Source organism: Neoarius graeffei, chromosome 9 (assembly GCF_027579695.1).
Source record: "Neoarius graeffei isolate fNeoGra1 chromosome 9, fNeoGra1.pri, whole genome shotgun sequence".
NCBI classification, from domain to species: Eukaryota; Metazoa; Chordata; class Actinopteri; order Siluriformes; family Ariidae; genus Neoarius; species Neoarius graeffei.
Window position 1 is genome coordinate 23,851,816 of NC_083577.1, and position 288,358 is coordinate 24,140,173.

Genomic DNA, 288,358 nt, shown 5'->3' on the forward strand with positions numbered 1-288,358 from the left:
TGTCAGCCCTGTGATGACCTGGTGACTTGTCCAGGGTGTACCCCGCCTTTCACCCGTAGTCAGCTGGGATAGGCTCCAGCTTGCCTGCGACCCTGTAGAACAGGATAAAGCGGCTAGAGATAATGAGATGAGAAAATAAAATAAGATACTAGATAGATAGATAGATAGATAGATAGATAGATAGATAGATAGATAGATAGATAGATAGATAGATAGATAGATAGAATATACACTGTATAAAGAGAAAAACTGAAATAATCTCAGTTGAAATAATTAGGGGGAGGCACAGTGATGTCGTGGTTAGCACTGTCGCCTCACAGCAAGAAGGTCCTGGGTTCAAGCCCAGCAGCCAGCGAGGGCCTTACTATGTGGAGTTAATGTTCTCCCCGTGTCCGCGTGGGTTTCCTCCGGGTGCTCCAGTTTCCTCCACAGTCCAAAGACATGCAGGTTAGGCTAATTGGTGGCTCTAAGTTGACCATACTGTAGGTGTGAATGGTTGTCTGTGTCTATGTGTCAGCCCTGTGATGACCTGGTGACTTGTCCAGGGCGTACCCCGCCTCTCACCCATAGTCAGCTGGGATAGGATCCAGCTGTAGAACAGGATCAGATGGATGGATGGATGAAATAATTAGGGTAGTAAAAGAGCCATTCAAAAAATGATCAGACTAGACTGGGAAAGGGAAAAAAAACAATAATAGTGAAGGGGAGCGCTATAAAGATATTTAAGGAATGGGGTAAAGTTGAGAAAATAAGAGGAGGTAATGGGGGAGTCAGGAGACACTTAAACTTTAACACAGAAGCCAAATGGATGTCCTGTGGATGTTCTATCAGTCTGTGGTCGCCAGTGTCCTGTTTTACACCGTGGTGTGCTGGGGGGGCAGCACATCCAAGAAGGACACATCCAGGCTGGACAAACTGATCAGGTGGGCCGGCTCTGTGGTCGGCATGAAGCTGGACTCTCTGGTGATGGTGGCAGAGAAGACGACTATGGACAAACTACTGAACATCATGGATGATGCCAGTCATCCTCTGCACACCGTCATCGGCAACCAGAGGAGCCTGTTCAGTGACAGAATGCTCCTTCCCAAGTGCAGGACAAACAGACTTAAAAACTCCTTTGTCCCTCACGCCATCAGACTGTACAACTCCTCTCTGGGGGGGGAGGAAGGGTAACAGGAGGACAGAGGACGGGAAGGAGCAGTAGCCTAGCCTGACAATAAACAATACTGGACAATGTGCAATATAATGTGCAATCTCATGTCATTATCTCTAGCCGCTTTATCCTGTTCTACAGGGTCGCAGGCAAGCTGGAGCCTATCCCAGCTGACTACGGGCTGAAAGGCGGGGTACACCCTGGACAAGTCACCAGGTCATCACAGGGCTGACACATAGACACAGACAACCATTCACACTCACAGTCAATTTAGAGTTGCCAGTTAACCTAACCTGCATGTCTTTGGACTGTGGGGGAAACTGGAGCACCCGGAGGAAACCCACACAGACACGGGGAGAACATGCAAACTCCACACAGGAAGGCCCTCGCCGGCCACGGGGCTTGAACCCGGACCTTCTTGCTGTGAGGCGACAACGCTAACCACTACACCACCGTGCCGCCCATAATGTCCAATATAAAGTGCAATATCTCTCCTGCTGCCCCACCTTTTCCTTTTTTTCTTTCTCCCCTCCTCTCTCTCCCCCCTTTCCTCTCTTCCCCATATCTTCTCATCTCATTATCTCTAGCCGCTTTATCCTTCTACAGGGTCGCAGGCAAGCTAGAGCCTATCCCAGCTGACTACGGGAGAAAGGCGGGGTACACCCTGGACAAGTCGCCAGGTCATCACAGGGCTGACACATAGACACAGACAACCATTCACACTCACATTCACACCTACGGTCAATTTAGAGTCACCAGTTAACCTAACCTGCATGTCTTTGGACTGTGGGGGAAACCGGAGCACCCGGAGGAAACCCACACAGACACGGGGAGAACATGCAAACTCCACACAGAAAGGCCCTCGCCGGCCCCGGGGCTTGAACCCGGACCTTCTTGCTGTGAGGCGACAGCGCTAACCACTACACCACCGTGCCACCCATAATGTCCAATATAAAGTGCAATATCTCTCCTGCTGCCCCACCTTTTCCTTTTTTTCTTTCTCCCCTCCTCTCTCTCCCCCCTTTCCTCTCTTCCCCATATCTTCTCATCTCATTATCTCTAGCCGCTTTATCCTTCTACAGGGTCGCAGGCAAGCTGGAGCCTATCCCAGCTGACTACGGGTGAAAGGCGGGGTACACCCTGGACAAGTCGCCAGGTCATCACAGGGCTGACACATACTGTAGACACAGACAACCATTCACACTCACGGTCAATTTAGAGTCGCCAGTTAACCTATGCAAACTCTGCACAGAAAGGCCCTCGCCGGCTGCTGGGCTCGAACCCGGACCTTCTTGCTCTGAGACGACAGCGCTAACCACTACACCACCGTGCCGCCCAGATACTTAATTTATTTTAATTTATCTAGAAGTTTTTCTCTATTTCTTTTCTCTGTTTATCTGTAATGATGCTGCTGAAATCTTAATTTCCCTGAGGGAACCCTCCCAAAGGCATCAATAAAGTTTTATCTAATCTAAACTAATCTAATCTAATCTAAATACCCGCTATGTGCGTGGTAAGATGGCAGCCAGCGGCCTTCACTCGTGATTTTATCTCGAGCTCAGTGCGTGCAACGAGTGCACGCAGGATGACGTATCAGCGTGCGTAAAGCGTGCGTGCTGACGTAGTACGTTGTGAACGACTGTTGTTGTTAGAGAGCAATGGCGGCGCACCGGGGATCATCGAGTAAATGGTTTTTCTCCCGGGAGCAGCTGGAGGCGACGCCGTCGCGCCGGTCCGGAGTGGAGCCTGACAGAGAGCTCTCCTACCGGCAACAAGCTGCAAACCTCATCCAGGATATGGGACAGAGGCTCAATGTGTATCCTGACCTATACCGGCTGGGTTTAGCTTGCTAGCTGTAGCTCAGTCAGGTGGCCCAGGCTGGGTTTAGCGCTAATGGCGATTTTTCCTTTTGCTAGGCCTCGGTTTCTTCAGCTTTTGCTCGCGTCTGGTTTCATTTGTGCAAAACAATATTACACAAAGTTAATTCGCGACAAAGCTGAAGAAGACGGTTTGTTTCCACTATGTTCCTCTCCGTATGATATTCCAAATACATGTTTTGTTCAAACTATGAAAGGTGAAGAAAACAAGTCAGAGGAGCATGATGATTTCAGGCAGCTGTACTGTTTCTCTCCTTTTTATTTTTTACTTTTCTTGTTGTCATGGTTACATGCGAACCAGTGGTACTCGAACCGGCCCATGGAGTTGGGTAGCTGTGCTTCAGGTGGTGCACATTCCTGTTCCATCCCATCCCATCCCTGTGTGGTGTCCAGGCAGAAGCCATGGCCTAATAGTTAGAGAAGCAGCTTTGGGACCAAAAGGTCGCTGGTTCGATTCCCTAGACTAGCAGGAATGGCTGAAGTGCCCTTGAGCAAGGCATGAACCCCCAGCTGCTCCTCAGGGTCTGCTGTACATCACTCTGGATAAGAGCGTCTGCTTAAAGTGCATATCACGGGTAAATTCAGGAGCGAGATCGATGTAATTCTCCCATTTTATATTCAACTTTGGTCAAATATCTGTCACATTTTGCATTTTGTGCAAATTTTTTTTTACCTTGCGCAGAAAAATTCAGTTGAAATCTATGGAATCAATTTTGTGCCAGAAGGTTCATATAATACTTTTGAAATGTCAAACAAAAACGATAAATTCCAGAAAGTCAATTTTTTTAGACGGGCAAACAAATTATTCGTGTAATCGTGCAAAATATCAGTCTGTTACTCTTCAGAAACCTTTTATTTTTGTTCCGCGGCTTTCTCAGTTTCGCTTGACGTAATTTATTTTGGTTGTGATTCCAGCTTTCTCGTTTGCGCTCCCTGACTTTTTGCTTGCAGTTTTGGCACAAACTTGACGTGTGGGTGGGCTGTCCAGGAATGCATTCCCATTGGCTAACTTGTGTTTGACTGACAGCTACGCTCAGCCATTCCCTACTCGGATTCTGGCGGACTGTTTGACGAGTGGCCGATCCATTGACGGTAAACAAGGATGGAGTGGACTTCAGTGGCGACTATGATATTGAATTAATTCAACAAAGTGTAAGTACGGGACAGATGTGTTGTATGTGTTGCAGTAGTACTCATTATGCAGGCGTGTTTAACGTTAGCAAGACAGCTATTATATTGGGTAGTGGAGCTAAGGCTAACATTTGACTTGCCATGAAACACCTGCATAATGTGCACTACTGCAACACATACAACACATTTGTCCCGCACTTACACTTTGTTGAATTAATTCAATATCATAGTCGCCACTGAAGTCCGTCACTCGATCCTTGTTTACCGTCAATGGATCGGTCACTCGTCAAACAGTCCGCCAGAATCCGAGTAGGGAATGGCTGAGCGCAGCTGTCAGTCAAACACAAGTTAGCCAATGGGAATGCATTCCTGGACAGCCCACCCACACGTGAAGTTTGTGCCAAAACTGCAAGCAAAAAGTCAGGGAGCGCAAACGAGAAAGCTGGAATCGCAACCAAAATAAATTACGCCAAACAAAACTGAGAAAGCCGCGGAACAAAAATAAAAGGTTTCTGAAGAGTAATAGGCTGATATTTTGCACGATGACACAAATAATTTGTTTGCCAGTCTAAAAAAAATTTACTTTTTTTTAATTTTGATTTATCGTTTTTGTTTGATATTTCAAAAGTATTGTATGAACATTTTTGGCACAAAATTGATTCCATAGAAATCAAGCCATTTGAGGCGAATTGGTCCGCCTCTGAAAAAATTTGGCATTTGGATTTCCCGGCAAACATTGATTTTCGTGACGTCGCGTGCGGGACGCCTCCTTCTTAATCCTACATCAGCGCTGGTTTGTTTCTGAGAAAACGACCTGGTGGTTTTCTGCAAATTTCTTCAACATTATCACGTAATTATTAAAATGGTTAACAGATGTATTGTAGGAGGGTGTAGCAACACCAAGCATGATGGGATTAGTACTCATCGTTTCCCAAAAGACCGGACAATGAGAGAGAAATGGGAGCGCTTGGTCTACACAGGCTGTGCACTGAAACCGTGCAAAGCTCTCGCAGCCTGCTGGCGCTTCTGCAGGTAACGTCACAAATCTGGCTCCAGACGCGTTTTATTTTATTTTTTTCTGCTGTAGACAGATGGCCGTGTGCAAAATGACCCTTCTGGATGAGTGTGTAAAGGGACATGCTTTCATATTTAAAAAAAAAAATTGGTCCAGAATATGCACTTTAATGCCTGTAATGTGTCCAGGGATGTGTCGTGTCTGTCCGAGGTGCCTGAGGACATGTTTGAGAACCAGCAGTTTAGCTCATTTTGTCACAAACTCTGTGGAGTGAGATTTTTTTTTTCCTCCCTTGTATTGCTAGAGAGATACCAACTGTTGGAACCAGATTCCTTCTGTGTGTCAGACTAAACCGGATTCTGAATCTAATTCTGGTTTGCATAATGTTCTGTGTCCTCAAGCCAGTTTATCAGTCATCATCTCTTCCTTAATTCTCATCCCAGCTCCCAACTGACGATAAATACCGCGATTGTTTACATGCACAGGTTTTATATGTACCACTCATTCACCAAGTTCCACAGAAATGTAAGTGTCCTGCTTCTAATGAAGCCTCAGCTCCTGATATTGATCCTGTGTTCACACGAGCAAGCGATTTTTGTTCTTTTTTTTTTCTTTATACGTTTCCGACATTTGAATTGCAAATTTCTCACTTCTGTCCAAATTCGACACAATGCTGTCAACAAGTAACAAATCTAAGTGATTGGCTTACATTGTTTTGTTTCCTGTTTAATGAAATTTAAAAAAAAAAAAAAGTACAAACATGGTTTCATCTTATCCTGGTGTGTGTGTGTCCTCGTTAAGCATTTTTTTTTTTAAACAAAGTTACTTGGAAACTCGTACTCAAAATTCTAACTCTTTTATATAAGAGTAGTTGTTAATTACTACATTTCTTATAGACTTATGATAAACATAGTATTAAAATAGTCATTGTTGACATAATGTTGGATGAGTGTTATTATAGTACCTATATATATATATGAGGACCAGTAAGTTATAACCAACTGGAACATCCTTGGCCCCACCATACTTTTTTTTTTTTTTCCCCCCCCTAGGCATGGAATTGACCTGTGCGCTACTGTTTTCTTGGGCATGTTTTTCTTGAATCTGTGGTTGGTAGAAGAGAGCAACTGGACTTGCTTGAAAAGTCTTGAAAACGTTTCGCCTCTCGCCCGAAAGGCTTCCTCAGTTCTGTCTGTCTAATAGGGAGCATCAAGTATTTATCCTCTCATGGATCATCATAGAATCAGAATGGTGATGGCTGCATTGTAGGTGGCTGATAAAAGATGTCATAGGCTACATCCACACGACAACGGCAACGAGATTTAAAAAAAAAAAATATATCGCGTCCACATGGGCAACGGATCAGTAAAATATCAGGTACATATGGCAACGCAACGCTTGCTGAAAACGATGCAATACACATGCCACACCTCTAGGGGCGCTGTAAGATGGTCCCTTCGGAGACACCAGAACAATAGAAGTAAGGACGCATGCGCATAAACGTGCGTCCTTACTTCTACTATTGTATAAATGTGTGAGACTTCATATTAGCCCCAAAGTCAGAAAAATCTGTTCTTAAAATTACATTATAATGACCAAATACAATGAAAAGTATTTTTCCAGTCTCACCTGTGAAAGGTAATCCCATGTGATCTCGTTTGGACGGCAAACCTGTTGGTACAGTTAAATGCAGCACATGAATGAGGCATCTTTATTCTCCGCTTTGACCCATCCAGTATGGCGGCGAGGATGACGTATGATTCTACGCGGAAGGCGGCGTCTTTAATGGTCCGGAATAAATTGAATGCTACACATTGATGGATTAATTTGTTCTTCTACACCCTTTTTGAGGAATGTATTGTAGGACTTAAACCAACATCTGAAGAGGTGAGATCGCTCCTTTTTTTTTTTTTTCCCTATTTTTGCTGGCGGAATTGACTCTGCCCTAAGGGCTATTCATTCTCTCTCTCTCTCTCTCTCTCTCTCTCTCTCTCTCTCTCTCTCTCTCACTTTGCACCATTACACAATAAATATTCACAGTGAAAATATTTTGTAAGCGCGTTTCATGAACCAAGTTATAGGATTTGTTGACAACTCGCATCGAGCTCATTACACTTCTACCCGGCGTGAAGCACATGTGGTTGTGACGTCATCGTAAACAAATCCGTTCTACTCATCCAGACGACTTCGCAACGGTGCCATTGCCAGATCTTTCCACTCTGGAACCCGTTCTCAAAAGATTTCGTTTTGGGGCACCCAAAACGCCGGTGCCGTGTGGACACCAGGCCGAAACGATAAACAATTTTATCAGATTCACCTGAATCCGTTGCCGTGTGGACAGGGCCATAGACACCCACCTCTGTTCAGTGATGGTCGTTCCAGGTTGACAAAAATGAACGATCCTCTCTGGCTAAGATGTCTGCCAGTTTTCTGGAAGTCCTCTCATACTCCCATCTTAAGCCATCTTAAGCCCTTCAGTTTCCAGGGCCCTAATGTCTCGGTCACAACCGGCCGTACGTTCTCCTACGGCCAGTCTACGCGCAAGAAACGCACGGAGGGCGCGCGTGTGATGTGCTGATTTTCGAGCCGTAGACCGGCCACAGAGGTTCTTTGTCATGTCAAACAAACTCTACGAGTGCTTACGTTTTTTTCAGGTTGAAAGACAAACTTACAGCCAACGTGCATCTTTCTCCATGAACAAAAAAAACGCAGCAATTTGGGAAACGCCAAAAAATCGTATGTCTGGTTGTGACCTAGGCTTAAGGCAGGCCCTGGACCCCCGTCCACATTGTTCCAGTTCTTTGGCCCGTCATTCAGACAGGCTGAAATTTGCACGGGCAGACAGACAACATTTCAGACTTGTCTGTCCTGTGACTAGGGCTGTGCTCACAGCTCGCGATACTCGATCATGCACGATTTTCAGGGGTACGATACGATATCGTTTACTCCACTTGAAAATCGAAAATCCCATATATGACACATTTCATGCATATCTCCTGGTTCTGTAGCAGGTAGTCATCAATTTTCACTTGATTTAAAGCATGTTTCATGCCAGAAATCGACGGAAATTCATGCTTGCAACCCGTTCCAACCAAAAACCAGGGATGAGAATTTTCCGCCGATTGGCGGATTTCCGACTTTTTCAGACCAAAATGATCGTTTTTGAGATCGATGTAAATCCGTTGGGAATTTTTTTTTGGGGGGGGATATGATTAAAGATCTGTGGTCACCTTATAATGCAGACATCCCAAGTGTCCCGGAAGTTCCGGGAGTCTCCTGCATATTGATCGAAGCGAGCAAGAGCATGCGCGCGCAACATTAAGGTCTGCATCACGCATCTTACAATGTGCGCGCGCGAGGGGGTGTGCGAGGGAGACTGTGTGCAGTGTTGCCAGATACTGCTGACGTTTTCCAGCCCAAAATATGTTCAAAACCCGCCAAAATGCACTTAAAAGCACCCAATCTGGCAACACTGCCTGTGTGTCTGTTCATGTAGCGCATGCCAGACAAAGAGCATCTTGATTGGGTTACTCAGCAAAATAAGCCAATCAGCTTTCAGTGTGGGTGGGCTTTTATCTCTTTTCTCGAGGACCGGAGTTTGAGTCAGTGCAGCCTACAGGATCGGCATGGCAGAGAGAGAGCGCGCGCCCCAAAAATATATCAATTACACGTCATATATAAGTGTGTATCTTTTTTTATAAATGGGGTTAGCTTATCTAATGTAGCATGTTGGGGAGAATCATAGTATCATATCTATATTTCTGATAAAATTTTAGGTATGATAGCATGTATAACTCTCCTACTTATTGCTCATTTCATAGGGGGACGGAATTGCTGCCATGTGCCGCGCGGGAGCGTCTGCCCAAATTTTTTAGGCCGAGATGAACTTATAGTTTTTGATTTAAAAAAAATTTCCAATATGTAAACAGGCATTGTACATGCCTGTTCTTTAATTCAAAATCACCATCTCGATCTTCAGATTGACCATATGGTATCTGTATTACATTATACGACATCCTGTCCAGATAAAACCTAGTTAGTTCACACAACAGTTGAAAGGGAAGTGATGAGTGATGTTGAATGTTGCCTGCTTAATATGCAAGACCTCCTGCGACCATGATAACATCAGAAGAAAGCTTAAGAGAATTATATGATAGAACTTTTTTCTGGTTTGCACTTCATTTTAAAGGATTGGAGTATTTAAAGATGAATCACAAAAATGCAGAAATATAATACTGTAGAGCTCGTTTATATTAAAAGGTGCATTGATTTTTTTTGAAATCATCAAATATGAATTGATTAAAAACAAATCTCTTGTACCATATTAATCATTTTCACCTGGTAGTCCACCAAGAAGGGGAATTTATTTCCAAATAAATTGCAAATTTTTGCTGATAAAATTAATGGTTTTGGGGTTAAAAAAAATAAAATAGCCAAAAATAATTAGACCCGTGCCCTGCCCCGTTTTTTTTCAGACTTTTAAAATATTTTTCATTCTCATCCCTGAAAAACCTTTTTATTTACAAATGGCGCTTCCAGTTACTCAGGGCATGCGCACGTGTCCCTACTGATATTTCTGACTGAAGAAAAAAAATCACGCTCCGTGCGCTGTACACAAATGGTTACTGTAGGTTTCCACTGGGCGAAACACCATGCAAAATTTACTCTCGGGGCGTGGTCGCGAAAACAGCAAGCAAGTTCGGCTACCATGTCAATTAGCAAATGCGGTTGCAGGGTTCCCGCGGGGTCTTAAAAAGCCTTAAAAGCATTGAATTTAAGAATTTGGAAATAATACCTTAAAAAGCCTTGAATTTTAATGTGTAAGTCTTAAAATCTGTGCACAGTATGTAACTTCTCCGTATAGAATTTCTCATCATTTTTTAATATCTTAACTGCCATTATTTTGGTAAATAATGTACCGGCGGCCTAAGTAAGTAAATAAGTGGCGGAACTGGAGCTGTGGGCGGAACCATGCTATCGCACGCACACCCCGAGCGCAAAATTCTTCGAACACGCATCCCTGAACTTGTTTGGCGCGTGGTAAAAGGAAAGTCTGGAGAATTAAGTCTAAAAGTATAAACGAAAAGTCTATAGCCTACATATAGGCCTATCTATGGAAAAATGGGCAAATGTAAGTTTAACGAGGCATGGAGGCATCATATTTCATTTCGTGAGTGGGTAAAACCTGTCGATGGCAATGTATTCGAGGCGTTTTGGTGTGTGTGTAAAAGGGCGTTTAAACTCGGCACAATGGGCATGAAGGCGCTAGAATCACACGCGAAATCATCAAAATGCATAGCATGTATGAAAGAGAAACAGCAAACGCCTTCCATCGCCAGTGTTTTTCGGCCAGCCGAAGCGGCAGTCAACGTTAGCCAACTATACCTAGCATGGCTAATGCCAGCCAGCCTGTTGCTAGTGTAGTCCCTCATGTAACGACTGCAAGAGTAGATCTGCGCACAACATTTGGGTCTACACAAACAATGAAAGTGGAGGTGTTGTGGACTCTACACACAATTGCGCAACATCAGTCCTATAATTCGAACGAGGGTATCTCGGAGTTGTTAAGGTGTATGTTCCCGGACTCCAATATTGAGAAACAAGTAAACACAACTTTGAGATGTTTCTTTGCCGGTGAAATCAGCTGCGAAATTGGGTCTTGAATTTGTGCATAAATGGTCTTAAAAAGCCTTGAATTTCACTTGAAGAAACCTGTAGGAACTCTGGGTTGCAGTGCAGTGACCTAGCCTGGGCCCGCCCATCCTAAGCGTGACGCAATATGAGGGCCTGTTGCGAGCTTAGTCTGGCCAGGCAAGCTATCTCCAGCTCTTCCAAGCTCCTGAAAAATTGGGAGCCAATCAACTTTGAGCATCTCCAACGGCCCTGGGTAGAGGCGTGTTCAAGGCAGTGACGTAGTAGAACTGCGACCGGAAGCCATAGATTGTTTACAGAATCTATGCCGGAAGCGCTTCATTCACTAGAAACATTACGAACATGGAGCAAGTTTTCAGTGAAAACGGAGCAAAGAGCAGCCCTGGAGGTATTTATTGAAAGGAAGGACGTTTTCGCCTTGCTCCCGACCGGCTTCGGTAAGAGTTTAATCTACCAGTTAGCCCCATCGCGTCACATACGTCAGAGGAAAGAGTGATGTGATTGGTTTAAGCTTCGTCACAGCCTTTTCTGGCTTCGACCAGTAGCAAACTGAGGCATTTCAGGGAGGCGGGTCAACCACGGGCTCTGGGAAACGGTTGGGCTTAATATCTTGGCCAGACCAATAGCTTGTAGAGCTTTGCAGTCACGTTAGCCAGACTAGCAGTGACCGGCTGCTAGCTAGTAAGCTAGCAAACTGTCCTTGAGGAATGTAACGTTAGATTAGCTCGTAAACCGAATCAGTTAACAACAGTTCGTATTCAGCGTGTAAAAACGACAACATACGAATGACTGTTTTCTAAGTTTGTGTGGCATGTAAATAACAATCCGACTTGATAACAACTGGAGTTCATTAAGGTCACAAAGACATTATTAAATCATATCAAATTGTGCTAGTGTTGGGTAATATTGCACCAAGTCTTCTTGTGAAGTGCCGGCAAACTTTAGCAGCCCACTAACCCTTAATCTGAAGTGCTTCAGTTAAAGTGCATATCACGGGTAAATTCAGGAGCGAGATCAATGTAATTCTCCTATTTTATATTAAACTTTGGTCAAATATCTGTCACATTTTGCATTTTGTGCAATTTTTTTTACCTTGCGCAATACCAGAAAAATTCAGTTGAAAGCAAGCCATTTGAGGCGAATTGGTCCGCCTCTGAAAAAACTTGGCATTTGAATTTCCCGGGAAACGTTGATTTTCGTGACGTCGCGTGCGGGATGCCTCCCTCTGAATCCTACGTCAGCGCTGGTTTGTTTATGAGAAAACGAACTGGTGGTTTTCTACAAATTTCTTCAACGTGATTGCGTAATTATTAAAATGGTTAACAGATGTAGAGTAGGAGGGTGTAGCAACACCAATCATGATGGGATTAGTACTCATCGTTTTCCAAAAGACCGGACAATGAGAGAGAAACGGGAGCGCTTGGTCTACACAGGCTGTGCACTGAAACCGTGCAAAGCTCTCGCAGCCTGCTGGCGCTTCCGCAGGTAACGCCACGAATCTGGCTCCAGACTTTTTTTTTTTCTCTGCTGTAGACAGATGGCCTTATGCAAAATTACCCTTCTGAATGAGTGTGTAAAGGGACATACTTTCATATAAAAAAAAAAAAAAAATTAGTCCAGAATATGCACTTTAAGACCTGCAGAGCCCTGACCAAGTTCGTGTAACATGCCACATGTAAACAACAACCCGATGGTGATGTGGACATTGGCCACGAACAGACACCTTTTAATCAAATAAAACATTTTCACATGATGAGCATAACAGCGTCTGCCTTCTTGATCAGAAATGTTTGGTTACTCCCGCCTCTCTTGAAAACGTCACATACCGAGTACATGCATCCGCTGAACTGACTGGTTTTCGAGGGGGTTCATTTGAAAGCCGTAGGCTAAAAACTTTTCTCTGTAGAACCCTGTCCCTCCCTCCTCTCCCTGCTCTGGGCTCAAGAAGACAACAGAAGGGCAGCAATACAACAACCAATCAGAATTCAGATACATTCTGTTGCCAAGTAAAATTGTAACCTTTCAGCGTGTCAAAGTTCTCGAGCCCTCGTCCTGTTTTACCGTTAGATCAATCACATATCAGCTTAAACTAACATTCTAAACTAGTGAAAGATCCCACAGAAGAGAGCCGACTCCCTCTGCCAGCCTCATGGAACGCAGTGTTTAAGGCTCCGGATGGGTTTTACTTCCATTTTTATGAGGGAAAAGAACATCCACCCTCCCGACAGTCAGTGCGTTATTCGCTTGTAAAACACATTTGCAAATTGGTAGAATGAGTTAATCACCACATGCAAGATTTGCAGTTCATCAAATGAATTACATATTCATGAATTACTACAGTTCTGAACTTCAAATTTTAAAAGTCTGGACTTTGGCGAGATGACGGATACTCTTTTGGTGGAACACAACAGAGCAAAATATTGTGACTCTCTAATGCTGACCTGAAGTTGGCGCCACTGGGGGTTGGCATTGGGTTTTTGTCCCCACCAATGTTAATACCAAACCTACGCCCTTGCCGACATGTTATCTCGTTCTAATTGTCACTTTTATCCAAATGACAGTTGACAATACGTTGTTACTTTGCACTTTTTGTTTATTTGGGTACTCATCTTTGAGAAATTGGATTGGCAGAAGAAAAGTGTCTTTTTATTACCCTGTGCCAAGTTAATATTTATTTAAGTGCAATTTTTAAGCGCCATAGATTGTATTTTATTTGTTGTTTTTGTTGAGTGGTTGTTTTATTTCTTTAGATTATTTATTTATTTATTTATTTATTTGACGTTTCACTGTTGAATTGAATAAGTTGACTTAATTAAAAAGTTTACTGTTCTTTAAAGGGTGTATTTGTATGATCATTACACTGGGGAACAATTTGAAAAAAATGTTCTGTTGAGTTAGATTTTTATGCTGATTAAAATTGGCATGCTGATTCCAAAATTGCAGTCAGGTTTTTTTTTTTTTTTTTTTCCCTAGCACGTCAAGTTTTTTTTTTTTTTTTTTTTCTCCACAGCTTACCGTCCAGATAAGCAAAATTCCACTGTGGTAAGCCCAAGTTTACATTAGACCGTATCAGCGGATCATCAGATTAACGTTTTTAAAACGATTAGTGTGCACACAGCAACACCAATACACGATTCGCGTGCACACAGCAACACCAATACACGGATACGCTCGGCTCCGCAGGCATCCTGCGCTCCAAATCACTCCGCCCTGAACAGCGAGTGCCCTCTGGAGGGTGCGCACTCCGGCCCTGCGCAGCTCACAGAGCACGCGAGTGAAGTGAACAAGCTGTGATTCGGGACTGAGCCGCTGTGTGTGTGATCCCAGCGCATATCACTTACCACTTGCAAGTGGAAGGATGGCAAGCCTAAAGACAATCATAACTACACAATGGGCAGTATTTGCATCAGTATTTGCAGTATTTTCATACTTTTATACTCTTTAATGAAAGGTGATACAAGGCAGAAGTCCGCGCCGTTTTTCAGCAGTCGCATCACATGACCAACGCCAGCGAATCAGGAAGGTGGATGTCACAGTGACGTTGTCCAATGAGACGCCAGCTAGAGCTCAGCACAGCGTATCCGCGTATTCTGAATGTTTACACAGCACCGGAGCTGACACGATCTGGATTGAATACGTGGACGCTGGCGGATTCCCGTTTCCCGGCGTTTCCAGGCGGTTTAATGTAAACGGACAGTGCATCTGCGAAGAAAACGAGACAGATACGGTCTAATGTAAACGTAGCCTAAAGGCCTCTGCATGCTCTTACAACAAGGCTTTCGCAGATAGCTTTTCGCAGACAGTTGTAATTTATTGTTGAGCGGGGAGTAATAGGCGTGCGCGATGTTATTCACCGGCACAACGCAAGGGGGCGTGAAGTCGCTAGGAGTAGTTGGTGGGTGTGGTTAGTGGAGTGTTTATCCTCCGGTTACTTATAATGACTAGAACTTTTTTTTATAATGACTAGAACTGGAGTCGTATAGATGTACGTACTTCCTCAATCAACCGCTCTTCGTGCTGCTCCATCTTCGCTCGTGTTTTTAAAAATGCCGGTCGTGAAAACAAACCAAGCCGGGAAAGTAGGGAAGCGGAAGTGCGTGTACAGCGGATGTAGAGTGGACCAATCAGAGCCCTCTTGTCTGCGGTGCTGTCTGCGAGGCTTCTGCGGTGGTCACAATTTTTGGGAGGTGCGCGCAGAGCGTCTGCGAAGGTGGGGGGGCTACGCAGACACTGTCTGCGACACCGTCTGCGAGGACTGGGTTGTCAGCATAAATTGGCCTTAAGACTATTTGAAGGTTATGGAAGAACGTTATCAGGGTAGATGGGATGTACATATGATGGCTGACTATTGTTGGAGCATCAAACGCGATAGTCCTCAAGTTAAACACTCCAGAAAGAGCTATAAACATAAATTTTTACCTTAACTACTTGCACGGGCGGCACGGTGGTGTAGTGGTTAGCGCGGTCGCCTCACAGCAAGAAGGTTCCGGGTTCGAACCCAGCGGCCGGCGAGGGCCTTTCTGTGTGGAGTTTGCATGTTCTCCCCGTGTCTGTGTGGGTTTCCTCCGGGTGCTCCAGTTTCCTTCACAATCCAAAGACATGCAGTTAGGTAAACATGGGGTGACCTTGGGCTGAGGTGCCCTTGAGCGAGATACCGAACCCCTGACTGCTCCCCGGGCGCTCTGGTGTGGCTGCCCACTGCTCTGAGTGTGCGCGTGTGTTCACTGCTTCAGATGGGTTAAATGCAGAGGATGAATTTCACTGTGCTTGAAGTGTGCATGTGACAAAGGTTTCTTCTTCTTGCACACAATTATAATCACAGTAGCCATATCCTTTATAAAAACGTAAGTGTTAAATAAACATTGCAGTCATGCCTGTTTCTTTCATATTTCATTGTATGTCAATATTTGTAAATTTTTATAAAACAAGCACATATCTGTTAAGTACAGTATTTTTCATATTTTTTAATAAAAAGGTTCAAAAACTTGACGTGATAGAGAAAAACTGAGATCAGGTTTGGATTCCGCACCCAAAAATTAGTTAAAAACAGCTGTCAGACCTAACTCAACAAAAATTGTGTTCCCCAGTGTTATTTTACTAGTGGCATAAAATTGTCTTGAAAAGATGTCAACAATAACATCGTTTATCGCAATAATTTGAGAACATATCGTCCAACAAAATTTATCGTGACAGGCCTAGTCCAGGACGCTCGAGTTCCCGCACTCCAACCTTGGCAAACCAACTTTGTTGTGACAGTCAATTGTCCGAATACTTTTGGTCATGCAGTGTCGCCGCCTTTGCGACTCTACCGATGAAGCTAATAAGTCGTCGAGCACGTAACGCGTGAATAAGATGCACGCACGCGTAAGTGACAGCATTATCAGTCACTACATGCTTACAAGAGAGACACTATAAGCCACTTGTCACTTCCTGGTGTGAACACAGCTTAATTGATTGTAGCATCCACTCTAGAAAGGAAGAATTGCATGGCGTCAGTCTTCCAAACCAAAATGCACACAGAAAGCAAGATTAAAAGTCGTCCAGCTAATGTTATCTTTGGTCGATTTTTGGAATGTCTTGCCTTGTCTGCTCATCTTTGTTTTCCTTCCCTCTTACAAGATCATCTCTCCCACAACGTTATTCTTGGCGGCAAAAGTCGAGGAGCAGCCACGAAAACTTGAACACGTCATTAAAGTGGCGCACGCCTGTTTAAACCCTCAAGAGCCTCCATTAGATACAAAGAGTAATGTAAGTCTGGGTAATTCTCTGGTTTTTTTTTTTTTTTTTTTAATTTCTTGCCATTTTTGTATCTCGTCACATGTTAAGACATTGTCATTTCCTACCTCCACTCTCAACTAAATGCTCAGTTTGTGTGATGCCAGTTTTTACGTCACCCAAAACACACATGACCTCTCAGATGATTGGGGTCGAACTAAACCGGCATCCATAATTAGTTTCCAGAAAGCATAATTCAGCTGCCACGACTGTCAGCCCCATGAACAGAGTGGTGGATGATACTGTGGGTTAAAGGTTATGAGGAAAGACACATTACAGGCATTATGTAATGATTGTCTATTGAACTTCAGGCGTACCTCCAGCAAGCTCAAGAGCTGGTGATACTTGAAACCATAGTGCTGCAGACTTTAGGTAAGTGGAAGACTGTGTAAGGATGAATGAAGTATGTTGAAAATAACCGTTGCCATCAAACCAGCGACAGCTACATTGTGCTAAACACCACCCTCACATAGTGTCCCGTTTACTGAGCATTTCAACAAACCTGCCATGTTAGGATAATCATGGGTCATTTACTGTAATGGATTTAAACAGGATGTGTAACAGGATAAATGCTTAAGGAATAAGACGTGAAGTTGATATTATTTGTGAATGTTTTTCTGTAATGCTATAAGTAGGCATGTGCTGATAGAACGAGACTTTGAACTGTTTATCTGAGGCTCTGGTCATTGGGTAGCATTTAAAATGAAAGATCTCGTATCTTAACAAGAGAGCTCTCGATCAGTGAACTATAAGCTCCAATGTCCGATACAATTAGCGGTTTCCTTAACTGGTATTGTACGGAAGCCGAGAGAGGCCCTTCATATAATCCTTTTTTTTTAATTCACCTTGTTATCCCGAGATAACGACATAATTAATTCAGGATCTCGAGAAAACAACACAACTAATTCGTGATCTTGAGAAAACAAAACCGTTATTCCGTGATCTCGAGAAAACAAAACAATTATTTCATGATCTCGAGTAAACAGCTGAGAAATGGTTCATTCAGGAACGCCAAGAGACTTGTGATATGCTGACTTTGGGGCTATTTGTCATTCTGTATAGACCCCTTCGCATGTTTGTAAACAAACCGACCGTTGCCAGGATGCGCGCGCAGCCTGGACCCAGAAACAATGGCGCTGCCCATAGACCGGCATTATGAGCTGTCGGATTATGCCAAACAATTGTTGTTACAAGATCGAGAATGCTACATAAATAAGTTAACTCTAACAAGTGGACATCGCCTACCGGATCCGTATTTAATTAAAGAGTGGACGGATGATGTTAGTAAGTTCCCTGGTATACAATGGCCAGATATATACTCGTACCTTATTGACCAGACTTCAGTGTACACCCACGGAAAACTTCGTGCCTACAAGTCTTTAGACGCATATTATTATGTGCGGGCATGTACAACTTGATTAACAATGGGACATTCATATTCATTTTGTTTTAATCAAATTATGCCAGTGATGTGATGGCAATGTGGCTTTAGCTACAACAGCAAATACCAACGCTAAACAGCAATTTGCAGGAGGTGATGGCATGAAAGGAATGACAGTGTAAAGAGTGCAGCTAAGAGAAATCAGAGCTGCGTAAAAAGCGAGAGGCAGAGAGCAGAAATGAAACTGAACGGGGCGGGAGGTAGGTTAGAGCAGTCAACGCAAGTTGGCATTTAGAGCGAGGGCACACAATTTTACCTTTCCATCCTTGCTTTAAAATTGTGATTTTCGGCATACACAAATAATGATGGCACAAAATCTGGACTGCTTGAGTCAAGCGAGACCTCTCCTACAAACAAAACTGCATGCAAAGCTAAGTTAACATGCTAACAATATTCATTACATTGTGTAACTATGACCCAGCTAATCAGACAAACGTTACCAAAGTATTTTGCTACATCAATAAACGAAGACTAGAAAGAATAAAAAAGAAAGATTTAATAATAAATAGCCTGATCTTACCTGTGATGAAGTGGGCGCTGCAAACCCGCGCATTTTTGATGGTGCTTTCATCCCAGTCTACACGTTTGATGGCTTGTAGCCATAGACGTCGGCGATTTTTTTTTTTTTTTTGAACGGGTGAGATCCTGCTGGAATTCTGAACATTTTAACCCCATCACTGCTACGATTCTGACACCCGACAACACAACAACTCGGCATCGCTGAGTCTTTTTTGGGTCCAGGCTGCGCGCGCAATTTCCACTTGCATATGAATGACGTTTACTGCGAAGGGGTCTATAGACGCAACTTTGGTCATTAGAATGTCTGGAATAATCGATCACCTAATAAGGCAATATTTTGATCAGGGGCTGACACAGGGAGAGATTGCATTAAGTCTTTTAATAAGGGATAATTTCAAAATTAGTCCGCGGCACCTCCGCAGAAGACTGGCCTGGCTTCGTCTCTACCGACAGAGATACAGTGATCCAGCTGAGATCATGAAATAATTTTGTTTTCTCGAGATCCTGAATGAATTATGTCGTTATCTCGGGATAACAAGGTGAATAAAAAAAGATTATATGAAGGGCCTCTCGCGGCTTCCGTGGTATTGTGCCCAGGCCTCTGTTTAGTTTGGATGTGACATGATGTCCATTTGCCGTGACACATGTTGACAGGCAGTTGGTCGCTTATCTTAGTTTAGACAACTTCCGAGACTATTTTAATGGTATTGGCTCTTATATGGAAGCGCAAGGTCGTCAACCAATACATGGAAATGTAACAAGTCACGTATGCTTTCGAAATAAGAAACCACATGAATAGCAATCTATCATCATGCATGATAGTTCATCCAAACATAACCAACTGAACCATTAAAACTTAGATTATTGCATTTGTTTCTGACCCATTTCTCACATGACAAAAATAAATCAACTATTTCCCCATGATATTTTTGAAAAATATTCAAGAATTTTATTACCAAAAAAATGCAACATTTATTTTGTTGAATTAAAGGAAAAACTTTTTGCTTCGTTTTCTTAATCACCAACAATAATGTACTCGTATTTGTAAAGGGTTGATTAAAATAACCTGTTAACTGAAATATTCCTTTTATTAGAAATGTGGGGTTTAACATAGGTCTTTTTAAAATTAACTTTTTTTGAACATTTGTACTTCCTCCATTTGCTTTTCTTTATCTTTCAGCAGTCTGTAAAAAGAGGGCTCTGATTTCTTGTGAAATTTATTTGTGCAGTCAATCACCGGGGTTTCCCATACATAGACCATTGTGTGGCGCAGCGCCACACAATGGATTCCTATCGCCACACAATCAGACTCGCGATTTTGAAAAGAAAAAAAAAATTCCGTTGCGTATCGTTCCGTTCATTCATAGTGCTCTTTCTTCTCGTTCGCACACGCATGCACAGAGAGAGACGGAGAGGCGTGTACACAGGCCTGCCGTTGCGCATATACCCGGACTGCAAGTAGGCCTGTTGGGGGCAATTCCATGTAAATGTCAACCTCACCATGCAAAAATAAAGCAACATGTAATACATCAAAACCACTCCCAGAGATATCACCTAGGCCTGTATTTTACAGATGTGAATAAGTTGAACCAATTTGTAACCAACCTAATATGTCACTGTCAGTCTTTCTTTCTTATAATGTAAACCCCAAGCTAAAATCAACTTTGATCATGTACAATTCTATATTATTGCCACAAGCCACAGAAATGTATGCTAAAATCCAAAAAACAGCAAAACAATAGCCATCCTAAATATTATTTAAGAACTTTGATAGTTTTAGCTGATATTTAGAGAGTTTTTCAAAGGGTTATGGTGGTTAAATTGCTGATTTTCTAAACATATGCCATGTCTATTTCAGATGCGTCACATCCATAACGGAATTATGTCATCCATAACGCTGATTTTTTTCTTCCTAGATTCTGCTTGAAATAGAAAATATTTTAAACAAAGGCTTTTTTTTATTTTCAGCTAAGACTCCTTTATTAAATGCATGCCTATATTTGGATATTATGTTTGCAATTTCACAGAGTTTGATGAATATGTGTAGTCACCCTGGAAATGGGGTATTTTTTCCGTCACATCCATAACGCATGTCTTTTTTGGCATTTTCTAGAGTTCTAAATGTACTATGGGAATTCTTTTTTTCCCCATGACTTCTCCAATATGAGAGGTCTTAAAAATATACAACAAATTTTAAAATGCTGGAAAGGAATAAAAATTAACTAGGTAATTTGTTGCCATTTTGAGTCCAAATGTCACATCCATAACGCTGGAATTGCTCTTGGGCTAATTAAAAATAACACAGCCTTCCCGATTCGCCTTCCGACCCCTTATTTTAAAAGGTAGCCTACGTCGTGCTCGGGATGAGCTTTATCATAGCCTTCTTGGCTTACAGGAAACGGAGATCCCTGAGTCAGGCTATAAACCAATGTTGATGCAGACAGTAGCAGCTTGACGCGAGGAACCGGCCTTATTGCATTATCCCGTTTATCCCGCTTCAGCAATGACTTCCCTTACGATAGGGCACTTGAGTTTTTTTTCAGGAAGCCACACAGAATTAAATGTTCTGATGGGGCATGCAGACTTTGCACCAATTAGGGTAATGCTTTTTCATTATTGTTAGTTGCCTTGGTGTTACCTTAAGTGGTTTCTTACATCTAATTCTGATATTTTATTATTATTTTGTTACATTATACTATTTATTTCATTTTAGTATTGGTTGAGGTAAGTGTTGTTCAATATTTAAAATAAAAACCTCCAGCTTGTTTTTTGCAATTTATTCCTTGAATGTCAACTAAAGAATGATTGAAAGATTGTGGTTGGTTGAAGAGAGCAACTGGACTTGCTGGACGATTCTTGAAAACATTTCGCCTCTCATCCTAAAGGCTTCCTCAGTTCTGTCTGACTAATAGGGAGTATCAGGTATTTATCCTCTCATGGATCATCATAGAATCCGAATCAGAATGCTGATGGCTGCATTGTAGATGGCTGATAAGATGTCATAGACACCCACCTCTGTTCAATGATGGTCGTTCCAGGTTGACAAAAATGAATGATCCTCTCTGGCTAAGATGTCTGCCAGTTTTCTGGAAGTCCTCTCATACTCCCGCACCAGTCGAAGGGATCTCATCCTAAAGTGCGTAGAAACGTATCTGTGAAACGTTTTCAAGAATCGTCAAGCAAGTCCAGTTGCTCTCTTCAACCAACCACAGATTACTATGTACCTGGACGACTGAGTTTCTTCACAGATATGATTGAAAGATTGCCACCAAAAAGGCAAAAAACTAAGGTAAAAATCAGAGATGCACCGATTGACCGGCTGCCGATTGGAATCGGACGATTTTCACGTCATCACCCATGACCGGCGACCGGCCGGTCAAAATTAAAATATGCCGATTTTCTGCCGATCAAAACTTGTGTGTCACATAGAGATGAAAGTGGAGATACTCGTAATTCGCAACTAAAAAGACTGCAGCTACACTGGCAGCTTGAACATGCTTTCTAGTGCGATTGTGTTGCGCTTGCGCAGAACAGTGTCAGTCCTGCGCGCCTAACGAGCTCCGACGCACGTGCCGTTAACAAAAAAAAATTCACTATATTTGGACATGTTATATATCCAAATACAGTGAATTTTTTTTGTTTGTGCCAGATATTGGATGTGAAAAGAAGAAAATGTTTGTGGTTGTGTGAATTTCCCATTACAGGAATTAATACGTTAGCCTATTACCAAACATCTAGTTAGATTTGTACAAAGAGAGAGAGAAAAAAAAATGTCTTTTTGTTTGTTTTACAACCTTGGTTGCACTTGATTCCATTGGAAATTACTCTACAAATACACATTTGCCAAAGATGATAGAATGGCTATGGTATAAGTATGACTGGAAATTATTTTTCTATTTTGATACTGAATGAAGAAATGGGTTGTTCTATAAGGCATAAGTTTTCAGATCTAAATAGGCTTATGAAAGTGTGTTCCATAGCAGTAGGCAAATAATATATGAGGGGGAAGTTGTTTTTGTGCCAGATATTGGATGGGAAAAGAAAAAAAAAGTTTGTGTGAATTTCCTATTTCAGGAATTAATATGTTAATACCAAACATGAAGAAAGATTTTACAAAGAACAATGTCTTTTTGTTTGTTTTCAACCTTTTGAGGTGTTAAATTTATTACTGAAAATCTGGCAGAATGTTCTATTAAAGAAAAGATAAAAAGAAAATAGTCTTTGTGTGTGCTGTGAAGTGGTTCGAAAAAATGAAATCGGAATTGGCCAAAATCGGTCTCGGCAGGTCACACTCCATGGAAAATCGGAATTGGCCCAAAAAATTGCAATCGGTGCATCTCTAGTAAAAACTAAACTAACTTCAATTTTGGTGAGTAATTTTCATAAATTTTAAAAGACAGGTTTTCCACCAACATCAAGCCCAGCAAACTAATGGCCTGCCCTGTAATGTAAAGTTGGGTCGAGGAATGAAACCAGGCAGGGTTCTGGTAAAAATTGTTTTAGCTGTCTTCTCGTAAAGAACTTAAAAGAATTTAGATTGAACTGAATAATCTCAAATGCTTCTTGTAGCTTTAAAATAGTCCCAGCAGGTGACTCTGAAGAAAAATACTGTGTGTTTGAACACTGCCCGCTGTAAACACTTTGCATACACCCCAATGACCGACTCCACCGACCGCCACGACACCACCGCACACGATTCCCCTCATCAGCACAGTGGGGCACCACAAATTGCTACCTGGTCTGTGGGAAACGCTGCAATCACACAACAGTTCTTTCCCATTTTTAGATCTTTCAGTGGTCTCCCCAGAGCGCTTTTACGTGCTTGGCCCGACACAGTTTAAATTTGCAGAGACACCTTTCTTTTATATACGTGTGTGTGTGTGTCAGATTTCTACCTTGTGATGTGTGGGGCATGTTTTGAAGGAAAATCGGTGTTTTGGGCCGGTTTGCTGCCATGATACACTCGGGCAGACCGGAAATACCCCTGGGGAAATACCCCAGTCACAACAAATGCCCTTGATTACTTTGCTGCTGCACTGGTACCATGACGCTTCAGTGCGCGGGTGAGCACCCTTGCACTGATGTCACATTTACCTTGGCAACTATCGCTACCCTGTGCCTGGGGTAATGCTTATTATTGTTAAAACAATATCTAAAGTGTTATTTTGTACAACCCCGATTCCAAATAAGTTGGGACAAAGTACAAATTGTAAATAACAACGGAATGCAATGATGTGGAAGTTTCAAAATTCCATATTTTATTCAGAATAGAACATGGATGACACATCAAATGTTTAAACTGAGAAAATGTGTCATTTAAAGAGAAAAATTAGGTGATTTTTTTTAATTTCATGACAGCAATACATCTCAAAGTTGGGACAAGGCCATGTTTCCCACTGTGAGACATCCCCTTTTCTCTTTACAACAGTCTGTAAACGTCTGGGGACTGAGGAGACAAGTTGCTCAAGTTTAGGGATAGGAATGTTAACCCATTCTTGTCTAATGTAGGATTCTAGTTGCTCAACTACCTTAGGTCTTTTTTGTCGTATCTTCCGTTTTATGATGCGCCAAATGTTTTCTATGGGTGAAAGATCTGGACTGCAGGCTGGCCAGTTCAGTACCCGGACCCTTCTTCTACGCAGCCATGATGCTGTAATTGATGCAGTATGTGGTTTGGCATTGTCGTGTTGGAAAATGCAAGGTCTTCCCTGAAAGAGACGTCGTCTGGATGGGAGCATATGTTGCTCTAGAACCTGGATATACCTTTCAGCATTGATGGTGTCTTTCCAGATGTGTAAGCTGCCCATGCCACACGCACTAATGCAACCCCATACCATCAGAGATGTAGGCTTCTGAACTGAGCGCTGATAACAACTCGGGTCGTCCTTCTCCTCTTTAGTCCGAATGACACGGCGTCCCTGATTTCCATAAAGAACTTCAAATTTTGATTCGTCTGACCACAGAACAGTTTTCCACTTTGCCACAGTCCATTTTAAATGAGCCTTGGCCCAGAGAAGACGTCTGCGCTTCTGGATCATGTTTAGAGACGGCTTCTTCTTTGAACTATAGAGTTTTAGCTGGCAACGGTGGATGGCACGGTGAATTGTGTTCACAGATAATGTTCTCTGGAAATATTCCTGAGCCCATTTTGTGATTTCCAATACAGAAGCATGCCTGTATGTGATGCAGTGCCGTCTAAGGGCTCGAAGATCACGGGCACCCAGTATGGTTTTCCGGCCTTGACCCTTACGCACAGAGATTCTTCCAGATTCTCTGAATCTTTTGATGATATTATGCACTGTAGATGATGATATGTTCAAACTTTTTGCAATTTTACACTGTCGAACTCCTTTCTGATATTGCTCCACTATTTGTCGGCGCAGAATTAGGGGGATTGGTGATCCTCTTCCCATCTTTACTTCTGAGAGCGGCTGCCACTCCGAGATGCTCTTTTTATACCCAGTCATGTTAATGACCTATTGCCAATTGACCTAATGAGTTGCAATTTGGTCCTCCAGCTGTTCCTTTTTTGTACCTTTAACTTTTCCAGCCTCTTATTGCCCCTGCCCCAACTTTTTTGAGATGTGTTGCTGTCATGAAATTTCAAATGAGCCAGTGTTTGGCATGAAATTTCAAAATGTCTCACTTTCGACGTTTCTGTTGTATTGTGAATACAATATCAGTTTTTGAGATTTGTAAATTATTGCATTCCGTTTTTATTTACAATTTGTACTTTGTCCCAACTTTTTTGGAACCGTGGTTGTAAAATCTACCTACTGCAGTATGGTACACAATCTCTCAAAATCCACAGAACAGCCACAAACATGGCAGTGGCACCGATGAAACATGATGGTTAGTGATGTGCGACCCGCGGCTCCATACACGACGCTGTTCACACTGCCGCGTTGCTAGGATTTTATTTCTGAAAAGGAGAAACAGAAACTTCCCAGAGTAATCTTGTGCAGTTGGCTGTAGAATTGACTTCATCTTGTCGAACATTTTACTCCCCACAAGGGCAACAAGTGAATGTATGTTCGTCGACTATTCTGTGTGACCCCTGTGGTGAAAACCAGGGCATGTTGATTTGATTTGAATGGGATTATCAGCACATGCCTAGTTATGAGCTAGCCCACTCCTGTTCAGTCTCGAGGCTTTATGTACATGTACGCATTAGTGTTTTGTTGTGTGACAGATTGGAGAATGTTCTTGCATTGACTTGGAGCCGTATTTGATGCTAATGCACTTTCTGTTGCAGGGTTTGAAATAACTATTGAGCATCCTCATACTGATGTTGTGAAATGTTCCCAACTAGTGCGAGGTAGAGACTTTGTTCCTTAACCCCTTTTTTAACGGTCTCTACACTTTCCCTGTAAACGGTAGCTCTAAACATGCTGACAGTGTGTGACAAACCATTTGATCTTTTGAACTGTGTGTAAGCATGAAGTGTGTACAGTACAAGGAGAGGTAACCCCTGTGTATTAATGAGAACATTGAGCTGTTAAGCTCTCAGCTCAGTTTTGGTGTCTAATATGATGTCTCTCTCTTCTTTCCTCTTTACAGCAAGCAAGGATCTGGCACAGACTTCCTATTTCATGGCTACCAACAGGTTGTTATCCTGAACCTCATTTGTTGCACTGTGACTGCACACTATAGCTTCCTTTACTGCAGGGTCCCCTCAAAGTGTCCGACACCCTCAATGCACCGGTGGCTTGTGGGACGCCTCTTCCCTCTGGTTAACAGGAGGGAAGGCTCCGGGCGGTACCGGCCCCGGTCGCAGTGCGGTGTATTGTACGAGGGATCACTGTTGGCACAGAGGGGTCAAATGCACAATGCGAAGTGTAGTGGTGCTCTTGAACCTCACGTTTGCTTGGTTACAGAAGTGCATTTGTCTAAAAAAAGACACTTTGGTAGCCTGAATAGCAGCTAAAGATTACACAGATGTAAACATTACATAGAAGGCTTCAAGGTAAGTCCCCAGACCCCTTAATTAATTTTTTTTTTTTTTTTGAAACTTTTTTTTGGTCATCAGCTTGATATAATGCCTGATATTTCTTCTGTATGCAGTGCTTTTATTAATTGTTTACTTTTTTTTTGCCCTTTTAATTGTTGGTTAATTTAGAAAACCCATTAAGGACCTGTTTTAAGAGTCAAATTGGAACGTAATTAGGAATACTCCAAATTAAATCTAAATGATTGCTGCGTCCTTCCCTCAAAAAATGATCTGATTCACATCAGACCCTGTTTTTATTTTATTTTTTTTTAAAGTGTTAGGCTGAAGTGAGAAGGTCCTCAACGGGTTAGTCATAAAGCTTCCTGTGTTGATAGCGGGTTTTTTTTTTGTGTGTGTGTGTAAGGCTTTTAATAATTATCCAGGATTTTAATCAGTTTGTTTGTTATTTAGGGTTATTTCTGTCTGTTTAAAATCATGCAATGTTTGGATGCGGGACAAAGTCTGAATACTTAATTATTTAGTTTCTAGTTTCCACTTTTTTTTTTCTCTCCTTCCCTTATTTATTTGTTTATTTATTTATTTAAACTACTGGTTAGCCAAAAAATTATATTTAAAAAAAAATTTGAGCTTTCAAGGATTTCATAAATGGATGTGCCAGTATTGTGTGTGTGTGTGTGTGTGTGTGTGTGTGGTGGTTGTGGGTAGGTGTGGTTTGTTTGTTTGTTTGTTTGTTTGTTTTGTTTTTTTAAACTTCTGTTAAAATATAATACATATTACTAAGATATTACCTCTTAAAAGATATTAAAAAGATAAACAGACTTTTGTTTAAATGTAGAGCTACCATATTGGACTTCTGTGCATGTGACACTCATTTGTTCAAAAAAAAATTTAATAATAGAATTAGATTATTTTTAATTAAAGTGGTCCGAACAATGATTTATAAAGCCTCTGTATGAACACTTTTTCTTTCCAGGACAATTTAACAAGTTCAGACATTTAACTTTAATGAGTATAAGTATCATAAATGTGTTTGAGTTCTGTAGGTAGAAGATTGAGGATTACTAAAGCTCCTGGTAGATAAATCCGATTTGTTGAATGTGCTGAATATTTGAGTAACTTGATTTATGTGCCTGAAGCAGACGTGTGCTGCAGTTAAGGGGTTTTCCCCACACAAGTCCTGGAGACCAGCTTCACCTCATTTCCAAAGAATTTAGGTGAAACTATAGCCTAATACAACCCCAATTCCAAAACAGTTGGGACACTGTGTAAAACACAAATGCAATATGACAATTTGTACAGTGCCTTGCAAAAGTATTCATACCCCTTGAACTTTTTCACATTTTTCCACCTTACAAGCACGAACTTAAGTTTTTTATTGAGATTTTATGTGATAGACCAACACAGAGTAGCACATAATTGTGAAGTGAAACGAAAATGATAAATGGTCTTCAAAATTTTAAACAAATAAAAATCTGAAAAATGTGGTGCGCATTAGTATTCAGCCCCCCTGCGTCAATACTTTGTAGAGCCACCTTTTGCTGCCATTACCATGGATTAAAGTTTTCCGTCGCTACGACGGATTTCCATCAACTGGGAGCGCTAAAGGTCAATAATGAGAGTGATGCAGATCTGAGGAAAAAAAAAAGGGGGGGGGGCCCATAGGTCTGACACCGATGTGATTTAGAACTTCACCAAGTGATTGCCTGTTGTTGAGCCCTTTCTTGTGCTATGTTTGTGTATATGTAAAGGAATAAGTTGTTGCGCTAGATAGGCCTAAATAAATAAATACAGCCTCCGCTACTGTCTAGTCCCGGGGAGGCTAGGTGTAGGCAGCGAGCCACGGTGCTCGGCTTGAGTTTCGTTTCCATCGGCGGCTCCAGCCCGACTTTGCACGCTCGTAACTCAGCCAGGGGAGGTCCCAACCTCTCCAAACTTGGCAGCCAGTGACCTCTGCCCTCTCCCCAACGAACCAGCACTGCCAGGGCGGGCCAGCCCCACGCCTCGGGATGCGATTCACCCCGAGGCGAGGTGCGGCGCTCCGCATCAGTTTCCTTTTAACGGCGGCTCCACTGATGAAACAATCTGGCTGTCCTACTACTAGGCAACTACTTGCCTACTACTAATACTAGGCCTATTGTAGTAATAATAATAATAATAATAATAATATTTGCCTATTGAAAGGCGATCGGGTGAAAAATCTAAACAGCCCTGTTGAAGCCGCAGCAAGATCTATGCTATTAAGCCTTTTGTAGGTTAAACAGGCTTCGGCACACAATGTTCTGGAAAGGCTATGTTTTTGTTTGGTTTGATTAGCCTACGATTTAATCTTTAAACATTATGGTTTCAGCAGTTCGCTTAAACATTGGAGGCTGCAGAGTCGGGCTGCAAGATTTCCCGACACTTGTTTAAGATGCCAAACTTCATAGTAAGGAGAAAATAATTCCACAGTATTTAGTGCCTCATCAGTCTCAAAACTTAATAGTGAAGGACCAACGTGAATTAAGTCCCAAAAAAACATCTCGTAGGCCTATATTTTACATTTTCAAAAAAGTCCGGAATTGGAAGTCGGTCAGTGGAGTGTAATGAAGTGTCTCATTCACTAAGCACAAAAGGTCGGAAAACAGTGGAGAAAACAGCGGTTGCTTAAATAGGCTACTAATGTTTTACATTAGTAATTTAATGTATGTGACAAATTAATTGATTAAATAGATAAAGAAGCGAATACTCCGAAGCTCAAAATTCAGGAAAGTGGCTCCGGTGTCGCAAGTGCACAAGAACAGTTATTTGAAAGTTAACCTAATGAATTTGTGCGTGCGTGTGCGATTTCATGAAGAACCAGGACAATTGGTATTCGGTGAAAGATTCACACCTATGACTCATTATATTCGCGCGCGCCCTCTCGCCCACTGTTGCTTCGTTTTCCCGATTTACACAAGTGTCTGAAGATGGAGTTTTCAGAAATCTCCACTCTGCCCAGAGTTTGCAAAAGTAGCTGTTTTCAGTGACTGAAACCTCCGTATAGGTGTGAATGAGAGGTGCAACCGAATAAATAAATGTGCGTCTTTTTTATCCGGCTACATGTAGGCTATCACTGCTCAAAGCCTCTAATGTTGAAATGGTAGTAATATTTGTTCAAATAATAGTAGGCTAATTTCCACATTAATTGGTAAAATGGTCCAAGGGATGTGATGGGGGGATGGCAGTTTTATAAGGGGCATGATTTGAGATTTTTATTTCAGAAGGGGGATGCCTCCCCCCACATCCCCCCCCTCAACTCGAGTACTGCGTATAAGGCCATATTTCACCGGACATAGGCCCTTTGATTTCCATCACTAGAGCGCGTCAAATTACTTTCGGTTTTGCAAGCATGGACGCGCTTCTTTTAAATGAAGGCACAGATGTGTCAGACATCGACAAAACGGTAAAGAATAAGTGGAGATGGGCTTGGTGAAATGAAATGGGCGATAATGGCAAGCTCCTGCTGCTGTGCCAAGGAAAAAGAAACAAAAACAGGCATCAGGTGTTGCCAAACTAGATGCCTTTTGGCTTCACTGCGAAGAAGCAGAAAAAGTGAACTTTCACTTTACTTTTCTTGTTTCCTGGCTTTAGTTCAACAGATTTTCTTTTTTTTTTTTCTGTTCCACCCTTTTGAAAGCATGGTTCAAGTTCGACTGCACTTGCACTTTTCTCTTAACCACTGCTGTGCATTACTAAAGTATTGTTGAAATAAATTTGCACTTTGCGCTGAAATTCATGATGAAACATCAAGTTAGCCAGTAATGACAATGGTCGTCTTGCCTTAGCTTTAGTCATTGTTAAAATTATATAAATATACTATAAGTAGGGGCCTAGGGGATAATGGACAACACGGCTTTTACAATTTGACGCATCGCTGACGTGGTAGGGGCCAATGACATGGAGCTTTTTTTTTCAGTCAGATGATTTTTTTTTTTTTTTTTTTTTTTGCTTTAATCCATGAATTACAGCTGCAAGTCTTTAGTGGTATGTCTCTACCAGCTTTGCACATCTAGACACTGAAATTTTTGCCCATTCTTCTTTGCAAAATAGCTCAAGCTCAGCCAGATTGGATGGAGAGCGTCTGTGAACAGCAATTTTCAAGTCTTGCCACAGATGCTCAATGGGATTTAGGTCTGGACTTTGACTGGGCCATTCTAACACATGAATATTCTTTGATCTAAACCATTCCATTGTAGCTCTGGCTGTATGTTTAGGGTCATTGTCTTGCTGGAAGGTGAATCTCCTTCCCAGTCTCAAGTCTTTTGCAGCCTCCAAAAGGATCGCCCTGTATTTAGCTCTGTCCATCTTCCCATCAACTCTGACCAGCTTCCCTGTCCCTGCTGAAGAAAAGCATCCCCATAGCATGATGCTGCCACCACCATGTTTCACAGTGGGGATGGTGTGTGCAGGGTGATGAGCAGTGTTAGTTTTCCGCCACACATAGCGCTTTGCATTTAGGCCAAAAAGTTCAACTTTGGTCTCTTCTGACCAAAGCACCTTCTTCCACATGTTTGCTGTTTCCCCTACATTTCTTATGCCTGTCTTTCAACGATGGCTTTCTTCTTGCCACTCTTCCAAAAAGGCCAAATTTGTGGAGTGTACGACTTAGTTATCCTGTGCACAGATTCTCCCACCTGAGCTGTGGATTTCTGCAGCTCCTCCAGAGTGATCATGGGCCTCTTGGCTGCTTCTCTGACCAGTGCTCTCCTTGTTTGCTCTGTCAGTTTAGGTAGACGGCCATGTCTTGGTAGGTTTGCAGTTGTGCCATACTTTTTCCATTTTTGAATGATGGATTGAACAGTGCTGCTTGAGATGTTCAGAGCTTGGGATATTTTTTTATAACCTAACCCTGCTTTAAACTTCTCCAGAACTTTATTCCTGACCTGTCTGGTGAGTTCTTTGGTCTTCATGATGCTGTTTGTTCTTCAGTGTTCTCTAACAAACCACTGAGGCCTTCACAGAACAAGTGTATTTATGCTGAGAGTAAATTACACACAGTAGGACTCTAACTAATTAGATGATTTCTGAAGGCAATTGATTGCACTGGATTGTATTTAGAGGTATCCGAGTACAGGGGGCTGAATACTAATGCACACCACATTTTTCAGATTTTTATTTGTTTAAAATTTTGAAGACCATTTAGCATTTTCGTTTCACTTCACAATTATGTGCTACTCTGTGTTGGTCTATCACATAAAATCTCAATAAAAAAACTTTTAAGTTCGTGGTTGTAAGGTGGAAAAATGTGAAAAAGTTCAAGGGGTATAAATACTTTTGCAAGGCACTGTATATCATGGAAACCCTATATTTCAATGAAAATGGTACGAAACAGAAATTTTGTTTTTTGAAAAATATATGCTCATTTTGACTGATGTTCACAGCACCTTTCAGAAAAGTTGGGATGGGGACAACAAAACACTGAAAAAGTTGTCATGCTTAAAAAAAAAAAAAACCTCATTAGTTTAATTGGCAACAGGTTAGTAACGTGATTGGGTAAAAAAGAGCATCCCAGAGAGGCGGAATCTCTCAGAAGTGAAGACGGGGAGGGGTTCACCCCTCTGTGAAAGACTGTGTGGGCAAACAGTGCAACAATTTTTAAGAATAACGTTCCTCAATGTAAAATTGCAAAGAATTTGGTGATCATGTTATCTATGGTCCATAATATCATTAAAAGATTCAGAGAATCTGGAGAAATCTCTGTATGCAAGAGACAAGGCTGAAAACTGATCTTGGATGCCTGTGATCTTCAGGCCCTCAGGAGACACTGCATTAAAAGCAGATACGTGTCTGTCGTGGAAATCACTGTATGGGCTCAGGAACACTTCAGAAAACCATCGTCTGTGAAAACAGTTCATTACTGCATCCACAAATGCAAGTTAAAACCAGATATAAACAATATCCAGAAACAACACCACCTTCTCTGGGCCCGAGCTCTTTTACGATGGACTGAGGCAAAGTGGAAAATTATCCCGAGGTCTGACGAATCAAAAGTAGAAATTCTTTTTTAGAAATCGTGGACACCACGTCCTCCAGGCTAAAGAGGAGTGGAACCATCCTGCTTGTTATCAGTGCACAGTTCAAAAGCCAGCATCTGTGATGGTATGAGGGTGCCATAGTGCACATGACATGGGTAGCTTGTACATCTGGGAAGGCATCATTAATGCTGAATGGTATATATAAAAAAGACGACATATATGTACGTATGTGTTTCAGAACACTATGCTGCCATCCAGACAAAATCTTTTTCAGGGAAGGCCTTCCTTCTTTCAGCAAGACAATGCCAAACCACTTTCTGTATGTATTAAAACTGCATGGTGCAGTAGTAAGAGTCCAGGTGCTAAACTGGCCTGCCTGCAGTCCAGACCTGTCTCCCATTTAAAACATTTGACGCATTATGAAGTGCAAAATATGCCCAAGGAGACCCTGAACTGTTGAGCAACTGAAATTTTAGGTCCGGCAAGAACAGGACAACATTTCATTTTCAAAACTACACCAATTGGTCTCCTCAGTTCCCAAACATTTAGTGGTGTTAAAAGTAGAGGTGATGCAACACAGTGGTAAATATGCCTCTGTCCCAACTTTTCCGAAATGTGTTGCTGATATCAAATTCAAAATGAGCATATATTTTTCCAAAAAAAACCTGTAAAATTTCAGTTTCAACATTTGATCTGTTTTCTTTGTACTGTTTTCAGTGAAAATACAGGCTTTCCGTGATTTGCAAATTATCGCGTTCTGTTTTTATTTACAGTTTACACAGCGTCCCAACTTTTTTGCAATTGGGATTATTTATTTAATCTCTCATCTTGTAGCTTTTTCTGGCCACAAGCTTCACGATCTTAAAGGTTGCAGTCCAGTACACTGAATAATTGAACTTCTCAGCGCAAGATCTAGTCACTCAATTGAAAAAAATTGTGTTAACAAATTTTAACAAAACATTTGGTTGCCTTATGGCACTGACATCTTGTAAAGATATTCCTTGTGAGATTATTAAGCACATGCATGCTGGGATAATTCATCATTCCACTATTCTTTGTTTGCGGTAGACGTCACTTCCAGTAGTGCTCCGCCTCATTATGTATTCAGACTTCAGCAGGCATCGTGTTTGTTTAGTCGCTTTGCAGTAGTTTCTTGTGTTTCACCTCCAAATACGCCAGATTGTTGCTCTTTATTTGGATGTTCAAACCAATCAAATTGAGAAAAAGACAAAAGGTATTATAGAATACCAAAAGAAATGGTGTACAAGGGTGAAAGAGATGTTAAATGAGTTTTCCTGCATTTTGGATGTTGTAAAACAAACCGTTGATAACTCGTTTGTAGGTCAGCCTCGATTGAAACTTGATTGTTTGCGTATTTTTTTTCAGGTTGTCCAATGATGTTGATTCGTAAGTTTTAGCTACGTTTGAAATGTCATGAAATAAAATGTGAGTTATTGTTGCAAAAATGCCTCCAGCAGCTCCGACTTGAATCACATACTGCACTTTGGCTTCCATTACTTACTCTCACAAAAATAAGACGATTATTGTCCTTTAGAAGTCTTATACCAACGTCATGAACCTAGCCACAAACGAAAAGTTATCGGCTTCAACACTTTTGAAAGCTTTCATTTGATTCTTCATGTAAAACAATGTTTGGCCTACCAAATAATTGGAAATGTCCCGAAACTGTGTGTTTGGGAAGTTGTTGCAATCGCTTGACAAGTCCGTGTTTTTTTTTTTTTTTTTCCCCTCCCTTATCTCGATTTTGCTTTTGGTTCTAGTCCGGTAACATGGTTGTAGAATGTTTTTCCACAAGATGACAACGGACGCATGCTTGGCTTAGACACCATCTTTGATTGATGCCCATTGCTTGGAAACCGGAAGTGACCCAGGAGGCAAAAAGTCACGTAAATAACCCTAACCCATTACTCTGTCACCGATTATTTACCGCACTGCGTGATGGGCGATACCCGGGGTCAGCTCTACTATATTGTTTACTTTTGCCTCTGTTAAACACTGGGTTGTTCTGTCTAACTGGTTTTAACCGTGCCTAAAGTGAATTGCTGTGTCCCTTACTGTGTCTCTACAACAAAGAGAGCACCTAACTTGAGCTTTTATCAGCTGCCAGTCGAGGAGAAGAAAGAAATGGATAAGTTTAATCTGCAACGACAACCTTCAAACTGAATCGAAATCGACAAGTGTTTGTAGCTTACATTTCTCTGGTGGGAAAAAGACGTACTTAAACTGTGACCCAGAAATATGTCCGTGGTCTGCAGAACAGCCTTCAGTTATAGATTTTCATCATCTGAAACTAGCGATATTCCAAAGCCTGTAAAACACGGAAGCGTTCTTCGGCCTTTGCTTCTCAACATGTCGAAGCACTCAGCAGCCAAATGAGCCTGTCGGACCGATAAAACTCCCAAACCACGAAGGGTTCTCTTTCGGGTATGGATAATGTTCAGTGTACCTCACTAGCGGCATTTATTGAAGAAAATGCATTTATACTGAACATGACATGGCAGATCAGCGGGTTTCCAAATAATTTTTTTTGTTAATGTTTTATTTAACTAATCACTCATTTTATAAATGTTTTGATGCTGTTCATCTGGGCCCGGGATCACAAAGCAGTCTTAGACTTACACTACCGTTCAAAAGTTTGGGGTCACTTTGAAATGTCCTTATTTCTGAAAGAAAAGCACTGTTCTTTTCAATGAAGATCACTTTAAACTAATCAGAAATCCACTCTATACATTGCTAATGTGGTAAATGACTATTCTAGCTGCAAATGTCTGGTTTTGGTGCAATATCTCCATAGGTGTATAGAGGCCCATTTCCAGCAACTCTCACTCCAGTGTTCTAATGGTACAATGTGTTTGCTCATTGCCTCAGAAGGCTAATGGATGATTAGAAAACCCTTGTACAATCATGTTAGCACAGCTGAAAACAGTTGAGCTCTTTAGAGAAGCTATAAAACTGACCTTCCTTTGAGCAGATTGACTTTCTGGAGCATCACATTTGTGGGGTCGATTAAATGCTCAAAATGGCCAGAAAAATGTCTTGACTATATTTTCTATTCATTTTACAACTTATGGTGGTAAATAAAAGTGTGACTTTTCATGGAAAACACAAAATTGTCTGGGTGACCCCAAACTTTTGAACGGTAGTGTAAGTCAACAGTTGATTTTTCATAATGGTTTCCTGAACTGCATCTGTAATTTTCATTGTGCTGGATCAAGATTAAGTACAAGGCTAAGACTTCATTAGAACAAAACTACTTCTTAGAAAATGGTAAGGAATAACTGAAGATTAAAAGAGAGATTTTTTTTTTTTAAAAACTTCTTACCTTCTCACCAAGCTTGATTTGAATTCCCATTTTGCTGCTGTAAACCCTCGACATGTTATCCACCTCTTTAAGTCGCCAGTTTCATTGTCTTCCACAACAGAGCACGGCAAAATCACTCCTCTCACGCCGCTCTCACGTAAAATCAATCTGACATCCGCTATGTCGCTCAAGTGCTGACCCTGGCGACCCCCTATGATGCATTGCGGTAAACAAGTGATGTAGTTATGCTCGGGGGCTATTGCAAACAAAGAATAGAGCTGGAGTGTGAGAAGGTTCATGCAGTGTACAACATTGGGAAGAGCAACATATCTTTGTGAGTTCCTCACGCCACATAGACATCATATTAAATAGATTATTTGTAATTGGAGTTGAATATCACAGCTGAATAAAATATCGAAAAAGAGTCCTTCAAACTTTTATCCAAGTGCGTAAGTGTTTGAGAGAGCCACTAGTCCCATTTCCAAACATTGATCGTGTTTATTGGCACAGGGTTACCATCCAACTTTTACCATGACTTAGTTTTTGTTTTTTTGTGTTTTTTTTTTTTTTTTAATTTGATTTGCATTTTGAGCAGTGTGGACCTCAATCCAGTAAAATCAAGTCCTCTCTGGAGTAGAAATTCAGCGTCTGTATTTCTGGCGTGTTTTCAGACATATCCGGTGTGTGGGGTTTTTTTTTTTTCTTTCTCTCCAGTGGTAGTGGTACATGCACCAAAATTAATTGAAAAATACTTTGTCTCTTTGGATTTTATGGTAAATACATGGATGGTAACTAGAATGTGGTAATAAAGCACATTATCTTCTAACATGTAAACATTTTTGCCCCTTCCAGGATAATTGCATGGCTTTTGGAAAGACATGAGTGTTCAGTATATTTGATGCTGTCATGTGTGCACTTGGTTTTATGTTGCAGAGCCATTGTTCATTGTATTGAAACGGATTTAAACCCCAGGGGTTTCGTGTACCGTATAGGGCTGGGTGATCTGACGAAGCAATCGGCTGATGTTATTCTACTTGTTTTACTTAAAGGATTTAACCAAATTGCTTTGGATTATGATTTGTAGTGATTTGGTGTAGGCTGCCAGAAGATCTTTTTAAGTTGTGGTTTATTTTAGGATCTCGCCCAGCCCTTCCATCAGATAATCTCGGTTTTTAATAATCTGTGCTGTAACTCGGTCTACTGTTCTTTTCTTTCAGCACTTTGAGCACCCTAATTATCCAGTGTGCCATGTAGAATTGATGTTTTTTTGGACTATTAATGGAGCGTGATGTGTTTTGAGTATTTTCCTTTTCACGTGTCAGTGTATTAAAGAGCCTTTGTGTGACCTGTGGCTGACGAAGGTCTGCTCTCTCTGTTTTCCTCCTCTTCTCCACACAGCCTCCATCTCACCACGTTCTGCCTGCAGTACAGGCCCACGGTCATTGCTTGTGTGTGTATTCATCTAGCCTGCAAGTGGTCTAACTGGGAGATCCCTGTGTCTACTGATGGTAAACACTGGTGGGAGTATGTGGACAGTTCAGTCACGCTTGTGCTACTAGATGGTGAGTGGATCAGTGTCTAGTGATTTACATCATGTCAAATGGTCTGCATACAGTGAAGCTGAGGTGTAGTTAGCTGATCTGACCATAAGGCCGATGAGCTGTTGCCATGGCGTGGCATCCTAGTCTGGCTAACGCAACTTCAAAGCTCTGCGAGCATTGGTCTGGCAAAGATATTAAGCCCAACCGTTTCCCAAAGCGCGTGGTTGACCCGCCTCCCTGAAATGCCTCGGTTTGCTACTGGTCGAAGCCAGAAAAGGCTGTGACGAAGCTTAAACCAATCACATCACTCTTTCCTCTGACGTATGTGACGCGACGGAAACTGCTTGAGTAACAGGAAGAAGATAAATACCTCCAGGGCTGCTCTTTGCTCTGTTTTCAATGAGAACTTCCCGTTGAATGCTTTCAATACAGCATCTACCGCTGTGTCAAAGGCTTGCCGCTGCTCCATGTTCGTAATGTTTCTAGTGAATGAAGCGCTTCCAGCATAGATTCTGTAAACAATCTATGGCTTCCGGTCGCAGTTCTACTACGTCACTGCCTTGAACACGCCTCTACCCAGGGCCGTTGGAGATGCTCAAAGTTGATTGGCTCCCAATTTTTCGGGAGCTTGGAAGAGCTGGAGATAGCTCCCCGTGTTGCGTCACACTTAGGGTGGGCGGGCCCAGGCTAGTGGCATCCATCCTTCGTCCACAATTCAGTTAAATCGTACACTACCGTTCAAAAGTTTGGGGTCACCCAGACAATTTTGTGTTTTCCATGAAAAGTCACACTTTTATTTACCACCATAAGTTGTAAAATGAATAAAAAATATAGTCGAGACATTTTTCTGGCCATTTTGAGCATTTAATCGACCCCACAAATGTGATGCTCCAGAAACTCAATCTGCTCAAAGGAAGGTCAGTTTTATAGCTTCTCTAAAGAGCTCAACTGTTTTCAGCTGTGCTAACATGATTGTACAAGGGTTTTCTAATCATCCATTAGCCTTCTGAGGCAATGAGCAAACACATTGTACCATTAGAACACTGGAGTGATAGTTGCTGGAAATGGGCCTCTATACACCTATGGAGATATTGCACCAAAAACCAGACATTTGCAGCTAGAATAGTCATTTAGCACATTAGCAATGTATAGAGTGGATTTCTGATTAGTTTAAAGTGATCTTCATTGAAAAGAACAGTGCTTTTCTTTCAAAAATAAGGACATTTCAAAGTGACCCCAAACTTTTGAATGGCAGTGTATCTTCTCCGCCAGTTCTCCACGGATTTCTGTTCTGATTTTGTTTGAAAGAACTCATCACTCCACACAAAGCTTGGTTGTTTTGTTTGTTTGGCTAACGAGCTAGTAATTAAGCCAAATGAACTAATTTTCCAAGCCTCTCACTAGAATTTTATCTCCTCTCATATTTCTCATCCGTTTCCAGTTTTGGGTAAGTCTTCGCTTGAGGAAGAAAACATGGTGGTTTGTTCATTTTCCTGTTGTAAACAATTTGTTTACAACTTTTTTCAGTTAAATCGTGTCTCCTCCCTCAGTTCTCAATGGATTTCAGTTCTGATTGTCTTATTTGAAAGAACTAGACCTTCTGCACAAAACTTGGTCATTGTATCGTTGTTTTTTTGTTAACAAACTTCTAATTATACCCCCGTTCCGAAGGGGGCTGGTATACTGGTTTACCTCTATCCGTCCGAAACCCTTTTTTTTTTTTCCTCAGCAACCGCAAATCATAGTTACTTGGTAGCAAACTTCAGCTCAGGGTTCTATACCGCGTATACCGTTTTCAGGTTTGTCGCACGAGAGCTCGGGCACAGAGAAGGTGGCGGACTTCCTGTTTACCGGCTGAATGCATTTATGAAACCGGGTGGATTTTGATGCTATTTCAGAATGATAGTTTACCAGGATGCTGTTTGAAATATCTGGGGAGAACACTGCTCTTTACTTAATTGTTTCAGGGTTAATTAGCTCACCTGTGATGGAGTAAGCGGGCTAAGGTATTGTAATCAGTGCAGTTTGTGTGTGTTTCTGTTAACAATCTAGCATCTGAACGATTTGCACCGTTTCACTTCATATTTTCGGGGTAGGTGGGCAGTGGTCTGTAGATTACCTGATTTACTAGGGTGCCGCTCAAAAATGAAGTTTCTAATTTTCACTGTCCCACCCCCTAAATGTGTTCATAATGTGAAAAGAAAAAATGTGACAAAGTGTGGATGTATTATAATATTTACTGGTAGCTCAACATTTCCAAAGTTCTACAAATATGTGTAATTTTCCGAAAAATTCTGATATAATCATATAATGTTAAATTTAACATTAAAAACCAGAATACTGCAGAAATCATGAAAATCAAACAGTTACTTAGCCTAGTAAACTAGACCCACCCGCCTAGCGGCCAAAAATATTTTTTGCCTAGCGAGTGGGTCTAGCCTCGCACCATATAAACAGAAACACCCCTGGCATCAAATCATGCCCACCAATCACAACGCAAGGTTTTTGTTTGGAATCTTTGAGCGGGCTTTTGCAGGAGTGACGACAAAGCTGCGCGACGCTGGAGAAAGCACAACAGGAAAGATGGCTACGGCTAGTGAACAGCGCGCATTTGACTCCGCTTTGGAATCAGTTTTAGAAGAATTAGACTTGGAGTTTTCGTTGAAACATGAGCAGGAAGAGGCTCTCCGCTCATTCCTTTTCAAGAAGGACGTTTTCGCTGTTTTGCCGACCGGCTATGGCAAAAGTCTGATCTACCAGCTGGCTCCGCTCGTAGCCAAAAGGATGGGGCTAGTTTGTGCAGTACGAAGAATTAATAAACAGCTTTGAAACATTACTTTTTGATTGTTTCTTATTTTCCCGTTATTTTAAATTTAAGGGAAATTATTTCACCAAACACCACTAAATAAAAACTCTCAAAAACAGTTTAAGCAAACCCTTGAAAAACACTTGGGGAAAAAAATGTGTATGTGATACAGACTCCAAACTTGTGGTCATTATCTCCAAACTTCTTAATATCTAGAACCTGTTTATTAATTAATACGCATTTTGAAAAATTATTTATTTCAAGGCCTCTCCCACTGCTTTCTGTCGCTCTGACTACGTAACAGTCACTGTTGTGCTGATTGGTCAGAGCGTTGGCCTATACGCACAGAGACAGTTTGAAAGACAGCGGTTTGTTCCTCCTACCCGCTTCGGAAATGTCTACGGATCAAGGCCAGACTAAATATTCACATTTAGTCTGGCTTGCCAGGCTAACAGTTACTAGCAGTTACTTCAAAAGTCAACAAATGATTTTTGAACACAAACAGATTAACACAAACAGTGACCAAAATGTCACAATGTAAAATAGTTGTCCGCAATTTAGTTGTCAACAGCAGCTGCAGTGAGTGCAGTCAAGGTGGATTTGTTACTGTTTGGAAAGTCATGGCGGTGTTTCTCTACGACTTGCAACAAGAACTGTTTTTGTTCTTCTTGATTGGTCAGGACTCCATTGAACGCCTGAATCAAGGCCACCCCTCGCTCAGCTGCATCGTTGATGACTTTCAGACTTCTCACTTTCTGTTGGCCAACAATGTACTCATTGTCACTGCTCCATGTATCTGGACTGTTCATGAGGAATTTCTGTGCTATGTTAAAGGCTGTGAAAAGCTGCTTGGTGTGTTGTGATACAAAGTCAAACAACTGCTTCTGAGGTACTGTGGGGTTGAAGGCAATGCGTCGATAGCCTGGGCCCGCCCATCCTAAGCGTGACGCAACATGAGGGCCTGTTGCGAGCTTAGTCTGGCCAGGCAAGCTATCTACAGCTCTTCCAAGCTCCCGAAAAATCGGGAACCAATCAACTTTGAGCATCTCCAACGGCCCTGGGTAGAGGCGTGTTCAAGGCAGTGACGTAGTAGAACTGCGACCGGAAGCCATAGATTGTTTACAGAATCTATGCCGGAAGTGCTTCATTCACTAGAAACATTATGAACATGGAGCAAGTTCTCATTGAAAACGGAGCAAAGAGCAGCCCTGGAGGTATTTATTGAAAGGAAGGACGTTTTCGCCTTGCTCCCGACCGGCTTCGGTAAGAGTTTAATCTACCAGTTAGCCCCGTCGTGTCACATACGTCAGAGGAAAGAGTGATGTGATTGGTTTAAGCTTTGTCACAGCCTTTTCTGGCTTCGACCAGTAGCAAACTGAGGCATTTCAGGGAGGCGGGTCAACCACGGGCTCTGGGAAATGGTTGGGCTTAATATCTTGGCCAGACCAATAGCTTGTAGAGCTTTGCAGTCGTGTTAGCCAGACTAATGCGTCGAGGATATGTTGTTTTCTTGTCAAGGGCTTTCACCATGGCTGACTTCACCTCAGCTGACACTGCAGAGTCAAAGAATGCTAAACCAACCAGGATTTCACTTAAGTACCACAAGTGTCCAGAGAATGATTTTATTGCAGCTTTAGCAACAGCTTCATGTTGTTTCTTGGAGCTCTCCAGCTCACGCAGATGATGCGCATGCGAACCAGGCTTTTAGGTAGACCTTTATCACAAACGTGTTGAATAAGAGTGTTAATACACGCATGCAACAGCTACTGAATAGTTACTCTATGAAAACATTTCAGCCCATTGAGCTACCAAAAAATATGCATCTATTTGTATGAAACTTGGAGTAATTACTATGCTTCATAAAAGGAACAGAATGAGAGGGTGGGACCTGGAAAACATTGAAGAAAATTTTTGGCCATTAGACTCAGTGGCACCCTACTGATTACATTTTGGGGGTGATCTGGTCAAGGTCACTAGAAAGGTCAACCTTTAGGTCAAAATAACATTTTCTGTTATAACTCAAAAATGGGGCGGCACGGTGGTGTAGTGGTTAGCGCTGTCGCCTCACAGCAAGAAGGTCCTGGGTTCGAGCCCCGGGGCCGGCGAGGGCCTTTCTGTGTGGAGTTTGCATGTTCTCCCCGTGTCCGCGTGGGTTTCCTCCGGGTGCTCCGGTTTCCCCCACAGTCCAAAGACATGCAGGTTAGGTTAACTGGTGACTCTAAATTGACCGTAGGTGTGAATGTGAGTGTGAATGGTTGTCTGTCTATGTGTCAGCCCTGTGATGACCTGGCGACTTGTCCAGGGTGTACCCCGCCTCTCGCCCATAGTCAGCTGGGATAGGCTCCAGCTTGCCTGCGACCCTGTAGAACAGGATAAAGCGGCTAGAGATAATGAATGAATGAACTCAAAAATGGTTGCTGAGAGACATGTTTACTATTATGAGCGTATAGGAACTCCCATATGGCTTTTCATTTGGCACCATGATCTTTGACCTTGAAAGGTCAAACTCAAGGTCACGGATTTTCAGAGGGCTTTAACTTGAAAATGGTTGATGGTAGACAGATACTTACCCTTATCAACATATAGGAACTCCCATATGGGCTTTCATTTGGCACCGTGATCTGTGACCTTGAAAGGTCAAACTGAAGGTCATGGGTTTTCAAAGGGCTATAACTTTAAAATGGTTCATGATGGCCAGATGTTTACCATCAACATATAAGAAGTCCCATGTGGCCTTTTATTTGGCTCCATGATCTCTGATCTTGAGTGACCTTGAAAGGTCAAACTCAAGGTCATGAGTTTTCAAACAGCTATAAGTTTACACCAATTGACTTCAAATTTTCAGGGTAGGTGGGCAATGGTCCAAAGATTACCTAATTTAAATTTTGGGGGTGATCAGGTCAAGGTCACCAGAAAGGTCAAAATCTTTCTTTTTTTTTTTGCGATAACTAACTTTTTATTCAGATTCATCAGTTTGACTTCAAACCAAAACGTGCATTTTTCAGTTCTGCTTCCAACCATATGCTGCATGATGGGGTAGCTTGGACAGTCTCCGTAGCGGTTGGGGGTTAAAGGTTGGGGGGGGGGGGTCAAGGTCATATTTTCCATTATAACTCAAACGGTTGCCAATAGACAAATGTTTACTATGAGCATGTAAGAGATCCCATATGGGATTTCATTTAGCACCATGATCTTTGACCTCGAGTGACCTTGAAAGGTCAAACTCATGGGTTTTCATAGGACTATAACCTGACAGCTGATGATTGAGAAATATTACCATTATCAACATGGAGGGATAAAATAAGTGCTGCCGGACGAGGTTTGTTTTGCCTGGCAACACTTACTTGTTGAAGTAAACATTCATAATAAGTGTCCTGTTCCTTCGATTGCTTGCATTCTGATATAAGCGAGAGTGGGGGGTATATGTAAGTGAGCAGTAGCTCACAGTTAATCTTGTTAGGGCGACTTCACAAATTTTGGGACTTCTCATTAGAATTGTATCTCCTCTCGCAGTTCTCACCCGATTTCAGGTCTGATTTGATGTTTTGGGTAGATCTTCCCTTCAGGAGCAAAATTTAGTCCATTGTTGATTTTCCTGTTGTAAACAATTTGTCGTAGAGGTTGGTCCTCTCTCACACGGTCACATTTCAGGTCTGTTTTGGTAGTCATGGTTGTTTTCATGGCAGGCCAGATGAGCTGCTAGGTCCTTGACATTCTGGTATCTACTCTTGCAGAATTAACACACGAGTTTCTTCAGATTTTGGAGAAGACTCCCAGTAAGTTAAAGAGGATCCGAAACTGGAGGGTAATTAATTCTGTGTGTATTGTATGTTTTCATTTTCTAATAATTTGTGTATACTTGTAACCACTATCTTTTAAAACCATCGCTTTCTCCTCAGGCAACACAAGCTGCTAAGAAACCTAAAACGGATGGACCATCCTCGGACGGCAGCGCTTTTCCCGGCCCCTCATTAGCCCAGGACCAATCGATGGTAGATGTCATTTCCGGAGTTTCTGCAAACGCAACCTTTTCCAAACCTTCTACGTCGTTTTCCCTTTCCCTGCCTGGCAGCAGCCTTCCATTGGACCACATTGGCAGCGCTGTGCAAGGCACCTCGTATGCCTTCACAGCTCCCACTGACTGGCCTCAAGACCAAGTCCGGTCAGACTCGTACGTTCTCAAACAGCTTCCTCTGCACACGCACCAGCCTGACAAAAGCGCAGAGTTTTCCACCATCAAGCATGAACACAAGGCCAACAAACACCAATCTTCTGTGTTCCCGCCTCCGCCCGCGTCTCAGCCGCAGAAAATGTCGCTGGAGAAGTACAAGGAGAAGCACGCGGCTGAACTCGCGGCACAGAAACGCAGGCAAGAGCAGCCGAGCGCAGAATCCGAGGCCAGAGATTCTTTTGGGAGCTCCAGCCAGGTTGAGCACCGAAAGCCACAACAGCTTTATGCTCACGGGCAGCAGGGCTCGAGTGGCGGCAGCAGCATGTCTACCAGCTCGCCGCTAAAGATGAAACTGCCCTTAACAGGCCAGGAAAAAGGCCAAGGGGACAGACGGGAGAAGGGGAGCTCACTAAAGCTCCGCCTTCCAGTCCAAGTTGAGAAAAGTGGAGTAAGTAAGGAGGAGCTGAAGATGAAGATCAAGGTTTCCTCAGAGCGCCACAGCTCTTCAGATGAAGGAGCAAGCAAAAGCAAGCATTCCAGTCCACTGGTGAGCAAGGAAAAGCACCGACACCACCATAAACACAGTCATTCAAACCCCCACGCACACTCGCACAGCAGCAGTGGCTCCACCCTCAGGAGCCCCATGACCCTCGGCGGTGAGGCAACTGGCACTGCCCAGGGCTCAAGCTCTTCACGGAAGAGGACACACGCCGATGGCAGCCATAATCACCACTCAAAAAAGAGCAAAAGCGCCAAGCCAGCCACAGGTACTTCCTCTCCTCTTTGCTCTGTTCAGCAGTGTGTCTCATCTCAAAGCTGTGCTCTTAACCCCCTTCCCTTCCCCCTGTCACACAGCAGGTGGGCTTCGACCATCTCAACACGCTGGTGAAAGTGGGCAAGGAGTCGGCGGAGGGCCATGGTCCTGAGGGCACAAACGGCTCACGGACACACTACAAGGACTCGTTCAGCATGCTCGAATCGCTGTTAAGTGCCCACGGAATGAACTTGTGGGCCTGTAGAGAAGGAAATCAAGGTTCCTCCTTGAGCAAAAATATATAAATAAGAGCAAGGTTAAGAGTAAAAAAAAATATATATATACTTCCTAATCTTGTGACTTTCTTCGCAGTTCGGTTGCGTCCTGCCTTTTTCCGTATGTGTAATTGCTGCTTTGTGTTCCATATTTCCAAATGGGTGGGTGTGTGATGTTATGGGGCCATCTTGGTGCAAATAAGTTTCTCCACAGGATAAAATTAAGAATGCTGTAAAGCAAGAAGGGTGCAATTTTTCTCCCCACTTTATAATTTAAATATTAACTGTAAGACACTGAAGAAATCCTGCCCCCCTCATGACCTGACATACATCCCTGAGTTTGTTTGGATGTGATCATTAGTGAGGCGTTTAAGTTTTTTTTTTTAAAGAAGCGTAAACACGCTACCTTTTTGGGTTTTGTTTTGGGGTCTTTTTTTTTTTTTTTTTCCTTTTTAATACGTTGGAAATATGATGCGCATGTTTTAGCCATCAGTGATTAAGTAGAGCGCTGTTTACAGAGAGTGGAGATAAATGTACATACGTTTTTGTATGTTTAAAAAAAAAGCTATACTATAAATACTCAGGTTTGGCGCTGCTCGTGTTACTATATCTCGGACACGTTTGTGAATTGCTATAGGAATCGGACCTCACTGATTCTAACTGCAGCAGTTCGGTGACATGAGAGCCTGTATTGTGCACGGGCTACCAGAAGAGGGCACAGTCCAACACCATGTTAGGAAATCCACCAATCACCTGACATGTTGTCTGAGGCCGTGCAGGTTGTAATTAATACTAATTATTTTTTTGTGACCTCCAACATGAACTTAAGCTGGATGCCAAAGGCTGTGCCTCAGAAGAGAGAGAGAGACAGAGAGAAATAAATATCAAATAAGGACGAATACTATGAAGTTTACATAACCTTTGCTGTGAAGTGCATTTAAATTTTTCTTGGCTTGATTCTGTAGCCGACTTGTATAAAGCTGTAAATCAATAACATGTTTGAATAATTAATATTGCATAAGAGGTTACGAGGCCTGTTCTATCAGTGTTCAGTCTGTTTCTTTCTTAGATTATTATTATTATTATTATTTGTACATGCATTCAGATTTTTCTGTGTGCAGCAAGCAATTCGTGAGGCATTTTACTTTAAATACAGAAGTTTGAGCAAGGCAAGTGCAAATCTTCACATCTAGACTATTTTTTTTTGTTTTGTTCCCCTCTTCATTTCATCTAGATTCTAACAATAAATCACATGGTTTCCACGACTTCAACCTCAGCCTCTGTCTTTGTTTCAGTGAATTTCTTACATGGCTTGACTGTCATGTGTGATTACTGCAGTGATTCCCAACTACTGTGCCGTGGCACATTTAGTGTGCTGTGAGAGATCATCAGGTGTACTGTGGGAAATTATCTAATTTCACTTAATTGTTCCAAAAATTATTTATTTACTGCAAATAATTTCTTTGTTCGTCTATGCTAGCGACATATAGTGACAGGCAGAACAATTAAATACTCTTGCACTACATGGTAGCAGGTAGCTAATTAACCTGTGTATCTGCCTGTTGCCATTCAAACAATAGATTTAGTAATGTTTCAGGTGTGATAGCAAGGGATAAATATTTGAAAAGAAAAAGTACACAATCCAAACTGGGTCCTGGAGAAAATTCTGACCCAGATGAAGGCCCTAGTATGAGTAGAGGTCAGAAGAAAGCAAAAAAGGCGATTTTCCACAACCTATCTATGCGAGCTGTGCTTTTCAAGCATGACTGCTATAAAAACTAAAAAAGGAGAGTGGCTCAGAGCTGTTGAGGAAGATCTTTGTGTGTGTCTTTCTTCAATTCCTGCGAGTACATCAGCCTTGTGTTCAATTAAACAGGCCCAGGTTTCACACTGAGTAAGTAAATTGTGAGTAAGTTGAGACTAGATGATCATTGTACTTCATGATACATACTTTTTGTGACATTTTTGTTTGGTGATGTGCCGTGGGATTTTTTTTGAATGTGAAATATGTGCCATGGCTCAAGAAAGGTTGGGAAACACTGGATTACTGTATTTGAAAGAAGTCGTGTTTGATGCTTGGTTATGAATTCTCAGTAGTCTGCATGTTAGTAATCATAACTTTTTATTTAGGTCATTTTTGTGAAAAAGCAATATACAGTCTAGACAATGAGAAGATTTTAGTATCAAAACACTAAAAGATCATGTGTTTAATCGTCATGTTTACGTTGGTGGCTTCTTATCCACTAAAATCAGCCCAATATAAACAATCCTTTCACGTTTTGTAAATTTGAATCTAGCTAAACACATTGGTGCATGTTCATTTGAAGAGTTTCACTTTTTGGAAGAAGGGTTTTGTGTTTTGTTTTTCCTCTCCTCTCTAATGAGCTTACTGATGAATATTTGAAGTCTTGGTACTTGAGTGCTGGAGGTGAAAGACAAACGGATGCCTTAATAAATCTGCTGCTGATGGTCTCTGTTTCTGGTCGCTGCAAAGAAAAGGAAAAATGAGGAATAATTTGTATAAATAAAATTAATTCATGCAGTTGTCCTGATTTAGAGCATCATTTTTAACGGTTATATGTTAATGTGATGTCTCACTAGTCGTTTGTTCGTTTCTTGCATGCTTCTTTTTATTTCTACTGTAATTACATCGTTTCAGATCCTGAATAGCATTACAGCACTGATCAGATGTGTTTTGAAAGAGTGTTGCTTCTTATCCAGTGTATTTATATTTAAAGTGTGTTTTTAGTACATGAAAAAATTGATGCATACAAATCACTTACTTGATCAAGCATGTTTGTACAAATCCTTTAGCTTCTTCTGAGAAGTCATCAGGTAGTGAAGGCATTAAACCTTTTTTGGCCCCAATATAGAAAAGAGCTGCCATCTTGCCCATGTGTGCCAGTGGTGGTTTTCCTGTGGCCATCTCAAAGACTGTGCACCCAATGCTCCATATATCTGATTTCTTACCATGGCCACTCTCATTAATCACTTCAGGAGCCATCCAGTACGGTGTACCATGCACAGATTTTAAGAAATCGCTCCGGCTTCCGCTGTGTGTCAAGCGGTTAAGACGACAAGCACAGCCAAAATCAATCAGCTTGATAATGCCACTGGGCATAAGCATAATGTTGTTTCCTTTCAAGTCCCTGTGGATGATGCTGTTTTCATGAAGGTAAACTACACCTTCTAAAATCTGTCGTGTGTAGAGGGTCAACACCACCTCCGGTAAGGGTCCGAAGCGATTGAGGATATTAGAGATGGAGCCTCCTGGGATATATTCCATCAAAATGCTGATTATGTTGCTGGAAAGGGTTGTTCCCAGGAACCCCACTATATTTTGGTGATGGAGGTTTTTCAGAAGGTCTACCTCTCTCTCCAGCCGATCATACTCCTCCTCTGTTGTCTTTGAGTTAGACTCGTCCAGCATCACCTGTTTGACAGCAATCAACTGGCCTTGACTCGTGAGTCCGCAGTACACCTGCAATAGTCAGGGAAGGGTCATGGTTAAACTGCATTTCACCTATTTTCTATAAACAACATGACGATCAATGTTAATTTTTTTTTTTACTAGTTTGACTGTAAAGTTACTTACAGTTCCATAGGCCCCTCTGCCCAGAATTTCTCCTTTGGTCCATGTAATTGTGTCGTCTACACTGGATCTCTCAGTAGAAAGCAGATTATCCAAAGGACTAACCTGTTAGACCATATGGAATGGAAAATCCTGTTGTGAGAATTTCATTAAAGGGACTTACTCACCCTTTCCAGAATCCAGTTTGTTGTTTTTGTTTTGAAATCACATGACTGCTACTCAGCCAGCTTTCTCCACAGCAAAACCTCTGCAAGTTCACTGTTAGTGATCCTGTCGAAGTCCATCTCAAACTTTTTCATCTGTCATACACTCACTGGCCACTTTATTAGGAAAACCCATCCATCTGCTGTTTGATGCAGTTATCTAAAATCAGCCGATCCTTTGACAGCAGCACGATGCATCAAATAATGCAGATACAAATCAAGAGCTTCAGTTAATGTTCACTTCAAACACCAGAATGGGAAAAAATGTGATCTCAAAGTGTGACTTTCACTGTGGCATGGGTGTTGGTGCCAGATGGACTGGTTTGAGTATTTCAGAAACTGCTGATCTCCTGGGGTTTTCTGTCGAGTTTACACAGAATGGTGCAAAGACAAAAAAGAAAAGGAAAAAAAAAATACTGAGCGAGTGACAGTTCTGTAGGTGGAAACCCGTCCGTCCATTATCTGTAACTGTTTATCCTGTGCAGGGTCGCGGGCAAGCTGGAGCCTATCCCAGCTGACTATGGGTGAGAGGCGGGGTACACCCTGGACAAGGGCTGACACATACAAACAACCATTCACATCTACGGTCAATTTAGAGCCACCAATTAGTCTAACCTGTGGGGGAAACTGGGAGAAACCGGCGCACCTGGAGGAAACCCACGCAGACATGGGGAGAACATGTAAACTCCACACAGCAAGGCCACTGGGCTCAAATCCAGAACTTTCTTGCTGTGGGGTGACAGTGCTCACCACTACACCACTGTGCAGCCCTGGGTGGAAACCCCTTGTTGAGAAGAGAGGTCAGAGGAAAATGGCCAGGTTGGTTCGAGCTGCCAGGAAGAATATAGTAACTCGTATAATCACTCTTTACAACCATGGTCAGCAGAAAAGCATCTCAGCATGCAACAGTAGAAGAACACACTGGGTTCCACTCCTGCAGCCAAGAACAGGAATCTTAGAAATATGAACGAGTTCCTATTAAAGTAGCTGGTGAGTGTGTGTGGAAGTTTTGAATACAATACGCTCAAGATTTTCTTTCATTCATGGCTGCCCGCTAGATGGCCAAGGCTGGTTCTGGTCTATTACAAACAGAACAACGATGCAGAAAACGGAATGGATTGGTCGAAATAATTTAACATATAAATTATCTTCAGTTTCACTTTACAATTTATGATCTATGGCTTATGATGTCACCGGATTGTTTTTCAAACAGTGGGATATCCATGGATACAAAAATGGTGACTCACTACTTCGTGCAAGGGTGACTCAACGCCTTTAATTATATGAATTTAATTTGCCTTGTTAGTTGTTTTTATATTGGTTTACCTCAGTAAAAACTTCCTCGACTTTTGATGGAGCATCATTTTTCATTTCGGGATTCTCAGGCTTTAGAGTCTCCACATCTCTTTCTTCCAACGAAATTAATTCTTCTGCCAAATGTTTCAGCAAATCATCTGTAATGGGCCCCTCACCCACTTCATCTAAAATCCTCTGGTATACAGGTGACTTTGTCCTGTCAGTTGTCCATGTGTTCAATAAGGGTTGTGATGGGAGCTGAACTGCAACAGAGTCCTCAATTACATTTGAGATTACGTCCCCTTTATTATTGTTGGGATCGTCTGTTTTTAGCTGTAAGAACTGCATGCAGGGTGTTCTGTGTGACTGAAACGAGCTGGATAAATCTCCCTGCTGATTATGGAAGGCTGTTCTTATATGTGTGTCTGAAGGAACTTCTCTGATCATTGACAGCATAGGACGACATTCAGTCTGTAATCGTACATCTGAACCATGCCTCTCATCTTCCTCAGTGGTGAGAAGTTTATCCTTCTTTATCTGGTTGTTCTCCTCAGTGCTAGGAATTACATTGGCATTATTCTGTTTCGAATCAATAGCTTGATCATGGCGTTGCATCTCAGGTGGTTGGATTTCCTTCCTCTTGCGTTGTTTACCTTTAGAAGTCATGCATTTCTGTTTCCTCCTGTTACCTTCCACAGGTTTCTGAGCTCTATGTTGTCCACTTGGTTGTTTCTTACCTTGAAGGGCAGACTGCACCTGCTTGGGCCTGTCTCCAGAACTGCCTATTCTAAGGTTTTCAAATATAGGGGTGGCAAACATTTCAAAAATAGCTGGTCCTTCATCTTCCTGATGGATTTCCAAAAACATGTCTCTATAACTGACGTAGTCCAGAGATGATTTTGTTCTTTGTGTCCCTAAAATTCCTGTCCTTTTACCTTGCCTTGTTGTTGTCTTTGTGTCCTGGATGAGAAGCTGCTTTTGGCTTTGGGATTTGTTCAACATCTTTTTTGTTCCACTCATTCTTCCTTGATGCAGAGACTCTGGAGTCCTTCTCCGGGTCAAGGCCGCATCCTTGAGTTTGGGACTATGTTTTATTATAGGTGCCATCTTTGGCCAATCCAGTTTGTTGCTGATCTCTTCACTAATAACGTTATCTGTGAGGGCTGTCTCTTTAATTACAACTCGTGATGACGGATTCCTTCTATTCCTTTTGGGTTTACCATAGTCCCGTGTCATATTTATTTGGTCTAAGATGTTAATTGTTTGGTTAGTGTGAGAAGACCTGCATTTTATGACCTCAGCTCTGGTAGTCTTACTGGCTTTGCTGGTTTCTGCTGAAGCAGGACGTAATGCAATATTTACAGGAGAGACATAGTGTTTCTCGATGTCAACAAAAGAGCCGGACTGTCCATCTCCCTCTGTAACTATCTCCTTAGGTCCATCAAGTTTATCTGAGGGAGATTCAATTAATTCCACACTTCTGTTAATTTTCAGAATGTCTGCTGAATATATTGTCCTGTTCTCCTCACAGAAATCTAGAGCTTCACTTTCTGGCCTCTCAAAAGCTTTCACTATTTTGGAAAATTCTGTTACAGAGTTCTGTGTTGTCTCTGCCTCAGGTTTTTGACACCTCATGAATTTTGATTTTATAGGCATGGGTTTGTTTGAATTAACATCATCTGTAATCTCAGAGTTCATCAGTTGTTGAGCATAAGAAGGGGGCATCAAGGCAATATGTGGTTCTTTCTGTAAGGTCCCAAACATCTGCCCTGACTCCTGAGGGCTTTTCTCTTCCTCTTCATCCAGAGAGCTTTGACTGCTATAGCTGCTCTCTTCGCTGCCCCTTCCTGTGCATCTTGATCCTCTGGAGAACCTCTCTTTTATTTCCTTAGAGCCAGAAGATAAGAGCTTGGTCGGCTTGGGGACCAGTGGACACTGGAAGTTTGAAATCGTGTGTCCATCCCGGTACTCTTGGTCAAGTGGAGCCAAATGTTTTGGAGTGCGTAGGCACGGACCAGGGAGTGGATCCTGAATGTTAAAATATAAAAGTTAAGTTTCCGAGAAACAGGAATTAATTGCAATACCAATAGGAAGCATCTTACCCTTTGCGCATCAACATCAGTGGTACTGAGCCCTGTAATTCATTGAAAAATTGCATCATTAACATACGCATGAACTTCTTTAGTTACAAGGATCATTTCTGATACTTCCCCAGCACTTACTGTTGTGTATATTGGTCTGTACTTGTAGTAGAAAACTTGCATCAAGGAGGTCCAGGCTTGGAGCAGACTGGCTAAGCTGAGAGAAATGTGCTCCTGGAGGAGACTCAAGGGTGACTTTGGTCTTCTCTGTAAGCCTTGGAGGTATGGGAACGAAATATGTTTTCATTGGCGCATCAGAGGTGGGACACAGGATACCAAATTTGGTCCAACATTTATTTCTCTCCCTCAGGCTTGGTAATGTTGTCCACCTGGGTAAAATGGGACATTTTGTATTGTATTCTAAATCAAAGACACTTTGAAAATGCAGAGTTGCACTCTGTTGTCCCTCCTCATTCTGGGATAATGGGATGACCTGGAAACATGGTCTTGTGCTGACAGGTGGTTGAACCTGTAACAGTATTCCTCTGTGCAGTCTTTGTGTAAAAGTGAGAGCAAGATATTCAAACGTGCATGGGCCAAGAAAGCCTTTTTCTAGCATATAGTGGGTCTGTGCACACAAGTGCAGCTCTTCGAGTGCTATTTTTCCTACTGTGTCATTGTTTGTTCATCACCAGATGGCTAATTTTGATTATCCATAACCGTTTATCCTGTGCAGGGTCGCAGGCAAGCTGGAGCCTATCCCAGCTGACTATGGGCGAGAGGCGGGGTACACCCTGGACAAGTCACCAAATCATTGCAGGGCTGACACATAGAGACAAACAACCATTCACACTCACATTCACACCTATGGTCAATTTAGAGCCATCAATTAGCCTAACCTGCATGTCTTTGGATTGTGGGAGAAACCGGAGCACCCGGAGGAAACCCACGCAGACACGGGGAGAACATGCAAACTCCACAGAGAAAGGCCCCCATCGGCCACTGGGCTCAAACCCAGAACTATGCTATGAGGCGACAGTGTTAACCACTACACCACCGTGCCGCCCCTAATTTTGATTATTTGAATACTAATTAAGTACAATTATGTTGGTGTACTCAGTTGACTCACTTAGTTGCCTTGCTGTTCGTCTTGGGCTCCATGGCACTTTGGAAGCACAAGGCAATGATCTTATCTGTGGACATATTGAAAGTCAAGTCACACGGTCTCAAGTAGTAAATATTCTCTGTGCCAGTGATGCTAGTAATTTGATAAGACTTTGCCAAAACACAACTAACTCTTTGCTGAGGATAAACATGTACATGTCCACCACTGATGCAGGTTAGATAAGCATCTTTGCAAGACATGCAATACTTCTTAAGTCATAGTAATCATATTTATTAATAGGATGAGCGTAAAACCTTACCCCTGCCACCTTCCTTGACAGCTGTGAATATCTTGAGAATTTTTAAATTATTATTATTTATAAGAATTATTTCCCTTACAGAAGCTTGATGTCTTCAAATGTTGAGCTTTGTGTTGTATGGGTCCATACTCTGAGATCACTTGGCTGTTTTCTGCTAAGTGACTCTGCTTAGTCAGACCCACCCCTTGCATTGTCACTGGTGCTTTGTGGGATGGGCTTGGCTTGTGAGTATCAATGTGTTGACAGAGGCAGGCTAGTGAGTTTAATGCAGCGGAGAGATCTGCCTCAGGGGGTGGTTGGGAAAAACAGAGGACAGAGAGCTACTGTATTTCTGTAAATGCTGCGCAGGGGGAGCTTTGGCATGTTGTCTTTTTTGGCTCTCAAAAGGATAAAATAATTGTTTTCAAACAAAATTAACTCACCTTGGTGGAAATTTTTATGGTCTTCTTGGACAGCAATATATGCATGTGGTTCCTTTACATCCTGCAAACAAGAGAGATTAAACATTTTTTCTCTTCTTAGCATCTTTACAGCACTTCCCCTCTGTCTTAGGGCAAGTGCTGGAATACACACAAGTAAACACTGACCCATCCTTGACTGAATGCAGGTGAGGCTCATTTTCAGTGCTGAGTATATCAAAGTCATCTATTAAAATATTACCCAGGATATTCAGTAGGAACTCTAACTGTGGAACATGATAAACTGTATTCCAAATGTACTATATATAAATTAACTTTGAATGGGAATACAAATACCCCATGTGAAAATCCCAAGCATGCCTCAATACACTATATGACCAAAAGTTCATCAACACCTGACCATCACATTCATATGTGGTTCTTCCCCAAACCATAGTCACACATTTGGAAGCATGCAATAGTATAGAATGCCTTTGTATGCGGTAACATTAAAATTTCCATTCACTGGGAACCTGTTACAGCATGACAGTGTCCCTATGCAAGCTCCATAAAGACATGGTTTGCCAATGATGGTGTGGAAGAAATTGAGTGACCTACACAGAACCTTGACCTTCTTCAGTTCTTTTCCAAGAATCATGGTTGCCAACTCTCAAAAATTGGCCAGGAGACTCATGGTTGAGTTGACTGGGTTGTTGAAGAGAAATTTTAATGCTACAGCATACAAAGGCATTCTATACTTTTGTGTGCTTCCAAATGTGTGACTACAGTTTGGGGAAGAACCACATAAGAACCAGTCAACTCAACCAGGAGTCTCCTGGCCAATCTTTGTTGGTTGGCAACCATGACTCTTGGAAAAGAACTGAAGAAGGCTGTCTACCTGACTGCATAATAAGAGCTAAACGTTAATTGTAGATGTTGTGTTAGAGCAACATTCTGCCTTTGAAAGGTTACCCAACATGTACTAAGGGCTGATGGAATCAGTTGCTATCTTTCTAAAAGGTGCAGACGTCTTACCCTTACATTGGCCAAAGTAGAGAACGCGTGTGGAGAAGAGAGGCTGTGGGAATTATCACAGCATTCTGCAGGGAAATGTAACTCTGGCACCACATGTGCAGGCACTGTTCATAAAGGCACAATGCAATGGATAGCATGAGTCACCAAGCAAACCTCTAAGGAAGTGTTTACAGGAATCAGAACAGTAGACCTGAGAATAAGTTATTCTCATATATTATTAGCATTCTTTTGAATGAAGCTAATCTCACCTGACTGAACTTGATTTTCCAAAATGATCTGGAGCAGCTCATCTTTGATTGAGCCCTTTATCTGAGAGACATAGGTAAGAACAGTGCAGCTCTTTCGGTCTCGGATATCAATGCTTCTGAAGAACAGATGATTTGAGGATTTATTGTTAGTAAATATGTCTTTGGATCTTAATCCCATCCATGGTTGAGACCAAGAACCATCTGAAATGAGCCTTTCCCAGCATCCCGCTCACGATCTAGACTTATTTACGATGCTGCAACAGTCTGTATTTATTGAGCTGAGGCTTGTTTTACTACCTCTTTAGGGAAAATAATGAAAGTGCAAATTGTATTATAAACAAAATTAAATGAGCTTGATTTCCTTACGCAGACTGAGACAGTAGAGTCTTCACTACTTTGGTAGGATCATATTCCCATCCCATGGTGCCTTTAAATCCCTCAAACAGATCCACATCCCTCACTGCCAGCATCAGTGGGGTCAGTCCATTCTGGTTCTGGATGTTCACGTCCACAGAGTCTGTCTCAAACTACAAGACAAAGGTAAATCTTTTTTCCCAGGATAGATAGGTCACTTATAATTTATACTTAATTTGGGCAGAAGCAACAGCTTGGTTTCTTTTGCCTTCCATTGTCACACATGTAACACCCCTGGCTGTGGGGTGGGGTGGGGTGGGAGTGGGGGTGTTTCCTTTTGTCAGTAATTACAAATGGCCATTGCTGACAGTCTACTTTCCAATCTGTCAGAGTATCTGAACTGTGCTTCATTGTGTGGCAGTACTTAAAAGCATCTGAACATGGTGTCATGTTGCCCACCTGCCAAATGGTAAGTGGGAGTCAGAGACTGGTTTGCTTACCAGCAGGTGCTGTAGGCCGTGAATATCCCCTCTCCAAGCGACCTCTAAGAGCTGAGCACGGTGGCCTAACGGTCTCAATATGGCAGCCAACAGCTCCTTCTGTAGGTCTGGCTGACTGACATGCAGCACTGTCTGATTGCTGTGGTTGCACAGTGTTGCATCTGCTCCCCTTTCCAAAAGGAAATGCATGACCTGCATCCAAACATGAATATTAGAACAGCTTCTTTTGCATTAGGGTCATAATAAAGGCTTTGGTTGGTTTTGGCATCACATAATGAAATAATTGGTTACGTGAGCATTAAGCGCAGCATGGGACTTGAAAGCCTTCCTCCCAGTGTATCCTGCACTCTTGTAGGAAGTCATGCTTGTTTTGAATCTCCTTTTGAATTGGTCTTAGCGATCATTATATCAAAAAACAAGTGATGAAATCAGATTTGTTAGCTATGCATTATCAGTTGAATTAGATTTTTGCTTGCACACTTGTTTTTCGGAGTACAATACATGACTATTTAAGTGACTCCTAGACTGTATTAATTGATGTCATTAGGTACATTATGGACCAATTTAATGGTTGTAAAGAAAGCAGTCCCACTTGACTTCCTTTGACTGAAAGCCTAGTAAACTCCCCTTTTGGAAGAATGCCACAGGCAGATAAAGCCTTGAGACCATATGATTTCACACTATATGGCCAAAAGTATGTGGACACCTGACCATCACACCCATATGTGTTCCTTCCCCAAACTTTTCCCACAAAGTTGGAAGCACATAACTGTGTAGAATGTCTTTGTATGCTGTAGCATTATCTCATCTCATCTCGTTATCTCTAGCTGCTTTATCCTGTTCTACAGGGTCGCAGGCAAGCTGGAGCCTATCCCAGCTGACTACGGGCAAAAGGCGGGGTACACCCTGGACAAGTCGTAAAGTCATCACAGGGCTGACACATAGACACAGACAACCATTCACATTCACACCTACAGTCAATTTAGAGTCACTAGTTAACCTAACCTGCATGTCTTTGGACTGTGGGGGAAACCGGAGCACCTGGAGGAAACCCACGCGGACACAGGGAGCACATGCAAACTCCACACAGAAAGGCCCTCATGGGCCACGGGGCTCGAACCCAGACCTTCTTGCTGTGAGGCGACAGCGCTAACCACTACGTCACCGTGCCGCCCTGTAGCATTATCATTTCCTTTTATTGGAATTAAGAGGCCCAAACCTGCTGCAGCATGATAATGCCCCTGTGCACTAAGTGAGCTCCAGAAAGACATGGTTGGAGTGGAAGAAGTTGAGTGTCCTGCTCTGACCGCAACACCTTCAGGATGAACTGGAATGCCGACTGCTCCCCAGGCCTCCTCACCCAGCACCAGTGCCTCACCTCACTAATGCTCCCCATAGCCACACTCCAAAATCTAGTGGAAAGTCTTCCCAGAAGAGTGGAGGTTATTATAAATGTAAAAGGGGACTAAATTTGTAATGGGATGTTCAACATGCACATATGGGTCCTTCTCCCCCCTTTACTAAGGTGGGAGCCTCATCCCAAATGAAACAATGGGTAAGGTATTTTTCAAGTGCTGGCAACAAACTCATCCCAACTTCCCTTTACAGTGAGGTGATAATATCATCTTCAACTTTATAGATTAGTAACATTCTGATTTACTACAATGTATTTCTATGTTTTAGTACAATAGAATTACCCAGTCTCTTACCATGTCAAGGCCCATCTGACAGGCACTGATAAGAGGAGTAGAACCCTGGGCATTGTGAGGCTGGTCCAGCTCTTCCCAGGAGTAAAGTCCATCTTCCAGTCCTCGAGTCACTGCTTCCAGTTCACCCTTTAACAGCAGATCCACAAAACCTCTTTCCTCAGTCTTCATGCTGTAGTCCTTGGAGTTACATGAATCCAGATACTGATGGAGGAGGAGTGGCTTTGGTCTTTTTACAGTATTCTCTCCATAAATTCAAAGATGTGCTGTTCTGTCACACATTTTTGAAGTTTTAATTAGATGAACAGTAGATCTCCTTTAGATCAAGGCTGGTGGAAGGATATGAGATTTTCCAGATTGGGCAACAGTGTGTGTATTTGTCAAATCACGGTTTAAACTATCTTAATGCTTGGCACCGCAGCAGTAAGCATTCCAGAGAATTAATGAGTAACCTGTTTTTTGCTATTTGTTCTAGCATACTACTTTCTTGACACACTAGTTCCAAATGTTTGTAGAAAGAAATAACATTGCTCACCTTTTAACCCAACCTCTCACCAGCTGTCCATGCAGAAGAACAGAATATGAAGCACATAAATGGTGCACTCATATGTGAGTGTGAATATATTTTTAAGCATTATTAGTGTTCATTCTTCCCCTGTGCTTGTTTTGTTCAGCATTGAACAGCGTTGAGTTTACAACTTGTCCCTATGGAGACGGTGGGGTTGGAGATCAACAATGAGCTCAAGGTTGAACTCGGATTCAGTCTGACAGTCGCCTTTGTATTGAGTTAAACTGGTTTTATTTTCCCCAGTGAAAAGGTTTTCCTCATTCTGATAAAGATTTGGTTGATCAAGTAGAGAAGTACCTGACAATGTTAAAAGTGCAAAAGGTTTATAAACATTCTTAACAAGTAATTCATGTTTTAGTAGTTTTCTAGATGTCTCAGGATAAATCTCAAATGTTCTTGTTTTTCGTGCCATAGATTTTATGATTAAAAACACATTGATTGATGCCTGGAAATACTTTGCAAACAAGGTCAAACAAACCATTAAAACTTTTTCTGCTTCTTCCTCCTTGTCCAGCACTGTTGCCAGGTCGGGGTCCATGTGGACCCTGTTGATCCACATATACTAATTGGAGCATTGTTTTATGCCAGATGCCCTTTCTGCCACAACCTTCCCACTTCTGGGCTTGGGAAACAACCATTCATACCTGTGGGCAATTTAGAGTAGCCAGTTAGCTTAACTACATGTTTTTGGACTGTGGGAAGAAACCAGAGCACCCAGAGGAAAACCATGCAGACACGGGGAGAACATGCAAATGCCACACAGAAAGGTCCCTGTCGGCCACTGGGCTCAAACCTAGAGCCTTCTTGCTGTGAGGCAACAGTGCTAACCACCACACCACCGTGCCACCTGGACCATTAAAACTTGTAGAGAAATATTTTGAAATTATACATTATGAACCATTGATTTGGCATGTATCCATCCATCCATTATCTGTAGCTACTTATCCTGTACAGGGTTGCAGGCAAGTTGGAGCCTATCCCAGCTGACTATGGGCAAGAGGCGGGGTACACCCTGGACAAGTCACCAGGTCATCGCAGGGCTGACGCATAGAGACAAACAACCATTCACACTCACAGTTAGCCTAACCTGCGTGTATTTGGAGGAAACCAGAGCACCCAGAGGAAACCCACGCAGACACAGGGAGAACATGCAAACTCCACACAGAAAGGCCCTTGTCAGCCGCTGGGCTCAAACCCAGGACCTTCTTGCGATGAGGCAACAGTGCTAACGACTACACCACCATGCCGCCCCTGGCACGTATCCCAGCATACTAAATGTACTCTTTATCATTGTCATTTGCTATGCTTAACATGCTTACAAACTGTCAAGGCTGAGCAAAAATTTGGACATACCGTACAAGGGATGGGGCAAAATAAGAGAACAGTACATTTAAGAAAGGGCCATGATTCGTAATTGACTGATCCAAGTTTACCTGCACAGGTCATTCATTCATTCATTCATTTATTCATTCATTCACCTTCATTACACACTTTTATCCTGGTCAGGGTCATGGTAGATCCAGAAACACATGAGAAACCAGTCCAGTAGAGTCAGGTCAATTATGTAAGGAATAAATAGCTCCTGGATGTGTTCTAATAGGAAGATAATTATGCAATATGACCTGGCATGAAGCAGAGTTGCTCTTACCATGACAAAGTTGACTATTTTCTTGTAAAAGCTCATCCTGAAGATATTCCTGAAGACTTTCCCATGTAACCTTACAGTTACTGCTTTGCTTCACTGTTACAAAGACACTGGAGGCTCCTTCAAAAAATGCAAAGTCATTGTCTCCTGACATTGTTTTAAAAAATATATATTTGTAAGGAACATCTGCTGTATAAATCCCTGTGTATGTTGTCTATGTACATATCAATAATAACATTAAGAACAAGTAAATTAATATTAACCTGTGATTGTCCTTGGAGTGAACAACTGTCTGAGTCATTGTTATTGAGAATTATTCAACACCTCCTGACCAGTCAGAACCATGAATTCAATCTTGCTATAGTATAAACAGGACTGATTTAGAAGAGCAGATATGCAAGAGATAATTAGTGTTTTTATATGTGAGATTTCAAAGCAACATGAGGTAATCAGGAAATAAGTGATCCATTCATGCTATGTTGCCAACTGGAGGTGCATCACTCTCGAAACAGGGAAACTATTCAATGATTATGTCATTGCAATGACTGTCAAACATGGACAAATGACATCAACAAATTGGAACATTGGTCACTAGTCAAAGGATCGAAAAAGACACTTTACAAGCCATGGCCTAAAGGTTAGCAAAGCAGCTTTTGGACCAAAAGGTTGGTAGTTCGATTCATTGGACTAGCAGGAATGGCTGAAGTGTCCTTGAGCAAGGCACCTAACCCCTAACTGTTCCCCAGACTGCCCATTGCTGTGGGTTTGTCAGGGTCCTGTTGTCGTCGGCTGTCCATCACTACTAGCGATGATGACTGTTTCATTAGGATGCACAGAAACGCATATGGGCCATGAGGCCCACACCAGAGCGACAGAGTCATCTGCAGTGGTGGCATGAACTGCCCGGCCGAGCCGCCACGGAATGTCTGGCCTCATGAGCTCTTGCATACTATTCTCCTCTCCTAACAAAGCGCCTTGCACAGTAAGGTAAGACAAATGATGTTGTGACCTCATTGTGTTGTCTCTCTGGACCTCCAGACCTGATGACAAGTGGTGCACAAAAGTGCCACAGATCTGACGGGTATGGAAGTTGCCCTGCAGTGCCAACTAACTTGCCAAGTGATGCCATCCATTGGCCATTTGAGTGGCTCTTCTGCAAGCCATCTGGTGGTGTGCCATTGACCCTGTTGGGTTCATCTGCCACAATGCACTGAAAAGCGCCCTGCTGCCAGTGCCTTATTGGTGATGTACTATTTAACCCATAGCTGGAACCCAGGCAGGTGCTACCACTCTGGGTCAGAGTGGACCTGGGAGCAATGGTGATTAAGGGGTAACTCCATTTTCCCCAATACTCATGTCCTCCTGGACCTGAGACTCACCACCAGTTGCAATTTAAAGTCATACCCTGGTCCTGTTGTGCATAGCTCTGGATAAGACTGTCTGCTAAATGCCTATAATGTAATGTAATACAGTGACAATTACTAAATGTTCTAAAAGACAAAGTCCCTCCTGTGCCAGGACCTGGTCTTCCCAGGCAGTCTCCTGTCCCAGTACTAACCACACCTTTAAGGTTCATTGGGCAGCGTCGATCTCTGTTTCTATAGCCCTTGGCCTCTTACCTATTACATACCTAGGGTTACAGTGGGAGGCCAGTCCTCTGGTAAATATAAGAGTTTGAGTCCCTACTCACATCTATATTACGACGTGCCTCGTCAGATGGCAGTAGGTACCATTTTTATGAATGTCTTTTGTATGACCCAACCACAAATCGAACACGCAATCTCCTGGTGAAGAGGTGGACACACTAACCACTAGGACAATTTGCAGTGCACTGAATGTCCAGCCATATAATTAACCACAGCCACCAGATTTTGAATGCACACCTCAGTGACACGGTCTCAACAAGAACTGGACATTGGGAGCTTCACAAACCTGGAATTTATGGCAGAGCTGCCATTCAGAAACCTATTGTATCAAAGGCAATGAGTGAATACACAACTTTGTGTATGAAGCATAAAACCAAGAATTATAAGCAATCAAAAAGTCAACTTTCACAATATTTCCTACCAAGCCAGTGGATGCCAACTGTTAAGCACATTAGAGATCCATAATGGTCTGAGCAGGCATCGTGTCAGAGATTTATTAGGTCCAGTGATTGTGAATAAATATGAGACATTTTTACAGAACCAGATGCTCCTTATGGTGCAAACATTTTTCCTGTAGATGTTCCCATAATCCAGGGTGGTATGCATACTGCTAAAATTGCTCAACAGTGTTTTGCTGAAACAAGTTGTAGCCTTACATAGCCTCCATAATCATTGGTTTTAAACATCATGGAACCTTTATGGGAAGTTCTCGAGTGCAGACTGTGAAGTATATGTACAGTATCTACCTCCTTCTTCTCGAGGAACACCAACCATTCAGGACTTGATTGCATTCCAAGAAGGGTTAAAGCTCTTCTGGAGGCAAAAGGGTGGTCATATATTGTTATGGCTTTCCATGATTTTTCCACCTCCTGTATTTTACAGTTTTTTACAATTGTTTACACACAATTTTGAAAACAGGGCTCCTTTTTTCTAAACACCTCACACAATTAACCAAACAACACACCCAATTAGCAGAACATAACAGGTTGGTAGCAAAATGGACTATTTCAGTCAAAACTGTAAACAAATTGATAAAAACCTTATAATGTTCTCATGTCACTAACACATTCTTTCAGTGATTCTACACTGTCTACATGTTATACACACTAGCACAATAAATTCAAAATACATCTGTAAAAACCCTTTTACATTATATGGATCTTTTTCAGAAATATTTTTTGAGAGCATCAGGATAATTTAGATCACAAAATATTTTGACGAACCCAAGACTTTCTTCATGATTACTATGAGATATACAGAGAAAATGTACAATAAACTTATCAAACAATGCACAAAACTGCTGCAGGCCGACAATATTTATTTCTTTTACGTACTTTATCATATGTTCAGTACAATTCATATGTACAGTTTCATGTCAGTCAACAGAGGAAAAGACTAAACTGTAGTTCTTACTACTGTAAAGTGTAGATAGTGTAAATAAAAATAAAAATCTGTAGACAAATAAAAAGTACATCCTGTACACTTACAGTGATGAAGAAAAAATAAAGCAACAATACAGTAACAACAATACAGCAATACTCTAATCGTCTCTTCGTCTAGCTGGATCAGGCCATAATATTTCATCCACATCACAGGCTATGTCTTCATTGGCAAGGCACCGTTGGAAGAAATGCCTTGTGTGACGGATCCATCCCTGCACAGATGCTGCTTCAATAAGGTCACAGGCCTGCTCCATGGCCTCAATAAGGGGTACACGGTCATAGGGCCAAAGGTCGTATACCTTCCACCGCCAAGCAGAAAAAAACTCCTCAATTGGGTTGAGGAAGGGGGAGTACGGTGGAAGGTACAGGACAGCAAAATGAGGGTGGTCATTGAACCAATTTTGCACCAGAGCAGATCTATGGAATGAAACATTGTCCCAAACGACAATGTACTGCATCTGGTTCTCTTGGTTTAATTCTGTGATCTCATGGACTCTGTCAAGAAATGCCAATATTAGATTGGTGTTATAGGGGCCCAGATTAGCATGGCGGTGGAGGACTCCATTTTGGGTAATAGCAGCACAGAGGGTGATGTTACCCCCTCTCTGCCCAGGGACATTGGTGACTGCCCTGTATCCAATTACATTTCTCCCTCTTCTTCTCGTCTTTGAGAGGTTAAATCCTGCCTCATTCATGTATATAAATTCATGTGGGATAGCCTCTGCATCCATTTGCAAGACTCTCTGAAACAGTAAAAAACACAGTAATTTTACATGTGGGTGCTCCGGTTTCCCCCACAGTCCAAAGACATGCAGGTTAGGTTAACTGGTGACTCTAAATTGACCGTAGGTGTGAATGTGAGTGTGAATGGTTGTCTGTGTCTATGTGTCAGCCCTGTGATGACCTGGCGACTTGTCCAGGGTGTACCCCGCCTTTCGCCCGTAGTCAGCTGGGATAGGCTCCAGCTTGCCTGCGACCCTGTAGAAGGATAAAGCGGCTAGAGATAATGAGATGAGATGAATTTTACATGTAAAAAGGTTGTGTGCAATGTGCAATGCATAAACACACACAGTGTACAATGCCACACCATAGTAAGCTGAAAAATACGTACCTCCACATACACATTACGCAGGTGTTTCACCCTCTCAGAATTTCTGTCGAATGGCACTTTATACAACTGCTTCATGTGTACTTGATTTTTTTTAGGATTCGAGCTAATGTTGACAGAGACACTTCATGAATGTTATTGAAAATGGTGTCATTGTTTATGACATTGGCTTGTATCTCTCTGAGCCTGATGCAGTTGTTGGCCAAAACCATGTTGACAATGGCCATCTCTTGAGCCTCAGTGAATAAATGGCCCCTTCCACCTCGGTGTCCTAGACCCGCAATCCTACATTAGACAAAATCATTAGACTGTACGTAGACAAAAAACACATGTAGTTTACTGCAAAATGTTCCAGGAAAGGATACCAAAAGTGATGATAATACAACAAGCAGTTTCAATGTACAGTGCGGTTAGTTTACCTGTTTTGTTGACGAAATGTTCTAATTACTGATGCCACTGTATATCTGCTTAAATTTGGTTGGACTCTAAGTCCTGCTTCCCTCATTGTGAGTCCACGGTTTATAACGTGGTCAATGAGTGTTGCCCGGACATCTGCGTTTACATTTGGTCCTCTTCTTCTTTGTTCTGGTGCTCTTACTCTCACTCGACCTCTGCCTCTTCCTCTTTCTTCTCCTCTTTGACCTCCTCTCATTCTCACTCTTCTTCCTCTAGCTCTTTCCATTTTCGTAGATAAAGTGGGTGAACTCATCTGCTGCCTTAGCATTTATACCTGAGTGCTGTATTTTCAAATAAGCACTTGTTTGTTTCCACACCTGGTGGATGTAATTGGTCAGTTTGTTCATTAGTGTGGTCATTGGCAAGCCAGGACTTTGTAATGAGAAGGAAGTAACCTCACAATCCTTATCTGTGTCTGAAGTGTGAAAATGTGTTTTAAGTTTTGAAAATCACTGTGTGTAATGTTTTGCAAAAAGTGTGAAGCTGAATTTGTGCTGACTGTTTTGCTTCTCTGCACAGGTGTTTTGCTTCTTAAGTATTAAGATTTGTTAACTGTCTGAAAATTTTCATTTTAGTGTGTAAACAATTGTAAAAAAAAAACTGCATTATGACTATTTGTTGATGACTAAAGTGAATGTTGATGGTCTTTTGGCTCCCCCTGCTGGCAGAGGAGGTTAGGAGGCTATTTAGAATGTACTTAATGTTAACATGTTCACAGGACCATGCTTTAATAGTGATAGTACTAGCAACAAACTAGTTATTGAACACTTTTTTTATTTCACATTCTCACAGTACTTCATATAAATATAAGATTCTTAACTTGAGGTTTATTATAGCTAAGTCCAGATAGCGCATGACAATACTGCTATTAAAAATGCACTGATTCTGCAGCAGGGCATCGGCCTCTATGTATTTTTCCTTGTGTTCTGCAGAGTTCTATTGTGTATAGTATATCAGCAGTATAGCGTCAGTGCTAAAAGGACTTTTTCCAGCATTTTATTGATTAAACTTACAGTCTGGGGAAAGAAACGGCCTCTCTACACCTTCTCTTGATCGTCCAATATGTCACTCCTAAAGGGTGTTTCTTTTAGTTATCAGAAACTCTTTTGAATATGTTATTACGGTAGATACATAGAATTAAATTTCGCTTGGGAAGGCATGTGAACCAGTCAACACATGGCCTGTAGTATGAGCCATCTTGGAGTTGTTAACAGTATACAGGATATACAGCCTGGAAATAAACATTTGGACATTTTATTTTTGTTTCAGCTGTCTATCACAGTATATTGGAGTTAAAATTAAATAATGGTGGCGGTATTTACATCCAAATCACGTGAACGGTGTAGGAATTATAGCACTTCTTTTTTTTTTTACCAACTAAGTATTAAAAATAGCAATTTTTAATTTGAGATACGCTCACTGGTCACTTTAATCGGAACTTGTTCTTGATTCTAAGATTCCTGTTCTTGGCTGCAGGAGTGGAACCCAATGTGTTCTTCTGATGTTGCATGCTGAGATGCTTTTCTGCTCACCACGGTTGTAAAGAGTAATTATATGAGTTGCTATATCCTTCCTGGCAGTTTGAATCAATCTGGCCATTTTCTTTTTACCTCTGTTATCAACAAGGCATTTCCACCCACAGAACTGTCACTCACGCTATGTTTTTTTTTTTAACTTTTTTTTATTCTTTTTACTTTTTTAAGAACTGAAGCTCTTGATTTGTTTCTGCATGCTTTTATGCATTGTGCTGTTGTCAAGGGATTGGCTGATTAGATAATGGCATAAAAGAGCAGGTGGATAGGTGTAACTAATAAAGTGGCTGGTGAGTGTAGTTTGTGTAATTACTTTTCCTTCTTTGATATAAATACTCTCAAATTAAAGCTGAAAGTCTGCACTTTAAGCTCAAAATCATTATTTAATTTCAAATCCTACTGTATATACTGTGGTAGAAAGCTAAAATAATGCATTTGTCAGTGTTTAAGTATTTATTGATCTGACTGTATATAAAATGAACGCAAGTGATACCTAAATGTGCAGCATAGCTATTGTCTTGTAACTATTTTTACAGCACAGAGATTACATGTTTTTGATCCACACTAACCTCATCTCATCTCATTATCTCTAGCCGCTTTATCCTGTTCTACAGGGTCGCAGGCAACCTGTTTATATAAAATACTGATAGTATGAGTGACTAATCTACTGTAACTGATGGCAATTCAGCAGTACTATTCAGTTCGAACCTCTTTGTGTAATCATGTGGCTCATACACAGCTTTTTTCCAATCAAGTCATCATGGAAATTAATTCATAACATTTTTCCCCTCTCCCCGATTATATTTTCCTGTTTTGCTACATTTCATTTTTCTCAGATCAATTGCTAAATAAAGGGGACGTCATGGTGGTGCAGTGGTACTGTCGCTGTCTCACAGTTTCAAGGTCCCTGATGATTCCACATGGATTTCTCTGGGTTCTTTGGTTTTCTTTCCTCACACCTCCTAAAAACATGCAGGTTAGTGGACTGGCTACTCAAATGCCGTGATCAGACTACAAGACATTTTCAGAATAGTCACCAAGCATGTTGGATTAGTACCATAAATTTTTGTGTCTTGGTCAGGAAACTGGCAACATGACCAATCATTGTGTCATTGAGAAGGATGGTCAAGGAATTGTGAATCATGGTGATCAAGGAACACGTCGTAGCTAAGAGTTGTCAAAAAAAAAAATTGACAGTCATGATTGTTTTCATCAGGGTGTTGTCTGACTGATGTCCCAGACTGATGGCATGGCCACACTGATGTTCTTTGATCAAGAAGCAAGAAGCCTTTATTTATAACATGTACACTACCGGTCAGAAGTTTGGGGTCACCCAGACAATTTTGTGTTTTCCATGAAAAGTCACACTTTTATTTACCACCATAAGTTGTAAAATGAATAGAAAATATAGTCAAGACATTTTTCTGGCCATTTTGAGCATTTAATCAACACCACAAAGGTGATGCTCCAGAAACTCAATCTGCTCAAAGGAAGGTCAGTTTTATAGCTTCTCTAAAGAGCTCAACTGTTTTCAGCTGTGCTAACATGATTGTACAAGGGTTTTCTAATCATCCATTAGCCTTCTGAGGCAATGAGCAAACACATTGTACCATTAGAACACTGGAGTGAGAGTTGCTGGAAATGGGCCTCTATACACCTATGGAGATATTGCACCAAAAACCAGACATTTGCAGCTAGAATAGTCATTTAACACATTAGCAATGTATAGAGTGTATTTCTGATTAGTTTAAAGTGATCTTCATTGAAAAGAACAGTGCTTTTCTTTCAAATATAAGGAAATTTCAAAGTGACCCCAAACTTTTGAACGGTAGTGTACACTCAAACACAGACTTAAGCACAGTGAAATTCCTCTTCTGCATTTAACCCATCTGAAGCAGTGAACACACACACACACAAGGGAGCAATGAGCACACACCAGGCTTGAAGTACTCAAGTCTGACTCGTGCCCTAATTTTAAGGACTCGTGACTTGACTTGGACTTGACCACTGATGACTCGGACTCGTGCATTAACTGCATTTGGACTCGTAAATTGGAGACAAGGACTTGGATTTTTTCTTTATTTTTTTGTAGCATGCCATAATAATTTGGCCTAAGATATTTATGTCTACATTAATTTTTATACTAATTTTGTACAAGAGAATGCACATTCACCTGTTCATACATCATGTTCAGGAGCAAACTACAGTGCCTTGAAAAAGTATTCATACCCCTTGAACTTTTTCACATTTTTCCACCTTACAACCACGAACTTAAAAGTTTTTTATTGAGATTTTATGTGCTAGACCAACACAGAGTAGCACATAATTGTGAAGTGAAACGAAAATGATAAATGGTCTTCAAAATTTTAAACAAATAAAAATCTGAAAAATGTGGTGTGCATTAGTATTCAGCCCCCTGTACTCTGATACCTCTAAATACAATCCAGTGCAATCAATTGCCTTCAGAAGTCATCTAATTAGTTAATAGCGTCCTACTGTGTGTAATTTACTCTCAGCATAAATACACTTGTTCTGTGAAGGCCTCAGTGGTTTGTTAGAGAACACTGAAGAACAAACAGCATCATGAAGACCAAAGAACTCACCAGACAGGTCAGGAATAAAGTTCTGGAGAAGTTTAAAGCAGGGTTAGGTTATAAAAAAATATCCCAAGCTCTGAACATCTCAAGAAGCACTGTTCAATCCATCATTCAAAAATGGAAAAAGTATGGTACAACTGCAAACCTACCAAGACATGGCCGTCCACCTAAACTGACAGAGCAAGCAAGGAGAGCACTGGTCAGAGAAGCAGCCAAGAGGCCCATGATCACTCTGGAGGAGCTGCAGAAATCCACAGCTCAGGTGGGAGAATCTGTGCACAGGACAACTATAAGTCGTACACTCCACAAATCTGGCCTTTTTGGAAGAGTGGCAAGAAGAAAGCCATTGTTGAAAGACAGGCATAAGAAGCCATGTAGGGGACACAGCAAACATGTGGAAGAAGGTGCTTTGGTCAGATGAGACCAAAGTTTAACTTTTTGGCCTAAATGCAAAGCGCTATGTGTGGCGGAAAACTAACACTGCTCATTACCCTGCACACACCATCCCCATTGTGAAACATGGTGGTGGCAGTATCATGCTATGGGGATGCTTTTCTTCAGCAGGGACAGGGAAGCTGGTCAGAGTTGATGGGAAGATGGATGGAGCTAAATACAGGGCAATCCTGGAAGAAAACCTGTTGGAAGCTGCAAAAGACTTGAGACTGGGAAGGAGATTCACCTTCCAGCAAGACAATGACCCTAAACATACAGCCAGAGCTACAATGGAATGATCAAAGAATATTCATGTGTTAGAATGGCCCAGTCAAAGTCCAGACCTAAATCCCATTGAGCATCTGTGGCAAGACTTGAAAATTGCTGTTCACAGACGCTCTCCATCCAATCTGGCTGAGCTTGAGCTATTTTGCAAAGAAGAATGGGCAAAAATTTCAGTGTCTAGATGTGCAAAGCTGGTAGAGACATACCACAATTTCAGCTGTAATTGTAGCAAAAGGTGGCTCTACAAAGTATTGACGCAGGGGGGCTGAATACTAATGCACATCACATTTTTCAGATTTTTATTTGTTTAAAATTTTGAAGACCATTTATCATTTTCGTTTCACTTCACAATTATGTGCTACTCTGTGTTGGTCTATCACATAAAATCTCAATAAAAAACTTTTAAGTTCGTGGTTGTAAGGTGGAAAAATGTGAAAAAGTTCAAGGGGTATGAATACTTTTGCAAGGCACTGTAATGTTAATGGCGCTAAAATGCCTGGAGAGAACGCCCCTAGGATTGTCTGCTTTGCTTATACAGACTTCTTCCTACTGCAGTGGGGAAAAAAATGCCCTGCTATGTGTTCCATATGTAGAAGAACTATCGAGGAGACGACGGGACAACCTCAAACTTCAATCGTCATTTGGCAAGACTCCACCCAGAGAGATAAGTGACACGCTATGTTCATAACTCTGTTGATAGCAGGGCTTGCTGAGCGATGAACTAGCTAGTGTTAACCCTCTCTCATGTTATTTGCCATGTTGATAGTGGGTGGGGCTTGCTGAGTGATGAGCAAGCTTTTTATCTGTAGCCTGTTAACTAAAATGGGGCAGTCGAGTAGGAACGTTAGTCCAACACAGTAGCAGAGACGGTTTCATATAAAGGCAGCAACAGCTGCCGTCAAATGGTGCGGTTGGAGTCTTGTTCTCAGACTCAACTTGAAATTTTCTTTAATGACTTGGACCACTAGGAACTCAAGGTTTCATGACTCAACTACAATACTGGCACACACATACCCAGAGCCGTGAGCAGGTATACTACAGAACCCAGGGAGCAGTCGTGGGTTAGATGCCTTGCTCAAAGCATCTAACCTTCAGGCCATGGCTGCCTCATATTAACCTAACCACATGTCCTTGGACTGTGGAGGAAACCAGAGCACACCCACGGTGAGAACATGCAAACTCCACACAGAAAGTGAACCCAAAACCTTCTTACTCTGAGGCGACAGTGCTGACCAACATGCTGCAATTAAGTGCTTAATGATGAAGATGAGGGGCGGCACGGTGGTGTAGTGATTAGCGCTGTCACCTCACAGCAAGAAGGTCCAGGTTCGAGCCCCGTGGCCCACGAGGGCCTTTCTGTGTGGAGTTTGCATGTTCTCCCCGTGTCTGCGTGGGTTTCCTCTGGGTCCTCCGGTTTCCCCCACAGTCCAAAGACATGCAGGTTAGGTTAACTGGTGACTCTAAATTGACCGTAGGTGTGAATGTGAGTGTGAATTGTTATCTGTGTCTATGTGTCAGCCCTGTGATGACCTGACGACTTGTCCAGGGTATACCCCGCCTTTCGCCCATAGTCAGCTGGGATAGGCTCCAGCTTGCCTGCGACCCTGTAGAACAGGATAAAGCAGCTAGAGATAACGAGATGACATCAATTAATACAGTCTAGGAGTCACTTAAATAGTCATGTATTGTACTCCGAAAAACAAGTGTGCAAGCAAAAATCTAATTCAACTGATAATGCATGGCTAACAAATCTGATTTCATCACTTGTTTTTTGATATAATGAGCGCTAAGACCAATTCAAAAGGAGATTCAAAACAAGCATGACTTCCTACAAGAGTGCAGGGTACACTGGGAGGAAGACTACACGGTGGTGTAGTGGTTAGAGCTGTCGCCTCACAGCAAGAAGGTCCAGGTTCGAGCTCTGTGGCCGACGAGGGCCTTTCTGTGTGGAGTTTGCATGTTCTCCCCGTGTCCGCATGGGTTTCCTCCAGGTGCTCCGGTTTCCCCCACAGTCCAGAGACATGCAGGTTAGGTTAACTGGTGACTCTAAATTGACCGTAGGTGTGAATGGTTGTCTGTGTCTATGTGTCAGCCCTGTGATGACCTGGCGACTTGTCCAGGGTGTACCCCGCCTTTCGCCCGTAGTCAGCTGGGATAGGCTCCAGCTTGCCTGCGACCCTGTAGAACAGGATAAAGCAGCTACAGATAACGAGATGAGATGAGATGAGATGAAATGATGCTACAGCATACAAAGACATTCTACACAGTTATGTGCGTCCAACTTTGTGGGAAAAGTTTGGGGAAGGAACACATATGGGTGTGACGGTCAGGTGTCACATACTTTTGGCCATATAGTGTGAAATTATGTCGCAAGGCTTTATCTGCCTGTGGCATTCTTCCAAAAGGGGAGTTTACTAGGCTTTCAGTCAAAGGAAGTCAAATGGGACTGCTTTGCTTATAACCTTTAAATTGGTCCATAATGTGCCTAATGACATCAGTCTAGGAGTCACTTAAATAGTCATGTATTGTACTCCGAAAAACAAGTGTGCAAGCAAAAATCTAATTCAACTGATAATGCATGGCTAACAAATCTGATTTCATCACTTGTTTTTTGATATAATGATCGCTAAGACCGATTCAAAACAAGCATGACTTCCTACAAGAGTGCAGGGTACACTGGGAGGAAGACTACACGGTGGTGTCGTGGTTAGCGCTGTCGCCTCACAGCAGGAAGGTCCGGGTTCGAGCCCCGTGGCCGGCAAGGGCCTTTCTGTGTGGAGTTTGCATGTTCTCCCCATGTCCGCGTGGGTTTCCTCCGGGTGCTCCGGTTTCCCCCACAGTCCAAAGACATGCAGGTTAGGTTAACTGGTGACTCTAAATTGACCGTAGGTGTGAATGTGAGTGTGAATGGTTGTCTGTGTCTATGTGTCAGCCCTGTGATGACCTGGCGACTTGTCCACGGCTAGAGATAATGAGATGAGATGATGAAGATGAATGGATAAATGTTAAATCAAGGGATAGGAAGCTATTTTTATGTCACGGGGGCGCTGCTGACCGTCGGTGGAAGCGCGGTTTCAGGCATGCAGACTGCGCATGCGCGAGACGAGCCTTTAAAGCCGGGATGCTGCGTGGTGCTGATGCTGCAGTCAGTGTTTGGTTCCTGAGACTGGCAGGACGTTTAGGGCAGTAAAGTCTGATCAGTGCATCTCTGCTCTGTGATTCAGCTTAAAGCAGGCTATTAATGAAAGGGTTTATCCGGGTGGGAAGTTTCTAGGCTGTTTATTATATTAAAGGAATTGATTTGGACGGGATTTTCCGAGCAGTCATGGTGGAGATGCAGAACTGATCTCCGCACAGCATCAACTTTTCGGCCTGCTTGAACTTTTCTGTCTCTCTCTCAGGAGCTTAGTGAGCCTGTGTTTCCTGTCCTCCTGACTCAGGTTCATCATGGTGGACGCGGCGGAATGCGGAGTCAAAGTGATGTGTCGGTTCAGGCCACTGAACGAGTCGGAAATCATCAGAGGAGACAAATACATCCCGAAATTTAAGGGCGAGGACACTGTGATTATCTCGGTGAGTCATCATCATCATCATCATCTCACTTTTACTGATCTTAACTTGAACTGGGATTTAAAAAAAAAAAAATCCCATCAGTCCTCCTATAAGACTAATAATAAAGATCTCACCACATCAGTTTCTCTGGAATGATGCACCAAAAGTATCTGGACACCTCATCACACCTGCACCTGTTGAACATCCTGTTCCAGATTTAGTTCCCTTTTACTGTTTTCATCTCATCTCATTATCTCGAGCCGCTTTATCCTGTTCTACAGGGTCGCAGGCAAGCTGGAGCCTATCCCAGCTGACTACGGACACCCTGGACAAGTCGCCAGGTCATCACAGGGCTGACACACAGACACAGACAACCATTCACACCTACGGTCAATTTAGAGTCACCAGTTAACCTAACCTGCATGTCTTTGGACTGTGGGGGAAACCGGAGCACCCGGAGGAAACCCACACGGACAACATGCAAACTCCGCACAGAAAGGCCCTTGTCGGCCACGGGGCTCGAACCCGGACCTTCTTGCTGTGAGGCGACAGCGCTAACCACTACACCACCGTGCTGCCACTGTTACTGTTATATAGCCTAATAATATCCTCCACCCTTCTGGGAAGGCTTTCCATTAGATTTTGGAGTGTGGCTCTGTGGAAGAGTGTTAGTGAGGTCGTGGATTGATGTTTGGATGCCGTCGGTGTTCCAGTCAGGTGTTCACAAACTTTTGGCCTCTTGTGTATACTCTCAGAAAACTTAGGGATGGGAAGAAGCCATGGCCTGATGATTAAAGAAGCAGCTTTGAGACCAGAAGGTTGCTGGTTCTAGTCTCTGGACCAGCAGGAATGGCTGACGTGCCTTTGAGCAAGGCATTTATGGGCGGTACGGTGGTGTAGCCTCAGAGCAAGAAGGTTCCGGGTTCGAACCCAGCGGCCAGCGAGGGCCTTTCTGTGTGGAGTTTGCATGTTGTCCCCGTGTCTGCGTGGGTTTCCTCTGGGTGCTCTGGTTTCCCCCACAATCCAAAGACATGCAGGTTAGGTTAACATGGGGTGGCCTTGGGCTGAGGTGCCCTTGAGCAAGGTACCTGACCCCTGACTGCTCCCCGGGCGCTCTGGTGTGGCTTCCCACTGCTCTGGATGTGTGTGCATGTGTTCACTGCTTCAGATGGGTTAAATGCAGAGGATGAATTTCACTGTGCTTGAAGTGTGCATGTGACAAATAAAGGTTTCTTCTTCTTCTTCTTCTTCCCAAGCTACTCTGGGTATATTGTACATCGCTCTGGATAAGAGCGTCTGCTAAATGCCATTAATGTAAAACAAAGTACATCATTATACAATGGTTTGTCACTGGAGCAGTTCCCTCTAAGGTACTTATTGAGAACATATATGTACCTTTCTGACCCTAAAAAGCTACTAATGAGCCCTAGGTGATACATTAGTGTGTATTGTGCCTTGGGGGACAGAAATGGACTCCTACTGTACCCCGATTTCTGATAGTACACTTATTATGTATGATAACGGAAGTGGTTTGAAAGTGAAAAGGTTTTTATTTTTTTTGCTTCTACTGGAACAAGTTAAAATGTCCTTGATCTGTCATTAGTGTGTTAGACAGATAAGCCTGATGTTATTTTTATGTTCATATTTAGTCCACTGAAGCTGGTAATTTACTTTGCTCGCAAGTGCTCATGAACCATAAACCTCAGCTGAGATCTATCCAATTCTTCATTTATTTACAAGTGAGCGATGTGGCAACATCACGATATTTGACGCTTTTATGACTCAAATCGACACAAAGACGGTTTACAAAATATCAACATGAGCGACCATCCAATCAGGTGCTTGTCACTATGCAGTCAGACTTTGTCAGTGTGAAGAAAATACTGGCGGCAGCTCCATTATGATCGACTTGTCATTGTGTTACCCAGCCTTAATACGAAACAGAATTGAATTATTAATCTAAAGGATTAAGCCTGTAATTTAAGACTAGGAATTATTTTACGCTGGATATGTTAAAACATGGAGGACATCCTCTTTTTTTCCATCTGTTTCTTTAGTTTACGAGCACATTTTTTTCTTTTTCTTTCTTTTTTGTTTCAAGTATGACCAAATAAAATTTTTCTTCATTACTGTGTCATCATGCAGTTAATCAATAACGATGCCAGGATTCTCCAAAAAACTCGACAGACCCATGATTTCCAATCTCAGCTTAACACTGATGGCTTGGCATTCAGACAAAAGGTCTCGAATACAGCCAGTGTGTTGTGTGTTTGTCTCAGCTGCCTTTAACTCTGCTCACACATACACACCACAAAACCGCAACGTTTAGGAATAAATGAAGTGTGACAAAAGAATGAGAGCGATGATGTAAGGCAAATGTGCTGATTTGAGTTTCAACATCTTCAAAACAGTTTGTCACACGTTTAATTTCTACAAGTTAATGAGTCTATTATGAGTCCAGGTGAGCACCAGAATGTTTAAAGACACTGAAAAATATGATTTTGCTCATATGTTCAATTTTCAGCTACTTGTAAAGGTTCTTATTGTGTATTCTCTCCATTTATGTGACATGCTTTAGACAAATCTGTGGATATTCATTTGTTTGTTTGTTTGTTTGTTTGTTTGTTTGTTTGTTTGTTTCCTTGTATAGATACAGATGGACCCTTTTGTCTTTTACAAAATTTAAAAAAGGCAGACATTTTGTGTTGAAGTCCGAATTGCTATTCAGAGCCGATCTCTTCGTATCTTAAAAGCAAAATACCTCTGAAGCTGTACACAGTGAAACCTCGACAGATCATGAAGCAAATGTGATGTTTCTCTGCATAATTGCAATTTTTACTATCTTTATATTCTGTATTTTTTTCTGAAAGATGAACGATTTTTCTCATATTGTGTATTGTAAGAAAGGCTACATTCATTACTTAGTGCATTATTAAGAATTAATATTTAAAGCTAGACTGCCTTTCAGATTTTTCAAGTGTAGGTCATAAAAAGAATTTTCCCTGACACCCAGTTATTTTTGTTTAGTGGACCAAAAGCTACTGAATTCGAATCACAGACTTCCAATTTCGTTAGATCTTTTTAAATAGAACAAGTAATGAATTTAGGGCCACGTGGCCCTAAATTCTCTGCTATTTTTTCCTGCTTCACCATGACCCAATACAAGGTACTACGTCATGCATCATGTGGTTTGCTTTCCCTGTTCACGCAAGGCATTGTGGGATACAAATTTGAAACAGGAGAGAAAAATGGAGGACATGAGTGCGCGAATGAAACATGAAAGACCGACTACAGTAACTGAAAGTGAGAAGAAAAGACGTTATGTTGCAAAGGAAAGGAAACGCAGGACCAAACTAATAAATATCGGCGGTCAGCGAGCACCTTGGTGTGATCAGCTGTTCGTTTAGCAACGGAATGATGTAACTGTCAGTACACGGTCAAAGGTAAACCTGTAGATGGCAGTAATGCAACACTGGATGCCAACTGCCGTAAAACCCAAAAGATGAAGAAGACGACGACAAAGGTAAACCTGTGCATGTGCACACGGACTTCCTCTGTCTGCTTTACTGTGTGAAGCAAGTGATTTCATGCACATTATTTGCTAGGGAATCCCTTCAAATTAAATAACTTCCCAGCCATGGAATGGCCTGTTTTTTTTTCATCTCATCTCATTATCTCTAGCCGCTTTATCCTGTTCTACAGGGTCGCAGGCAAGCTGGAGCCTATCCCAGCTGACTACGGGCGAAAGGCGGGGTACACCCTGGACAAGTCGCCAGGTCATCACAGGGCTGACACATAGACACAGACAACCATTCACACTCACATTCACACCTACGGTCAATTTAGAGTCACCAGTTAACCTAACCTGCATGTCTTTGGACTGTGGGGGAAACCGGAGCACCCGGAGGAAACCCACGCGGACACGGGGAGAACATGCAAACTCCGCACAGAAAGGCCCTCGCTGGCCACGGGGCTCGAACCTGGACCTTCTTGTTGTGAAGCGACAGCGCCAACCACTACACCACCGTGCCACCCACGAAATTGAATCTACTTTTAATAATATAAAACAGAAATATATTAGAAATACACTCATCAGCCGCTTTAATAGGAACTCGTTGTTGATTCTAAGATTCCTGTTCTTGGCTGCAGGACTGGAACCCATTGTGGTCTTCTGCTGTTGCATGCTGAGATGCTTTTCTGCTCACCATGGTTGTAAAGAGTAATTTATATGAGTTACTATATCCTTCCTGGCAGCTCAAACCAATCTGGCCACTTTCCTCTGACCTCTCTTCTCAACAAGGCGTTTGTTTCCACCCACAGAACTGTCGCTCACTCAACGAAGTCTTTTCTGTTTTTCACACCATTCTGTGTAAACTCTAGAGACTGTTGTGTGTGAAAACCCCAGGAGATCAGCAGTTTCTGAAATACTCAAACCAGTCCATCTGGCTCAAACCAACACCCATGCCACAGTGAAAGAAAGTCACATTTTGAGATCACAATTTTTCCCATTCTGATATTTGAACATTGTGAAAATGAACTGAAGCTCTTGATTTGTATCTGCATGATTTGATGCATTGTGCTGCTGTCAAGAGATCGGTTGATTAGAGAACTGCATCAAACAGTAGGTGGATGTATGGGTGTTCCTAATAAAGTGGCCGGTGAGTGACCTGCTGTTAATAGTGGGTTTTTTTGTTTTTTGTATTTCATCAAATGAGAGATGTGATGATTTTATTGAGATTTGGTCATGTACGAATCTGAGCTCTTATGTTCTTGAAGTGAAGTCACCTTTTTCTACGCTGTGTGTTTGTATGTGAAACCATGGTGTGGAACTATTCAGTCAAATCGCTAATTTAATACAGATATGCTTAAAACGATCCCTTAACTGCATATTATTCTCTTATAATCTAATCTACTAAATCTAATCTCGTGCGTGTTGTTTTCTGGTGGTGCACAGTCTAATTTCATTTAAAGCCCAGTGAAGAGAACTTCCTGATGAATTAGGTTTCTGATTATTGCAAACTGTCTCTGTCTCTTTGACTACGAATAAACTCTACCACAACTGAAAGACAATGAAAGTCTCATCCGATTTAAGGTTGGATTTTAAGTTACAGTGGTGCTTGAAAGTTTGTGAACCCTTTAGAATTTTCTATATTTCTGCATAAATATGACCTAAAACATCATCAAATTTTCACCAGTTAAACAAATGAGACAAAATTATTACACTTAGTCATTTATTTATTGAGGAAAATTATCCAATATTACATATCTGTGAGTGGCAAAAGTATGTGTCACCCCCTTGTGCAGCAATAACTGCAACTAAACGTTTCTGGGAACTGTTGATCAGTCCTGCACACCGGCTTGGAGGAATTTTAGCCCGTTCCTCCATACAGAACAGCTTCAACTCTGGGATGTTGGTGGGTTTCCTCACATGAACTGCTCGCTTCAGATCCTTCCACAACATTTCCATTGGATTAAGGTCAGGACTTTGACTTGGCCATTCCAAAACATTAACTTTATTCTTCTTTAACCATTCTTTGGTAGAACGACTTGTGTGCTTAGGGTCGTTGTCTTGCTGCATGACCCACCTTCTCCTGAGATTCAGTTCATGGACACATGTCCTGACATTTTCCTTTAGAATTCGCTGGTATAATTCAGAATTCATTGTTCCACCAATGATGGCAAGCTGTCCTGGCCCAGATGCAGCAAAACAGGCCCAAACCATGATACTACCACCACCATGTTTCACAGATGGGATAAGGTTCTTATGCTGGAATGCAGCGTTTTCCTTTCTCCAAACATAACACTTCTCATTTAAACCAAAATGTTCTATTTTGGTCTCATCCATCCAAAAAACATTTTTCCAATAGCCTTCTGGCTTGTCCACGTGATCTTTAGCAAACTGCAGATGAGCAGCAATGTTCTTTTTGGAGAGCAGTGGCTTTTTCCTTGCAACCTTGCCATGCACACCATTGTTGTTCAGTGTTCTCCTGATGGTGGACTCATGAACATTAACATTAGCCAATGTGAGAGAGGCCTTCAGTTGCTTAGAAGCTACCCTGGGGTCCTTTGTGACCTCGTCGACTATTACACGCCTTGCTCTTGGAGTGATCTTTGTTGGTTGACCACTCCTGGGAGGGTAACAATGGTGTTGAATTTCCTCCATTTGTACACAATCTGTCTGACTGTGGATTGGTGGAGTCCAAACTCTTTAGAGATGGTTTTGTAACCTTTTCCAGCCTGATGAGCATCAACAACGCTTTTTCTGAGGTCCTCAGAAATCTCCTTTGTTCGTGCCATGATACACTTCCACAAATGTGTTGTGAAGATCAGACTTTGATAGATCCCTGTTCTTTAAATAAAACAGGGTGCCCACTCACACCTGATTGTCATCCCATTGATTGAAAACATCTGACTCTAATTTCACCTTCAAATTAACTGCCAATCCTAGAGGTTCACATACTTTTGCCACTCACAGATATGTAATATTGGATCATTTTCCTCAATAAATAAATGACCAAGTATAATATTTTTGTCTCATTTGTTTAACTGGGTTCCCTTTATCTACTTTTAGGACTTGTGTGAAAATCTGATGATGCTTTCGGTCATATTTATGCAGAAATATCGAAAATTCTAAAAGGTTCACAAACTTTCAAGCGCCACTGTAGCTCGTCTTGCCATGTCATTCTTAAAATTCAACCATATGACTGGTGCGCTTCATTCGATTTCCTCCTAATTTTGCATCAGACCAGGGCTCTCGTTTATCAAAGAGCAGCCATGAGACATTAGTGGCACTAGATTCACATCTTTCACTTTTGTAAATACACACCTTCCTGTTAATTACACTGTGATCATGGAATAATTCACAATAGATAGTAGTTACTGCATGGATAATGTGATTTAAGATGGACAACATGACAGCAAAACTGAATTTTCTGAGACAGAGTTAAATGATTTTGCATGCTGCTGCTGATGCTCTGGTTCAGGGTTTTACAGACAGAAAATACAGAAGCAGTGAAGTGAAATAATGAGAGAAAATTGCTGCAAAAGTGGCATAAGGAAGAGGTTTCTCTTGCTCAACCGCTGGGAATACAGATGGGGTGGACGAGATAGAAATGCTCCTTTTTCTACAAATATAATGCTGGGGAGGAGAACAACAACCCTGGGCTTTTGACTCTTTGTAAACACTAAAAATCAGATTTTTTTTTTAAAGGTAGACTGCCTTTCAGATTTTTCAAGTTTAGGTCATAAAAAGAATTTTCCCTGACATCCAATTATTTTTGTTTCGTGGAACTAAAGCTACTGAATTTGAATCACAGACTTCCAATTTTATTAGTTTTTTTAATAGAACAATTCATGAATTTAGAGCCACGTGGCCCTAAATTCTCTGCTATTTTTTCCTGCTTCACCATGACCCAATTCAAGATACTACGTCACGCATCACGTGGTGGGCTTTGCCTGTTCACGCAAGGCATTATGGGATACAAATTTGAAACAGGAGAGAAAAATGGAGGACGTGAGCGTGTGGATGAAATGTGAAAGACCGACTACAGTAACGGAAAGCGAGAAGAAAAGACGTTATGTTGTGAAGGAAAGGAAATGCAGGACCAAACTAATAAATATCGGCGGTTAGCGAGCACCTTGGTGTGATCAGCTGTTCGTTTAGCATAAGAATGATGGAACTGTCAGTGCACGGTCAAAGGTAAACCTGTAGATGGCAGTAATGCAACACTGGATGCCAGCTGCCGTAAAACCCAAAAGAAGCAGAAAAAGAAGAGAAGGTAAACCTGCGCATGTGCGCACGGGCTTCTGCTGTCTGCTTGACTGCGCAAAGCGAGTGATTTCATGCACATTATTTGCTTTAATCCCCTCGAATTAAATAACTTCCCAGCCACAGAATGGCCTGATATTTTGTGATATTACAGAAATAAACATGTATCACAATGACCACATTTCAGAGGGAACTAAATTTCACCGATTTTATGAACTCGAAAGGCCGTCTAGCTTTAATTTTTTTTATCATTTAAAATTTTTTTATCTATCTATCTATCTATCTATCTATCTATCTATCTATCTATCTATCTATCTATCTATCTATCTTTACTGGAATATCCATGCCTCATCCCAAACACTGGAAAGCATAGACACCATTCAGCAAGTTCTTTCTTTCTTTCTTTCTTTCTTTCTTTCTTTCTTTCTTTCTTTCTTTCTTTCTTTAAAACATTTCTGACTAAAGTCTTTCCTGACCTGTCCTTCCAACTTGCCTCAGTTAAAGTTCATGTCACAAATCAGAATGAAGAAAAAGTCTGATCTCTGGGACTTCAACCATGGCATGGGTGGTTGGCACCAGATAAGTTGGTCTGAATATTTCAGAAATGGCTGATCAGCTGGGATTTTTACACATGGCAGTCTTTACAGAGAGTAGAACAAAAAAACATCTGGTGAGGTGCAGTTCAGTGAGTAGAAACACCTTGTTGATGGGAAAAGTCAGAGGAAAATGGCCAGACTGGTTCAAGCTGACAGAAAGATCACAGTAACCCGAATAACCACTCTTTACATCCGCGGTGAGCAGAAAAGCATCTCAGTCTACAGAGCATAGTGGACCTTGGGCTACAAGAGCAGATCCTGTGCCTGCTCTCGCCTCAGATTCTTGTTCTTTGTTGACAGGAGTGGAACATAACATTCATGAATTTTATCTTGTAAAAGACCTCAAAATTACGTCATTTTCAGTAACACTTTCGAGCTACAAAGTGGGGAAGAAACATGGACTTCTCTATGACGGCTTGTCTTTAGTTTGCTGTGTCTGAATACCTAAAGCTTATGAATGTACAACAAACTATATTTTTATCTTCTGATCCGTGTTACAGATTTAACCATCTGTCTGTATGCTGACTGATCTAAAGTTAATACTGCTATAATCTCATGTATTTACAACCCCAATTCCAAAAAAGTTGGGATGCTGTGTAAACTGTAAATAAAAACAGAATGCGATAATTTGCAAATCATGGAAACCCTATATTTAATTGAAAATAGTACAAAGACAACATATCAAATTTTGAAATTAAAATTTTATTGTTTTTTGAAAAAATATATGCTGATTTTGAATTTGATCTCAGCACCATGTTTCGGAAAAGTTGGGACAGGGGCATGTTTACCACTGTGTTGCATTACTTCTACTTTTAACAACACTCTGTAAACGTTTGGGAACTGAGGAGACTGATTGCTGTAGTTTTGAAAGAGAAATGTTGTCCTATTTTTACCTGATATACAGTTTCAGTTGCTCAACAGTTCGGGGTCTCCTTTGTCATATTTTGCGCTTCATAATGCACCAAATGTTTTAAATGGGAGACAGGTCTGGACTGCAGGCAGGCCAGTTTAGCATCCAGACTCTTTTACGACAGAGCCATGCAGTCTTAATATGTGCTGAAAGCAGTTTGGCATTATCTTGCTGAAAGAAGGAAAGATTTTGTCTGGATGGCAGCATGTTGCTCTGAAATGTGTATATATCATTCAGCTTTAATGATGCCTTCCCAGATGTACAAGCTACCCATGTCATGTGCACTAATGCACCCTCATACCATCACAGATGCTGGCTTTTGAACTGTGCACTGATAACAAGCAGGATGGTTCCGCTCCTCTTTAGCCTGGAGGACGTGGTGTCCATGATTTCTCAAAAGAATTTCTACTTTTGATTCGTCAGACCTCGGGACAATTTCCCACTTCGCCTCAGTCAAAAGAGCTCGGGCCCAGAGAAGATGGCAGTGTTTCTGGATATTGTTTATATCTGGTTTTAACTTGCATTTGTGGATGCAGTAATGAACTGTTTTCACAGACGATGGTTTTCTAAAGTGTTTCTGAACCCATACAGTGATTTCCACTACAGACACATATCTGCTTTTAATGCAGTGTCTCCTGAGGGCCTGAAGATCACAGGCATCCGATGTCAGTTTTCAGCCTTGTCTCTTGCATACAGAGATTTCTCCAGATTCTCTGAGTCTTTTAATGATATTATGGACCATAGATGACCATACCATAAAATTCTTTGCAATTTTACATTGAGGAATGTTATTCTTAAATTGTTGCACTGTTTGTCCATGCAGTCTTTCACAGAGCGGTGAACCCCTCCCCATCTTTACTTCTGAGAGACTCCACCTTGCTGGGATGCTCTTTTTATACCAAATCATGTTACTGACCTGTTGCCAATTAACCTAATTTTTTTTTTTTTTTAGCATTACACAACTTTTTCAGTCTTTTGTTGCCCCGTCCCAACTTTTCTGAAAGTTGACATCAAATTCAAAACAAGCATATATTAAAAAAAAAAAATTCTCAGTTTCAACATTTGATATGTTATCTTTGTACTATTTTCAATGAAATATAGGGTTTCCATGATTTACAGATCTTCACATTCTGTTTTTATTTATGTTTTACACAGTGTCCCAACTTTTTTGGAATTGGGGTTGTACTGTTGCCCGTGTGTGTGCAGCCATGTGACGGATTCTGGGTTGAAGGAATCCACCATTAATATTGTGCGAGTGAACAACAATCTTTGGTAGAATGTTAATATTTCTAATACTTTTCTTTCCTTTGACTCTCTATTGGCAATAATTGATTAAATGAAGGATAGAAAGATAGCAAAGACATGATGTATTTTAAAAAGTAGTATTTATTTAGCTTCGTGACTCATGGTGCGTTTGTGATCCTCCAAAAGCGACATCCTTCAGAGGAAATCTGTTCACTCTATTCATATGCTAATGACCACGCTCGTATAAAATCGACCGTTACACACATCAGACGGCCAAATCGTGTTCTTCAGGCATGAGATATTTATAATCCTGTGGCTTTGTTTTATTTATTTATTTATTTATTTTAAATAGTGTGTTAGTATGTTTATTAACGTGTTGATCTGCTGGACTGTTTTAACACATGCACATATATTACTGTCGTGGTCCATCTAACTGTGGCTCATTAGTGAGTGTTATGAGGTGATGAATTGTTCTTTGTGTCCTGGCTTTCAGCCTGTGGGTTTAGTGATCTCTGGGGTGTTGGGGGTTTCACCACTAGACTAAATGCAATTAACATAACTGGAAATGTGGAAAAGGGGATGGTCACATTTTTCTCTTTTATTGTTCATGAATGCTGAATTTTAGTGACACCCGAGGGAGCATGATGTCTACGGATATTTATATGCTGGTTGTTGTTTTTGGTGTGTGTGTGTCTGGGTATTTTTGTATTTGGAAGCTGTTATATTCAGTGGCACTTCAATAGAACAATATAAATAATAGAAATGTAATAAATTTAAGTCTTCACAGTGATGGGACTAATTTCGTTGTGTGAAATGTATGTAACATCATTCATTTTCATGATACGTTGAGATTTTCAGATTTTTTTATTCAGTTCACTTCGGTTCAAGGTGCTTTACTGGCTGAATTTTTCTTTGTAGATTTTTACTGCAAAAGGAAGATATAAATAAATGAAAATGAAGGTCAAAGTAAACGGGATTATTATTACTGATAGAAAGAAGACAAGAAAATGAAAAGAATAGCTTACAACACTGTCTTAAAAATAACAGAATACTAACTACTACTACTACTACTACGAATAATAATAATAATAATAATAATAATAATAATAATAATAAGTCACTTCATATCTTAAAGTAATGATGGATGTCATTTCTCTTGACTTAGTTGAGTGGTTCTTGACATAATATGGATTACTACAGTTGTGGAATAGGGCTATTTACTGTATTATTATTATTATTATTATTATTATTATTTACTATTTATTGTTTGATCTCAAACACATTAAAAAGACAAGAAATTAATCCACTAATTAACTTTAGATATGGCACAGCTGTTAATTGAAAAGTATTCCAGGTGACTACCTCATGAAGCTGGCTAAGATAATGCCGATAGTGTGCAAAGCGTCATCAAGGTAAACGCTGGCTACTTTGAAGAATCTAAAATACGAAACACTTTTTGTTTTTTTGTTTTTCACACTTTATTTTTGTTTACCGCATAATTCCATTTATGCTCCATATGTTATTTCATCGTTTTGATGTCTTCAGTATTGTTCCTCAATGTAGAAAATACAGAATCAAAATACAGAAAAACCTCTGAATGAGTAGGGGTGTACAAACTTTTGACTGGTACTGTGTATAAAAATCACAAGTATACAGTAAATAAAATATAAATATTATAGACTTTTCATTTGTAATAGGTTGTATTTTATAAATAAAATAGTTATAAAATTGAAATGATAACGATATAGCTTATGACTGATGTGGATCTGTGTGATTTCATATATGCATGCGTGTGTGTGTGTGTTTAAATATATTAAAAATGATTATATATATATATATATATATATATATATATATATATATATATATATATATATAAAATATATTATTTTTTTAAACAATTAATTTTGCATCATCCACTATTGCACTATATATTTATGGTCTCAGGTCGTGCTCTGTGCTTGATCTGTTGAATTTTACGACTCACTCCATGTACAAGCCCATACACGAATCGCACAGTGAGCATGAATGTGTGTTTCTGAGGTGGGGGGTGGAAGAGGTGTGAATATTAATGTTTTGAGACCATATGCACGTACACAGACACACACACACACACACACACACACCTTCATATGCTTCCATGTCCGATTGTTATCTGATGTGCTCTTTGCTGTTTCTTCGATCTGTGTCATTTATTTAACTGTGACCATAATGAAGACATTCTTTGGTGCTTCGTTTAACATTTTATATAGAAGATATATAAACACATACACGCACACACCACCCATGTGAGCTTCTGGTACCATGGAAACAGATACAATATCCATAACTGTGCCTTATTTAACAGATTTCTGTCTCTCGTGGCAGAGTTGTGTAGCTGTGTGTGGATGTGCCATCGTTGAGACAGTGTCTGTTTAGAGATTTAGGGAGACACTTTAGAGTATTGATGACCTTAATCCCTCGAATGGAAAGATTGAGTTTTGCAGCACAGCTTTCCTGCAGGAAGGTCTTGGCTCTCCCCAGAGACGCGGCATCAATTATTGACCAAAAGTAGATGCCGTTTTGGTGTGTGTGTGTGTGTTTCCTAGGCACGTATGGGGGTCTATTTGCTCACAGAAGCTTTTCTTTGTTGATAAACTGTAGGGCGTATAGGTTTGCTCAGACGTATATTCTGTACTGCTTATTTTATGCATGATGTCCATATGTGCTGATATTGGGGTTGTAAAAAACTTTCAACCATTTCAATAAGCTTGAGTTTCTACTGCTATACAGGAAGCATTTTTACTTCCGTAACCCATTCATTTATGTGTGATTGTGCCTTTCCAGTGTCCTGGCACTTGTTAGGTAACTAGTTGCACATCATCAATTATAGTGTGTAAGATTTAATTCAATAATTAAGAGGAAAACACTGTTTTCAGCATTGATCCCATTCGAGAATCATATACCACTGCAGCAGTTCCTACAGAAGACAGCACTGATCACGCTGGCATTCTCATAAATCACACACCTTACAACACCTCTTCACTGATAGAGATGTGTTTGCAAATCAAGACAGACCAGCAATCATGTTTCTATCCGAGCAATCATGCTTTCCATCCCCCTGCCACCTGGTCTTATCCGACAGCCAATCATGGAGCCAGACAGCAGTTTCCGTGGCGACAGGATCTGTTCAGAGAAAGCTTTTGAGGTCCCTGGACCCCTGCGTGCCTCATAACGAAGGACTTCCTTTGTGAATAAGACTGAGACTGGTAGAAGAGGAAAATTAGGATCTGAGATTGAAGGCATTCGTCACAGAGAAACGTTCAACTTCCAGCATGTTGATTCATGAGTCAGTGTGGAATCGATTCTCAAATGAAGCTTCTGATTCGATATAATGAATGAATGAGCAAATTCATTAATGACATACAGTGTCACATTTGGGCTTTCCTGAAAACCTTTTCCTGCAACGGTATCAAATTGAAATGTCGAGATGTTGTCCGAGATGTAACTTTTTACAGTAAAGAAGAAGAAGAAGAGAAGAAGCATTAATTTGTCACATGCACACTCAAGCACAGTGAAATTCCTCCTCTGCATTTAACCCATTTGAAGGAGTGAACACACACACACCCAGAGGAGTGAGCAGCCATGCTACAGCGCCTGGGGAGCAGTTGGGGCTAGGTTCCTTGCTCAAGGCCACGCCATGTTAACCTAACCGCATGTCTTTGAACTGTGGAGAAAACCGGAGCACCCAGAGGAAGCCCACACAGACACAAGGAGAACATGCAAACTCCACATAGAAAGGCCCACGTTGGCCACCGGGCTCGAACCCACAACCTTCTTGCTGTGAGGTAACCGTGCTAACCATGACACTACCGTGCCAGTATAGCTACAGTCGTGCAGATATTTCATTTAAAAATTCTTCTGAATTCATCATATACACATTACGCAGAACGGGAGAAACTTTTGAACTTCTGATGTATGTGAACTTTTAAACGATTTTTTTTTTTTTTTTACAAAGAGCAACATGTTGTCAGTTTTATGCTTCGGATACCGAGTTCCATTTTCAGGTTCTCTGTCCATCTGAGATTCTCGTAAGCACAAACTCTCAAGAACAAGATATTTTTTATGATTTCTAGGAACTCAAGGTCATTTTTTGGCTAGCTATGATTTTTGGCATCGGTCTGTCCATTCATGCGTCAGTGTTTTGAGCTTCTCATTAGCGCGATATCTCAAGAATGAGTGGCTGAAGGATTTATATGGGCTGATCACTGTAACAAGCACACAAACTGATACTGTCTGTCTGTCTGTCTGTTTGTTGCTGTCCTGGCAGTTGAGGGTCAGCAATCCAGGAAGCTATCAACTAACTTCCCTGAATTCTCTTGGGTGATTATAGCACACCAGAGGGACCCAAACCCTCATCTGGTGGTAGGTACATATACACATTTATGGGCAATTTAGAGTAGCCAATCGACCTAGCCTGCATGTCTTTGGACTGTGGGGGAAACCGGAGCACCTGGAGGAAACCCATGCAGACAGGGGGAGAACATGCAAACTCCACATAGAAAAGCCCCCGTCAGCCACTGGGCTCGAACCTAGGACCTTCTTGCTGTGAGGCGATAGTGTTAACCACTACACCACCGTGCCGCCCACACAAACTGATTAGGTACTTAAAAATGGATTGAAACAGGGTCAAAGTCACAGCAAGGTCAAATATCTGAAGTAGTTTCTTTTCAACAGCTTCCTTCATGTTTGAGGTATATATTTTTAAGGGTATTTCAGGGATACAATTTAATTCCAAGAAGCATTCGGCTTGGTCATGGAGGCATCTCTGTTGATACGACTGGTGTTGAGCTTGACTTGATTATATCTGTCTTGTGTTTAAGTTTCTCTTTTATATTTATATGTTGCATGCACATAACAGGGGGTGGCACGGTGGTGTAGTGGTTATGTTGCCTCACAGCAAGAAGGTCCTGGGTTCAAGCCCAGGAGCTGGCGAGGGCCTTTCTGTGTGGAGTTTGCATGTTCTCCTCATGCCTGTGTGGGTTTCCTCCGAGTGCTCCGGTTTCCCCCACAGTCCAAAGACATGCGGGTTAGGCTAATTGGTGGCGCTAAATTGACCGTAGGTGTGAATGTGAGTGTGAATGGTTGTTTGTCTCTGTGTTACCCCTTTTCAACCAAATCAGTTCCAGGGCTGGTTCGGGGCCAGTGCTGGTGCTGGTTCACAACTCGTTCAACTTGCGAGCCAGCTGAGAACCAGTTTGCTTTTCCATAGCTCGCAGTGCTAAGGGAAGCTATGTCATTATGTTGCTGTATACATCAGTTATGTCGTTGTATACGTCAGTTACATCGCTACGTTTGCATAAACCTTGGCGCGAATATCGAAGCAAAAACAACACTGAAGAAGCAGCAGCAGCAACAACAACAATAATAATAATGGATGACTTCGCGTTTGTACAGATGCTGCTTCTTGTTGCTTAAAAATGGCGATCTTTCACGGTCTTGTTATTGTTGTTGGTCTTAACAACTCCGCCCGCCCGCTGACATAAGCGGTTCTTTCCTCTGGCCCAGCAGAGAGTTGGTGCTAGCGTGGAACCGGTTTTTCTGGCCCCAGAGCCAGTTCTTTGTCAGTGGAAACAGAAAACCCGGTTCCAAACTAAGCACTGGCCCCGAACCAGCCCTAGAACTGCTTTGGTGGAAAAAGGGCATATGTCAGCCCTGCAATAACCTGATGACTTGTCTAGGGTGTACCCCGCCTTTCGCCCATAGTCAGCTGGGATAGGCTCCAGCTTGCCTGCGACCCTGTAGAACATGATATGCAGCTACAGATGATGGATGGATGGATGCACATAACAGTTTTCCCATTATGTCATAGCACTTTATATAATGAAGTGCTATGGAAGTGCACTTTTTCACCTGGACTTTCATACAGAATGCATTAATCTATATTTAACAATTATTCACTGAAGGCAAGGTGAATATTGGTGAATAATAACCGAGATGAAGTCGAGGTTATTATTTAAGTTATTCCACGAAATCGAGTCGTACATGAGCTGATAGCCGACGAGGCGCGTAGCACCAAGTTGGCTATAAGCCATGTATGACAAGATTGAGTGGAATAACTTTTGTTATATCCACATTTACTGGATTTTGAGAAACAGAGCATTTCTATTTTTATTTTTTGCAAATTCGATAAATAAAAACTTTGTACAAAACGTCTGACAAAATCATTTCCGTTTAGAATGTAAACAAACTGGTGTAATGACAGTAGCAATTTGTGAAAAATGCTATAATAATAATAATTCTTGAAAAATAAAAAAGATACCTTCTTACCATCAAATACTTTTATTCCATACTTTGTTGCTTTTTCTTTTTGTATTTTTTGAGGTTTTGTTTTTGAGTAGAGTTTTTATTTCATCCTCAGTTGGTTCAGCAACACGCGCCGCCATTTTGTTTTTCTCTACTCACAGTACTGTATATGAGCTGATAGCCGAGTAGTAGAGGAGCCAATCAGAGCATACGATTGCTCATATCCAGTGAACGTGGATAGAATAAACACTGATATTCACTGAGCCTGAGGCGGATAATTGTCGCAGTATAAATACACAGGTGGTTATTTAAAAAAGAAATTGTATTCAAGAAAAAAATAATTTATTTCAGTCTTCAAAAGCGGCATGCAAATGTAATAACGGTGTGGCGCAGACTTGTGTGACTTATCTATGCCAACTCACATAAAATACTTTGTTTTGAAACAGATAAAATAAATCACAATCCCACCTTACCTTTGAATAGTTTTAGACCAAACTTCGTAGCATCTGTAGTGCTTTTAGGAACAGCATTTTCTTTCATAATCTGTAATTCTTCCTCACTTGCGGTGACGAAGCGATTGGCCGCCATTTTGCCGAGTCGCTCGAGGTGATTATTGAGAAATAATCTGAATCTCTCAACCAATCAGCACACGCGATTTCCTATAATCATCTCCGTGCTTATAGTAAACTGTGATATGCTGCTTTTTTCACATAAAATACAACATCCACAACAATTCATCCTAAACAAAGAATCAGAAAGTGGGTGAGGTGGTCAGAATTTACTGACAGTTGGAGTAGGTGGAGCTTAAAACCTTTGTATGATGAAAATACTACTTTAATACCCATGAGATTTTTCTTTATGTCGAGGTTGGAGGATCTGCATAAATGTTAATATGTAGAATACTTTGCATAAATAGATAAAGCACACTGTCACGGTGTTATGTTCATTCTTATTCTTGCATTTCATACAGTGTCTTGCCAAAGTATTCATCCCCTTTTGCGTTTCTCCTATTTTCTTGCATTACAAGCTGGAATTAAAATGGATTTTTGGAGGGTTAGCACCATTTGATTTACACAACATGCCTACCACTTTAAAAGTGAAAATTGTTTTTATTGTGACACAAGCAATAATTAAGATGAAAAAACAGAACTCTGGAGTGTGCATAGGTATTCACCCCCTTTCGTATGAAACCCCTAAATAAGAGCTGGTCCAACCAATTCACTTCATAAGTCACATAATTAGTTGATTAAGATCCATCTATGTGCAATCAAAGTGTCACATGATCGGTCACATGATGTCTGTAGAAATCAACCTGTTCTGGAAGGACCCTGACTCTGCAACATTACAAAGCAAGCAACATGAGAACCAAGGAGCCTCCAAACAGGTCAGAGACAAAGTTGTGGAGAAGTATAGATCAGGGTTAGGTTATAAAAAATATCCCAAACTTTGAATATCCCAGGGAGCACCATTAAATCCATTATAGCAAAATGGAAAGAATTTGGCACCACTACAAACCTGACAAGAGAAGGCTGCCCACCAAAACTCACAGACCGGGCAAGGAGGGCATTAATCAGAGATGCAACAAAGACACCAAAGATAACACTGAAGGAGCTGCAAAGATCCACAGCGGAGATGGGAGTATCTGTCCATAGGACCACTTTAAGCCGTACACTCCACAGAGTGGGACTTTATGGAAGAGTGGCCAGAAAAAAACCCATTGCTTAAGAAAACACATTTGGAGTTTGCCCAACAGCATATGGCAGACCCCCCAAACACATGGAAGAAGATTCTCTGGTCAAATGAGACTAAAATTGATCTTTTTGACCATCATAAGAAATGCCATGTGTGGCGCAAACCCAACACCCTGAGAACATCATTCCAACAGTGAAGCATGGTGGTGGCAGCATCATGCTGTGGGGATGTTTTTCATCTGCAGGGACAGGAAAGCTGGTCAGGACTGAAGGAAAGATGGATGGCACTAAATGCAGGGCCAGAGGTTTGAGACTGGGACGAAGGTTCATGTTCCAGCAGGACAATGACCCTAAACATACTGCTAAAGCTACACTGGAATGGTTTAAAGGGAAACATTTAAATTTCTTGGAATGGCATAGTCAAAGCCTAGCCTGGGAAATCCCATGCTGCTTTGCACAATTGTTCCGATCTGAAAAGACAGCATGGAAACTATGGTCTAAAGGCTCGCCTGAGTTAGGGAGCCAATCAGAGAGTGGGGAGGGGTGGAAAGACGGTGATGCGTACTACTCAACAAACGGAAGCTTGTAGTTTATTTGGGACTGTTTACGGATCACATTTAACATGTCGGTGAGCGATACGAACCAAACTTTCGATCAAGCTTTAGACACTGTTCTGAATAGTTTAGAGCGAAAGTTTGTTTTAAAAAACTCTTTCCTTCTCTTCTTCGTCACTCTAACTACGTCACCGGGTACAACTGCCATGATTGGCCATGGGCTACGTATACGCCAAATGATAGACATTCGCAACGTCCAGTAAACGGCCGTTGACAATCGTAAACCACACCTCCCCTACGAGAAATTCAATAGGCGGATTCCAGACCATATTTCACTTGTGATATGGTCTGGTGTTAACCAGACTAGTCAAAGCCTAGACCTTCATCCAATTGGGAAGCTGTGGCATAACTTGAAGATTGCTGTACACCAATGCAACCCATCTAACTAGAAGGAGTTGGAGCAGTTTTGCCTTGAGGAATGGGCAAAAATCCCAGTGGCTAGATATGCTCAGCTAATAGAGACACACCCCAAGAGACTTGCAGTTGTAATTGCAGCAAAAGGTGGCTCTACAAAGTATTGACTTTTTTTTTTGGGGGGGGGGGGGGTGAATGCCTGTGCACACTCTAGATTTCTGTTTTTTCATCTTAATTATTGTTTGTATCACAATAAAACAACAATTTGTACCTTTAAAGTTGCGGGCATGTTGTGTAAATCAAATGGCGCTAACGCCCCCAAAATCCATTTAAATTCCAGCTTATAATGCGACAAAGCAGGACAAACACCAAAGGGGGATGAATATTTTTGCAAGACACTATAAGTGCATTTCTGTCATGCATCCAAGGTTTTCCAAGAATGTGCTCTGTAAGCAGTTTATACCCAACCCATAACATCTACTATTCCAAATCCACCACTGATCGATCTTATAATTTTGCTTGTTACAGCAAAATTGGGGCGGCACGGTGGTGTAATGGTTAGCGCTGTCGCCTCACAGCAAGAAGGTCCGGGTTCGAGCCCCGTGGCCGGCGAGGGCCTTTCTGTGTGGAGTTTGCATGTTCTCCCCGTGTCCGTGTGGGTTTCCTCCAGGTGCTCCGGTTTCCCCCACAGTCCAAAGACATGCAGGTTAGGTTAACTGGTGACTCTAAATTGACCGTAGGTGTGAATGTGAGTGTGAATGGTTGTCTGTGTCTATGTGTCAGCCCTGTGATGACCTGGCGACTTGTCCAGGGTGTACCCCGCCTTTCGCCCGTAGTCAGCTGGGATAGGCTCCAACTTGCCTGCAACCCTGTAGGACAGGATAAAGTGGCTAGAGATAATGAGATGATAAATAAATAAATAAAAGGAAGCTAGTATTATTCATTTTAAAACAAAAAATCTGAAAAGGTGATTCCAGTCACTGGGATATTCTCTCCATCTCTTGTTTGCACTCCGATCTGTGCACACGCCTGCCATCAGGAGGATTCACAAGCATGAAAGGCTTTATTGTATTGTGTTTTATTGTATTGCTTCTATAAACATCATTTCTATTGCCAGTTCCTGAAGATACATTAGTTGACTGGTCATACATTTTTTGAAAATCTCTTGTTGTTGTATATAATTTGTATGTCGAAGAGTGGCATTAGCTTCTATTCTCCATGTTTCCATTTCTTTGAGTTGCATGGTCTGTTTTTGTCTTTTGTATCTCTTATATAACTTCCATGTTATTCATAATTTGCTGCTTGATATCTTGTTTGAATTCAAAAAAATTCTTCCCTCTTTAAAGTCGAGTCAAGTCAACTTTATTGTCAAATATGCTATACATGCTCGACATACAGCACAGATGAAATATCAGTCCTCTCTGACCCACGGTGCAAACAGGCAATGCAATAAATAAAAATAGAATAATTGAAAAAAACAAACAATATAAACAGTATAAACACTCTAGATAGGAACTAAACATAGACTAAACACTCAAACAATATAAACAGTATAAATAAACAGTATAAACATTAGATAAGAACAAGACATAGACTAAACACTCAGACAATATAAACAGTGTAAACACTAGATAAGAACTACACACAGACTAAACACTAGATATGAACTAGACGTTGACTAAACACTCATATATATGTGACGCCTCACCAAATCCAGGGACACATGTCGGCCGAAACGAATCCGAGATAATCGCAAAAGAAGCATTTTTTTTTTTTCGAAATTTGTGATTTTTGTTTTTTTCCATCATGTGCAAGTTAAGATCTTGAAGAATGCAATCAGTATTTCAGATAATAGATTCTTTTGTTGGAAAAGCTTACATTTTTTGTTGCAAATTGTCTCGTTTTTGTCAGGACTGTAGCCTGCTGGGGGGTGTGGGTAAATTACCATATGGGCCATTCACATGATGATTTAAGTCTTTTTTTTTTTTTCGCGAATCAGCTGTATGATACGAGCTGAGCTCGTGGCTACTTAAGCTGCATACAGGCATGTAATTTCACTATGGAATGAGGAAGCTAAACAGAGCGCAGAGGAGCTGAAACACCGCGAAGCAAACAGACACACGGTATTTACATCGGAGACCACCATTTCTAGCAAAAAAAACGCAACCAAAAGGAAGCTAGGATTACATTCCATCGGAGGCATTGGTGTGTGCAAGGCGCCGTTTCTCTTTCTGATGGGGTAAGTTTATTAATCTAAGGCTGTGTGGTTATTTTTGCATGTAACGGAGAGTGTTGTGGTTTGGTTAAGCCTAGGTCACAACCAGACATATGATTTTTTTGGCCGTGCAATTTTTGGCGTTTCCCAAATCGCTGCGTTTTTTTTTTTTTTTTGTTCATGGAGAAAGACGCGCGTTGGATGTAATTTTGTCTTGCAACCTGAAAAAAACGTAAGCGCCCGTAGAGTTTGTTTGACATGACAAAGAACCTCTGCGGCCGGTCTGCGGCTCGAAAATCAGCACATCACACGTGCGCTCTCGTGCGTTTCACACGCGCCCTCCGTGCGTTTCTTGCGTTTTTTGCATGTAGACCGACTGTAGGAGCGCGTACCGTACGGCCGGTTGTGACCGAGGCTTTACATGAAACTAGTGTTGTGTTAGTTGTGTCATCATCGTGCTATCTTTCTTACGGTGTGAGTAATTTTTCAACCACAAAACGTTAAAGTATACTTTAGGACTTATTTTTGTACTTCATAATTGTGTTGGGCATACTTTGCATGGAAGGAAAATTGACGTAGTGATCTTTGTTTACATGAAAGTAGCATCGTGCTAGCTAGTAGGGGGTAGGGCTTTCCTTAATGTCATGCAAATGAGCACCATTATGTGCCCGCCCTACACCCAGAGTAGCTGAGATGGAAAACTTTGAGGGCGATTTTCTCCCTTTTCTGTTTTAAGAAGTATACACTTTCAAAAGGCCACACATTCTTCAAATATTGTCAGATCTCCACATGGAAGGCATCATTGGAAAGCTTAGAAACTGTACTTTCTGAATCTGTCAATAACTCAAAATGCCCCCGGGGCAGACATGTCTCCCTGGATTCTGGATTTGGGGCACATATATATATATATATATATATATATATATATATATATATATACACACACACAGGTTCAAATAAGGGCAATTCCATGTAAATGTCAACCTCACCATGCAAAAATAAAGCAACATGTAATACATCAAAACCACTCCCAGAGATATCACCTAGGCCTGTATTTTACAGATGTGAATAAGTTGAACCAATTTGTAACCAACCTAATATGTCACTGTCAGTCTTTCTTTCTTATAATGTAAAACCCAAGCTAAAATCAACTTTGATCATGTACAATTCTATATTATTCCCACAAGCCACAGAAATGTATGCTAAAATCCACAAAACAGCAAAACAATAGCCATCCTAAATATTATTTAAGAACTTTGATAGTTTTAGCTGATATTTAGAGAGTTTTTCAAAGGGTTATGGTGGTTAAATTGCTGATTTTCTAAACATATGCCATGTCTATTTCAGACGCGTCACGTCCATAACGGAATTTCGTCACATCCATAACGCTGACTTTTCCTTCCGAAACTCTGCATGAAATACAAAATATTTTAAACAAAGATTTTTTTAATATTCACCTTGGACCCCTCTATCAAATGGATATCTCCATTTCGACATTAGATTTACAATTTCACAGAGTTTGATAAAAATGTACAGTCACCCAAGAAAAGTGATACTTTTTCTGTCACATCCATAACGCATCTTTTATTGGCATTTTCTGGCATGCCCTAGATGTACTATGGGAATTGTTCTTGTTCTATCACTTCTCCAGTATGGTACAGCCTTAAAATATGCAACACCTGTTTAAATACTGGGAGACAATAAAACATGCACTGGGTCATTTGTTGCCATTTTGAGTTCAAGTGTCACGTCCATAACGCTGGAATTGCTCATAACCAAACAGTCAAGGGCACTTGAGGTATAGCAGGTAAACATGAAACATGAAATAAGCAGTAAATCCTACAAAGGTGCACTATGTAGGATTTAGGGGAATCTCTTAGCAGAACTGGAATATAATATTCATAACTATGTTTTCATTAGTGCATAATTAGGTTCTGAAGTGTCCTTGAGCAAGGCATCTAACACCCAACTGCTCCCCAGGCTGATCTGGATATGTTATTTGTCGCTCTGGGTGAGAGTGTGTGCTAAATGCCATTAATGTCATGTCATGTAATATAATGTAATAATTACCTGTAACTATGAATCATTGTGTTTTCATAAGCTTAGAATTATATCTACATACAGAGTGGGTACACTTCCATGGAGCCACCATGTTGCGATGCTACAGTAGCCCAGAACGGACAAACCTCAAGAGAGTGGCTTCTGTGTTTTGCATTTTTTATAAGGGTTGTTTTACAATCAGGGTTTACTTTTCGGGTCCACAAGAGTCCAAAAATCAAACCTCAGATTTTTGTGTTTTTCTGCTGCCAGAAATGACCTTTTGAAATGGAAATGAACTGTGTAGAATTTCAGAGTTACAGGTCATATACTGCGCGTGTTACTTATGGTGAGAAGACAGCATATAGTGTATTTCTAAAACTGACCACCTTTCTTATAGTCCACAAGAGGAAGGGATACAAAGAGATAAACTGTTGAAATGGATGCGATTTTAAGTACAAATTTTCAAGTCCATATTGTGCAGCGATGTTTGGACATGGTGGTAACTGTAATGACAACTGAAGTGGTGACGATCCTTGTGGTTTTTCGGAGAGGACACTTTTTGACAGACTCACATTTCAACCACATGTGAAGCTCCGCTGCAAATGTGTCTCGCATCTGTTTCAAGTCCTGTTTTTTTACTGTGTAACAACAGAGTATTCTGTTTCAAAAGAGACAAATATCCATCCATCCATTATCTGTAGCCGTTTATCCTGTACAGGGTCGCCGGCAAGCTGGAGCCTATCCCAGCTGACTATGGGTGAAAGGCAGGGTACACCCTGGACAAGTCGCCAGGTCATCACAGGGCAAGAGACAAATGTTTTCTTCAAAAATCATTTACAACCTCATCATATGGTCAGTGATTTCCAGACAGGATGTTTTTGATGGACAAAGGATCCTGTCAGAGGCACTTAGTTTACAAAAACATGTAACTTTCACTTAAATATCTTTCAACTGTGAATGAAAGTACAGTATACGTCCTAAACCAAAACGTAGTTAGTGCTAAAAAAAAAAATGCAATTCTGAATTTCACCAGTAAAATCTAAGTGTAAGAGTTAAAGTAGAATTAAATGAAATCACCACAAGGTCAAAGCTGAGCCCGCATTTGACTCTTACAGACATATTTATAAGACCTTATAAGAGACATTAGTGCTGTAAGTGGGGCTGTAGGTGTGTCCCTGTAAAATAAGGGAGAAGAAACTCCAGCATGTACCGTGGTGCTTGAAAGTTTGTGAACCCTTTAGAATGTTCTATATTTCTATATTCATAAATATGACCTAAAACATCATCAGATTTTCACACAAGTCCTAAAAGTAGATAAAGAGAACCCAGTTAAACAAATAAGACAAAAATATTATATTTGGTCATTTATTTACTGAGGAAAATGATCCAATATTACATATCTATGAGTGGCAAAAGTATGTGAACCTTTGCTTTCAGTATCTGGTGTGACCCCCTTGTGCAGCAATAACTGCAACTAAGCGTTTCCGGTAACTGTTGATCAGTCCTGCACACCGGCTTAGAGGAATTTTAGCCCATTCCTCTGTACAGAACAGCTTCAACTCTGGGATGTTGGTGGGTTTCCTCACATGAACTGGTCGCTTCAGGTCCTTCCACAACATTTTGACTGGATTTAGGTCAGGACTTTGACTTGGCCATTCCAAAACATTAACTTCATTCTTCTTTAACCATTCTTTGGTAGAATGACTTGTGTGCTTAGGGTCGTTGTCTTGCTGCATGATCCACCTTCTCTTGAGATTCAGTTCATGGACAGATGTCCTGATATTTTCCTTTAGAATTCGCTGGTATAATTCAGAATTCATTGTTCCATCAATGATTAAAGTCAGGACTTAGGTTGACATGGGGCCGCCTTGTGCTGAGGTGCCCTTGAGCAAGGTACCTAACCCCTGACTGCTCCCCGGGTGCTGTGTGTAGCTGCCCACTGCTCTGGGTGTGTGTGCGCGTGTGTTCACTGCTTCAGATGGGTTAAATGCAGAGGATGAATTTCACTGTGCTTGAAGTGTGCATGTGACAAATAAAGGTTTCTTCTTTCTTCTAAATGATGGCAAGCTGTCCTGGCCCAGATGCAGCAAAACAGGCCCAAACCATGATACTACCACCACCATGTTTCACAGATGGGATAAGGTTCTTAGGCTGGAATGCAGTGTTTTCCTTTCTCCAAACATAGCGCTTCTCATTTAAACCAAAAAGTTCTATTTTGGTCTCATCCGTCCACAAAACATTTTTCCAATAGCCTTCTGGCTTGTCCACGTGATCTTTAGCAAACTGCAGACGAGCAGCAATAATCTTTTTGGAGAGCAGTGGCTTTCTCCCTGCAACCCTGCCATGCACACCATTGTTATTTAGTGTTCTCCTAATGGTGGACTCATAAACATTAACATTAGTCAATGTGAGAGAGGCCTTCAGTTGCTTAGAAGTTACCCTGGGGTCCTTTGTGACCTCGCCAACTATTACACACCTTGCTCTTGGAGTGATCTTTGTTGGTCGACCACTCCTGGGGAGGGTAACAGTGGTCTTGAATTTCCTCCATTTGTACACAATCTGTCTGAATGTGGATTGGTGGAGTCCAAACTCTTTAGAGATTGTTTTGTAACCTTTTCCAGCCTGATGAGCATCAACAACGCTTTTTCTGAGGTCCTCAGAAATCTCCTTTGTTTGTGCCATGATACACTTCCACAAATGTGTTGTGAAGATCAGTCTGTGATAGATCCCTGTTCTTTAAATAAAACAGGGGGCCCACTCACACCTGATTGTCATCCCATTGATTGAAAACACCTGACTCTAATTTCACTTTCAAATTAACTGCTAATCCTAGAGGTTCACATACTTTTGCTACTCACAGATATGTAATATTGGATCATTTTCCTCAATAAATAAATGACCAAGTATCATATTTTTGTCTCATTTGTTTAACTGGGTTCTCTTTATCTACTTTTAGGATTTGTGTGAAAATCTGATGATGTTTTAGGTCATATTTATGCAGAAATATAGAAAATTCTGAAGGGTTCACAAAGTTTCAAGCACCACTGTATATAGTGGACCTAGCTGCAAGAGTTAGTCGGTGTTATTCAAAAAGACAACCATGATTGTAAAACAGCCCTGAAGTGGCAGCATGAATCTGGAAGGAAGCACCAGAAGGAAGACAAAAGAAGAAGAAAGGAAGAAGAAATAAAATGAATGTGTTTGCTAGCACTGATTAACAAGTTTGAGAACTCAAATTTTGTAAAATGTAGGATTGTACTTATTATTTACCACAAGAAAAAGCAAGGGAGCGTGAATGTAAGTATTGGAAGTATGCTATGGGCACCTGACAGCCACCGTATGCTCTAATACCTGCTTGGAAAGTGAGGGGTAAGAGAGAGGAATTCAGTTTCTTCCAATCAAACGAATCCTACATAATGAACCTTTAAACCAAAGATTTACTTTTATAGTTCCGTCTTGAGTTCAGTGATCTGCTTGCTTATGTTTTCGAGATCTCACATGCTGCCTTCAGATTCTTCTGTAAGACATGAATCTTTTCCCAGTTTGTCCTGTGTCCGTCTACTTTATTCTCTCAGTTAGCATAAATTTAATATTTAAATAATATTGGCTGGCTTTGAATGGTCTATCAGATATATTCCATTCAGCTATCATGATGTTGAACGAGTCGAAGATGAGTGCTAGCTGAATGGAATATATCTGATAAACCACGAAAGAAAGCTATTATTATTATTATTATTATTATTATTATGGGCAGCACGGTGGTGTAGTGGTTAGCGCTGTCGCCTCACAGCAAGAAGGTCCGGGTTTGAGCCCCGTGGCCGATGAGGGCCTTTCTGTGCGGAGTTTGCATGTCCTCCTCGTGTCCGCGTGGGTTTCCTCCGGGTGCTCCGGTTTCCCCCACAGTCCAAAGACATGCAGGTTAGGTTAACTGGTGACTCTAAATTGACCGTAGGTGTGAATGTGAGTGTGAATGGTTGTCTGTATCTATGTGTCAGCCCTGTGATGACCTGGCGACTTGTCCAGGGTGTACCCTGCCTTTCGCCCGTAGTCAGCTGGGATAGGCTCCAGCTTGCTTGCGACCCTGTAGAACAGGATAAAGCAGCTAGAGATAATGAGATGAGATTATTATTATTATTATTATTATTATTATACATACACTCTCTTTATATCATCATTATCGAAGGCCAATGCTAGCTTACCTGTGACTTGGTGCTGTTAGCGTGGTAGTCCAGTTACCTTCCAGCTGGTGTAGTGTTAGGGAAGGCCAATGCTAGCACAGTCAAGCCGAATATTATTATTATTTTCCCTGTGTAATTTACTTAGTTACTTTTAAAATCAACATCGACAACTACACACAACGGAACGACCTGGCAGCCAAAATTCTCTCAAAATCTTCCGCCTTTAACAAAGCAAACCTCGCGGCCATGTCTGTTTACAAACTGTCAGTCACTTGCTAGCATGGAAGTTTTACATCTCTGATGTGACTCTTTTCCAGTTTTTCAATGTCCGTTGGTATGTTTTTCTCTTTTAAATATGCGTGAAGAATATATAATGAAGTTTTGATAATCTTTTGGGTGTTCAGCGCATCTTCAGTTTCAGTTTTCAGTTTATTTATTCAGTGCTTAAACCTAGCTGTAGCACTGAATTAGCCTCGTCTTCTGTCTTTCCCAGCAGACAAAGAAATGATTCTGCACATGAGAAGCAGAAAAGTTTTGTCATTGGAACTTCGCATGAGCTCTGACTTGTGATGTCATGTTGTCCTGACAATGTGCAATAATGTAACAATATTGCATGCTCATTCTCCATTGGGTAGAGTGGCGTAATACATGGAGGATAAGTGGCATGATAACAATATTGCATGCTATCGATAAACCCACTAGAAGGGAATAGAATACATGTTTTTATCTCATGGAAAAAGTGGCCCATATGTATAATAATTAAATATTTTGAATTTAGAGGGGTTTAAATACACTGACTACTGAAGGCTAAGCGTTCAACCTGCCAACTTGCTCTGTAGCCAACTGGAAGCCCATCTCTTAACAATGTTGTTGTTTTAAAATCGAAAATGCTGGTTTGGTATATCCATTTCTCTGAATTATGAAAGACCAGATCAGTATTTAATGTCTGGATATTAGTTTTCACGTCTGCATAATTTTGTTGCATTGCATTTTATTCTTGTTGTAATTTTGCCATCCATCTCTGTTGACATTCATATTTACAGGGTAAGCCCTATGTGTTTGATCGAGTTCTTCCTCCAAACACAACCCAAGGGCTGGTGTACGATGCCTGCGCTAAACAGATCGTCAAAGGTACGATGAACTGAAAATAAATGATTGATTGTTTTTCTTAGAAATGTGACATGTACCAATGTATTGTATGATGTATCACAATATCCTATATACAGTATTTCTATCATCGATACTTCTTTGATCAAACTCTTTTGGACAAATTTGACAGAGTCGTGTGAACGCCTGTATGCTTTTCAATCTTAGCATTCTTACCATTTCACCAGACAAGAATTCCATGCAGTAATGATACACGTCAATAAACTATAAATAGTCGAATAAGAAGCAGCAGATAGGTGGCAAATTAAAGGAAAAAAACTAGTTGCCTTGTTATACTGTAGAAGGCATTGTGCTGGCATGGTTTGAGTCCATTTGGTCTTTGAGAAGGAAGCGTCAGCAGGTCTCAACACAGTTTAATACATACTGTATGGGAGATTTTGGAATGATGTGTTAGACAACACTCTCTACCTACATCTACGGAGGAAAATCTTTTGGAAGAACAATGTCCATCCCTCCAGTAGAATTCCAGAGACAGTACAAATCTGTGCCGAGGCATATTAAAGCTGTGGGTTGTAGTAACCCAACACCTTAGTAAGATAGTTTTTCCTTTAATATGTCACCCATTGGTATGTAGTTAACAGTGTCTACTAACAGATAATTGAGATTAAATTTGGCTCATTTTCTCATCCGCTATGCAGATGTTCTTGATGGATACAACGGAACCATCTTTGCCTATGGCCAGACTTCATCAGGGAAGACCCATACCATGGAGGTAAGTAAAATGTTGGAGAAATAATGAGAAAATGTCTGTGTGTGTTATACTGCAACTGAGATTGACTCCATCTCATCTCATTATCTCTAGCCACTTTATCCTGTTCTACAGGGTTGCAGGCAAGCTGGAGCCTATCCCAGCTGACTACGGGCGAAAGGCGGGGTACACCCTGGACAAGTCGCCAGGTCATCACAGGGCTGATACATCGACACAGACAACCATTCACACTCACATTCACACCTACGGTCAATTTAGAGTCACCAGTTAACCTAACCTGCATGTCTTTGGACTGTGGGGGAAACCGGAGCACCCGGAAGAAACCCATGCAGACACGGGGAGAACATGCAAACTTCACACAGAAAGGCCCTCGCTGGCCACAGGGCTCGAACCCAGACCTTCTTGCTGTGAGGCGACAGCGCTAACCACTACACCACCGTGTCGCTAGATTGACTCCAATTAAATGAAATATTTGTCAATTGCAAAATACTGCCTCCAGTGAAATACTTGTGAATTGCAGGTGTTATTGTAGTAGGTCTGTATGGTCTATATTATATACTAGCAGGTTACCCTGCTATGTTGCCTGGGTTTTGCAAAATTCTGGGTTGCCCCCAGACTTCCATGTCAAATTTGGTAAAGATCTGTCGAGAAATGGTGATGTTGACCCAAGACAAACAAAAATCCAAACATCCACCTTCCAGGGGCCCACCGGTGAGCCCCTGGAGCCCATACATGAATTTTGTTTATATCTTCAAAATTCTGGGTCATCCCCGGACCTACTTGCCAAATTTGGTGAAAATCCGTCGAGAAATGGCGACGTTAGCTCAAGACAAACACACAAACTTTGCCGCATATTATATAGATAGTTTTCAGCTTACCATGTACCAGCTGTTATGAAGCTATGTAGTCTTAGCAATGCAATGCAAGCCCCAGTATGACTATTTCACGAATAAACAAAATTGTTGTTTCAGTCTATCACTCTCACTATCTCAAGATTAATGATCAGATCCTCAACGGGAGAAAGCCATTGGCATAATTTGTAAAAATGTCAAGTTGACATTTGCGAGGATCCTTGGCAATGTTTTAACTCTTGGCCTCACAACCACCTGAGTATAAGGCATGTTGATGATACAAACCACTGGCTTTGCTGTGATTGGAATTCCGGCTGCATTGTCCTTGAGTGAAACAAGCCATCTTGTTAAAACGGCAACATGCACTGTTAATAAGGTGAAGGTTCTTTTTAAAGCTAGACTGCCTTTCAGATTATTCAAGTGTAGGTCATAAAAAGAATTTTCCCGACACCCAATTACTTTTGTTTCGTGGACCGAAAGCTACTGAATTTGAATCACAGACTTCCAAGTTTATTAGTTTTTTTTTAAAGAACAATTAATGAATTTAGGGCCACGTGGCCCTAAATTCTCTGCTATTTTTTCCTGCTTCACCATGACCCAATTCCAGATTCCACATCATGCATCCTGTGGTGGGCTTTCCCCATTCACGCAAGGCATTGTGGGATACAAATTTGAAACAGGAGAGAAAAATGGAGGACGTGAATGAAACATGAAAGATCGATGACAGTAATGGAAAGTGAGAAGAAAAGATGTTATGTTGAGAAGGAAAGGAAACGCAAGACCAAGCTAATAAATATCGGCGGTCAGCAAGCACCTCGTTGTGATCAGCTGTTCGTTTAGTGACAGAATGATGTAACTGTAAGTGCACGGTCAAGGTAAACCTGTAGATGGCAGTATTGTAACACTGTGGGTGCCAGCTGCCGTAAAACCCAAAAGAAGAAGAAGATAAACCTGCGCATGCACACATGGACTTCCTCTGATTGCTTGACTGCACGAAGTGAGCAATTTCATGCACATTATTTGCTAGGGAATCCACTCAGATTAAATAAATTCCCAGCCACAGAATGGCCTGTTTTTTTTTTTTTTGAGACATTGCAGAAATAAACATATATCACAATGACCAAATTTCAGAGGGAAGTAAATTTCACCGATTGTATGAAATCGAAAGACCGTCTAGCTTTAAACAGATCTTGACCAAAATGAAGGACAGAACTTTCTATACTGCAGCTTAGTGCTGATGTTCGGTTGAAGACAGTGCTTGGTGGTGGGATGTTTTTCTTGGTGTAATCCTTGGTAAAGAGCTGTGCTGAAACCTTGGTGTACAGCAGGAAGTGCCAGTCTAGACTGGAGAATGGGGATTGTGGTTAAGGCTGTCTTTGGTGGTTGGAATGTAACATCAGCCTTTTAGTCCAGTGCTTTCCAAAGTGAGGTATATGAAGCATAGCCAAGGGGTCTGTGATGATTGATTTAAATTTTGCTACAGGGGAACTCGTAACCCATCATTACCAGTGTATTATCATGTATGTATTATTGGATTCCTTAGTTATTAGCCTGTTTGTTTGGTCACTTGATTTGGTTTCATGGCTATGGTGTTGAGGGCGGCACGGTGGTATAGTGGTTAGCACTGTCGCCTCACAGCAAGAAGGTTCTGGGTTTGAGCCCAGCAGTGGACGAGGGCCTTTCTGTGCGGAATTTGCATGTTCTCCCCGTGTCTGCCCGGGTTTCCTCTGGGTGCTCGTTTCCCCCGTAGTCCAAAGACATGCAGGTTAGGCTAATTGGTGGCTCTAATTTTGACCGTAGGTGTGAATATGAGTGTGAATGGTAGTTTGTCTCTTTGTGTCAGCCCTGTGATGACCTGGTGACTTGTCCAGGGTGTACCCCGCCTCTTGCCCATAGTCAGCTGGGATAGGCTCCAGCTTGCCTGTGACCCTGCACAGGATAAGCGGCTACAGATAATGGATGGATGGGCTATGGTGTTTTGCGATGGAGTTATTGTGAATGCTGAGCAGCTGATGTCACTCCCAGGTGGTTTTCCTGCCCCGCAGGCTTCCGCAATAGCCTCAGGATCAACCGTCATCCTGACCAGAATAAAAATTTTAATGAGCAGGAATTAATGAATGAAGGAAGGAAATTGCATGACCAGATTCTCGCTCATGTTTCATATATCGAGTGATATTCTGCAGTACAATCAGGAGGCCCTAACCTTAGTCCTGATTTAAATGATTTCAATTTACTCTTTACATCTCTGGCCTTTAAAAACACAGCCAGGGCGAAAATAACTACAAGGTGTGACTACCTCGCAGGGCTCACAATATGCCACATGATGAGTGCCAATCGGTCGCAGCTGTTTCCCTGGAAACGGACCACTTCTTTCATCAAGCTGACGATAGACTCAGATCTGTAGTTACTGCACAGTTTCACACACAGACCCAGATATGAACTAAATGAAAACATCTTGTATGTGCCATCTAAAAAAAAAAAATCATATTATATTGAAGGTGCCATAAACCAATCTGAATAGATTTTGTACTTTTTCTAAATGGGTGTAATGTTTTATTATGTTACAGTCAGTGAATGAAGAGGATATGACATTTGGAAATGATATTCCCTCTCGCTCTCATATGAAGTGGATTTTGTTTAATAAGAGATGAAATATGAGCCTCCTGGAGTCAAATACATATTTCTTGTCTCAGGATTTTACAGTGAAACCACATAAAATTGCAACGTACAAAAATCTTCTCTCTGCGTAGCATTTATCCATCTGTCTCTCAGTCGAGCCTCTTCATTCATTTTCATCTTTGTGTCCTTGATGATGATGATGATGATGATAATAATAATAATAATAATAATGTGCTATAGACATTGATTATATGTATTGCTTTTCATTTTTGATGTTTCATGGCTTTGTGAAATATTTCTGGTTCAGGAATATTGGCATCAATATAGAGATTGAAAAGTGAAAATAAAAATGAAATATATTAAATTAAATGTGTAGAGCGCAGGCCAAACTTCACTGAATTTTTATGGATTTTTCACCTCAGCTAATTAGATATTTAAAGGTGACATATTATACCCCTTTTCCATAAGTTCACACAGTTCTCTGAGGTCATAATGAAATGTCTGTGACATGCTTTGGTCAAAATACCATAAGAATAAAACCCCACAGCTCCCTTCTCACCCTGTCTAAACAGCCCTGTTCAAAACGGCTCATTTGAGTGCCTGTTCCTTTAAATGACAATGAGCCACTGCTCACCCCACCTATGGAATCAATTTTGTGCCAAAATGTTCATACAATACTTTTGAAATATCAAACAAAAACGACAACTCAAAATACAAAAAAACAAAAAAAAGTCAATTTTTTTTAGACTGGCAAACAAATTATTCGTGTAATCGTGCAAAATATCAGTCTGTTACTCTTCAGTAACCTTTTATTTTTGTTCCGCGGCTTTCTAAGTTTTGCTTAGCGTAATTTATTTTGGTTGCGATTCCAGCTTTCTCGTTTGCGCTCCCTGACTTTTTGCTTGCAGTTTTGGCACAAACTTCACGTGTGGGTGGGCTGTCCAGGAATGCATTCCCATTGGCTAACTTGTGTTTGACTGACAGCTACGCTCAGCCATTCCCTACTCGGATTCTGGCGGACTGTTTGACGAGTGGCCGATCCATTGACGGTAAACAAGGATCGAGTAGACTTCAGTGGCAACTATGATATTGAATTAATTCAACAAAGTGTAAGTACGGGACAAATGTGTTGTATGTGTTGCAGTAGTGCACATTATGCAGGCGTGTTTAACGTTAGCAAGACAGCTATTATATTGGGTAGTGGAGCTAAGGCTAACATTTGACTTGCCACAAAACACCTGCATAATGTGCACTACTGCAACACATACAACACATTTGTCCCATACTTACACTTTGTTGAATTAATTCAATATCATAGTCGCCACTGGAGTCTACTCGATCCTTGTTTACCGTCAATGGATCGGTCACTCGTCAAACAGTCCGCCAAAATCCGAGTAGGGAATGGCTGAGCGTAGCTGTCAGTCAAACACAAGTTAGCCAATGGGAATGCATTCCTGGACAGCCCACCCACACGTGAAGTTTGTGCCAAAACTGCAAGCAAAAAGTCAGGGAGCGCAAACGAGAAAGCTGGAATCGCAACCAAAATAAATTACGTCAAGCAAAACTGAGAAAGCCGCGAAACAAAAATAAAAGGTTTCTGAAGAGTAATAGATTGATATTTTGCACGATTACACGAATAATTTGTTTGCCAGTCTAAAAAAATTGACTTTTTTTTGTTTTTTTGTATTTTGATTTGTCGTTTTTGTTTGATATTTCAAAAGTATTGTATGAACATTTTGGCACAAAATTGATTCCATACCCCACCCCCCTCTTCTGCTGGCCGACCAGGTAGCACTTTTCTCATGAATATTCATTTGCAAAGGCAGTTCTCAATCCATGAGTGGAGATACTCAGATGAGGGGGTGGGATTATTCTAATGAGCTCCTCTTGTGACATTTATTTATTTCTTTATTTAGCTTTGCCATAGCAAGCTATATATATGTACATACATTATGGCTGGGAAACCACTACAGCTTGCGCCAATTACAGTGGCTCCATTGTACCGAATCTGCATGTCTTTGGACTGTGGGGGAAACTGGAGCACCCGAAGGAAACCCACGCAGACACGGGGAGAACATGCAAACTCCACACAGAAAGGCCCCTGTCGGCCACAAGGTTCGAACCCGGAACCTTTTTGCTGTGAGGCGACAGCGATAACCACTACACAGCTGTGCTGCCCTCTACACCACCGTGCCGCCCGAGAAAGGGGACATCAATCTCAACAGCTCGTTGAAGCACGTTTTCTGAAATTGGCAGAACAAAAGAAACTGACTGGGTGTCTTATTTCAGAGTTTGTGGGTTGGTAGGCACTCCAGATACCGAAAAGTGACTTTTTCATAATACGTCCATTTTAAATATTATTTGTTTACCTGCACGGACTGTTTTTCTGCTTCCACTTGCCCTCACACAGGGGAACCTCCATGACCCAGAGCGTAAGGGTATCATTCCTCGCATCGCTCAGGACATCTTCGACCACATTTACTCCATGGATGAGAACCTTGAGTTTCATATCAAGGTAACACAGACAAGCCAGCAAAGATCTTTTGATAATCCATAGCATCCTTGCCACTGGCTATTATTTGTCTGTCTGTCTATAGAGTCTGTCTATACTGGTATTTGTCTATTTTAGTGTGTGTGTGTGTAAGAATGCCACTGGTCGTGCTAATATCATTTTGTCTTGTGTAAGACAGATATGTGAGGGGGTGCAGGAACCTAGACACATGGTGGCAGAGTGAAATGTGTATAACGGCCATATGTGTGTGTGTCAACTCCGATCATTTTCCATGTCACTGCTCTCACACTGCCTACATCTACTAACACTAGCAACACTTATGTGCTGATCAGGGTCCCACTGACTTATCTTATTTTATCTCATCTGGTTATTTAAAGTAAAATTTATTTTTTAAACATTTTTATATTGTATGTGTCATTTTAGGACATCTTAAGTGTATAGCAGCAACAACAATTGACTAGTGTTGTGTTTGTAAATCTGAATATTCTCAATGTAATTTTTCAAATTTAATTACAGTGTCTTGCAAAAGTATTCGTCCCCCTTGGCATTTGTCCTCTTTTGCCACATTACAAGCTGGAATTAAAATGGATTTTTGGAGGTTAGTACCATTTGATTTACACAACATGCCTACCACATTAAAGGTGCACATTGTTTTTTATTGTGACACAAGCAATAATTAAGATGAAAAAACAGAAATCTGGAGTGTGCATAGGTATTCACCCCCTTTTGTATGAAACCCCTAAATAAGAGCTGGTCCAACTAATTCACTTCATAAGTCACATAATTAGTTGATTAAGATCCACCTGTGTGCAATCAAAGTGTCACATGATCTGTCACATGATGTCTGTAGAAATCAACCTGTTCTGGAAGGACCCTGACTCTGCAACACTACTAAGCAAGCAATGTGAAAACCAAGGCACCTCCAAACAGGTCAGAGACAAAGTTGTGGAGAAGTATAGATCAGGGTTGGGTTATAAAAAATATCCCAAAGTTTGAATATCCCAGGGAGCACCATTAAATCCATTATAGCAAAATGGAAAGAATAATATGGCACCACTACAAACCTGACAAGAGAAGGCTGCCCACCAAAACTCACAGATCGGGAAAGGAGGGCATTAATCAGAGATGCAACAAAGATACCAAAGATAACACTGAAGGAGCTGCAAAGATCCACAGCGGAGATGGGAGTATCTGTCCATAGGACCACTTTAAGCCGTACGCTCCACAGAGCGGAACTTGGAAGAGTGTTCAGAAAAAAGTAATTGCTTAAGAAAACACGTTTGGAGTTTGTCCAACAGCATATGGCAGACTCCCCAAACACATGGAAGAAGATTCTCTGCTCAAATGAGACTAAAATTGATCTTTTTGGCCATCATAGGAAATGCCATGTGTGGTGCAAACCCAACACCCTGAGAACACCATTCCTACAGTGAAGCATGGTGGTGGCAGCATCATGCTGTGGGGATGTTTTTCATCTGCAGGGACAGGAAAGCTGGTCAGGACTGAAGGAAAGATGGATGGCACTAAGTACAGAGCAATTCTAGAGGAAAACCTGTTTGAGTCAGCCAGAGGCTCGAGACTGGGATGAAGGGTCACGTTTCAGCAGGGCAATGACCCTAAACATACTGCTAAAGCTACACTGGAGTGGTTTAAAGGGAAACATTTAAATGTCTTGGAATAGCCTAATCAAAGCCCAGACCTCAATCCAATTGAGAATCTGTGGCATAACTTGAAGATTGCTGTACACCAATGCAACCCATCTAACTTGAAGGAGTTGGAGCAGTTTTGCCTTGAGGAATGGGCAAAAATCCCAGTGGCTAGATGTGCTAAGCTAATAGAGACACACCTCAAGAGACTTGCAGCTGTAACTGCAGCAAAAGGTGGCTCTACAAAGTATTGACTTTGGGGAGGTGAATACCTATGCACATTCCAGATTTCTGGGTTTTTTTCTTCTTAATTATTGTTTGTGTTACAATAAAAACAATTTGTACCTTTAAAGTGGCAGGCATGTTGTGTAAATCAAATGGTGCCAAACCCCCAAATATCCATTTTAATTCTAGCTTGTAATGCGACAAAACAGGACAAACCCCAAGGGGAATGAATACTTTTGCAAGACACTGTACTCTAACAATCAGGAGCATCACCAAGAATAATGCAAGCTTTTGAGCCTTTGTTTCCATGTACACTCTTTATGATGCTGAAGATTGAAGATTATTTCAAACTTTGAAACATTTTGAAGTTATAATACATTGAGATATATATTGTGCAGGAACTAGTGTTCCTCTGTTTCTGTTCAGGTATCCTACTTTGAGATTTACTTGGATAAAATCAGAGATCTGTTGGATGGTGAGAATCCAGTTCTTATTTTTCTCTCTTTTTTTTTTTTTTGTCCATGACATACTGTATTACAGAAGGTGGATTTTAAATTGGGCACATGTAGAATATTTCATTATGATTCTGATACCTGCTTGATTTTAGTTTCAAAGACCAACCTTGCTGTACATGAGGACAAAAACAGGGTACCATATGTCAAGGTAGGTGAAAATTATTTTACTGCGTAATTGAGTTATTAAAGCACACAATTCTCTACATAAAGAGGGCAATGACACCTTTATCCATAAGAATCAGCATGATGAGGATAATATACTGCATGTGTTAATAGAGTATGTACTGTATATTGGCTCATTATATTTATATACGATACTACAAACAACTTATTTATAGATAATGAATAAGCATAAGAACATTGTTCTGGTATTTTTTGATATACAGAATGCTGAATGTTACAGACGGTTATTACCTCACCATTGTCATTTTACTTCTCTGGAAGTTCTCATCTCATCTCATCTCATCTCATTATCTCTAGCCGCTTTATCCTGTTCTACAGGGTCGCAGGCAAGCTGGAGCCTATCCCAGCTGACTACGGGCGAAAGGCGGGGTACACCCTGGACAAGTCGCCAGGTCATCACAGGGCTGACACATACAGTAGACACAGACAACCATTCACACTCACATTCACACTTCTCTGGAAGTTCGTAAGAAAAAATGCAGCTTTTCATGTTAACATGACATCACAAAGCCCTTCCATAAATGTCGACTTGAAGAAAGCTTCAAAATATCAAAACAGTCAGTACGGTAACATCCACACTAATATTCCGCTATTATTCAGGGTCACGTAAATAGGATATCCCAATTTGGCCTTATTCCAAATTTAGCATTTTTTGATGAAGATGTGTAGGATACGCTTATATTATTCAGGTTTTTGGAGCATTCTTTTGACAGGTATATGCATGACCGACACACAGCCTCTTACACGTTTACAGTCAGCTCTGTGTGTCAGACATAAAACCACCGAGACAATCGGAGTAAGCATGGCTACATGTAAACGGGAATATTAGTGGAATATTTATTTTCATTAATCATGTAGGAATATCGTCTTTTTCCAAAGAAGGGCAAAAACCGAAATACACTCACCAGCCACTTTAATAGGAACTTGTTCTTGATTCTAAGATTCCTGTTCTTGGCTGCAGGACTGGAACCCATTGTGGTCTTCTGCTGTTGCATGCTGAGATGCTTTTCTGCTCACCACAGTTGTAAAGAGTGATTTATATGAGTTGCTATATCCTTCCTGGCAGTTTGAACCAATCTGTCCATTTTCCTCTGACCTCTCTTATCAACAAAGCGTTTGTTTCCACCCACAACACGCTGTCACTCACTCAAATCAGTGTTTTTTTGTTTTTCGCACCATTCTGTGTAAACTCTAGAGACTGTTGTGTGTGAAAACAAACCCCAGGAGATCAGCAGTTTCTGAAATACTCAAACCAGTCCATCTGGCTTAAACCAACGCCCATGCCACAGTGAAACAAAGTCATGCTTTGAGATCACAATTTTTCCCGTTCTGATGTTTGAACATTGTGAACATTAACTGTAGCTCTTGATTTGTATCTGCATGATTTGATGCATTGAGCTGCTCTCAAGGGATCGGCTGATTAGAGAACTGCATGAACCAAACAGCAGGTGGATGTATGGGTGCTCCTAATAAAGTAGCCAGTGAGCGTATTATGTGTATGAAAACATAGTGATTGATGTGATTTGAACTACTGTCAGAGCCGCTCATCTCATCTCATCTCATTATCTCTAGCCGCTTTATCCTGTTCTACAGGGTCGCAGGCAAGCTGGAGCCTATCCCAGCTGACTACGGGCGAAAGGCGGGGTACACCCTGGACAAGTCGCCAGGTCATCACAGGGCTGTCAGAGCTGCTGTTAGAGCAAATTAATCAACACTTTCTGACCAAGCAAAAAAGCTGTGGGGTAAATTAGACAACAGATGGTGCGATATTAAAGAATGCACAATACAGTATGATAATCACACCGTTCTTGTATTTGGTCTTCTTACACCTTAATACTTTTAATAAGGATGACATTAAATGGTGTATCTTCAAGCAGCAGAGCAAGTGTTCAATTACTTCGCTAAAACACTTGTAAGAGCGTTTATCAGTTTATCAAATCAAAGTACACTACCGTTCAAAAGTTTGGGGTCACTTTGAAATGTCCTTATTTTTGAAAGAAAAGCACTGTTCTTTTCAATGAAGATCACTTTAAACTAATCAGAAATCCACTCTATACATTGCTAATGTGGTAAATGACTATTCTAGCTGCAAATGTCTGGTTTTTGGTGCAATATCTCCATAGGTGGGGTTTACATTAGACCGTATCGGCGGATCATCAGATTAACGTTTTTAAAAACGATTCGCGTGCACACAGCAACGCCAATACACGGATACGCTAATCACATGACTAATTCGGCACGTAAGTTGAAATGTGTCAGTGCGGCTCATCGCTTCCTCCTCAGCGGCTGCGCTCCAAATCACTCCGCCCTGAACAGCGAGTGCCCTCTGGAGGGTGCGCACTCCGGCCCTGCGCAGCTCACAGAGCGCGCGAGTGTAGTGCACGAGCAGTGATTCGGGACTGAGCCGCTGTGCGCAAGTCACTTACCACTTGCAAGTGGAAGGATGGCAAGCCTAAAGATAATCATAACTACACAATGGGCAGTATTTGCATCAGTATTTGCAGTATTTTCATACTTTTATACTCTTTAATGAAAGGTGATACAAGGCGGAAGTCCGCACCGTTTTTCAGCAGTCGCGTCACATGACCAACGCCAGCGCATCAGGAAGGTGGATGTCACAGTGACGTTGTCCAATGACGACGCCAGCTAGAGCTCAGCACAGCGTATCCACGTATCTCAATGTTTACACAGCACCGGACCAGACACGATCTGGATTGAATACGTGGACCCTGGCGGATTCCCGTTTCCCGGCGTTTCCAGGCGTTTTAATGTAAACGGACAGTGCATCCGCGAAGAAAACGAGACAGATACGGTCTAATGTAAACTTGGCCATAGGTGTATAGAGGCCCATTTCCAGCAACTCTCACTCCAGTGTTCTAATGGTACAATGTGTTTGCTCATTGCCTCAGAAGGCTAATGGATGATTAGAAAACCCTTGTACAATCATGTTAGCACAGCTGAAAACAGTTGAGCTCTTTAGAGAAGCTATAAAACTGACCTTCCTTTGAGCAGATTGACTTTCTGGAGCATCACATTTGTGGGGTCGATTAAATGCTCAAAATGGCCAGAAAAATGTCTCGACTATATTTTCTATTCATTTTACAACTTATGGTGGTAAATAAAAGTGTGACTTTTCATGGAAAACACAAAATTGTCTGGGTGACCCCAAACTTTTGAACGGTAGTGTAGAAATACTGTTCACCTGGTATTCACATGTCCCTCTTTTTGTAAGCATAGCATGACATTAATGAACATTACTGATTTCATTTCTTTGTCGTGGCATGACGCACTGTATTAGTGTATTCATCACTATCAGTCACTCTGTCCTTGTTAAAGGGCTGCACAGAGCGCTTTGTATCCAGCCCAGAGGAGGTGATGGACGTTATCGATGAAGGCAAAGCCAACCGTCATGTCGCTGTCACAAGTGAGTGAGCAGGATCAGTACACTGATTTAATTTTTTTTCTTTTACATTTTGAGTAAAACTTTCCTCTCGCTCTTTTAGACATGAATGAGCACAGCTCGCGCAGTCACAGCATCTTCCTGATTAACATCAAGCAGGAGAATGTGGAGACGGAGAAGAAGCTCAGCGGGAAGCTCTACCTGGTGGATCTGGCTGGAAGTGAAAAGGTCTCATTTCTGCTTTTATTTTATTTTTTTGTCCTGGCTCAGATATGAGCACTGTTAAAGTATAGGAAAGAGGAAAGAAGTAATATTGCTGAAAATGGACAGAATTTTCTGGCATTATATATGGTATCATGCTGACTTGGCATCATGTTCCTTAAAGAAAACACACACATACTGTATTTCATGACAGATACAGCTTTTGCTATATTATAGTATATTGCTACTGCTGTATAATATTACCTATTATTATAGATACAGGACCCTTTTCCCATGGAATAAAAACATGTGTTCTATTCCCTTCTAGCGGGTTTCATTCATTTGGTTTAATAGCGTGCAATATTGTTAGCATATTGCTTATCCTACGTGTATTACATCACTCTACCCAATGGAGAATGAGCGTTGGATATGGTTTATGATATTGCATGGTTGTCAAGACAACATGACGTCACACGTCGGAGACGTAAAACGTCTGCACTAGCAAGCGACTGTGACAATTTGTAAACAAACATGGCCGCCAGTTTTGCTTCGTTAAATATGGAAGATTTTGAGAGAATTTTGAAAGAGAAAAACACATTGAACACCTGAAAGGAATGTATAATAATCTTATCTCATCTCATTATCTCTAGCCGCTTTATCCTGTTCTACAGGGTCGCAGGCAAGCTGGAGCCTATCCCAGCTGACTACGGGCGAAAGGCGGGGTACACCCTGGACAAGTCGCCAGGTCATCACAGGGCTGACACATAGACACAGACAACCATTCACACTCACATTCACACCTACGGTCAATTTAGAGTCACCAGTTAACCTAACCTGCATGTCTTTGGACTGTGGGGGAAACCGGAGCACCCGGAGGAAACCCACGCGGACACGGGGAGAACATGCAAACTCCGCACATAAAGGCCCTCGCCGGCCACGGGGATCGAACCCGGACCTTCTTGCTGTGAGGCGACAGCGCTAACCACTACACCACCGTGCCGCCATGTATTATAATAATAATAATATTATTATTATTGGCTGGCTTTTTTTCATGGTATATCAGATATATTCCATTCAGCTAGCATGATATCGAACGAGTCAAAGACGAGTTCAATATCATGCTAGCTGAATGTAATATATCTCATATACCACTCAACACCAACCAATATTATTTAATTATAATATGCATCTACACTCACCGGCCACTTTAATAGGAACTTCTTGTTGATTCTAAGATCCCTGTTCTTGGCTGCAGGACTGGAACCCAATGTGGTTTTCTGCTGTTGCATGCTGAGATGCTTTTCTGCTCACCATGGTTGTAAAGAGTGATTATATGAGTTACTATATCCTTCCTGGCAGCTCAAACCAATCTGGCCATTTTCCTCTGACTTCTTTTATCAGCAAGGCATTTATTTCCACCCACAGAACTGTCGCTCACTCAATGTTTTTTGTTTTTCGCACCATTCTGTGCAAACTCTAGAGACTGTTGTGTGTGAAAACAAACCCCAGGAGATCAGCAGTTTCTGAAATACTCAAACCAGTCCATCTGGCTCAAACCAACACCCATGCCACAGTGGAAGCAAGTCACACTTTGAGATCACAATTTTTCCCATTCTGATGCTTGAAGTGAACATTAACTGTAGCTCTTGATTTGTATCTGCATGATTTGATGCATTGTGCTGCTGTCAAGGGATCAGCTGATTAGAGAACTGCATCAAACAGCAGGTGGATGTATGGGTGTTCCTAATAAAGTGGCTAGTGAGTGTATATCATAGATGTAATTAAACGTATATTGCAATGGAAATAAATAACAGGTAATATTATGGTATTACTGGTAACACTTTCAAATAACTGTCTCATACTTTATTTGTAACTACATTTATAATATAAGAATGGAAATTAGCTGCTCTACCTATATAGTTATCTGGTGTTATAGGCATCTTGCAGTACACTTTTGGCCCATTGAAATAAACATGCCCTATTCGATGGGGATTTTTTCACCCATCTCTGCTTCTGCAAGTTATTTACTAACACATTTTACACTTATTGGGAGCACCGCTTTTAGGTAGTGCCTATATACGTATATATTATTAAAGAATAACGTCATGGAACTCCTCTCTCTCTCTCTCTCTCTTTAAGGTCAGTAAAACAGGAGCAGAAGGAGCCGTCTTGGATGAAGCTAAAAATATCAATAAATCTCTCTCTGCTCTGGGCAACGTCATCTCCGCACTGGCCGAGGGAACTGTAAGTGCTTTTTTCCCAGCTGCTCTGATCCTCACATATCTGTAGGTGCTGAAGTAAAGAGGAGAAAAAAAAAGCAACAAAAAGTGCATTCGCTGTTCTGATGGCTGTTCTGTGCCTTGCAATAAATTCTGCAAGTCTCCAGAACTGTACTGGAAGGATGAACGCTGTTTTTCCAAAAGATATTCCCTCATTTAGTGTTTGGTAGGAGTGCAGTCTAACACACAATTTTGGTCCAAAGTCTCTCATAAATGTTCTATTGGTGTGAGATCAGGTGACTCTAAAACCCATAGTTCATTCCATCCATCCATTTTGGCGTATCACTACAGTGACGTGGCCGCTCTGATGGCTTCAGCCATCAACGCTTCTAGGGAACATTACAGTAGTGGTTTCCCATTGCCTTCTACTGGATTATCATAGAGGTTTTCTCCTCTCAACCATTCACACTCACTGACAATTTAGAGCCGCCAATTAGCCTAACCTGCATGTTTTTGGACTGTGGGAGCAACCAGAGCACCCGGAGGAAACCCACGCAGACACAAACTCCACGCAGAAAGGCCCCTGTCGGCCGCTGGGCTCGAACCCAGAACCTTCTTGCTGTGAGGTGACAGTGCTAACCACTTGCACCACTGTGCTACCTCATAGTTCATTAAAAACTAAAAATAAACCATTCGGTAAAGATCTCGTGTCCTGTTAATTGGGGCGGAGTCATTCTTGAAGATACCACACCCATCAGGAAAGAAGTGTTTCATAATAGGGTAAAGGTGATCAGGTAGAAGAATTTTGAATTGATTTGCAGTGATGTGTCCCTCTTAGGGAACACGTGGACCAAAAACAAAATACAAACTGAAACGAAATTAATAGTTTCAAATTAATTATTGTCCTTAAGTACTATGTTTTGTGGTTTTCTCAGGAAACTGGTAAGTAGTTTGTACCAAACCTCTTGGAGAATTAATTTTTTCCATTTAGGTTGTTCCAATAAAATAAAGTAATTTCTACCATTTCTCAATTCACTTATACCTGAATAATTGCAAAAATGCTAAAATATACATTAGGTTGTTCAAATAAAGGTACTTCTGATGCTGTTGCTGGTGAAACTAGTTGATATCAGCTATGAATCCAGTTCAAAGTGAGCCAACCTTGATTTTAACCTTCAGCATTCTCTAGTTTCTCTTTCACTTCCTGGTAATGGTCCAGCTTCTCATGTTCTTTCCTGTACTGTAACTTGGGATCACCACATCAATTGCCACAGCTATTTTCTGCTCCTTATCAGTGATCACAATCATTGAGTTGGTTGTCTGTTAACCGGATCTGATGGTCTAGTAGTGGATCTAAACTTGTGTTCTTTCTACCACTCTGTGCTTCATCCCATTTGTGCTTGGATTTGTCCAGTCAGTAATCCTTGCATATGTTCCTTGGATGTCTGATTGTGTCTCTCTCTGGGTAAAATGTTCATTTCTGCATCGTAGATTTCTCCAAGGGGTCTTTTCATAGTTCTTGACTCTTGTCTGATGATGAACCTCGGTTAGATCGATCTAGTGCTGGTTGTTGCACATCATCATTAGATTACTGGTAGATGGACTATTAAAATGCTTTCCAGAATGCTTCAGGCTAAGGTCGTGCATCGGACTGGGATCCCGCAGGATGGAAGAAATAACAAAAATCATCATTTTTACTTTGATGTAGTTCTCCACAGTACAGCTAATGGAAGGTTGTGGATGGGGTTGGCAAATATTGACAAACTTCCCACCCCATCCATCTTAAAAACTTCATCTCATCTCATCTCATTATCTCTAGCCGCTTTATCCTTCTACAGGGTCGCAGGCAAGCTGGAGCCTATCCCAGCTGACTACGGGCGAAAGGCAGGGTACACCCTGGACAAGTCGCCAGGTCATCACAGGGCTGACACATAGACACAGACAACCATTCATACTCACATTCACACCTACGGTCAATTTAGAGTCACCAGTTAACCTAACCTGCATGTCTTTGGACTGTGAGGGAAACCGGAGCACCTGGAGGAAACCCACGCGGACACGGGGAGAACATGCAAACTCCACACAGAAAGGCCCTCGCCGGCCACGGGGCTTGAACCCAGACCTTCTTGCTGTGAGGCGACAGCGCTAACCACTACACCACCGTGCCGCCCTACTACACCAAAATGTCTTTTTTTTTTTCTTGGTCTTTGTCTGGGAAACAAGTTAACAGTGGTGCATACGCATTTCTGATTTGCAGTCTCTGCAATACATGAAACCCAGTAATGCTGTTTGCAGGACCAAGTTCTTTAACATGGTACAAATATCAAGTGCACTATTTATTTCTTTGTTTCTTTGTTTCCTGCAGTGGTTTAATTACTTCATTTTTAAAATATTAATTTCTATGTTTGTTTCGCATCTTTTTCATCATTCTTAAATTATCAGTCTCCATCATTACTAAATAAAATCTTCCTGGAACATAATACAGGTGTTGTAATGAAATGCTGCTTAACGGACCACATTTTCATTCGTGGTGCATCCCAGCTTCGATGCACAGCTTGATTTTTCTTGAATGCAACAAACCAAAATCCTAAAATAAATCTCATCTCATCTCATTATCTCTAGCCGCTTTATCCTGTTCTACAGGGTCGCAGGCAAGCTGGAGCCTATCCCAGCTGACTACGGGCGAAAGGCGGGGTACACCCTGGACAAGTCGCCAGGTCATCACAGGGCTGACACATAGACACAGACAACCATTCACACTCACATTCACACCTACGCTCAATTTAGAGTCACCAGTTAACCTAACCTGCATGTCTTTGGACTGTGGGGGAAACCGGAGCACCCGGAGGAAACCCATGCGGACACGGGGAGAACATGCAAACTCCACACAGAAAGGCCCTCGCCGGCCCCGGGGCTCGAACCCAGGACCTTCTTGCTGTGAGGCGACAGCGCTAACCACTACACCACCGTGCCGCCAGGAGCAATAATTTGTAATTAAAATAATTTGAAATTAAAATTGCATTTTTCTTCCCAATGCTCTATTGTTATTGTTTAGATTTACACTAAACTCTTAAGTAGCTTGACTACATGCATATTAAGTTGGCTACCGACAGCATCAAAAGCCTCCTAAGCAGTGCACTGGTTTCTGCAACTTTATTAATAACGGTGTCATTATCTATAGACATGAGAATTTCCTTCTCTGTGTACATTAACATGAAGGCCTCCAAGAGTTCCTGAGACAGTGAGCTTCGTAGCCTGTTTATCACGCATTTTAATGCAGAGAAGCTCCACTCGCATGCAACCTGAGTGCTTGAAAGGGTCAACAGAAACTTATATACCAGCCCAATTACATGGTAAGCATCTGTAAGGAGGTTATACTGTGAGAGGATCAGATAAACACAGATGGCACAGTTTTTGCAAGAAGAGCAGGTCCTACTTTCAAGTTCAAACACTGGCTCCACATATGACAGCCCACTATCCTCCTCAATTGTCTGTGTCACCTCTCTTCCTGTCCTGACAATGTAATCTTCCAGAGGAGACTTTTTCAATCTCTCCCACTGGGATACCAGGCTATACAGCTCTCCATGCAATGTACTAACAGTTGTTCTGTCATCAAACCTCAGTAGACAATTGCTAATCTCTTGGAGTGCTGTATTGGGGAGCCCTTATGTCTGGAAAATTTTTAGCATCAAGGCAAGCAAAATCTGAGGCAAGCTTTGCACTGGCTGAAAACTGCCTATCTACCGTATGCTGCCAACAACAGTGTCCAGAATTACATTATGGACCTTGACCTCAAATGCAGTATCAGGTGAGGCTACTGGATCATCTTCCAGGAGCTCTCCTGGCATTCTTTTCTTTTTTCGAACATGTTTTTGTGGAAGTGCAGTCTCCACAACAAGCTCACTGTCTGCCTCCTCCAGTTTCTCATTGGCCCAACTCACAAACACATCAGCTGCTCCTTTAACTCCATCAAAGTCCCTGACATATTTACTGAGGCTATCCTCTGTCCCCTCAACCAAACGCTGAGCTGACAAAATATCCATCCCATGTGTCTGTAGATACTTGGATAGAGGGGAGGTGTGTTTTGAAAATGCGGAGGAAAGTCTGAGCAGTGAGGATAACCTCATATTTCAAAAGGGTTTCCATGCGTCCCTTCACTTTTGCCCTAACTGCTGACTTCATAGTGTCATCCCCTTCGATTGTGACTAGGGTCAACAGGAGGTCAACATAGAGGGCATCCCTAGGATCACATGGATTAAAGTTTTCCGTCACTACGATGGATTTCCGTCAACTGGGAGCGCTAAAGGTCAATAATGAGAGTGATGCAGCTCCGAGGAAAAAGGGGGGGGGGGAGGCCCATAGGTCTGACACCGATGTGATTTAGAACTTCACCAAGCTGCTGTGATTGCCTGTTGTTGAACCCTTTCTTGTGCTATGTTTGTGTATATGTAAAGGAATAAGTTGTTGCGCTAGATAGGCCTAAATAAATAAATACAGCCTCCGCTACTGTCTAGTCCCAGGGAGGCTCGGCGTAGGCCACTGATGAAACTATTTGGCTGTCCTACTACTAGGCAACTGGGTTACTTGTCTACTACTAATACTAGGCCTTTTGTAGTAGTAGTAATAATGATATTTGCCTACTGAAAGGTGATCAGGTGAAAAGTTGAAGCCGCAGCAAGACCTTTGCTATTAAGCCTTTTGTAGATTAAACAGGCTTCGGCAGACAACGTTCTGGAAAGGCTGTGTTTTTCTTTGGTTTGATTAGCCTACGATTTAATCTTTAAACATTATGGTTTCAGCAGTTCGCTTAAACATTGGAGGCTGCAGAGTCGGGCTGCAAGATTTCCCGATACTTGTTTAAGATGCCAAACTTCATAGTAAGGAGAAAATAATTCCACAGTATTTAGTGCCTCATCAGTCTCAAAAATTAATAGTGAAGGACCAACGTGAATTAAGTCCCAAAAAAAAACATCTCGTAGGCCTATATTTTACATTTTCAAAAAAGTCCGGAATTGGAAGTCGGTCAGTGGAGTGTAATGAAGTGTCTCATTCACTAAGCACAAAAGGTTGGAAAACAGTGGAGAAAACAGCTATTGCTTAAATAGGCTACTAATGTTTTACATTAGTAATTTAATGTATGTGACAAATAAATTAATTGATTAAATAGATAAAGAAGCGAATACTCCGAAGCTCAAAATTCAGGAAAGTGGCTCCGGTGTCGCAAGTGCACAAGAACAGTTATTTGAAAGTTAATCTAATGAATTTGTGTGTGCGCGTGCGATTTCATGAAGAACCGGGACGATTGGCATTCGGTGAAAGATTCACACCAATGACTCATTATATTCGCGCGCACCCTCTCGCCCACTGTTGCTTCGTTTTCCCGATTTACACGAGCGTCTGAAGATGGAGAAATATTGAGTGTTTTTTTTTTTCGTTTTCCAGATTGAATGGAATACTTGAATGATCGGATGATACATGGACCTCCTCCACTCTGCCCCGAGTTTGCGAAAGTAGCTGTTTTCAGTGACTGAAACCTCCGTATAGGTGTGAATGAGAGGTGCAACCGAATAAATAAATTTGCGTCTTTTTTATCCGGCTACATGTAGGCTATCACTGCGCAAAGCCTCTAATGTTGAAATGGTAGTAATATTTGTTAAAATAATAGTAGGCTAATTTCCACATTAATCGGTAAAATGGCCCAAGGGATGTGATGGGGGGATGGCCGTTTTATAAGGGGGATGATTTGAGATTTTTATTTCAGAAGGGGGATGCCTCCCCCTACTCAAATACTGCGTATAAGGCCACCTGACATAGGCCCTTCGATTTCCATCACTAGAGCGCGTCAAATTACTTTCGGTTTTGCCAGCATGGACGCGCTTCTTTTAAATGAAGGCACAGATGTGTCAGACATCGACAACACGGTAGAGAATAAGTGGAGATGGGCTTGGCGAAATGAAATGGGCGATAATGGCAAGCCATTTAGTTCATGGTGCAAAAAGATGAAAATGGCAGGTGTGTGCTTTTGTGTAGTTTGCCATAAAAAAAAAGTCTTTGGAAGCAATGGCAAAAAACTAGATGCCTTTGGCTTCACTGCGAAGAAGCAGAAAAAGTGAACTTTCACTTTACTTTTCTTGTTTCCTGGTTTTATGTCAACAGATTTTCTTATTGTTCCACTCTTTTGAAAGCATGGTTCAAGTTCGACTGCACTTGCACTTTTCTCTTAACCACTGCTGTGCATTACTAAAGTATTGTTGAAATAAATTTGCACTTTGCGCTGAAAACTTGATGTTTCATCATTTATAGCCAGTAATGACAATGGTCAAGTCTTGCCTTAGCTTTAGTCATTGTTAAAATTATGTAAATGTACTATAAGTAGGGGCCGAGGGGATAATGGACAACACGGCGTTTAAAATTTGACGCATCGCTGATGTGGTAGGGGCCAACGACATGGAGCTTTTTTTTTCAGTCAGATGATTTTTTTTTTGCTTTAATCCATGGGATCACCAAAGCACACAGGTGCAGATAGAGGGGGGGACGGGGGGGATTCGCCCCACCCAGATTTAAATTCACCTCGTTCGGTCCCCCCCACTTATAGGGAGGAAAAAACGTCTATGCTGTCTTTCTTTGCATAAGGCAAACCTCACGGAAAAATCAAAAGACTAATTACCATTCGGTTTATTGAGGTGCACAGCAGTACAGACATAGTTGCAACTGCGCAGACTGCACAGGTTGCGAGCTCGAGCTTGGTTGCTATGGTTACCCACAAGTTTGACAGGCATATCAGGGACAGCGCCTCCTAGTTCAGGACCCCAACACGGCATGATGAAGGGTGCCGAAAGGCAGAAAACGATTGCATCGTTTTAAAAAAAAAAAAACGACTGTAAGTAAACTGTGCCTTACTTTATCATATCACCTTGCAATTTTTTGATAGTCTGTTCAAAGTAATGTCGTAGTGAAAGTAAAATCATACGGAGTAGAGAAGCCTTTCTGGTAGCCTCCTTCTTTTGGTGGTAGCCTGTAGATACAGTGCTCAGAAGGCAGTTTTAATGTTTAATCTGACGTTCCCTGCCATAATTTCAGCGAGCATATTGTTTCATAAGGAAACTTTGTGAAGAGTTGTTGACTGACTGCCGCTCATTCAACACACAGGCATAGTTAGAAAGTCAGGATGCACTGGTTTACACTTTACACACACACACGTAGCCCAGCCTCTCGCTATGTTTAACAGTTGGAACTTAGCGGTTTTAAAACTAGTTTTGCAGTTTTGCAATTTCTGTGCGTGATGATAATGTGTAAACTTTGGATTTCCATAGGCTATGTTAAAGTGTTATCATTGTCCTGGCCTGCAGGTAGTTCCTGGTGATGGCAGTGAGGGAGGTGAAATAACATGTATACACTACCGTTCAAAAGTTTGGGGTCACCCAGACAATTTTGTGTTTTCCATGAAAAGTCACACTTTTATTTACCACCATAAGTTGTAAAATGAATAGAAAATATAGTCAAGACATTTTTCTGGCCATTTTGAGCATTTAATCGACCCCACAAATGTGATGCTCCAGAAACTCAATCTGCTCAAAGGAAGGTCAGTTTTATAGCTTCTCTAAAGAGCTCAACTGTTTTCAGCTGTGCTAACATGATTGTACAAGGGTTTTCTAATCATCCATTAGCCTTCTGAGGCAATGAGCAAACACATTGTACCATTAGAACACTGGAGTGAGAGTTGCTGGAAATGGGCCTCTATACACCTATGGAGATATTGCACCAAAAACCAGACATTTGCAGCTAGAATAGTCATTTACCACATTAGCAATGTATAGAGTGGATTTCTGATTAGTTTAAAGTGATCTTCATTGAAAAGAACAGTGCTTTTCTTTCAAAAATAAGGACATTTCAAAGTGACCCCAAACTTTTGAATGGTAGTGTGTGTGTGTGTGTGTGTGTGTGTGTGTGTGTGTGTGTGTGTGTGTGTATATATATATATATATATACACACACACACACACACATATATATATATATATATATATATACACACAAAATGGAATCATTTGCTGACAGCTCAGTCCCCCCCAGTTCAAAAATCCTATCTGCGCCCCTGCCAAAGCATCCAAACACTTTTGTTAGGGCCTGATCCTTAGCCCACCACCTGGTTGCTCCTATTGGAGCCAGTTTTCTGTGTCTTATGTCATCACTCATCTCCTCCCACTTTTGCATGCGTTTCGACGACTCCCTCAGAAACACTGCCACATCGTTAAGTATTGAAAAAAATGATGCACTTTCAACCACACTTCCTGTTGTGTCTGCCAGGACTAGATTTAAAATATGGCCATAACACCAGACATGGACCTGTGTAGGAGACTGCTCAGAGAGAAATGCAGAGAACCTCTGATACTGTCCCTGCATATTGGCAGCACCATCAGTGGAATTGCCCACGCATGTGCCAATATCAATGCTGAGCTCATCTAAGGTCTGTTTCAATGCCTCTGTGAAGTACTTTCCTGTGGACTTTTCACAGTCCACCACAGCAACCAGCCTCTCATGAATGACATCTGAAACATATCTTAAGATGATAGCACGCTGGTCTGTTGAAGAAACATCTTGAGTAGTATCAATTTGAACCGAAAACATGCCTGCCTCTCTAACCTCATCTGCAATCGTGCTCTTTATCAACTTTTTGAGAACATCCACAACTTTGTTGACTATGTCCTTCGATATGAGTCACAAGAGAACCCCTACCTTTTGCCCCAGCCCCACTGTCATGATGTATCTTGCTTTGCTCAATACAACTGCTAATGTGCTGCTGAAGGCACATATCATACCGGCTCAAAAGAATTAACAACTCTAAAAAGTTGCCATGATTTACTGCAGTGTTTTCTAGAGTATAAGCACTCTCTGCTTTATCCCCTCTGTAACTGAGGCCACATTTTCCTATGGCTTTAACCACATTTACTATGCGTTCCATTACGTGACGCTTCTTTTTCACCTGCTCATGATGTAAAGACATTTGCTTGCCTGCCAGAAGGCTTTTTACATCTGCCCCTTTAGCCATCAGAAAGTAAGCATCAGCACTATCCCTGTGGATCTTACTTTTCTCATGCTATCCAATGCACTGATGAATATGTTTCCATGCTTTCATACCACCCTTTATGATTGGATTATCAGTTGCAGCGGGTGCAAATGCCAAACAGACAGAACAATACAGTGATTGTGTTTTTTCACTATACGTCAGCCATTTGCGGTTGGTGCCTTGCTTGTTATAAAACACTTTAGCCACTGTAGGGAGTTTTGTGGGCTGCTGTGGATGGTAACTGAAAAACATTTATAGAGCCTGTCTTTGAGGATGAGCAAAATAATCAAACTCAGTCTCCTCATCTACACTAGCAGCTGCCTGAATCTGTGGGACCTCCTGCTGCACTGCTGCTGTCTCACTGGACTCTTCCCTCTCAGCATCTGACTTGCCTGTATTAAATAGCATATAGGGCATATACACTGTGATCATGGACAGAGATAATTATTGATTAAACAATGTTTACCTATTTCAATTGGGCTGATTTTAAAGCATTTTCAGCATTCTGAATATCTGGGTACTGGGTATCATTTAGAATCTATCTATCACATCTGTTCTGTACGGAAGCCGAGAGAGGCCCTTCATATAATCCTTTTTTTTATTCACCTTGTTATCCCGAGATAACGACATAATTAATTCAGGATCTCGAGAAAACAACACAACTAATTCGAGATCTCGAGAAAACAAAACCGTTATTTCGAGATCTCGAGAAAACAAAACCGTTATTTCGAGATCTCGAGAAAACAAAACCGTTATTTCGAGATCTCGAGAAAACAAAACAATTATTCCGTGATCTCGAGAAAACAGCTGAGAAATGGTTCATTCAGGTACGCCAAGAGACTTGTGATATGCTGACTTTGGGGCTACCCCCCTCTCTCTCAAGTCATCGTAAAAAGCCATTTCTGCTCTGTTACATGTCCGCCAATTTCTAAGTTTTCGTTGTCTGACCCACAGGGGGGGCGCAGCTCTGCTAGAAATCTTAGCTGTTTTCTCGAGATCATGAAATAATTGTTTTGTTTTTTCGAGATCACGGAATAATTGTCTTGTTTTCTCGAGATCATGGAATAATTGTTTTGGTTTCTCGAGATCTCGAATTAGTTGTGTTGTTTTCTCGACATCCTGAATTAATTATGTTGTTATCTCGGGATAACAAGGTGAATAAAAAAAGATTATATGAAGGGCCTCTTGCGGCTTCCGTAGTTCTGTGTGCATTCTCTTACATAAAATAGTTTTTTTTTTTTAGTTGATTTTTATTCTCTCTACCTGTTGCCTCTGTAGTCCTGGCCTCTCCATGCCTACTTGGTTCACCAGCAGGATCAGACTGGCTTACGGTATCTGCTGCTCTGAGGCTACAAAAACATTTCATTAAAGGAACAGTCCACCATACTTCCATAATGAAATATGCTCTTATCTGAATTGAGACGAGCTGCTCCGTACCTCTCCGAGCTTTGCGCGACCTCCCAGTCAGTCAGACGCAGTCAGACGCGCTGTCACTCCTGTTAGCAATGTAGCTAGGGTCAGTATGGCCAATGGTATTTTTTGGGGCTGTAGTTAGATGCGACCAAACTCTTCCGCGTTTTTCCTGTTTACATAGGTTTATATGACCAGTGACATGAAACAAGTTCAGTTACACAAATTGAAACGTAGCGATTTTCTATGCTATGGAAAGTCCGCACCATAATGACAGGCGTACTAACACCTTCTGCGCGCTTCAGCAGCGCATTGATATCTGAGCTCCGTATCAATGCGCTGCCGAAGCACGCAGAAGGTGTTAGTACGCCTGTCATTATAGTGCGGACTTTCCATAGCATAGAAAATCGCCACGTTTCAATTTGTGTAACTGAACTTGTTTCATGTCACTAGTCATATAAACCTATGTAAACAGGAAAAACGCGGAAGAGTTTGGTCGCATCTAACTACAGCCCCAAAAAATACCATTGGCCATACTGAGCCTAGCTACATTGCTAACAGGAGTGACAGCGCGTCTGACTGCGTCTGACTGACTGGGAGGTCGCGCAAAGCTCGGAGAGGTACAGAGCAGCTCGTCTCAATTCAGATAAGAGCATATTTCATTATGGAAGTACGGTGGACTGTTCCTTTAAGGGTTAGCCTATTTTGCTGAATAACGTAACATGCTTGAAGTTTTTTTCCCCCCGCAATTTAGCCTATACTGTGATTGTGTAAAATTGATAGTGATTTAGGCTATTTGTCTCCATTTGTTAAAATAAATTAGGCTATCGTGCTGACATCTTTCTGAATGTCTGAACAATTTAACATATATTTATCATATATCTCTGTTATCTTGTACATTACAAATAACTATCTTAGTTTAAATAAATAACGGTTAGACCATCCTCTATCTGTCCCTTCAGTAGTCATGACCTCCTCTGGATCATCAGTAGCGTCAGAAGGGGTTTGCTGCTCCGACGCTACAAAAACATTCCATTAATGAGATGCTATTTAATGGGAAATTTGGTCTCTGCATTTATTCCAATCGTGAATTAGTGAAATGCACACAGTGAACACACAGTGAGGTGAAGTACACACTAAATTATACCTCTAAATTATGTTTATTATTGTCAGCTTGAAACTGGATATTTGTGATTAATGGTGTGTATTGGGCTCTACAAAATAAACCAGGCTAAATTGACATTGCAAACGTTGCGCAATAGCCTTACACTGATAGTAGGCTACAAAATTATTTCCATATCTCTCTTTACCGGCTGCACCTGAGGTCTGTCCTCTGGAAAACAGGTCTGTTAATTTCACACATTTGGCAGCATCTTCTTCCAACGCCTTTCTTCTTTTTGTCCTGGCCTTTTCGGCTCCACCTGGCCTCTTCCTGCCCTCCATCACCACTGACTGACACTTCGCGCTATTCTGTTGCTATATTTAATTTTACCACTCCAAAAAAGACGACTCGTGGGCCCAACCAACTTAAACATTTGGGAGGGGAGAATTCATCGGATGGTACGTAGAATCCATCTAATCTACTGCGCTGTCAGATGAATGGAGAATGAATGCATAGTTGAATGGAGAATGAATGCAAGAAGCAGATTAGATAAGTGTCAAAATATTTTTTTTCCATCCAACCGGCCTAAATTTGAGATTGACATGAGCCGGCCCATTGGGAATCCTCCCGAATCTCCCGATTACCCACTCCGGCTTTGTTTTTCAGTGTTCTCCAGTGTGTCCAGGGCATAGTGGTAGCATTAAAAAAAAAAAAAAAGACAGATATGAATCTTTTGAGCATTAAACAAATACAGATACAAATAATGGTATTGTGTTACATCTCGGTGTACAGTAATGGGGAACTTTTTATCACTTCTTTGCTGTTTATTTTTGTCTTAACTGTTCTATGCATTATAGATATGCTCTTAGACACCGTTAGGGATCTTTGTGTTTCCTAATGAGAAATGGTTCCAAGTAGAACTCTTTTAGGAGGTTAAAAAACCTTAATTAACCAGTGAACCCTTGACAACCCCCTGTATGTCTATTAGCTGCACTTACCGTACTGTACACAGATCTGATCACACGTTCATAGCAACTATCCTTTCCATGACTCCATTAACACTCACTGGCCACTTCAATAGTAACTTGTTCTTGATTCTAAGATCCTTGTTCTTGGCTGCGGGACTGGAACCCAGTGTGGTCTTCTGCTGTTGCATGCTGAGATGCTTTTCAGCTTACCATGGTTGTAAAGAGTTGCTATGAGTTACTATATCCTTCCTGGCAGCTCGAACCAATCTGGTCATTTTCCTCTGACCTCTCTTATCAGCAAGGTGTTTGTTTCCACCCACAGAACTATCTCTCACTCAAATCAATGTTTTTTGTTTTTCGCACCATTCTGTGTAAACTCTAGAGACCGTTGTGTGTGAAAACAAACCCCAGGAGATCAGCAGTTTCTGAAATACTCAAACCAGTCCATCTGGCTCAGACCAACACCCATGCCACAGTGAAAGAAAGTCACACTTTGAGATCACACTTTTTCCCATTCTGATGTTTGAAGTGAACATTAACTGTAGCTCTTGATTTGTATCTGCATGATTTGATGCATCGTGCTGCTGTCAAGAGATTGGCTGATTAGAGAACTGCATCAAACAAACAGCAGGTGGATGTACGGTTGTTCCTAATAAAGTGGCCAGTGATTGTATGTTTGCTTGTCTTTGGCTGCTGTTTTGTGTTTCCCCACATTAACATTCCTTGTTTATGTTTTTACCTCTGCAGAAGACTCACGTGCCATACCGAGACAGTAAGATGACGCGAATCTTGCAGGACTCTCTGGGTGGAAACTGCAGGACCACCATCATCATCTGCTGCTCACCGTCCGTCTTCAATGAGGCCGAGACCAAATCCACGCTCATGTTCGGCCAGAGGTGAAGGCAGAAACGATAGTTGTATAAGTTGCTCATTAGTTCATAAGTTATATTTCGTGCATTTTCATATACACAGTTAATTTTCATGTACCATCTATAAACTGTCTCTTTCTGCTTTTAAATTCCAGATTGATGAGACATGAAAATGTTTTGTTGTAGTTTAAAATTAAGACTTTCAGTTAAGGGTATTCAGTTCAGAAATTATAATTAGTCTCTCTCTCTCTCTCTCTCTCTCTCTCGCTGTCATATGAATCAGCTTGTGTTCAATATGAGGCGCAATATGAGCCTCATGGAAACAAATACATATTTCATGCCTCTCCACAGGCTTTCACAGTGAAACCGCGCTATGGAACAGTTTCAGAAGCCTCTTTTCTCTAAATGTGCTAGAATCCCTCTTGCTTCCAGAGACAGTACTGCAGTCGAAAGCAAAAACAGAATGTTGTTGTGATATCCCATGAACTTTCATGAGAAATGATACCTTTTGTACCAAAATGGTCCTTCGGGCCCAGTTATATATGTTAAACTATTTTAATGGTACACTTTATTCAGCTTCCTCTAAATATCCACTCTACATAAAACAAATCAGGTCATTTACAATTATTATTATTTCAACATTTACAAGATTCAGACTTATGGCCTTGGATGAACAGTAAATTAAAATTGGACATCAGGGGAATTAAAAATTGCGATTTGATGACACAAAGCAACAGGTTACAGTTTAAATACAGACACTGCATCCCTCGGGTCATGCTGCTTCTTAAATTACAGGATGTTGACAGTGAATTAGCTAGAAAACCGCAAATCATGGCTGTGGCTGTCTTTTTTGGCATTGTGTACAGCAAATTGTGAAAGATTAGACAGCTGTCTCCTGTAACTATGCAGATACACACAGTCCTACGTTTGGGAGTGTGTTTACAGAGATCTCTGTGAGAGTTATTGAGGATACTCGCACAAAGGATTGGTGTTTATTATTAAATATGATACTGTAAAGGAGGAAGTTGGAGTGGAAACTCCAACAGAACAACATGAGAGAGATGTGGAGTGGAATGAAGACCATCACTGGTTACAAGCCAACCAGCAGGGAAGGAGTGGATGGCAATGTGGAAAGGGTGAATGAGCTGAATCTTTACTTCAACAGATTTGATGGCATGACCCCAACCCACCACCACCACTCTTCTACGGGATGGCTACAACCACACACTTCACATTCTCTCCCCTCCCCCGCCTCTTCTTGCCCAACCTCATCCCCATTTCAGGACCTCGCTCACACCTTCTCAGCAGACCCCCTGGCTGAGCACCCCCCCCAAGAAACACCTTCATCCCTCCCCCACCCGTCATCTCCACACTGTGAGGAGCAAGTGAGAAGACAGCTGAAGAGACTCCATGCAGGAAAATCAGCAGGCCCAGATGGTGTTAGCCCCAGGCCCCTGAAGACCTGTGCCCTCCAGCTAAGTGGAGTACTTCAGTATGTCTTCAACATGAGCCTGGGTCTTCAAAGGGTCCCCGTGCTGTGGAAGACGTCATGCCTAGTTGCTTTACTGAAGAAGCCGCGTCCCAGTGACCTCAAAGACTACAGGCCTGTGGCATTGACGTCACACATCATGAAGACCCTAGAGAGACTCATCTTGGAGCAGATCCAGCCTATGGTCCAACCACTTCTTGACCCCCTTCAGTTGGCCTACCAGCCCCGTCTTGGAGTAGAGGATGCAATCATCTACCTGCTCAACAAAGTCTATGGCCACCTGGACAAGCTAGCCAGCACTGTGAGGATAATGTTTTTTGATTTCTCCAGTGCTTTTGACACCATCCGGCCGGCTCTGTTGGGTGAGAAGTTGACAGCGATGCAGGTGGATGCCCCACTGGTGTCCTGGATTGTGGATTATTTGACTGGCAGACCACAGTATGTGCGCTTGCATTGCTGTGTCTCAGACAGAGTGATCAACAACACCGGGGCTCCACAAGGGACTGTACTTTCTTCTTTCCTTTTCACTCTCTACACCACTGATTTCAACTACTGCACGGAGACCTGCCACCTCCAGCAATTTTCTGATGACTCTGCAGTGGTTGGATGTATTACTGGTGATGATGAGAGTGAGTACAGGATGGTGGTGGACAACTTTGTCATGTGGAGCAAGAAGAACCACCTACAGCTCAACGTGACGAAGACGAAAGAACTGGTGGTTGATCTGAAGAGAATCAGGGCTCCGGTGAACCCTGTTAACATCCAAGGGGTCAGTGTGGACATGGTGGAGGAATATAAGTACCTGGGGGTGTACTTGGATAATAAACTAGACTGGTCCAAAAACATGGACACGGCATACAAAAAGGGCCAGAGCCATCTCTATTTTCTGATATGGCTGAGGTCATTCAACATCTGCCGAACAATGCTATGGATGTTCTATGATTCTGTGGTGGCCAGTGCCATCCTGTACGCTGTCGTCTGCTGGGGCAGTGGCTTGAGGGTGAAGGACACTTACAGACTCAATAAGATCATCAGGAAGGCCGGCCATGTTGTAGGCGAGGAACTGGAGACTCTGACAATGGTGTTGGAGGACACTGTCCAAAATAAAGACAATCTTAGACTGTCCTTCCCACCCTCTACATGAGGAACTGATCAGCCACAGGAGCATGTTCAGTAAACGGCTGATTCTTCCACGCTGCACAACTGAGGCTACATCCACACGACAACGGCAACGAGATTTTTTTTTTTAAATATCGCGTCCACATGGGCAACGGATCAGTAAAATTTCAGGTACATATGGCAGCGCAACGCTTGCTGAAAATGATGCAATACACATGCCACACCTCTACGTGTGCTGTAAGACGGTCCCATCGGAGACACCAGAACAATAGAAGAAGTAGACGCATGCACATAAACCCCTTCTTCTGTAGCATCAGCCACATAAAGTTTTGATTATTAATCAGTAGCGTAAAATGAAAGACGCGGAAAGAGGAATGAATGGGGATAGATGGAAGCCGGTACGCCAACATTCTGATATCCTCCAGAATTCTTTAATGGTCCGGAATAAATTGAATGCTACACGTTGATGGATTACTTTGTTCTTCTATGCCCTTTTTGAGGAATGTATTGTCGGACTTAAACCAACATCTGAAGAGGTGAGATCGCTCCTTTTTTTTTCCTATTTTTGCTGGCGGGATTGTTTTTGGAAAACACACAGGCGGTGCGCGGTTTGGTACTGCTTCCGCAGTGTTTGGACTAAAGACTCTGCCCTAAGGGCTATTCTCTCTCTCTCTCTCTCTCTCTCTCTCTCTCTCTCTCTCTCTTTGCACCATTACACAATAAATATTCACAGTGAAAATATTTTGTAAGCGCGTTTCATGAACCAAGTTATAGGATTTGTTGACAACTCGCATCGAGTTCATTACACTTCTACCCGGCGTGACAGTCATGTGGTTGTGACGTCATCGTAAACAAATCCATTCTACTCATCCAGATGACTTCGCAACGGCGCCGTTGCCAGATTTTTTCACTCTGAAACCCGTTCTCAAAAGATTTCGTTTTGGGGCACCCAAAACGCCGGTGCCGTGGGGACGCCAGGCCGAAACGATAAACAATTTTATCAGATTTACCTGAATCCATTGCCGTGTGGACAGGGCCTGAGAGACACAGGAAATCATTCCTACCTGTTGCAGTCAAGCTGTACAATGCCACTGTATAACTGTTTTACACTGTCTTACCATGTATATGGTAAGTTATTCTTAACTCAGGTGCAATATATGTATATAGGAATCATTGTATATAGAATCACTTCATTTTGCTTTTACTTGAAGTTATTGAACTTCCCATCTCATCTCATTATCTCTAGCCGCTTTATCCTTCTACAGGGTCGCAGGCAAGCTGGAGCCTATCCCAGCTGACTATGGGCGAAAGGCGGGGTACACCCTGGACAAGTCGCCAGGTCATCACAGGGCTGACACATAGACACAAACAACCATTCACACTCACACCTACGGTCAATTTAGAGTCACCAGTTAACCTAACTTGCATGTCTTTGGACTGTGGGGGAAACCGGAGCACCCGGAGGAAACCCACGCGGACACGGGGAGAACATGCAAACTCCAAACAGAAAGGCCCTCGCCGGCCACGGGGCTCGAACCCGGACCTTCTTGCTGTGAGGCGACAGCACTAACCACTACACCACCGTGCCGCCCGTTATTGAACTTATTTAAATTTATTTTATTTTAATTCTTTTTTCAGACAATTTAATCTTCTATTTTAGACATGTTTACTTTTCTGATTCAGGAGCTTTGTAGCAAATTTGAATTTCCTTCTGGGGATTAATAAAGTAATTCTGATTCTGTAAACATTCAGATTATTATTATTATTATTATTATTATTCAGGAACTACAGTGAAAATAATAATAATAATAATAATAAAGATATGGAGTTATAAGAGTAGAAATTTACATTTGGGCCAGATAAAGGGCTAAAAAGATTAATCTCTTGGCATTTAGGTGAAATGAAAGTAAAATAAGTGAAATATTTCCCCAACTGTTCAACATTAATATATAGGCAGTAGTCAGGCGATGTGCAGTCAGAATCATCTGTGCATAGCCAGCAAGGGCATCACTGATGACATTTTAACAGTCCGTCATTGATGTGTCTAGGGCAGGGCTTTTCAAAGTGTGGGGCGCGCCTCCCCTAGGGGGCGCCAGAGTTCTTGGGGGGGGGCGCAACGTGAGGAAAAATAAACCAGAATAAGTTACTATTGCGGACATTTAGTGAACTTCAGCTAGCCTTTGCCAGAGACAAACTGGATTGATTTTTAGTACCTAAAGCTACAGTGAGTGAGGAGACAGAGTCTGGGCCAAGCAAAAAAAGAAGGAAGTATGACCACGATTATTTAAAGTTTGGATTTTCATGGACTGGATCTGAAGATGCTCCACTGCCACAGTGTGTTGTCTGCCAAGAGGTGCTAGCTAACAATGCTATGAGATGTTTAAAATGTGTAAAACAAGATTTTTTTTTTTAAAAAGCACAGATGTTTAAAATGTGTAAAAAAGAGGTTTTTAAAAAAGCTCATATGTTTTAAATGTGTAAAAAAGATGTTTTCAAAAAGAACAGATGTTTAAAATGTGTAAAAGAAAAAAATAAAAATGTGTACAACAACCATTTTTTAAAATACAAATGGAACATTAAGTATAGACCCTTTTCACGTGATGTCACGACAAACGCGGCTGCCATTTTGGACATGTACTACCAGTAGTTTACCACAGCCAGCATTGAGGAACGGCAGCAAAGAAAGTTTTTACTTTCAGCAAGACTTCCATCATGCCACTATATTGTTGTGCACCTGGATGTAGTAACCATCAACAAACAAGGCAAGGTTTATCATTTTATCGGATCCCGACAGAGAAGATGGATAACGGCCATTAACAGGAAAGATTGGCAGCCCTCGGCATACCAACGCTTGTGTAGTGACCACTTTGTTGGAGGCAAGACGAATAAAATTAGCCAGAAAAGGCATTACATTGCTGTTAACATTCTGTGGCCGCGAGTGTGTAACCAAATAGGTTAAAATAACCCATTGTAATCTCTTTGTTCTTCTGTAGTAGCTATTGTTGACTAGCTAATGTCAACAACATAGTAGCTAGTATGTTACTGTAGCAATGTTTACGTTCAGTCATTTGGATGACTGTTAAAACCTTTCAGTCTCAAGTTTTTCCTTTACTGTATTTACTAGTTTACTGTAATTATGATCCGGCAGCTATTTACACCGGATCCAGTGTAAATAGCTGCCGGAGCCAACGTCCGAGGTTCCGGCGCGCGCTCCGGAACCTCGGACGTTGGCTCCGGCAGCTATTTACACTGGATCCGGTGTAAATAGCTGCCGGATCATAATTACAGTAAACTAGTAAATACAGTAAAGGAAAAACTTGAGACTGAAAGGTTTTAACAGTCATCCAAATGACTGAACGTAAACATTGCTACAGTAACATACTAGCTACTATGTTGTTGACATTAGCTAGTGCTAACAACTAGCTGCTAGTACACTGCTACAACACAGACACCGACCCTAATAATACAGTTCTTGGTCATTGCCTGGTAACAGCAAATTTATAACGGGCCATGTCTCAACAGACTAAGAAGTTATTTCAATGACATTTAATAACATTTTGTTTATCCTGAGGACTGAAAGTAAATGAAAATGTGAACAAACCTTAGCTGTAATAAGATGGCGACCACCGGCTCCAGGGACGACCCACTGATGTAGGCATGTTACCCAGCCTGACACAAAATATTTGTAGGCATCCAAACTCTTATACGCTTTCAGATCGATACCCGTGTATGGCGATGGGTTTTTAACGACATAGGTATACAGATCATGTGGGCTGAAGTCAGGTAAAGGCGAGGGCTTCGTGTACTTCCGTACGTCAGTGAACAATCCTGGTGGAAGCAGGTAAACGTCGTTCTCTAAGACTGCTAACCTCAATTTTTGCAAATACCTCTCCCTCTGCTCGCCCTGTAAATGCCCTACGTCGCTGGATAGTGAAGGTGTTTTCTGCATCTCGCTCCTTTTTCCTTTATGTTTTTTGTTTGTCGCCTTCCTCGCATTCAAACCGATTCGACCCGAAGTCCACTACATGTCCAAAATGGCGGTCGCGTTTATGAAGGTCACGTGACAAAGGGTCTATAGCAACAACAAAAATTGTAAGGGGGGGGTGCTGTTGTTTATTTGCTCTCTGAGGGGGGCTGACTCTCCCACACTTTGAAAACCCCTGGTCTAGGGCATTTAAACTTGATCAATGGACAATTTAGTGTAGCCAGTTAGCCTAACTACATGTCTTTGGATTGTGGGGGAAACCGGAGCACCCGGAGGAAACCCATGCAGACACTGGGAGAACATGCAAACTCCACACAGGAAGACCCCTCATTGGCTATAAGGTTCGAACCCAGAACCTTCTTGCTGTGCGGCAACAGTGCGAATCACTGCATCAGCGTGCCACCCTGCAATCAGAATAACCAGGGCATAAACAGAGACATATACCATAGAACCAGAACAGGCATCCATCCATCCATTATCTGTAGTCGCTTAACCTGTTCTACAGGGTCACAGGCAAGCTGGAGCCTATCCCAGCTCACTATGGGCGAGAGGCGGGGTACACCCTGGACAAGTCACCAGGTCATCGCAGGGCCGACACAGAGACAAACAACCATTCACACTCACACCCTTAGTAGGCAGTTGTGGGTTCTGGGAGTCATATTCTGTGGCCATGTTTGTAGGCTGCTGTGGGTTCTGGGAGTCATGTTCTGCAGCCATGTTTTTAGGCTGCTGTGGGTTCTGGGAGTCGTGTTCAGCGGCCATGTTTTTAGGCCACTCTGTGTGAAGCAACACTGATTTTGTTACAGTCCGGTCTAGTCCATCCATGCCTTAAATTGTGGGACTCCCATGCCGGCTCCAGGCCGGATCCAGGACAGGAATTCAGTCCTGCCTTGCTGAAGGCCATTTCCTGAAGCGGCACTCCCACACCTGCTACCACTCCTCTCCCATCAGCCAGGGCTTTTTAAGAACTGTTTGGAGCTACTCCATTTGCCAGACTGTCTCTTGTAGACTTTCCTCACCTTGCTACAGCTCATTGGTATTGTGTCTTCTTGATTCCCCCACCTGAATTTCTCCTTGTTTTTTGTCAAGTTTTTCTGTCCAGTTTTTTGTCCCTGTTTTTGCCTGCCTGTTCTTTTGAGTTGTGTCTTTTGCTACCTCTGCCTGGATTTCCCTTGTCCCTGTGTTCATCAGTTTTTGTGAAGATTTTTCTGTCCTGTTTTTTTGTCCCTGATTGTGTCTACCTGCTCCTCTGTGTTTTTGACCTCCTGGCCTGTTTTCGACTACCGATTTTTGCCTGAGCCCTACTGTACCGTTACCTTTCTGCCATCTACTTCATTAAAGAAGTTTTCTCTTTTCACTATCTGTTTTCTGAGTCTGCTTTTGGGTCCTCACTTCACCTCAGCTCGCCACCCCTGACAACACAGTCTGGCCAACATGGACCCAGCAGATTTCACCCAGCTAAGAGCAGCGGTGCAGAAACAGGGAGCTCTCCTTGGGACCCACCAACAGGACATCCAACAGGTGAATCAAAACCTTGTCGCCATCTTTGACACTCTCAATCTTCTTACCACTCAGCTACAACAGCTTCAAGTAACGCCTGCTCCTACACAACCCCCTCCACCTACTGCTCCTCCAGGTCCTGCTCCAGCCCTCTTCAAAGAGCCGAGACTTCCCGCCCCACAGCCATACAACGGAGAACCAGGTACCTGCAGATCATTTTTATCTCAATGCTCGCTAACCCTTGAGCTTCAACCACTGGCCTTCCCTACAGAGTGTTCCCAAGTGGCCTACACCACCACTCTCCTCACTGGCAAAGCTAGGGAGTGGGGAACAGCTATGTAGGACACCAATGCACCATGCTGCACCAGCTTCAAGGATTTCACAGAGGAGATGAGGCGAACCTTTGATTGCTCTCTGTCTAGCAGAGAGGCAGCAAGAGAAATCATGGGGCTGCAGCAGGGTCCCTGGTCCGCTTTTGACTATGCAATTGAGTTTCGCACTTTGGCGGCATCTTGTGGCTGGGATGAGAGTGCCTTGTTTGACGCATTTTTGAACGGGCTGTCAGACTCCATCAAGGATGAGCTGATCTCACGAGAACTGCCACCTGATCTCGCCAGTCTCATGGACCTCGCCAGTCATATTGACTCCCGGATCAGACAGTGGGTGAAAGAGAGAACTCGGACTAGTCTTGCTCCCCTTCAGCCTCCCATTCCTTCCGCTGAGCCAATGCAGGTAGACCGAGTCTGCATCTCACCTGAGGAACAACAGTGCCGTCGGGATATGAGGGCATGTTTTTATTGTGGACAGCTGGGGCATTTCTGCCAATCTTGCCCTTTAAAAGGAAGAGCCCACCAGTTAGTTTAGGGGCCCTGGTGGGCAATGTCCAGAATCAGCCCCCTACCGATCGACCGCTACTCCCAGTGGTCATTATCCATGGCAATCAGCCCCACGACCTCCAGGCACTCAATGATTAAGGGGCTGACAGAAACCTGATCTGCTCGACCACCGCCAAGCATCTGGGGATTCCACTGGCTCTGAACCCATCCCTCACTGTCCTGACCCTTAACAGTACTGGTCTGACCACCATCACCCATAGAACAGCCCCGGTAACCTTAATAATTTCTGGCAACCACTCTGAATCCATCCAGTTTTTTGTCATGAGTAATCCCCATGTGCCCATAGTTCTTGGTCTGCCCTGGCTAACTCTACATAACCCCCACATCAACTGGACTAACAACACCATTTTAGGATGGAGTCAATTCTGTTATCGTCATGCCTGAGATCTGCCCTCCCTCATGCCGAGCTGCTCCAGCCTACCATTGGCAAATATCCTGACCTCTCTAACATGCCTCCCAAGGATAATGACTTGAAACCTGTGTTCAGCAAGTCTCAAGCTGTTTCCCTTTCTCCCCATAGGCCCTATGACTGTGGAATTGATCTTCTCCCTGGGACTGCACCACCTAGGCGGTGACTTTTACTCTCTCTCCTTCTGAAAGGCAAGCCATCACAGAGTCCTTAGCAGCTGGAATTATTCATCCCTCCTCTTCTCCTGCAGGGACAGGATTCTTTTTTGTGGAGAAGGACAAATCCTTGTGCCCTTGCATTGATTACTGTGGGCTAAATGACATCACCATCAAGAACCGTTACCCCCTACCTCTCATGTCTATGGTGTTTGAGTTACTCCAAGGAGCCTAGATTTTCACCAAGCTAGACCTGCATAATGCTTACCATCTCATGAGGATCAGGGAAGGGGACGAATGGAAGATGGCGTTTAACACCCCCACAGACCACTATGAATATCTCGTGGTTCCATTCAGCCTGACTAACACTCCCATGGTTTTCCAGGCCCTTGTTAATGATGTCCTCAGGGACTACCTTAACATTTTTGGTTTTTTTTATCTGGATGATATATTGATTTTTTTTCCCTGCTCCCTTGATGAACACCGCATCCACGTCAGGCAGGTCCTTCAATGACTCCTGGAAAATAAATTCTTTGTTGAGGCCGAGAAATGTGAGTTCCATAGAAGTTCTGTCTCCTTTCTGGGTTTCATTATCTCCCCCGCACAGATTCAGATAGACCCCCTGAAACTCAAGGCAGTTGCTGACTGGCCCACCCATCCTCTTGACGAGAACTCCAGCGGTTTCTTGGGTTTGTGAATTTCTACAGGCGATTCATCAGGAACTTTTAGTATGGTGGCTGGGCCCCTCACAGCTCTAACTTCCACCAAGGTCCCTTTCAGCTGGGAGGAAGGGGCCGAGAAGGCATTCTCCGAGCTCAAACGAAGGTTCACGTCAGCACCTATACTCACCATTCCAGATCCGTTCCGGCAGTTTGTGGTTGAGGTCGATGCTTCAGAGTCAGGGGTGGGGGCCATATTGTCCCAAAGATCGGCTAGTGACAACAAGCTTCATCCTTGCTCCTTCTCTCGTCGGCTTTCCCCCTCTGAGAGAAACTATGACGTTGGCAATTGGGAACTGTTGGCCGTTAAACTGGCCTTGGAAGAATGGAGATATTGGTTGGAGGAGTGAGACCTTCCCTTCATCATATGGACAGATCACAAGAACCTCGAATACCTCAGGACTGCCAAGCACCTCAATTCTTGTCAGGCCCGATGGTCTCTCTTCTTTTCTCGCTTCAAGTTCACACTTTCCTTCCGCCCAGGCTCTAAGAATGGTAAGGCCGATGCCTTGTCCAGAATGTTTTCTCCCCTCCAGGAGGAATCAACCTCCCCGAGACCATCCTTCTTCCATGGTGCCTGGTGGGGACTGCTTTGTTAGAGGTGGAAACCCTGGTCCAGAAAGCCCATCAGCAGGACCCAGGGCCCAGTAATGCACCTCCTAACCATCTTTTTGTTCCTGTTTCTGTGCAGACACAGGTGTTGCAGTGGGGTCATGGCTCCAGAATGGCGTACCACCCAGGAGCAGCCTGGACTCTGGCACTCATCCAACAACCTTTTTGGTGGCCATCCATCAAGGAGGATGTCCAGAGGTTTGTGGCAGCTTGCAACATCTGTGCCAGGAACAAGACTGGCAACAGACCCCCTGCCAGCCTGCTGAGACCCCTTCATGTTCCCCGCTGGCCCTGGTCACACATAGCCCTGGATTTCATCACAGGACTCCCCAATTCAGGTGGCAATACTTGTATCCTCACTGTTGTCGACCATTTTTCTAAAGCTGTTCATTTTATCCCTCTGTCCAAGCTTCCCACCGCCAAGGAGACTGCTGAATTGCTGATACTCCATGTTTTCCATCTACACGGACTCCCCTCAGACATTGTATCAGACCGTGGACCTGAGTTCTTTGCCCAATTCTGGAAGGCTTTCTGTAAACTCATTGGTGCTTCTCACAGTCTGTCTTCAGGTTTTCACCCTCAGACCAATGGACAGACGGAACGGGCCAACCAGGAGCTGGAAGTGGCTCTCAGGTGCATGGTGTCCAAGGATGCTGCCTCCTGGAGCAAGACTCTTCCTTGGATAGAGCATACTCACAACTCCTTACCCACCTCTGCTACAGGTCTTTCCCCCTTCCAGTGCTATCTGGGTTACCAGCCACCACTCTTCCCCGTCCAAGAAGAAGTCGCCATGCCCTCTGCCCAGATGTTTGTGCACTGCTGCAGGAGAATGTGGGCATTGACCAGGAAAAAGCTCCTATATTCTGTCAAGATGTTTAAAGAGCAAGCCGACAAACATCGCTCGGCAGCTCCCATCTATTGGGTGGGGCAGCAGGTAATGCTCTCCACTCGCCACTTGCCCCTCAAGACGGTCTCCTGCAAATTGGCTCCCAGGTTCATAGGACCTTTCCCCGTCTCCAAGGTAATTAATCCCTGCTCTGTAAGACTGTCTCTGCCCGAAACCATGCGCCGTATTCACCCAAATTTCCATGTCTCCCAAGTCAAACCCCTTGTTTCCAGTTCCCTGTCCCCACCCTCCAGACCCCCTCCTCCACCCAGGTTCATAGATGGTGGTGGGGTCTTCACTTTCGGGAGGTTGCTGAAGGTACGACGCTGAGGCAGAGGACTCCAGTATCTGGTTGATTGGGAGGGGTATGGTCCTGAGGAGAGGAGCTGGGTTCCTGTCAGGTTCATTATGGATCCCACCCTTACCATGGACTTCCACCAACAACACCCTGAGGCACTTTCTAAGGCACCTGGAGGTGCCCGTTGGGGGGGGGGGGGGGGGTACTGTCACAGTCTGGTCCAGCCCATCCATGCCTTAGATTGTGGGACTTCCATGCCGTCTCCAGACCGGATCCAGGACAGGAATTCAGTCCTGCCTTGCTGAAGGCCATTTCCTGAAGTGGCACTCCCACACCTGCTACCACTCCTCTCCCATCAGCCAGGGCTTTTTAAGAACTGTTTGGAGCTACTCTATTTGCCAGACTGTCTCTTGTAGACTTTCCTCGCCTCGCTACAGCTCATTGATATTGTATCTTCTTGATTCCCCCTGCCTGAATTTCTCCTTGTTTTTTTGTCAAGTTTTTCTGTCCAGTTTTTTGTCCCTGTTTTTGCCTGCCTGTTCTTTTGAATTGTCTTTTGTTACCTCTGCCTGGATTTCCCTTGTCCCTGTGTTCATCAGTTTTTGTGAAGATTTTTCTGTCCTGTTTTTTGTCCCTGATCGTGTCTACCTGCTCCTCTGTGTTTTTGACCTCCTGGCCTGTTTTTGACTCCTGATTTTTGCCTGAGCCCTACTGTACCGTTGCCTTTCTGCCATCTGAGTCTGCTCTTGGGTCCTCACTTCACCTCAGCTTGCCACTCCTGACAGATTCTTGTGTTGATGTGACATATATTCATTGTTTTTAGTCTGCATCAGTGTCTATCAACAAGAGGAGTAAATCATTGTATTGTCCTTCCATGACAGGATATTTATAGACTCAGTATAGCATCTTTAGAGAAGTCTTCAGAGCTCCAATACTGTCTGTGAGACAGCTATGTGTTTCAGTTTTATGTAAACAGGAGAGCACTGTTCAGGTGATTTACAAAATCATTTTGCTGCTCCTCTGTGTGTTATTAAGGATTTTTCACCCATATTACTGTGTCAGAGAAAAGTGTGCGACCATGCGTGTTTTCTGTTTTATTCCTTTAGTGTTTGTACTTGTGGTTAGTTTAGTTTAGTTTAGTTACACACTGAGCTTTAGTGCTCATTAGACGCCAGTCTCCAGTTCAGTGCTTAATTAAAGCAAAGGAACCCTGAGAGAGCACCAGTTCTAGTAACACACACTAATTATTACTTAGCTAAAAAAGGACCAACAAATTATAGCGGAGCTCCCTGTGTGCGGAGCAAAGCTGCATACTTAAGAGAATATGGTAAAGCATCGACCTGAATTTTGCTGGCTTTTGCGACCACAGGAAACTCGATTGTAAGTGCAAGACAAAGTATCTCATAAACACTTGACCACTGGACAATGAAATATGTATCTTTATTTACATAAGATAGATGGGCTTTTATCCAGCACTTATTTTAATTTACTTTTTTTTTTAATAACATGGGATTATTTACTAACACATTTTACACTTATCGGGAGCTCCACTTTTAGGCAGTGCCTTTATATATATATATATATATATATATATATATATATATATATATATATATATATATATAATTAAAGAATAACATCATGGAACTCCATCTCTCTCTCACACACACACAAACATACACAGAGCCAAGACCATCAAGAACACAGTGTCAGTCAACATGGAGCTGACGGCTGAGGAGTGGAAGAAGAAGTATGAGAAAGAGAAGGAGAAGAATAGAGGGCTGAAGATCATTATCCAGCGCCTGGAGAATGAGCTGAAGCGCTGGAGGAGAGGTAGAGTGAAAGAAGGAAAAGTATTTCCTTTTTTTGACATGCTGTCATATGAATTTCTAATATAGAGTAATACACTAATATTGGAAATCTTAGACTTGCACTATGATCATTTCTTAAAATATATGGTGTGATGAAAAATGTTGCTTTGGTTTTGACAGTGTATCATGTACACTACAAGGCCAGAAGTATGTGGACACCTGACCATCATGCTCATATCTGTTCCTCCCCCCAACTGTTGCCACAAAGTTGGAATCACACAATTGTATTGAATGTCTGTCTTTGTACACTGTAGCTTTACAATTTCCCTTCACTGGAACTAAGAGGCCCAAACCTGTTCCAGCATGACAATGCCTCTGTGCACAAAGCAAGCACCATGGTTTCAGAAGGTTGGAGTGGAAGAACTTGAGTGTCCTGCACAGATCCCTAACCTCAACCCCACTGAACACCTTTGGGATGAATTTGAAAGCCGGCAGCACACCAAGTCATCTCACTTGACATCAGTACCTGATCTCACTAATGCTCTTGGAGCTGAATGAATACAAATCCCCATAGCCACACTCCCAAAATGTCATAGAAAGCCTTCCTAGAAAAGATATAACAGCAAACAGGGATGAAATCTGGAATAGTATGTTCAACAAGAACATCTGAGTGTCCACAAACTTGTGTACCTTTCAGCCAACCACATTAACCAGAATCACTGACTATAATAATAAAACTATAACTACAAGCATTTAGTGTAATTTCTTGTTAATATATTTCTATTACATGGAAATATATTTGGCCTTCATGTCAGAGAATTTTAATGTAAAGCTTGGATGTCTTGACAAGGGAAAGCAGATTATTAAAGGTAACATTTTCCAGCTAAACAGTTTGAGTTCAAATCCCTGTAGTGTTTTGACTTTGAGTAAAGACTTTAACCCTCACCTCCTCATCTGTATTATAGGATAGTATATACATAGAGTAAAAAAAAGGATTTAAAAAAAAAACATCTGCCACCAAAACCAATCTCATAATGATGACAAATCTAATGAATATGCATGGCCAAAAAAAGTTGCCATTTGGATTTAAAATAAGCAAATACTTAAGAGTCTTTGATTAGATAGTTACTGCAGTGATTAATGTTTCAGCTGGCAACAATTATTTTAACCTTAACTGATGCAGTGAGTAGCTTCTCATTTCTTAAACAAACATGCCAGAAGACATATCCCATAGTCATGGAAAAGATGTTACTGTATTTCAGAAGAGTCAAACGATTGGCCTGGATCAGGCAAAGAAAACAACTAAGAAGATTGTTGAAATAACTGGAATTGGGTTAATAACTGTCCAATGCATTATTAAAACCTGGAAGGATAGTGGTGAACCGTTAACTTCATGGAAAAAAATGTGGTCGGAAAAAAATATTGACTGACTGTGATCAGAGATAATTGAAATGCTTGGTGAAGTCAAATCATAAAAAATTGGAAAGTAGAACTCACAACTATGTTTAATAGTGAAATTAAGAGCATTTCCTCACTCATAGTGTGATGAGAACTCACAGGATTGGGACTAAACAGCTGTGTGGCCATAATAAAACTACTTGTTAGTGAAACTAATCAGGAGAAAAGGCTTCAATTTGCGAGGGAGCATAAAGACTGGACTCTGAAGTGGAAATGAAAAATGTCATGTGGTCGGAGAAGTCCAAATTGACCCTATTCCTGAGTGATGGGTGTGTCATGGTAAGAAAGGAAGCACATGAAGCAATACATCCATCATGCATACTGGCCACTCTACAAGCCTCTGGAGGCAGTGTTATGATCTGGGGTTGCTCAGTTGGTCAGGTCGAGGCTCAGCAACATTATGGGGCATGAAATGAAGTCAGCTGATGACCTGATGATCAGGTTATCAGATCAGTGTTTTTTTTTTCTTTTCTGATGGCACGTGCATAAAATTAGGGCTCAGATTATGAAAGAGTGGTTCAGGGAGCATGAGGAACCATTTTCACACATGAATTAACCACCACAGAGTCCCGACCCTAACCCCATTACGAATCTTTGGGATGCTGGAGAAGACTTGACAGAGTGGCTCAACTCTCCCATCATCAAGACAATATCTCAGTGAAAAATTAATGTGACACTGGATGGAAATAAATGTTGTGATGATGTATAGGGATGTTGAAACAACGCCACAGTGAATGTGCATCTTCATCAAAGCAAAAGGCGGTCCAATGAAATATTAGTGTGTGCAACTTTTTTATACCCAGGCTGGGTATATTTTATAAATCGATTAGGTTATAATATAACATAATGAAGACTTTCCAACAGATAATTTCTAGAAAGACCCTTTTTCTGATGTTATATAACTTTTCCAGATTTCTGTGTCCTTTGCTTGAATCTGAAGTAATTGGTCTACTTTCCTCCTTCTCTATGTACTGTACATAACCGAGCAAATGTCATTATTTCAGAGACGTTGTACTTTTACCCAGATCATTAATCCTACAGACAGCCATGATTGTTAGATTCATGAAATGGTCCATGTTTGAATATGATTAAAGATGATGTGATATTTTTGCCCCCTAATCTTTTTAGACCCAAATTCAGATCCATTAATACTGAAATGCATAAGATGTTTCTCCTTCTTTTATTGTTTTTTTTCTGAGACAGCTAAAATGACTTTGAGAACATAAAGCGCTGATCTAGTGAGGCTAAAGAGCATGAATGGGAAATGTGGGGATTAATGTTTATATTATGTATACTATAGCCATGAAAATAGCCACAAGCAGGATCAAGTCTGGAGAAAATAATCAATGACAGAAACAATATTGCATAATACTTGAAGCACAGGGTATATTCCAAATGCTTATTCGATGAGGTTTATACTAATGGTTTTGAATTTAGTAGTGCATGCTGTGGTTGAGGGCGGGACTCAGAGGTAGAGATGATGAAGCCTGGAAGACGACATGCATTTAGTTGATTGTATAAAGAAGAGGAGAACAAATGGAGAGACAGAGGGAAAAGACAAATAAGCAAAATCAGAGCATCTGTTCAGCAAAGTCCAACCAGGCAGCTCTTAAGGCTTCGTCGACTCTCCATCTGGCCCATTTTTTTCCCCTTCTCCTCCCTCTTTCTCTAAATCACACACATTGTTTTTGGGTGTTAGTCTAATCTGCAAGCACAGACCTCATCTCCTGTTGATATATATATAAAATGTGATTCCCTTTTCCATTATGAAAAGTAAGCTTTATTATTGAAATCAGTCTGACAGAGTTCCTTATTCCATCTCTGTAAGAAAACAAGTCTCATATTACAGATGCTCTTTAACTGGTTCTGAAAGCTTTTCAAGGCAGGCAGATCTGCTGTGTTTTAACCAAGCTGTGGAAATAAACACTGCCTCATAAATCTTGGTTCAACTCTTTCCTATATCTGTCTTGGATTTTTCGTCACTGGCCATTGTGAGCAGGAAGTATTTAGATGATTTATTGGCTTCCTCTGTGTCAGTGATCTTTAGTTTCAGATACGTCTATGGCTTTTCTTCTAAGTGTAAATGTAACACTGAGAGATTTGAAGAAATTACAGATAGCTGGTTTCAAATTATTTTCAGCTAACATGGATTAAAGTCTAAAGAGGAGGGGAAAAAAAATCAAAACGGAAGGGTGCCAAAACTTTTGCATATAGTTGAATTTGTCAAACATATTGGCCAGTGTTTACAATAATAAACTCAAACACTTTATTTCAGGTGAAGCGGTTCCAGTCGAAGAGCAGCAGAAAAGTAAGGAAATGAAAAACGCAGAAGCCACACCTACAATTGACAGTCTAGCTCCGCCTCCCCAACCTCTTTGTGACACGGAGAAAACCCAGTACGAAGAGCTGATCAATGATCTCTACCAGCAGCTTGATGACAAGGTACATCCCACTAAAGATAACAGTATAAACATACGGATGTGGTTTCATTATACAAGACAATTTTTAACAAGAATTTTCTTTCCCGTTTCATAAAAATGAAAAAGTAGATTGATTGAAATGAGCTATAGAGATCTTGCAGTCACATGACCGGAAAGTACACAACCGCCATCTTGTCGGTCAAAAACACCGCTGAATACTGCTGCACTCGTGTACAGAATGGATCAATTTCAACCGACGGACTACACGGCTCATTTTTCTAATGAACAGATAACTAGATATATGTCTAAAATAAACGATCTACAGATTTGTGACCCTTATGGCTTACCGGACGGAGTTTTCACGACCGGATTTTGAACTGCCAGCGGAATACCCGGATGTGTATAATTACCTCATTAACTTTCCCTCGCTGTTCAGTGGTGAAGCACTGCGTGCTTATAAATCTCTGGACAGTTTTCTTTACAGAAATTCAGGATTTGTCAGCGACTCAGATGTGGCATCTTGTAAACAAGAATCCTCATTGGATGGGTAAGTCACTTAAGTATTGAGTATAGCACTGACCAGCCGATTATAGAATAGAATAAGGTAATTCCAGCTGTAATTCCAAATTGTCCATGTTGTTTACATGGATCTGGCGTTGGAGAGGTAGAGGCTTGGCAGTGGAGGTTTGAGTGGCTGTTTTCTGAGCTTAGTCAACAGGCCGGCTCTGCAGCCTCGCTTTTGCTTCCGCTCCCGGCGCCGCCTCCTTCGCTTTGCTTCCGATAACAATCCATGGAGACCCTGCTGGTCTCGCTATCTCGTCCGGAATGTTGTGCATGCGATGGAAATCGCTACAAACCGTCATTTTCTGCTGGAAACCAATGTCCAGTAAGTCCATACGGTTGTAGTGGATATTGAAGTCCGGTACAGACGAACACAGCAAATTCCTCAGTGTTGAATTAACACTTTCAGAGTTAATCTGGGTCCAACTGGACCTATATAAACACAGTAGGGTGTTAAATCAACACTCTGGGTGTTAATTCAACACTGGGGATTTTGCTGTGAACAACACGCAAAAATACACACAAAAAACATAAAAAACGTGCACAGGTAGGGAGAGCTTGTAGCCGCAGCCGTTGTAGTAGAATTGTATATAGTAGGGTTTTCCAGAAGAAAAGGTAGAAGTAAAAGCAGAAGTAGAACCAGAAGTAGAAGGCGGAATATGGCGTTTGACTGACAAGATGGCGTCTGTCACAATCTGGATCGGCTGTGACGTCACATGCAAGTGCTCCATAGATGTAGTATGTAGTGTAGCTCAGATGTAGTCTTATGTAGAAAAGTATAGAAAGTATTCAATAATGGTCTCATTCATGTCTTTTGAAAAAAAAAAAATATATATATATATATATATATATATATATATATATATATATATATAATGTATGTATGTATATATACAGTGGCGTGCCCAGACATTTTGGGGGGTAAGTGCTCTGGGGGGAAAAAAGGGCACTTTTTTGTGCATGTGGAACACCTTATTATAAAAATCTGAGATTTAACCCTCCTCTTGTGTTCATAATCATATCAGAGTTTTGGGTATTTTTCTGTAGTTCCATCTTTAAAAAGTCTGATAAAGTCTGATCTTCCCGTCACTGACTTGAGTCTCAAGACTGTGTTTATTCACAGATTTCCATGAGATCATCTTAAAATTTGTAACGAAATATACACACTCAATGGGCTCAACGGAGCTCTCCTTTATTTGCATAACGGCGTGCATACTAGCATAACGTGATATTCTTAATCATGTTATAAAAACAGGTCGGAATTGATGGAGAGTGGGGTTGCCTTAATGATTTAGGCTACATTTAAAATGTTGTTCAGTTTGTTTCTCCATATGGAAAGGGAGCAAATAAGCTGGCAAAGGCTGCCATGTGCAGTTGTTTCTGTATGCGACGGGCTATTTCACGACAAAATAATTACAGCTTGGGCTTAGAGGGCAAACAATACATTTTCACTCGATTCATGTGTTACCTGGCTGGTGGGGCAGGGGAAGAGCTGACTGACTGCCCGATGTGTTGTCTGCGCTACGACAAGGCCGTGGCTTCCAGGACGCTATGCTGCTGCAACCTCACATTGAATGCACTGCACGCTTGTTCATGTGACAGAGCAAGAGAGACAGAGGTCCGGTGTGTGTGCGGAGGGGGCACACATTGGGACATTATTTTCACACGCTTTTAATGCCGCGGCTTTTCTAAAAGATCATGTCGACATTGGCCTCAGTAAACTGTAAAAAAAAAAATTTCAAAAGGGCACTTTTTTGGACAGAAGGCAGAGGGGCAGGTGCTTGAGCACCACCTCGTGTCTATCTGTGCACGCCACTGTGTGTGTATATATATATATATATCTCATCTCATCTCATTATCTCTAGCCGCTTTATCCTTCTACAGGGTCGCAGGCAAGCTGGAGCCTATCCCAGCTGACTACAGGCGAAAGGCGGGGTACACCCTGGACAAGTCGCCAGGTCATCACAGGGCTGACACATAGACACAGACAACCATTCACACTCACATTCACACCTAGGCTCAATTTAGAGTCACCAGTTAACCTAACCTGCATGTCTTTGGACTGTGGGGGAAACCGGAGCACCTGGAGGAAACCCATGCGGACACGGGGAGAACATGCAAACTCCACACAGAAAGGCCCTCGCCAGCCCCGGGGCTCGAACCCAGGACCTTCTTGCTGTGAGGCGACAGCGCTAACCACTACACCACCGTGCCACCCAATATATATATATATATATATATAAAAACAAACTCTGGGCTGTATTCACGCAGGGTCTGAGACTTCATTTCCAAAATTACCTCATTATAAATCTGGAGAAATCTGCATGTATTCAGAGACGGGCTGTGCAGCTGCTTCAGCTGTTTTCTCGTTTTCTTATGTGCGCTATTCAGCAGACGCAGAATTTTCCAGTAGTCTCTAGATCACTGCATATAATGACAAGTAATTGCCTTAAAACCTGAAAAACAAATCAAGGATAGAAAATGCAGTCTGGAGAGTAGTATTGTTTTTGTTTTCCGTTTTTCTGTCAAATATAATACAATGTAAACTAAAAATAAGAGGCAATTTTAAAATAAGAAGATAAAAATATAAATACATTGATATATGAATGATAAGATGGCAAGCACTGAAATAATCAAAAATAACTGCATGAATAGTCCTAGCAATCTCAATAATTTTTCAGCAGCTTGCTGAAATAGCACTTGATCCAGCACACCCTATTATTTTGCATATATATATATACACACACACAGTGGTGCTTGAAAGTTTGTGAACCCTTTAGAATTTTCTATATTTCTGCATAAATATGACCTAAAACATTATCAGATTTTCACACAAGTCCTAAAAGTAGATAAAGAGAACCCAGTTAAACAAATGAGACAAAAATATTATACTTGGTCATTTATTTATTGAGGAAAATGATCCAATATTACATATCTGTGAGTGGCAAAAGTATGATAAAATTTATAGTATATAGTATGATAAACTTCATACTATATACTATAAACAGTAATAAGCCATAATAAATGTATAAGTATAGATCCTATAAACAGCAGTAAGCCATAATAAATGAAACAAAGTCTATATTTGGTGTGAGACGACCCTTTGCTTTAAAAAATATATATATAGTAGTCTGAGGTACAATGAGTGCAGTTTTATAAGGAAATGAGCTGTAGGTTTTATGAGCATCTTACAGAACCAGCCACAGTTCTTCTGGACACTTTGACTGTCACACTTGCTTCTTCATTTTGCACCAAAACTCAGTAACCTTCATTATGTTTTCTTTTTTTAATCGGAAAAGTGCTCTCTTATGGAATATGCTGCTCAGATACAAAAAAAAAAATTCTGTAACATTTAATTTTGTGCTGGAAAATGAACGTTTGGACTCTAAAATGTTTTTGTACTGACTCGATAATGTAGAAGTCATAAAATAGAAATCTATAACAAAATTTGCATGGAATAAAAATAGGGTGCCCAAGATTTTTGCGCAATACTGTGTGTGTGTTTATATTTTTTATATATATATATATATATATATATATATATATATATATATATATATATATATATATATATACACTGAAAAAAATTAAACATTGGCTCAAATTAAAAAAATTGAGGTAATCGATCACACCTAATATTGTAGTGTTATACAATATAAATAATTCATTTGATTTGACCTGAAATATTTAACTTCATTGTAAACCAATTTCTGATGGTTGAACCAAAGCAATTATTTCAGATTTTCCTAAATTAAAATAAATTGGGTTTTTTTAAAGATTTCTTTGGGCTTTTTTCACCTTTATTTGATAGGACAGTGTAGAGTCAGGAAATGAGCTGGAGAGAGACAGGGAGGGCTCGGGAAATGACCTCGGGTCAGAATCAAACCTGGGTCCCCGGATTTATGGCATGGTGCCTTAGTCGACTGAGCCACAGTGCCTCTGAATACATTGGTTTTATTACTTAATGTACACTGAAAAAAGTGAAACAAAGCTGTTGTTCATTTAATGTATTTGTTTTCATTCCAGTGAATAAAAAAATAGTTTGCTCCCATATTCAAAAGTTGTTTAAATGAATTTAAAATATTCAGGTTTAACAAACAACTTTTGAATATGGGAGCAAACTATTTTTTTTATTCACTGGAATGAAAACAAATACATTAAATGAACAACAGCTTTGTTTCACTTTTTTCAGTGTGTATATATATATATATATATATATATATATATATATATATATATATATATATATATATATATATATATATCAGTATGATAACACATTTAACAGTTATTCCATGAAATCAAGTTGTACATGAGCTGATAGCTGACGAGGTGCGTAGCACCAAGTTGTCTATAAGCCATGTATGATGAGATTAAGCGGAATAACTGTTTTATTCTATCCACATTGACTGGATGTTGAGAAACAGAGTATTTTTATTTTTTGCAAATTCAATAAATAAAAAAATTACACAAAACGTCCAACGAAATAATTTCCGTTTAGAATGTACAGGAAACAAACTCGCAAAATGACAGTAGCAATTTGTGAAAAATGCAATAATAATAATTCTTGAAAAATAAAAAAAAGATACGTTCTTAACATCAACTACTTTCATTCCATATTTTTTCTTCTTCTTTAATGTTTTTTGGTGGTTGGCAAACCAACTTAAAGGTGCATTACCACCACCGACTGGGCTGGAGTGTGGAACAGGAGATATGCGGGGGGGGACTATATTCTTTTAGCTATTTCTGTTTCTTTTAAATTTTGGGGGTTTTGTTTTCGAGTAGAGTTTTTATTTCATCCTCAGTCGGTTCAGCAACACGCTCCGCCATTTTGTTTTTCTCTACTCACAGTATATGAGCTGATATCCTAGTCGGAGAGTAGCCAATCAGAGCGTGCGATTGCTCATATCCAGTGAATGTGTGTGTGTGTGTGTGTGTGTGTGTGTGTGTGTGTGTGTGTGTGTGTACGTATATATATAGTAAATAGAATTGAGCATTTTGCTTGTTTGCAAAATGCTCAATATTATAGTATATTTGAATTTTGCAAAGAAGCACATGTATTACATGCAAGTAATACATGTGCTTCTTTGCAGAATTAAAATATACTATATTAAAAATATTTCCAAAACCCTTCCCAAACTCATCGTATGTGATAATTTCATCATTTGAGAAATGTTTGATTTGATCATAGAGTTACAAACCAGTTCTGTTTTGATTGCATGGCTAGCGGCTAATTACTGCCCTGAGGTGATAGTCGTGAGTAGCAAATAGCAAAATCAATACCCAGCTACTGCTAGACTGTTTTGGACTTGAACATGAATAAGCAAGACATCATGAGCAGTCCACAACAGTTTAAGCGAGCACTCTAGCTTTAAAGGTTTATCCCTAAATCTATCTAGCTGGCTAAAGTTAGAGAAAAGCATCATTCATCGTCATTGATCAGTGATCTATCTGTATTTTGAAATGATTAGTGACATCATTCATTCCTGCAAATTGTAGTAAAATACTGTACTGGCTTACTTTATTGTATTACAGTAGACAAATGGCATTGTTACTGCATGAGATGGATTTAACTCTGAGATGAGCTGAGAATCATGAATTAGCCTAGCATGACTTAGATCAGTGACTTCCCTTCCTCTATCATTACTGCATGTTTGACTGACAGGTTTATGTGCTTATTGTGCAATTTCTCCGGGAAGGTTGATACAGGTTGCCACTCTTTTTATCTGTCCCCCCTCTCTGACTCACACACACTCATGTTCTTCCTGACCAGGATGATGAGATCAATCAGCAGAGTCAGCTGGCAGAGTCACTGAAACAGCAGATGGTGGATCAGGATGAGGTGAGCTCACTCCGTCATGCACATCTAACACAATATCACGCACGTCACAGAACATTTATAACACATGCATAACTTGCTTATCAAGCCTGACCCTGTTATAACACTCATATTCATGGAAGCATTTATATACAGCATGTCCTGGATTTCAGTGGAAGCTGTTGTGTTATGTGAGTTCATCATACATTATGGATATGTATGTGGTCTCTGAATAGGGATCATAAAAATGCAACCAAGTCAAAGGTATTATCGGCAATAATGAAAGGCAAATCTGTTATAACTATAATGGTACACATCTTTTCCCATAAGCAGCCAAGAAAAAATAGTCGTATGTGTCATGTCTTTCCTTCGTTATTTCATTACACCTCTCTTTGCTTTAATAACAGATTCCACCAGTGACTTTAGTCAGGTCCTGTCGATTATAGCCCACTCTTCCACTACCAAGCCAGAGTTTTGGTCTATTTTGACATTTCACCTGGTAAATTTTCTATGGGATTGAGGTGCGTTCATCCAGGTGCATGACCCATTGGCATTGTATGGACATAAGGATATATGGGTTGTTGTTGTTTTTTATTTATGGAGAGCTTTACCCATGCTGCATTAGGGCTGTGTGTCATAATGGCATGTGAAGTCATGTGCGAGCTAGAAACACAGCATAACAGTGCTCTATTGCCACCTGCTGGTTAATACTACACTCCCACTACTCCAATTAAAATTGAAGAAAAATACAAGATATAAACGGTAAGCATTAAAAATAAATCAATAACACATGTTCTTTCTTGTGTGCCCTTTTTAACAACAATAGCTATACAGTGCAGTACGTATGCAGAATCAACTCGATTGCTACGTATACTGTATGTCACACAGACACTGTAAACAAATTTTCCACCACAGCTTGATTTTTCATTTAAATTTAGCCTGATATTTAAAATCTTGGTGCTATAAAAACCTGGTTATTATCATTAAACCATGTTAAACACAGTAAACATCCATGTGAATCATGTTACCATGGAAACAGCTCTATATCATCCACTGTCTGGCTCCTGTCCACATTTCAAAAGCTTGATGGCGGTAACATGGGTACATAATTAGGGTGACCAGAAGTCCCTGTTTTCCGGGGACAGTCCCTGTTTTTGGTGGCCTGTCCCCAGCTAGAGCTGTCCCCAGAAATGTCCCTATTTTAACTATGACTGACAGACCCAGGGAAAAAAAAAAACAGACCAAAAAAAAAAACCATCTACGAGATTTCAGCAGACACCTCACATATAGAGGCTTTGTACCATCACGTGACCCCATAGCGACGGTAACTGGGGCGCCATGACAATGCGTTGTTATTGATTGGTATGGGAAGGTTTTGCTGCATTTTTGGATGTACATATCCTTTTGAATGAAACAAAGACATCAGATTTTTTTAATTTACCAAAAGTAATTAATCATCAGGGGGATAAATAGAGAAATTTCTAAATGTAAAAGGGGAAAAAATGGGGAAAAAAACATTTGGTGGGACTCAGTGTTGAACAGAGAGGTCAAAAACCCTAGGGTTTGCTGACTTCATTTCCAAAAAGTAAGGATAAATCCTTACCTTATATATATATATATATATATATATATATATATATATATATATATATATATATATATATATATATATATATATATATCGCAACTGCAGCGTGGTGCTCATTCTTATCCAGTGAAGTGAACATGAGCCTCAACACAGCCTCACCTTCACCGAGACAGGTGCATTTACATTCGTGGATCCTTTGGAGCACATTGTGCGCCCTTGGGACCCAGTCATTATGGGAAACACCTGATACTGATTTGAGTGCAATCAGCACACTGTTTTCACAGAGACTTTGTGAAGTATTGTGTCAGGTATGCGGCAGTAGATGGGTCTAAGTGCAGGAAGAGTGTTTATTAGCAGGCATGAACAAAACACAAATGAAACTGGAAGCAGAGTCATAAACATGGCTATAAACAAATGTGACAGTGATGATGATAAGACTTCACAAAGCCTCTGTGTCCTTAAGCACGTGCTGATTGCACTCAAATCAGCATCAGGTGTTTCCCATAATGACTGGGTCCCAAGCGCACGCACAACATGCTCTGAAGGATCCCCGAATGTAAATACACTTAAGTCTTGGTGAAGGTGAGGCTGTGCAGGGGCTCATGTTCACTTCATTGTATGAATGAACACCTTGCTGCAATTGTGAAATGAATTTTTTTATTCTTATCTTTGTGGAAATGAAGTGAGCATACCATAGCGTTTTTTGACCTTTTCGTTTGACACCAAGTCCCGCTGAATGCATTTTCCTCATTTTTCCCTTCTATGTTTGGAAATTTCTCTATTTTTCCCCTGATGATTAATTACATTATTGCACGATTTAATTAGATTAGATAAAACTTTATTGATGCCTTTGGGCGGGTTCCCTCAGGGAAATTAAGATTCCAGCAGCATCATTACAGATAAACAGAGAAAAGAAATGGAGAAAAACTTCTAGATAAATTAAAATAAATTAAGTATTTACACATACAAATATAAAAAGAATAAGATATGGGGAAGAGAGGAAGGAGGAGAGAGAGGAGAGGGAAAAAAGGGAGGGGGGCAGCAGGAGAGATATTGCACTTTATATTGAATGTTATATTGCACATTGTCCGGTATTGCTTATTGTTAGGCTAAGCTACTGCTCCTTCCTGTCCTCCTGTTACCCCCCCCCTCCCCCCAGAGAGGAGTTGTACAGTAGAGGTCTGCGCGGGTCGGATTTTCCAGTCCCGATCCCGCTCGCGCCCGCATTGTGCAGTCCCACTCCCGCCCACGCCCGCAAAGAATTATGATTTTCAGTCCTGCTCCCGCCCGCGCCCACAAAAAAATTATGATTTTCAGTCCCGCTCCCGCCCGTGCCTGCCATATTTTGTCCCGCTCCCGCCCTCAAATCCCGCATGATGCAGAAGTTCGCGTTATTTCTCAGGAAAGTTCTTGTCTTGACACAGCGTGATGGTGCCCCGCCCCCTACTTTGAGTGGATTTGAGCATAAATATCTACAGCTCACGTTCACGTTTGTTATTATTTACCTTGTTTCTGAATTCAGCATGTAGTGTCTCTAATAATAATAATAATAATTAGTGCTGTCAAGCAATTAAAATATTTAATCGCGAATCGCACATTTTTATCACATGAGAAACCATTGTAATTCTCTGATCAGCATAAAAAAGTGAATGGGCTTGCTTTGTACCAATGGTGTGGTTTTTTTTGTTTGTTTTTTTTAAATTGCAAAGCAGAGCTAGTAAGAGAAGTGAACTGATTTACTGCTTGAGTTAGTCTACAACTCTAATCAGAGAGACAGGTTACACAGTGACGGTAGGCTTGACTCAATGCTATCCCAGAAATCCTTCCTGTAATATGCAAATGTGGCCGCCTCTGATTGGACGGCCAAATTTGCATATTACAGGAAGGATTTCTGGGATAGCATTGAGTCAAGCCTACCGTCACTGTGTAACCTGTCTCTCTGATTAAAGTTGTAGACTAACGCAAGCAGTAAATCACTTCACTCATGGCTCTCTTGCTAGCTGGGTGTGAACTGTGAGTCATTAGAGTGATCAAAGGATTTCCCATTAGGGTGATCAATGGCAAATTTTAGATGCCATTCCTCACTCAATCTGGAAATCTGACTCTCTCTGCAAATTTAGGCATCTTAAAATGTTTTTATTAATGCCAAATAAAATATCCAGCACAAATTATATACGATAGACATAAATTAATAATTTATAAATTTTATTTCAAACACATTTTTAGTTAGCGGGACTGCAGCTTATCACCGCTCCTGCCCGCGCCGCATATGTGCACTCCCGCTCCCGCCCGCGCCCGCAATGAGCTTTCAAAATTTGTCCCGCACCGCACTGCTTTGCGTCGGGTCCCGCAAGTCCCGCGGGACTCCCGCGGGAGTGCAGGGCTCTATTGTACAGTCTGATGGCATGAGGGACAAAGGAGTTTTTGAGTTTTTTTCATCCTGCACTTGGGAAGGAGCATTCTGTCACTGAACAGGCTCCTCTGGTTGCTGATGACGGTGTGCAGAGGGTGACTGGCATCGTCCATGATGTTCAATAGTTTGTCCATAGACCTCTTCTCTGCCACCGTCACCAGCTTCATGCCGACCACAGAGCCGGCCCGCCTGATCAGTTTGTCCAGCCTGGATGTGTCCTTCTTGGATGTGCTGCCCCCCCAGCACACCACAGTGTAAAACAGGACACTGGTGACCACAGACTGATAGAACATCCACAGGAGTTTCCTGCAGATGTTAAAGGACCGCAGCCTCCTAAGGCAGTATAGCCTGCTCTGTCCCTTCCTGTATAAGTGATTGGTGTTGCAAGTCCAGTCGAGCTTGCTGTCCAGCCACAGCCCGAGGTACTTGTAGGAATCCACAGCCTCCACCTCGACTGACTCAATCAGAACTGGTCGTGACCTTGGTCTGGACCTCCCAAAGTCAATGACCAGCTCCTTGGTCTTCGAGGTGTTGAGCTGCAGATGGTTCCTGTTGCACCACGCAGCAAAGTCCCTCACCAGGTTCCTATACTCCTCCTCTCTGTCGTCACTGATACACCCAACGATGGCTGTGTCATCGGCAAACTTCTGAATGTGACACAGCTCCAAGTTGTAGCAGAAGTCCGCGGTGTACAGGGTAAAGAGAAGAGGGGCCAGCACCGTGCCCTGGGGTGCTCCGGTGCTGCTAATCAGTGTCAGACGTGATGTCCTTCAGCCTGACGTACTGCGGCCTGTCAGTGGCTGGAGATCCAGGTGACCAGGCAGGGGTCCACTCACATCCTGTTCAGTTTGTCCTGAAGCAATAGGGGCTGGATGGTGTTGAAAGCACTCAAAAAGTCCAAGAAGAGGATCCTCACTGCCATTTCCCTTATCCAGATGCGAGTGGGTTCGGTGTAGCAGGTAGAGGATGGCGTCTTCCACACCAACACCTGCCCGGTACGCAAACTGCAGACAGTCCTGGGCATGTTGTACCTGGGGCCTGAGGAGGCTAAGGAAGAGCCGCTCCAACGTCTTCATCAGATGTGAAGTGAGTGCCACCAGTCGGAAGTCGTTCAGCTTGCTGGGCCGATTCTTTTTGGGAACTGGAACGATACATGATGTCTTTCAGAGGGTGGGCACTCTCCCCAGCTGCAGGCTGAGGTTGAAGATGCGTTGGAGTGGTTCATCCAGTTTAGCAGCGCAGGTCTTCAGTAGTCGGGGACACACCTTGTCTGGCCCTGCTGCTTTCCTGGGGTGAAGCTTCCTCAGTTGACCTCTGACCTGGTCTGCAGTAATGCATGGAGGAGTCTGTGTTGAGGTGGGGGAGGAGGGGAATGCTGTGATGACTGGGGGGAGGTGTGTTGAGGGAAGAAGGAGAGATGGCTGCAGTGAGGGGGAGGGTGGGGGGGCGTGGGCTGGTTGAACTGATTGAAGAAGTCATTCAACTCATTCGCCCTCTCCACTGTCCCCTCAATGACTCTGGTCTTTGTATTGTGGCCTGTGATGGTTTTCACACCTTCCCAGACCTCCTTCATTCTGTTCTCCTTCAGCTTCTGCTCCACCTTTCTCCTGTAGCTGTCCTTAGCTTCCCTCACGCAGCGTTTCACCTCCTGCTGTGCTGCTTTCATCGCCTCCCTATCCCTGCTCCTGAAGGCGGCCTTCTTCCTGTTGAGGACAGCTTTGACTTCCTGTGTTACCCATGGCTTGTTATTAGGGTAACACCCTACAGTCTTAGCGGGGGAGACCACGTCTGCACAGAAGTTGAGGTAATCCGTCAGACAGTGTGTCAGCCCCTCTATTTCCTCACAGTGTGGGCTAAGCAGCACATCCCAGTCCGTGATGTCATAGCAGTCTCTGAGGGCATCTTCCATTTCAGGGGACCACGTCCTGATGGAGCTAGTTGTTGCAGGCTGCCTTTGAACCAGGGGGGTGTACTTCGGCTGTAGAAGAACCAGGTTGTGGTCAGACTTCCCTAGTAGGGGGAGGGGTGTGACTCTGTATGCATCCCTCACATTAGCATACAGCAAGTCAATTGTCCTGTTGTTCCTTGTTGGACAATCCACAGCTTGGTAAAAAGCAGCCAAAGTAGAGTCCAAAGTAGCATAATTAAAGTCCCCAGAAATGATGATAAATGCCTCAGGGTGCTGTGTCTGCAGCCTTGCTGTGACAGAGTGAATCCCCTCACATTCAGCAGCTGTGTCTGCCTTCGGAGGGATATAAACACAGATGGTGATCACGTGACTGAACTCCCTCGGCAGATAATATGGCTGCAGGCTAACGGCTAGCAGCTCCAAGTCCAGGCAACATAAAACTGTCTTTACGGAGATATGTCCCGGGTTACACCAGCGGTTGTTAACATAAATGATGAGTCCCCCACCTTTGCTTTTCCCGCATGTGTTAGCGTCTCTGTCGGCAATCACAGCAGTGAATCCCAGCAGGTCCACGTTAGCATCCGGTACAAGGTGTGTTAGCCATGTCTCCGTAAAGATAAATAAGCTACTCTCCCAATAAATCCACTGGTTGTTCAGAGCGGAAAGCTCGTCGACTTTATTCGGCAGCGAGTTCACATTCCCCATGATAACAGAGGGAATGGATGGTTTGTAGTGCCGCCAGTTGTCCGCTAGCCTAGCTTTTAGCTTAGCTCCAGCTTTGCAGCCCCTGGGTTTCCTCCTTAACTCAGCCGGGATGGAGTGTCATATCCCGGCTCATCCCATTGTTTTCAGGGCCAGCAGCTCCTCTCTCAAATAAGTGAGAAAACTGGCTCCTGGTTGCCTGTTAAAGTTAAAAATATTCATGTGATATAAGTAAAACACACTATGTCTTCGTAAGAAGAGTAAAAAGGTGGGCAAAAAGAGGTTTAAAGAGCTAAAAACTACAGAGCTACTGGAGAGGCAGCCGTCTCACACAACGCCCATACGTCATTTTTATACATCCAAAAACATGGCAAAACTAACCAATAGCAATTAACTCAGCTGAATGAAACACTGAAGCATGCCCCCTGTCGTAGCATTCCAGTTACCGTTGCTATAGGGTCATGTGACAGAGCAAAGCATCTATTGTTTTGTGGATCACTTTAAGATGGGCTCAGGCCAATAGCAGAGATGTTCTAGAACACCTCTGGTGATAGCCTTTCCAGTATTTTGATTGGTAGAGCTGAGGAACAACTTTATAGCAGAGCGCTAGAATCTTTGCCCCAACTAAAGTCATTCATTCAGCTTTGACAGATCGCTTCATCCGCTCCTGGACAGGTGAACCATAGTCTTTTCTTGTAGGCCTAAGTGACGTTGTTTGTCATTGATGTTATTTTGCCTTTAAATGTGTAAACTACGTTTTGTGATGTTGTATATGACATAATATTGCTTGTCACACTGTATTGAGATGTAGCAGCTGACCGAACAAACCATAGCCTACTGTGGCCAATGCTAGCAGGAGAAAGCTCAGTGCAGCGCCAATCACTCAGCTGAAGTTGTTGCTAGATATAGCGTTGCTGTAACAGAAATCTAGCTGAGGTAAAATTGTAACAGTTAAACGGTATAAGCTAACTTACACAGAAATTGGTATGTTATCCTACAGAGTAGCTGGCTATGTAAAGCTGTAGGCTTATGGTAATGTTACCAAAGTGTCAGTAATTTGTTGTAATGTGTAGCAGACTACACATTTTGATTAAGGCTGCCAATTTAGGCTAGATTGTCAATTCAGCTATGGGAGATCAGGAATCATTTGTATCCTCAATAATAATAATAATATGTTACCATACCTTGAAATCGCTTAGATTGAAGTAAACTGATGATATAAATTGTGTTGTGTGTTTTGTATATTTTTAAATACATTGTCCATTACTAGTGGCATATATGGTAATTAATTTAATATATTTATTTTCATGGGCCTAAAACATCTATTTCAGCTAGCCTACAATTTAAGAATCTAAACTATGTACCCATACCAGAGATTTTCATATTGTCTTTAATGAATGTTAACCTAAAGCAGTTGCAGAATCGGCCTACAGTGCACTCAGTGAGGAAAATCCCACTTTTTCTACAATGCATGATCAAAATACATGAAAACCAGAAATGACCTCGGTGGCATGGTGGTGTACTGGTTAGCACTGTCACCTCACAGCAAGAAGGTCCTGGGTTCGAGCCCAGCAGCCGACGAGGGCCTTTCTGTGTGGAGTTTGCATGTTCTCCCTGTGTCTGTGTGGGTTTCCTCCAGGTGCTCCGTTTTCCCCCACAGTCCAAAGACATGCAGGTTAGGCTAATTGGTGGCTCTAAATTGACCGTAGGTGTGAATGTGAGTGTGAATGGTTGTTTGTGTCTATGTGTCAGCCCTGTGATGACCTGGCAACTTGTCCAGGGTGTACCCCGCCTCTCGCCCATAGTCAGCTGGGATAGGCTCCAGCTTGCCTGCGACCCTGTACAATATAAGCGGCTACAGATAATGGATGGATGGACAGAAATGTCTCCCCTTTTTATTACAAAGATGTAAACATTAGATGTTTTAATGATATTTTCACTGCCGAAACAAAAATGTCCCCGGTTTTCTTCTCAGAAATCTGGTCACCTTCACATAAAAAAAAAGAACGAGTTTTTGCTAATTGGAGCAAAATGTCAGTTTTTTTACAGATCACAATTTCAGTAATTAAAACGAATGTTCTGCCTTGAATTCACTTTATTAGCATGATGCTTCCACTGCCACCATCAACTGATTATTAGAAAAGGGCAATTGTATTTGGGATGGAGAGCACCCCAAACTAAGTCTTTCTACTTTACATTGTTTCAAATCTGATGGGGGACTTTCATTTCCTAATTTTAAACTGTATCACCAAGCTTTTTAGTTATGTCCATTAAAAACATGATTGGATCCTTAATTGCTAACTTCTTGGAAGGGGATTGAAGACGTCTTAATCCACCTCATTAGGCTTCAAGATATATTATATTCGACGACTAATCTCATTTCCAGAAAAGTTGGGATATTTTTCCAAAATGCAATAAAAACAAAAATCTGTGATTTGTTCATTCATGTGAAACTTTATTTAACTGACAAAAGTACAAAGAAAATATTTTCAATAGTTTTACTGACCAACTTAATTGTATTTTGTAAATATAAACAAAGTTAGAATTTGATGCCTGCAACACAAAAAAAGTTGGTACAGAGGCAAAATAAGACTGAAAAGTTGATAGGATATTCAAGTGACACCATTCTGGAAGATTCCACAATAAACAGGTTAATTGGTAACAGGTAACATATTCATCCAGGCAACGTCTCTTCCCAGGAAGTCCATTCTTGTTTAAACAGGACAATGCCAGGCCTCATTCTGCACGGGTTACGACAGCATGGCTTTGTAGGCATAGAGTGCATGTGCTTGACTGGCCTGCTGCCAGTTCAGATCTGTCTCCTATTGAGAACGTATGGCGTTGATGAAGAGGAGAATCAGACAATGGCAACCACGGACTGTTGAGCAGCTGAAGTCTTGTATCAAGCAACATTGGACCAACATTCCAATTGCAAAACTGCAACAAAATCATATTCTCAGATCCCAGACAATAATAATAATAATAGTCAGTTCAATTTATATAGCGCCTTTCTCACACCCAGGTCGCTTTTACAATTAAGGGAAAAAAAGAGAGAGTTTATCAAGAGAGGGTCAGGATGTAATTCCAATGGCGTAGCTACCATAGTCCCACCAGGAGCACGAAGATAAATCCCACACTGCCTGTATAGCCGCTGTGACGCCGCCGAGCAACATCGCTCAGAACACCGTGCCAAGCACAAAAGCACCACTGTACAGAGCGCTGGACAACCCTGATGTTAAAAAGAGCAATGAGCTCCTTGCAGTCCATAGCGAGGAGCACAGGCATCACCCACGGCACACCAAGGTCTGAAGGAAACGGACATCAAAACTGGGTCCGAAGCCACGCCACAACCAGCAGACAAAACACTCAAACAAAAAACAAATATCAAACTACACAAACACAAAAAAGAAAAACAAAAGGGAAAAAAAGAAAAATGAAAAGCTCTAGTGAAAAGTGGCAGCCAAAACGCACACCCATACCATCAGAGATGCAGGCTTCTGAACTGAGCGCTGATAACAACTTGGGTCGTCCTTCTCCTCTTTAGTCCGAATGACACGGCGTCCCTGATTTCCATAAAGAACTTCAAATTTTGATTCGTCTGATCACAGAACAGTTTTCCACTTTGCCACAGTCCATTTTAAATGAGCCTTGGCCCAGAGAAGACGTCTGCGCTTCTGGATTGTGTTTAGATACGGCTTCTTCTTTGAACTATAGAATTTTAGCTGGCAACGGCGGATGGCACGGTGAATTGTGTTCACAGATAATGTTCTCTGGAAATATTCCTGAGCCCATTTTATGATTTCCAATACAGAAGCATGCCTGTATGTGATGCAGTGCCGTCTAAGGGCCCGAAGATCACGGACACCCAGTATGGTTTTCCGGCCTTGACCCTTACGCACAGAGATTCTTCCAGATTCTCTGAATCTTTTGATGATATTATGCACTGTAGATGATGATATGTTCAAACTCTTTGCAATTTTACACTGTCGAACTCCTTTCTGATATTGCTCCACTATTTGTCGGCGCAGAATCAGGGGGATTGGTGATCCTCTTCCCATCTTTACTTCTGAGAGCCGCTGCCACTCCAAGATGCTCTTTTTATACCCAGTCATGTTAATGACCTATTGCCAATTGACCTAATGAGTTGCAATTTGGTCCTCCAGCTGTTCCTTTTTTGTACCTTTAACTTTTCCAGCCTCTTATTGCCCCTGTCCCAACTTTTTTGAGATGTGTTGCTGTCATGAAATTTCAAATGAGCCAATATTTGGCATGAAATTTCAAAATGTCTCACTTTTGACATTTGATATGTTGTCTATGTTCTATTGTGAATACAATATCAGTTTTTGAGATTTGTAAATTATTGCATTCCGTTTTTATTTACAATTTGTACTTTGTCCCAACTTTTTTGGAATCGGGGTTGTATTATTAGGACAAGTTGTGTGTTGTTGGTTTTTTTTAAGTTAAACCTTAACATTGACCAAAAATCACATTCAGAGACTGTGGTTTTCCATGACCCAATAGAACTGATCAGGCATTTCAGCTGAGTGATAAAGATTATGTTGTGACTTCACTACAGCTACACTGTTCATTGGTTTGAAAGAGTTAAAACATCTCAGTTGTTGCCTGTACATCATCTGTCCTCACAGCTGTTAGCATCGACGCGGCACGACTGTGAGAAGCTACAGGAGGAATTGATGCGTCTGCAGCATGAGCATGAGGCAGCTAAAGAGGAGGTCAAGGAGGTGCTGCAAGCACTGGAGGAACTCGCCGTCAACTACGACCAGAAGAGCCACGAGCTGGAGGAGAAAGGAAGGAGCAATGTCCAGCTCACTGATGAGTTAACACAAAAGAGTGTAAGATGTCAAGTAGGGGAGGGGACAGGAAGTAGGAGAGTAATGTTACAGTAGAGTTAATGGTATTACGGATTCAGCAGCGTCTTTTGAGGAGAGTATGTGATGAGTTATAGAGGGTTTTTTTTATACAGTAGCGTTATATGTCCTTACATTGTTCAGTAAGACAAGACTTTAAAACCACATTCACCGAAAGACCACCTGTCAGGCAGTCAGAGGTGGATGTTGAAAAAGAAGAAGACAGAGGAAAAGATAATACATCACATTTATTTCAAGAAGAGGACAGACAATGGCGAGATGGTACTGTATTGTAAGTGTTGTCCAAGTGCCATGCCGTGACTCCAGATGTGTGCACATGTTCCTGTTACAGACACTTCTATCCACCGTAGAGAGGGATCTGGCCATGCTGCAGGAAGTGAGTGGACACCACAAGAAGAGATCTGCAGAGATCCTCAGCATGCTGCTGCGAGACCTCGGTGAGATCGGCACCGTCATCGGCACCACTGACCTAAAGACAGTAAGAACTTCTGAGATGATATGATCACACACACTTGCACAAAATCTTGATTGGCATTCCATTTTACTTTGATACAATTAAAGACTTACTGTAAAATGATCGACAATTAGATTGACTGAGTAGCAAACCAGCATCACTGTAATGTAATGACATCATCCTCTACGAACCGCATTTGTAAGCAGATGCCACAATAAACCATGATACATAGTATATAATATGATTTTTTCTATCATTCTGCAACTTTTGTTACAGCAAAACATAGTGTTTTGCAAAAGTATTCATCCGTCTTGGTGTTTGTCCTGTTTTGTCGCATTACAAGATGGAATTAAAATGGATTTTTGGGGGGTTAGCACCATTTGATTTACACAACATGCCTACCACTTTAAAGGTGAAAATTGTTTTATTGTAACACAAAGAATATCCATCCATCCTTTATCTGTAGCCGCTTATACTGTCCTACAGGGTCGCAGGCAAGCTGGAGCCTATCCCAGCTGACTATGGGTGAGAGGCGGGGTACACCCTGGACAAGTAGCCAGGTCATTATAGGGCTGACACATAGAGACAAACAACCATTCAAACTCACATTCACACCTAAGGTCAATTTAGAGCCACCAATTAGCCTAACCTGCATGCCTTTGAACTGTGAGGGAAACCGGAGCACCCAGAGGAAACCCATACGGACACGGGGAGAACATGCAAACTCCACACAGAAAGGCCCTTGCCGGCTGCTGGGCTTGAACCCAGGACCTTCTTGCTGTAGTGCTAATGACACAAAGAATAATTAAGATAATAAAAAAAAAAAACAGAAATCTGGAGTGTGCACAGATATTCACCCCCTTTCATCTGAAACCCCTAAAGAAGAGCTGGTCCAACCAATTCACTTCATAAGTCACATAATTAGTTGATTAAGATCCACCTGTGTGCAATTAAAGTGTCACATGATGTGTCACATGATATCTGTATAAATCAACCTGTTCTGGAAGGACCCTGACTCTGCTACACGACTAAGCAAGCAACATGAAAATCAAGGAGCCTCCAAACAGGTCAGAGACAAAGTTGTGGAGAAGTATAGATCAGGGTTGGGTTATAAAAAATATCCCAAACTTTGAATATTCCAGGGAGCACCATTAAATCCATTATAGCAAAATAGAAAGAATATGGCACCACTACAAACCTGACAAGAGAAGGCTGCCCACCAAAACTCACAGACCGGGCAAGGAGGGCATTAGTCAGAGATGCAACAAAAACACCAAAGATAACACTGACGGAGATGCAGAGATCTACAGTGGAGATGGGAGTATCTGTCCATAGGATCACTTTAAGCCGTACACTCCACAGAGTGGGGCTTTATGGAAGAGTGGCCAGAAAAAAGTAATTGCTTAAGAAAACACATTTGGAGTTTGCCCAACAGCATGTGGCAGACTCCCCCAACACATGGAAGAAGTTTATCTGGTCAAATGAGACTAAAATTGATCTTTTAGGCCATCATGGGGAATGCCATGTGTGGTGCAAACCCAACATCCTGAGAACACCATTCCTACAGTGAAGCATGGTGATGGCAGCAGCATCATGCTATGGGGATGTTTTTCATCTGCAGGGACAGGAAAGCTGGTCAGAACTGAAGGAAAGATGGATGGCACTAAATACAGGGCAATCCTGGAGGAAAATCTGCTTGAGTCAGCCAGAGGTTTGAGACTGGGACGAAGGTTCACGTTCTAGCAGGACAATGACTCTAAACATACTGTGAAAGCTACACTGTAGATGTTTAAAGGGAAACATTTAAATGTCTTGGAATGGCCTAATCAAAGCCCAGTCTTCAATCCAATTGAGAATCTGTGGCATAACTTGAAGATTGCTGTACACCAACACAACCCATCTAAAGCCTAGGTCACAACCGGCCGTACATGCTCCTACGGCCGGTCTACGTGCAAAAAACGCAAGAAACACATGGAGGGCGCACATGTGACGTGCTGATTTTCGAGCCGTAGACTGGCCGCAGACCGGCCGCAGACGTTCTTTCTCATGTCAAACAAACTCTACGGGCGCTTACGTTTTTTCAGGTTGTAAGACAAACTTACAGCCAATGTGCGTCTTTCTCCACGAACAAAAAAAACCGCAGCGATTTGGGAAACGCCAAAAATCGCACTGCCAAAAAATCATACGTCCGGTTGTGACCTAGGCTTAACAACAATTTGCACCTTTAAAGTTTTAGGCATGTTGTGTAAATCAAATGGTGTTAACCCTCCAAAAATCCATTTTAATTCCAGCTTGTAATGCGACAAAACAGGGCAAACGCCAAGAGGGATGAATACTTTTGCAAGACACTGTATAAACCAGATGTGACCAGAGTTTTATTCCAGTTGTAACATAACACATCTGGCTCTGAATTTCATATATTGTATTAAAGAGACAATATTTGATTTAAAAAATATTCGATAAGCTGATCTGACTTCCACTCCTCTTTCTTTTGCCTCCAGCAGACAGCAGAGGGTCCTGGAGCAATGGAGGAGGAGTTCACCATGGCGCGCCTCTACATCAGCAAGATGAAATCGGAGGTGAAGTCTCTGGTGAACCGCAGCAAACAGCTGGAAGGTGCTCAGGCTGAAACGGCACGAAAGATTCAGGCCAATGAGAAAGAGCTCGCGTCCTGCCAACTCCTCATCTCACAGGTCAGCTATGATTCATTCAAGATTCAAGAACGTTATTGTCATATATGCAGTGGGCCCACAAAATGAAATTCTGACTTTGTTTACTCTCCTCTGAAGGCAGTATAACCCAGACTGCCCAAGTGTAGAGTGTGTCGTGGGAGTGTGTACATCATCATTTCCACTCAGCACCGCTCTCTAGTAGTAGGGATTATAGTGATCCCAGGAGTATTGCCACAGTATTAAAATAACACAGTTTATTTGAATTCACTACAAAACTGACCAAATGGGAATATCATGAACGCTAATGCTCAAGCCAAACCAGGGTAGATTACATGAGCATTAGGCACTACTCAGGTCAAGAACTGATGTTTGGGTGCAGTCGGTGTTCCAGTTCATCCCAAAGATGTTCACTGGGGTTCAGGTCAGGACAATTGAGTTCTTCCACTCCAACTTCGGCAAACCATGTCTTCATAGAGATTGCTTTGTGCACAGGAGCATTGTCATGCTGGAACAGATTTGGGCTTTATAGTTCCAGTGAAGGGAAATTGTAAAGCTACAGCATACAGAGACATCCTAGACAATTGTGTTCTTTCAACTTTGTCGCAACAGAGTGGAGAAGGAACACATACAGTGGTGCTTGAAAGTTTGTGAACCCTTTAGAATTTTCTATATTTCTGCATAAATATGACCTAAAACATCATCAGATTTTCACACAAGTCCTAAAAGTAGATAACGAGAACCCAGTTAGACAAATGAGACAAAAATATTATATTTGGTCATTTATTTATTGAGGAATATGATCCAATATTACATATCTGTGAGTGGCAAAAGTATGTGAACCTCTAGGATTAGGAGTTAATTTGAAGGTGAAATTAGAGTCAGGTGTTTTCAATTAATGGGATGACAATCAGGTGTGAGTAGGCACCCTGTTTTATTTAAAGAACAGGGATCTATCAAAGTCTGATCTTCACAACACATGTTTGTGGAAGTGTATCATGGCACGAAAAAAGGAGATTTCTGAGGACCTTAGAAAAAGCATTGTTGATGCTCATCAGGCTGGAAAAGGTTACAAAACCATCTCTAAAGAGTTTGGACTCCATCAATCCACAGTCAGACAGATTGTGTACAAATGGAGGAAATTCAAGACCATTGTTACCCTCCCCAGGAGTGGCTGACCAACAAAGATCACTCCAAGAGCAAGGCATGTAATAGTCGACGAGGTCACAAAGGACCCCAGGGTAACTTCTAAGCAACTGAAGGCCTCTCTCACATTGGCTAATGTTAATGTTCATGAGTCCACCATCAGGAGAACACTGAACAACAATAGTGTGCACGGCAGGGTTGCAAGGAGAAAGCCACTGCTCTCCAAAAAGAACATTGCTGCTCGTCTGCAGTTTGCTAAACATCACGTGGACAAGCCAGAAGGCTATTGGAAATGTTTTGTGGACGGATGAGACCAAAATAGAACTTTTTGGTTTAAATGAGAAGCGTTATGTTTGGAGAAAGAAAAACACTGCATTCCAGCATAAGAACCTTATCCCATCTGTGAAACATGGTGGTGGTAGTATCATGGTTTGGGCCTATTTTGCTGCATCTGAGCCAGGACGGATTGCCACCATTGATGGAGCAATTAATTCTGAATTATACCAGCAAATTCTAAAGGAAAATGTCAGGACATCTGTCCATGAACTGAATCTCAAGAGAAAGGTGGGTCCTGCAGCAAGACAACGACCCTAAGCACACAAGTTGTTCTGCCAAAGAATGGTTAAAGAAGAATAAAGTTATAAAGAATAAAGTGTTTTTGAATGGCCAAGTCAAAGTCCTGACCTTAATCCAATCGAAATGTTGTAGAAGGACCTGAAGCAAGCAGTTCATGTGAGGAAACCCACCAACATCCCAGAGTTGAAGCTGTTCTGTACGGAGGAATGGGATAAAATTCCTCCAAGCCGGTGTGCAGGACTGATCAACAGTTAATGGAAATGTTTAGTTGCAGTTATTGCTGCACAAGGGGGTCACACCAGATACTGAAAGCAAACGTTCACATACTTTTGCCACTCACAGATATGTAATATTGGATCATTTTCCTCAATAAATAAATGACCAAGTATAATATTTTTGTCTCATTTGTTTAACTGGGTTTTCTTTATCTACTTTTAGGACTTGTGTGAAAATCTGATGATGTTTTAGGTCATATTTATGCAGAAATATAGAAAATTCTAAAGGGTTCACAAACTTTCAAGCACCACTGTATGTAACACTACAGTCACACTACAGCTCCCGATGCTTTGCGATGGGTTATTGATAAAAATGAGCCTTGTTGGTGGCAATAACTCCCCAAGCTTTGTGAAGTATTCCCAAACCCATCTGTGAGTATTCGCTGCTTAGTTTGCCAATGAAAACATCACCACCAAATTTCAGTGCATGCAATGACATTTTTTTGTGATGCTTTTGGCCACTTATGAGGCGAAGACACACCATAAAACAACTCGTGAAGCTCGAAGAACATTCGCCATGCATCACACGATTGGTCATGATGCTACCACTATTCAATCGCCAAGTATTCGCAAACCCGTTGCGAGCTGTAGTGTGACCAGGGCCTTAGTTAGCCTTAATCTCTATTGTAATGCAGCTCATTTGCATACTACAGTAATTCCTTGTCGACATTTGACATTTTGACATGTCCTATTACTCGCCAAAATATTTTATATGGCCCATGTTGCCCTGAGGAAATAGGAGCAATACGAAAGTTAGAAATTAATTTGCTCGTCAGTTTTAATGCACATGCCAAGTGTGATTTCTGTAGCATAAGTGCATAACATCTCCGTCGTGACAAGTCAAGAATCAGATAAAAAGTCTAATGATTGGTCCAGTAACTGAGTCTATGAGTGCATCTGTGTCTGACTGATCCAGCTCCAGGCCAAGATAAAATCCCTGAGTGACTACATGCAGAACATGGAGCAAAAGAAAAGACAGCTGGAGGAAAGCCAGGACTCACTGATGGAAGAGCTGGCTAAACTCCATGCTCAGGGTGGGTCTCATACAAATGCATTCACATACACATGGTACTGTACAAGGATGCTTCTCAGAAATTTTTGTAAATAAAGAAGAGAAATGATACGGTACTTATTTTAGAGCTGTGCGTTGTACAAATGTTATATGGCTCATTTTGTCATTATTTCCTTTCCACTCAGGGAAATAAACTATATCCGTATGTCCTAAAAACACGAACACTGAGTTTTAGACACTAGATGTTCTCGTATATTGACCTTTTTATAAATAGCACTTGTGCTTTTGCATGTTCGCTAATCTAGAAAAGATGCACGAGGTGTCTGTGATGGACAAGGAGAAGGAACACATGAGCAAGATGAAGGATGCTGAAGAGATGAAGGTACAGAATAATGTTCTCTCTGCCATCCATACCATTAAATATAAATGCAGCATATATACATTATATATCACGGGCGATTGCTCTAAGACAACGAGGAAGGCTCCGCCTCCTCTAAAAATGACGAACATCGTGTAGGATGAATTGCGCTAGGCTTATGTTATAGCCGACCTTATAACATTGCTATTTCAGATCCAGAATCATAGAAATATATGTGCTCAACCCAACTACAGTGCGAAATCATTCCGTTATAACTTTCCCCAGTTCGCCTAATGTGTGCGTGAGTTTTTCCCCCTCGTGACAGTGCGATGCAGCCCAGCCTCAGTGGATTAGGAGCTATGTGCTTGTCAATCTCAAAATGCAAGACGATTATTGGACAAATACTGCGAAAATGCCCGCCCACGGAGTCTCACGGACTCCCAGCCTCAGTGGACTTCAACGGCATTTGGGAGCGATGCGCTTTTCAATCTCAAAATGCAAGACAGTTATTGGACAAATACTGCGAAAACGCCCGCCCACGGACTCCGAGCCTCACATGGGAGGGACATGGCAGTTTCCGCGAGGAGACTGGTGATTGGGGAAAGCGGCCGGATATTTTCTTTGATTGACAGCTCGTTTCAACTATAGACAGGCAGCGGTACAGTGTTGCCAGATTGGGCGGTTTTAAGTGGATTTTGGCGGGTTTTGAACATATTTTGGGCTGGATAACGTCAGCAGTATCTGGCAACATCAGTTCAGTCCCATGCGGATTCGCAAGTGCTGTGGTGTATTGTCAGAGATCAGCTTACATTTCGATTTCATTCATTACATACGGTTTCTACCAGCTTTTTTAGTTTGTATATATTTTCATTGTAAATAAAGTGTAAATATAGTGTTGTCAAGTTTGCTATCTTAGTTCCAGAAATTTCGTTTATTTGAGTGACTGAACTTGAACTTGAGGGGGCTAGTCAGCTAGCAAGAAAGCTGCGCACGGATGCCAAGCATTGCTGATTTAATTTTGGCGAAGCCATTTGCCAGTCTTCCTTTCAAGGAAAAAATTAAAATTAAAGAGCAGGGTAGACCAACGCCTCAAATTGACTTGGTGAAAAAGGTAGGGAATAATACTCGCTCCTTTCAGCTCTCCTGGTTCAAGAAAGTGAATTGGCTAACAGCAAGTGACCCACATCAACAGTAAATAGGCTACTTTAGTAATATGTCATGGATGGACCAAAAATATAGAATCTATTTAAAATGTTTATGCTAAGTATATTATATTGGAATATATATTTTTCTGGATATGAATTAAACACAGCTACAATTTGGAAAACATTTTTAAACAAAAACACAGCCGAGGTCAATTTTTAAACAACATGCCACAATTTTTAAATATAAAATGTTAAAATATACCCCCCCAACACCACCATCATGTATATTGGACAGTAGGCTAATGGGCCAAAAGAACCTGTTATTTCACAGGTTGTGACCCTGCCAACAATCAGCCAGATCAGAGGCAAGAGTATGGGCAAAATTGATGTGTTTTTTCTTTTAAAATCTGGAAATATCGTAACCGACCAGCCTCCCCTGTTTGAAAGACTACCAGCCGCCACTGTTATATATCATGCTTCATGTAATTGGTTAAGTCCATGTATGAAATACATTCGTTTTGATTTATTTGAAGAAACTCCTTCTATGAACAGGTATGCCCAAACTTTTAACTTGTAGTGTAAAAATAGTAAAATATAGTAATTGTACTTTATGACAATCCTTATCTATTGTATTAGGGAATTTGTATATGACCTGAGTGTAACTGAAAATGAATATATGCACAGTTCGATGAAAAATCCAATTTTTTTGCTTTTAACATTATCATTTAGACCTTCAAAGATTATGACTCTATATATATACACACACACACACACATTCATATATACAGTGTCTACAGCAGTGGCGGCTGCTGGTTTTTAAAACAGGGGAAGCCCATTTTACGCATTCATCGTAAAACCTGTAGGCCGGATATCAAAGCATAGAAAGGTGTGCCCCATTAGCATAGTGAACTAGACAACCCTACCTAGTGGCAGAAAGTATTTTTGCTTGTACATTTCATGTTATAGTCTGGCTTGCCAGGCTAGTGCCTCATATCCTTAATCAAAAATATCAAACATCCAAAAATCACTGGCTATTCAACGAAGAGCCTTGAACATCATACCCTGATATGCAACACAGAGTCTTTAACACAACACCCAGCTGTGCAACACCATCCTTGAACATCTTCTGCAACACAGTCTGGAAATTCATAACCAGGTAGGCTATGCAACACACAGAACCTTGAATATTATACCCAGGTATAACCTATAACACAGAGCCCACCATTCTCTTAACATTACTGAACAATATACACACTTCAGATTCATGAACATTATATGATGCACACTATTTATACACAAATTCTGCCCTCCGCTCCTTTTCCAGAAAATGGTCTGTGACCCTGTCATACTAGCTGGTTGTGCTTTTCAGAGACTTCACCAATTTCTGTTAGCAGCTAGCACTGCAGGTCCCAATAAGGCTCAAGCTAGCCTACAACCAGATTGAACTACAAATGAAATAAATGAGTGAATTCACGAATGATCAAACTGATAGAATGGATGAAAGTTAACGGAGCACAACGAGTAATATTTACATTTATTTACAGAGTAATGTACAGAGACATCAATGAGAAGAAATGTTTATATGAAAAGAATTCGGACAGCACTTTGGCACACGACTACACTTTCTCGACATCCGCTGGGGACTGACTGATCATACTTCCGTGTTCTTCACCGACGCCGAAGTACAGAGCCCGCCCTCCTCATGTCTTTCAAACACTACCTCCAATAATCCTTCATCAGCCCGGCTTCTTGTCCCTCCCACTGTCTCGTTTAGTCCCAGAGAAGCCCGGCTTCCCTAGAAGTGACGATTTTGTCGATTTTAACCAATAACAACTAGCCAAAATTGGCTGTTCAGAGCCCTCTCATAGACTGCAACGGATACCCGGCTGCCAGCCATAGAGCCCATTGAAATAAGAAAGGTTACAGCCAGTGTTGCCAGATTGGGCGGTTTTAAGTGCATTTTGGTGGGTTTTGAACATATTTTGGCTGGAAAACGTCAGCAGTATCTGGCAACGCTGGTTACAGCCTGGCAGCAAAGGTGATTCTCGTAGCGAACTGCAAGTTCGTCAGACATCACTCAAATAAGTTACAGGATAGTTATGAACGTAAATACAATCTTGGGCATATATTATGTTATGCAAGTTATTGTTTTAATGAGAATTCAACGTCGTAGATGCCGCAGTTTGGGGAGAGAATTTTAGGGGAAGCTCGGCTTCCCTTGTTGTCTCTGAGAAATCGCCCCTGGTTTAGTCCCAGAGAAGCCCGGCTTCCCTAGAAGTGACGATTTTGTTGATTTTAACCAATAACAACTAGCCGAAATTGGCTGTTCAGAGCCGTCTCGTAGACTGCAACGGATACCCGGCTGCCAGTCAGTGTTGCCAGATACTGCTGACGTTTTCCATCCCAAAATATGTTCAAAACCCGCCAAAATGCACTTAAAACCACCCAATCTGGCAACACTGCTGCCAGTCCATAGAGCCCATTGAAATAAGAAAGGTTACAGCCTGGCAGCAAAGGTGATTCTCGTAGCGAACTGCAAGTTCGTCAGACATCACTCAAATAAGTTACAGGATAGTTATGAACATAAATACAATCTTGGGCATATATTATGTTATGCAAGTTATTGTTTTAATGAGAATTCAACGTCGTAAACACCGCAGTTTGGGGAGAGAATTTTAGGGGAAGCTCGGCTTCCCTTGCTGTCTCTGAGAAATCGCCCCTGGTCTACAGTATTCATCCCCCTTGGTGTTTGTCCTGTTTTGTCGCATTACAAGCTGGAATTAAAATGGATTTTTGGAGGGTTAGCACCATTTGATTGATACAACATGCCTACCACTTTAAATTGTTGTAAATTGTTGTTTTATTGTGACACAAACAATAAGCAGGGTGTCCGCGGAGTCTAAAAAAGTCTAAAAAAAGTCTAAAATTACACATTTTCAATTTTAGGCTTAAAAAAGTCTAAAATACAGAGATATTTTGCACTGTTGGTCTAAAATCTCATTTGGGTAATTTAAGACCTAGGTTACATGCAGAATTATTCTGCACGTAGAAAATCTTCCCGAAAGTTCCTTTCAGCACCTAGATGTCACCCGGGATTGGTTAGCATCTAGGTGCTGAAAGGAACTTCCGGGAAGATTTTCTAGTTTCGGTTGTGTTGCCAGATTGGGCGGTTTTAAGTGCGTTTTAGCGGGTTTTGAACATATTTTGGGCTAGAAAACGTCAGCAGTATCTGGCAACACTGCCGGCGGGAAGATTTCCTGGTTCCGGTTTACAGCGCTGACTCAGTTCATGCAATCGCTGGTGTTGCGTAGGCTACCGTGTAAGCTCTGTCAATTTCAGCGACAAATTAAAAATGGAAGCGGACGAATTGGTTCCTAAAAGAACTAGTAAGGGGTCAGTCATCCGGCATTTTTTTTGGATATCGCGAGGAGGACGTGGAACAGCAAATGCCAGTTTGTAAAGTGTGCAAAAAAAACTGTCATCACGAAAGGCAGCAGCACTACAAATATGTTCCATCACCTGAAACCTCACCCGGTACAGTATGAAGAGTCTCTTAAACTCCCAACTACTTGCCCACGAGCTAACCCCCCCCCCCCCACACACACACACAAGCTAAACAAATGACCATAGCGGCCTCGTTCTCCAAAGCCACCCCATATGAGAAAACGAGTCAGAGATGGAGAGCTATAACGGATGCGATCACTAACATCATTGCCGAAGACATGATCCCGATTAGTATAGTGGAAACACCAGGCTTCCAAAAGTTACTAAACACACTCGATCCCAAATATGAGTTGCCTGGTCGCAGACATTTTACAGAGAAGGCAATACTGGAATTCTACACATCTGAGAGGCAGAGCCGGAAAACATTCAGTTCAAAAGTGTGCAAAGAGAAAAATTGTTTTGCAGATCTCTCTCTTCTCTCCCTCAATCTCTCTCTCTATTGTGAATGTTCCAGTGGTTCTCAGTAGTCAGGTTAATAGCTTGGAGATCTATTTTTAAAAATAATTTAATGAATTAGCACTTTTCTTATTTAGGCTAAATGTCTTTCTCAGTGTTGAGCTTGCACTTTATTGGTTTGAGCTCTGAGCAGCTCTGTATTGTGTTGTCCCTTTGCTGCAATTTTCAAGATTGTTTTTGCAGTTTGTGCTACATCTTTGTTGAATAAAAATAGTCTTATTTCAATTCAATTGTGATTAATCACCAACATGAAAATTTAAAATGTGTTGTTGAAAACCACCTGTAAAGTTAACCAAGAATGTTATTTAATCTGCAGGGATTGTAGTGAAAACAGTAAAGAGTAAAAGTTAGATTTCATGGGGTCGTTTAGAGGAGATTTAAATATATCGAGATATATATCGTGAAATGGAGAAAATGTATCGGGATATTCATTTTTTCCCATATCGCACAGCCCTATTGTCACGGTTTGTAGCAAAATGGGCAAATGCAAGTTTAACGACTGCTGGCTTGAACGCAATGATTTCGTAGACTGGTTAAAACGTGTACCAAACAATCCGTTTGAGGCGTACTGCACATTGTGCAAAAGAACACTCAAACTCTGCACCCTGGGTGTAAAGGCAGCGGAATCACACGCGAAAGCGGAGAAGCACCAGGCTGCCCATAAAAGTCTGCAACAATCGCATGCCGTCACTCAATTTTGTTCACCGTTGTCAGGTCCAAGCACATCTCGAGACGGTGTATCAGCTAACTCCGTGCAAACTGTAACGTTACAACATGCAAACCGTACGGAATCGAATGCCTCATTCTCAAGTGATTTGCGGGGTGTCTTTGGCTCCACTGCAACTTAGTTCCTCATTAATGCAAGAGCGCACCCTAGGGATGTAATGAGTTCATTGGTGAATGATAATAAATTTTGTTATTTCGAAAGTAAGTCAGGCTCTCCCAATTTTCTTTTTTTTTTTGTGCGGCATAAGTCTTAAATTTAACCTGCTATGGTCTTAAAAAGGTCTTAAAAAGTCTTAAATTGAACTTGTTCAAGCCTGCAGACACCCTGTCACAGGGCAGACACATAGACACAGACAACCATTCACACTCACATTCACACCTACGGTCAATTTAGAGTCACCAGTTAACCTAACCTGCATGTCTTTGGACTGTGGGGGAAACCGGAGCACCCGGAGGAAACCCACGCGGACACGGGGAGAACATGCAAACTCCGCACAGAAAGGCCCTCACCGGCCACGGGGCTCGAACCCGGACCTTCTTGCTGTGAGGCGACAGTGCTAACCACTACACCACCATGCCGAGGGGCAGCATCAAACTTCTAATTTCATCTAAAACCTGATTGGTTAAAATTGACTGATGGGAATACAAACTGTCCCACGTCTCCGTCGTCCTAGCTCTCCCTGCTCTTCCCTATATTTCATTTCGCCTGACTTCGAATTCAATCAGTTGCTTCATCTAATCAAAATCCATTTTTCAGCATGCTACAACCAATCATCTTTCTGCAAGAATATTAGTCTCACTCACACTACATGTATTAAAAGCACATTGATCTTATGAAACATACAAGTTTTAAATGAGAAAGGGTGATGTGGTGGGATTTATTTCACTTTCTAATGAATGATGAATTAAATTGCATGGAATTACATGAGACCATGGTCAAAAACAGTGTTTACTTTAATACTTTCATCATTTAACTTTGACTCAAATACAACCCCGATTCCAAAAAAGTTGGGACAAAGTACAAATTGTAAATAAAAACGGAATGCAATGATGTGGAAGTTTCAAAATTCCATATTTTATTCAGAATAGAACATAGATGACATATCAAATGTTTAAACTGAGAAAATGTATCATTTAAAGAGAAAAATTAGGTGATTTTAAATTTCATGACAACAACACATCTCAAAAAAGTTGGGACAAGGCCATGTTTACCACTGTGAGACATCCCCTTTTCTCTTTACAACAGTCTGTAAACGTCTGGGGACTGAGGAGACAAGTTGCTCAAGTTTAGGGATAGGAATGTTAACCCATTCTTGTCTAACGTAGGATTCTAGTTGCTCAACTGTCTTAGGTCTTTTTTGTCGTATCTTCCGTTTTATGATGCGCCAAATGTTTTCTATGGGTGAAAGATCTGGACTGCAGGCTGGCCAGTTCAGTACCCGGACCCTTCTTCTACGCAGCCATGATGCTGTAATTGATGCAGTATGTGGTTTGGCATTGTCATGTTGGAAAATGCAAGGTCTTCCCTGAAAGAGACGTCGTCTGTATGGGAGCATATGTTGCTCTAGAACCTGGATATACCTTTCAGCATTGATGGTGTCTTTCCAGATGTGTAAGCTGCCCATGCCACACGCACTAATGCAACCCCATACCATCAGAGATGCAGGCTTCTGAACTGAGCGCTGATAACAACTCGGGTCGTCCTTCTCCTCTTTAGTCCGAATGACACAGCGTCCCTGATTTCCATAAAGAACTTCAAATTTTGATTCGTCTGACCACAGAACAGTTTTCCACTTTGCCACAGTCCATTTTAAATGAGCCTTGGCCCAGAGAAGACGTCTGCGCTTCTGGATCATGTTTAGATACGGCTTTTTCTTTGAACTATAGAGTTTTAGCTGGCAACGGCGGATGGCACGGTGAATTGTGTTCACAGATAATGTTCTCTGGAAATATTCCTGAGCCCATTTTGTGATTTCCAATACAGAAGCATGCCTGTATGTGATGCAGTGCCATCTAAGGGCCCGAAGATCACGGGCACCCAGTATGGTTTTCCGGCCTTGACCCTTACGCACAGAGATTCTTCCAGATTCTCTGAATCTTTTGATGATATTATGCACTGTAGATGATGATATGTTCAAATTCTTTGCAATTTTACACTGTCGAACTCCTTTCTGATATTGCGCCACTATTTGTCGGCGCAGAATTAGGGGGATTGGTGATCCTCTTCCCATCTTTACTTCTGAGAGCTGCTGCCACTCCAAGATGCTCTTTTTATACCCAGTCATGTTAATGACCTATTGCCAATCGACCTAATGAGTTGCAATTTGGTCCTCCAGCTGTTCCTTTTTTGTACCTTTAACTTTTCCAGCCTCTTATTGCCCCTGTCCCAACTTTTTTGAGATGTGTTGCTGCCATGAAATTTCAAATGAGCCAATATTTGGCATGAAATTTCAAAATGTCTCACTTTCGACATTTGATATGTTGTCTATGTTCTATTGTGAATACAATATCAGTTTTTGAGATTTGTAAATTATTGCATTCCATTTTTATTTACAATTTGTACTTTGTCCCAACTTTTTTGGAATCGGGGTTGTACTACTTTCACCTTTAATTGAGTCCAACTTTGACACAGCATTCACACTCTCACTTTGGACCAATTTTTTCTGTTACTTTTGCACCGATGGTGAATGACTTTATCTGCTCTTGCTCACGATTTTACCCGTTTAAAGGTTTATTTCAAATTGTAAAGGCAACCAAATTCAAAATAGTGACTTTTGCCATTTGTGCAAACACATTCATTCATTTCTGTGAACATGTGTAGAAAGCACTGCAGGAGCAGATGGAGAGTCACCGCGAGGCCCATCAGAAGCAGCTGTCACGCCTCCGAGACGAAATCGAGGACAAGCAGAAGATCCTGGATGAGCTGAAAGAGTTAAGAGCTTAAAAAAATGTGGCTTCTTTCAGAAGATCTTTCATGCGAGCAAAAAGAAGGCCATCTTAAACAGACTAACAGCTTTCTTTGAGCTGTTTGGCCGTTTTCCTCGACCTTTATTCATTTTGTACAAAAATGTGGCAGATCACAGAATCCAGGGAGACATGTCTGCCCGGGGGCATTTGAGTTATTGACAGATTCAGAAAGTACAGTTTCTAAGCTTTCCAATGATGCCTTCCATGTGGAGATCTGACAATATTTGAAGAATGTGTGGCCTTTTGAAAGTGTATACTTCTTAAAACAGAAAAGGGAGAAAATCGCCCTCAAAGTTTTCCATCTCAGCTACTCTGGGTGCAGGGCGGGCACATAATGGTGCTCATTTGCATGACATTAAGGAAAGCCCTACCCCCTACGAGCTAGCACGATACTACTTTCATGTAAACAAAGATCACCACGTCAATTTTCCTTCCATGCAAAGTATGCCCAACACAATTATGAAGTACAAAAATAAGCCCTAAAGTATACTTTAATGTTTTGTGGTTGAAAAATTGCTCACACCGTAAGAAAGAAAGATAGCACGATGATGACACAACTAACACAACACTAGTTTCATGTAAAGCCTCGGTCACAACCGGCCGTACAGTACGCACTCCTACAGCCGGTCTACACGCAAAAAACGCAAGAAACGCACGGAGGGCGTGCGTGAAAAGCACGAGAGCGCACGTGTGATGTGCTGATTTTCGAGCCGCAGACCGGCCGCAGAGGTTCTTTGTCATGTCAAACAAACTCTACGGGCGCTTACTTTTTTTCAGGTTGCAAGACAAACTTACGGCCAACGCGCGTCTTTCTCCGTGAACAAAAAAAAACCCCGCAGCGATTTGGGAAACGCCAAAAATCACATGGCCAAAAAATCGTACGTCCGGTTGTGACCTAGGCTTAACCAAACCACAACACTCTCCGTTACATGCAAAAATAACCACACAGCCTTAGATTAATAAACTTACCCCATCAGAAAGAGAAACGGCACCTTGCACACACCAATGCCTCCGATGGAATGTAATCCTAGAACTGTCCGTGTATCATCTGATCATTCAAGTATTCCATTCAATCTGGAAAACGAGGTTGCGTTTTTTTTGCTAGAAATGGTGATCTCCGATGTAAATACCGTGTGTCTGTTTGCTTCGCGGTTTTCAGCTCCTCTGCGCTCTGTTTAGTAGCTCATTCCATAGTGAAATTACATGCCTGTATGCAGTTAAGTAGCCATGTGCTCAGCTCGGATCATACAGCTGATTCGCGGAAAAAAAAAAACAAAAGACTTAAATCATCATGTGAATGGCCCATATGGTAATTTACCCACACACCCCAGCAGGCTACAGTCCTGACAAAAACGAGACAATTTGCAACAAAAAATGTATGCTTTTCCAACAAAACAATCTATTATCTGAAATACTGATTGCATTCTTCAAGATCTCAACTTGCACATGATGGAAAAAAACAAAAATCACAAATTTCGAAAAAAAAAATGCTTCTTTTGCGATTATCTCGGATTCGTTTTGGCCGACATGCGTCCCTGGATTCGGTGAGGGGTCACAAATGTGAAGATATTAAATTAAAGAGTATTGAGCTTTGAATCTCATGAATGGAACTGACTGACGTTATTATGTATGAGAATTAAATTGCTATCCTATTTCAAATCTTGACCCTCTTCCCCCCCACCCCCACCCCAGTATGAACCAGTCTCTTGAGCTAGAACAGAAAAAGCTCGTGTCTGACTACAACAAGCTAAGAGAGGAGGAACAGGAGAAGGACAAGAAGCTGCAGAAACTCATGTAAGTAAACTGTTGATGGTGCTCATGAACTGTTCTCATCTTATATCAACAAGCAGAGTCCATGGTTCTGACTGCCAGAAAAGCTCATATCACATGTGAAAGGTTCAGTCCATCCCACACAAGGGTAACTTACCCCTTTTTGACCAACAAGGAACGGGTTCTTGAATGGGTTCCGTTCAGGATTCTTTGAACCTTAGTGTCAGCTAGTGAACAAGCCCATGTTTTCACCAGCTTTGAGAGGAACCGGTGTAATCAAGGATGCATCATGAATAGATGATGTTGCATGAATCACAACAGAAGTAAACAGTAGTCGCAAGATGGCGGTGCACATTGATTACCTGCGAACTTTTGTTTTGTTATTGCAGATGTTTTCAGTTCATATTTTCTAAAAATGTATCCTTTTCCACTGCGTTCTCCATTGATGTGCTCCATTTCCTCTCCAAACTAATGACACACCCAGTGATGATGTCACGGTTCATGCTAGAAAAACCAGCTACCGGTATGTTTTAATTCCATCTGGAAACCAAGTTTTCAGTTTCCGAACCAATTTATTTTTGGTCGAAATGCTCTGGGGTAGGTTTCTTGATAACGTTGCACTTTATGGCTAAAGAGTGAGTTTAAAGATGCTCGTAAGCAACGAACGTTTTCTTTGTATGGGTTTTCCCGGACTCACTTGTAAGAAGGAGTCTTAAAGTGAATGTAATGCCTCTAAACCACCCTTTTTTCCTTGTACAAAGCAACAATCATTATGTTGGTTGACCATGTGTTTTCGAACCATAGCTGATCCAAAAGGCCATAAATTAATGGAAAATCAATAAGATCAGCCGATTTTCATAGATTCTGCCGAGACTGAACCGGAAGATCCCAAAGGGGTCTATTTTAATATTTAAATTAATTTTAAATATTATTTTATTTATTTTAAAATAAATCTATTTTAATATTTAAATATTTAAATTAATTCTATTTAATATATATATATATATATATATATATATATATATATATATATATATATATACATACACACACAGGGTGCGATTTGTCAAAAAACCAGAAGGGGGATGTTTTTTTTTTTTTTTTAAGCATGAAACGTCACAAAATTAAGGTAACAATAGGCTAACAGCTCAATAACATCCGATGATATCAAATGAATAACACTAAATGAAAACAAACACTAAACCAGAGATAGTAAATTAATCTTCCTATCTCTCTGACTAAATACACGAACACACAACAAAGTTCGCATTGCTTGTCGCGTTGCTGTGATGTTTCTCTCCCTCCGGATTAAATGGACAGTGACTCGAAAATCACTGAAATACATGAATACTAAATGAACAGTTTGCTCTGATGGCGCAGTTCATGTGGCCTTTTCTGCTTTCCCGTCGGTGCGCTATCCGCCGCGTTTCGCCCTTCTTTAATCCACATTTCTGCGAATTTCTCAGCAGGGAAGGAACGCACGTCTGGCCCATTGACAGCGAGGAAAAGAAGGCTGTCAGTGTGGATACATTCATTCTGTTGCGCTCATCAGTAAGGATGTGATTCATGGCGCTAAATCCACGTTCACACTCTGATTATCTACAATGTATCTATTTGCTGGGGATGTTCGTAGGGTTGCCAACTTTCTCATATCCAAATGAGGGACACTTTGTTCCAGGTGCGGACAAGTACCGGTACAGGCCCTGTACACGCACCCCAGCGCCCCAAAATAGTTACAGTACCGAATCGCCTTTAGGTGAGGGTTTCAAATGTAGGCCACTACAAGTTCATTTCTAAAATAGAGCTTTTAAAAATTAATAGACCAATTAATGGATATTTTTAAGTAACTTAATGCAAAATAACAAACAATTCTAATATTATTGTCTCATTTTTCTCTTTTAAACTTTGGCCAAATAATTCATCAGGCCATATTTATGAAGCGGCACGGTGGTGTAGTGGTTAGCGCTGTCGCCTCACAGCAAGAAGGTCCTGGGTTCGAGCCCCGGGGCCGGCGAGGGCCTTTCTGTGTGGAGTTTGCATGTGCTCCCCGTGTCCGCGTGGGTTTCCTCCGGGTGCTCCGGTTTCCCCCACAGTCCAAAGACATGCAGGTTAGGTTAACTGGTGACTCTAAATTGACCGTAGGTGTGAATGTGAGTGTGAATGGTTGTCTGTGTCTATGTGTCAGCCCTGTGATGACCTGGTGACTTGTCCAGGGTGTACCCCGCCTTTCACCCGTAGTCAGCTGGGATAGGCTCCAGCTTGCCTGCGACCCTGTAGAAGGATAAAGCGGCTAGAGATAATGAGATGAGATGAGATATTTATGAAGGCAATGTCATAAACTGAAAAATGATTTGCTGTAGCTGTAAAACCATGGTATTTGCTTAATTGTCCATTTGAAAACCCTAAGAACCTTCTGCAATGCTTCATAGCAGAAGAAGAAGAGAGAAAGACATCACAAAGGCAGGAGTGAGGCAGAAAAGCTCCCCTACTATAGGCTGAGGTCTATCCTGTTTCGGAAGGGTTTTTTTTTTTAAGCTATCTGCTATCCTTATCGAACAGTTAGGCTGTATCCACTGGCTGCACCATCTGCTCTAGTTTAATTTGATGCCTATTTTGTCAGTATAGCTTAAAAATTCAGGATATGGCAACAGTGAATGGTTTTAAATCGCAGATGACCGCGACTCGCGGTAATAGCGCTTCTCACGGCAATTACGCGATTTACACCACAGCATTGGAGTGAGGGGCAGGATCTGTCCCTGACGGGACAAATTAAAATGACCCAAAAACGGGATGTCCCGCCCAATACGGGACGGTTGGCAACCCTAGACGTTCGTGAACATCAAAGCTGCCACTTCAGGTCATTTTGAAAGTGAGTGCAATGTAGACCATAGAAAACTGTGTCACACCATGCCTGTCATGTCAACTTTTTTTTTGGTTTGTTTGTTTTATTGACGGGGTTGTCCCCGAGGATTTTTTTTTCAGCAGAGATAAAAACCAGAGGGGGGGATGATCCCCACCATCCCCCCCAGCAAATCGCACCCAGCTTACCGTATATGTCGGATGAAGGGGCAGATGATTGTCAAGGATATTCTGGAGTAAATGGTTATCTTTTCGAGCCCCCAAGATGAGAAACCGCCAGTTCACTCAGTTCATGACAGTCTTCCTCTGTGGCGCGCACGAGATAGATAGAGATAGAGAGAGAGAGATGTGCAGAATACAGTGGTTACCTTTCATCATGTTTTCCTGAACAAAACTAAAAACAAATCAAGTCTTGCAATATTGCAATCTGAGAGCATTTAACACATTTCAGTAAATAATTAATGATGATGATGATTGCGTGCACACATTTTTCTTCCTGTTAAAGTGCATCAGATATGATGAGATCGGATGTCGCGAGCGTGTAAATGTTGCTCATAATCCTGCATCTGGTGCACTGTGTGTGTGTGTGTGTGTGTGTGTGTGTGTGTGTGTGTGTGTGTGTGTGTGTAATAATAGGTTGAATCAACGAACTGTCCAAATGTCAGATCAAATGTCATTTATTAAATAAATGGGTGTCTTTTTACTCCAATAATTCCCATGTGGTCGATGAGCACCTGATAAATCATATTTATTATTAGTAGACGACACGAAATCTGCCCGCTTCGTTTGCACAAACTTCACCCACTGTCGCTTTAGATTTGTGCTATTTCTCAGAAATTTGTGAATTGAATGTCCTGTTGTATATGAATTTGAACATCCAAACATGGGCGGCACTGTGGTGTAGTGGTTAGCGCTGTCGCCTCACAGTAAGAGGGTCCGAGTTCGAGCCCCGTGGCCAGCAAAGGCCTTTCTGTGCGGACTTTGCATGTTCTCCCCGTGTCCGTGTGGGTTTCCTCCGGGTGCTCCGGTTTCCCCCACAGTCCAAAGACATGCAGGTTAGGTTAACTGGTGACTCTAAATTGACCGTAGGTGTGAATGTGAGTGTGAATGGTTGTCTGTGTCTATGTGTCAGCCCTGTGATGACCTGGCGACTTGTCCAGGGTGTACCCCGCCTTTCGCCTGTAGTCAGCTGGGATAGGCGCCAGCTTGCCCAAGACCCTGTAGAACAGGATAAAGCAGCTAGAGATAATGAGATGAGACATCCAAACACAACGCAGCGCTTTTCCATTGTTATTTTTGTCAAATTCTTACAAGGATATCCAATCTTGGTGAGTAAACAAGCATGGGATCCACGTCTGACTTCGTGTGAGACTTGCCCTGAGGCAAGGCTGCCTTTTTCCAAGATCTGGACACTGCGATTTATGGATAGTTTTGTGCTTGATGATAAAATAACAAACAAACAAACAAATATATATGTGCGGCATGGTGGTGTAGTGGTTAGCACGGTCGCTTCACAGCAAGAAGGTCCGGGTTCGAGCCCCGTGGCCGGCGAGGGCCTTTCTGTGCGGAGTTTGCATGTTCTCCCCATGTCCGCGTGGGTTTCCTCCGGGTGCTCCGGTTTCCCCCACAGCCCAAAGACATGCAGGTTAGGTTAACTGGTGACTCTAAATTGACCGTAGGTGTGAGTGTGAATGGTTGTTTGTCTGTGTCGGTCCTGCGATGACCTGGCGACTTGTCCAGGGTGTACCCCGCTTGCTCCAGCTTGCCCATGGCCCTGTAGAACAAGATAAGCGGCTACAGATAATGGATGGAGATATATATATATATATATATATATATATATATATATATATATATATACACACACAGTTGTGCTCATAAGTTTACATACCCTGGCAGAATCTATGATTCTTTGACCATTTTTCAGAGAATATGAATGATAACACAAAAACATATTTTCCACTCATGCTTAGTGGTTGGGTGAAACCATTTATTGTCAAATGACTGTGTTTTCTTTTTTTAAATCATAATGACAACAGAAACTACCCAAATAACCCTGATCAAAAGTTCACATACCCTGGTGATTTTGGCCTGATAACATGCACAGAAGTTGACACAAATGGGTTTGAATGGCTACTAAAGGTAACATCCTCACCTGTGATCTGTTTGCTTGTAATCAGTGTGTGTGCATAAAAGCTGAGTGAGTTTCTGGGATCCAGACAGACTCTTGCGTCTTTCATCCAACCACTGATGTTTCTGGATTCTGAGTCATGGGGAAAGCAAAAAATTGTCAACGGATCTACGGGAAAAGGTAGTTGAACTGTATAAAACAGGAAAGGGATACAAAAAGATATCCACGGAATTGATAATGCCAGTCAGCAGTGTTCAAACTGTGATTAACAAATGGAAAATCAGGGGCTCTGTTAAAACCAAACCACGGTCAGGTAGACCAACAAAAATTTACGCCAAACAGCACAGAGACGAGCCTCAAAACTTCTGGAACAAGGTAATTTGGAGTGATGAGACCAAAATTGAACTTTTTGGCCACAACCATAAACGTTACATTTGGAGAGGTGTCAACAAGGCCAATGATGAAAGGAACACCATTCCTACTGTAAAGCACGGAGGTGGATCGCTGATGTTTTGGGGATGTGTGAGCTACAAAGGCACAGGAAACTTGGTCAAAGTTGAAGGAAAGATGAATGCAGCACGTTATCAGCAAATACTGGAGGCAAATTTGCACTCATCAGCCCGGAAGCTGCACGTGGGACGTACTTGGACGTTCCAACATGACAACGATCCAAAACACAAGGCCAAGTCGACCTGTCATTGGCTACAGCAGAACAAAGTGAAGGTTCTGGAGTGGCCATCTCAGTCTCCTGACCTCAATATCATTGAGCCACTCTGGGGAGATCTCAAACGCGTAGTTCATGCAAGACAGCCAAGAAATTTACAGGAACTGGAGGCTTTTTGCCAAGAAGAATGGGCAGCTTTACCATCTGAGAAAATAAAGAGCCTCATCCACAACTACCACAAAAGACTTCAGGCTGTCATTGATGTTAGAGGGGGCAATACACGGTATTAAGAACTGGGGTATGTAAACTTTTGATCAGGGTCATTTGGATGTTTTTTGTTGTCATTATGATTTAAAAATAGAAAACACAGTTGTTTATCAATAAATGGCTTCACCCAACCACTAACCATGAGTGGGGAAAAAAGTTTGTGTTATCATTCATATTCTCTGAAAAAAGGCCAAGAAAGCAAAAATTCTGCCAGGGTATGTAAACTTATAAGCACAACTGTGTATATATATATATATATATATTAGTGCTGTCAAGCGATGAAAATATTTAATCGCGATTAATGTCGCGACTGTCATAGTTAACTCGCGATTAATCGCAATTTAATCGCACATTTTTGTCACATGAAGAACCATTGTAATTCTCTTACCAGCATAAAAAAGTGAATGGGCTTGCTCACCGTTCGAACTACGGGGGTACTCGGGGGATCCGAGATCCCCTGAAACAGACATGAGATCCCTTGAAAACATGATTTGGGAAATGTTGGGAGGTCTCTAAAATATTGGCAAAATGATGTTTATTGACATAGCAATCGTGTGTAATGGGCAGCATTTGCATATCCGAAGTGAGCGCGCGATGGAGAGCCGCGCTCTGAGACAAGCGCAAGCACCCCCCCAAGGGAAAAAAAGGGACCCCCCCCCGAAAATATCGGCATAGTTCGAACACTGGTTGTACCAATGTTTTTTTTTTATTGCAGAGCATAACACGTCTTGTCACAGCCACTGCAAAGTGGGGCTGGAGCCGCCGATGGGAAAACGAAACCTAAGCCGAGCACCGTGGCTCTTCGGGGGAGGGCAGAGGACTCTGGCTGTGCGGGGCGTGGCATCATGTCACAGAGCGTTAATCTCGCGATAAAAAAATTATCGCCGTTAAAATTGAGTCAAGTTAACGCGTTAATAACGCGACATTTTTGACAGCACTAATATATATATATATATATAGTCAGTGACTGGCTGTTTGAGGCAAAATCTCTTAGGCAGCAGAGCTGTACATTCCTAGATCATAATTTTTCAAGTCAACCTCCTTCGGTACAGACGGATCAAAACCTCTCTCTCTCTCTCTCTCTCTCTCTCTCACACACACATACAAAATAAAGGAGATAATCACTTGCCTAATGGAGTTAAATGTGATTAAAATGTGGCGATATGAATGTGACATTACGATATCCATACATAATCCCATAACATTGAAATACAGGGTGTTTCAAAAAATTTGATATCATTTGACAATCTAATAACTTTACCAATTCTCATTCAATTGACCTCAAATTTTAACAGCATGTGTGGAAACAGGTCAAACTTTTATGTTTAATGTTTTTTTGTTTTTATCTTTTTAGGTATAGAAACGCCATTCACTGGAAAAAAAAAGGTGTTTTGTGTGTACGCTCGAACAAGACTGTGCAGCCTGTGTTTATGAGAGAATTCTTTAAAAATGCACCAACTGCAATGCAGATTTGGACACGGCACAAAAAGTTCAAAGAGGAAGGCTGTGTGTCTGTGTCTCAGGCGGCGCGCATATTGAAAATTTGTGAAATTGTTCATGGAATCCACATACCTTTTGAATTTCTCATTCAAATTTTGAGGAATAAATCTTATATTGCTCAACATTAAGCCTGTTCAGTTTCATTTGCCTCGACTATGTAGTTTCTGGGATATTTACATCTCAAAAAATTTAATTTTTTGAAACACCCTGTATATTCATAATGTTTTACGTATATTTATTTAATAATTAACTCGATGTATTTGCAATGGACAGGAAAACTCATTGAGCACCGGCAGCAGATTCATCACCAGTTTCTGCCCGTTGACTGTGGTGGTGTTTACATTAGACCGTATCCGTCTCGTTTTCGTCGCGGATGCACTGTCCGTTCACATTAAAACGCCGGGAAACGACTCCACAGGCGGAACAACTTGAATCCGCCAGGGCCCACGTATTCAATCCATGACGTATCTGATCCGGTGCTGTGTAAACATTGAGGAACGAGCATACGCTGTGCTGAGCTCTAGCTGACGTCGTCATTGGACAACGTCACTGTGACATCCACCTTCCTGATTCGCTGGCGTTGGTCATGCCACGTTGGTCATGTGACGCGACTGCTGAAAAACGGTGCGGACTTTCACTTCCTGCTATTTGTCCCGAATCACTGCTCGTGCGCTTCACTCGCGCGCTCTGTGAGTTGCGCAGGGCCGGAGTGCGCACCCTCCAGAGGGCACTCGCTGTTCAGGGCGGAGTGATTTGGAGCGCAGGATGCCTGCGGAGCCGAGCGTATCCGTGTATTGGCGTTGCTGTATGCACGCGAATCGTTTTAAAAACGTTAATCTGATGATCCGCTGATACGGTCTAATGTAAACACCACCTGTGAGAGTCTCTCGAAGGCGCATGCGCATTCTGTGTCTTTGGCTGTGAGGAGACGCTCGTTGTTGTCTATCATAAGTTAAGAGTGAACTAAAGTGCTACTTTGGCTACGACATTGTTCAGGAAAAAAACGTTTGCCTGACAATGGATCTTCAGAGGCAGTTAAAGACGCTCTTAGCCTTCAGAGGTTTTCAGGAAACACACCCCTGAATGGTTCTAAATTTATTGCGTGAATCAGAACAGAATCCGTTCCCTGTTGGTCAAAATGGAGTAAAGAATGAGTGTTGCCATTTGGGGAATTGTCATCAATATTAACAAAACAAAGACCAAAAGTGAATGAATAGTTTTCTTATTAATCACTTCAAGTACAAGTCCATCCTGAAATGCATTAAATATGAAATGTTTGTGATGTAATTAGAGATTCTGGTGCTAATTTATTAATTGGTGCTGTATTTTTATTATTCCTCTGAGAAGATACTTGAGGTTGTTAGCTGCGTTGGTGTCACAGGGGGATCTGGCTAGCTCGCATAGTTACAATGCCATGTAAGAGGAGAGCAATTTTCAACAACCTCAAACGTAAGGCATTTCATTCTTAGCTCCTATAAACAAAAGAGCAACAGCTTCTTTTCTCTGTCACTGTTCTGTGGCAGCATTCAACATCACATTCATGAGAAATCAGTCATGGAGACTGGACTGGACATGGTGAACTCCAAGTTCCAGAATACAACACAGTTGTTCTGAGTTACAGCTGCTTTGGCTGCGAGATGATGAGCGTGATGGGATATAGCATAAAACGTTCAAGCTTTGGAAGCAGATCTGTTTGAGTAGAGTGTATAGATGAGGAGATGAGAGAGCTGGATAGACTAACTGTAAAGTGCTGCTGAAACGCTCCCTTTAGGTCAGGATGAAGCAAGGACTAAACCTGCCCTGGCAACAACAACAAAAAAAAAGTACTTTATTGTATTTAAAGTATATTCATATTTTCAATAGTATATTGAAAATGTACTTACACAAATTGTACTTTTTGTAAATATATAAAAAGTATACTAACATCACGCTTTCACACTAACACTTTTAACACACTTTAAAATAATTATACTATATTACACTTTATAGAAATACACTACCGTTCAAAAGTTTGGGGTCACCCAGACAATTTTGTGTTTTCCATGAAAAGTCACACTTTTATTTCCCACCATAAGTTGTAAAATGAATAGAAAATATAGTCAAGACATTTTTCTGGCCATTTTGAGCATTTAATCGACCCCACAAATGTGATGCTCCAGAAACTCAATCTGCTCAAAGGAAGGTCAGTTTTATAGCTTCTCTAAAGAGCTCAACTGTTTTCAGCTGTGCTAACATGATTGTACAAGGGTTTTCTAATCATCCATTAGCCTTCTGAGGCAATGAGCAAACACATTGTACCATTAGAACACTGGAGTGATAGTTGCTGGAAATGGGCCTCTATACACCTATGGAGATATTGCACCAAAAACCAGACATTTGCAGCTAGAATAGTCATTTAGCACATTAGCAATGTATAGAGTGGATTTCTGATTAGTTTAAAGTGATCTTCATTGAAAAGAACAGTGCTTTTCTTTCAAAAATAAGGACATTTCAAAGTGACCCCAAACTTTTGAACGGTAGTGTATATTATACTAAAATATACTTTAAGGCTACATCCACATGACAACGGCAACGAGATTAGGGTAAAAAAAATATCGCGTCCACATGGGCAACGGATCAGTAAAATATCAGGTACATATGGCAACGCAACGCTTGCTGAAAACGATGCAATACACATGCCACACCTCTACGTGCGCTGTAAGACGGTCCCATCGGAGACACTAGAACAATAGAAGTAGGACGCATGCGCATAAACCCCTTCTTCTACCCGGCGTGAAGCACTGACAGGAACAAACACACAACAACAACAAGAAGATGGCTGCGACTACGCCAGGAAATCGTGCCTTCTGTGTGTACAAATCAGTTTTATTAGTGTGCATAGTTTTATATAACTTAATTTTCTTATTGTGTGTGAACATTTTGAAAAGGATTTTTATATAATTTATATAACTTTTTATATTATGTGTGAACATTTTGAAAAGCAGTCTTATCCAATAAAAAAAAAGAAATTCAAGAAATGGTTCAGTTACTTGTTTATTTAAAAGAAAAGCTGTATACAAAAGTGAATGCAATGCAGTGGTTCATACAAAACAGCGAGAGTGCTGCTTGTTCTAGTCATGTGGTTGTGACGTCATCGTAAACAAATCCGTTCTACTCATCCAGACGACTTCGCAATGGCGCCGTTGCCAGATTTTTCCACTCTGGAACCCGTTCTCGTTTTGGGGCACCCAAAACGCCGGTGCCATGTGGACGCCAGGCCGAAACGATAAACAATTTTATCAGATTCACCTGAATCTGTTGCCGTGTGGACAGCCTCTAAGTGAAAGTTATGTGTAATTTCTAAAGTGTACTAATTTTTAAGGTACTTATAATACAAAGTACTAATTAAGCGTATATTAGTACATATAAAGTCATATACTTAAAGTATACAAAATATACTTTAAGTTGTTCCACTTTAGCACATAAAAGTATACTAAATACACTTCAAGTTGCACTATTCTACAATTTAATTACAATTAAAATATATTTAGTACAAAATTAGTTGTTCCAAAATAGCATGCCTCAAGTTAACTAACCATAAACACACTTGAAGTATATTGATTATTAGTGTGGCTTCAAGTACACAAAAGTATGCTAAATTTTAGTACACTTAGCACATTTATTTTTCACCAGGGTGACTTTCCCCTTGATTAGCAGTTCTAGGACTGGACTATCAACCAAAGTGAAAATAGACTAACATGTCAGTGAATGAAGTGTAAAACAACAATAACAAGTGTTGCCAGGCAAAACAAACCTTGCCCAGCAGCACTTATTTTATACCTATAGTGGGGCAAAAAAGTATTTAGTCAGTCACCAATTGTGCAAGTTCTCCCACTTAAAAAGATGAGAGAGGCCTGTAATTTTCATCATAGGTACACTTCAACTATGAGAGACAAAATGAGAGAAAAAAATCCAGAAAATCATATTGTCTGATTTTTAAAGAATTTATTTGCAAATTATGGTGGAAAATAAGTATTTGGTCAATAACGAAAGTTCATCTCAATACTTTATATACCCTTTGTTGGCAATAACAGAGGTCAGAACGTTACAGAACAGAGGTCAAAACATTACAGAACGTTTTCTGTAAGTCTTCACAAGGTTTTCACACACTGTTGCTGGTATTTTGGCCCATTCCTCCATGCAGATCTCCTCTAGAGCAGTGAGGTTTTGGGGCTGTCACTGGGCAACACGGACTTTCAACTCCCTCCAAAGATTTTCCATGGGGTTGAGATTTGGAGACTGGCTAGGCCACTCCAGGACCCTGAAATGCTTCTTACGAAGCCACTCCTTCATTGCCCGGGCGGTGTGTTTGGGATCATTGTCATACTGAAAGACCCAGCCACGTTTCATCTTCAATGCCCTTGCTGATGGAAGGAGGTTTTCACTCAAAATCTCACGATACATGGCCCCATTCATTCTTTCCTTTACACGGATCAGTCATCCTGGTCCCTTTGCAGAAAAACAGCCCCAAAGCATGATGTTTCCACCCCCATGCTTCACAGTAGGTATGGTGTTCTTTGGATGCAACTCAGCATTCTTTCTCCTCCAGACACGACAAGTTGAGTTTTTACCAAAAAGTTCTATTTTGGTTTCATCTGACCATATGACATTCTCCCAATCCTCTTCTGGATCATCCAAATGCTCTCTAGCAAACTTCAGATGGGCCTGGACTTGTACTGGCTTAAGCAGGGGGACACTGCAGGATTTGAGTCCCTGGCGGCGTAGTGTGTTACTGATGGTAGCCTTTGTTACTTTGGTCCCAGCTCTCTGCAGGTCATTCACTCGGTCCCCCCGTGTGGTTCTGGGATTTTTGCTCACCGTTCTTGTGATCATTTTGACCCCACAGGGTGAGATCTTGCGTGGAGCCCCAGATCGAGGGAGATTATCAGTGGTCTTGTATGTCTTCCATTTTCTAATAATTGCTCCCACAGTTGATTTCTTCACACCAAGCTGCTTACCTATTGCAGATTCAGTCTTCCCAGCCTGGTGCAGGTTTACAATTTTGTTTCTGGTGTCCTTTGACAGCTCTTTGGTCTTGGCCATAGTGGAGTTTGGAGTGTGACTGTTTGAAGTTGTGGACAGGTGTCTTTTATACTGATAACGAATTCAAACCTTTTCAAGGTCACTCAAGATCAAAGATCATAGTGCCAAATGAAAGGCCATATGGGAGTTCCTTTATGCTCATAATAGTAAACAACTGTCTATCGGCAACCATTTTTGAGTGATAACGGAAAATTTTATTTTGACCGAAAGGTTGACCTTTCCTTTGAACTTTCACCTTTACCCGATTACTCCCAAAATTTAATCAGGTAATCTACGGACCATTGCCCACCTACCCTGAAAATATGAAGTCAATTGGTGCAACCATCTAGACGCTAGATTGTTAACAGACAGACACAAACAAACCACACTGATTACAATACCTCACCCTGCTTACTCCGTCATGGGTGAGGTAACAACAATTCTCAGAACTGAACTCTAAAATAACTATTTTGCCCCACTGAAGATTAAAGAAGTGCAATTTGTTGACTGTTAGCTAGTTAGCTTTGGTGGATAATTTTTTTTCCCCAGCTAGCTAGCATTTATCCTTGACTTGCAACCACGTGATCAAAATGTGCTGTCATGAGCACCCGCCATGATTGTGGATATACAAAGCAACTCAGAAAGCATGTCTGTTAACAATGCTGAATTTTCTCAATATTACCATGATTTGAATGGTCCAGTAAAGACTATAAAGAGAAGATAGATACAGTTGTGGTCAGAAGTTTACATAAAGTGGCGTGAATGTCATCTTGGATATGAATGTCATGGCAATATTTGGGCTTTCAGTAATTTCTCTGAACTGTTCTTTTTCTGTAGCAGAATGGTTGTACTGCATACATCTCATCTCATCTCATTATCTCTAGCCGCTTTATCCTGTTCTACAGGGTCACAGGCAAGCTGGAGCCTATCCCAGCTGACTACGGGCAAAAGGTGGGGTACACCCTGGACAAGTCGCCAGGTCATCACAGGGCTGACACATAGACACAGACAACCATTCACACTCACAGTCAATTTAGAGTCACCAGTTAACCTAACCTGCATGTCTTTGGACTGTGGGGGAAACCGGAGCACCCGGAGGAAACCCACGCGGACAACATGCAAACTCCGCACAGAAAGGCCCTCGCCGGCCACGGGGCTCGAACCCGGACCTTCTTGCTGTGAGGCGACAGCGCTAACCACTACACCACCGTGCCACCCCTACCACATCTCATCTCATCTCATCTCATTATCTCTAGCCGCTTTATCCTTCTACAGGGTCGCAGGCAAGCTGGAGCCTATCCCAGCTGACTACGGGCGAAAGGCGGGGTACACCCTGGACAAGTCGCCAGGTCATCACAGGGCTGACACATAGACACAGACAACCATTCACACTCACACCTACGGTCAATTTAGAGTCACCAGTTAACCTAACCTGCATGTCTTTGGACTGTGGGGGAAACCGGAGCACCCGGAGGAAACCCACGTGGACACGGGGAGAACATGCAAACTCCGCACAGAAAGGCCCTCGCCGACCCCGGGGCTCGAACCCAGGACCTTCTTGCTGTGAGGCGACAGCGCTAACCACTACACCACCGTGCCGCCACCCCACCACATACAGCTTTAAAAAAAAAAAAAAAGAATTTGGTGCACAATTTTCTTTGGGTTTTCTGAAATCAACACAGGGTCAAAAGTATACATACAAGGTAAGAAAAAAATGTACATACAGCACACCTAATATTTGAGTAAAATGTCTCTTCGCTGGTGTAGTGGTTAGCGCTGTTGCCTCACAGCAAGAAGGTCCGGGTTCGAGCCCCATGGCACGGCCTTTCTGTGCGTAGTTTGCATGTTCTCCCTGTGTCCGCGTGGGTTTCCTCCGGGTGCTCCAGTTTCCCCCACAGTCCAAAGACATGCAGGTTAGGTTAACTGGTGACTCTAAATTGACCGTAGGTGTGAATGGTTTTCTGTGTCTATGTGTCAGCCCTGTGATGACCTGGCGACTTGTCCAGGGTGTACCCCGCCTTTCGCCCGTAGTCAGCTGGGATAGGCTCCAGCTTGCCTGCAACCCTGTAGAACAGGATAAAGTGGCTAGAGATAATGAGATGAGATGTCTCTTCGCAAGATTCACCTTGACCAAATATTTTTTGTTTACCATGAACAAGCTTCTGGCAGAATTCTGGTTGGATATTTCACGACTCTTCATGGTAGAATTGTTAGATTTCAATTCAGTTTGTTTTGTTTTTCTTGGCATGGACTTGACTTAGCAGCACGATCCATGTATTTTCAATAGGGTTGAAGTCAGGGCTTGTTTTAAGCTTAATGTTAGCCTGCTTTATCCTCCACAACCAGCTCTGATGCGTGTTTGGGTTCATTGTCCTGTTGTAACTCCCAATCATGTTCAAGTTTCCAGTGGTTTGAGGTTATGCTGAAGAATTCTGAGGTAGTCATGGGCAATTCCATGTAAATGTCAACCTCACCATGCAAAAATAAAGCAACATGTAATACATCAAAACCACTCCCAGAGATATCACCTAGGCCTGTATTTTACAGATGTGAATAAGTTGAACCAATTTGTAACCAACCTAATATGTCACTGTCAGTCTTTCTTTCTTATAATGTAAAACCCAAGCTAAAATCAACTTTGATCATGTACAATTCTATATTATTCCCACAAGCCACAGAAATGTATGCTAAAATCCACAAAACAGCAAAACAATAGCCATCCTAAATATTATTTAAGAACTTTGATAGTTTTAGCTGATATTTAGAGAGTTTTTCAAAGGGTTATGGTGGTTAAATTGCTGATTTTCTAAACATATGCCATGTCTATTTCAGACGCGTCACATCCATAACGGAATTTCGTCACATCCATAACGCTGACTTTTCCTTCCGAAACTCTGCATGAAATACAAAATATTTTAAACAAAAATTTTTTAATATTCACCTTGGACCCCTCTATCAAATGGATATCTCCATTTCGACATTAGGTTTACAATTTCACAGAGTTTGATAAAAATGTACAGTCACCCAAGAAAAGTGATACTTTTTCTGTCACATCCATAACGCATCTTTTATTGGCATTTTCTGGCATGCCCTAGATGTACTATGGGAATTGTTCTTGTTCTATCACTTCTCCAGTATGGTACAGCCTTAAAATATGCAACACCTGTTTAAATACTGGGAGACAATAAAACATGCACTGGGTCATTTGTTGCCATTTTGAGTCATTTCAAGTGTCACGTCCATAACGCTGCAATTGCTCTCCTCCTTCTTCATTATTCCAGCCACTTTGTGCAATGAACCAGTTCCACTGGCAGTAAAATAGCCCCAGGGCATTATGATCCTACCACCACCACCTGGTACAGTGTTCCTCTTTACATCGTGGTCATTGTGGCCAAACAACTCAATCTTTGTCTCATCTGACCATACAGCTATCCTCCAGAAGGCTTTTTCTTTGTCCATGAGGTCAGTTGCAAACTTTAGTTAAGCTTGAAGGTGTCAATTTTGGAGGAGGGGGTTATTTCTTGGATTGCAGCCTCTTAATCCATGGTGATATAAAACCACTGAACTGTAGACAGTGATCCATCAGCTTCCAGTTCATAGCAGGGCTGTGCCATGGTGGTTCCTGGGTTGTTCCTGACCATCCGAACCAATTTCCTTTCAGCTGAGGGTGACGGTTTGGGTTTTCTTGAAGCAAAGTGGCTTGGCAAAGTGACTACATCTCCCAGTAACTTACATACAATTGTTTGAACTGATCTTGGGATCTGCAGTTGTTTATAAATGGCTCTAAGAGACATTCCTGAGTTGTGTACATCTGCAATCCTTTTTCTCAGATCTGCACTGAGCTCCTTGGACTTTCCCATTTTACTGTGTTTTGGTCAATCCAACAAGTGCTGTAAACAAACCCTTTTTATGAAGTCACAGAGAAGCTACCAGCTGTAGTCAATCATAATCACCAACAGGAAGTTAAGAGGCTTTGGCCTTGGCAAGATAAGAGACATTTTGGAAGTTTCAGCACTTCTGAATTAATAAGCTACGTGTGCCTACGGTATGTAATTTTTTGACCCTGTATGTATACTTTTGACCCTGTGTTGATTTCAGAAAACCCAAAGAAAATTGTGCACTGAATTCTAGTTTTTTTAAAGATATATGCTGTACAGTCATTCAGCCACAGAAAACGAACAGTTCAGAGAAATCATTGAAAGCCCAAATATTGCCATGACATTCATATCCAAGATGACATTCATATCACTGTATGTAAACTTCTGACCACAACTGTATGTGTGGGTTTGACCCATATTATTGAAAAAAGTCAGATTTTTCTGAAGACACTTCTACCGACCATCAAGTACCCAGATATTGCGTACTTCTTTGTCTTTGGATGGGTAAATACCCTATTAATTAAACCAATCAACGATGATAAAGCAGTTGTATTTGCAAGGGTAAGTTTGGGCTTCTTTTGCATTTAGTTTACTTCTGTGTGTAAACAACAGACAAAGTGTGAAATTTTGATAAGTCTCTAGCTTTATGGCTCAACTCACATTTCAATGCATTTCTTGTGCCCAGTCTGGATTGTTTCTGTCGTATAATTTTGCTGGCGCTCCTAGAAACAAAATGGTAATACACGTGTTCAAATTATAACTACGACCGAGTGAACCACGACAAGAGAATGCTCATTTTATAGCAAAATTCTAGCAACACGAAATAAAATTCTTCCATGAGATTATTTAGAAAGCTTTTAAATCTCACCCGAGATGAAATGATCACTAAAAACACGAGTTGTTTTGGTTTTAGCCTCGGTTAAATCATCATCAGCCCTGCCGGTGTTTTTCAGCCGTGCTCGTTTCCTCTCCGTACTAAGCCTCAGTTTCCTCGCCTTCTTTCCGACTCACAGACGGAATTCTAAAAAATCTGAATTCACCACGGTTACGAGTTCTGTTGTGACCACAACCATACACATCACAAAGATATGGCATAGCTAAAAGAACGCTTAAAGCAGTGAAAACAAAGAGAGTTGTGCGTGCGTGACTACAGTGTTTTCTATGGAATATCACTTGACCCCACATTTCTATATCCACCAACATGGCCGACATCCGGGTTTCTAACACTACGTTCACACTGCAGGCTGAAGTGACTCAAATCCGATTTTTTCGCCCATATGTGACCTGTATCCGATCTTTTATTGACAATATGAACGACACAGATCCGATTTTTTCAAATCCGACCCAGGCCGTTTGGATATGTGGTCCTAATTCCGATTCCTATCCGATGTTTTCATATGCGACTTCAGTCTGAACCGCCAGGTCGCATTCATCCGACTTACACGTCATCAACAAGCCACAAACGTCACTATTCTGCGCTGAAGTAGGCGGCGGGTCTCTCAAAAAAAGTTACAACAACATGGCTTTGATGTTCCTTTGAACGGAGGTTGCAGTCACTACCCCGCAGAACGCCTGAGCCAAAACCCTTGCCCTCTTCCTTCTCAACCTCCTCCTTAACATCAGGCTATTGTGCATGTTCTGGCTCCGTCGCAACAACAACTGCATCATCGCCAGGTACTCCATGCTGGCTACTGTCATACACAGGAAACTTTAGGTTACTTCCGTAAACACTGGCCATGCTCACTGCGTGTGACGTCGTCGTATCCTGCAATGCGCATGCGGAACACTTTTAGGTCGCTTTTCGTTCATACTGAGGATCACATACAAGTCGCATATATTTGTTAATGTGAACGACCTCACAAAAAAATTGGATTTCACATAAAAATCGGCATTGAGCATTAAGCCTTGCAGTGTGAACGCAGTGTAATTGGCTTTGACGTCACTTACAAGTCAAGGTTACTCTTGTGTGATATTGGTGATCATTATTTTTGCTAATATTTCATGCTGAAACATACTTTTGGGCTTAAATTTGGCGAAAAGTCTCTACAGTGGATTTGTATATGTATATTTTCTGAACCATGTCATGAAATGGACTTGCACACGAAAATTAGCAGCTTTGAACGATTAGCATGATCAGCTTAGCCGAACAAGAAAGGGAGCTCTCTGTATCCAGAAAGAGTGTTAGTTTTAGCATGTGAAGGATTGTATTTGAAGAATGTATGTCTTTTGTCTCTGTCAATTAATTAGTTTGTTAAATGAGAAACGAGAACAGGCCAAGGAGGATCTGAAGGGTCTTGAAGAGACGGTGGTAAGTCTGCAACAGGAACCAACATTTACATTATTTATTTATTTTCATCAATTTCACCAAGAACAACCTGTAATCAGAACACTACAGTGGATATAAAAAGTATACACACCCCATTAAAATGATAGTTTTTTCTGATGTAAAATAATAATAATAATAATAATAATAATAATAATGAGACCACGATAAATAATTTCAAAAATTTTCCCACCTTTAATGTGACCTATAACCTGCAGAATTCAATTGAAAAACAAACAAATCTGTTAGGGGGAAAAACAAAAAAATAAAAAGCGTACAGTACAATAAGCTGGTTGCATAAGTGTGCACACCCTTAAATTAATACTTTGTTGAAGCACCTTTTGATTCAATTACAGCATTCAGTCTTTTTGGGTAGGAGTCTATCAGCCTGCCACATCTAGACTTGGCAATATTTACCCACTCTTCCTTGCAAAAGTGCTCTAAATCTGTCAGATTGTGAGGGCATCTCTTGTGCACAGCCCTCTTCAGGTCACCCCACAGATTTTCAATTGGATTTAGGTCTGGGCTCTGGCTGGGCCGTTCCAAAACTTTCATTTTCTTCTGGTGAAGCCATTCTTTTATTGATTTCGATGTATGCTTGGAGTCAGTGCCATGCTGAAAGATGAAATTCCTCTTCATCTTCAGCTTTCTAGCAGACACCTGAAGGTTTTGGGCCAAAATTGATTGGTATTTAGAACTGTTCATAATTCCCTCCACCTTGACTAAAGCCCTTGTTCCAGCTGAAGAAAAACAACCCCAAAACACGATGCTTCACGATGCTTTACCGTGGGTATGGTGTTCTTTTGATGTTGTTTTTGCGCCGAACATATCTTCTGGCCAAAAAGTTCAACCTTGGTTTCATCAGACCATAATACATTTTCCCACATTCTTTTGGGAGAGTTGATGTATTTTTTATTTTTGCAAAATTTAGCCAGGCCTGGATGCTTTTCTTTGTAAGAAAAGGCTTCCGTCTTGTGACCCTACCCCATAGTCCAGAAATATATGGAGAATACAGTAGATTGTTGTCACATGTAGTACACAACCAGTACTTGCCAGAAATTCCTGCAGCTCCTTCAGTGTTGCTGTAGGCCTCTCGGCAGCCTCCCTGACCAGTTTTCGTCTTGTCTTTTCATCAATTTTGGAGGGACGTCCAGTTCTCGGTAATGTCAATGTTGTCCCATGTTTTCTTCACTTCTTGATGACGGTCTTCACTGTGCTCCATGGTATATCTAATGCCGTGGAAATGTTTTTGTCCCCTTCTCCTGACTGATACCTTTCAACAATGAGATCCCTTTGATACTTTGTAAGCTCTCTGTGAACCCTGGCTTTTGCTGGAGGATGCAACTGAGTAAATATCTGAACTTTATTTGGGGTTAATCAGAGTCATTTTAATTGATGGCAGGTGTGAACCCAAAAAGACTGAATGCTGTAATTAGTGTGCTTGCTCAAGCACACAGCAGCTGAAGGCTGCTGTGTACACTATTGTTCTTCTTAAGTTTACTTATTCTGCCTTATTCCGACACGTTTTTTGGATCCACTACTCCTCCTAGGGTGTTCGAGATAGAGACACCGTTCCAACTCTGAGACGTCTGGCCCGAAGTGGTGTAGTGTGCTTGTATACAACTTTTGTATCAACACGCCCGTTCTCTTGTTCTTGTCATTTTTCTTTTGTTTTTTTCCCATAGAGAATGAATAGGGCTCATGAATCGAATCATCCTACTCGGACACGCTCCATCGCAGATGCACCAAACCTCATATGATACTTCAGGCCAACTCCCCCGACACATACATGCAATCGGTTCTGACCCGCACTCATATTTTTCCTTTCTTTTTGCTCATCCCTTTTTCCTTCATAGGCTTGCATTGATTTTTGGCCCCATTGAAAATGAATGGTGTTTCAGGAGAAAAACTTTCACTCTCCATCAATTTTTTTAACCAAGTGACCAAACTTCAAGAAACTTCACTTGATGCCTCAGGCCAAGTCCCCGCACAGATCCATCCCCTCATCTGAGACCTGCACTCGTCTTTTCCTTGGTTTTCACGCATCTCTTTTTACCTCCATAGGCTTGCATTGATTTTTGGCCCCATTCAAATGAATGGAGTTTTTCTCAGTAACACTTCACCACACATCCACCAAACTTCATACGGCACCTCAGGCCAAATCACCATCACACACATGATATCGGTTCTGACCCGCACTCATCTTTGTCTTGCCTTTCATCCGTCCATTTTTTCTCCATTCTGTCGCTAATCAATGGAAGCTTGACTGAGTCATTCCTCCCTTCCCACATAGGTGATGATGCATTTGGCAAGGATCTGCTCATTTGAGACTTTGACAGCAAATCAACTTCAACTCAATGGCCACTTTATTAGGAATACTTACACGCACACACGATAGCAATTAGCATATAAGCATTCACGTGTTACCATGCTAGCTGTTAGCATGTTACCCATTACGATATCATGCCTGCTGTTAGCTCGCGAGTTGTTAGCATGTTCACCATTAGCATGTTATCATGAGAGCTGTTAACATGTTAGGATTAGCATGGTAGCATGCAGAGTTCGCATGTTTGCTGTTAGCGAGTTCGCCAGAGCATGTTAGCATGCTAACTGTTAGCCTGTTAGCTGTTAGCATGATAGCTGTCAGCATATTAGCCTTAAAGTGTTAGAATTTTAACAAATTGCATGTTAATCATTAGCATGTTAGAATGTTAGCTGTTAGCATGTTATCTATTAGCATGTTAGCATTAACATGTTAACATGTTAGGTTTTAGCATGTTAGTATGCTAACTGTTAGCATGCTAGTTGTTAGCATGTTGGCATTAGCATGTTGGCATGCTAGCTTTTAGCATGCTAGCATGATAGCTGTTCTGCTACAGCTCAGCAAGCACACTTTGCATTTTCTCTGCGGAAATGCAGTCTATTTTATGTTTTTCCCCCGAACAGATTTGTTTGTTTTTCAATTGAATTGTACAGGTTATAGGTCACATTAAAGGTGGGAAAATTTTTGAAATAATTTATCATGGTCTCATTTTTTTTACATCAGAAAAACCTATCATTTTTTTTAAAGATTTTTTGGGGGATTTTTCCACCTTTATTGGATAGGACAGTGTAGAGACAGGAAATGAGCGGGAGAGAGAGACAGGGAGGGATCGGGAAATGACCTCGGGCCAGAATCAAACCCGGGTCCCTGAATTTATGGTATGGCGCCTTATCCAGCTGAGCCATGACGCCCCCAAACCTATCATTTTTAATGGGGTGTGTATACTTTTTATATCCACTGTCGAAGGAGTTAAAAGCATGCTTATATTTCACCTGACTGAAGTAATACAGTTCATCATTCAGGCGTTTTATTAACAGCATTATTTCTCCTGCTTTCCCAGACAAAAGAGCTCCAAACTCTCCACAATCTGCGCAAACTCTTCATCGATGATCTTAACACACGTGTCAGGACAGTAAGTGTTACAACTTCTTGACAATAACTTTGGTGTTTTTCCTTTACTACACTTGCATTTCCGATGAATCCTCAGAGAATTTGGGCAGCTGACTCATCCTCCAGATGTGCTTTTGGCTTCAAGTCTGCGTTTTAGAGCCAGGAGCTGAATGACTGATGAGGATGTACATGCTCAAACAGCAACACAAGAGATATTTCCATTAAACTCAGGAAATGGTGTCACTTGAAGCTCTGAGTGAAATGCGAAGTAAAAGCATCATTGCCTCATCCGAGTGATGATTAAGCAAACTCTTAAAAATGAACCCATGCTCTCACAGATGTGCCCTTTTCTATTCGTGTTTGTGCTGTTGAAAGATTGAAATAAAAAATTTCGCAACCTCGGCAGTTGTAAGGATTGACATCTGTGTTTAAGACTCGATCCTTTATAATCAGGTATGCTATTTATATAGTGCTTTATTTAACACAATTTAAAGTACCATCAGTGCATAAACTGTCACTTTGGCTACGTTCACACTGCAGGCTGAAGTGACTCAAATCCGATCTTTTCACCCATATGTGACCTGTATCCGATCTTTTATTGACAATATGAACGACACAGATCCGATTTTTTCAAATCCGACCCAGGCCGTTTGGATATGTGGTCCCAATTCCGATTCCTATCCGCTCTTTTCATATGCGACTTCAGTCTGAACCGCCAGGTCGCATTCATCCGCCTTGCACATCATCAACAAGCCACAAACGTCACTATTCTGCGCTGAAGTAGGCGGTGGGTCTCTCAAAAAAAGTTACAACAACATGGCGCATAATCACGGGCGCAGATAGAGGGGGGACTCGTCCCACCCAGATTTAAATTCACCTCGCTCGGTCCCCCCCACTTATAGGGAGGAAAAAACGTCTATGCTGTCTTTCTTTGCATAAGGCAAACCTCACGGAAAAATCAAAAGACTAATTACCCTTTGGTTTATTGAGGTGCACAGCAGTACATACATAGTTGCAACAACTCGCATAAAACAAAACAAAGACTGATATTCGGTTGGTTGAGCTGCGCAGACTGCACAGGTTGTGAGCTCGAGCTTGGTTGCTATGGTTACTAACAACAAGTTTGACAGGCATATCGGGGTTGGGGTTGGTTTGCTGACAGCTTTGTCCCCCCCAGTTTTTTGTCCCCCCCAGTTCAAAAAACGTATCTGCGCCCCTGCGCATGACATCAATGCGAGGGACGCTTCGGGCTGTGAAGGTTCTGAATCTTCTCAATGGAAGGACGCAGAGGTTAGGGAGCTGATTTCCATTTGGGGGGATGCAGCTATTCAAGCTAGATTGGATGAGTCATACCGCAACCGGGCGGTTTTACTTCCGTAAACACTGGCCATGCTCACTGCGTGTGACGTCGCCGTATCCTGCAATGCGCATGCGGAACACTTTTAGGTCGCTTTTCGTTCATACTGAGGATCACATACAAGTCGCATATATTTGTTAATGTGAACGACCTCACAAAAAAATCGGATTTCACAAAAAAATCGGAATTAAGCCTTGCAGTGTGAACGTAGCGTTAGTGTGCTCTTTTCAGGAAGCATACATATATTTATTAAAGAATGACACCAGCCATTTTAATAGGAACTTGTTCTTGATTCTAAGATTCCTGTTCTTGGCTGCAGGACTGGAACCCAATGTGTTCTTCTGCTGAGATGCTTTTCTGCTCACCACAGTTGTAAAGAGTGATTATATGAGTTACTATATCCTTCCTGGCAGCTTGAACCAATCTGGCCATTTTCCTCTGACCTCTCTTATCAACAAGGCGTTTGTTTCCACCCACAGAACTGTCACTCACTCAACTCGATGTTTTTTGTTTTTTGCACCATTCTATGTAAACTCTAGAGACTGTTGTGTGTGAAAACCCCAGGAGATCAGCAGTTTCTGAAATACTCAAACCAGTCCATCTGGCTCAAACCAACACCCACAGTGCCACAGTGAAAGAGTCACATTTTGATATCACAGTTTTTCCTATTCTGATGTTTGAAGCGAACATTAAGCGAAGCCCTTGATTTGTATCTGCATGAGTTGATGCATTGTACTGCTGTCAGGAGACTGGCTGATTTTAGATAACTGCATAAAACAGACAGCAGGAGGATGGGTGTTCTTAATAAAGTGGCCAGTAAGTGTACTTTTAATGTTGAGGAACATCTGCAAAATAAGGTACACTTACATAATAGTAGCTATGAACTGTTATTCTCTCACGAGGGTCTCAGTTACGTTCTTGTCAAGAAAATAAATAAATGAATGAAAGAAATCAGGAACAGCTTTACTTCAGTCTGACACTAGAGAGTCCTTCCATCCATCCATCATCTGTAGCCGCTTATCCTGTTCTACAGGGTTGCAGACAAGCTGGAGCCTATCCCAGCTGACAGACGGGGTACACCCTGGACAAGTTGCCAGCTTATCGCAGGGCTGACACAGAGACAAACAACCATTCACACCTACGGTCAATTTAGAGCCACCAGTTAACCTAACCTGCATGTCTTTGGACTGTGGGGGAAACCGGAGCACCCGGAGGAAACCCACGTGGACACGGGGAGAACATGCAAACTCCGCACAGAAAGGCCCTCGTCAGCCGCTGGGCTCGAACCCAGGACCTTCTTGCTGTGAGGCGACAGCGCTAACCACGACACCACTGTGCAGCCGAGAGTCCTTCCATAAACACAAAATAAAAGCTTTTGTAACAGAAATCACTCTGTAATTAGAAATTATGATCAAATCTGCTGTTACAGAAAATGAATCAACATTTTCTGACCAATCAGAATCGAGTATTTGATTGTGCTGTAATGATGTAATCCAGATTTATCTGCTCTTATGTGCAAAAGGTACAAGGATATATCCAGGTTCATTTTTATTTTGTAAAATAAACTACGTTTCAGGGCGGCACGGTGGTGTAGTGCCGTCGCCTCACAGCAAGAAGGTCCGGGTTCGAGCCCCATGGCCGGCGAGGGCCTTTCTGTGCGGAGTTTGCATGTTCTCCCCGTGTCCGTGTGGGTTTCCTCCGGGTGCTCCGGTTTCCCCCACAGTCCAAAGACATGCAGGTTAGGTTAACTGGTGACTCTAAATTGACCGTAGGTGTGAATGTGAGTGTGAATGGTTGTCTGTGTCTATGTGTCAGCCCTGTGATGACCTGGCGACTTGTCCAGGGTGTACCCCGCCTTTCGCCCGTAGTCAGCTGGGATAGGCTCCAGCTTGCCTGCGACCCTGTGGAACAGGATAAAGCGGCTAGAGATAATGGGATGGGATGGGATGGGATGTTGCCCCTCGGCACGGTGGTGTAGTGGTTAGTGCTAGTTTTTTTCTTTGTTGTTTGTTTTTTGTAAAGGCTTTTCCCCGTTTAAAACAAAACAAACAACAAAGAAAAAAACTCTCATATATACTAACCCTGATTAACCTGTATACCCTGTATGCCCCCACATTTTGTATGCTGCTGAATCTGTCCTTTTTTCAGTAGCTTTGTATAAACAATAACCGCTAAATGTAATGCAATGTTATGTAAGGTGATCGCCTAGGCATTCTCATTGTGAAAAGTAAGTCACGTACATGGACTGGCATTTAATGTTGTATTTGCTCCTTTCTATTTGTTTTTTGTCTGTTCATATTCTTTTTGGGGGAGTAAAGTCAGTTTAAAAATGCCGTTAAATGCATAGGCCTATAGGCCAAGTTTAATGACCTTGAGGTTATCAGAGGTCATATGTCGTTTTACAAATGAAAAATGAATTCAGCACCCAAACATTTAACAAACAAGGCCATTTGCTAACTTCATTAATCATTTTAGTACATTTCATTCCTTAGAAAGCTGAGAAACTGGGTTCAGCTGAGACGTTTACAGGCCCAAAGTTCAATGACCTCTAGAGGTCAACAGAGGTCAGATAGAGCTCGGCATATTGTAGATTTGAATTCAGCACACCCAAATTGACAAAATAAGACTGTTTGCCGACTTTGTCTCAAAAATGCCTTTAACTCCTTAAATAAGCACTTTTTTGAATTTTGGTACCAGTCTATATGGAAAGTGCTAGATTTTATCCAGTTGAAAAGGGTCGCAGAATCCAATGCCAGACCTTCATTAAAGCAGAACAAGGATTTGAACTTGCAACCTTCAGCTCACTGTAACAGAATCATAACGACTGAGACTCACTTTTCTTTCTGTTAGAATGTCGAGTTGGACTCCGAGGAGGCAGGAGGCAGCCTGGCTCTGAAACAGAAGATCATTTTCTTGGAGAACAATCTGGAACAGCTCACCAAAGTCCACAAACAGGTTTGAACTGTACTTTTGAGCAAGTGAACAATTTCAGCACAAATCAAAAAAGTGGCAGATTGCATACAACTTTTGCAGCATGCTTAGACTTGCACACTTGTAGGATATACAGTTGTGGTCAGAAGTTTACATACAGTGACATGAATGTCATCTTGGATATGAATGTCATGGTAATATTTGGGCTTTCAATGATTTATCTGAACTGTTCTTTTTCTGTGGCAGAATGATTGTCCAGCATACATCTTAAAAAAAAAAAAAAGAACTAGAATTCAGTGCACAATTTTGGGGTTTTTTCTGAAATCAGCACAGGGTCAAAAGTATACATACAGGGTCAAAAATTTACATGCACTCACTTAAATTATTAATTCAGAGGTGCTGAAACTTCCAAAATGTCTGTTATCTTGCCAAGGCCGAGGTCTCTTAACTTCCTGTTAGTGATTATGATTGACTACAGCTGGTAGCTTCTCTGTGCCTTCATAAAAAGGGTTTGTTTACAGCACTTATTGGATTGACCTACACACAGTAAAATGGGAAAGTCCAAGGAGCTCAGTGCAGAGCTGAGAAAGAGCTCTGCACTGATGAGACAAAGATTGAGTTGTTTGGCCACAATTACCATCATGTACAGAGGGACACTGTATCAACTGGTGGTGGTGGTAGGATCATCATGCTCTGGGGCTGTTTTACTGCCAGTGGAACTGGTTCATTGCACAAAGTGGATGGAATAATGAAGAAGGAGGACTACCTCAGAATTCTTCAGCATAACCTCAATGTGCAGATGTACACAACTCAGGAATGTCTCTTAGAGCCATTTATAAACAACTGCAGATCCCAAGCTCAATTCAAACAATTGTATGTAAGTTACTGGGAGGTGTAGTCACTTTGCCAAGCCACTTTGCTTCAAGAAAACCCAAACTGTCACCATCAGCTGAAAGGAAATTGGTTTGGATGGTCAGGAACAACCCAGGAATCACCATGGTACAGCCCTGCTATGAACTGGAAGCTGATGGATCACTGTCTACAGTTCAGTGGGTTTTATATCACCATGGATTAAGAGGCTGCTATCCAAGAAATAACCCCCTGCTCCAAAATTGACACCTTCAAACTTAACTTGTTTGTGGTTTCTTTGACCATATGGACAAAGAAAAGGCCTTCTGGAGGAAAGCTGTATGGTCAGATGAGACAAAGATTGAGTTGTTTGGCCACAATTACCACCATGTACAGAGGGACACTGTATCAACTGGTGGTGGTAGGATCATCATGCTCTGGGGCTGTTTTACTGCCAGTGGAACTGGTTCATTGCACAAAGTAGATGGAATAATGAAGAAGGAGGACTACCTCAGGATTCTTCAGCATAACCTCAAACCACTGGAAACTTGAACATGATTGGGAGTCACAACAGGACAATGAACCCAAACATGCATCAGAGCTGGTTGTGGAGGATAAAGCAGGCTGACATTAACCTTAAAACAAGCCCCGACTTCAACCCTTTTGAAAATACAGTGGGGCAAAAAAGTATTTAGTCAGCCACCAATTGTGCAAGTTCTCCCACTTAAAAAGATGAGAGAGGCCTGTAATTTTCATCATAGGTACACTTCAACTATGAGAGACAGTATGGGGGGAAAGAATCCAAGAAATCACATTGTAGGATTTTTAATGAATTAATTGGTAAATTCCTCGGTAAAATAAGTATTTGGTCACCTACAAACAAGCAAGATTTCTGGCTCTCACAGACCTGTAACAACTTCTTTAAGAGGCTCCTCTGTCCTCCACTCGTTACCTGTATTAATGGCACCTGTTTGAACTCGTTATCAGTATAAAAGACACCTGTCCACAACCTCAAACAGTCACACTCCAAACTCCACTATGGCCAAGACCAAAGAGCTGTCAAAGGACACCAGAAACAAAATTGTAGACCTGCACCAGGCTGGGAAGACTGAATCTGCAATAGGGAAGCAGCTTGGTGTGAAGAAATCAACTGTGGGAGTAATTATTAGAAAATGGAAGACATACAAGACCACTGATAATCTCCCTCGATCTGGGGCTCCACGCAAGATCTCACCCCGTGGGGTCAAAATGATCACAAGAACGGTGAGCAAAAATCCCAGAACCACACGGGGGGACCTAGTGAATGACCTGCAGAGAGCTGGGACCAAAGTAACAAAGGCTACCATCAGTAACACACTACGCCGCCAGGGACTCAAATCCTGCAGTGCCAGACGTGTCCCCCTGCTTAAGCCAGTACATGTCCAGGCCCATGCAAAGGGACCAGGAGGACTGATCCGTGTAAAGGAAATAATGAATGGGGCCATGTATCGTGAGATTTTGAGTGAAAACCTCCTTCCATCAGCAAGGGCATTGAAGGTGAAACGTGGCTGGGTCTTTCAGCATGACAATGATCCCAAACACACCGCCCGGGCAACGAAGGAGTGGCTTCGTAAGAAGCATTTCAAGGTCCTGGAGTGGCCTAGCCAGTCTCCAGATCTCAACCCCATAGAAAATCTTTGGAGGGAGTTGAAAGTCCGTGTTGCCCAGCGACAGCCCCAAAACATCACTGCTCTAGAGGAGATCTGCATGGAGGAATGGGCCAAAATACCAGCAACAGTGTGTGAAAACCTTGTGAAGACTTACAGAAAACGTTCTGTAATGTTTTGACCTCTGTTCTGTAACGTTCTGACCTCTGTCATTGCCAACAAAGGGTATATAAAGTATTGAGATGAACTTTTGTTATTGACCAAATACTTATTTTCCACCATAATTTACAAATAAGTTCTTTAAAAATCAGACAATGTGATTTTCTGGATTTTTTTTCTCATTTTGTCTCTCATAGTTGAGGTATACCTATGATGAAAATTACAGGCCTCTCTCATCTTTTTAAGTGGGAGAACTTGCACAATTGGTGACTGACTAAATATTTTTTTGCCCCACTGTATATGGACCATGCTTATAAGTCGAGTCCATGCCAAAAAAAAAATACAAATTGAATTGAACTTTACCAGTTCTACCATGAAGAGTGGTGAAATATCCAACCAGAATTCTGCCAGAAGCTTGTTCATGGTAAACAAAAAATGTATGGTCAAGGTGAATCTTGCGAAGAGACATTTTACCCAAATGTTAGGTGTGCTGTATGTACATTTTTTACCCTGTATGTTTAATTTTGACCCTGTGTTGCTTTCAGAAAACCCAAAGAAAATTGTGCACCGAATTCTAGTTTTTTTTTTTTTTTAAGATGTATGCTGTACAATCATTCTGCTACAGAAACAGAACAGTTCAGAGAAAGCATTGAAAGCCCAAATATTGCCATGGCATTCATATCCAAGATGACATTCATGTCACTGTATGTAAACTTCTGACCACAAATGTAGTTGTCGTATACTGTCCAGAAGGCTTGATATTTCATTTCATTGTGTAAGTACATTTATATATGGGCAAGATAGCAATGAAAACATTTTCCAGCAATTATTTTTCTCTCACGCTTTCTCTCAAGTTGGTGCGTGACAATGCAGAGCTGCGCTGCGAGCTGCCTAAGCTGGAGAAGCGTCTTCGAGCCACGGCCGAGCGTGTGAAATCCCTCGAGATGGCATTGAGAGAGGCAAAGGAGAATGCCATGAGAGACCGCAAGCGCTACCAGCAGGAGGTGGAGAGAATCAAAGAGGCAGTCAGGGCCAAAAACCAGGCCAGGAGGAGCCACACAGCACAGATTGGTTAGTATCCAGTCAAATGACTACTACATTGAAAGTAAGACCTTACGTCTGATTTAGTTTTGACAACCAAAAGCTAAATGTGGTCTGTAGCTAAGTCTCAAAACCAAAGAATGACACTTTTAATTCAAACCACCAAACTACTAAAGTAGGGAATGTTTTTTAGTTATCAGTGTTACGTATTATCTCCAGAAGGGGGAGACATATTCACATTTATTGAGAATTTAGCAGCACCTGTCCATCCATCCATCCATCCATCCATCCATCCATCCATTATCTGTAGCCGCTTATCCTGTTCTACAGGGTTGCAGGCAAGCTGGAGCCCATCCCATCCCAGCTGACTACGGGCGAAAGGCGGGGTACACCCTGGACAAGTCGCCAGGTCATCACAGGGCTGACACATAGACACAGACAACCATTCACACTCACATTCACACCTACGGTCAATTTAGAGTCACCAGTTAACCTAACCTGCATGTCTTTGGACTGTGGGGGAAACCGGAGCACCCGGAGGAAACCCACGCAGACACAGGGAGAACATGCAAACTCCACACAGAAAGGCCTTCGCCGGCCGCTGGGCTCGAACCCAGGACCTTCTTGCTGTGAGGCAACAGTGCAGCAGCATGTTGATAAATATATATAATCACACACACGGTGATCTTGACAATTATTCAAATAATTATTGTTATTAGACAAATCCACCTTTTAATGACGTAACTTCATCTCACACTAAAAAAAATTTGAAAAATCCTACCTTTTAATTGAAATCAGTTTAATTATTGGCACCCCTGGAAATTATAGTGAACATTATACAGTGTTTCAATGTCACTGAAGCACGTTTCCCATTTAACTTGTACATTTTTGAGTTGATTGGAGTGTGTAGGAACTTTAAAGCTGTAATCCATGACATTTGGCCAGCTTCTGAGCTGAAGAGTGGCGTGCACAAGAGAGGGCTGAGGACCCTGGATGATCTGGAGAGATTGTGTAAAGAGGAATGGTCTCAGATGCCCTGCTCTGTATCTCCAAACTTATAAAATGTTATAGGAGAAGACTTAGTGCTGTTTTACTGGCAAAACGAGGTTGGAAAAAGTATTAAATGCAGGGGTGCCAATAATAGTGGCACATGTGTTTTTGGTGAAAATAATTATATCTTGATGAGAGATTTGTTTTTCTCTGAATAAGTTTGTTTCAATTAAAGGTTGGATTTTTCTCATTTTTTCAGTGTGAGATGAAACGACTTCACCAAAAGGTGGATTTTTTCGTAACCCTTTTAATTAATTTGTACAAGGGGTAATAATAATAATAATAAGAAGAAGAAGAAGCCAATAATCATGGAGGGTGCATGTACATACTGATTTTAGATCTGTAACCATCTACTCCTCGCTCAAGGGCACCTCAGCCCAAGGCTGCCCCAAGTTAACCTAACCTGCATGTCTTTGGACTGTGGGGGAAAACGGAGCACCCGGAGGAAACCCACACAGACACAGGGAGAACATGCAAACTCCACATAGAAAGGCTCCTGTCAGCCACTGGGCTCAAACCCAGAACCTTCTTGTTGTGAGGCAACAGTGCTAACCACTACACCACCGTGCTGCCCAATAAACAGAGATTGGATTGGTTCCATGGAACATGCCATGGTTGGCATAAAGTCACCCACATACTATAACTTGGGAACAGAATGACTGGGTACACCCCATTATTACTGAAGATGCCATTATTACTGAAGATGGCAATACTATGGCAATAGTATTGCATATAATAACAAGGGCGGCACGGTGGTGTAGTCACTGTCACCTCACAATAAGAAGGTTCTGGGTTCGAGCCCAGTGGCTGATGGGGGTCTTTCTGTGTGGAGTTTGCATGTTCTCCCTGTGTCTGTGTGGGTTTCCTCCAGGTGCTCTGGTTTCCCCCACAGTCCAAAGACATGCAAGTTAGGTTAATTGGTGGCTCTAAATTGACTGTAGGTGTGAATGTGAGTATGAATGGTTGTTTGTCTCTGTGTCAACCCTGTGATGATCTGGCAACTTGTCCAGGGTGTACCCCACCTCTCGCCCATAGTCAGCTGGGATAGGCTCCAGCTTGCCTGCGACCCTGCACAGGATAAGTGGTTACAGATAATGGATGGATGGATATAATAACGATACAACTACTTTCCCAAGTATTTATTCAACATTCTTTCCTGTACGTCCTGTAGCTAAGCCCATTCGCGCTGGACACCATGCTGGACATCACCCAGCAGCCTATGGATCACCAGGTCATACCATCAGAGGAGGGGGGGTGCAGAGCCCACGGTGCCATCAATACCACCAGATGCAAGCAGCCCAGCAGCACTACCACCACAGCAGCAAATAAAGGAAGGTACGATCCGATGCAGTACTCAAAAATTAGTTTGTGAATCTTCCTAAGTAACAGCAAATTTAGCTGATGGCTGATAGATTTGGTGATTTGAGAACTCTGAGCTCAGGAAGAAACTGATTTTGGACTGAAGATGGTCGTTACTGTTTTTGCTATCTGATAGTTCATTGTAGAAATAATAATGTCATATTGTGTAAGGAACCAAATAAGCAAGAGTGTCACGTAATCCTCATAGCGCCAGCACACAACAAATGCACATCTTCGCTGATTAACTACATTTAAAGACTACAAGGGCACTCGATAGAGTGCATACCTCTGGCAAGCCACATAGTATCAACATCAAAATCAAGTCACTTGAACCTAGTATAATACTAAAACTGTACACCAAATTTCATCCAAATCCGTTCACTAATTTTTGAGTTAGATTAGGGACAGACAAAACAATCCTGGATCCACATACAGTGCTGAGTGTAAATGAGTACACCCCCTTTGAAAAGTAACATTTTAAACAATATCTCAATGAACACAAACAATTTCCAAAATGTCGACAAGATAAAGTTTAATATAACATCTGTTTAACTTATAACGTGAAAGTAAGGTTAATAATATAACTTAGATTACACATTTTTTCAGTTTTATTCAAATTAGGGTGGTGCAAAAATGAGTACACCCCACAACAAAAACTACTACGTCTAGTACTTTGTATGGCCTCCATGATTTTTAATGACAGCACCAAGTCTTCTAGGCACGGAATGAACAAGTTGGCGACATTTTGCAACATCAATCTTTTTCCATTCTTCAACAACGACCTCTTTTAGTGACTGGATGCTGGATGGAGAGTGATGCTCAACTTGTCTCTTCAGAATTCCCCATAGGTGTTCGATTGGGTTCAGATCAGGAGACATACTTGGCCACTGAATCACTTTCACCCTGTTCTTCTTCAGAAATCCAACAGTGGCCTTAGATATGTGTTTAGTCATGTTGGAAAAGTGCACATTGACCAAGGACACGGAGTGATGGTAGCATCTTCTCTTTCAGTATAGAGCAATACATCTGTGAATTCATGATGCCGTCAATGAAATGCAGCTCCCTGACACGAGCAGCACTCATGCAGCCCCACATAAGGACACTGCCACCACCATGTTTCACTGTAGGCACCAGGCATTTTTCTTTGTATTCCTCACCTTTGCGATGCCATACAGTTTTGAAGCCATCAGTTCCAAAAACATTTATCTTGGTCTCATCACTCCAGAGTATAGAGTCCCAGTAGTCTTCATCTTTGTCAGCATGGGCCCTGGCAAACTCTAGGCGGGCTTTTTTGTGCCTGGGCTTTAGGAGAGGCTTCTTTCGTGGACGGCATCCATGCATGCCATTCCTCTGCAGTGTATGCCATATTGTGTCACGGGAAATAGTCGCCCCAGTTTGGCTTTCTACTTCTTTAGATAACTGCAGTGAACTTGCATGCCGATTTTCTTCAACCCTTCTCATCAGAAGACGCTCCTGTCGAGGTGTTAACTTCCGTGAACGACCTGGATGTCTCTGTGAGATGGTTGCAGTTCCATCTTTCTTAAATTTTTGTACCACTTTTGCTACAGTATTCTGACTGATAAGTAAAGCTTTGCTGATGATCTTGTAGCCTTCACCTTTGTGGTGTAAAGAAATTATTTTCTTTGGGGAATTCTGAAGAGACAAGTTGAGCATCACTCTCCATCCAGCATCCAGTCACTAAAAGAGGTCGTTGTTGAAGAATGGAAAAAGATTGATGTTGCAAAATGTCACCAACTTGTTCATTCCATGCCTAGAAGACTTGGTGCGGTCATTAAAAATCATGGAGGCCATACAAAGTACTAGATGTAGTAGTTTTTGTTGTGGGGTGTACTCATTTTTGCACCACCCTAATTTGAATAAAACTGAAAAAATGTGTCATCTAAGTTATATTATTAACCTTACTTTCACGTTATAAGTTAAACAGATGTTATATTAAACTTGTCAACATTTTGGAAATTGTTTGTGTTTATTGAGATATTGTTTAAAATGTTACTTTTCAAAGGGGGTGTACTCATTTACGCTGAGCACTGTACTGTACATATTAGGATTTGCATCAAAATCTAATGAATTGTTCCTTGGCCCATGGCTCACTTTTCCACCAAATTTCATCCAAATCCATTCACTGCTTTTTGAGTTATGTTAGAAATAAACAAACAAACAGCAGTGAAAACATATCCTTCTCCAACAAATTTGGTGGCGGTAGTAATATGGAAACTGTGTACCATCATATTGTATCATAGCGTATCATGTTCACTTCAACATGTTGGCTTTCTTTAATAGCTTGAGTCATGTTAGTGCAATGTGAAACACTCCACTGTTCACCCCGTAGCGGCTTTCGGAAATGCTGACGTCCAATATTTGTGAGAAGACTGGGTAAACTGAGACGTATTTACAGATACCTCGGCTCTACACCAGAGATTAATGGGCAAAAGTCAAGACAACACTTGCTGATTATGTCATAGGTGCCCCTTGAGGTATTTTTGGATGAGACGTTTCCTCCCTTGCTGTTCACAGATAAAATGCCCTTGCTTTAAATCCAGAGAGAAAACAAGAAAAATGCTAGAGTTGATTTTTTCCAGAAACTTCTCTTGAAATGCTCACAACAGTCTTATCAGTAGACCTTAATCACAGAGTCACAAGCTAACAAGTAGCGGAAGCTTATAGCCTCCAGTTTAGCATTGTGCAAACTGCTTATCTAAATCGTCACACATCACTTTGGCTTAATAATACAATCTGTACACTCAAATCAAGATACCTGGAAATCATTTCGAATGTACTATTCTACTTCATATCCGAAGGCCACACCATTTCCATATGGCAGTATCTGATTACTTTCCAGCATAACATACAGTACATTTAGTTGAGAAATAGGGGGAAAAAATCATCCCTCGTTACCTCAGTGCCGTCCCTCAATGCCCTTCTGCCCTAATCAATCTGGTTTTAAGTCAACCAGTATGTTTGTCCAGGTCAAGATTAATTGTGCTAACAAGCATGGCTGATTAAGTTTCAGGAGCATGTGGAGATGTGCTTTTGGTTCGAAAGTCACAGTGTAACATTAGCAAAAAGGATACAAAAAGCTACTGTGTCCTCAAAAGTGAAGAAAGCTTGGGAAAATGGCAGAGACTAGGACATTAACTTAAACCGTTTGGCGTTTTCTAAGGAGCTCTGGGCATATATGGATTGAGGCTTGGCTTCGTCTCCTCACGCTTACGTAAACAGGAGTCAGTTCGGGATTGTTCGAGGCTGGAAAAGTAATGTGGACTTGCTGATTTGAAGTCACTTCATCTCTTTCCATGCCCAGTAGAGACAGAGACGGTGGTGGTGGTGATTCAGCAGATTGAGGTCAGTGCTAGTGGGAATATTGGGAGCACTGATAGAGAGCCAGGGTTGGGACCTTGAACAATGTATTGAACTCCTTAATGTTCAGCTTTGCATGTGTACTGCCTGTGTTTTTCTGCCTCATTTCAGTGGAAGACACTTTGGATTAATGTTAAGCAAAGCCTATATCTGACTGTACAGTGGTGCTTGAAAATATGACCAAAAACATCATCGGATTTTCACACAAGTCCTAAAAGTAGATAAAGAGAACCCAGTTAAACAAATGAGACAAAAATATTATACTTGGTCATTTATTTATTGAGGGAAATGATCCAATATTACATATCTGTGAGTGGCAAAAGTATGTGAACCTCTAGGATTAGCAGTTCATTTGAAGGTGAAATTAGAGTCAGGTGTTTTCAATCAATGGGATGACGATCAGGTGTGAGTGGGCACCCTGTTGTATTTAAAGAACAGGGATCTATCAAAGTCTGATCTTCACAACACGTTTGTGGAAGTGTATCATGGCACGAACAAAGGAGATTTCTGAGGACTTCATAAAAACCATTGTTGATGCTCATGAGGCTGGAAAAGGTTACAAGACCATCTCTAAAGAGTTTGGACTCCACCAATCCACAGTCAGACAGATTGTGTACAAATGGAGGAAATTCAAGACCATTGTTACCCTCCCTAGGAGTGGTCGACCAACAAAGATCACTCCAAGAGCAAGGTGTGTAATAGTTGGCGAGGTCACAAAGGACCCCAGGGTAACTTCTGAGCAACTGAAGGCCTCTCTCACATTGGCTAATGTTTATGTTCATGAATCCACCATCAGGAGAACACTGAACAACAATGGTGTGCATGGCAGGGTTGCAAGGAGAAAGCCACTGCTCTCCAAAATGAAAATTGCTGCTCGTCTGCAGTTTGCTAAAGATCATGTGGACAAGACAGAAGGCTATTGGAAAAATGTTTTGTGGACGGATGAGACCAAAATAGAACTTTTTGGTTTAAATGAGAAGTGTTATGTTTGGAGAAAGGAAAACACTGCATTCCAGCATAAGAACCTTATCCCATCTGTGAAACATGGTGGTGGTAGTATCATGGTTTGGGCCTATTTTGCTGCATCTGGGCCAGGACGGCTTGCCATCATTGATGGAACAATGAATTCTGAATTATACCAGCAAATTCTAAAGGAAAATGTCAGGACATCTGTCCATGAACTGAATCTCAAGAGAAGGTGGGTCATGCAGCAAGACAACAGCCCTAAGCACACAAATCGTTCTACCAAAGAATGGTTAAAGAATAATAAAGTTAATGTTTTGGAATGGCCAAGTCAAAGTCCTGACCTTAATCCAATCGAAATGTTGTGGAAGGACCTGAAGCGAGCAGTTCATGTGAGGAAACCTTCCAACATCCCAGAGTTGAAGCTGTTCTGTATGGTGGAATAGGCTAAAATTCCTCCAAGCCGGTGTGCAGGACTGATCAACAGTTACCGGAAACGGTTAGTTGCAGTTATTTCTGCACAAGGGGGTCACACCAGATACTGAAAGCAAAGGTTCACATACTTTTGCCACTCACAGACATGTAATATTGGATCATTTTCCTCAATAAATAAATGACCAAGTATAATATTTTTGTCTCATTTGTTTAACTGGGTTCTCTTTATCTACTTTTAGGACTTGTGTGAAAATCTGATGATGTTTTAGGTCATATTTATGCAGAAATATAGAAAATTCTAAAGGGTTCACAAACTTTCAAGCACCACTGTATCTGTATTAGGAATGGGTGTGGCCTAAACACACTTCTTGCTCAGGGTAAAACCCTCCCAATCACGCACTTTTTTTTTTTTTATCCCCCGTTGGCCGAAAGGCCCGAAGGGAGATTATGTCGTGGTGATTGCCGTCCATTCATCTGTCCATCCTGGGAAGGGTGCTCACCTTCTGAAATCAACTCCTCTCACAATTTTTGGATGAATTTCTCAAAGCTTGGCAGAAGTCCTTGTTATATGTCAGTAGTACGCATTTTGTTATTTTGTTCAATTCGGTCACATTTTACCAAAGTTGTGGGCCTTGATTAACAACCTTGTACTTTCACAATTTCATGAAGGTGTGCTCGCCTTCTGACATCAACTCCTCTCAGAATTTTTGGACAAATTTCTCAAAGCTTGGCAAAAGGCCTTGTTATATGACCGTAATACGAATATTGTGATTTAATTTTGCTTGTGAAAAATTTACCAAAGTTTTGACCCTTGATTAAATAACTTGTACTTTGACAATTTCATGAGGGTGTACGTTCTTCTGAATTCAACTCCTCTCACAATTTGTGGAGGAATTTCACCAAACTTGGCAGAAGGCTTTGTTATATGACTGTTATATGAGTGATTCCATGCTTATGGGTACTGAAATGGGGACATGAACTTATTTTTAAAAATTCACCTAAAACCATTTCTTTTTTTACCATCAGGTCACAAAACATGTAATCTTTAATGAATGATATGTTAAAAGATAACTTTAATTTTCTGAGATGTAATAAAAACATATTTATATGCCAAAGTCAAGCCTATGAGTTCCAAAATGATGTCTGTTACATTACTTCTGTTACGATTGTCCATCTCGCGTCTGTTACAAATTAATTACAATCTAGCTATATACCATGTTAATCTTATTGAAAGAATGTGTATGTTTATTCTACTACACATGTTTATTAATTATATTTGCTAAAACATCACCTTCCTATGTTTCAAAAAGTAATTCTACATTGTTAAAATTGAGAATATATATGTCCACAACACTTCTGTTACGTTCTGACTTTGGCATATAAATATGTTATTATTACATCTCAGAAAATTAAAGTTATCTTTTAACATATCATTCATTAAAGATTACATGTTTTGTGACCTGATGGTAAAAAAAAGAAATGGTTTTAGGTGAATTTTTAAAAATAAGTTCATGTCCCCATTTCAGTACCCATAAGCGTGGAATCACTCATATGCATATTGAAATTTCGTTTAATTTGGGCAAATTTTACTAGAGTTATGCCCTTGATTATTAACAAACTTATACTTTGGCAATTTCATCAAGGTGTGCTTGCTTTCTGAAATCAACTTCTCTCACAATTTTTATCCTCCGCTGGCCGAAAGGCCCGAAGGGGGATTATGTCATGGCGACATCCGTCTATCCGTCCGTCCGTCCCAGGAAGGGTACTCACCTTCTGAAATCAACTCCTCTCACAATTTTTGGAGGAATTTCACGAAACTTGACAGGATTCTTTGTAATATGTTGGTAATACACATATTGCAATTTCGTTCAGTTCAGTCACATTTTACCAGAGTTATTGCATAGTTGCTAGCAGGGGATATTATGCTCTCAGAGCAGTCTCTTTTTTGTTGTTTCTGGGATGACACGGGGGTGTAGTGGTTAGCATTGTCACCTCACAGCAAGAAGGTTCTGGGTTCGAGACCAGTGGCTGACGGGGGCCTATCTGTGTGGAATTTGCATGTTCTCCCGTGTCTGCGTGGGTTTCCTCCGGGTGCTCCGGTTTCCCCAACAGTCCAAAGACATGCAGGTTAGGTTAACTGGTGGTGCTAAATTGGCTGTGAATGTGAGTGTGAATGGTTGTTTGTCTCTATGTGTCAGCCCTGTGATGATCTGGCGACTTGTCCAGGGTGTACCCCGCCTCTCACCTATAGTCAGTGGGATAGGCTCCAGCTTGCTCGCGACCCTGCACAGGATAAGTGGCTACAGATAATGGATGGATGGATGGATGGATGTTTGTTTCTGGCAAACTGTCTAAAAAATGAAAAATAAGTATGCACATTGTATTGGTTTAGAACACATTATACAACAGTTTGACCCAGTCCACTAATTTGATGGATTGAGCAACGTTCCAAGAGTGCTTATATTTACTATAACTGCACCGAGATGTTTCACTGTCTCACTATTCCACTCTGTGTTCGCGTAAAATTCCACTTCCTAGTTCAAAACAGTAAATACAGTAGTGTTAGTGATATCGTCAAATCATCAAAGGGTTCGTGACATGGCAAATGATCCAATTTTCATGAATATTTTATCACTTTTGACTTAAACTCAGATGAAGATAAAATCAGATGGAAGAAGGGAAGCCAATTTTACCAGAAGCACCTTTTAACTAACAGGAATGAACAAATCACTGTGAGCTAGCTAGACAGCTAGGTGATGAGTATGACTTCATCGGGATCTATTTTTGCTAGCAGAGCAAAAAATAAACAAATCATTTTGCTATATTGGGCGGCACGGTGGTGTAGTGGTTAGCGCTGTCGCCTCACAGCAAGAAGGTCCGGGTTCAAGCCCCGTGGCCGGCGAGGGCCTTTCTGTGCGGAGTTTGCATGTTCTCCCCGTGTCCTCCGGGTGCTCCGGTTTCCCCCACAGTCCAAAGACATGCAGGTTAGGTTAACTGGTGACTCTAAATTGACCGTAGGTGTGAATGTGAGTGTGAATGGTTGTCTGTGTCTATGTGTCAGCCCTGTGATGACCTGGCGACTTGTCCAGGGTGTACCCCGCCTTTCGCCCGTAGTCAGCTGGGATAGGCTCCAGCTTGCCTGCGACCCTGTAGAACAGGATAAAGCGGCTAGAGATAATGAGATGAGATGAGAGATGTTTTGTTTTGTTTTAACACTTTTTTGACCACATAATTCCATTTATTTTTTTCACGGTCTAAATCCTGCGCTCTGATTGGCTGGCGAGCGGGTCCGTATCCTACGGTATGGACCCCAGTTACAGACCCCAGATACGGACCTCTGGCGACTCACTCGTTCACAATAACAACATAGTAGCATTTTTTGTCAACATTTATCTTTTTTTATAATATTTATTTATAAGATTATCAAAAATCTTATAGCATTAATTTTACAGCATGGATAGCGATAACAACAGTGTTCACAGCGAAAGCGAGTTTTACTACCCTGAGGAAGACGAAATAAAAGAAAACATTTCAGGAGAAAGCTAAAAACCTCTAACTTGCTAACACCGAGCAAAAACATGGCTGAATCCTGAATGACTCAATTTTGTATAAATAGGAGACTACATAGGCGGCAAAATGTAGTTTTTTTCCTGCCATGGAAGTGCACTTGTATACCAAGGAGGAAGCCATTTGCATTACAGCCATGAATGAGGATTCAAAAAGGCGTCTCGGCTCAGTTTTCCCTTTCGGGCGCTCTCGTTTTCTGTTAGAATCTGGTAAAGAAAAAAATAAATGTATTATTTACCAGCTTAAGGTCGGTCTGTATGGTGAAATACCGTGACCTCGGCCTTGAATGCTGACCTCGGCCCAGAGGGCCTCGCTCAGTACTTTCAAGACCTCGGTCACGGTATTTCACCATACGGACTAGGGCGCATCAGTTGCCCTCACTTTCATAAAATCTGATGCATTTTTGTTCGGGTGTTTCTTTTCACCAATAAAAACATCCTGTAAAATTTTTTGACCATATTCAAAAGTCTAATGGCGGCACCATGAGGTTCATTTTTTTGCCAAAAAACGCTTATTTTATGTTTTCGCGTAAGGTTTGAATCACAATGTTGGACTCCATTTATTGATTTCTTGTGACCCAGAGATCATGTTAAGAACCTTTGCGAGGGACTGAGAAGCATTAATGTGATTCATAATACATTTGTATTGTTTAAAAGTAGTTGAACAATGATTCAATGAACAGCTAAAACTCAAACTGTGCTTGATAATATATTTAGAATATGTACTAAAAATGTGTATCTAAGATATTTGGTATACTCTATAAGGTGCCATAATGTTTCATGAAAAGTGATCGAAATTTTGTCATAAAAGTCATAAAATAGCAGCTTTTTCCATAACTTTGAGCTCCTGGTGCCACCATTAAACTTTTGAATTTTGTCAAAATATTTCACCCAGTGTGTTTTCTTACCAAAAGGAACATAAAAACAAAAATGCATCATGATCGGAGGAACTTTTCATTTTTAGGGGGCAACTGATGCACCCTAATACGGACCTCCCAGCTGGTAAATAACCTATATGTTCCATATGTTATTTCATTTCATAGTTTTGATGTCTTCAGTATTGTTCTACAAGAATCAAAATACAGAAAAATCTACAAACGAGTAGCGGTGTACAAACTTTTGACTGGTCCTGGACAGTATGTACATGTGAATATCGATGTTTTGCTAAGAGACATTGCAGTGAAATTCACAGTGAATCCTGTAAGGTGATTATCTATCAAACGTTTCTCTCTGTGTTCTGTTGCAGTCAGGAGAAACACAGCGTATCCCGAGCTCACTTGGACTTTCTTTCCGTCTCGACATCATGTGTCTACTCGATCACGCTTTTGTAGTTCTGGAAAAGCAACACGACCACTGAAGCCTCTGATCATGTTCAGTACTGGACAGAAACTCTACTTCTTTATTCGATGGTGGACTGGTTTTGTATTCTCTCACACACACACACACACACACACACACACACACACACACACACACACACACACACACACACGTGAAAACGAGGTGCAGTCTGTTAAATTCATTTGAGCACAATTAGTGTGTGTCCCAATCCTCGAGAGTTCTTTCCTGCGAGCTAATCATGTGATCGAATTACATGAATCAGCACATTCAGCTCAATCCAGACAGAAAGCACCAGAACTCGAAACACACATGACCTCTGGCTATATGTTACACCTTACAGAGCTAATGTCACGTTCATTGCTCAGTCATTAGAATGTTTGTTCCCTGCTCAATGTGTTCCTCAGTGTTCGTGTGTGTGTGTGTGTGTGACGGGTAGCCACCACAGCTACACCATTTAAACACATTTTCATAAATTAGCTGACGTTTGCGTACGAACTGGACTTCATGTTCAGGACATCATGTTGTTTTATATAGTTTTACCAAAAATACTGGATCACCAAACTGAAATAATGGAGTCATGAGAATCTTTTACACCCTTAAGTGTAACCTCGAGGGCTTTTCTCTGGCTCGGAGACTTGGCAGCAGCTCAGTAGGTCTTTAGTTTTTATTGCCTACCAGAAGCATGTAGAGACACACCAGGGAATGTAGTCTGCTTTGGAACTCAATCTACGTTGCTGTCAAGGCAGGAGACTTCATCTGCACTCGTGTAACACCACAGTCTTCGACTGCGAGAGCAAAATATCTTAAAATGGTTTAAAATGTCTGATTATTATTTTTTTATAATTTTTTTTAAATCAGTTCATTTTCAAAACATTTGTGTACTCGTAAATTTAAATTTATTTCTGTTATTTATTGGGTTTTTTTTTTAAGAATTAGCACTGTTTATATATTTTTGGAGAATGTTAGAAGGGATTTGCGAAAGTGTTTTATGATTATTTATTAATGGTCATTTATTTTCTGTCATATATTCTGACTATTTTGATTTAATATCTCTATCATCAAATCTTTATTGATTAAATGTCTGGGAGAGAATAATCCAATAATCATTTGCTAAAAAAAAAAAAAACTACTTGTATGTGGATGGAAAAACCATGAAGGATTTTTTTTTTTTTGAAGATTTACAGTATACGGAGAGAACAAAATATGCTCGTGTGTACAAGATCTGATTAAAAGGTTTTGATTACAGGTGACAGTGTGGAGGCACTGAGGTCTGGACAAAGTACAACATATAATAAGCCACGCAGTAGTGTCAAAAAAACGTGCAAGTTCAGACTCGGACCTTACAATATTTTGTGTAGAAATAATAAGGAATATAATTGAATATAATCATTTTGAAACGTTAAGACCTGCATATAGCATTTTAAGATTTCTAGCTTTGTTTCTTTGGAAAGAATTAAAGCTAGACGGCCTTTCGATTTCATAAAATCGGTGAAATTTAGTTCCGTCTGAAATTTGCTCATTGTGATATATGTTTATTTCTGTAATATCTCACAAAATATCAGGCCATTCTGTGGCTGGGAAGTTATTTAATTTGAGGGGATTAAAGCAAATAACGTGCATGAAATCGCTTGCTTCGAGCAGTCAAGCAGACAGAGGAAGTCCGTGTGTGTGTGTGTGCGCGCGTGCATACACAGGTTTACTTTGAGCGTGCACTGACAGTTCCATCATTCTGTCGCTAAATGAACAGCTGATCACACCGAGGTGCTCGCTGACCGCCAATATTTATTAGTTTGGTCCTGCGTTTCCTTTCCTTTGCATATAATGTAACGTCTTTTTTTCTCGCTTTCCGTTACTGTAGTCAGTCTTTCACCTTTCGTTCACACACTCACGTCCTCCATTTTTCTCTCCTGTTTCAAATTTGTATCCCACAATGCCTTGCGTGAGCGGAAAAAGCCCACCATGTGATGCATGATGTAGGATCTTGAATTGGGTCATGGTGAAGCAGGAAAAAATAGTGGAGAATTTAAGGCCATGTGGCCCTAAATTCATTAATTGTTCTATTAAGATAAAATTGGAAGTCTGTGATTCGAATTCAGTAGCTTTCGGTCACTAAACAAAAATAATCAGGTGTCGGGGAAAATTCTTTTTATGACCTACACTTGAAAAATCTGAAAGGCAGTCTAGCTTTAAGCACATCAGCTGAAGTGGAAATAAAGTTGAGTCGCAGTTGCTGGTGTTCGACAGAAAAAGCCAATTCAAGGAACAAATAATGGCCATCAGTGTGGTCATAAGTAAAATGTTGATTTGGATCCTATGTACATGCGGTGTCACAAAAATGATTTGGAAAAGCAAACATCAGAACTTGGCAGTGTTATATCCTACAAGATAATTGTTTAACATTTGGTGTAAAAATTAGCTTTTAAAGCTCTTGCTATAGAACACTATTCAATAACTAAATTTCCAAAACTCGCTGATCTCGGTGCTAAAATGGTGCATTATGGGTAATAAGAGCAGTTCCTTGCCAACTGAGACTATCAAATACTGTCTGAACATTGACATTTAACAATTACACTACCGTTCAAAAGTTTGGGGTCACCCAGACAATTTTGTGTTTTCCATGAAAAGTCACACTTTTATTTCCCACCATAAGTTGTAAAATGAATAGAAAATATAGTCAAGACATTTTTCTGGCCATTTTGAGCATTTAATCGACCCCACAAATGTGATGCTCCAGAAACTCAATCTGCTCAAAGGAAGGTCAGTTTTATAGCCTCTCTAAAGAGCTCAACTGTTTTCAGCTGTGCTAACATGATTGTACAAGGGTTTTCTAATCATCCATTAGCCTTCTGAGGCAATGAGCAAACACATTGTACCATTAGAACACTGGAGTGATAGTTGCTGGAAATGGGCCTCTATACACCTATGGAGATATTGCACCAAAAACCAGACATTTGCAGCTAGAATAGTCATTTACCACATTAGCAATGTATAGAGTGGATTTCTGATTAGTTTAAAGTGATCTTCATTGAAAAGAACAGTGCTTTTCTTTCAAAAATAAGGACATTTCAAAGTGACCCCAAACTTTTGAACTGTACAGTAGTGTAGGCTCAGTGAATATTAGGGTGCATCAGTTGCCCTCACTTTCATAAAATCTGATGCATTTTTGTTTGGGTGTTCCTTTTCACCAATAAAGACATCCTGTAAAATTTTTTGACCATATTCAAAAGTCTAATGGCGGCACCATGAGGTTCATTTTTTGCCAAAAAACACTTATTTTATGTTTTTGCGTAAGGTTTGAATCACAATGTTGGACTCCATTGATTGATTTCTTGTGAGCCAGAGATCATGTTAAGAACCTTTGCGAGGGATTGAGAAGCATTAATGTGATTCATAATACATTTGTATTGTTTAAAAGTAGTTGAACAATGATCCAATGAACAGCTAAAACTCAAACTGTGCTTGATAATATATTTAGAATATGGACTAAAAATGTGTATCGAAGATATTTGGTATACTCTATAAGGTGCCATAATGTTTCATGAAAAGTGATCGAAATTTTGTCATAAAAGTCATAAAATAGCAGCTTTTTCCATAACTTTGAGCTCCTGGTGCCACCATTAAACTTTTGAATTTTGTCAAAATATTTCACCCAGTGTGTTTTCTTACCAAAAAGAACATCTCATCTCATCTCGTTATCTGTAGCCGCTTTATCCTGTTCTACAGGGTCGCAGGCAAGCTGGAGCCTATCCCAGCTGACTACGGGCGAAAGGCGGGGTACACCCTGGACAAGTCGCCAGGTCATCACAGGGCTGACACATAGACACAGACAACCATTCACACTCACATTCACACCTACGGTCAATTTAGAGTCACCAGTTAACCTAACCTGCATGTCTTTGGACTGTGGGGGAAACCGGAGCACCCGGAGGAAACCCACGCGGACACGGGGAGAACATGCAAACTCCACACAGAAAGGCCCTCGCCGGCCACGGGGCTCGAACCCGGACCTTCTTGCTGTGAGGCGACAGCGCTAACCACTACACCACCGTGCCGCCCCAAAAGGAACATAAAAACAAAAATGCATCATGATCGGAGGAATTTTTCATTTTAAGGGGGCAACTGATGCACCCTTGTGAATATTCGTGAATAATAACCTCGTCTCGGTTATTATTAGCTACTTATGAACTGAGCGTGAGGTCTTTACGGGAAAATATCGGACCGAGGCCTTGACAGTACGACTTGGTCCATCCAAAAAGACTGAATTCTGATATTTTCCCGTAAAGACCGAGCAAGCGAGGTTAATAAGGAGTATGGCTTTTTTTATTTCTAAGATTAAAATAAACAGTCATTATAATGAGGCATGACGCTGCTTTCAGTCACGTCATATTTGTAACGGAGTTGAGTCATGCATGCAGAATAAACGCCTATTGGTTTCAAAACCGAATTGCGGTTCGCGGTTTCTGAATGCTCTTTGTTGCTCATTTCTTGAATAACTCGGTGACTCTTGTTTATCTTTTGTGTTTCGGCCATTTTTAATTCCGTTTTGATTTCCTATTCATCTTTTTTTGTCTTTTTGTTTGTTTTGTGCAACGTTGAAAGCCGGCAGTGTTTGGAAAGAAAGTCTGTAATCGCGCACAGGCATTACGGGAAAATTTTGCCCGCCAAGGAACCAATCAGAGCGCGTGATTTTACTGGAAGAAGTTCGTGCCATATAATAAACACTTATATTCACTGAGCCTGAGACGGATAATTGTTTTAGGCTAAATACACAGGTGCCTATTTAAAAAAAAAATCATATTGAAAACATTTACTTCAAACTTTTGAAAGCAGCATGCAAATGTAATAAAGGCGCGGCGCAGACTTGTGTCACTTATCTACGCCAAGTCACATAAAACACTTTGTTTTGAAATCGATAAAATAAATTACAACCCCACCTTACCTTCGAATAGTTTTAGACCAAACTTCGTAGCATCTTTAGTGCTTTTAGTAGCAGCATTTTCTTTCATTATTTCAATTTTTTCCTCACTTACGGTGACGAAGCGATTGGCCGTCGTTTTGCCAAGTCGCTCGAGGTGATTATCGAGAAATAATCTGAATTTCTCGACCAATCAGCATGTACGATTTCCTATAATCACCTCTGTATTTATACTAAACTGTCGTATATAATAATAGAGCAGATTTAAAGTGCCATTCCACCATTGGATGTATTCTTTGGCATAAAATACAATATATTTTATGACAACATGACTAGATAGAGAAATCTTTTAGCTTCAAAATGATATATCAAACATAATTTTTTGACAACGACAAGTATATTAATTTTGCGACCAAAGGCACCTACCCTTTTAATTTCCGCGCGGTAGTGAAACGTGATGTCATCGGCAGGTTCCCCTTCTTGTGTACCACGTCACATGTGACGTGGCACAGATTATCAGCAATGGCGGATAGAACGCGATTGTCAGCTTCGGAAAAGAAGCGAAGGAAAATAGCAAGTGATGCCCAAAGGAGACGGTCGATGGTGAATATCGGCACAGCAATCGACAAGTGGAAATCGCGTTCTATCCGCCATTGCTGATAATCTGTGCCACGTCACACGTGACGTGGTACACAAGAAGGGGAACCTGCCGATGACATCACGTTTCACTACCGCGCGGAAATTAAAAGGGTAGGTGACTTTGGTCGCAAAATTAATATACTTGTCGTTGTCAAAAAATTATGTTTGATATATCATTTTGAAGCTAAAAGATTTCTCTGTCTAGTCATGTCGTCATAAAATATATCGTATTTTATGCCAAAGAATACATCCAATGGTGGAATGGCACTTTAATGCTTCCTTACATTCTTAAAATGTGTGATGTTCTGATTGCAACACTAATGAGGCCTGACTAAATGCTCACGATGCAAAGGATTGTCTTGAAACTTTTTGATCAGACCTTGGAGTCATTTCATTCCTCCTTCTAGTGTAAAATGTATTTGATTTGAATTCTGTGTCGATGCTGACCAGCCACTCAGTCCATCGAGCAGAGTTTGATGCAAAAGTACAAAATCATATCGTATATCATATCATATCTACCTCATTTACATCAGGATGCATAGTTGAGTGATTGTATTCCTTTCGTTGTCATGCTGACTAATCAATCAGCATCTGGCTATACGGAAGACTGTTTTTTTTTTTTAATGTTTTGCATTTGTAAACTTTTTAAATGACTAATTTAAATGTATTTTTTACACTCGATGGTTTATCATGTCTTTTGTTTGTATTTAACAAAATGCACGATTGTTAATTCAAGTATTTGTAAGTTGCAGACAGTTTCGGATTCAACACTGATCCCCTTTTGAAAATATCCTCTTTTCGATAATGATGCAAAGTTCAAGATTTGTAAAACATCATGAACTGATGTTCATTTTGTTGTTGGAAATGGTATTTTGTCATTCGTTACTGAAAACTTGAAATCAAACCTCTTAATTCACTTGATCGGTTGGTGTCGTTTGGTGCCATTCTCAGTGAAATGTGAAGGTGGAAGCAGACATTGGGACCACGATACTGAATACTACAGTATTCATCAAACCTGCAGTGTTTACAGCCCCAGACTGTCTAACACCATCACACTATCCGTTCTTTGGTTTCAATATGGACACTTTAATGGTGTGATGGCCCACCGATCCACTTAATCCCAGTAGACTTTGTTGTAAAAAAATGTCTCACATGTCTGTGTTTCTTGTCTTTGTCGTGCTCATAAGTAAAAACACCTTGAGTAAACAAGTGCAAAAGTGAAGGAAACTGACTTGGTGTCCAGACATCCACGTGACATCATCTCTGCTGGTGCTTCTCTGAGACATCAGTAATGAACACTGATCTCTCTCTCTCTCATTATCTCTAGCCGCTTTATCCTTCTACAGGGTCGCAGGCAAGCTGGAGCCTACATGATATTGCAGCTAACATGATATTGAACGAGTCGAAGATGAGTTCAGTATCATGCCAGCTGAATGGATTATATCTGATAGACCACAAAAAAGCCATTATTATCTCATCTCATTATCTCTAGCCGCTTTATCCTGTTCTACAGGGTCGCAGGCAAGCTGGAGCCTATCCCAGCTGACTACGGGCGAAAGGCGGGGTACACCCTGGACAAGTCGCCAGGTCATCACAGGGCTGACACATATGGCCCTTTTCCACTACCCTTTTTCAGCTCACTTCAGCCCGACACAGCTCGCGTTTCGACTCTCTAAAAACAGCACAACTCAGCTCGCTTCAGCCCTCAAAACTCGCACGGTTTTGGAGTGGGGCTGAAGCGAGCCAAACCGAGCTGAGTGAGGCTGGGGGCATGAGGAGACACTCCCCTGTGCACTGATTGGTGAGGAGGAGTGTCCTCACACGCCCCGCGAGCACGCTGGGATCTGTAAACACCGTAAACCCGGAAGAAGGAGAATTACGAATTACGAGAATTATGAAGCCTTGTGCGCCTCGCCTCATCTATACGCTCTTGCCAGTATCTGTTGGCGTTGTCGGTGACAACAAGCCACAGCACCAAGACCAGCAACACTAACGACTCCATGTCCTCCATGTTTATTGTTTACTATCCGGGTCGTGAGACTACCGCTTAAAAGCTCACTGATGTCACTGTTTGCGCCGCCTAACGACATCACCTGACGTCCACCCACTTTCGCTAACTCCACCCAATGTGTCCACCCACTTCCAGCCAGCACGGTTCAGCGCGGTTGTAGTCGAAATGCAACGCCAACAGCCCCACTCAGCTCAACTCAGCCCGACTCAGCACGGCACGGCTCAGCCGCGTTGGTAGTGGAAAAGCGGCAATAGACACAGACAACCACTCACACCTACGGTCAATTTAGAGTCACCAGTTAACCTAAGGCAGCTGGGCCATAGAAGGTTCACGCTGCACGCTGCATGCTACACGCTACACGCGTGTAAAGAAAAGTGGACAAACGTAGCATGACTTGCTCTGGGCCATAGAACGGCGTTCACGCGCTGCACGCTGGACACTTCACGCGTGAAGCGAGAAATGAACATGCACACTTTTTTCTAGGCGTGAAGATGGAAATTCCAGTCAATGCATGCACGACCCCAAGGTCACCGCCGCGCCAGCCAATCAGAACGGGTCTAGGGAGATAAAATGGACGACTACCGAGAAAAGTTGATCGAGTTTGTTCGAGAAAGGCCCCTGCTATGGGATCCGCGTGTGGTGGATTATAAAGACAGGGACCAGAAGGCACAAGTTTGGGAGGACTTGAATGAGCGTGTGAAATCACCGACAGGTATGTGTTATAGTCTTCGGGCGTGTGCCGTCAAAAAGCACTGGGCTATCGTTTTGATTTTGATATCATTGTTTTAGTCTTGAAGCGATCTTTCCAGCAGTATAAAGCATGGCATAATTTGGTGATAAACGTAATTTCGGCTGAACAGACGCAACACGTGAACATCCAAGCATGAAGTTTAATGGCCCAGGGTCCGGTTCTTCACGTGAACGTGTAGCGTGCAGCGTGAACCTTCTATGGCCCAGCTGCCTAACCTGCATGTCTTTGGACTGTGGGGGAAACCGGAGCACCCGGAGGAAACCCACGCGGACACGGGGAGAACATGTGAACTCCGCACAGAAAGGCCCTCGCCGGCCACGGGGCTCGAACCCGGACCTTCTTGCTGTGAGGCGACAGCGCTAACCACTACACCACCGTGCCACCATGAACACTGATTTGGGCCACACTCAGCGCTGTGCAGTGTTCCGGGGCATAAAAACTAGGAACTGTTCTCCTGATGAATGCTGAAGTGTTAGTGATGTGTATCATGTACTTGCAGAGCTGCATGTTGCAGGAGGAGGAAATCAACTTTCTTCAGGTGTCATTTTATTCCACGTGCATGATGATCACGTGACAATCCAGCACGCCTTTACCTGGGCTGTAGCCACGCCCTCAATCGCCCTTACTTAGATTTGGTCACGCCCTTCAGAGTGTTCGCCCCGCCCCCGTGGGTTTGGCTGCGCTGTATTTTCTTTAAATTCGCAGAGCTGCTCGGGTCTTGAAGTTTCTTTCGCAGCACGAAAGCCGCAGTAACAGCCAGGCCTCTCGGAGGTAGGTTTATTTTACGTTGTTTCGCTTTAAACAGCGAGTAATGGAGATAAATAAATAAACAAACAAATAAATAAATAGTAAATACTGATATGGCTATAGAGGCGAAATGCGCGCGCGTGCGCTTTTTCTTCTAATGTAAAGAGCGGCGAGTGAACCGGAAGCTGCTGCCTCGCTGTGAGGAGCGCATCCGCTTCTGCACTTTTATCCCTGGCTGACTGTGGAGCTCGAGGATGAACGAAGAGCAAGTTACTGGGTTTATATCACGAGTAGACGCGAATTTGTTTGTGTTAATAAGAGAGTCCATTCATGTTGATAGCTGCGTCTCCTTCTCATCCCAGTATGACAGATACAGGTGTGTGTGAGTGTGTGTGTGTGTGGAAGAGGGTCTCGACGAGTAGAGATGAATAAAGTATTTATCTATCCCGAAGGAAATTAAGACATCCAGTAGCTTATATCACACACACACAAATGCAAAAAAAAAAAAAAATCACAGAAGACAATTGTGAGATGACCACAGCTTCCAAAACGCAGTTGAGGGGTGGTCACGGGTTCAAGAAGTCAGCAGCTGAGAGGTGGTCACGTGTTCAAGAAGGCAGGTGCGAGATGACCAGATTCTAGAAGACAGCAGCTGCGGGGTGGTCACGGGTTCTAGAAGTCAGCAGCTGAGAGGTGGTCACGTGTTCAAGGAGGCAGGTGTGAGATGACCAGATTCTAGAAGACAGCAGCTGAGGGGTGGTCACGGGTTCTAGAAGTCAGCAGCTGAGAGGTGGTCACGTGTTCAAGAAGGCAGGTGCGAGATGACCAGATTCTAGAAGTCAGCAGCTGCGGGGTGGTCACGGGTTCTAGAAGTCAGCAGCTGAGAGGTGGTCACGTGTTCAAGGAGGCAGGTGCGAGATGACCAGATTCTAGAAGTCAGCAGCTGCGGGGTGGTCACGGGTTCTAGAAGTCAGCAGCTGAGAGGTGGTCACGTGTTCAAGGAGGCAGGTGCGAGATGACCAGATTCTAGAAGTCAGCAGCTGCGGGGTGGTCACGGGTTCTAGAAGTCAGCAGCTGAGAGGTGGTCACGTGTTCAAGGAGGCAGGTGCGAGATGACCAGATTCTAGAAGACAGCAGCTGAGGGGAGGTCACGGGTTCAAGAAGTCAGCAGCTGCGGGGTGGTCACGGGTTCAAGAAGTCAGCAGCTGCGGGGTGGTCACGGGTTCAAGAAGTCAGCAGCTGAGGGGTGGTCACGGGTTCTAGAAGTCAGCAGCTGAGAGGTGGTCACGTGTTCAAGGAGGCAGGTGCGAGATGACCAGATTCTAGAAGTCAGCAGCTGAGGGGAGGTCACGGGTTCTAGAAGTCAGCAGCTGCGGGGTGGTCACAGGTTCAAGAAGGCAGCAGCTGAGAGGTGGTCACATGTTCTGGAAGGCAGCTGCTGAGAGGTGGTCACGTGTTCAAGGAGGCAGGTGCGAGATGACCAGATTCTAGAAGACAGCAGCTGAGGGGTGGTCACGGGTTCTAGAAGTCAGCAGCTGAGAGGTGGTCATGTGTTCAAGGAGGCAGGTGCAAGATGACCAGATTCTAGAATACAGCAGCTGAGGGGAGGTCACGGGTTCAAGAAGTCAGCAGCTGCGGGGTGGTCACGGGTTCAAGAAGTCAGCAGCTGAGAGGTGGTCACGTGTTCTAGAAGGCAGCAGCTGCAGGGTGGTCACGGGTTCAAGAAGGCAGGTGCGAGATGACCAGATTCTAGAAGACAGCAGCTGAGGGGTGGTCACGGGTTCTAGAAGTCAGCAGCTGAGAGGTGGTCACGTGTTCAAGGAGGCAGGTGCGAGATGACCAGATTCTAGAAGACAGCAGCTGAGGGGAGGTCACGGGTTCAAGAAGTCAGCAGCTGCGGGGTGGTCACGGGTTCAAGAAGTCAGCAGCTGCGGGGTGGTCACGGGTTCAAGAAGGCAGCAGCTGAGAGGTGGTCACGTGTTCAAGGAAGGCAGCTGCTGAGAGGTGGTCACGTGTTCAAGGAGGCAGGTGTGAGATGACCAGATTCTAGAAGACAGCAGCTGAGAGGTGGTCACGTGTTCAAGAAGGCAGCAGCTGAGAGGTGGTCACATGTTCTAGAAGGCAGGTGCGAGTTGACCATATTGTAGAAGGCAGCAGCTGCGGGGTGGTCACGGATTCTAGAAGGCAGCAGCTGCGGGGTGGTCACGGGTTTGAGAAGGCAGCAGCTGAGAGGTGGTCATGTGTTCGAGAAGGCAGCGGCTGAGAGGTGGTCACGTGTTCTGGAAGGCAGCAGCTAAGAGGTGGTCACGTGTTCTGGAAGGCAGCAGCTAAGAGGTGGTCACGTGTTCTGGAAGGCAGCTGCTGAGAGGTGGTCACGTGTTCTGGAAGGCAGCTGCTGAGAGGTGGTCACGTGTTCTGGAAGGCAGCAGCTGAGAGCTGGTCATGTGTTTGAGAAGGCAGCTGCAGAGAGGTGGTCATGTGTTCTGGAAGGCAGCAGCTGATACGTGGTCATGTGTTCGAGAAGGCAGCAGCTGAGAGGTGGTCACATGTTCTAGAAGGCAGGTGCGAGTTGACCATATTCTAGAAGGCAGCAGCTGCGGGGTGGTCACGGATTCTAGAAGGCAGCAGCTGCGGGGTGGTCACGGGTTCAAGAAGTCAGCAGCTGAGAGGTGGTCACGTGTTCTAGAAGGCAGCAGCTGCGGGGTGGTCACGGGTTCAAGAAGGCAGGTGCGAGATGACCAGACTCTAGAAGACAGCAGCTGAGGGGTGGTCACGGGTTCTAGAAGTCAGCAGCTGAGAGGTGGTCACGTGTTCAAGGAGGCAGGTGCGAGATGACCAGATTCTAGAAGACAGCAGCTGAGGGGAGGTCACGGGTTCAAGAACTCAGCAGCTGCGGGGTGGTCACGGGTTCAAGAAGTCAGCAGCTGTGGGGTGGTCACGGGTTCAAGAAGGCAGCAGCTGAGAGGTGGTCACGTGTTCTAGAAGGCAGCTGCTGAGAGGTGGTCACGTGTTCAAGGAGGCAGGTGCGAGTTAACCATATTCTAGAAGGCAGCAGCTGCGGGGTGGTCACGGGTTCAAGAAGTCAGCAGCTGCGGGGTGGTCACGGGTTCAAGAAGTCAGCAGCTGAGAGGTGGTCACGTGTTCTAGAAGGCAGCAGCTGCGGGGTGGTCACGGGTTCAAGAAGGCAGGTGCGAGATGACCAGATTCTAGAAGACAGCAGCTGAGGGGAGGTCACGGGTTCAAGAAGTCAGCAGCTGCGGGGTGGTCACGGGTTCAAGAAGGCAGCAGCTGAGAGGTGGTCACGTGTTCTGGAAGGCAGCTGCTGAGAGGTGGTCACGTGTTCAAGGAGGCAGGTGTGAGATGACCAGATTCTAGAAAACAGCAGCTGAGAGTTGGTCACGTGTTCAAGAAGGCAGCAGCTGAGAGGTGGTCACATGTTCTAGAAGGCAGGTGCGAGTTGACCATATTCTAGAAGGCAGCAGCTGCGGGGTGGTCACGGATTCTAGAAGGCAGCAGCTGAGAGGTGGTCACGTGTTCAAGGAGGCAGGTGCGAGATGACCAGATTCTAGAAGACAGCAGCTGAGGGGAGGTCACGGGTTCAAGAAGTCAGCAGCTGCGGGGTGGTCACGGGTTCAAGAAGTCAGCAGCTGTGGGGTGGTCACGGGTTCAAGAAGGCAGCAGCTGAGAGGTGGTCACGTGTTCTAGAAGGCAGCTGCTGAGAGGTGGTCACGTGTTCAAGGAGGCAGGTGCGAGTTGACCATATTCTAGAAGGCAGCAGCTGCGGGGTGGTCACGGGTTCTAGAAGTCAGCAGCTGTGGGGTGGTCACGGGTTCAAGAAGTCAGCAGCTGCGGGGTGGTCACGGGTTCAAGAAGTCAGCAGCTGAGAGGTGGTCACGTGTTCTAGAAGGCAGCAGCTGCGGGGTGGTCACGGGTTCAAGAAGGCAGGTGCGAGATGACCAGATTCTAGAAGACAGCAGCTGAGGGATGGTCACGGGTTCTAGAAGTCAGCAGCTGAGAGGTGGTCACGTGTTCAATGAGGCAGGTGCGAGATGACCAGATTCTAGAAGACAGCAGCTGAGGGGAGGTCACGGGTTCAAGAAGTCAGCAGCTGCGGGGTGGTCACGTGTTCTGGAAGGCAGCAGCTGAGAGGTGGTCACGTGTTCAATGAGGCAGGTGCGAGATGACCAGATTCTAGAAGACAGCAGCTGAGGGGAGGTCACGGGTTCAAGAAGTCAGCAGCTGCGGGGTGGTCACGTGTTCTGGAAGGCAGCAGCTGAGAGGTGGTCACGTGTTCTGGAAGGCAGCAGCTGAGAGGTGGTCACGTGTTCTGGAAGGCAGCTGCTGAGAGGTGGTCACGTGTTCAAGGAGGCAGGTGTGAGATGACCAGATTCTAGAAGACAGCAGCTGAGAGGTGGTCACGTGTTCTAGAAGGCAGGTGCGAGTTGACCATATTCTAGAAGGCAGCAGCTGCGGGGTGGTCACGGATTCTAGAAGGCAGCAGCTGCGGGGTGGTCACGGATTTGAGAAGGCAGCAGCTGAGAGGTGGTCATGTGTTTGAGAAGGCAGCGGCTGAGAGGTGGTCACGTGTTCTGGAAGGCAGCTGCTGAGAGGTGGTCACGTGTTCTGGAAGGCAGCTGCTGAGAGGTGGTCACGTGTTCTGGAAGGCAGCAGCTTAGAGGTGGTCACGTGTTCCGGAAGGCAGCTGCTGAGAGGTGGTCACGTGCTCTGGAAGGCAGTTGCTGCGAGGTGGTCACGTGTTCGGGAAGGCAGCTGCTGAGAGGTGGTCACGTGTTCTGGAAGGCAGCAGCTGAGAGGTGGTCACGTGTTCTGGAAGGCAGCTGCTGAGAGGTGGTCACGTGTTCTGGAAGGCAGCTGCTGAGAGGTGGTCACGTGTTCCGGAAGCCAGCTGCTGAGAGGTGGTCACGTGTTCTGTAAGGCAGCAGCTGAGAGGTGGTCACGTGTTCTGGAAGGCAGCAGCTGAGAAGTGGTCACGTGTTCGGGAAGGCAGCTGCTGAGAGGTGGTCACGTGTTCTGGAAGGCGGCAGCTGCGAGGTGGTCACGTGTTCTGGAAGGCGGCAGCTGCGAGGTGGTCACGTGTTCTGGAAGGCAGCAGCTGCGAGGTGGTCACGTGTTCTGGAAGGCAGCTGCTGCGAGGTGGTCACGTGTTCGGGAAGGCAGCTGCTGCGAGGTGGTCACGTGTTTGGGAAGGCAGCTGCTGCGAGGTGGTCACGTGTTCGGGAAGGCAGCTGCTGAGAGGTGGTCACGTGTTCGGGAAGGCAGCTGCTGAGAGGTGGTCACGTGTTTGGGAAGGCAGCTGCTGCGAGGTGGTCACGTGTTCTAGAAGGCAGCTGCTGCGAGATGGTCACGTGTTCTAGAAGGCAGCTGCTGAGAGGTGGTCACGTGTTCGGGAAGGCAGCAGCTGAGAAGTGGTCACGTGTTCGGGAAGGCAGCTGCTGAGAGGTGGTCACGTGTTCTGGAAGGCGGCAGCTGCGAGGTGGTCACGTGTTCTGGAAGGCGGCAGCTGCGAGGTGGTCACGTGTTCTGGAAGGCAGCAGCTGCGAGGTGGTCACGTGTTCTGGAAGGCAGCTGCTGCGAGGTGGTCACGTGTTCTGGAAGGCGGCAGCTGCGAGGTGGTCACGTGTTCTGGAAGGCGGCAGCTGCGAGGTGGTCACGTGTTCTGGAAGGCAGCAGCTGCGAGGTGGTCACGTGTTCTGGAAGGCAGCTGCTGCGAGGTGGTCACGTGTTCGGGAAGGCAGCTGCTGCGAGGTGGTCACGTGTTTGGGAAGGCAGCTGCTGCGAGGTGGTCACGTGTTCGGGAAGGCAGCTGCTGAGAGGTGGTCACGTGTTCGGGAAGGCAGCTGCTGAGAGGTGGTCACGTGTTTGGGAAGGCAGCTGCTGCGAGGTGGTCACGTGTTCTAGAAGGCAGCTGCTGCGAGATGGTCACGTGTTCTAGAAGGCAGCTGCTGAGAGGTGGTCACGTGTTCGGGAAGGCAGCTGCTGAGAGGTGGTCACGTGTTCGGGAAGGCAGCTGCTGAGAGGTGGTCACGTGTTCTAGGTCGTATGCATAGTGGAAGTGGTGCAGTGGGATGCTATGGTGAGATAGAATGCGTATCATGACAGTAGTGCAAAAAGTGAACAATGCAGGGATCTCCCAGTGCAATTACTCCATCTGATACACAATACAATTACACAGGATACCTACACAAGAGTGTAAACAGCAACAGAAACCAGGGCCAAACAAAATAATAAGCGTGTTTCCGGTTACCCAACCGACCCTGTAAAAACACTGCGACCCTTCAACTGTTTATGACCACGATAAACAAACTATTTCTCGTGCCCAACCCTACCTGCTTGGCAGCCACCTGGCGAGTCAAACGAGAACCGCTAGGGCGTGTCATATTAACCACTCGGTATTTGCCGAAAGACACGAGGCCTGTCAGGAGTAAATTGACAACCAACACGCACCTCCCTCTACCCCAGCCCTTTCAAACCAGCACGGGCACGGCCTGGTAGGACGCTGCCTCGGCCAGTCATTCGCCACCGTGCAAGCGCTGCTCAGCGACTTAAGTTTTCATTTGATCCATGGCTCCAGCCCACCTTTAAACGTTTATAACTCGGACACCGAAGGTCGCAGCAAAGCCAAATTTCATCGGCATTTCTAGACGGGTCACCGTTAGATGCAATCGAATACATGGCTGAACAATGCTGCGTATTCTTGCTAGTGTTACAATGCTGATTATCTTAGATTTTTAAGTAGAAAAACTGGCCACCCTTGTGTTCATGCCTCGAAGGGTCGGATGTAAATGACCGCTTGCACATGCGCAGTATACTTCATCGATTCTTAGCACAGGTGGTGCTACACGCCCCATCGTGTTGGTACACTTCCGGTTGTCGTCATGAAGAAGAGCTATTCAAGAGTATAAACAAAGTTATCAGCAGTGTTGCCAGATACTGCTGACGTTTTCCAGCCCAAAACATGTTCAAATCCGCCAAAATGCACTTAAAACCGCCCAATCTGGCAACACTGGCAGTTCCGTGTTCACAAGTTCCGTGCTCAAGCTGTTAGGTTTGCTCTAACAGACTGTATGGCTACAAACTGTCCTGCGCAGACCACTGTTTTGTAAGACAACTTATTTTGCACAATTGTATATTTTTCTAAAGTCCATTTTTTGCTTACAAAAAAATATTTTTTTTTGCTTACAATTTAACTTATGTCTTAATAAACACAAAAGTTCAATTGTTTTGCTTTTATTGACATTCTTCAGATGTTGGACATATATTAGTGCTGTCAAGCGATTAAAATATTTAATCGCGATTAATGTCGTGACTGTCATAGTTAACTCGCGATTAATCGCAATTTAATCGCACATTTTTGTCACACGAAAAACCATTGTAATTCTCTTACCAGTATAAAAAAGTGAATGGGCTTGTTTTGTACCAATGTTTTTCTTATTGCAAAGCATAACACGTCTTGACACAGCCACTGCAAACTGAAACCTAAGCTGAGCACCGTGGCTCTTCGTCCCGAGACTAACAAGAGAACCATGAGTGAAGTGATCTACTGCTTGAGTTAGTCTATCAGAGAGACAGGTTACACAGTGACAGTAGGCTTGACATGCTTGATTATAATATAAAGTACACTATTATATTAAGTTTAAGTTGTTCGTTGATAAATATTGCATTGAATCTGATCTTTACTCTTTCAGCTCACTTAACACATTTTGTACTTTTACACTTTCTGCCTGTTGATGCGTCGCGCTGTCCAATCAGAGGCGGCCAAATTTGCATGTTACAGGAAGGATTTCTGGGATAGCATTGAGTTTACAGTTCAGAGGGATCTGGCTTCTTTAGACGCTGTCTTCTTAAAACTGAATAAATATTTAAAAAGAGCCAAATGAGCCAGTCTTTCGAACGGCTCTTTTCAAAGAACGGATCACAAAGCTGCGGATCCCATCAAAGAGCCATAAATCCCATCTCTACTAGCGCGCCCTGCCCGCGCTGGTTCTTTGGGGAGGGCAGAGGACTCTGGCTGTGCGGGGCGTGGCTAGCTGCTATCGTTTTTCTAAGCAAAGTCTCTGTTCCAAGTTCCTGGCAGTTTCAAAAGCTTATGAAAAACTTACATCATGTCACAGAGCGTTAATCTCGCGATAAAAAAATTATCGCCGTTAAAATTGAGTCAAGTTAACGCGTTAATAACGCGACATTTTTGACAGCACTAATATATATATATATATATATATATATATATATATATATATATACACACACACACACACACACAAATACAATGACTTGTTTATGTACACAATTCACAGCTATGCAACAGCTGTACAGATGTATTTGGTGATACAGTAAGTGAGCTAAATTTTAACAGTGCAAACAATGCCACAAAAAGAAAAGATTCATGACTCGTTGTCATGCCGACCGAAGGCTGTTGTGTTTCCCGCTTGTGGTCTCGTCACTCGTCACTTCCGGAAGGGGCAGTGCTGAAGTAAGTAGCTCGAATACGTAGCTCGATAGGGTTTACATGCACTAAGTAGCTCGGCTACAATCGCATAATCTAGGTCGTGTAGCTCGATTCCGAGAAATCAAGTTCAGTTCAATTTCAGCCGAATTAAGGTGTATACATGGCATTTTGAACTTCGATTTCAGTCGAGCAACGGCAGAAATTCGATTCTCTCTATGTGCATGTAAACGCACTGACTGATACTGTATTTATGCACACGTTTGGGTTTTCTCTGGACACACTAACGATATTTAAACTTTTTTTTTCCTTTTCTTTTTTGAGCAATTCCTTTGGGTGCTGTGGTTGTGAATGCACCTGCTTTTAAAAGCAGCTGTCTAACAGGTGCACGGTGCAAATGGAGAAGGACAAAAGATCCAAAATGGCCTGAGAGCTTAAGGGCTGTCCGGGTTGCTTTACACTTCAAACTGATAATAAACGGTTGTGCTTTTGTACAGCGGTCAGAGATCTGATAATAAGAGCCTGACCGAAACCGATTTTGATATTTGAGGATTTAAAAATCTCATAATGGTATATCGGCTGACTGACGTAACATATAAAGAGTCCTCAGCAAGAGAACGTGACCTGACCATGTGCAGTTTAAAAATGTGTTTTATTGTCATAAATAGTACTTTGAGCAAAAGTACACTCTGATATATTCAAGTTTTGATAAATAAGGGTCAAATGTAGATAAATACAAAAATAGAAAAAAATCAGATTAATAATAAACTATAGCGTACTATCACTAGTTAAAGGAAGCAGCGTGCGTGTTACAGTGGTGCTTGAAAGTTTGTGAACCTTTTAGAATTTTCTGTATTTCTGCATAAATATGACCTAAGACAACATCATATTTTCACACAAGTCCTAAAAGTAGATAAAGAGAACCCAGTTAAACAAATGAGACAAAAATATTATACTTGGTCATCTATTTATTGAGGAAAATGATCCAATATTACATATCTGTGAGTGGCAAAAGTATGTGAACCTCTAGGATTAGCAGTTAATTTGAAGGTGAAATTAGAGTCAGGTGTTTTCAATCAATGGGATAACAATCAGGTGTGAGTGGGCACCCTGTTTTATTTAAAGAACAGGGATCTATCAAAGTCTGATCTTCACAACACATGTTTGTGGAAGTGTATCATGGCACGAACAAAGGAGATTTCTGAGGACCTCAGAAAAAATGTTGTTGATGCTCATGAGGCTGGAGAAGGTTACAAAATCATCTCTAAAGAGTTTGGACTCCACCAATCCACAGTCAGACAGATTGTGTGCATATGGAGGAAATTCAAGACCATTGTTGCCCTCCCCAGGAGTGGTCAACCAACAAAGATCACTCCAAGAGCAAGGCGTGTAATAGTCAACGAGGTCACAAAGGACCCCAGGGTAACTTCTAAGCAACTGAAGGCCTCTCTCACATTGGCTAATGTTAATGTTCATGAGTCCACCATCAGGAGAACACTGAACAACAATGGTGTGCATGGCAGGGTTGCAAGGAGAAAGCCACTGCTCTCCAAAAAGAACATTGCTGCTCATCTGCAGTTTGCTAAAGATCACATGGACAAGCCAGAAGGCTATTGGAAAAATGTTTTGTAGACAGATGAGACCATAAGAGAACTTTTTGGTTTAAATGAGAAGCGTTATGTTTGGAGAAAGGAAAACACTGCATTCCAGGCCAAGAACCTTATTCCATTTGTGAAACATGGTGGTGGTAGTATCATGGTTTGGGCCTGTTTTGCTGCATCTGGGCCAGGACGGCTTGCCATCATTGATGGAACAATGAATTCTGAATTATACCAGCAAATTCTAAAGGAAAATGTCAGGACATCTGTCCATGAACTGAATCTCAAGAGAAGGTGGGTCATGCAGCAAGACAACGACCCTAAGCACACAAGTCATTCTACCAAAGAAGGGTTACAGAAGAATCAAGTTAATGTTTTGGAATGGCCAAGTCAAAGTCCTGACCTTAATCCAATGGAAATGTTGTGGAAGGACCTGAAGTGAGCAGTTCATGTGAGGAAACCCACCAACATCCCAGAGTTGAAGCTGTTCTGTATGGAGGAATGGGCTAAAATTCCTCCAAGCCGGTGTGCAGGACTAATCAACAGTTACCGGAAACGTTTAGTTGCAGTTATTGCTGCACAAGGGGGTCACACCAGATACTGAAAGCAAAGGTTCACATCCTTTTACCACTCACAGATATGTAATATTGGATCATTTTCCTCAATAAATAAATGACCAAGTATAATATTTTGTCTCATTTGTTTAACTGGGTTCTCTTTATCTACTTTTAGGACTTGTGTGAAAATCTGATGATGTTTTCGGTCATGTTTATGCAGAAATAAATATAGAAAATTCTAAAGGGTTCACAAACTTTCAAGCACCACTGTATCAAAAAAAAAATCAAGCACAAAAATATTATCCTTGAAGAAAAATATGAGTGAAATGAACTTAACCTGCCATCTATGCCATCATACTCAACTCTGCTTGGGTCAGCTGATTGTTGGAATTTGTGGCTTTCCAAACACGTGTTGCCACCAGTGGAGTTTCGGTGGTGGACACACTACACATTGACAGCACTCATAACATGATTGAAGGATCCATCGTCTGTCTCTCTATCTTTTTTAAATTATCATTTATCCATCATTAATAAACACAGCAAGTGCTTTATTTGCAATTAGCTCATATCAGTTGATGATCTCAGCAAATGGATTTTTCAGTCCTGCTCTATCTGATGATTCAGTTTAAAGTTGCCAACTTTAAAAGCTCAGGAGGTTTTCCAAATTATTTCACAAAATGAATCCAAGAGAACTGTTTCAGATTCATGCACTTGTGGCATAATTATAACAACAGAACACATGTATTTATATGTTAAACATTTAAATAATATTGGCTGGCGTTGAGTGGTATATCAGATATATTCCATTCAGCTAACATGATATTGAATGAGTCGAAGATGAGTTCAGTATCATGCCAGCTGAATGGATTATATCTGATAGACCACAAATAAGCCATTATTATCTCATCTCATCATCTCTAGCCGCTTTATCCTGTTCTACAGGGTCGCAGGCAAGCTGGAGCCTATCCCAGCTGACTACGGGCGAAAGGCGGGGTACACCCTGGACAAGTCGCCAGGTCATCACAGGGCTGACACATAGACACAGACAACCATTCACACTCACATTCACACCTACGGTCAATTTAGAGTCACCAGTTAACCTAACCTGCATGTCTTTGGACTGTGGGGGAAACCGGAGCACCCGGAGGAAACCCACGCGGACACGGGGAGAACATGCAAACTCCGCACAGAAAGGCCCTCGCCGGCCCCGGGGCTCGAACCCGGACCTTCTTGCTGTGAGGCGACAGCGCTAACCACTACACCACCGTGCCGCCCCGGCTACCCTTTTTTGGTCAACAGAAAATATTCCAACCGATTTGATTGACCCTAATATAACGATACTTTACAAAAAAGGAGACCAAAGTCAATGTGGCAATTACAGAGGGATTTCCCTCCTCAGCGTCGTTGGAAAAGTCTTCGCTGATATTATTCTACAAAGACTCAAAAAGCTGGCAGAACTTATCTACGCACAATCTCAATCCGGATATCGTAGTGGCAGAAGTACTATTGACGGTATTTTCACACTTGGACAGCTGATGGAAAAGTCAAGGGAACAGCGAAGGAACATATGTATATAGCCTTCATCAATTTCACCAAAGCCTTCGACACAGTGAACCGTGACCTCCTTTATGCCATCTTAGGCAAACTCGGTTGTCCAGCGAAATTCATCAGAATTATTAAGAAGTTATACACAAATGTACATGCAAGACTCATCGTTGACGGTGAACTCACAAATCCTTTTGAATACAACCATGGTGTTAAACAAGGCTGTAAACTAGCTCCCACACTCGATGGCATATACGCAGCTGTTTTACTATGGCTTGCATACAAGGAGATCAAGCACACTCACAGCATCCAAGTCAGGTTTCGATATGATGGGGACTTATTTGACCTCAGAAGACTAAAGAGTAAGACCAAAGTCCTTGCCGTATACATCAGAGAGGCACAATATGCAGATGATATAGCAATTTTCAGTGACACACCCGATGGTTTACAAATCCTTCTCACTGCCTACAACAGGGCTGGGCAATTATTTTTTCCATGGGGCCACATGAGAAACAGAAAATTTTGTGGCGGGCCGGACCAAAAGGCTGAACTAAATTCTGCATAATATTAATTGTATTTCTTTATATAAAGCAATAAATATCATTGTTTTTACAAGCTGCTAAGACTGGTAAGAGTATGGAAAAAACGAGGTTGCCTTACAAAAAATGTCATTTATTCAATCAAATTTCCCAAAACAATGGTTAACAATATGTGAACGTTTGTACCATTTTTTTCAGTCACATTCACCCCAAAACACAATAAAGACATCACAATATTGTCTTTCTACTCCAAATATCAAACAAGATACATCATATTATAATAATGATGCCCACATTTGTACAACCCCGATTCCAAAAAAGTTGGGACAAAGTACAAATTGTAAATAAAAATGGAATGCAATAATTTATAAATCTCAAAAACTGATATTGTATTCACAATAGAACATAGACAACAGATCAAATGTCGAAAGTGAGACATTTTGAAATTTCATACCAAATATTGGCTCATTTGAAATTTCATGACAGCAACACATCTCAAAAAAGTTGGGACAGGGCAATAAGAGGCTGGAAAAGTTAAAGGTACAAAAAAGGAACAGCTGGAGGACCAAATTGCAACTCATTAGGTCAATTGGCAATAGGTCATTAACATGACTGGGTATAAAAAGAGCATCTTGGAGTGGCAGCGGCTCTCAGAAGTAAAGATGGGAAGAGGATCACCAATCCCCCTAATTCTGCACCGACAAATAGTGGAGCAATATCAGAAAGGAGTTCGACAGTGTAAAATTGCAAAGAGTTTGAACATATCATCATCTACAGTGCATAATATCATCAAAAGATTCAGAGAATCTGGAAGAATCTCTGTGCGTAAGGGTCAAGGCCGGAAAACCATACTGGGTGCCCGTGATCTTCGGGCCCTTAGACGGCACTGCATCACATACAGGCATGCTTCTGTATTGGAAATCACAAAATGGGCTCAGGAATATTTCCAGAGAACATTATCTGTGAACACAATTCACCGTGCCATCCGCCGTTGCCAGTTAAAACTCTATAGTTCAAAGAAGAAGCCGTATCTAAACATGATCCAGAAGCGCAGACGTCTTCTCTGGGCCAAGGCTCGTTTAAAATGGACTGTGGCAAAGTGGAAAACTGTTCTGTGGTCAGACGAATCAAAATTTGAAGTTCTTTATGGAAATCAGGGACGCCATGTCATTCGGACTAAAGAGGAGGACGACGACCCAAGTTGTTATCAGCGCTCAGTTCAGAAGCCTGCATCTCTGATGATATGGGGTTGCATTAGTGCGTGTGGCATGGGCAGCTTACACATCTGGAAAGACACCATCAATGCTGAAAGGTATATCCAGGTTCTAGAGCAACATATGCTCTCATCCAGACGACGTCTCTTTCAGGGAAGACCTTGCATTTTCCAACATGACAATGCCAAACCACATACTGCATCAATTACGGCATCATGGCTGCGTAGAAGAAGGGTCCGGGTACTGAACTGGCCAGCCTGCAGTCCAGATCTTTCACCCATAGAAAACATTTGGCGCATCATAAAACGGAAGATACGACAAAAAAGACCTAAGACAGTTGAGCAACTAGAATCCTACATTAGACAAGAATGGGTTAACATTCCTATCCCTAAACTTGAGCAACTTGTCTCCTCAGTCCCCAGACGTTTACAGACTGTTGTAAAGAGAAAAGGGGATGTCTCACAGTGGGAAACATGGCCTTGTCCCAACTTTTTTGAGATGTGTTGTTGTCATGAAATTTAAAATCACCTAATTTTTCTCTTTAAATGATACATTTTCTCAGTTTAAACCAGGGCTTTGAACCGGTTCAAGGAACGAAAACGAAAACCGGGAACTTTTTCTATTTCACATGGAACAGAAACGAAACCAGAAACGTTATTATTTTTTATGTTCCGGAACAGAAACGCTTATTAAAAATAATGGTAACCGGTTAATACCGGTTTTTATTTCGTTCCTCAAAGTTTCCGTAGCCTACAAATAAAAAAGCCATTCTTCTCCTGCACAAGTTTCTATGACCCGCTGGGGTTCACTTCCTGTGTGACGTTCGCTGACTGAATGGAGAGAGCGGGAAGGTGGACTGCTATCACATCTCCATGTGATAAGTGAGTAAGTGCATTACTCAGTAAGTGAATTACTGAGTGTCTGAGCAAAGAAGAGCCTGAACGTTGCAACCTCCCTATTGGCTGTTTGTAAAAATGTATCAGTTGTTGCCCTTCCCACGGGAATCATCGCGGGCTCGAGAGACGAGACCTGACGAGTTAGTTCGTTGGTAGCAGAACAAAATGTCTGGACACAAATCGGGTTTTCAGAAAAGGAAAGAAAATAAACGCAGGGTCGAAAATACAAAAAAGGAGGCAGAAAATGCAAAACGAGTTTTAAGGTAGGACAAATGGTTACTTTTTAAGGCAGCCCGCCGTGGCTGCAGGCTTTCAGTTGTCATTGAATGGTTACTTTTCTGAGGCAGCCCGCCGTGGCTGCCTGCAGGCTTATTTATTATAGCCCATTTAGTTAAAATAGTTGATATAAAATGTTTATAGTTATAGTTATGTGATGGTTGTCCTGATTTAGACTGTTGTTTTTTTTGGGGGGGGTTGCGCGATGTTGCACCCGGGTCCAGATTAGGGCAGAACCGGCCCTGGCTACATTTCAGGTGTAGTTTGTTTTATGTATGTATGTACTTGCATAGATGTGTACTTGGCCTTCCAATATGGCGCCTAACAAAATCTCGCGGCGCGGTGACGTCATGCGGTAGCCCTCTATAGGGCCTGACTAGCCTTTGGTAACACACTAAACGAATTCTCTTTCATTTTTGGCACTTTTTCTGTTTGTGTAGATGGGAAGACATACTGAGAATCCAAATCGCCAACATTTGAAATAATAATAATTTTGAATTATTTCTTGTCTTATTTAATGAAGGCTGTAATAGAATTAGCCTACATTTGGCTTAAGCTGGATGAGACAGAGACATAATTTTATAGCCATTTGTTAAACAGCTGACAGGGAACATAATTAACCGTTCCGGGAACGAAATTTTTTTTGTTCTAACCGGTTCGGGAACGTCTATTTAATGGTGGAACCCAAAACCGGAAACGTTAAAATTCCGTTTCTGTTCGGAACGAACCAATAGGAAAACAATTCTGGTTCAGAGCCCTGGTTTAAACATTTGATATGTCATCTATGTTCTATTCTGAATAAAATATGGAATTTTGAAACTTCCACATCATTGCATTCCATTTTTATTTACAATTTGTACTTTGTCCCAACTTTTTTGGAATCGGGGTTGTAGTCTAATCACCTCATTTGGTGTTTTTTATTTGTTCAGTCTCTGTTGATCTTTAACGAGTGCATCAGAGTCAGGTTGAATGTCTGAGGTGGAGATGCGAAGCACAGCTGACAGATGATCATCAGTCCATTCGGTGTCGGTATCAGATCTACAGATCGGCTCGGGCTCCGGCGCCTGCTGGTGACGTCACACTGTGTGATTGGCTGGAACGTTTGAAGGATGACGTACAAGTTTGTGGTTGGTCTGGACAAATTACGGAAGTAGTTATCGCGGGATTAGGTTTCGTGGGATTTCATGTCATGTTCATGTCGGGCGCGTTGCGTTTTTGTTGAACACAACTTCAAAATAAAAGCAATGCACATTCAGTCCATGCATGAGGTAAAATTAGAAAATACGTTTATTTTGTAATTTCTAATTAACCTTACGCGGGCCGGTCAGAATGAACCAAAGGGCCGGATGCAGCCCGCGGGCCGGAAAATGCCCAGGTCTGATCTACAATGATCTAGCTAAAAAGATGGGTCTATGCATTAACACCACAAAAACTGAAACAATGTGCATTGGACCAGAAGCCGAATTTTTCATCGATCACACCAAATTAAAGAATATCAGCAGCTTTAAGTATCTTGGTAGCTACGTAACAAATGACTGTTCAATAAAGGAAGAATTAACAGCACGAATCCAAGCAAATTTGTGTGCTTTTGGAAGATTGCGTCATCGAGTTTTTGACTCGCATGACCTAACCTGTACCACTAAAGTAAAGGTCTACAATCAATGCCTTATGCTGCTACTAATGTCTCATTCTCATCTCATCTCATTATCTCTAGCCGCTTTATCCTTCTACAGGGTCGCAGGCAAGCTGGAGCCTATCCCAGCTGACTATGGGCGAAAGGCGGGGTACACCCTGGACAAGTCGCCAGGTCATCACAGGGCTGACACATAGACACAGACAACCATTCACACTCACATTCACACCTACGGTCAATTTAGAGTCACCAGTTAACCTAACCTGCATGTCTTTGGACTGTGGGGGAAACCGGAGCACCTGGAGGAAACCCACACGGACACGGGGAGAACATGCAAACTCCACACAGAAAGGCCCTCGCCGGCCACGGGGCTCGAACCCAGGACCTTCTTGCTGTGAGGTGACAGCGCTAACCACTACACCACCGTGCCGCCCTCGCTACTAATGTATGGCAGTGAAACATGGACTTTGAACTATCAACAAGTTAGGCAACTCCGTACAGTTCAACAGCGTCATTTAAGGAGAATACTGAAGATAAAATGGGACCATTATATCAGTAACGAAGAAGTCCTCGCAATAGCATGTGTGGAAGACATAGAAATATTATTGGTAAGAAGTCGACTACGCTGGCTAGGCCATGTGTCCAGAATGGAGGATGATCGTCCAGTGAAATCCTTACTATATGGTGAATTAACTGAAGGAAAACGTCCTGTTGGTCGTCCAAAGCTCAGATATAAAGACACATGTAAAACTGTGTTGAAATGTGGTGATGTTCTCGACCAATGGAAGACAAAAGTAGAGAACCGAACTGAATGGAGAAAGATGATTCGTCAAACATGTGACAAAGTTAGGGTGACCAGATTTCCCTAGTCTGAAACCGGGACACTTTTGCACGCGACCATGCTCGTGCACGCACACCTTTTTTTTACGTAATCGTGACACTCAGAGAGGTGCTCTTATTTTGTTGAAGCTCACATTTATCAACATCTCACATGAAATAAAACAAACAGGCATTTTGTTATCTAGTAGCATAGTGGTATACAGATCAGTTAAATTATGGTCAGACAACAGATTTTGTAATGGCTGAGAATAGGCCAGGCTATGTCCATAGGCCACATTTACACTGATTTATTTCACCTGTTTGTGAGAACACCAAGAAGAATGCATATGCACATGTAGGCTATATCTCTAAAATTGTATGCACTGTGGCATGAACTTAAAAAGTAGATATGTGACCTCAACATAGCCTAGGTCAGAATCAACCTTACTAACCATTCCCCACAACTGAATGAATAAAGCAAGAAGATGTGTACAAAAGTGAACACTTTAATGGAAGGTGCAACAAGCTGTTCAATATGGCCAAACTGTCAGAATGGTATGTTTAACAGAAACAAAAAAGAGACAAGTGATTTGAGAAGAGATACTACGGAAGCCGGGGCGGCACGGTGGTGTAGTGGTTAGCGCTGTCGCCTCACAGCAAGAAGGTCCGGGTTCGAGCCCTGTGGCCGGCGAGGGCCTTTCTGTGCGGAGTTTGCATGTTCTCCCCGTGTCCGCGTGGGTTTCCTCCGGGTGCTCCGGTTTCCCCCACAGTCCAAAGACATGCAGGTTAGGTTAACTGGTGACTCTAAATTGACCGTAGGTGTGAATGTGAGTGTGAATGGTTGTCTGTGTCTATGTGTCAGCCCTGTGATGACCTGGCGACTTGTCCAGGGTGTACCCCGCCTTTCGCCCGTAGTCAGCTGGGATAGGCTCCAGCTTGCCTGCGACCCTGTAGAACAGGATAAAGCGGCTAGAGATAATGAGATGAGATGAGATACTACGGAAGCCGCAAGAGGCCCTTCATATAATCCTTTGTTTTATTCACCTTGTTATCCCGAGATAACGACATAATTAATTCAGGATCTCGAGAAAGCAACACAACTAATTCGAGATCTCGAGAAAACAAAACAATTATTTCATGATCTCGAGTAAACAGCTGAGAAATGGTTCATTCAGGTGCGCCAAGAGACTTGTGATATGCTGACTTTGGGGCTGTTTCTCATTCTGTATAGACGCAACTTTGGTCATTAGAATGTCTGGAATAATCGATCACCTAATAAGGCAATATTTTGATCAGGGGCTGACACAGGGAGAGATTGCATTAAGTCTTTTAATAAGGGATAATTTCAAAATTAGTCCGCGGCACCTCCGCAGAAGACTGGCCCGGCTTCGTCTCTACCGACGGAGACACAGTGATCCAGCTGAGATCATGAAATAATTGCTTTGTTTTCTCGAGATCTCGGAATAACGGTTTTGTTTTCTCGAGATCTCAAATTAGTTGTGTTGTTTTCTCGAGATCCTGAATTAATTATGTCGTTATCTCGGGATAACAAGGTGAATAAAAAAAGATTATATGAAGGGCCTCTCGCGGCTTCCGTAAATATACACTCAAACAAAACAGCAATAAAGGAGGAGAGGGGCGACAGCCAGAGGAAAGCCCCCACAGGAGCGCACAGCATTTGCAGCATAGGCTACCCAACTCAGTACAAGAACAAAGCACTTACAGTGTGTGCAGTCGGCTTTGTGTGCATTGTTCTGCACCTCTCGGAGGAAGGGGTAGGTGCCCTGTAAATCTTTGGAAAAGGTACATTTTCTTTTCGGCATAATTGCTGCGGCATTACTGCTGCTAGCTGCCAGACAAAGAACATTCGCGCCAGTTAATGTTTATTTTATTGTTGCATGGCAACACGTTCTGTTGTCTGGAATAATGTGGCTAAATAAACACCCATGCCACAGGGCCAGGGGGCAGTAACCAGGAAAGTTTACGATTCCTGTCAATTCATCAAAATAGTAAATGCAGATATTTCTCCGCTAATGATTCCCACGCTGCTCAGTCGCAAACGTCGCGAGTGGCGAAAACCGGGACATATCCGTGTCCCGACAGACTTTTGTCGGGACTCGGGACACACAACCCCAAATCGGGACTGTCACGGTAAAACCGGGACGTCTGGTCACCCTAGACAAAGTCAACGAGAAAAGAGTTCATGCATACGAAAAACAGAGGGACAAGAGGAGAAGGAAAGGAAATGAATCAGATACAATCTCATAAACTGTTATATTATTTGTATGAATTTATAATTTACTGTATCTTTTGTTAATTGTGTTATACCGATTTTCGGGATTAGGCGTACATATGAGAATTAAATACAGACTTTAGATTTATTGATGAGGTTTTTTTTAAGGCTTTTTTATTGAAACAGCTTTATTTCTGGTAGACTTCAGAAAAGTATTTTCAACAGTCAGTGGCCTCTTTTTTTTTTTTTAACTCCTAAAGAATGTGTAAGATAAAATATAACTGTGATTGATGAACTGTGGCCCTCCTGAGAGAAAGGAGATGATAAACTTCATATCTCAAAACGAGTATGTTATAGAGCAGTAATTATGTGGAGGTATGATTGATTGGATAGTGTTCCTGGATGCCTTTGAGCGGTATAATCTTCATCTTTTCATGCATTCATAGTTGATGAAAAGCAGACTTGCCAACTCGCCTGATTCACGCAGTAGTCTACCGAATTTGACAGGTGAATATTATGGAATCAATTTTGTGCCAAAATGTTCATACAATACTTTTGAAATATCAAACAAAAACGACAACTCAAAATACAAAAAAAAAGTCAATTTTTTTAGACTGGCAAACAAATTATTCGTGTAATTGTGCAAAATATCAGTCTATTACTCTTCAGAAACCTTTTATTTTTGTTCCGCGTCTTTCTCAGTTTTGTTTGGCGTAATTTATTTTGGTTGCGATTCCAGCTTTCTCGTTTGCGCTCCCTGACTTTTTGCTTGCAGTTTTGGCACAAACTTCACGTGTGGGTGGGCTGTCCAGGAATGCATTCCCATTGGGTAACTTGTGTTTGACTGGCAGCTACGCTCAGCCATTCCCTACTCGGATTCTGGCGGACTGTTTGACGAGTGGCCGATCCATTGACGGTAAACAAGGATGGAGTGGACTTCAGTGGCGACTATGATACTGAATTAATTCAACAAAGTGTAAGTACGGGACAAATGTGTTGTACGTGTTGCAGTAGTGCACATTATGCAGGTGTTTCGTGGCAATGTTAGACTTCGCTCCACTACCCAATATAATAGCTGTCTTGCTAACGTTAAACACACCTGCATAATGAGTACTACTGCAACACATACAACACATTTGTCCCGTTCTTACACTTTGTTGAATTAATTCAATATCATAGTCGCCACTGAAGTCCGTCACTCGATCCTTGTTTACCGTCAATGGATCGGCCACTCGTCAAACAGTCCGCCAGAATCCGAGTAGGGAATGGCTGAGCGTAGCTGTCAGTCAAACACAAGTTAGCCAATGGGAATGCATTCCTGGACAGCCCACCCACACGTGAAGTTTGTGCCAAAACCGCAAGCAAAAAGTCAGGGAGCGCAAACGGGAAAGCTGGAATCGCAACCAAAATAAATTACGGCAAACAAAACTGAGAAAGACGCGGAACAAAAATAAAAGGTTTCTGAAGAGTAACAGACTGATATTTTGCACGATTACACGAATAATTTGTTTGCCAGTCTAAAAAAAATTGACTTTTTTTTTTTGTATTTTGATTTGTCGTTTTTGTTTGATATTTCAAAAGCATTGTATGAACATTTTGGCACAAAATTGATTCCATAGAATATCGCCTCCCGATTTTTAGTTCTAAAATCTACCGCATTCCAAAGTAATCAGTCAGCACTGTTGGATTCGCTCTTCTGATCTCGCTTCAGCTGTTTTCGGCTCAGGGGACACAAGTGTACATAGCGTCAAATTAACAGTCATAGTAAGCGAAGTCGAGAGCCAATGGAACGGCGCAAGAATGATGTTGAATTTAAATTTTATCGCTCTGTCATGCCATTGCATCGGTTCTCGTTATGGTTCTAGCCAATCGGAAACTCCGAAGAAAATCTGATTCGCTATGGCAAGAAGTTCAAGGCGACTTGGTCATCGGATCATCCAACATCAAAGCATCGAGGCGAGGTGAGGTGAGAAGCATTTTGTGAAGTACGTCAGACTGATTTTTTTTTTTTTTTGGATCAGGTTTCTTCAAGTATGGCACTCAGAATGCAGGAGAGTGCACCGTTTTATCCTTTTTTTTTCCCAAAATTTTTCTTTTGAGTTCCCCCAAGGAAGCGACTATCGCTACGTTCACACTGCAAGGCTTAATGCTCAATTCCGATTTTTTTGTGAAATCCGATTTTTTTGTGAGGTCGTTCACATTAACAAATATATGTGACTTGTATGTGATCCTCAGTATGAACGAAAAGCAACCTAAAAGTGTTCCGCATGCGCATTGCAGGATACGACGACGTCACACGCAGTGAGCATGGCCAGTGTTTACGGAAGTAAAACCGCCCGGTTGCGGTATGACCCATCCAATCTAGCTTGAATAGCTGCATCCCCCCAAATGGAAATCAGCTCCCTAACCTCTGCGTCCTTCCATTGAGAAGATTCAGAACCTTCACAGCCCGAAGCGTCCCTCGCATTGATGTCATGCGCAGGGGCGCAGATACGTTTTTTGAACTGGGGGGGGGGGGGGACAAAGCAAACCAACCCCAACCCCGATATGCCTGTCAAACTTGTTGTTAGTAACCATAGCAACCAAGCTCGAGCTCACAACCTGTGCAGTCTGCGCAGCTCAACCAACCGAATATCAGTCTTTGTTTTATGTGAGTTGTTGCAACTATGTATACACTGCCGTGCATCTCAATAAACCGAATGGTAATTAGTCTTTTGATTTTTCCGTGAGGCTTGCCTTATGCAAAGAAAGACAGCATAGACGTTTTTTCCTCCCTATAAGTGGGGGGGACCGAACGAGGTGAATTTAAATCTGGGTGGGACGAGTCCCCCCCCTCTATCTGCGCCCGTGATTATGCGCCATGGTGTTGTAACTTTTTTTGAGAGACCCGCCGCCTACTTCAGCGCAGAATAGTGACGTTTGTGGCTTGTTGATGACGTGTAAGTCGGATGAATGCGACCTGGCGGTTCAGACTGAAGTCGCATATGAAAAGATCGGATAGGGATCGGAATTAGGACCACATATCCAAACGGCCTGGGTCGGATTTGAAAAAATCGGATCTGTGTCGTTCATATTGTCAATAAAAGATCGGATACAGGTCACATATGGGCGAAAAAATCGGATTTGAGTCACTTCAGCCTGCAGTGTGAACGTAGCCTAGGACTACGTTCAGACTGCACCCTGAAACGACCCATATCTGATTTTTTTGCCCATATGCGACCTGTATCCGATTTGTTATTGACAGTCTGAACGACACAGATCCGATTTTTTCACATGCGACCCAGGCCGCTTGGATATGTGGTCCTAAGGCCAAAAAAAAAAAAAAAAAAATAGTGCGTTTCCGGTAACATGAAGTACTAAAATAAGGTCGGTAGGTAGGAAAGTTTTTTTTTTTTTTTTTCCTTTAATTTTTTTTTATTTTGTTCGAAAAAATTAACACAAGTAAACATCTTACAAAATAGTATTTTGGCACAGAATCCTTTATACCACACATCATAATAAAATAAGTGTTTTAAATCTTTAAACGAATAAAAAAAATATCGCGAGAGTTCGAGTTATGATCTACGGAAGCGATATTTCATGATATTTTCATGTAATAACGTGAAAACACCTTATCAAGAAATAACGTGAAAATAACGTCCTAGGCTAGGCTACTTCCATTAAAAGCAGACGGCTGAGCCTACTGTAGAACTTGGGTCGAGCAAAAACACCGAGCACAAACATGGTTGAATCCTGAATGACTCCTATTTGTATAAATAGGGGACTACATAGGCGGTAAAATGTAGTGTTTTTCCCTGCCATGGAAGTGCACTTGTATACTGAAAAGGAAGCAATTTGCATTACAGCCTTGAATGAGAATTCAAAATGGCGGCTCGGCAGGAGGGCTGATAGAAGTGGCGAAACATTTTACTTTTTATCGTTTCTTTCACAACTTGAATGCGTTGAAACAAAAAATTATGACAAACTAACGCCGCTTACACTAAAATATCGAGGGAAATTTGTAATAAAAAACTTTACGGTCGGCAATTTCGACGCGGAAATTCTCGATCGGTCAGGTTACCGGAAACACGCTTTTTTTTTATTTGGCCTAAATCCGATGCATATCCGATATTTTCACATGCGACTGCAGTCTGACCGGACAGGTCACATTCATGCGACCTACACGTCATCAACAAGAGACAAGCGTCACTATTCTGTAGGGCTGTAACGATACACCCAACTCACGATTCGTATCACGATTTTTGACCCACGATTCGATACGCCCACGATAGTAAATTTGACTTATTAACATTTACTTACTTACATTAACTATTTAATAACAAATAATTCAGACCACTGCAGAGAATGAGTAATATGTATGCAAAAATGAACAAATGTATATCCAAAGATTGTTTTATTTCTCAAAATAATACTGTTGAGCCGGAAGCTCTGTTTTTTTCGGTTCTGAAAAAGTCATTTTTCAGTGGCTCTCTCACTGCCTCACTCTCATAGGGCCAATGATTTTCTGTGATCGCGGAAAACAGATGGAAATTACGGAATTTTTATGGTGAAACGTTGCTCGCGTGTCAAAATGTAACTGCCGCAGAAGGCTTCCGCCCAAGCAGACATGCCTTCAGTGTTGCCAGATATTGCTAACGTTTTCCACCCCAAAATATGTTCAAAACCAGCCAAAAAGCACCTAAACCCGCCCAATCTGGCAACGCTGCATGCCTTTCCGGTCAAGTGATTGTGATTGGCGTGTGGCACACCTAGCCAGCCAATGAGCTGCTCGTTTACAGATTCGCTCCCCGCGTCGCAACCAGAATGGCGACCGCTTAAAAGAAATGAATGCTCTGCCAGTGGCGAGTGTGGACGTTGCGTGACTCGCAGAAGATTGTCGCAGGTCGGCGAAAAAACGACTTACTAATAGATATAAAAAAATAAAAGTAATTTAAGTAAGTTTAAAATGTAATTTAAATAAAAAGTAAAGTATTCATAAATTGAAGTTTGGAAGCGGCTCTGTTTTTGGGCTGAGGAGAAGTTTGAAAGGGTGTACCGCGATTCTGCCTTCTTGTATCGCGATACGGATCGTGGCTCTGCGTATTTCGATTTCGATACGCATATCGTTACAGCCCTACTATTCTGCGTTGGCTAATCCCGCCTCTTTGGTGGGAAACAACAACATTTGTACAGTTTTCAGAATTTAAATAGACTTTTATAGAATTGATCAAGCTAATGGTGGCTTTGGTAGGGACCTGGATGTTGATCTGTTAGCCTGATTAAATAAAACAGTTTCTATAACTGATTTATAACTTAAACCATCCTGTATTACAAGATTATAAGATTGTTCTGGAAATTTCCAGTAATTTGACACCTTCGGTCTCATTAGTCTGCTGCCCACATTAATCAGATTATTGTGTGAGTTCCGCCGCCGCCACAAAAACCACATCGCCAGGTCTCGCCTCATCTCCATCGCAAACTGCACTGGTGTTTCTGCACCTTGAGCCAGCGCTGAGAGAAGCTGCAGAATTCAGCTGGCTATAAACAATCTAAATAAATATTTATAAAAATGTAGAAAAAGTTTATTAATATGACGAAATAAATATGTGCAAATTATTAAGCCTGAATTAAGAGTTTGGTAACACAGCGGCCGTATCCCAAATGACTGCCTACTGAAGCTCGAGTGCACTATATAGAGTTTAAAAATCCATTACTTCCTAGTAACATGTAGTGCACTTATATAGAAATTAGAGAGACATTTAGGAGTCAACCCTCGTTACCAGGCTACACGTTTTCATTTCAGTTCAGAAACAAAAACACACACGAGACCTCACACTTTAACACTAACCAGATAATTAAACAAACAAACAAACAAACAAAAAGAAATCATTAAACATGAAGAGTGCGCTTTTTTTGTTTGCGTATTACGTAGATGTGCTTATTACGTGTCAGTTTGCGCATGCGGGACACTTTTGGGTCGTTTTCCGTTCATATTGGAGATCGCATACAAGTCTCATATAATTGATAATGTGAACGGCCTAACCAAAAAATCGGATTTCACAACAAATTGGATATGGGTCGTTTCAGGTTGCAGTCTGAACTACCGCTTTTCATTATCTGAATGCTGGCAAGTATGAAAAAGGTTCTTATTTTTACCTCGCCCGGGACGGAGTCCACCAGGGGGTGAGGTATTGTTTTCGGTCGGGTTTTTTTTGTTAACGATATTACGGGAAAACAGCTGGACCAATCTTCATGAAACTTTCAGGATAGATGGGCATTGGTCTCAAATAGAACCTTCAACTTTTTGGGGGTCATCCAGTCAAGGTTTTCGTGGCTACTGCCTCATACACTCATATGTAAGAGTGTAAGAGTTGCGCATTGCACATGTGCATACACGTGCTCCGATTAAAATGGCCGGTGAGTGTATACAATTCGGTTCACCATTCGAAATAAATGGACTAGACTAAAGAAATCGCTTTCAGACATGTTTATGCTTATTATAGAGGGAAAGCGTGTTCCACTGAGCTCTAGCGCCGGGCCATTTCCGGGAAATAAGAGTTTGGGTCATGGCGACAGCGTGTGTATGTCAGCCTCGGTTCGGAGGTTTCAGTTTTGAAAACTGTAAGAGGTAAGAGTAGAATAACATAAAGTACAGACACTTGGTACGGTATATTTTTCTGCTGTGATTTGTAAATTGTTCATTTTTGGATTACACTTCATTTTTGTGGCTACTGCCTCATAGAGTAAATATATATGCTCTATTTACTGTATGGACATGGGATCAGAAAACAATTTTATTTATAAGCAGTAGCCACATGTACCCTGTCTGTCTAGTCCCAACCTCATTGCTGAGGGTCGGGGACCATGGACACAGCATGCACCACCGCTCTCCGCCGTCTCCTCTCTCTGGCGATGGTTGTACATTCCCCCACTGGTCTCCCCATCCAGCGGCGTCTTTGTTGTCTCCTCGACCGCTTCCTGTCGATTCTGCCCTCGAGGATGTGGGTGCAGAGGTTCTGTGCCCTGATGACGTGGCCGCCATGAATCCATTGTCCTCTTCGGGTTGATGTCGTCAGTGGGCCCCGAATCCTCTACTGACCAAGGGCAGTTTGTTGGGACAGGACCTGTCCCTTCACCAGCCAGGAAATCTGACCAGCTACCCTCACCTGGTTTGCCCCCCGACCGAGAGGGTTTACCAGGGTGTGGCCGGTGGAGCCCATCCTAGCTACTTGGAGCCACAGGTGAGAGTTGGGTGCCAGTGTGAGGACCAAAGCTTTCCGGCAGTCCCCCAAGGGAAACTCGGTTGCCATTCCGCAAAGGTGCTACCCCCATTGAAACACCCCATGTACCCATAGGGTACCTAATTTTTTCACGATATCTTCCTTCATATTCATCATAAATGTTATCGGGCAAGGTTTGTTTTGCCTGGCAACGCTTTTTTTTTAAACTTTGTTGTTTCGCAGTCCTTTGCTATGACAGTAGATTAGGTTCTACTCTGAAAGATTCAGGATGTTTACAGTTGTTGCCAAATACCGCCAGGCTGAACCCATCCCTTCAGTCCCACAGCTTCTGGTCAAAAGAGGATGGAGTGCAATGGTGAGGAAAACTAAAAAACTTCCTTTTCAAAAGCTTAGTACACAGTTCTAGAAATGGCATGATTAATAATCGCACTATCTAGTTTCACCCTGCGCTGTTTTTGTGTGCGCTGTGATGTTTTCGATTCAGTCGGATTTGCATCATAAATATTTCCAAATTGTTGCACAGTAGGGGTTTACTGATTGGTCTGGAATTTGGAGAGCGCTGATGGCCATTGATTTATTGGTTCTCATTCAAATATTTTACTATAAATACGCAGGCGTTTATAGAAAATCGTGCGTGCTGATTGGTCAAGAAATACGGACTATTTCTCGATAATCACCTTGAGCGATTCAGCAAAATGGCGGCCAGTCGCTTCGTCGCCGTAAGTGAGGAAGAATTAGAAATGATGAAAGAAAATGCTGTTCCGAAAAGTACTAAAGATGCTACGAAGTTTGGTCTAAAACTATTCAAAGGTAAGGTAGGATTGGGATTTATTTTATCGATTTCAAAACAAAGTATTTCATGTGACCCTGCGTAGATAAGTCTGCGCCACGCCTTTATTACATTTGCATGCCGATTTTGAAGTTTGAAATAAATGATTTTTTAAAAACATTTTTAAAATAATCACTTGTGTATTTATACTAAAACAATTCTCCGCCTCAGGTGATATCGGTGAATAATAACCTCGACTTCGTCTCCGTTATTATTCACCAATATTCACTTCACCTTCAGCAAATAATTAATTATTCTATCCACATTCACAAGATATAAGTAATAGTGCACTCTAATTGGCTACTCTACTACTAGGCTATCAGCTCATATACCGTGAGTAGAGAAAAACAAAATGGCGGCGCGTGTTGCTGAAGCAACTGAGGACGAAATAAAAACTCTACGCAGAAACAAAACCCCAAAAATTATCAAGTATTTAAAAGAAACAGAAATGGCGAAAAGAATATGGGTCTGTCTCAGAAACTGGGTACTGTGGGGGTACCCCACTAAATATACTCAGTCAATAAACTATACGGTTTTGAATGGTGATGTTGGTTTTAATTTGAAATAAAATGATGAAAGAAATAATCCAGAGAAAACTAAATCTTTGATGTGAATATTCAGAATTTGGCAAAAATTCTGCAAATTTGTGTAAAAATGGCGGCTTGATCTGGGACATGATACAACCCCGATTCCAAAAAAGTTGGGACAAAGTACAAATTGTAAATAAAAATGGAATGCAATAATTTACAAATCTCAAAAACTGATATTGTATTCACAATAGAACATAGACAACATATCAAATGTCGAAAGTGAGACATTTTGAAATTTCATGTCAAATATTGGCTCATTTGAAATTTCATGACAGCAACACATCTCAAAAAAGTTGGGACAGGGGCAATAAGAGGCTGGAAAAGTTAAAGGTACAAAAAAGGAACAGCTGGAGGACCAAATTGCAACTCATTAGGTCAATTGGCAATAGGTCATTAACATGACTGGGTATAAAAAGAGCATCTTGGAGTGGCAGCGGCTCTCAGAAGTAAAGATGGGCAGAGGATCACCAATCCCCCTAATTCTGCTCCGACAAATAGTGGAGCAATATCAGAAAGGAGTTCGACAGTGTAAAATTGCAAAGAGTTTGAACATATCATCATCTACAGTGCATAATATCATCAAAAGATTCAGAGAATCTGGAAGAATCTCTGTGCGTAAGGGTCAAGGCTGGAAAACCATACTGGGTGCCCGTGATCTTCGGGCCCTTAGACGGCACTGCATCACATACAGGCATGCTTCTGTATTGGAAATCACAAAATGGGCTCAGGAATATTTCCAGAGAACATTATCTGTGAACACAATTCACCGTGCCATCCGCCGTTGCCAGCTAAAACTCTATAGTTCAAAGAAGAAGCCGTATCTAAACATGATCCAGAAGCGCAGACGTCTTCTCTGGGCCAAGGCTCATTTAAAATGGACTGTGGCAAAGTGGAAAACTGTTCTGTGGTCAGACGAATCAAAATTTGAAGTTCTTTATGGAAATCAGGGACGCCGTGTCATTCGGACTAAAGAGGAGAAGGACGACCCAAGTTGTTATCAGCGCTCAGTTCAGAAGCCTGCATCTCTGATGGTATGGGGTTGCATTAGTGCGTGTGGCATGGGCAGCTTACACATCTGGAAAGACACCATCAATGCTGAAAGGTATATCCAGGTTCTAGAGCAACATATGCTCCCATCCAGACGACGTCTCTTTCAGGGAAGACCTTGCATTTTCCAACATGACAATGCCAAACCACATACTGCATCAATTACAGCATGATGGCCGTGTAGAAGAAGGGTCCGGGTACTGAACTGGCCAGCCTGCAGTCCAGATCTTTCACCCATAGAAAACATTTGGCGCATCATAAAACGGAAGATACGACAAAAAAGACCCAAGACAGTTGAGCAACTAGAATCCTACATTAGACAAGAATGGGTTAACATTCCTATCCCTAAACTTGAGCAACTTGTCTCCTCAGTACCCAGACGTTTACAGACTGTTGTAAAGAGAAAAGGGGATGTCTCACAGTGGGAAACATGGCCTTGTCCCAACTTTTTTGAGATGTGTTGTTGTCATGAAATTTAAAATCACCTAATTTTTCTCTTTAAATGATACATTTTCTCAGTTTAAACATTTGATATGTCATCTATGTTCTATTCTGAATAAAATATGGAATTTTGAAACTTCCACATCATTGCATTCCATTTTTATTTACAATTTGTACTTTGTCCCAACTTTTTTGGAATCGGGGTTGTACAGTAAATGGTTGACTACATCGCATTCCCTTAAAAAGGTTGTAGTCCACTGAAAAGTCTACAGTTATCACTAATTATATTTTAAGCTGTAACTTTATACACCTAAGGATTGGTGCGCTCACAGAATAATCATAACCGTAATAAAACATCATGCAAAATATTTAATCACCGTTGTAACTCCATTTTCTGCAAAACCAATACGATCGTGTGTTTTGATCTAAACGGAAAGCCTCAGGGTCGAGGTCACTACCTCACCAAAAGTACTAACTTAAAATCTCTACGCCATATAAAAATTTAGTTATAAATCTGCGATTTTGTTTTTTTAAACGAAAGCTGAAAGTTAGGTATAGAATATGTTTCTTACAGAATATGTTACGATGGTAGCTGGTCTTGTATGAATTTCTGAGCTATAAAATGAGTTGTGGTCTATTTTTTACCGTAGTGTGTTATTTGTGTGCGGGGAAGGACACACATTAACAATCTGCATGTGTAGAATGGAATTTTCCACTCCAACAGTTAGAAGTTGATCGTGCTTCCATTTGCGCTCTCTCTGTTACGCGGGTGATCTGTTCGGGCGTTATCACTGAAAAGGTGAGTTTTGACAGTTTTATTTTGTTTTAGTCTTGCAGTATAAGGCAACAGAATGTTTCTTTTTCATCTTACTTTCATATTTCGTAGTGTTTGCGTATTTTTGGCCAATATTTTGCAACCATGCTCAATTCAGATTGAACTTTTGATAGAATCTACGGCCAGTCATTTTGCCCCGCCCCCGCCTCGCGCTCCGTCCGGTGCGGTAGTGATGTCCGGTTGCTTGCGCGCTGCAGCAGAGACCCGCGCGACCTTCAGCCGGTACAGTCGCTGTTCTTTTACCACCGCCGTTATTCTCATCTTTCCGGTGTGTTCTTGATTTTTCCATTGTGTCCTATTTCGCCGTATCAAATACCCAAAATGTATCATATTATTCATATTTAAGTGAATAATCAATTCAGTCATCATAACTTGGCATTTTTAACCCAAGCAATCAAAAAGAGGAAATTTATTCAATATTTTCACTCATCTGTGAAGGAGGGGCTTTAATTCTTCATGATGTAGTTATTTTATATTAGTGATTCCACGCTTATGGGTACTGAAATGGGGACATGAACTTATTCACCTAAAACCATTTCTTTTTTTACCATCAGGTCACAAAACATGTAATCTTTAATGAATGATATGTTAAAAGATAACTTTAATTTTCTGAGATGTAATAAAAACATATTTATATGCCAAAGTCAAGCCTATGAGTTCCAAAATGATGTCTGTTCCATTACTTCTGTTACGATTGTCCATCTCGCGTCTGTTACAAATTAATTACAATCTAGCTATATACCATGTTAATCTTATTGAAAGAATGTGTATGTTTATTCTACTACACATGTTTATTAATTATATTTGCTAAAACATCACCTTCCTATGTTTCAAAAAGTAATTCTACATTGTTAAAATTGAGAATATATATGTCCACAACACTTCTGTTACGTTCTGACTTTGGCATATAAATGTTTTTATTACATCTCAGAAAATTAAAGTTATCTTTTAACATATCATTCATTAAAGATTACATGTTTTGTGACCTGATGGTAAAAAAAAAAAAGAAATGGTTTTAGGTGAATTTTTAAAAATAAGTTCATGTCCCCATTTCAGTACCCATAAGCGTGGAATCACTCATATGGAAATCAATTTTACAAAAGCATTTGAATTGTAATTTAAAAAAAAATTCCACAGTGGAGGCCAGATAAAGCAAGATGCTATCTTGATTCTTATTAATCATGACAAAAGAAACATTGAGTGTTGGGTAAATGCAAAAAAAAAAAAAGTAAAATTAGAAAATTTATTTTTTGACCATAATGTCCCAAATGAGAGACCAGATTCTGAGACGGACCCATATAGGTGTCGTTCCCCCCCCCCCCCAGTATCTCCTGTTCCAAACTCCAGCCCAGTCGGTGGCAGTAATGCACCTTTAAGTTGGTTTGCCAACCACCAGAAAAACCCTAAAGAAGAAAACCCCAAAAAATTACGAAAAAAACAACAAAATATGGAATAAAAGTATTTGGTGGTAAGAACATATATCTTTTTTCTTCAAGAATTATTATTGCATTTTTCACAAATTGCTACTGTTTTGCTGGATTGTTTATATTCTAAGCGGAAATGATTTTGTCGGACGTTTTGTATAAAGTTTATATTTATCGAATTTGCAAAAGATAACAGTAAAAATGCTCTGTTTCACAAAATCCAGTGAATGTGGATAGAATAAAACAGTTATTCCACTCAGTCTCGTCGTACATGGCTTATAGAGAGCGTGCACGTGACGTCACGAGGTCACGTGATATTTGTTTATCTGCCATCTTGGACGGCAAGGCCACGCATAGAACTTAGATGAACCAGTTCTAATTATCAAGTGTGTGGGAGTAGATCTTTCGAGAATTGGTTATATCTTGTTCAGCATTTGGTTGTACCAATAGACAGGGCCAAAAGGACGGCCTGTCATTTTATAGATTCCCCGCAGACGAGGAGAGACGCGCAAAATGGGTGTCCACTGTGCGAAGAGAAAACTGGAACCCCAGTTCTACCAGCCGAATTTGTAGTGAACACTTCATATCAGGTAGGTGTAATCTTCTAATTCAATACTCCGAGTACATCTGTTAAGTTGATTTTCGGATTGAATGATAACTGCATAGTCGGTGATTTGTGATTTATTTATTTTTTTTCAGACAAAAACATACATATTTACAACCCTGTCATTATCTGGAACTGAGTTTAGATTTCGAACATTCTTACGATAAAACGTCCTGCATAGTCTCTTTATGATAAACGTCTTAATGCCACTTACCCGTGAGGGTATCAAGTAGACATTCTTCTTCGGAGCCTTCCAGAGGTATAGTTGGGATACCCATCCCACAACAAAATATTTATAAGCTTCCAGGCTCTTGTAAGCTTTGAGGGCTTTGCCAGTGTAACACGATTCACGATTAACAAGAAAATTGTAAATGTCGTGGTAGGCCAGATCGGGCAAATCGCCGGCACCGCAGCTCCGAATTTCCCTGAACAAGGATTGCGGCAAGTTGTACGGATCTGCAATCCCCAACCTGGAACACTTTTCCACGTAACGCTGCCTCACGTCACCTTCAAGATGCTGAACAAACTTAGGGCGTATTCACACCTACGTTGTTTGGTCCGGACCAAACGAACCAAATTTCCCTTGGTCCAGACCTTTTGGGTTGGTCTGAATACAAACCACCGAACTCTGGTCCGGACCAAACAAGCGGACCGAGACCGAGCTGCAAGGTCGGACTCGGTCTGGACCAAAGGAGTCCGACAGTTTTGCTTTTTTGTACCTCGGGAGCTTCCGTCGTTTGTCGAGCATTATGGGAAACAGAGTCTTGACACTCCACCGCAAAGTGCAAACACTGTTTCGGTTGTCAAGGGTCGTTCAGTCACCAGTGGTAGGCTAGTACAAAAAATGAGTAGGGGGCAAACGTGGGCCGAGGAAGAAACGCGCACCCTTGTGGATATATGGGCAGATGTCCACATATCTGAGCTTTTGGAGAGAACACACAAAAATGCCGACGTGTTTGCTGTATTCAGTGAGAAAATGAAGGAGAAGGGGTTCACGCGCTCCCCAGAACAATGTCGGCTAAAAGTGAAGAAACTCCGTCAGACCTACATTAAAATCTTTCAAAAAGTGGTGGTACTAGCGACACAAAAAAGAAATTCATCTATTGCGTGAAGAGCCAGAACTGTCACAACATGATGTGCGCTCATCAGCGCTATCCTCCGTAGCCGCCTTGCCCTTTGTCGTCGTCGTTGATAAATTACTTGTACAACAGCATAGTAATCGCACAATTGTGAAAACAGTGAAAACTGGAAAAAGCATATAGCTTTGATGACATTAAAAAGAATAACAGCACGGAAAGCCTCCATGACTACTTTTGAACTTAACGCTTTGTGCGCGTGTCGTCTCTGACCAATAGCTGAACGACCTCAGGGCGCGTGGCTTTGTTGACAGATTTTGGTCCGCTTACTAAAATGTACAGTGTGAAAGTGAACCGCACCAAAATGAAAAAATAAAAAAAACATTTGGTTCGGACCAAAGCAAGTGAACTATCGAACTATCCTGGTCTGAATACACCCTTAGACAAGTAATCGCGCGATGTAGATGGGGTATTTTCCGAATTTTCTTGGGGATTACTGCCTGGATCCATTACGCTTGCGCAAGGTAAACAATCCTGAAGCCGTCCAATATGGCGGCGTAAACACGGACGGGCCACGTGACTGCACATCCTCTATAGCCGACTCAGTGCTACATGCCTCATCGGCTATCAGCTCATGTATGACGAGATTGAGTGGAATAACTGTTAAATAGCTTAACGGGTCACGTAAATACTCAGACATTGGGTAATATTCTGGGGGGGGGGTGAGAATTTCTGAGATTAAAGTCGTACATTTACAAGAAACTGTTCAGATATTCTCCAAGATTATGAAGTCATAAATTTTCAAGGGGGGAAAAAATCAGACATTCCGAGATTAAGAAGTCACAACTTTGGCAGAACAGATGTCCGTAATCTCTCTGCTTGTACTTCTGGAAATCTCTAAGCCTTTATTTGCTCCCACAGTGCTTTAAAGGGGAACTGAATTCATTTTTAAACTTGCTTTAGTTCTTAATTAACGTGTTATTCAATTACGTTTTCGGTTTTATTAACCTTATATCGTGACTCGTATTGGCATATTATATTACACTTATCAGCCTTTTCGGTTTTTAGCCATGTTGAATGTAGTTCGTTTAGTCCACGGCAGGCGTCGCTTATCCGCGCGATCTTCATGAGACTCGTGCGAGACTTCAAACGTGAAGCATCAGCGCCGCCATTTTGAAAACTGTTTACACAGCGGCCAGATCGCCATATCATCCCAATTTAGGTTAATTTCGAGATTTACCAGCTTCATCAGTGATGGAGGGTCAGTCATGCGCGCTGTGGCGCGTGCACCTCAAGGCGCGCCGAGTGAACTCCAGCACACGTGCCGTGAACAAGGTGCACCTGAGCTCAATTAAGGAACTGTGTTTGCCTATTTAAGGACTGTGCTGATGCATTTGCATCGCGAAGTATTACGATACGCATGCACGCATTACCGAGCCTTTCTACCTGTTGTCTTGATTTCCTGTTTCACGATCCTTGTGCCTGTTTCTCGTTCTTGTCCTCGCTTAGCCTCTGATATACTGTTTGCGCCTCGACTGACTAGGGGTGGGCGATATGGGCAAAAAATAATATCTCGATATTTTTTAGGATTTTAACGATAACGATATTTTGACGATATTTAAAAAAAACCCACTTGCTTAAAGATTACAATAATTACAATGACTAAAAGAATCATTGCAGTGACACAAGTATTTAAGGAAAAGCCATATTTATTTTCTTAAACAACTTTAAATTAATAAAAATGAATAATTCAATTGACAGTTCGTAACGGCAGCAAACATTCTAATCAACCGTCTCCGACGGCAGTACGGGTCTGCAAATATCCCGCCTGTTCCGCTGCCAACAACCAATCATATGTCGATCTGAACCAACAGCTTTCCAATCATCTTGCAGCTTCGTGCTCCGCTGTCCCTCTCCTGCCGTTATAGAAGTACTGCGCCTGCGCAGTGTCAAAATAATCCACGAGAAAAGTGGATTTTAAAGCTTTTTCTGAGTCATGAGAACCAACCTAACACTCAAGTATAATCAACTTTTCATGGCGATTTCAATCATATGCTCTTCGCGACCGTTAGTTTTCACAGAGTCCAGTATTGATATCTCCCCATTCATGTTCAGAGGGTCTGGTCTCACTAATCCGAAAAAGATGCCTGAAAGTGGCCGGCGAGTGACCGCACTTGGCCTGATAGGAGCCCGTCACAGCTTCTTCTTCTTTGTTTTTTTTTTCCCCCTCAAAAAAAAAAACAACGTAAACTACAAGTCAAAGTTTTTCAGTATAACAATAATAAAGAAAAATGTGCTCAATTTAAAATGTATTGAAACTATTCGAAATCGGCTGATCGGTTCATTCATTATTATCCGTGAGTACAGAAACACTAGTAATAATTTCTGGATCATTGCTATAAACGTGGACTAATATTTCTTGGGAACCAATGGGTTAATGACATGGAATGAACCAACCGACCAATCGCATTTTTTCTTCAGATGGTATCTGGGTAAATGAGCAGCTGTCTCAGCCAATCACATTTTATTGCTGGACGGGATCATATCACGACATCTTCCGGTAGATACCCGAAATCAGCTTTGTGCGTTGTGAGGCCAGTGGAGCAAAAAAAAAAAAAAAAACTTTTAATATGCTGAGCAATGTTTGATACATTTTGGAAAAATGTTTTGGTTGCTTTATAGGTTTCTTAGAATATTTAACTCGTCACGTCTGTGCTGCTCTCCTGGGTTGCTAGAAACAGTTGTGTTGCCCTGGCTTGGCATATAAAATGTGTGCCCCCCCCCCCCCCCCCCCAAAGCAATTCAAGGCCCGTCCGTCAGTCCGTGTCTGGCGCCGGGTCTGCTCCGCTCTGTATTGATTTTTGGCGGCTTAATTAAAAAAACTCGATAATGCAAAATTACACATCGTCAAAACAACATTCACGATGACATCGCAGACGATACATATCGCCCACCCCTACGACTGACCCTTTTGCCTGTATTCTCATTTTTGATCTAGCATATATATATATATATATATATATATATATATATATATGGGGCGGCACGGTGGTGTAGTGGTTAGCACTGTCGCCTCACAGCAAGAAGGTCCTGGGTTCGAGCCCCGGGGCCGGCGAGGGCCTTTCTGTGTGGAGTTTGCATGTTCTCCCCGTGTCCGTGTGGGTTTCCTCTGGGTGCTCCGGTTTCCCCCACAGTCCAAAGACATGCAGGTTAGGTTAACTGGTGACTCTAAATTGACCGTAGGTGTGAATGTGAGTGTGAATGGTTGTCTGTGTCTATGTGTCAGCCCTGTGATGACCTGGCGACTTGTCCAGGGTGTACCCCGCCTTTCGCCCGTAGTCAGCTGGGATAGGCTCCAGCTTGCCTGCGACCCTGTAGAAGGATAAAGCGGCTAGAGATAATGAGATGAGATATATATATATATATATATATATATATTTTTTTTTCTGCACTTTATTAAACTGTATACTTCTGCACATACATCCACCTCCCTCACGTACGTGACCTGGAGATTATTCCATACGACTTCGAACCAACATGGAGTCGAGAAGAGTTGGAAAGACGACAGGATAAGGACGAGTCCGTCGCGCTGGTATTTACGTCATTACTGTCGCACAATTAAAACGTGCCAGATCAGGCGGCTGGTGGGTTTTCAAAATAATAAATACATGCATGTAGTTTTGTATAAATCCATATTATACTGAGCGCATTTCCCACAGAATCCTCACTAAGGTTTCGGACAGCGCTACAAAATGGCGTCCATACTATATAGTGAGTAGGGAGCGATTTCGGACACGGGGAAAACTTCCGGCTCGATTACGTCAGCGTTCAAAGTGGGGCTTTTGCCAGCGTTGGCAGATGTTGGTGACTTTGATTTCCACTGTACATTTACTTCCGTCCTACGATGTCTCGCACAGGTCTCAGCGAATCTCGTTTACGGCCATTGCTTTGACATATGGACTGATATATTACAGAGCGTATTTCACACACTCATAACTTGCTATAGCAGCGATAAAATAGCGGTCAGAAATGCATTCCTGCATTTTATAAAATGAGAGAAATAGAATTTTGATCATAAAAAATTTGCCTTCAGTTCCCCTGTAAAAGAGCTGAAGAGAAATGCAACTATCCTGCAGTGACACAAGCACTCCTTTCACATCATTTTGGCATTGGATCATCGAAAATACCACGTTCAGGCCAAAACAAATTAAGCCATAATTCACATGGAGGAGGTTGGAGACTTTGCCGGACCAGCGATCAAAGAGTGTGAATGAAGTGAAGGTTTGTGTGAAAGCAATGTAATATCCATCAAGCTTTATGAGGCTAAAAGGGACTTGTAGGGAGATTTTTTTTTTTTTTTTAAAGACAGGTCTGGGTTTCCCCCAGGGGAAAAATGTACTGTAACGTTTAAAATGCGTTCAGTTAAAAACTGAGAACTAAATTGAAACTTGTCATTCACCTACTATTGTAACTTGGACGCCAGAATTCTGTCACCCAGCATGATTCATTCCACCAGTACCTCTCCACCTCCAGTATCACCACCATAACCATGCGTCTCCCCTTCCCCAGCTCTTTCTCTTCCCCACCGTATCTCCCTCCATCAGTCATTTCTGCGAGCGATGAGCGGTGAAGCAGAGCGTCTCCTCTCCTCTTACCTCAGCTGTCAGTGTGGAGTCGCTCCGTGCCGTTTGGAGATCACAGGCGGCCTTGTTCGCTTTGAAGTTCCTCTGCGCTCGCACAGACAGCTGGAGAGACGGAGACTCGGATATGAGGGCACTTCCATTAGCCTGTCAGAATGCGCTCTCGCTCTGCAAGCAATCTTCCGGATCACGTTCCCCCCAACCTGTGGCCGTGCATCTCTGTAATAAGGGTAACTGTCATTGCCTGGGTGAGACGGAGCTGAACATGTTATGGATGTGAGCTCGAAGCTACATTATGTATTTAGACAGAACTACATGTGTCAAGCACCTTTGGATTAAGAAGAGAAAGATTGCATACTGAGATGAAAGGATGATGAGATTTGGGGAGTTTTTGCAGCGTTTTCTTTCGCATAAAGCCTCAGGATAGAGTAATTTTAGTTATTTAGGTAACAGAGCTGTTTGATCTTTGGCATGAACAAGACATTAGGATATCCTAATGGTTTTGATTAAACGTGGCAGGATAATTGCTTTTATTACACCAGTGTTTCGTCTTACGTCGTCTTTGAACTATCAGAATCTAATCTGACCTTCAGTCATTTATCGTTGGTTTATTTGTCTACGGGTCCACAGTGACTTGGTTAATATGGACCCTTTGAGTAACACTGCTACTCAATACACTACCGTTCAAAAGTTTGGGGTTACTTATGGTCCTTTTCCACTACCCTTTTTCAGCTCGCTTCAGCTCACTTCAGCCCGACACGGCTCACGTTTCGACTACCAAAGAACAGCACGACTCAGCTCGCTTCAGCCCTGCTTAGCCCCTAAAACTCGCACGGTTTTGGAGTGGGGCTGAAGCGAGCCAAAGCGAGCCGAGTGAGGCTGGGGGCGTGAGCAGACACTCCCCTGTGCACTGATTGGTGAGGAGGAGTGTCCTCACATGCCCACACACGCCCCGCGAGCACGCTGGGATCTGTAAACACCGCAAACCCGGAAGAAGAAGAATTACGAATTACGAGAATTTCTGGAGCCTTATGCGCCTCGCCTCATCTATACGCTCTTGCCAGTATCTGTTGGCGTTGTCGGTGACAACAAGCCACAGCACCAAGACCAGCAACACTAACGACTCCATGTCCTCCATGTTTATTGTTTACTATTCGGGTCGTGAGACTACCGCTTAAAAGCTCACTGATGTCACTGTTTGCGCTGCTTAACGACATCACATGACGTCCACCCACTTCCAGCCAGCACAGTTCAGCGCGGTTGTAGTTGAAATGCAACGCCAACAGCCCCGCTCAGCTCGACTCAGCACGGCACGGCTCAGCCCGACTCAGCCGCGTTGGTAGTGGAAAAGCGGCATTTGAAATGTCCTTATTTTTGAAAGAAAAGCACTGTTCTTTTCAATGAAGATCACTTTAAACTAATCAGAAATCCACTCTATACATTGCTAATGTGGTAAATGACTATTCTAGCTGCAAATGTGTGGTTTTTGGTGCAATATCTCCATAGGTGTATAGAGGCCCATTTCCAGCAACTCTCACTCCAGTGTTCTAATGGTACAATGTGTTTGCTCATTGCCTCAGAAGGCTAATGGATGATTAGAAAACCCTTGTACAATCATGTTAGCACAGCTGAAAACAGTTTAGCTCTTTAGAGAAGCTATAAAACTGTCCTTCCTTTGAGCAGATTGAGTTTCTGGAGCATCACATTTGTGGGGTCGATTAAATGCTCAAAATGGGCAGAAAAATGTCTTGACTATATTTTCTATTCATTTTACAACTTATGGTGGTAAATAAAAGTGTGACTTTTCATGGAAAACACAAAATTGTCTGGGTGACCCCAAACTTTTGAACGTTAGTGTATATATATTATTTACCAGCTTAAGGTTGGTCTGTATGGTGAAATACCGTGACCGAGGTCTTGAAAGTACTGAGCGCGGCGCTCTGGGCCAAGGTCAGCATTCAAGGCCGAGGTCACGGTATTTCACCGTACGGACCGACCTTAAGCTGGTAAATAATACATTTATTTTTTCTTTACCAAATTCTAACAGAAAACGAGAGCGCCCGAAAGGGAAAACCGAGCCGAGCCGCCTTTTTGAATCCTCATTCACGGCTGTCGTGCAAATGGCTTCCTCCTCGGTATACAAGTGCACTTCCATGGCAGGAAAAAAAAACTACATTTTGCCGCCTATGTAGTCCCCTATTTATACAAATAAGAGTCATTCAGGATTCAGCCATGTTTTTGCTCGGCGTTAGCAAGTTAGAGGTTTTTAGCTTTTTCCGGAAATGTTTTATTTTCTTCCTCAGGGTAGTAAAACTCGCTTTCACTGTGAAGATTGTCGTTACCGCTATCCATGATGTAAAATTCATGCTATTCTCCTGAGAAATGCTGGCAAAAACTTATAAGGTTATTGATAATCTTATAAATAAATCTTATTAAAAAAAAGATAAATGTTGACAAAAAAATTCTACTGTGTTTGTTGTTGCATACATGTCAACCCCTTTGGGCGTCCACCTGTAGTATCAGAGGAAGAAATCCATAAAATCAACATAAAATCCTTATCGCCTTCGAATCGCACCAAACTTAATAAATAAATAAGTAAATATAACTTGCCTGAGAACTTCGTCCAGCATGTCGAAAATCGCCTCGCCCGTGCCGATATTGCACACGGGCATGTCTATGATTCTTGACTTCGCCCCTCCGTTTATGTCGAAGATCCGCACCAAAACGGCCAGTCGCTTGTCCGTCTTTTTGTCATTGGATTCGTCGATCATCAAGGAAAATGGCGACGTCCGGCAGTGCTGGATGATCGGTAGTGTAGCTTCGGGGGCCAAGCTCTTTTTGATTATTTGCGTTGTTTTGGTGCGCCTACAGCTGATAGATTTCGCAATCGTACTGTCCGTGCAAATTCGCGGCAACAGTTCTGTCAGGTGGTCCGCAACGGCTAGCGGCGAATTGTGCTGAGCAATAAAATTACAGATCGTAACTTCTGCTCTTATTACACTTGTTGGTTGATCATCGGCTTTGCAAACATCGTCATTTGCGGCTGATTCTGTTTCTGGTGCAAATTTCGCCGATGTAGTTTGGACCTCATGTGTCCCCTCATGTCGTAAACTCCAGACGCCGCAACTTTTATATCTCGCACACAAACTGTGCAGTGCGCGTACTCCTCATTTTTCGCCTGAACAATGACACCATTAAATGCCTCCTTCCATTCAGGAAGATACTGCCCGCCGTATCTCATTTTCTTTCTCGGTGTTCCCATTCTTTCACTCAGCAGACGCTATTCAAAATCTCTCAGGTGTAAACAATGAGAAAATCGTTCGAACAATGACCGTTTGGCGCGTTTAAATGCAGATCGTACGCATGACCGGAACGAGCGAAGTCTTGCAGTCGCGATACTGCACGAGGCTTGAGGAATAAACATCCGGTTTCACATAGTCTGGGTTATCTGCCCCTGCATACACGCTGTTCTTTGTCTATAAATCGAGCTTTTGTATGTTTTTGCGACGATCAGCTGACGATGTTCAAGCAAGATACATAAAATTAATTTAGGTCAGAAAATACTGAAAATACGCCCGTACGCCCTTGAAATGAGCGAAAATCTGTATAATTTCCGGACAATCCATATAGGTTGGCATGTATGTTGTTGTGAACGAGCAAGTCGCCAGAGGTCTGTAACTGGGGTCCGTATTGTAGGATACGGACCCGCTAGCCAGCCAATCAGAGCGCAGGATTTGATGGAAACCGCACCGCGAAAAAAATATCAGTTATTAAGGACTTTAAATCAAACAAATCGGACTCACATGATGAAGCTTTTCTTCCTTTTTTTTCTTTCATGCTTTTGCGTCTTACTCGGACAAGGTCATTAACTGCATCTGCTGCTGTCAATTCACCTCCATCCAATTACTGAGGAATCTGAAGAATGGCCACATACTGCCAATTAGCTTTATCACTCACGCAAAGGCAACTGGCTCTCGTTCCGACGTTTGCCTCTGCTGAAAGTCCCAGGCAGACAGCTGGATAGAGACGGAAATCTGTAAAGAGTAATATGGTGAGACTATAGAAAGTTTAGTGTACTCTGCGACTGTTTACAAAAGTCCAGGAAGTAACTTCAGAACACTTCTGCTGTCCACTTTTAACCACAATTACAGGAGAACTGAAGGCAAATTTTTTTTATCATCAAAATTCTGTTTATCTCATTTTATTAAACATAGGAATGCATTTCTGATAGCTATTTTATCGCTGCTATAGCAAGTTATGAGTGTGTGAAATATGCTCTGTAATATCTCAGTCCATATGTCAAAGCAATGACCGTAAACGAGATTCGCTGAGACCTGTGCAAGACATCGTAGGACGGAAGTAAAACGTACAGCGGAAATCCAAGTGACCAACATCTGCCAACGCTGTCAAAAGACGCGCGCGCCCTCTTTCAAACGCTGACGTAATCAAGCCGGAAGTTTTGTTTGCTTTGATAGTTGCGGAAAGTTTGAAAAAAGTCGGCAGTAATCGTCATTTAAACTCGTTTTTGTGCAGTAGTTCGTTTGGAAAACCGTTCATTTGGTGGAATAAATGTGACAAGATGCCGAGTACGTGTTTCGCACCTAGTTGTGGTCTGGCTGACACTTAACGTACCCTGTCCACACTAGGGATTTTGTACCGATACGATACTACTTTCGTACCGCAACACCTGTCCACACTAGCAACTATACCGGTACTGTAGCGGTATAACTGTATTGGTACGAAACCCACAAATGTATGGGTTTCGTACCGGGACAGTATCGGTACTGTCGCGCTTCGCTGTAGTGTGGACAGATGAAGCGGCTCTGTATCGATACAAATATAATGCGCATGCGCAGAGTCACACACCTCAATCGACGTCTTCGCTGAATAAAATAGTGAAGAACGGAGATTCGTTTTCTTTGTTTCTTTCTCAACTGCCTCGCGCGTTTTATCCGATTCGACTGAATAAATGACCACCAGAAATACAGACTGTACATTGACAACAAAAAGCACACACACGTTGTTTCATCTGCCATATTCTCGGAAGGAAGTTACTCGGTAACCACGGAAACATTTCGCGCACGCGCATTTCAACTTCCGTGAAAGAAAACCGCAAACATTTCTCGCTAGTGTGGACAGATGCGCTAAACTGTACCAGTATACTTTGTATCGATACAGTTATACCACTATCGTACCGGTAGAAGTGTGAACACAGCATTAATTCAACACGGGTAAAAAGCGAATAGGCTGATGAGTATAATATTTAATTGCAATTAGTTGCCAATACGAGTCACGATATACCGTAAGGTTACTAAAACCGAAAACGTAATTGAATAAGAGATTAATTAAGAAATAAAGCAAGTTTAAAAATGACTGCAGTTCTCTTTTATGAGTTTGATGATAATTACCACTTTCGGTGCGGTGTTCAGTCGAAAAGATGATTTATAGCACCAAATCTCCTGGGATGATCCCTGCTTTTTCCGTTTTGGCAGAAAGCAAAATCTGGATCCTTCTGAAGGTTATTTCCCTGCTTCCTGCTTGGATGATGTACAAGGACTTTTGATAAGTAGATGTTTGGATCCTCTTTAAATAGAGGTTTGCCCCTCTTCTTGAAGTACCATGCACAATACCTAACCTCTCAGCTATTTACTCTTATCAAGAAATAGTCTATCATTATACCAAGACAAGAGCTCCTGTACTTGGCATGCCATGATGACATGATTTAGGAGGGACTGTATTTCGAGTTCGGCGGTGGGTCATGCCACAGGGTAATCTATCTGTCACAGGAGGCTGTTTCTGACATGCTCAGGTTTTAGAAAATGGCGTTTTGTGAAAATGGTGCCGTCTGTGTTACCAAAAAATAATTCTTCCTTTTCGAAGTCTTCTCTGAAACAGAAAAAAAAAAAAAATTGGGGGTTCTGCAGCCTTTAAAGGAACAGTCCACCGTACTTCCAGAATGAAATATGCTCTTATCTGAATTGAGACGAGCTGATCCGTACCTCTCCGAGCTTTGCGCGACCTCCCAGTCAGTCAGACACGCTGTCACTCCTGTTAGCAATGTAGCTAGGCTCAGTATGGCCAACGGTATTTTTTGGGGCTGTAGTTAGATGCGACCAAACTCTTCCACGTTTTTCCTGTTTACATAGGTTTATATGACCAGTGATATGAAACAAGTTCAGTTACACAAATTGAAACGTAGCGATTTTCTATGCTATGGAAAGTCTGCACTATAATGACAGGCGTACTAACACCTTCTGCGCGCTTCGACAGCGCATTGATATCTGAGCTCCGTATCAATGCGCTGCCGAAGCGCGCAGAAGGTGTTAGTACGCCTGTCATTATAGTGCGGACTTTCCATAGCATAGAAAATCGCTACGTTTCAATTTGTGTAACTGAACTTGTTTCATATCACTGGTCATATAAACCTATGTAAACAGGAAAAACGTGGAAGAGTTTGGTCGCATCTAACTACAGCCCCAAAAAATACCGTTGGCCATACTGAGCCTAGCTACATTGCTAACAGGAGTGACAGTGCGTCTGACTGCGTCTGACTGACTGGGAGGTCGCGCAAAGCTCGGAGAGGTACGGAGCAGCTCGTCTCAATTCAGATAAGAGCATATTTCATTCTGGAAGTACGGTGGACTGTTCCTTTAAAGCCAAATATAACCCCAAATCAGAAAAAGTTGGGACGGTATATTGGAACTAAAACTGAAGAAAATGATTTGTACATAATCTGTGACCTGTATTGCACTAAAACAGTACATCAGCAAATTATTGGATGTTTTACCTCATGAATTACAACCCCGATTCCAAAAAAGTTGAGACAAAGTACAAATTGTAAATAAAAACGGAATGCAATAATTTACAAATCTCAAAAACTGATATTGTATTCACAGTAGAACATAGACAACATATCAAATGTCGAAAGTGAGACATTTTGAAATTTCATGCCAAATATTGGCTCATTTGAAATTTCATGACAGCAACACATCTCAAAAAAAGCCGTATCTAAACATGATCCAGAAGCGCAGACGTCTTCTCTGGGCCAAGGCTCATTTAAAATGGACTGTGGCAAAGTGGAAAACTGTTCTGTGGTCAGAAGTTCTTTATGGAAATCAGGGACGCCGTGTCATTCGGACTAAAGAGGAGAAGGACGACCCAAGTTGTTATCAGCGCTCAGTTCAGAAGCCTGCATCTCTGATGGTATGGGGTTGCATTAGTGCGTGTGGCATGGGCAGCTTACACATCTGGAAAGACACCATCAATGCTGAAAGGTATATCCAGGTTCTAGAGCAACATATGCTCCCATCCAGACGACGTCTCTTTCAGGGAAGACCTTGCATTTTCCAACATGACAATGCCAAATCACATACTGCATCAATTACAGCATCATGGCTGCGTAGAAGAAGGGTCCGGGTACTGAACTGGCCAGCCTGCAGTCCAGATCTTTCACCTAGGGCTGGGCGATATGAGAAAAAATTATATCACGATATATTTTTTTCAAAATTTTCGATAACGATATATATCACGATATAAATCAAATCACCATTTTTGTATTTTCTTTAATTTTCTGCTCAAAATATGAACATTACAAATTAGTAGTTCCTTCCTAATTAACAAAAATAGCTTAACAAGCCTTCAAGTTTCACAGAACCAAAACAAACTGGATGCACATTCTTTTGTTCAAATGAATAAACTGAAACTGAAAAATAAAAACTATATACCTTTGTTAATCATTTGTGCAAATTCTAGCAGCTTTCAAATAAACATAAAAGACATATTGACGTGTAAACCTTATGCTGCAAGGAGAAAAAAAGTGCAATCCTGTACGTCAGTGTGTTTAAGGTTTTGTGTAACACTTTGTTGTATGTCCGATTTTAAATATCCAAAATACCTCCACACAACCGAAGATCTCTGGCCCTTCTTTTCAACGATGTCCTCCAGGGCAGTGCTCTGACTTTCCTGTTCAGAACTCCGGTCAGTCGGCTTCTCGCTCATTTTTATAATCGCTTTGTTTCACGCTTTGTTGGAGAAATGCCGCGCTCCTGCAAACTTCACCACAGCCATGCTGTGCGTTGCTGCTACACGTGTGCACGCAACCTAACTTGACGTGGCTCTCTTCCAACTGATTGGTTACGTGCTGTACTGTTTAGTTATGATTGGCTATTCGCGTGTCTGTCAAAACTTCGGACGAAGTAATTTTATTGAAGGCGTAGGCTTATCGTAGGCATATCGTACGTGTCTAATTTCTAATCGTAGAGATTTTATATCGTGAATAACATCGTAATCGTAAAATCGCCCAGCCCTACTTTCACCCATAGAAAACATTTGGCGCATCATAAAATGGAAGATACGACAAAAAAGACCTAAGACAGTTGAGCAGCTAGAATCCTACATTAGACAAGAATGGGTTAACATTCATATCCCTAAACTTGAGCAACTTGTCTCCTCAGTCCCCAGACGTTTACAGACTGTTGTAAAGAGAAAAGGGGATGTCTCACAGTGGGAAACATGGCCTTGTCCCAACTTTTTTGAGATGTGTTGTTGTCATGAAATTTAAAATCACCTAATTTTTCTCTTTAAATGATACATTTTCTCAGTTTAAACATTTGATATGTCATCTATGTTCTATTCCGAATAAAATATGGAATTTTCAAACTTCCACATCATTGCATTCCGTTTTTATTTACAATTTGTACTTTGTCCCAACTTTTTTGGAATCGGGGTTGTAGATTTTTTTTTCTTCAAAATAAACACATTTCAAAAAAAGTTGAGACAGTAAAACATTTACCACTTTATAATGTTGCCATTCCTTCTCACAACACTTAGGATGTTTAGGGACTGAAGACACCAAGTGATAAAGCGTTTCAGGTCTTATTTTGCCCCATGCAAACAGTACGGGGGTCACGGTTATATTTTTCATTTCAAAATTCACCACACGTTCTCTACTGGGGACAGAGGAGACAGACACCCTCTCCTTCCACAGCCCTGCCTTTGTAATGTGTGCAGAATGTGGTTTTGCATTGTTTTGTTGAAATATCCCTGGAGAAGATGTTGTCTTGAAGGCAGCATATTCTCATTCTCATTATCTCTAGCCGCTTTATCCTTCTACAGGGTCGCAGGCAAGCTGGAGCCTATCCCAGCTGACTACGGGCGAAAGGCGGGGTACACCCTGGACAAGTCGCCAGATCATCACAGGGCTGACACATAGACACAGACAACCATTCACATTCACACCTACGGTCAATTTAGAGTCACCAGTTAACCTAACTTGCATGTCTTTGGACTGTGGGGGAAACCGGAGCACCCGGAGGAAACCCACGCGGACACGGGGAGAACATGCAAACTCCACACAGAAAGGCCCTCGCCGGCCACGGGGCTCGAACCCGGACCTTCTTGCTGTGAGGCGACAGCGCTAACCACTACACCACCGTGCCGCCAAGGCAGCATATGTTGCTCCAAAATCTCAATGTACTTTTCTGCATTAAAGTGCATATCACGGGTAAATTCAGGAGCGAGATCAATGTAATTCTCCTATTTTATATTCAACTTTGGTCAAATATCTTTCACATTTTGCATTTTGTGCAATTTTTTTTACCTTGCGCAATACCAGAAAAATTCAGTTGAAATCAAGCCATTTGAGGTGAATTGGTCCGCCTCTGAAAAAACTTGGCATTTGGATTTCCCGGCAAACGTTGATTTTCGTGACGTCTCGTGCGGGACGCCTCCTTCTGAATCCTACGTCAGCGCTGGTTTGTTTATGAGAAAACGACCTGGTGGTTTTCTGCTAATTTCTTCAATGTTATCGCGTAATTATTAAAATGGTTAACAGATGTATCGTAGGAGGGTGTAGCAACACCAATCATGATGAGATTAGTACTCATCGCTTCCCAAAAGACCGGACAATGAGAGAGGAATAGGAGCGCTTCATGCGAGGCACCCGGAAAAATGGGCTACAGACTACAGCATTATTTGCGGTGCTCACTTCACAAGGTCCGACGACTTTGAGAACTAACCTGGGTTCTCCTGTTTCCATTTCTTGAGATTCTTCTTCGTCTTCCTGGCTCGGGGCTGTTTGCCGATCACGCCGAGGAGGCTCAAACCGGTAGGGCCGCAGCCCTTCCACCGCTGTATTATTTACGTCCCTGGTGTTGTCTCCGTCGTCTTCACTGCTTGAATCATCATCAAATCCAAACAGATGAAGCCCCAATTCTGACATCTGACATCTGACATCCAAAGGTGAAGTAACATTGCGCTCAGGTGACAATTCCATATTTCCATGCAAAATCGCTAGCTGCTAAGCTTGGTCTACACAGGCTGTGCACTGAAACCGTGCAAGCTCGCGCAGCCTGCTGGCGGATCCGCACGTGACGTCACGAATCTGGCTCCAGACTCCCTTGGGATTTTTCCAGACGCATTTTATTTTTTTCTGCTGTAGACAGATGGCCTTGTGCAAAATTACCCTTCTGGATGAGTGTGTAAAGGGACATACTTTCATATAAAAAAAAAAATGAAATTGGTCCAGGATATGCACTTTAATGCTCCATCACAGAAGTGTAAGTTACCTTTGCCAAGTGCACTGATGCAACCCCATACCATGACACACCCTGGCTTTTGGACTTGTTGCTGGTAACAATCTGGATGGTCCTTTTCGTCTTTGGTCCAGAGTACATGGTGTCCATTTCTTCCAAAAAAAAAAAACCACCTGGAATACTGATTTATTTGACCACAATACGTGTTTCCACTCTGTGATGATCCATTCCAGATTCCTCTGAGCTCTGAGAAGTCGACAGCACTTCTGGAGACAGTTAAGTCAAATTTTAACTCCTGTTTGTGGATGTAACTCTGTATTGTAGTGCTTTACAAAGGTTTGCCGAAGTAATCCCAAGCCCACGTGGTTATATCAGCTATAGATGAATGACCGTTCTTGATGCAGTGCCATCTGAGGGATCGGAGACCATGGGTGTTCAGCTTTGGCTTGAGCCCTTTACACACTGAAATTCCTCCAGATTCCTTGAATCATCGAATGATTTTATGCACTGTAGAGGGTGAACTATCCAAATCCCTTTCATATCTCTCTTTGAGGAACATCGTTTTTAAGCATTTCAATAAATTTCTCATGCATTTGCTGACAAGCTGGAGAGCCTCTGCCCAACTTTGCTCCTCAAAGACTCGGCCTTTCCTGGATACTGGTTTTGTACCAGATCATCAGTGCAATCACCTGTTTCAAATCGCATCATTATTTAATAGTTTTACATGTTAGGTTGTGAAGTAAATTTTCAGTTTCAATAAAGATTGCAGGCAGGCGCGCTTAATGAGAGAGGTAGATAGGTTTTATTAAAGAAGCTTCATGAATATACACCGGTGTTGTCTGAGACACTCTCTGCCCCAGACGCGTATGCTCGGCATGCCCCCCCCCCCCCCCCCAAAAAAAAAAGAAGAAAACACTTTCACTCACTCTCCTCTGGTTTCTCGCAACAAAAAGCTCTTTCTCAAAACATTTAATCCATAACACGGATAAGGATGTTACTGTGGGCGCTCACACACACACCGTTTTTCTCCATCAGGCAGAGGATGATAAATATCCTGGAATAATAAGAATTTTAAGAAGCTCTTAACCATTCTTCATACCTCATTACTCACCCTAAATTGCCCCTATCCTAACTTTTTTGGACTGTGTTGCAGGTCTGAAACTCTGGAATGGGTGCATATTAACAAATCAAGTTCGCTAGACAAGAACATGAAATATCTTAGGTTCATTCTGTCTGCAGTGAAATACTGTTCCAAATCTTTTTTTTTTTTTAAATTTTGGGGTTGTAGATATAACGTACCAACATTTTACGCTTTAAGAGTGAGGGTCAGTGTAGACCTTTTTGCAGGCCTCTTGACATGCAGTTTGGATCCATGCAAACTGGCCTTTCAACATGCAGTCTGCTGATATACAGGTGGTCATGGGTTCCTGAGGTGACTACTTCCATCTCATCTCATTATCTCTAGCCGCTTTATCCTGTTCTACAGGGTCGCAGGCAAGCTGGAGCCTATTCCAGCTGACTACGGGCGAAAGACGGGGTACACCCTGGACAAGTCGCCAGGTTATCACAGGGCTGACACATAGACACAGACAACCATTCACACTCACATTCACACCTACGGTCAATTTAGAGTCACCAGTTAACCTAACCTGCGTGTCTCTGGACTGTGGAGGTAACCCATGCGGACACAGGGAGAACATGCAAACTCCGCACAGAAGGGCCCTCGCCGGCCACGGGGCTCAAACCCGGACCTTCTTGCTGTGAGGTGACAGCGCTAACTGCTACACCACCGTGCTGCCCGACTACTTCCATGTTGGAACTATTTTTATACAACCCCGATTCCAAAAAAGTTGGGACAAAGTACAAGTTGTAAATAAAAACGGAATGCAATGATGTGGATGTTTCAAAATCCCATATTTTATTTAGAATAGAACACAGATGACGTATCAAATGTTTAAACTGAGAAAATGTATCATTTAAAGAGAAAAATTAGGTGATTTTAAATTTCATGACAACAACACATCTCAAAAAAGTTGGGACAAGGCCATGTTTACCACTGTGAGACATCCCCTTTTCTCTTTACAACAGTCTGTAAACGTCTGGGGACTGAGGAGACAAGTTGCTCAAGTTTAGGGATAGGAATGTTAACCCATTCTTGTCTAATGTAGGATTCTAGTTGCTCAACTGTCTTAGGTCTTTTTTGTCGTATCTTCCGTTTTATGATGCGCCAAATGTTTTCTATGGGTGAAAGATCTGGACTGCAGGCTGGCCAGTTCAGTACTCGGACCCTTCTTCTACGCAGCCATGATGCTGTAATTGATGCAGTATGTGATTTGACATTGTCATGTTGGAAAATGCAAGGTCTTCCCTGAAAGAGACGTCATCTGGATGGGAGCATATGTTGCTCTAGAACCTGGATATACCTTTCAGCATTGATGGTGTCTTTCCAGATGTGTAAGCTGCCCATGCCACATGCACTAATGCAACCCCATACCATCAGAGATGCAGGCTTCTGAACTGAGCGCTGATAACAACTTGGGTCGTCCTTCTCCTCTTTAGTCCGAATGACACGGCGTCCCTGATTTCCATAAAGAACTTCAAATTTTGATTCGTCTGACCACAGAACAGTTTTCCACTTTGCCACAGTCCATTTTAAATGAGCCTTGGCCCAGAGAAGACGTCTGCGCTTCTGGATCATGTTTAGATACGGCTTCTTCTTTGAACTATAGAGTTTTAGCTGGCAACGGCGGATGGCACGGTGAATTGTGTTCACAGATAATGTTCTCTGGAAATATTCCTGAGCCCATTTTGTGATCTCCAATACAGAAGCATGCCTGTATGTGATGCAGTGCCGTCTAAGGGCCCGAAGATCACGGGCACCCAGTATGGTTTTCCGGCCTTGACCCTTACGCACAGAGATTCTTCCAGATTCTCTGAATCTTTTGATGATATTATGCACTGTAGATGATGATATGTTCAAACTCTTTGCAATTTTACACTGTCGAACTCCTTTCTGATATTGCTCCACTATTTGTCGATGCAGAATTAGGGGGATTGGTGATCCTCTTCCCATCTTTACTTCTGAGAGCCGCTGCCACTCCAAGATGCTCTTTTTATACCCAGTCATGTTAATGACCTATTGCCAATTGACCTAATGAGTTGCAATTTGGTCCTCCAGCTGTTCCTTTTTTGTACCTTTAACTTTTCCAGCCTCTTATTGCCCCTGTCCCAACTTTTTTGAGATGTGTTGCTGTCATGAAATTTCAAATGAGCCAATATTTGGCATGAAATTTCAAAATGTCTCACTTTCGACATTTGATATGTTGTCTATGTTCTATTGTGAATACAATATCAGTTTTTGAGATTTGTAAATTATTGCATTCCGTTTTTATTTACAATTTGTACTTTGTCCCAACTTTTTTGGAATCGGGGTTGTATATGTATCTAAGCGAAATGTTACTCATATTGCTTGAAAAGGCAGAAGGCCGACGTTGAATTCGGGGGGCCGTAGTAATACCTATTGTACCTTGACTCTGAAGTGAATGAGTGTTTGTTCAAGGCCAGTGCCCTGGTCATATTAGTGCAGGTGATAACCTGTGACCAGAGCAATGGCACAGGCTTTCCCATACAGATAAGCACTGAACCGAGGCCACTACTTATCCATTGAGTATCACTGTGTCACTAAATGGAACAGCAGGGGGAGGGTCAGTCACCCTTGGCCTTAGGGCCACAAATAGCCTGAAGACAATTGAGGATGCTCTGGTCATTGATAAGCGGCATCATCTGCCTTATGTGAGGGAGCTTTTCTAGGGACTGTCGGAGCTCAAGGCCGAAAAACTAAAGGTGCTATCCTGGCATTTTTTTTCACCCCTCTTCATTACCTAGTGCTAGCTCAAGCTTCTAAATTATATAAACCTGAAGTGAAGTTCCTCAGTACATATAAGAAGTTGTACACATGAAATAAAGTAACGACCGCACTAATTATATTACCGTCATCCCACAGTCACAACGCTCAGGAAGACGCGCAGCAAACAGTTCAAGGTGACATCGCACACAGCGCTGTATATTAAAGAAAAAAAAATACACCAGATACCCAAAACCACCTCAACGGAAAATATAGTCCGTATTCCGATGTATTAAACAAGAGTCCACAGTTCGTGAATCCAGGAAACAGCAGGCCAGTACGCTCCTGCGCACGTCGGGCAGCAACAAAAAATATATATATAATCCACAATTCAGGAAAAAGTAAAAAAAAAAAAAAGATTGCCAGCTAAGGTATACCCAGCCAAAAATATATGAAAAAAAAACCCATAGATCTCACTGGATCTGTAGCGAACTCCACACCTGTTGGGGATGGAATGT

The 288,358-nt window shown here is 42.1% G+C and overlaps 4 protein-coding genes across 8 annotated transcripts in view; 3 read left to right on the top strand and 1 right to left on the bottom strand.

Moving 5' to 3' along the window:
* Positions 1–2,795: 2,795 nt before the first annotated feature.
* On the top strand, positions 2,796–46,660 carry ccnt2a (cyclin T2a). Of its 5 annotated transcripts, none has more exons than XM_060929211.1 (10): positions 2,796–2,969; positions 5,620–5,701; positions 16,448–16,576; positions 16,915–16,975; positions 25,819–25,881; positions 26,124–26,169; positions 37,228–37,391; positions 43,911–43,993; positions 44,076–45,114; positions 45,203–46,660. In XM_060929211.1, exons 1-10 carry the CDS (start codon positions 2,812–2,814, stop codon positions 45,271–45,273), a joined length of 1,896 nt encoding a protein of 631 aa, XP_060785194.1. In that variant the 5' UTR covers positions 2,796–2,811; the 3' UTR covers positions 45,274–46,660. The 5 variants fall into 5 exon arrangements, 4 of the variants coding, with proteins under 4 accessions (XP_060785194.1, XP_060785195.1, XP_060785197.1 ...); XM_060929212.1 differs by having other exon boundaries at positions 43,911–43,981; XM_060929214.1 differs by lacking the exon at positions 25,819–25,881.
* A 931-nt stretch (positions 46,661–47,591) lies between these two features.
* On the bottom strand, positions 47,592–58,384 carry map3k19 (mitogen-activated protein kinase kinase kinase 19). Its single transcript, XM_060928630.1, has 13 exons — positions 58,217–58,384; positions 56,508–56,699; positions 56,020–56,180; positions 55,654–55,769; positions 55,406–55,509; positions 54,395–54,455; positions 53,678–53,741; positions 52,690–52,937; positions 52,570–52,601; positions 50,498–52,495; positions 48,972–49,073; positions 48,160–48,857; positions 47,592–47,862 (listed from the first exon to the last, which is right to left on the bottom strand). Exons 1-13 carry the CDS (start codon positions 58,382–58,384, stop codon positions 47,763–47,765), a joined length of 4,044 nt encoding a protein of 1,347 aa, XP_060784613.1. The 3' UTR covers positions 47,592–47,762.
* Positions 58,385–73,371: 14,987 nt separating this feature from the next.
* kif5c (kinesin family member 5C) lies at positions 73,372–225,937 on the top strand. The gene is given in 29 exon segments (XM_060930522.1): positions 73,372–73,497; positions 77,053–77,055; positions 102,416–102,503; positions 103,178–103,251; positions 109,129–109,233; positions 111,528–111,576; positions 111,709–111,764; positions 115,136–115,223; positions 115,303–115,427; positions 117,540–117,644; positions 130,914–131,062; positions 144,788–144,936; positions 148,648–148,814; positions 155,127–155,195; positions 166,430–166,636; positions 167,004–167,150; positions 169,631–169,819; positions 172,709–172,826; positions 173,110–173,186; positions 181,815–181,924; positions 183,653–183,754; positions 202,338–202,398; positions 205,797–205,868; positions 210,054–210,158; positions 213,643–213,859; positions 216,051–216,077; positions 216,080–216,214; positions 219,561–219,601; positions 225,827–225,937. Coding segments are annotated over 29 exon segments (3,072 nt in total).
* An 8,986-nt stretch (positions 225,938–234,923) lies between these two features.
* lypd6b (LY6/PLAUR domain containing 6B) overlaps positions 234,924–288,358 on the top strand; it is a 169,535-nt gene continuing 116,100 nt past the window's right edge. The window contains exon 1 of the mRNA XM_060928631.1: positions 234,924–235,008. The gene's annotated coding sequence lies outside the window, so the exon portion shown is untranslated. The remainder of the gene's footprint in view (positions 235,009–288,358) is intronic.

Excerpts from the sequence above, each read along its gene's own strand:
- ccnt2a (XM_060929211.1), top strand. The coding sequence starts at position 2,812 with ATGGCGGCGCACCGGGGATCATCGAGTAAATGGTTTTTCTCCCGGGAG. Across the intron at positions 26,170-37,227 it reads TATTTCATGGCTACCAACAG|CCTCCATCTCACCACGTTCT; the intron begins GTTGTTATCCTG and ends TTCTCCACACAG. Across the intron at positions 45,115-45,202 it reads AAGCGCCAAGCCAGCCACAG|CAGGTGGGCTTCGACCATCT; the intron begins GTACTTCCTCTC and ends CCTGTCACACAG.
- map3k19 (XM_060928630.1), bottom strand. The coding sequence starts at position 58,384 with ATGAAGACTGAGGAAAGAGGTTTTGTGGATCTGCTGTTAAAGGGTGAA. Across the intron at positions 54,456-55,405 it reads CTACTTTGGCCAATGTAAGG|GATGTAAAGGAACCACATGC; the intron begins GTAAGACGTCTG and ends TCTTGTTTGCAG. Across the intron at positions 52,496-52,569 it reads CTGATGTTGATGCGCAAAGG|GATCCACTCCCTGGTCCGTG; the intron begins GTAAGATGCTTC and ends TTTAACATTCAG.